This window comes from Podarcis tiliguerta (genome assembly GCF_965153285.1).
Source record: "Podarcis tiliguerta genome assembly, chromosome: 14".
In the NCBI taxonomy this organism is placed as follows: Eukaryota; Metazoa; Chordata; class Lepidosauria; order Squamata; family Lacertidae; genus Podarcis; species Podarcis tiliguerta.
This window is the reverse complement of record NC_139547.1, coordinates 4,131,276-4,407,479: the sequence shown is the minus strand read 5'-3', so window position 1 is coordinate 4,407,479 and position 276,204 is coordinate 4,131,276. Positions and strand designations below refer to the sequence as shown.

Sequence of the window (276,204 nt, the reverse complement as noted above, 5' to 3'; positions counted from 1 at the left end):
ACAAGCAAATTGGGATGAATATTCATTGTCTCATCACCACCCTGTAAACAAATCCAAACGAGGGCTCAGTAAGACCAGATATAATCTTGCATTGTGCAAGCAAATCAGGAAGAAAACTTGATCAATAAGCCCCTCTGTGAAGGAATAGAACAATCCCAGCCATGTTGTGCTTTGTGGCTTTTTGCTTGTAAAATGGCCCCTTTCTCTTTTTGAGCGTATTCTGACGAGGATGTGCAAAATGTCACAGCAGGTTTAAAAATTCAGTCCTTAGGCAGGGAAAGGAAATAAAATAAATTATGAGAAATAGGAATTTAAACAGCCAAAAGATTGGAAAGGGGAAGTAGAAGTAATGGAGGGGAGTTAAGAGCATTGTTGGGAGAAAGAAGCAGGAGCTGAAATCAGGGGGGGGAAAGTCAGTGGAAAGGACTTCAGTGGATCTGGAATACAGATGCTGAATGGAAACTACTGTGTTTTGTAAGGATTGACTTGCATAGGGAAAAAGTCTCAAGTAGATGCGTTTTCCTATGTTATTTTTATTTGCTTTTATGGTTAACTGTTACATTTGCTTTAAAACGACCCCTATAATATCCGAATAATAACTGATGATTTTATGCTGTTGACACCACCACATATCCCCCCTTAATGTGGGCAACTATAGATTTTTTTTGCAATAACAATAATAATAATGAAGTAATTTGGTTCCTTTTTTGGCTTGTGGCACACTTGCCGTTTCCTTGATTTGATCTCACGGAAGGCGAGGATGACCTAAGAAGAGTCAAAGTGCCACTGCAAATGGCAGGATGATGAGGTTATGGTGATGATGATTCAGGAGGAGGAATTATCCTGTTTGTTTCTACCTGTCCTGGAAGCTCTCCAAAAAAGGCCATTGGCAACTTTCAGTTGAAGCCATTTCCTACATCACTGGAGCCCTTTACACAAAGGAGCCTCAGGACAGGTCATCACAACAAGCCACTGATATTGACACACTGAGGAAGCTGAGAACAGCCACCGATCCCTATTCCACACCTCTGGGATGAGGCCCTTGCTTTCATTAGCCTGGCTGCATTAATCAGCCAGAAGAATGTGGCAGTTAATTGCAGGGAGGGGAGCAGAGCAAAACATCTGCTCTTGGGGTCATGGTCGGCTCTCCTCCTGGCTTTTTCCCATTCAAAGCTAGAGAGCACAATGAATTAACAGCCTGACCCCTTGCCCTCTCTAAGAAACCTTTCTTGTTCACAACACTAGCTGGGCACCCACAATTTAAGGCTATGCTCACAGACCATCACACTGTTGTGCTCTTGTGCACTTCCTGGTCACTTCCACAGGAACTGTGCATGAGAACGTCCTGGTGGATTATGCCTCATGATTCCCCCCCCAACCATTAATTGTTATCAATGCTTTGAAAATATCCCACAAACTCCAGCACTCAGAACCCAAAGGAAAATGAATGAAATAGTCCTGTCCTTTTGAAAAGAAAAGAATAAGTATGTGCTTGTTCGAAACCTTCACTGAATAGTCTGTTTTAGAAAGAAACAGAAAAGTATTTCATTATTTTGTTGCTGTAATCGATCAAGGTGCATAGTGGGGATGGGGCAAGAGGGTGGAAATAAAGGGGGTGTCATGTTGCAGGCTAGGGGTCAAGATGAGCTCTGGGTCTGAAAAGGCTCTTGACAATTGCAAGCCTGATATGGGAGGCCATCCTATCTAAACCTTCTTTGGCTATTGATTTGGGGTAGGTGGTCTTAAATGCACTGCTGCCGCTGAAAATGGAGACTGAATCTTTCATTAGGTCAGACACAGATGCCCAATGCTGTGGCCAAGCACTCCTGACAAGCATCATGTGATCCTATTGCTGCTTAATTTGCAGTGGCTCCAGGTTTATTTCTGAGCACATTTCCAAGTGGTTGGCATGACTTTATACAGCCTTAGGACCAGGATCATTCAAGGACCGCCAATGAACCTGCGCACCTGCTGAGTTCACCAGTGGAAACTGTGCTGTGTTTCCCCATCAGCATCAGATGTGTGACTGGTGGCAATACGTGGCAGGGCCTTTTTGGTAGAGGTTCCTGCCCTATGGAACAGAGCGGCATTGCTGTCTGCGACAAACCCACATATTCTGAAGTAAACCACCAGTGTCTCTTAGAGCATCTGGAATTCAGCACCCCTTTGGTGAACCAAATAGAATAATAGATAATATCCTGGGTTTTGTTAATCTCCTTTTTAGCCGTGAGAGCCAGTGTAGTGTAGCAATTAGAGTGTTGGACCTGTAGACCAGGGTTCAAATGCCCACCTGACCATGAAGCTCCCTGGGAGACTTTGTGCCAGTCACTGCCTCTTAGCCTAACCTACTTCACAGGGTTGTTGTAGAGATGAATTGGGGAGGGGGACAACCCTGTATGCCACTTTGAGCATCTTGGAGGAAAAAAGATAAATAAAATAATAAATAAAATATTATAAATATTATAAATAAATAAAAATAAATAAATAAAATAATACCATAACCCAGCTGCAAGTGGCTAGTCTTTTTGCACTGTGAGATCAGAATAATTAAGAAGGTGGAACCAGCTTCTAAATATAGTTTTGATTGGCTACTTAGCCTCTCTCACCACTGATCCAAACAATTCATCATGGTAAACAGACTGGCTTTTCCTCCTCTTAAATGTCCATGAAAACTGAAGCATCCTTCCGGTGTTTTGGTTTCTTTGAAGCCATCTGAACCACCAAAGGCTCTTGGACTCTTCTTTCTGCATGTCGTTCTGCACATGCTCTAAAACCCAAGCCTTTACTCAAGCAGGTGAAATGTAGCAACAACAACAACTACATTGATGTTTTATTTTGCCTACAAAGTCTTTATGTGCAATTGTTGCCTTCCTTCTTCCATTCCTCTCCTCAGATATACAGTGGTACCTCAGGTTAAGTACTTAATTCGTTCCGGAGGTCCATACTTAACCTGAAACTGTGCTTAACCTGAAGCACCACTTTAGTTAATGGGGCCTTCTGCTGCTGCCGTTCCGCCGGAGCACAATTTCTGTTCTCATCCTGAAGCAAAGTTCTTAACCTGAAGCACTATTTCTAGGTTAGCAGAGTCTGTAACCTGAAGCGTATGTAACCCGAAGTACCACTGTATGTTATTTAAATACATTAACACTTGACATCAGATATTTCTTGAGAGTTTCTCACTTAAATGTCCCCCATGTGCTATATCCCCACAGGCTATTTTACAAACTAAGTTCTACACATGAATCTGAAATTCCTTGTTTAATATTTCTAGAGGTAGACGTAAGAAGAGGGATCCTTGTCAGTGGTATTGTAATGGTAAATTTTGAATCTCAGGACAGGAGCTCATCATCGAAGTCCCCATAGCCATGTGTCTAAGTAGAATTGTAAAAATGGAGGCAGCTGTGTTGATCCATTATCTCTATTTATCGACCTTTCATAACACCCCCGCCTCACGAACAGTAGAGCATAGCATAATACCCAATTTCTTAAAATCAATTGAGGGTCATAGAATTGGAAACTGGCAAAGACAGGTGTAGGGATGTTGAAATCTGTCTGCGGAGACCTGAGTTCACAGCCCCAATGTAATCCTATGCATAGTTATCTGGGAGCAAATGAACTTTCTTGAATTTATTGGTTCTTAGTTCTGACCACATGGGTTCAACTTAACTAGAAACGCAATCAATCTTTCAAATAAATATTACTGTCATGAAGTAGGAACCCCATTGAAGAAAAAAGAAGAAGTATCCAGCCTCTGCTTGATTATTCTCATTCTTTGACTTTCTCTTTGCCAACTTGCCACAAGCAGATTTGAAAGCCTTGTTATTACCTTCACTTGCCAGAACCAGAAGGGTCCGTCAGTTACCCTGGTGCTATGCCAGCTGGCTTAGAGATCCCTCTGCACAAAAGAGGACAACACAGTGGCTTTTTAGGCTAAAATGAGCCTGTGGTTGCAGCTGACTGTAATTTTGTGGGGAAGGGAACCTTATACAAAAATAGGGGCTGCTGGTGGAGAAAACAATGACAAAACCTTATGCAGGTGAAGCACACAGGGATGAAAGGGCATCAAAGCTGCAAAGTGTGATGGGCTCAATAATTCATGAAAAATAGCAAAGTGGGACAGCATCATGAATTACAGCCCTAACCATCACCATCAAAAGGGCCTATAGGGTTGTCAACAGAAGGGGTGTTCACTGCTCTGAAAATATTAATTTTACTGGAGAGTTCATGGTTAATGTTCACTGGACATGAACAATGCAGAGTAAATTGTGTTTCGATGCCACAGTTTTTAAAGTGGCCTTAGAGGCCGAGGCTATACTCAGCAGAAGATTAGTGATCAGCAAAGGTGGTAGTCATCCAGAGTTTATTCCCTGTCCTTTGAAGTAATAATTGTTCTTTCTGGCTTGGACAATTCAGCCTTAATTTCTGCTATTTGAAATAATTAAGGCTGTTGAGCTCATTACAGAATGATGCATCCTACTCAGCCATTATTCAGCTGACATGGGCCTTAACAGCAGAAACAGCTTTAGTGTACACCAATTGTCCTCCATTTTGAGGGAGGGCACAACAATACCATTTTCCAATAATTGGGGTGTCATGGACTAGATGGGCAACAAATTATTATTGTTGGGAGTCTCTAAGGTGCCACTGGAAGGATTTTTTTTATTTTGAACAATTTATGTCTTCATTAAACACTTGCCGTATGTTATAAAAGGAATATGGATTGTATTTGCCCTTTGCCACTCTCACCTGGCATGTTAGTTTCTCAGCCAATGCTATTGACCGTACTCTGTTTTATCAAGAATCAATGTTCAGCCCAACACTGTTTTTCCAACAACTGGCTATCTCCATACGGGCAGCAGTCCATAGAAAGGTTAAGAGGTCATCTTTAGGATAACCATGAGCAGACAGAATCCTAAGCCCAAGCAGTGCTAGTGTAGGGAACATTTCAATTGTATATCAAGCTTATTTCTTTGAAGACAGCATTCCAGAAGGGTTTGATGATGTCACAACACAACCACATATGGAAATATGTACCTTTGCCCGTGCATCCCCTTCAACAATTGGGATTGACTTCCTTACATATTTGGGATAGCTTCACCCATGTATAATGCCACCAATGCAGACGTTTTAATGAGGCTTTCCTTATTTTGGGAATATTTTTTTGCTCCAAAAAAGGCATCAGTCCTTTAAAAAAATTCCAATGCATTTTCTGTTTCCGTTTTTGATTAATTTTGTAAAAGGTAAGGCTACAAACCATGAACAATAAATGCATGAGAAAAATCCCCAGAATTACAACAAAGGTGAGTAAAAATATGTAATATATTAAACTAAGATCAGAATGGAGTCTGATTATTTTTTCCTCTCCACGGACTCCATGGTATGCAGCATAGAGCTCCCAAGATACTGGTTACTGATCTTTGACGTTGAGTGTCTTAGCTGTTGAGAGTTCCATAGCTGCATAGCAGGCTGATCCATTTGCAGCCTCTGATCCACAGTGGAACGGACTCCCTCAGGAGGTGGTGGACTCTCCTTCCTTCCTTCGAGGTTTTTAAGCAGAACTTGGATGATCATCTGTCATGGATGCTTCAGCTGAGATTCCTGCATTGCAGGGGGTTGGACTAGATGACCATTGGGGTCCCTTCCAACTCTACGATTATATGACTCTATGATCCCTTATTTATATATTTAATAAACGTCACCATTATTTGGGCCTCGTTGATGGAAAGGCGGGTTTGGAGAGATTGCAGGTGCCCGATAGCCATAAATAGGGCTAGGAAAGCCGTGGATCAGGCGGTGGTGCGTAGAGTGGCAGCCCTGGGTGGGAGGGTCATTGACCACCTGGGCATACGTTTCAACGGGGAGGCCCTCTACCGGCTTGATGGCGTGCATCTTTCGGATGCGGGAAATGATATTTGGCTGATGGATATAGCAAAGGGGATAAGGGATTGGTTTCAGGCATGAGAGGATTGGCGGTGAGCGATTGCTCGTGTGGCGGTTAGGCATTGGTAAGAAGGGGTTAAGAGGATGTATGTGTGGGGGGGAGGAATGCCATCACCTCCCCCCAGTGAACGAAGGGTGGTCCGTTAAAGGATTCCGGGGGCGTGGCCCTGTCCAAAGCCTATGGAGGTGTGGGTCGAAGGCACACCCCCGAGTGGTGAGGGGGGGGAGCTCCTAGTTGACGTGCCTCAGCAGGAGACTCCCCCTCTATGGTGTTAACCCTTCCCGTGTCTCCAGCAAATGGGCTGGAGCCGGATAGTCGATAGGACCAATGCCTAAGCCAATGCCTCTCATTCCTGAATTCAATAAAGTTGTGGCCTAATTCGCCCATTTAACCTTAAATTATGGTGTCTTGTGTCTTTATTTATCCTGGTGGGGGGCGGGAACTCGCCACGCAATTCAAATTTTGACAATTCTGAATGTTCAAAATCGCTAGGGTGGGAACCAGTAATACATCTTGGCAGGTAATCTGTTGGATTTCTTCAAATTGCTGCTTCAACAAAGCTACCAAACCTTAAGTGTCACTTCGAAATATGGACCGGCAACCCAGTAACATTGACTGGGACACACACACAACAGGCTCCCAAATAGCAAGAATTGATAGGGGTTTCCTTCCTTCCTTCCTTGGCTGTTTTTGTTTACAGAAAGGAAACTGTAAATGGCAAGTGTCTAAAATTTGGAGACATCCTTTACTGCTTTCCCAGGTGCCATTATCCTAGAAGAACTGAACTGGAAGTCTTCTGTGCAAATTACAAAATGAAATGCACACCTGAGGTGGGTTTCAACTCTGTTTTTTGTACGGAGGGTTTAAAGAGAAATCCTGATTAATGCCTCGGATACAGTGGCTGAACACAAAGCAGATATATAAATAGCTGAAGTGGGATCAAGATTTGCTTCCAGAACGGGAGTGAAATGTGCATTGGAGGACTAATTTATGTCAGCAAATGGGGAGGTGGCAAACTCCATCCTTGGGAAAGTTGAGAGCCCTCCTGGCGTCTGACAGGCCTGGAGAGGAATCTTGCATGTTTAAGGAAGGCAGGAGGGGATCTTGGAAGGAGACATTAAATCTCTCCTGCCTGTTAACAATGAGGTAATCTCAACAAGCCTGGCTGGGTTTTTGACTTGCTGACATCACTTCGGCCCAGGAATGTGATTGTCTTGCCCCACAACCAAAGGAATCTTTGAGTCATCCTGCGTTGCTTTCAGTAGTTCTTGCCCCTTCACATGAACAGCATTGTAGCCCAGTGACATAATGCCCACAAACTTCTTCCAAGTGCTGTTTTGCAGCTTTCTTCCTCGCTAAGCGGTGTGTGTGTGAGTGGTTGGTCTGTTTGGTTACCTGCAAATGCCCCACTGACCAGAAGGAGCCCAGTGCAGACTGGAAACACCTGAGGAAGGAGACCAAAACCCACTGCAGCTCCCCTGCAGAGATACAGAGGTTGGTGTTCCCCCACTGGGAACCAAATTGCTCCACTGCAGAGACCCCAGGGAGACCCCACATTTCCTGACAAGACGGGTGCTCAGATTCTCCACCCATATTTGGCCTCAAACAGAAAGGAGGCATCAGCAGAAGCTGCTGCTGTCACAGGAGTGTAAGTAGAAGGGTAATGGAAGCCCCCCTCAAACAGTCTTTTGTTGAGGCCCCCTCCCAGCCTGACTGCAGCCCATTCTGCATCTCCCCACTTTCCTTTATGATATTTCTCTTTGTAGTATTTGTGCATTTACAAATGCATAAACCTGAGCACAGGAAAACACCCTGCTAGACCTTAAAGCATAATTAGACCCCATCTGGGGTAAACACCAGCAGTGTACTCCTTTCCCCAGCTGCTTCTAACTTGCAAAACTCAGCCATCTGCCATCTCCAAGTAACAGGCTCTTATGGCCAGCAGGTCTAAGCAGCAGCCGGATTTCAGCAGCAGAAGAACCATTTCCATTTTATAAATGGTTGCCTTTCCCAAATATTGTACTAAGTGAGCATAGAGGGACGTTTTGACGCCTGTAGGCGTGCTCCTGGGTCAATGGCCCACGCCCAAGAGGTAGTCCTCTTCTCTGCAGCTCCAATCAAGGCTCCTTTTAGTAGACAGCAGACATCTAGAGCCATTGATGCTAATTTCAGCAAGCCTCAGGGTTGGTGGATTTCGGGTATGTTTAAGGCTGGCAGAGTGGGAGGCAGATTCAGCTCATGGGACACAATCCACAGGGAAATTCTCCTGAGCAATCTTCAAATGCAGGGATGTTTATTCACTTCAATGTGGCTTACACATGAGATCTGCCCAGTGAATTAGGAGTGTAAAGAGCAGCTCTGCTGGATCAGACCAGAGGCCCAACTTCCCACCATGGCCAATCAGATGACTTGAGAAAGCCCACAAAGGTAATATCCCTCCCCTTCTGTTTCTCCCCAGTGCCTGATATTCAGAGGTAGACTGTCTCTGGATATGGAAGTTCCTTTGCTCATTGCTGTTAATAGACCTCTCCATTAGAGTTTCCATAGAGCCCAACTGGCCAAGTCTAAAACTCCACCTAGTGCAACATCTAGCTTCCAACATGAATGTTTCCAGCACTGCTTGAACCTCAGCAACTGGATTCTACCCCATGTTATTTAATAGGAAATTGCATATGTGCCTGCTATTTAGGTTTCGTGCCTTAGGCACCAAAATGCTTCAGGCTGAACATGCAGTGCTGAACACCAAGCCTTCCAGTTGCTTAGTAAAGAAAGCATGATAGTCCTTAGGTACCAGCATAGAAGGTTTTCTTTGAAGCTTCTCTGGAAGAAAAAGAATGCCACACATTGATTTATAGCCCCCTCCAGCAGAATTTAGATATCTGGACATCAGGGCAGTTGGTCCGCGTCCAACTTACTCTCATGCAAGGATGCTCAGGATTGCAACCCTTGTTTTCATTTATATTCTAGAATAATGATACAGTGCTGCCTGACACACAGTAAATCTTAGGCAGAAACTGTCAGAGCAACATTTTTCGAGGAATACTTTCAATGCCAGCGCCTTAGCACGTTCAAGCTTCTCCTCTGCCTGAGAAACTAGGATCCTGTGAAAGCCACTTCTAGCTTAAGGCCTGAGTAGCTGACAGGGGATTAAGTGACTTTGCAATGTGGATCTTTCAACATCCCAGAGCACCAACTTTAAGCAAGAGGTGGGGGGCGGGGAGGAGAAATTCAACTCTGCTAGCACAGTCCTGTTTTGCTTATCACAATGCAAATCCTGAAACAAGGAGGCACTCACAAAACCAGGAACACAACTCTCTCCAGAATAGGAAATAACGATGGAAGAAGAATCTGCCAAATTCCCATTTCTCTCTCAGTTTCTCATTTCTCTAATTTTAAATTCCATTTGCCTCTATTCTGGTATCAGTTTGTGAATCAAAGAGAAATTCTCCATTAAAATTTAAATTCATTTTCATACACATCACTCATGGTATACACATTTGTGTAAACCAGTTTCCTTAATGCATTCTTGTGCACACTTTCACCTGATCCTTTTGTTTTTGTGCGTGTTTTAGGTTGGCGAACTGTATCACAAAATTTGGGAAATGGCCTCTGAACTTCAAAAGGGAGCTTCACTCCAGCTTTTCCTATGGGCTTGGCAAGAGTGAACTAAGTTCACGTTATAATGTGAACTGCAACACATTTCTCCTCCATCCCTAAATCAAGAAGGAACCCAATTCTCAGCACTTAATATCTGGCAGCGCTATATGAACCCACCCTTTGCATCTATCTCACTGCCTGCACACGGATTCTTATTTTGTTGCCTTTTCCTTACCCAGGTCGGGCTCTGGTACCCTCATTTCCTTTTCTCATAACAGTTTTCCTTGGTCCATTGTCCTGGCCAGCAGCTTGGCATTCCTTGCACTGAGGCATCGATGACGCATGGCTCTTTGCTAGTGACCTTTGGCTTTATGAGTCACAGGTCAAGGCTTAGGGATAAACGAGACACAAAACATACGATCAGGAGCTTGAACTGGCCCAAGACATTTTGTGCCTGCAGCAAAAGGCAAACTGACCCCACCCTCAAATCCATGTACTGAAGTTGATTAGGCTGGCAGCTGATTTTTATTTCAGTACTGATTATGGGACAGGCATCCTCCCTGCAACCGAGGACAGCAGGCTAGATTATGGAGCTCGTGACTGGCCATGTGCAAACACAATTCTAACTTCTTCAGGAGGCTCGGGAGGAATGGCCAAGGGCGCCACTGCGGCCCCCCTGCACCTGCTGCCTAATGGGAGAGCTGGCCCTGATCAAGAGGTTTCTAGCATCTCCCTTGCATTGTATCTTAAAGTAAGTATTCCTTTGCCACAGGGCAAATAGCAGCAAGAGGCAATTTTAATTGGGGAAATGGTGCAGGATAAAAGGTTAGACTTCCTGCCTGCTGCCTGGGTGCCAGGGTCCCAGTCTGATTCAGGTGCCCTCAAATGTGCTGTCATTTTTTTAAAAAAGCTGCCAGAGACCACAGACCTCCGTGCTATACCTAGTTCAGCCTTGAGTGTCTGCACCAGTGGCGTAGCGTGGGGGGCGCAGGGGGGGCCGGCTGCACCGGGTGCAACATCTGGGGGTTAGGGTTAGGGGGCTCAAATCCACAGGTTAGGGGGCGCAAATCCACGGGTTAGGGGGCGCAAATTACTTGCCTTGTAATGCTGACAACCCATGCTACGCCACTGGTCTGCACCACAACCCATAGGCAGCTGTGTTGGTCAAAAGGAGAGACCCAGAAGTGGTTTGTAATTCCCTTACCATCTCAGCATTTGGGACCAACCTGATCAAATTCTTTGGCACTGAAGAGATGGAGCAAAGCAGCTTGAGGCTTTGGGAAGTGTGCAACTCACTAGTGGCTTAAGCTGCAGGAAGGTAGATTTTGGTCAAACATTAGGGGAGACAAAAGGACTTTCTTTGCATTTGTTAAAGGGGCAATTCAGAGAGGAGACTTGGAGCTGGCTCCATCCAGTCACTGGGAGGAGATCCAACACTTCCTAGGTGGATGAGATTGGTAACTCCCATGGAGAACATTGTGCCAGGCACTACGTGGAAGGCACATTTCCTAGCAGTCCCATACCCTTGGGTGTTGCTTGGTATGCGCTGTTTGAACAGACCCGGACAAAGGCTTTCAGTTCAGCAGAGGCTTTGGCTCAGCCTCCCAAGAAATAAATCAAAATAATATTTGAAAAGTAGCATAGGAATGCAGAGGGCTTCAGTTGTTCATGACTCTGCCCTTGGCAGAGGACCGTGACTGGAGTACTGCAGTAAATGAAGGGATGCAGAGGACAACAAGGAGGGGCAGTGCTCCTTTTAATAGGAAAAAAAAAGGTGCTGGTACTGCTCAGCTGCAAGTGGGTGGTGGGGGAAGGGGGCACTCTGCACATGCTCAGAGGCACACTACTCTTTCCCAACACTGGCATTGTTGTTTGGATGCCAACGAACATGCCAACCATAACTGGCCCACAGGTTTTGGGAACAGCTTTGAAAGGTCACCAGAAGAATGTCGTTTACAGGCGGGTTGGAGGCTCTTATTTCTAAGAGGACGCACCATTTTTGCCCTCATCCAGTCTGTGGTTGACGCACTCTCCTGTGGTTGACGCACTCTCCAGGGGGAAAGTGGAGCTTGCGCTCCCTCCCCTAGCCAGGCAACACTGCGAGGTGTGTCCAGAACAGCAGACTGCCAAGTCCAGCTTACTCCACCCTTTGGCCATGCTTAGCAGCAGCTTTGCTTTGCACTTGCTCTGGCATTTGGATTTGCTCCTGATCCACCTGAAGGGCTGGGAGAAGAGGGTTTCGCTTGAGGGGGGAAAGATGCGCCCACAAGAGAAGGTGAGCAGATTTGGTCCTGGAACTCTGTTCAGGCACTTTCTGCCAGGAAAAAAGCACTGATGATGATGGGTATGGAGAAAGTCCTGCGTCCATTTCTGGTGCAAAGTGGGGTGCCCAAGGTGATCAAGGGTCTGGAAACCAAGCCTTTTGAGGAGTGGTTGAGGGAGTTGCATATGTGTGGCCTGGTAAAGAGGAAACGGAGAGGAAATATGAGAGCCATCTTCAAACATCTCAAGGGCTGCCACATGGAACATAGAGCAAAGTTGCCTTCTGCTGCTCTGGAAGGTAGGACCTAAACCAATGGCTTCAAGTTATAAGAAAGTAGATTCCAACTAAATATCAAAGAGTGCTTTCTGACAGTAAGAGCTGTTTGACAGTGGAACAGACTCCCTTAGGAGGTGGTGGACTCTCCTTCCTTAAGCAGAAATTGGACGGCCATCTGTCATGGATGCTTGAGTTGAGAGTCCTGCATCACAGAGGGTTAGAGTCCCTTCCAACTCTAAGTTTCTATGATTCTATGACCTGTAGCAAAGTTTCAAAGAATCATAGAGTTGGAAGGGACCCAAGGGTCATCTAGTCCAACCTCCTGCGATGCAGGACTATGCAGCTGTCCCTTACCGGGATCAAACCTGCAACCTTGGCATTATCAGCCCCACACTCTAACCAACTGAGCTAGATAGGAGACTAAGGTAGTAATAGTAGTGGGGTAAACATGGCAGCACTCTTCACAAGCACCTGAAGGACTGTCACGTGGAGGAGGGAAAGGACTTCTTCTCTGCCACCTGCCTCGCCCCACCGCCACCCTCGCATGCGCCACCTGATGCGCATGAGTTTACAGGAGTGGCCATTTCAGTTGACCATTAAGCTAATATCCCAACAGTAGAGCAGTTTGACAATGAAGCCAATGGCCTAGAAAGGTTGGTGAGTTCTCCCTCATGGGGAGGTCTAAAAGCAGAGGCTGGTTTGGGAGGCTCAGAATTGATCATGGGGGTGGGCTAGATGGTCTCCAAGGACCCCACTGTGGTGACTTCACACATCTCGCATATGTCTGTGATACACAAAGAGAAAGAGCAGTGCTTGGGGAGGGAATTTGCCTGGACTCTCTGTTGCCACTAGAGGGTTTTGGCTGTAGAATCTGAGGCTGGAGCCCCTGCTCTGTTCTGGGTGGGGGTCAGCAGCTGACCCAAGCGGATTCTGCCCAAAATTGTGGAGGCCAGCTGTTCCGCTTGATGGATACCCTACTGAAAATGGGGTGCGGGTGGGGACCCCACTTTGCATCTTCTAAGGCTGAGCCCAGCTTTCCCAACCAATAAATCTCTCTCTCTTCCTTAGCTCTGGAGAATGGAGGCGATGCTATTTCCTTCCATGTGGATGATGCTTAGTCAGCTGGAGGGGATCAGTGCCAGAGTTGCCAGCAACTGCTATGTGAAATATATCTTTCCTGACCTTAAGTTTATCCACAAGTTTGGGTGTAAATATGTTTCGAGTAATCTGAGCCTGTGCAAATTCCTGTGCAGGAAATTAAGAAGAGCTACTTGCTCAGCCTTTATACAAAACTCTAGATTACCATTCGTCACATCAGAACACCTGGTCCCTTGCCCTTAAGCACATCACACATGACTCCAGTTCAAGTGATGGCTCCTTTGGCCGCCAGTGCTCCCGCCACCAAAGATTCCTATTGCCAACAGCAAAGTCACTAAGCCCGCCATTTGTCATCTCACCTGTTGGGTCAACATCATCAACTGCCCTCAGCAGTGAAGGAAAAAGGTATATTTCTGTTTTCACCCTTTAGGTCACAGGTAGGAACATCACCAGGTAGGGCTGGAGGAGATCAGCCTGGAAGGTCGCATTATGGAGCTAGAAAGACCAAAGGTCTGACTGAGCTCTTTATGACAGTCCTTGCGTGGATTCCAGGGGCAGCCCAGCCTGTTTGACCACCTGAGATAAAAGAAGATGGTCACCCCCTTGAAGCCTCACTTACTGGGGTTCTGTGGCAATGGCTTCCAGTGAGATCTTATTGAACTCTTGCGGGATCCTGCTGGAAGAAGCCACAGCAGCCATATGACCCCAGTGGTGGCAGCAGGCCTGGGTGGGGCACCTGTGGAGGCACCACCCTTTGGGATTCTGCCACCTGAGGTGGCTGCTTCAGCCTGTCTCATGGGTGGGCCAGCCCTGGTGGATTCATAGCACAGGCACAGGGAAGGACACTGCCCCATTGCCAGGGCTGAGGGAAGGGCCCGTCTTCTCCTTTGCCTCAGGCTAGCCCTGCCCTTTTGACATGGCTAGAAAAGGGACCCCTCAATTCTGGATCAGGAACCCTTTTTCTTTAATTTTAACGTTATATTTCCTAATACAAATCCCTTTTAAAACACAAGTGGCAAGCAATGTCTCTCTCAGACGGGAGGGAATGCCTCTTCTGAGATAGTTGAGGTGATTGGGACTGATGGGAGTTGCAGTCCAAAACATCTGGATGGAGTTGGGGTGCAAGACTAAAGAAGGCAAACTAGCTGTATTTCTGTGGGCCTTTCAACACACCACACAGCTCCAAACCTGGTTTTGTGACTATTACAATTGACAGGAAGCTCCCACCAATCCTGGATCCCTGATGCATGTGTTATGTACACACACGTCTCATTTACAGTTGACTGCACTTAAGAAAAAAAATTTCTGAAGAATACGCTCAAGAAATGTAATCTCATTCTGAAAGGTAGCTTGAAAGGTAGCCGGCTGGTTCTGGGTTCTTTGGATGGTTGTGGGTTGTGATGAAATAACACTCCTTTCCTTTTAAGGTAATGTTTCTCCTTTGCAAGGATCTTCTTCCAAAGGGGAGCCAAAACTTGGAGAGCAGAAAGAGAGAGAGAGAAAGAGAGAGAGAGAGAGAGAGAGAGAGAGAGAGAGAGAGAGAGCATCGCTGCAGCATCGCCTATAAACCACTGCAGGACTCCGTGACGAGCCTACGCACACCAAGCAAAATGTGCTTTGCGCAGAATATTTTTTCAGTTTTGGAAGAGATCCCTTATGTGGCCCCAGAGAGGTTTTCAAAAGAAACATGATCTTTTGAAATTTAAATGTAAACTTGAAACAGCTTCCAAAGCAAAGGGCTGATCAAAGGCAAGAGAGATTTTTCTTGGGCAGGCGAAGTCCGCAATGGAATCCACCGGGCTCCTTGTCGCTGGGACATTTGATACAACGGGTGTGAATCAAAACAATAAATAATTCTTTACACATGGAGATCAATTGGCACTTTTATGAATGTTGATTAATCAAGGGGAGGGGAATCCTTGTTAGTCAGAGTCATTTGGGGGCCATTCACAGCGTGTGAGAGATGGCTGAGCGGAGTCAAGAGGACAAGCTGCTGAGAACGTGGACTGTGACATCGTGGGGTCAAATCTCACCTTGAGCACAACACCTCCACAGCCTCAGCTCATCATATGCAGCATAGGAATAATAATGTTGGCCTGCCTTACAAGGCCATTGTGAGGATTTTGGAGAAAAACTTTGTGAATAATACCAATCACTCAAACAACCTAAGTTGGGCATGGCCAGTTCCCATCCGCTGCAGCCAGCATGGGAAGCAGTCAGGGACAGTGGAGCTGGACTCCAGCCTCTGGTGTGTACCACATAGATGGAAGTACCAGACATTAGTACTAGGCACCCTTGCTGGAAGTACTAGGCACCATTACTACCAGGACTCAGTTATTGGCACCCAAGTCCTCTCAAGACTGGATTGTGTGCCTTCAGTTGATTCCAAATGCCACCAGATGGGACTATGAGGTTGGATGATGTTACACCTGCATTAAGTGCTCTTCATTGACAACTGATCTGATTCTGAGCTCAATTCAAAGGACTGATGCCAACCGCGAAGCCCTAAACAGTCAGGATCCAGGTTGGATCCCAGAGAACCACTGTCTCCCAAATAAACCAGGGATGGCAAAACATTTTTGGGCTGAGTGCTGCATTCATGCTTGATGTTGTGAAGATATTTCTATTTCAAAGGGCCTTTGGTTCCTCTCATTGAACTATTTTTAATTGTTTGACTGCCCTGATTCTGTTTTACTGGACATTTTAAATGTTTCATAATTATATTATACAGTACTGTGTTGTTTGTCTTAAATTCTCGCAATCCACTCTGATGATCTTTTGGCAGACAAACAGCACAGTAAGAATACTTCGAAATAATGTGATGAAATTATGGTGACATGACAAGGCAAAGGAGCTTCATCAGGTTGTAGGTGTTGCTGGGGCACCAGGAGGAGCAACTGAATGGGGGGGGGCAGGCAAAGACACCTTTGACTGATGGGGCCTCATCCACTGGGAGGTTCTTCTGCACAAGCCCTATTGAAATGAACAGGAGCTCAGCAGCAACAACACTCCCAGATTCATAGAACAAAAAAGGTCCTAGAACAGATATTCAACCGTCTATGAGCATTTAGAAAAGGATGCTGTGATTACTAAGAACCAACATAGGTTTCTCAAAAATAAGTCATGCCAAACAAATCTCATTTCCTTTTTTGATAGAGTTGTAAGCTTGGTGGATCAGAGGAATGCTGTGGACATAGTGCATCTTGATTTCAGTAAGGCTTTTGATAAAGTACCCCATGATATTCTGGTAAAACAACCTAAGCTGGTAAAATGTGGACTGAACGAGGCTACTGTTAGGTAGATTTGCAGTTGGTTGACTGACTGAACCTGTACTGACTCCTCATCATCCTGCAAAATGGTGACCAGTGGGGTGCTTCAGGGTTGTGTCCTGGGCCCATTGTTGCTCAAGTCTTTATAAATGACTTGGGTGAAAGAATTGAATGGATGCTCATCAAATTTGCCAATGACACCAAACTGGGAGGGGTCGCGAATGCTGCAGAAGACAGAATCACAATTCAAAATGACCTTAACAGATTGGAGAACTGAGTCAAAGCTAACAAAAACCAATTACACACACACACACACACACACACACAGCCCTTCATCAAATGTAAGGCTCTGCACTTAGGCAGGAATAACTAGCTGCAAAACTATAACATGGGGGACACCTGGCTTGCCAGTATTATGTGTGCAAAGGATCTATCCTTAGTAGACCACAAACTTAATATGCATTCACAGTGTGATACAGCAACAAAAAAAGCTAATACTATTCTTGGCTGCATCAAGAGAAGTATAGTGTTCTGATAAAAGGAGGTCATAGTATTCTGCCTTGGTCAGACGACATCTAGACTACTATGTCCAGTTCTGGGCACAACAATTTAAGAAGGATATTGATAAACTGGAATGTGTGCAGAAGAAGGCAACCAAAATAATCAAGGGTCTGGAAACCAAGCCATATGAGGAATGGTTGAGGGAGTTGGGTATGTTTTGCCTGGATAAAAGGAGACTGAGAGGAGATATGAAAGCCATCTTCAAATATCTCAAGGGCTGCCACATGGAAGATGGAGCAAGCTTATTTTCTCTTGCTCTGAAGGGTAGGACCTAATGGCTTCAAGTAACAAGAAAGGAGGTTTAGACTAAACATCAGGAAGAACTTTCTGACAGTAAGAGCTGTTTGACATTGGAACAGACTTCCTAACAGGGGTGCCAACTTGAATAAAATATTGTGGGGGCCCAGGTAAGCCCCGTCCTGCATAATCAATCACATGAGACAATGCACACACACCATTTGAATGCCTGTCAACTTTAGGCCCCCCCAGTCCCCTCAAATATTTTATTGTGGGGGTTGAAGCTCGCACAATCCCTAGGAGTTGGCTCCTATGCTTCCTAAGGAGGTTTTAAAGCAGCAGTTGGATGGCCATTTGTCATGGATGCTTTAACTGAGAGTCCTGCATTGCAGGGGGGTGGACTAGATGATCATCGGGATCCCCTCTAAGATTCTATGATTCTATTATTGTCACTTAGAAACCCACTTTGTATTTGAGGTTTTTTTTTAAAAAGTGTTGCTATGATCCCACAAAAATTAGATGTCATGTTTGGTGTCCCATGGCTATGCAAGCATCATGGATGTGCCATTTTAGCCCAATGCCCCCAAGTCCAGTAGACCAGCCCACACGGGGGTTCTGTTTGGGGCATCTCCTTCTCATATAGAGGAGGGAGAAAGGTTGTTTTCTGCTGCTCCAGAGAAGCGGACAGGAGCAATGGATCCAAACTACAAGAAAGAAGATTCCACCTAAACATTAGGAAGAACTTCCTGACAGTAAGAGCTGTTCGACAGTGGAATTTGCTGCCAAGGAGTGTGGTGGAGTCTCCTTCTTTGGAGGTCTTTAAGCAGAGGCTTGACAACCATATGTCAGGAGTGCTCTGATGGTGTTTCCTGCTTGGCAGGGGGTTGGACTCGATGGCCCTTGTGGTCTATTCCAACTCTATGATTCTATTCTATTCTATGATTCTTTTTCCACCTTCCACTGGAGTTGGGTTCAAAAGCACCCAGAACCAACAGAATGACTGAGTGGCTCACCAGTGTTGTTAAGCTGGGAATATCAGTGTGTTCACACTGGCTGATAGCTCCTCAGGGATACGGTTTCAAGCACTGCCCAAAATAAAAGCATCTGTAAGGAGCCAAGCCCCAGTTTAGAAAGGCACTTGGAGCTGACGCAGAAATAGTTCTTCCTCAAAGAGAAGCTCAAGCACAGCAAGCAGAAGGGTAGACGTAGTGTGGGAAGGGGGAAAGCAGAGGCACATCTTAGGGAACAAGTCTTGAATGCTTCTGGTCATGTGACGGTGCCAGGCTGGCAGCTGCAACCCTGGGGCCAAAGATGAAGAGGGCCTCCCAAGCTTCACCTGTTGAGCACCATGCCACGCAGGCCCCTGAATACAAGTTGCTGGGGAACAAGAGCTATTGCCCATCTGCTCTGGTCCTTGTGGGTCCAAATAGGACTTTGGTCTTTTCCAGCATTGGCTGATCTCTGTCAGTGGTCTTGGAAAGCCAGGGCAGGTGGACAGAAACTGCTTGATATATTAGTAGCACTGCACCCAAATTAAATAAATCTGAGTTAATTCACAGCAGAGATTTCAACCAGTCCATCCATTAAATCTAGATGCATTTGCATATGAGAAAAATACTTTAAAGAGAAGAATGTGTGATCCATATTAGGGATCACACTTGCCACTTGCAATTTTTAAGAAGTACCGTATTTTTCGCTTTATAAGACGCACCAGACCACAAGACGCACCTAGTTTTTGGAGGAGGAATACAAGAAAAAAAATATTCTGAATCTCAGAAGCCAGAACAGCAAGAGGGATCGCTGCACAGTGAAAGCAGCAATCCCTCTTGCTGTTTTGGCTTCTGGGATAGCTGCGCAGCCTGCATTCGCTCCATAAGACGCACACACATTTCCCCTTACTTTTTAGGAGGGAAAAAGTGAGTCTTATAGAGCAAAAAATACGGTAGTTTAAACCGGGAGCATCTTTTTAGTCAATGAAATTTTTTACACTGCATTATCTAAGTAATAAACTCAGTGTTGCAGCCCCTAGAATACAGAATATAGCAAATATTTCATGCATGTCCCACTTAACCATTCTTTCAACAGCCCTTTAAGGCAGCCTTCCTTGATGTGTCCTCCAACCCTGACCATCAGCCATTCTGTCTGGAGCTGATGGGAGGTCAAATCCCAAACAGCTGGAGGGCAGGAGGTGGACAGCATTCTGCTACGGCAGGACTATTTTTAGAGCTGAGAGGTGGCACATAGTTTTAGAAATTAATGAATAATTCATGTTGCATAAATGAATAATAATTTGTATTGTAGATGGAAGACTGAGGCTCAGAGACAAGGAATTCTCTAGTAAGTTCAGGCTGTGAGGTAAAGGTTCAACTGGGAGCTTCCTTCAGCTTAAGGTGAATGAATAGAGACGGCCAATTTTAATGGCTGACACTGCAGGTAAAGGGCACAGTATTTTTGAGGCTGTTTAGATTCAGGTATGCTACTGTCCTAGGGACATGGGCAGAGCCTAGGGCTTGCCGATCAGAAGGTCAGCGGTTCGAATCCCCGCGACGGGGTGAGCTCCCTTTGCTTGGTCCCTGCTCCTGCCAACGTAGCAGTTCGAAAGCACGTCAAAGTACAAGTAGATAAATAGGTACTGCTCTGGCGAGAAGGTAAACGGCGTTTCCGTGCACTGCTCTGGTTCGCCAGAGGCGGCTTAGTCATGCTGGCCACATGACCCAGGAGCTGTACGCCAGCTCCCTCGGCCAATAAAGTGAGATGAGTGCCGCAACCCCAGAGTTGGCCACGACTGGACCTAATGGTCAGGGGTCCGTTTATCTTTGCCTATGCTACTGTCCTACGGAAGGGAAAGGGGGAAATAACTTTACTTTCCTACAATAAGCAGCAGCTGTTTAAAAAATAATTACAGCACAAGCGTAGTCCTGTGTACTTGGAAATATGTTGAATTTAATTCACTGGGGCTTATTCCCAGGTAAATTGAGCTATGGTTGCAGTCTTCATTTTCTCAAAAAGAGGTTTGACTTAAGTGCAATTCATTAGAGACCTCCAAGTCTGGTGCCCTCCAGGTGTTCTGGACTACAGTTCCCATCAGTCCCAGCCAGCATGGCTGTGCAATGCTGGGACTGATATGAGTTGTAGTCCAGAACAAGGGTATCAGATTGAGGAAGGCTGGATTCGACAGTCAATAGGCAGATGATGGAGCCATCAAAATTCTTTCATCCACGGGCAATCAAGAAAACACTTGCAAAAGCACATGGCTCCCAGCTGCACCAGAAACCAAGCAGGTTGTTTTTAGGAGTAGCTGTGAAGCAACATGCATTAGGTACATCCCAGATGAAACTGTCTCAACAATATATCAGTAACCTATTTCCCCCCAGACAGGTAACTATGTTAGCCTCTTGCTAACAAAGAGTATTGTGGCACCTTAAAAGACAACTGCATTTACTATGGGATAGTCATTGTGTTTATAGATGCATGTATCATAGAACTGTTGAGTTGGAAGTATGTATTTTATAAGTTTATTATTTTGATGTATTTGGAATGCGGACTGTTTTGTTATTTTAAAATGAAAAATGATGTGTATGCTGTTTAATAATGGAAGGAAGGAAGGAAGGACTACAGTGAATCAGATACCTGAGGTGTATATGTCTATGTATCCAGAGTGAAACGGATTATATTTTACGTTCTATATTTCTATTAATACTTACTTGGTTTGCTGTATTCATATCTCACCTTTTCTCCAAGGAGCAAAAGGCAGTGTCCATGGTTCTCTTCCTCCCCATTTTATCAACGCAACCACCCTGTGAGGGAGGACAGACTGAGCAGGGGTCAGCAAACTTTTTCAGCAGGGGGCTGGTCCACTGTCCCTCAGACCTTGTGGGGTGCCAGACTTTTTTTTGGGGGGGGGAATGAACGAATTCCTATGCCCCACAAATAACCCAGAGATGCATTTTAAATAAAAGGACACATTCTACTCATGTAAAAACACGCTGATTCCCGGACCGTCTGCGGGCCGGATTGCGAAGGCGATTGGGCCGGATCCTGGCCCCGGACCTTAGTTTGCCTACCCATGCACTAGCTTAACACTCTCCACTGAGATTCATGGCAGAACCTGGGTCTCTCTAGTCCTAGTCCAACACTCTGACCAATGTACCACACTGGCTCTCAGTCTGCACAATTGCCTCTTTTTTTGCCAAATGATGGTTCATTCCAACATTGACCATAAATATCTACCTGGCTCTCCTTGTGCACACAGTGAGAAAGAGCAGGGTAAAATGTGAAGCTCAAAAATTCTTCTTTCAAACATAGGAACCACACAACATACACAACACTCAAGGAAAGAAATGTGTGGGCTTAATATTGCATTCATATCTTGCAAACAGGTCATTGCATTTTTCTTTTAACTTATCAGATTTCCTCTAAAAGAGTAAATCCTGATTAAATGGTGAGGGGGAGTGGGGGAGGGGAGACAGAGATACAGGCTGGTATTTTGATGCCAACAACAGTATGTGGACGTTGTGGAAAACTGGAATGCATGATGAGGAGCACTGATATCACAATAAACACCCTTCTGGAAGCATCTGAATGCACCCCAACCCCCATTTGCAAAGGGGCATATGTATGAATTGCTGACCATCAGCGCTGCAGATGATACTCCTGGAACATTTGACTGCTGTTTACCAACTTGCAACAAAGTCATTGCAAGCATAATTCAAGCAGCTCTCTCTCAAGCACCCATTGACTGGACTTCTGGCACATGAAAGTTCAACTGGTGTCAGAAGTTATTGTCTGGGCCAGGCCAGTGAGCTCTGAAATGTGAATCCAGAGAGTGACGGCTTCATCCAAAATAGGTTTCCAATGGGAGTTAACTGAAAGTGGATCTAGGAAGAAGGTGGTCACACTGGGGAGGTATTTCAATTTGGTGTTTATATTTTTATGAATCATGAAAGTGACTTTTCGTCATATGAGCTGAGCTGAAGAGTGCAGCAGACAGACTAGGCAAATTTCAGCCAGATGGCATTTAGAGTGTGAAAATTTGACACCCACCTGACGGATGTTGCCAAAATCAAGAAGCAGCTTGGAGTTCAAAGCTAACACTGATGTGTTTAGCATAACATCAGGGTGGAGAGCTCAGAAACAAAAGCTCAGCTGTATTTCTTTGGAGAGTGGCATCTTGTGATGAGCTGTGAAACTATCCCCCCCTAACCCTCCACCCCGTGCCCCAGGAGGCCAGATGATGGGTTTATATAGCTTTTGTACCAGTTTAAGCCTCTGAACATGATCCAGTGAGTTAAATCATTATAAGAGTTGGGGAATATTGAACCTTATCCTTCAGTTTTTCACAGACATTATTATGGACAGGTGTGCAATACTCTAGCTCTTTTACCAATGATCACTACTTTCTATTTCTCTCTTTTAGATGCAAGTTTAATTTAAAACTTGCATTTGATCGGATGAGGGGGGATTCTTTTCCCTCCATTAATTTTTATTTGCTTTTGGTTAATTGTATACTCTGCCAGTTTGATTTTATGGGCTGCATCTGTTTTATATGACAGGGGGCAGGTCTACACTTGTGGTTTATAACGTTAATAATGCGTTATTAAAATGTGGCACCAAAGACTGCTGCAGAGCAATGAGCCACTGGCAATAGGGAAACTGCATGTTAAAGGTAAGGTGATGTTTTAGAACAATATATCTAATATCATTCAAATAATGTTTCAAATACCAATGTAGATCAATGCAGGGATTCATTGTTTTATTGTTTGGTTTCAAATCCTGTATGTTTTACAGTACATTTTTTTTATTTTTCTATAAGTTGCCTTCGGTCATTTTTGAGAAATTTTATAAAAGAAGAAATTCAGAAATTAATTAAATTAAGAAATTAAGAAATGTAATAAAACAACAAAACTACCACCACCACACCTGTGGATTATTGACATCTCTGTTCACCTCTAAACTTTCTGCATGCTTTTACTCTGCAGTTGCCTGCCTTTTGCTGATTAACAAAGTGCAAAGAAACAGGGCAGTGGTCCTTTTGGTTAAAGGCCTACAGGGAAAACCATCCTAGGATCAGTTATTAGGAATCCAAAAGGTATCTCAGCAACTACTGGGTGTGAAACAGCAGCCTTTTCACAGCATGGTCCCTCCAGATGCAAGTAGCCCTATTGAAGATGGAAAGACTTGCTTCCGAGTAATCATGCATATGATTGCACTGCTAATCCTCACACACAAAGATAATTCATCTGCTGTCAGCTCCTTCTAGGAGAAGGGAAAGGATTCCTTCTAGCACCTGCCCTAAAAATGACAGCCATCTCTCCCCAAAACACAGGAGCGCTGCCAAACTCACAAGGGGTGGCCTTAGAAGAAGCTCATCCTGGCTGACTGCTATGCCACGTTGCCCAAGGCAAAAGCTACAACACACACTGCAAAATTCAGAAAAACCTCATTATTTGGGGGCTGATGAGAGTCCCAAAACAGCTGGAGGGCACCAGGTTGGTGAAGGCTGCCTTAACAACTCACCAGTGGGGCACAGTTAGGCTTGAGGGCACCTTGCAAAAGATACATATTTAAGAGGCTTTGAGAAGATGAAAGTCATCAATGGAGCAGATATGTGTATTGCTAGACCGGAAGGTCATCTTCAAAAGCAGAGACATCACCTTGCCAACAAAGGTCCGTATAGTGAAAGCCATGGTGTTGCCGGAAAAATCCGAGGGCTCCCTTGGACAAAAAGTAAAGACACCAACCAGAGTAAATTGGAGCAAATCAGCAGCCTGTAGGCTTGGCCTTTATTGTACTGTTGCAGCAGGGTGTTCCCCTCACTCGCAGGAGAGAGGAAAGACCCAGAACAATGGTGTGCAAGACCTTATAAAAACTTTTGAAATTCCCCTCCTCTAGGTCAAGCCCACCCCCAGAAACATCATGCATACATTACAGAAAGGAGGGGTTGAGGGAGGAGTTGTGGTGGTAACCTGAGTGTCCTGTCACCTGGCTGGTTCCTCCTTTCCCCCCCTCCCCATGAGTACTTTCCAGGTGACAAAGGGGAGATTGCAGTTTCCTGCCCCCTGAGGGGAAATCCAATCACTGTTCTTTTGTTATAGTCCGTGTTGAATCCACTCCTGTATGCAGTCTGTAGTGTAGTTGATGGCCTGTATATCAAACTTTCCCCATTTTGTAGTCCTTCCTTCATGGAGTAAAATAAAAGTGGAACAGTGCAAATCTGATGTATGGTTGATTTTCTATGAATTTATAACAGAAGTGTAGTGTATGTAGTGTGTGAGTGTGTGTGAAGTCTGTACAAACTGAATGATGGGGGGGAGGGGGTTCCTGCTACAATGGTTTTCCCAGTAGTGATGTATGGAAGTGAGAGCTGGACCATAAAGAAGGCTGATCAAACCTCTCCATTCTGAAGGAAATCAGCCCTGAGTGCTCACTGGAAGGACAGATCCTGAAGCTGAGGCTCCAATACTTTGGCCACCTCATGAGAAGAGAAGACTCCCTGGAAAAGACCCTGATGTTGGGAAAGATGGAGGGCGCAAGGAGAAGGGGACGACAGAGGACGAGATGGTTAGACAGTGTTCTCGAAGCTACAAACATGAATCTGACCAAACTGCGGGTGGCAGTGGAAGACAGGAGTGCCTGGCGTGCTCTGGTCCAGGGGGTCACGAAAAGTCGGACACAACTAAACAACTAAACAACAGACTGGAAGGGAGCCTTGGTGTGTAGCAGAGTGTTGGACTAACAACTGGGAGGCCAGAGTTTCAAAATCCCCACTCAAGTCCTGAAGCTTCCTGGGTGACCTTGGGCCAGCCACTGCCTCTTAGCCTAACCTACCTCACAGGGTTGTTTTGAGGAAAAAATGGGGAAGAGGGGAACTAAATATGCCACCTTGTGTCAAGGACTGGCTGGATGAGGAGGAAAGCACAGAGGGAGTGGAATTGGATCCAGGCTCCTGGTGGTGGGAGACTGACCACACCTCAAAGTGGGTGGTGGGACAAGCTGGGAAGTACTGGAGGCTGGGAGACTGATGAACAGGAGGAAACAGGCAGGGTCCCCAGCACACGGCAGAGGCAGGGATCAGACTTGGCAGATCTCTGACAGGCTGCAAACCCCGCCTCTTCCATTGCATGTTACTCAGCAGAGAGCCAGGCAGAAACAGAGTATTAATTCATATTAATACAAATCATATTCGTATTAATGCAAGGCGTCCTTACAAAATCATCAGAGTAATCATGGCTCTATTGCTGCACCAAACACCGCCCTCTAGTGGGATGAGGCAAGAATCCTTCACCTGCTTCCATTGGGGCGGCTTCCTTATTGGTGGAATAAGAAATAGATGCTCTCCAGCTTGAGTGCAGTTTGAAATCAGGATTCACCAGGGCTCACAACTGAACTCTGCTTCCTAGGGCAGAGAGCAATAGAACCAGGGAATAAATCTGGGGTTTTCAGAATGCTAAGCCCCATCTCTGCCTCTGAGTTTTGCTACTTCTCAAGGTAGCATACCTGGTGTTTCAGAGTACCATAAACAAAACAAAGAAGCAAAAAAGGTGGGATCCTTGCTCCAAGGTGCTTGCAATCTAGATGTGAACAGCAGTGGCAACATGAAAGGAAGGGAGAGGCAGTGTTGAAACAGGGAACAAGAATGGGAAAATGCAGTTCCATGTGTTGGAAGTGCAACAGCAGAGATCATTCAGTTATTTCTGTTGGCGTTAAAGTCAACTAGCCAAGAGGGGGATATATGGATGTCCCATTGAAATGAATAGAAGCTGCGCTGCTATTTTTCTCGAACACCTTCCTCGTTCTCTCAGAATGGCAGTGGCGCCCACTTGAGAGGGGCCTGAACTGAGTTCCAGGGAGTTCCAACTGAAAAAAGCCCTGGGAAGCTGTGCATTCCTGCGTGGCACTCACTGATTGCAGTGGGGCTTGCCCCATAGAGCTCAGTGCCCCTGTCTCAGCTGCCTGTCTCCCACTCTGCCACCTTTTGTGGCAGCCACATTCAGCTGCCTCCACCTCTCCTTTTGATCGGGCAAGAATCCAGCAATGCGTTCGACTCTCCAGCTCTGTGCAGCAGTCTCCTGCTCACTGCATAGCTACTGCTGCCAGCTCCAAAGTATATAGTTTACTTTAGCCAAATCAAAATGGCTACCACAAAACCGCTCTTGTATAAATACAAGGAGGGGCCCAGATGGCAAATGTGCGTGTATAAGCAAAGAGTGCCTTGTGATGAAGCACAGGCCTCACTAAACAAACAAGAGAGAAAGAGGAAAAAAGAGAAAGAGAGAGAGATCGGGACCCTCTGTTGGGATTTGGGAATGAGCGAACAAAGGCATGTTTTGCCAGTGCCCATCTCAAGACAAGCACAAGGTTGGGACACCCCTGCCCTATCCCGGCTTTTCAGCTGTTGTGAGAATTCCAGGGACAACCTTCCAGGGTGCAGGTCCCCAGATCAAGATGAACGGTTTGGTGGGGAGCATCTGACACAGGTTGGCTGGAGGCAGAAGGAGAGCAGAATCTGGGGCAGGTGGAACACTAAGCGTGAGGGCTCCCGAGGAGAGTGGGGCACATTCGACAAGTTCAGTTTCTCTCAATTTCTTATTTTTCCCAAACGTAAGCTCAGTTCTCCACATTTCCACATCAGTTTGCTTTAGAAAGAAGATGTCCTCTTGGAAATTCGTCAGCATTTTAGTGCAAATTTCTCCTTTGGATGCAGTTTTGCCTAATTTACACATTTTGTCAAAGCAATTTCCACCAATATAGTGCATTTTTGTATGTTATTTGCACTAATATATGAATTGCTATTCGTACTTTGCCGTAGTATCTGCATTTTTGGAAACAATTGTCTGGATAACTGCACTGAAAAATTGAGAGAAGCACAAACCTCTGTGGGTGGCAGCATTTTGGTTTGCACATTGTTTAGGAAACTGTAAATCAGGTAAGTTCAGCTTCAGATGTGAACTGATCAAATTTCTCCTCTATACTCCCCACCAATCATGTCCACTTCAATAGACCACTTCCCAGGAAAGCTGTCCCCTTCTCTGCTCCATGGCACTGTGTCCTTCTATTCACCCTCTACTCTGCTGGCCATTTGTTTCAATGACAATTACACAGGAGAACTTCCCAGTGGTTTGTTCTCTGTGGGCCAGCTCCATCTCCCTCCCCACAAATCTGCTGCTTTCAGTGGTGGCCAACATCCCAGACACAAGGTGGCTGCCTCAATGGGCCCTTGGCAGTGAGATGCAATGTGGCTGCCTCAGTGGAGGTGTGGGTCTTGACATTGCCTCAGGGATCATTGCTGCCACTGCTGTCTGGAGGCCTCCAACACTCTGAGAGCCATGATGGACCAGCCCAGGGTCTTCTGCTCCTCAGGCCTGTGAAGTGGGCACCTCCTGCTTCTACTTCGGTCAAGGGTGCAGAGCTGAAATGTCCCTCATTGCAACCTCCATCCAGCCTTGTCACTTGAGGCTTTAGCCTCCTAGCCTTGGCCTGGCTTCTTTCTACTATCTGAAGAGAGAATTGTCTGTCGCCTAGTAAGAAAGCCTCAGGGGTGTGAAGCTACAGCCCCTTCTAACATTAGAAAGAAGTGGTCACATGGAGAAATCTGGCTGCTCTGTGGTGTTTAACTTGACCCCCACAAAAGCTCACTTCAGATGCTCACTTCGTACATGTGAGGAAGGAGAAACATATATTGCAGGCTGCTGGTAGAATGGGCAAGGTGATATACCTGAGGGGGCAAGGCTTATGAGGGCAGGGTTGCCACACAGCCATATCTGGAATACTGCAGTCGGCAGCAGTGTCCAGGTGGCAATCAGGATAATGCCTGGGAAATTCCGGACATATGGCAACCCATGTCGGCAGTGTCAGTTTTTGCCAATTTTCCATAAAAATAGCTCAAAAACACTGTTTTCTTCTTACCAACAACTTTGCTCCCCGCAAAAGGCTGAACAACTTTTCCGTCCAGAATATGACAACCCTATACGAGGGAGTCCAAAGTGTGTGAGAGGATATAAGTGGAGGATGGGGTGGGAAACATCTGTGACACTCCAGATGTTGTTGGATCTTCAACTCCCATCAGCCCTCACAACCAGCATGACCAGCACCAAAGAGGAGACAGGTAACCCAGTCGTCCCTGGAGGGCTACAGGTTTCCCACCTGTGTGAACAGAAGCACAGCTACAGAGCCCATCTTGTGAATGTTGAACTCCCTGCCACACCACTGTAGGAACCCTCCCTTAAACAAACACCACGGAAATGCACAGGATGTTAAATTCTACCACAGTTATTGAGCTTTTGGGGTGATCTTGCAAGCCCAGGAATGTGGGCAGTCCTGACTTCGCAGCTGAACGTTTCTCCACCGCTCTATGGAGGAGGTGCTGCAGTCTGATTAGGTACAGTCTCTCTCTCAATCTCTGACTCTCTGGCTGTTCTTTCCAGTGACCTGTGAATGATCAAGGAAAAATAAAAAATGAGGAGCTCGTTTTTAATATACCCTGGCATGCTCCAAAGATCTATTAGCACATAAACAAAGGCTGGAGTTTGCCTTTTATAGATTTAGGCTGCCCCGTGCCAAGGAAACAGAGCCGGACCTGCCAAGCTTCATTGCAAACAAAGTATTCAGATGCATGTGGAGTTGCAACCTCAGCCGAGGTTTATGGAAGGGGCGGTGGTTTCAGTGGGGTAGGGAGGAGGCTGCGGGGCGAAGAGAGATTTTCCTCCATCACAGGGCTGTTGCTGCAGAAAGGGAATCAAACTGAGGGTTTCCTTCAGGATTGCAGGAGAGGACGAAAGTTTGAAAATTCCCCAGCTCTGTTCTTGCTGCTTATCAGCCTCATTCTCTCTCTCCCAGATGATGTTATTTGCATTTTGGTTTGGCTACAACCTGCAATTGAATTTGATTACTGTGCTTTGAAAACACTGCGACTTAAGATGAAGATATATACTTGGTGTCATGTGGAATTTGGCCCTCAGTCTCATCCAGTGAAGGACAGTTTCTTGTATTCTAAGGGTGGCCTGCTAGATGTTGTTGGACTACAACTCCCATCATCCCATCATCCCTGACCACTGATGATGCTGGCTGAGCTGATGGGAGCTGGAGTCCAACTACCTCTTGAGAGTCACAGGTTGGCCAATCCTGACAAAGGGCAACTAGATTTAAATGTCTTAACCCTCCATCTGCAGTTGAGCAAGGCACAAGTCACAGCATTATATTGTGCTCCCTTTGAATGCCCAGTGCCTTTTGCACTGAATTTACAGTTTCTTCCAGGCTTCTAATTTTAGAATTACATCCTGTGTACACACATAGCTGGGGTTATTCTTCCTCTCTTGGGAGGCTGAACTGTGGCTGTTGTTTCTAATTCTTCGTTCCCTCCTCCTCCTTAATTCTCTTCCCTGTCCCTTAAAAAAACCACTTCAAAAAACCACACCAAATCTTACATGGTTACTATGCACTCTCATACAGCTTTCACAGCGGAACTTCTCTACTGGGTTGTGGTCATTAGTAGGAAGGGACTATTTAAAGCGTGAGGAGGGGCCAATGTAGTTCAGCTGCGGAGCACTTGCCCTGAGCTCAGTCTCCCCCATGACATCTCCTAGTAGGGCTGGGAATCTCCAGGAGAGTTGTCTGAAACCCAGTCAATGCAGACAACACTGTGCTAGCTCTGCCAACGACTTAACTCAGTATAGTTCCTATACCTGTGGCCCTTCCAATGCTGTTGGACTCTATGTGTTCATAGAATAGAATCATAGAATCATAGAATCATAGAGTTGGAAGAGACCACAAGGGCCATCGAGTCCAACCCCCTGCCAAGCAGGAAACACCATCAGAGCACTCCTGACATATGGTTGTCAAGCCTCTGCTTAAAGACCTCCAAAGAAGGAGACTCCACCACACTCCTTGGCAGCAAATTCCACTGTCGAACAGCTCTTACTGTCAGGAAGTTCTTCCTAATGTTTAGGTGGAATCTTCTTTCTTGTAGTTTGGATCCATTGCTCCGTGTCCGCTTCTCTGGAGCAGCACGTGTTTCTTGCAAAGGATCTCCCACTGGTTAAACGTTGGAAACGTTGCCAGAATTTTCAGCTTATTCCCTTTGCAGTCCGTCTGCAAAATTTGCTGCTTTGACTGCAATCTCCTCACAAGTACAGGCAGCCCCCTGTTTAAGCATGTTCAATATGTGTGCGACTGTGTATGCGCGCATCGTGCTGAATCCAGAAGTGACCTGGAAATGTCATAAAGACATCACTGAAACGCCACTAAAAGGGCGGAGCTGGGGCGGAGTGGGGGTGGGGCAAAGTGGGGTGTTTGCAGGCAACTTCAGTGGGTTTCAATTATACACAATTTCACTGATGCTTGTGGTGCCTCAGAAGGTAACACCAGTGTAAACAGGGGACTGCCTGTAAAGTGTGTGTTTGTTTTCATGTGCATGCAGTTTTATTCTGCCGCATCTTTGCTGCTGACGTGGTTGGATCATCCATTCACTTCACTGTGCAGACAGACACAGAAGAATTATGTGCCTTCAGAAGAGCTTGTCTCTTGTGAGCTTTCTGCCTACTACTCATAGGACAAGGGCTTTGTTATGGCCACTGAGATGTTGGAGATGAGGTGAGTTTTGTACCAAGGAGTATCCTAGGAGCTTCTATTTTCCTGAGCCTCCAAAAAGTGACTTCTCGTTGGCCAGATCGAGTGAGTTAATATAATTTCACTAGGTTAAGGACCCCTGGAAGGTTAAGTCCAGTCAAAGGCAACTATGGGGTTGCGGCGCTCATTTCACTTTTCAGGCCAAGGGAGCCAGCATTTGTCCACAGACAGCTTTCCGGGTCATGTGGCCAGCAGGACTAAATCAATTCTGGTACAATGAGACACCATGATGAGTGCCAGAGTGCATGGAAATGCCATTTACCTTCCCGCCATAGTGGGACTTGCACTGGTGTGCTTTTCAACTGCTAGGTTGGCAGAGCAACAGGAGCTCACCCCGTTGTGCAGAGTTGAACTGCTGAGCTTCCGATCAGCAAGCCCAAGAGGCTCAGTGGTTTAGACCACAGCGCCACCCGCTACCATTTCCCTGCGAACACAAACCAATGCATGGAGCTATCCATAGAGCTGGGGAATTGTTTTGGGGGTTTTGTTGGCGGGGGTTGTTGCTGTTTTTTATATTTTTATATTTTTATATTTATATCTTTATTTTAGATCTTTATTTTATTTTAGATCTTTATTTTAGTACGATGTATGTGGAAATAGTTCCATTTGGTTGTATATTTATTTACTGTATTTAGTGTTTATAACTATTTTTCTTACATTATACTTAGTATATTTTTCATGTTGTGAGCCACCTGAAGTGTGGAAAAGTGTGGAAAAGTGGCATACAGATGAAAAGCTCTCATAATGAAACAATCATGATCACAAATCAAGAAGCCAGTACCCTATCTCTCACTTCAGTACACCAGATTTTGCTAGGAAGGAATTCTTTGCCAGAAGCAGCAATAAAATATGGTGAGGTGGCTGTAAGGAATGTAGCTACTTGAGAGGTCTGAAAATTTTACAATCCAGGCCCCAGAGGAAGTCGGAGGGGAAAAGAAAAAGAAAGAGGATTTTTTGTGCTTTTTAATGGAAATAGATATAGGACTGTGGTTTTACATAATTTATTGGTGCTCTTAATGATCATGTTTTGAAAAGCAATGACAATTGGAAAATGCTAGAAGAGAAAGACATTTATATTTTCTAGGTTGGATGAAAACAACAGCAACACCTAAGTAGTTCTTTTGAAAGCTCACATTTTGGATTCCTTTTTCAGAAAAAAAAGGGAAGCTGCTGCTGCTGCTTTAAAAGCCAGTTGGCATCCTGTGGCAGTCTGAAAGCAGAACACCCTAAATGTCTGTCTCAGCTGCAGTTTTGGAATGCATTTGTGAGGCAAACCTTCTTCTGCAATCACCAAATATGGAGCTGCTCCAGGATTCCCACAGGCCTGCAAGAAGCCTGGTCTCACAGGGAGATGCTTTCCCCATCCCTGGAACCACTAGACAGACGACAGAAGGAACAATCCCTTTCTCTTTTCAAGGAAGAAAGAAGCTGGGAAGACCAATGTGCACTCCAGTAGATGGCCCTCCCATTAGGAAGAGTGAGGCAATGGCCTTGGGCAGCAGATACTGGGGGAGCAGCCGTGGCCCCCATCAAACTCTTCTTCCTGATCCCCTGGACATTCTCCTCTGTTGGAGATCAGAGGTATGTTTCCCACATGTGCTCCCCCTAAGCTAACCTGCTGCTGCCTTCAGGTCCAGCGGAGGAGGCCACCCCATTGCCAGTGTTGCAGTAAGATTCATCACCCGAGCTTTCAAAGGAGATAAAGAAAAAATCATAAGATGTAGCAATGGCTACTAGTCACAATGACGACTAAAATGGAGTCTCTGTGTGTGAGTGCAGTATACCTCTGGATAACTGGTACAAGAAACAAAGGGCAAGTGAAAACAAGAAAGAAAGAAGATTACACCTAAACATTAGGAAGAACTTCTTGTTGCCTTCCTAGAGGCACCTGTCTGGCCAGGAGAAAAAGGTGGATGCTGGCCAAGATGGGCTCAGTTTAGAAGACCCAAGAACCCAGGTCCAAGAGCCCAGCCCTTTTCTGGTTCCTCTTTCTATGTGTTCTAAAAGTGAAAGTGCCACACATTGTATTTTGTACTCTGGTGTCTCTTTCCCAAGTATATAAAGCAAAGCACCCACACAACCTCTTTGATGCTGGAAGTGGATGCTAGATGGACGTCAGCCCAGTTCTGGGTAGCTTTGTCCAGTATTGGCTCTTGGCATTTAGAGCATCCAGTTCAAAGCCACCAACAGTTCTTCTAGGGCAGCAATTGTAGCCCGCTGTGATTACCAAAAAAGAAAGAAGCCCAAGCCAGATAAACATGTTGAGTTATATTCCTCATGTCAGTGAAGTGACTACTTGATTAGCATGAACTGCTAACCCTGATCCATAGATTCTGCAATGAAATTGCCATTTAGACACCAGTCCTTCAAATGCCATTGGTTATACAATTAAACCACAATGATACCACTTAACAGTCATAGCTTTCCCTCAAAGAATCCTGGGGTGCTGAAAATTTTTAGGACACCCCTATTCCTCTCATTGGGCCAAAGAAAAGAAAAACGGTGCTGGTATACACCATGAAGTTGTTACAGTAAGCACCACACTTTTAACATTTTGGGGAAAAGGTGTCAGTACCGAGTACTCTTGAGCACCCCCCCCCCCAAAAAAGCACTGCATAGGGCCATAGTTCCTTGGATTCTGTAGGGGACAACTTATGGGGGCTGTGTGCTAAAAGGGGATGGAGCAAAGGAGGTGGTGTCCTTAACTTTGTATGAGACACTGTCTTCCAGTCTTGCTATAGCCAGAGGTTTCTATGCGCCCACATTCATCGCTTTATCCCGGCAAGCAAAAGGCACCAGCACAGTTTTTGGGTTCATTGCTGCAGGCAGAAGCACTTAATGAAAACAAAGAGCAAGGCCAGGGAAGGGAGTCCTGGTGACTGGAGAAAGAGAGGCCTGCAGGGCCACATCTAACACATGGCCCTGAGGCTCCTAAACCCTGAAATTTAGCAAGCTAGCAGAGTGGATGGCAAGCTGCCAAATACCAGTGAAGGAGCCAGCAGTGCTCTGGCATTGACCCCTTCCCTCAGCTTCAGCTGGGCAGCCATTTTGCTGGCTCATTTCCTAGCCCATGAGGCAGCCTGAAGAAGCTGCCTCAGGTGGCAGAAACAGAAGAGGCAGTGCCCTGCTACCACAGAAGCCTACTCTAAATAAACAAACAATCAAATCCTTTTGTTCCTGTTCCAATCCTTAACACCCCATGGTATGCAGCCTTGAATGTCAGCAGAGCCTGGCTACTGGATCAGTCCAAATCCCCATCGAAGTATATTCTCCACAGTGGCCACCCAGATGCCACCAGCAGGACACAAACACAGCCGCAGCCCTCGCTGTACTCTCACACTTTCTTTAAAGAGGGGGAATATGGGCAAGTAGACCAACAAAGTGGGAGCATGTGTCAGAGACAAAAAGCTTCTTTCGAAGAATGAAAACCTGGAGGGCAGCAGATGCCAACATGCATTTAAGGAATGTCACCCCTCCGTGAGCCAAAAGGAATACCAAACATGTTCTGAATTCCTGCATCCTTTGAGGGACCAGCTGGTAATGAATTGTTTTTATTGAACTGCTCAGCCGTTCAGGTTCTGAGCAATCTATGTGTGGAATCTGCCTCCTCTCAGATTCCCTTAGATTCCATTTAATCCTGTTTTGTCAGGCAAGGTGGCTCTAAAAAACAAATAGATCACCTATCCACTTTGCATGGTGTATAAGATCAGAGACAGGCTGTGCAGGAGAATTATCAAACAGTGCCCCTTTGTAGAATGAGCAAAGGACACACCTCTTCTCACAACACATAAAAAAACTGTGGAATTGTGGTACCACATGGTATGATGATGGTCACCAACCTGGGCGGCTATAAGAAGGGGTGAGACAAATTCATGGAGGCGAAGGGAAGGCCACTAGTGGTGACAACTCATAATGGCTATATTACCTGTTAACCTCCATTATCAATGGTAGTGCACCTCTGAGCACCAGCTGCTGGAGAACACTGGCTTGGCATGCAGAAGGTCCCAGGAGCATCTCCAGGTAGGGCTGGGAGAGACCCTGGTTGCAAATCCTGGAGAGCGGCTGCAAGCTAGTTTGGACAATATTGACCTGGACAGACCAATTCAGTATAAGGAAGCTTCCCTGTGTTCCTCTGTTTGGCCCACCCCTGGTAAGTGGGATGGTTTGAGCATGTACTGTATGTGAGAAGATAAAGATTGGGATATAGGAGGAAAGGGAGACCCCCCCCCCTTTTCCAGGTCTAAGTTTGCAGAAAGGTTCTAGAGTTGAACTCTGTCTCACATCTAAGATTTCTGGATTTGCCTCTAAAGCCCATATGGTCCTGAAATAAACAGCACTTACCAGATTCCCAGTGTGTTTGGCCTCAGCTGGTTTTTTGAGCCCTATGTGCCTCTGCCCTATTTTCTGCAGATGTTAACATTTTGCTGCCAAATTTTGGAGAAACAAAACCCGCATGTTTCATTATAGACTCCAAGTAAGCTAATGAGTAGCTTGTAGTCCCAACCATAGTTTGCTTTGTCTTTCCTTTACAGATGAGAATCCAAAACCATATTATTGTAGACCATTTCCTGCCACTTAATTTTGTAATACTGTTATTAAAAAATAAAAAAGGGATGGAATCTGTCTTCAGTAACTGCACCAAAAAAACTGAATAGTGCCACTGGACATTTCTGTGATGTCCAAGCTTCCCTGCTCAAGCATCTAACCATACTTAGCACAGTACTCTTGTGTATTCAAAACATAAATTGCGGGGGGCGGGAATCAGTCTGGATGATACTTGTAGGTGCATTCTAAACCCACGATTCTGTGTATATGAGCTTAGAAACTACAAGAGAAAACCTGTTGAACTGGTCAGGTTAGTTTCTTTGTAAAATAATGGCCTGAGCTGGCCAGTTAAGTACTTCCATTTATATATCCAAAGAACTAGTCCGGTTGCCCAAGGGACAAAAGGTATGTCCTCATCTCAGCTGGCTGGATGCCCTATCACCTTGGAGACACAGAGGCTAATCTTGCTTGTGTGGGAACACCCCCCCCCCCCGCAAGCTGTGGTGAGGCAAGATCTGTTGGGGTTGCTGCTGTAACCCTTCCATGCTATGCTCAGGATGTATACATGTGTAAATAAAACCATGTAGTCTAAGGACACCACAGTCTGCGTTGGCCTGCACTCCAAGGAAACTGAACCCTGGGTATGTACAAACCTCCCTGGAGTCTCTTGCTGCTCAGAGACTGAGGTGTGTGCAACACTGTTTAAGGCTTACAAGATCATTCAAATTACACAGCATAGGGCAAGAATTCAAAGCAGAGTTGCTCAGCTATGAAAGCAGCCCTGAGACACATGGCTGAGAGCAGCACAGATGGGCACAGCTATCTCCAAGCACTCTCTTGCCTCGATTCTGATGGCAGGGCCAGGCCCTGGACTTGTGGAATGAGTAAGGAATGAGGCAGGGAAATGCACTGGAAACCATGGGACAATTACCACTTGATACTTCATTTAATCACGGGCTGAAAACCTGCCTATTCAGGCATTTAAGAATACCTTCCAAGTGGTTAATTGATGTCTTGTTTTAAATGTTTTTACACGGTGTTTATTGTAGCTTTATAATTTTAAAGATAGCATTGTGGTATACAGGGGTTGCGCTCCACGTCAAAGTGTGTGTCTGTGGAGCATGCATAAGCCCCCCTCCCTCTTCTACATCCCAAAGGACCTGTGTTTATGGCTGCACGTCAACTGGATGTGCCTAAAATGGCAGATACCTGTATACATTTTGTAAAAATAAACAACCTCCATGCATACAGATCAGCATGAAGTCTCAATGAATAGGTTGCCTGGAAGAGCCCAGTGCTAGTTGACTAAGATATCTTTCTTTCCCAAGTTTGGGACAGACTTGCCAGGCAGCAGCTGGTGCGAGTACAGATGCATGTCTAAGAAAAAGAGAGCGTGTGCCATCAAAAGTTTTATTTATGGTAAATACAAAACAGTTTTGTGGGCCAGATAAATAGTGTACATACAGTGTAACATCAAGACGGAGTGTGTGCTCCTCTCGTGCTTTTCCTTGCGCAGGCGACCTTGCAAACAGGAGCACATCGTCTCTGTCACCACACAAGTGTCTGAATCATTCAGAAGTTCTTCGGTGCTCACACCAACATTCAGAGTTTGGCAATGTCAATAGTGGTTTTGTTGAAGAACAGAAACAAGGCTGACAAGCCAGTCTTGAATCCCAATTGTTTGCAAATGAGAAATTTAACACTCTTCCAAAGGGAGCGGGGGGGGAGGCTTGGATTTGGGTCATTTACTGGAGGCAGGGGAGGACTTGTGGAGACGTTAAAGGCAAAGGCGGTTCCTCATGGAAAGATGCTCAGTTGCTAAACAGGCGTTTGCCAACCACAATTCTCTTTAGAGATTCTTAGAGCACTTTGGGGGGGGGGATTTAACTGCCCAAGAAGAGCCATGCTAGGAGATCAGGGGATGGGGTGAAAATGGGCACCACCCTTCTTTAGTGGAAATTTTTCCAAGTCTGCTTCGCTTTCTTGTTACTGCTGCAGGTGATAAAAGCCAAGGGTGTTAAAACTCTTGACGTCAAGGTCACCTCTTTGCTTTATGCTTGGTCCAAGGCATTTGGGGGCTGTAGGGAGAACCAAAAGGGTCCTCTGTGCACAGCAACACTATCCATCCAGATGCTCTCCTCCTGTGCAAGCCTTTCTGAAGCCTCCCCTTCATTTCAGTGGGGCTTCTGCAGGCAACCTTCCTGATTCTTTGCCCTGCCTGCATGGAGGGAAATGGGTGTTTTCTTCCCACAGGCCCCAAATGCCTTGTGCTGGTTCTGCTCGCAAAACAACTTCCCCCACTCCAAACATTGCACTTTGAGTGGTTGCACCTCAAATTTTAAATGCGCAGGGGCAAATTAACCGCATTTTGAGAGCCTCACCTCTCAATTGTTAAGAAGAGCAAGTTTGCAGCCCTGACAAAATATTCTTGGGAGTGTATGGACCATGTTTGCTGGAACATCAGAAGCTGCAGAGGAGGCGAGGGCAGCTGAATAAGCTTCTCAGTGGCTGGGAGTGTAACAATGATGTTCCACAGAGTTCTTGGACCCTCCTCCATCATTTGGAGAAATGGAATAAATTATGGAAAGGAATTAATCTCACAGAATGAATTATGAAATGCACTCAATCTGTTGCAGACTTTCAATAACGTTTTAAAATACATTGCCCTGTACAAAGCCTTCAGAGGCTGACAGTGGGACCTCCCTCAAAAAGGGGTCCAAATCTGCCAGTACCCCAAACTTTGCTAAAGTTTTCTATATTTGCCAAGGATTCTGCAGTCTGACAGACCTTAGAATGCTTCAGCATCAGAGATGCGACAAAGTCTTAAAAAAAACCAAACTGCTGGCACAATGACATTTCCTAAGGAGAGGCTAAAATTGTACCATAAATTATAGCCTAGCCTTACAGCAAGTTGTTGGCAACTAGAATCCTGTCAAGGCCTGAAGTAGATTGTGGATTTGGAAGGTCACTCTTTTGCATTCCACCACCAACAAATCAATTTCCTGCCTGTCCCACAGTCATTTGGCCAGCCCTTGGGGAACAATAAATGAAACATGATGCACCCATTTCCAAGAGAGTGATAAGATGATAAAGATGCTCTGATGGGCTGTAGCTCATCAGGCTGCATTTGGAGGAACAGTCTATATTAAGGGAAAAATAAAAATAAAAACACCACTCACTTCTCTGGATTTGGAAAGCCATTTTTTTGGGGGTGGGGAAGAAGAGCCCCCATTCAGCGACAGTCTTCATGGGGCTGACAGCTACCCACAACTTCCCACCTGCTGTCTGAAATAATCCTGTCCACAGGCAGCTCTACCATTTCTTCCAGAGCTTTCTGTGAACCAGGCAACACAACCCCCCCCCCCCTTTCTTCAGGCCCAGCCTGCATCCCACCACAGGCAGGCAAGGCCTCCGCTGGAGCTTTGCATATCACACCTGGCGCCCAAGGCTTGCACAAGATTTCAACTGTGTTCGGAGAGCATTATTTCTGCAAAAAGTATAAGTAAGCCAGGAAGGCTGCTTGGTGCAATTTGGAGCAGGTGAGCTAATTTCATGGCATTCAGGAGGACTTGGGAAGGAAATTCTTTTCCAGCCAGTAGACTGGGAGGCTTGTTCTGAAGACTTCTGCCGCAGTCTGAGCATGATAGATAATTATGATGATTCACAACCTCCAGTTTAGTTTCCCCATTTTCAGTTATGTGGCAAAGTCTGCTTATATGAGAAACATAACATTGTAATGGTATCTTGTCTGAGGATTTATGCCGCATTGGGTGAAGAGCATTGAAACAGCATTTTCTTAAGTTTATTTTTTCTAGAATGCTGTTCCTTGGATAACAACACAAAGATCATCGCCCAGAAAAATACTATTTTACTGGCCAGCCGTTAAATTTCCAGATATTTTTCTTCACAGTTGATAAAAGCAGCTTTTGATTTCCCCTGCAAAATGTAACATTTGTAAAAGTATGGGGGAAGGGGAAGTGGGTAGGAGAGATTCCACAGGAAAAGGATAAATGGAAATACATGCCACTGGTCCTCATGGATTCCTCCTTTTTGAACTCAGGTGGTAGCACAAACCCCAGAAAACCTAAATGGCTGCTAGGGGGCAATGTGGGGCAGTGGTCTGCTAGGTAGCATCCTCTCTGATATTACACCTCATGGATCACATCTAGCGATGCTCAAGCACAAATTCATAATATAAGCCAGTTCTTCACTAAAATGAGAGAGAAAAGCTGTTGAGTTTAGGATTGAGATGTATTTTGCATTAACAGGCTGGTACTGGCCAGGGCTGATGGGAATTGTAGTCTCAAACATCCAGAGGGCCACAGGTTAGCAAAGGCTGATTTAAGCAAGAGGTATACTTAAACAAAAAGGCATTTTCCTTCATGAACCTGCTACTCTGCACTTTTATAAAAATGAACGCCGGTTTGACTTTCTTGGGCTACTTTATTCGCCCCAAAAGGATAACTATTCTAATTCCTTGTGGGCTAGAAACCTGAATCCACCCCCCCAAAGGAAAAAAAAACCACTGTACAAAGAATGGGGTGACGCGTGGCAATGTGCCAGTATGGATACTTCTAGTGCAAACAGTTACCGAGAAAGTTCCCCCCACATTTAGAGCGAACCAGCCCTATAGGACCCTGGAGAGGACAAATACTTTCCCTCCATGAAGCCAACACATTCAAATGTCTGGTTTCTCTGGGACATGGCTGCTGCCTCAGTCTTGGAAGGAAAGAGGGCACAAGAAAAAGAAAGAAAGAAAGAGGAAGAAGAAAAAGAAGAAAACCCACCAGCAGTTTCATTTGGGTAGCTTATTTGAATCATGGACTTCCTACATATTATAATACTAAAGTCCTTAACGCTAGTCAAAGAGAGTAATAAATAGATCAAAACTTCTGATTATGATATAATACTGACTTTATAACCCCTTGTGTAAAAAAGTGAGGCTCTCTCTCCTGAGATACAGCAAATAAGGGCAGGGTGGCGGGGGGGGGGGGGAGACCATAACACTGTACCGTCAGTCGGTTGACCAGCGCACCGTAGCTGAAGAGTCGAGAAACAACAGCCCACCCTCTGCTTCCCTCCTGCCCCAAAACCTATTTCAGGAAGTGTCTGGTAGTTTCTTCATCTTCTACCCCTTCAGTTCAGGTTTCCTTCAAGCAAAACCACCAGGGAAAGGTTAGCCTTCATCTTCCCGCAGTTCAGTAGGGAGAAATTTGTATTGCTGCTGACGAATCTGGGCTAGCTTTTTCCTCGCCTCTTCCAGCTCCCGTTCCTTCTTCAGCATCTCCTCCTGCGCTGCGATGATCTAGAAGAATAAAGGACAGTGATGGTGCCACAGAAATAAACCAAGGATGACATAAATAAAGCACAGTACGATCAAATCTTACCCAGGGGTTCAGTTCCAAGGGTTCCGCATATACCTGAAAACGCGTGTACATCAAAGCCATGTAAACACTGCCACATGAGCATATCTAGGACTCCAAAGCTGGAAAATGCGGTGCAAAAAGACCTCTTAAGCTCTTTGCTTTGCTTACTGGGCAAGGCCCCACACAGCACACCAGGTCTGGGATGCTCTCATGAGATCTCATGGGGTCATCTGAGATCCCCCAGGCTTCCAGAGCTGGTGTGCTGAGAGGGCCTTGCATGGTAAGCAAGGCAGAGAACTTAAAGCTCCTTTCACACCAGGAAAACCTTGCAGGCATTAAATTCTTGCAATTTCAATTGGATGGCCTTCAATCGTGCAAGGTTGGGATTGCACAAGTTATATACGTGTTAGATGTGATCATACTGTACGTTTAAGCTGATTGCAATCGCTCTGCACATGCAGGGAACTGAAACCCAACAGATTTCAGAATGTCATGAGGAGTCTCATTTACTTTCAGTGCCATTCAGCGTCTTATTTTTCATAGAACCCAAGGTGGCAGGCAGGCATGAGGTCCTCCATCCAGGCAGTGACCAGGCCCAGTGGGACACATTCAGCCCCTGATCCTTAGGCTATCTACTTTTGCCGTCACATAGCCTACTGTATTATATGGACTCTTCTCACATGGTCTCAACAGGAGAGAAAAGGTGAAAATGACGGACAGGTGAAAGATTATTACTGACCTGTGCAATGCCTCCCACAAACTTTGTTTTCACCACGACATCGTCATCGTCAGCCTTACCAAATGCCGCCTTCTGGGCTGCCCTGACCAGATTATCTGATGCACGTTTGACAGCATTCCCTGCAGCCTACAGAAGCAGAAGATAAAGAAGTTAGCAGTATCAATGGCCAGGGATGATGACAGTTGGTTTCAGCAACATCTGGAGGGCCAAAGGTCCCGCACACCTGGTGTAAGTCAACCTTCTGCCACCTGACATGCTCCAGATGTTTTTGGACTCCCACCATCCCTGCTGGCTGGGGCTGATGAAAGTCCAACAACACCTGAAAGACACCAGCTTGGGGAAGGCAGCTCTAAGCTTTTTTTTTGGGGGGGGGGGGTCCTGAAGGGTCTCATGCTCCTGCACCGTCTCTTCAGGTCATATTTGGAGCCTTATCTCTGCACCCTTTCAACTCTAAAACCAGCCAGGGGCACTACATGAAAGTTGGTAACCAGATCCTAAGCCATTTCTGCCTTTACGGATAAGAATGAGGACCGAAAACTGAGCCCAGAAAAGAATAGCAAATAAACCCACTGGAGTTCCACATGAAAAATAATCTCTATCTTGATCCCACCAGGACTTTACCCTTGAGCCTGCTGACCATTAATGCCACAAAGCATTCAGTTCATTTAATGAACTTTTGCAGCTAGTCCATTGCCACTTTAGAGGAGCATTCAGAACTACCATTAGAGGGCTTAATGTAGTGCAACTCAAGAGTGAGGTGGTACCTCCCTTATTCAGGCATCACTCCAGCCATGAACTTGCTGGTTGGCCTTAGGCAATTGGTAGGAACCTTTTTGGCCCTGTGGGTTAGATCTTTATCTCACCTCAACTTTTGAGTGCCATCATTATGAAATCAGATGTTTGACAGATGGGTAGTCCTATCTACTTCGACAAGTGGGCAGGACATCAATCATCTGATGTCAAAATGATGTGAGGTGATTTGTTAGGGGCCAGCAGTCTCCCCAACCCATCTAAATTTGGGGGAAGATCGTGACCAAGCAGGACCAAACTTCCCATGGATCAGCTGATGGACAGGGAGTTCAATCCGGCCTTCTGCAGGCTCACCTATCTAAGTTGTATCTCTACCTCCCCCATGTGTGATGTCAAGAAGGGGCAAGTGGGCGCGGTAGGCTAAACCAGGCCCTAGGCTCCCCAAGCCTGCTAGATGGAGGTAACAATACTGGCCTACATTGCAAGGCTGTTGTGCTGAATCAATGCAAGGCATGGTGAGGATGCCAAACCTGACCTCCTGCATCAAGCTAAGCAGCTTTCGCAAAAGGTAAGAGATTTGAGCCACGCAACCTTCCTTACCTGCAGCCTCCTCATGGCCTCCGAGTCCTGATCTGCTTTCACTTTACAAGCCACCAGCAGCTGTGCTGTGGACGCTGCCACTTGCTTGGCAGAGGAGATCAGTTTCTCCTCGCTGGCGTGGCCTTGGACTGAAGCATTGGCCGCTTCACAGAGGTTGCTGGTAGCAGCTGCCACCATTCGGGCCTGGAAGGGGCAACAACAGAATATCAGGCCTGGCTTTATTGCTGGGTCAGGCCAATGGTCCACTAGGCTCAGGCGGGGTCAGATGAAAGAAAATCTAAAATGCCAGGATCTGTGCTGGAATCATGTCCAGAAGCAAAATCCATCTTCTGGTCTTCTGCTTCCCTTCACCTCCCAGTGAGACCCTGTCTGATCCCAGGGCCTCAAGGTCTATTGAGAAGGGTGGGCAGGGGAGAGAGGCAAAAAGTGTGTCTCTCTCTCTGCCTTTTTATACAGTATGCTACACCCCAATCAAACAAAATCCAGAGGTTTCTATTTCATATTTCCCCCCCCCCCTAAATTTTATATCCCACTTGATTGTAAAAAGAAGCCAACCGTCCAGGCAGTTTACAAAGGTTTCACACCCACCCACCCTTATCTCCATCCACAGAAGCAAGAAGCATTATCACAGTTCAAGAGAGCCAGTGGGGTGTAGTCAGTAAGGGGGTGGACCATTTCAAATCCCCACTTTGCCACAACTGCCCCTCAGCCCAGGCCCTAGCCTAGTGGGCAGCTGTGAGGATGGAATAGGGTGTGGAGAACCATGTACACCACCTTGAGCTCCTTTCTGGAAAAGGTGAGATATTAATACAATAAATAACAGGTAGCACAGCAGAAAAGCTAAGCAGGGCCCGGTATGGTTTCAAATTGGATGGGGAACCGTGTGCTGAGATTCTTGCATTGCAGGGAGTTGGACTAGATGACTCTATCATTCTATGAAAATAAAAAAGGGCACAATCCAGCCAGGCAAAAGTGCTCAAGGGCTCCCAAAGCAGGGGTAGCAAGGGCCATGGCGTATGAGGGAGGCTTGGTCGGCTGCATCCAGTCCCCTACCCTCTGCTTCAACAGGAAATATGAGGGCCTGAGCCTGCAAAATATGAGGGCCTGCAATGCTTCTGTCCCAACTGCAGAGCAACAGGAGGTTGGGCGGATCTGATCAGGCCAGCAGAGAGCAGATGGTGGCTACCTATGAAAAGGTGGAAGGAGAAAAATCTGGACTAACTCACGGCGGAAATAAGTCCCTGAGACCACTGTCCATCATCAGCTGCGTTGGCAGGGATGGCTCCAACCTAGAAACACAGTTCAGACAAAATTAATTAGCAGGAATAATTAATTATTAATTACTTATCTGGTGGGATTGATAGCATGAAAGGAACGTTTCATAAAACATTTAGATGGCTTTGGGCCTTGCATCAACATCTGGGGGAAATGGGACAGGGTACATGAGCAGCAGCTGCCTTATGACAAACGGCTGGGCAGCATTATGGGCTGCAGCGGAACTTGCCCTCAGGTGGGACTGGGAGGTTAAACCAAAATGCATCTGGAAATCTGCTCAGGAGCTCTGGGTGCTTTTCACTACAGGAAAGGCTCCCCCAGATCCACCTGATGGCAGTTAAAAGGTATACCACAAGGCACTACAAGGCACCTTGGGGCACTTAGCTTAACTGTGAGGCCACAAGGCAATTGCCTCATAGCTGCAGGGACCATAAGGGCTGCTGCATTAGTGTGTAAACCTGCAAGAAATGAGGGATGGCAAGCTATGCTGCATCTGAACTGTATCGGGAGACAGGCAGATGATGGGACGTTATTCCAGCACAGCTGCCCCGGCATCTGTTCCCTGAACTTCAGCAGCCGATGTGTCATCTTAAAGTGGTGACTTACATTTTCATGGGCAGAGTCTTGCTCACTAACCTTGCCCTGGGCAACCAGCTCCCTCTGAGCTGCAGACGCGGACTTGACAAGCGCGCTGGTGGCGGCTGCAATGGATTTAGCTGCTTCAAGGATCTGCTCTTCAAAATCCAGGGTCTCGTCTGCCTGCTGTAACCAGAAGAGGAGACTGTCACCTACAGTTCTCTTGAAATTTCAGCAGTTTTGCCCTTGCCTGACGAATACTCAACAGGGGGGTTGGACCAGATGACGCTTTGAGTCCCTTCCAACTCTATAGCTCTATTCTATGATACCATTAAAATAACAATAAAGGAGCAGGAAGAGGCACATTCCACACAAGGCTCTCTCAGTCTTCCTGTGCCAGAAGAAGAATGCAATAAGAGAGGAGGATTAAGCAAAATACTGGCTTCATTTGAAAGAAATGTGGCAGGCATATTTCTGCTGATTTGCTGCTTGGTCCAGTGGTGATATGTGCCCCAGGTCTAGGGCAGGGATCATGCTCAAAAGGCATCCCATACCAGAGGTCATGTTCTCACCATGTTACTTAGGTGTTAATGGACACCACTAGTAGGATAAGCAAGGGACGCGGGTGGCACTGTGGGTTAAACCACAGAGCCTAGGACTTGTCGATCAGAAGGTTGGCAGTTTGAATCCCCGTGATGGGCTGAGCTCCCGTTGCTTGGTCCCTGCTCCTGCCAACCTAGCAGTTTGAAAGCATGTTGAAGTGCAAGTAGATAAATAGGTACAACTCTGGCGGGAAGATAAACGGCGTTTCCATGTGCTGCTCTGGTTCATCAGAAGCGGCTTAGTCATGCAGGCCACATGACCCAGAAGCTGTACACCGGCTCCCCCGGCCAGTAAAGCGAGATGAGCACTGCAACCCCAGAGTCGGACACGACTGGACCTAATGGTCAGGGGTCCCGTTACCTTTACCTAGTAAGATAAGCTACCAGCATGTAGGCTGTAAGGCGCTGGTGTTCAGGTGGGGGGTTGGGATGCTCTATGAGGCCACAGCCTGATCCAAGAGCAACAGCAATACTACCACATACCAGAATATGGGTGTGTGTTTTTTAAAAAAAGTTCCAGAAACACGTCTCCAAATGTTTGGGGTAAAGGTGGCTCTGACATCTACTGATGACTATTGCAGCAAGTGATTTGATGGTGTTGGGTGGTGAAGCTCCTGCCAGGCTTTGGGTGGTGCAGCTCTGGAGCAGGCATGAGGAACCTGTGGGCCATTCAGAGTGGACTGGCCCAAGTCATTCTGCTGCAGAGGGCAAATTTATTCCAGAAGCCAACCAGACTGGCTGCTGAATCTCACTTCAGCACTGGCAGTGGGACACTTGGCACAGCTTCCTCCACTGCACCCAAGGACAGCAGGCTTGTTCATGGGGTGCAAGGCACATGGCAGGGGGTGCAGAGTTCTGTCCGCTCCATGCACCTCAGCAACTGCTGCCTGAGGCACTCTGCTTAATGGTATGGTCGGCCCTGCCTATGGTTTGTTGCTGTACCAGCCCCATCTGTCATGGCTCATGGTCAGGAATGATGGGAGTCCAACAATGTTTGGAGGGAGACCAGGTTCCTGCCATATGTGGTGCAGAGAGGCTGGGAAGGCAAAAGGCCTCAGAAAGAAGGAAGCAGGATCTGAAAGGGCAGAAGGCCAAAGAGAGCAGGAAGGAAGACCCCTTGGAGGGGAAGGTGTGGGACTTGAGGGATAGCAGGTGTAATTAAGAGAGGGAAAGAATCATCAGTGGTAAGAGTTGCCTCTGGCCAAGAACTACTGATATAAGGACATGGTTTGAAATATCCCCACCTCCCCAAGCTGAAACAAGCACAAATGTGGGGGAATTAATTTGGCTTTTACTATACAGACTCTGAAATAACGGGAAATGAAAATATATTATGTCAGACCATCTTTCTGTCTCCATTTTGTTTTTTTTGTTTGAATTGGAGGGAAGGGATCTTTTAAACACTTATACTATCTTTCCCCCCAAAAAACTTCCTCTGTGAAACAGTCACTCGAGGTTGAGGATTAACTTTCCAAAGGAAGGTGGCAGAGATTCTCTGGGTTCTAAAATGGTTCCCCCTTGCCCTGCAGTAGACAAACCACCATTATTGTTTTTGAATATAGGCTCAGCAGAGATTAGCACACAGAGAAGGTTGAGTTCAGCTCTGTTACGTCACCCCTGTTATCTGTAAGCTTGCTGCCCATTAAGTGTAGCTCAAGAGCGAAGTCATATTAAGATCTGTTTGGCTGGGCCAGACCAAAGGTACCAGTATCAGCTGCCTGGCCATGATCTGCCAGGCGCCTCCAGATGCTTCCAAACAAGGCAAGTAAGTGATGAATTTCCCTTCTTATTTCTCCCAGGAGGCGGCACTCAAGGGTCTACTGCCTCTGTATGTGGGGGTGCCAGCAGGCAGTCACAGCTGTTAAGCCGTAAAAGGGCCTACCCCTCCACCACAGTTTTTCTTATTCTTTTGGTTTATTTTATAAAACCAACTATGCTACAGAGGCCACCGCTACCACCATGTCAGGTGGCAGGGAGTTCCAAGTCCGCCATCTTCCCACGATGCTTGAAAGAGGGAGCTTGGTTTTCTCCACTGTATTCGAAAGAAGCAGCAGAATCGGCAGGCAGTTCTTCTAAACCTTTAACAAGCCTCTTTGCAAACTCCGTTTTGCCTCCTGCTACGTTTTCTATATATTTATATATCTCTCATCTAAAAAGTCCCCGGAGACAGAGCGGGACACTGTAGGAATGTTTGATATATAGTTGGACTAAATAACAACCTAATATATCAAACATATCACACAGAGTCCTGCAGAAAAAAGGCATCCAGGTTTGGACTCAGCTTGAAATATGGATTAGACTCAACAGCAGGAAGCCACAGGGGGGCTAGATCTCGATAAAACCTTCCCCCGCCCTTCCTCAAACACGGTCCTCCTCCTCCAAATACTGAAGCCAGCAGGGCAAGCTAGATGGGAACCTCAGGGGCAGTAGGCTGCGTGCTTGCGGGAAGGCGGTCTGAAGGGGTGGGGGTGGGGGCAGCCCATCGCCTGAGCAGAGCATCACTGCCCTCTACCTGCATCCTAGCAGAAATCGTGGAAAGCCATTTATATCCCTATCGCAGAACACAAAGCAGAGACAAACTGATTTCATTCACTCAACATGAATAACTTCTTATAAGACTTTCATGTCAGGAAGCATCCTGATAAATGAAGAATCGTATTGTAGCACCAACAGGCAATGCAGCAGCCCTACACCGCCTCCCCTCCTCTCAACCTTGCTGCGCAAAAGGCTTTGACATTCAACGGAGGTGGTGATCTGCTGTGATGCAGACTTTGTGCACAACACGAAGTGCAATATAGAGTATAGAATATCCTATATTTCTGCAGTGAGGAGTCTGTGATGTGGAAATCATCCCTTTCAAACCAGCATGCCTTTCACCTGATATTTTTACATGATGTATTTAGCGAGGCCTGGGGCACCTGCCTCTGATCACCAGGAAATCCTTCCCAGCCACTCCTCTTGGGTTTTGCCAAATGTCCCCCCCCCCCAAAAAAAAATGTTCTATGCAGAATTGGCAACTTTGTCCCTCAAATCTCTTCTTTATTTTAAGCCTTTGCTGATAATATTGTGAGGATAATCTTTCCTTCTGGAGGGGCCACATTTTCTTGATATACTTCCAGGACAGAATGGTTCTCTGGAGTCGCTGGACCACAAGAAGGACCAACTTTGCTAGGGGAGTTTTGAGGAGATGCAAAAAAAGGGAGTCACCTTCGTGCTTAAGATCTTCTGATGCGACCCTACTCCAGACCCCACCTTCTGTATCCAGGGCAGCTGTCTACCAGCTCCATCCGGTATGCAGGCTGAACCCCAACCTGCCCGCAGACTGTCTCGCCAGAGTGGTGCATGCTCTGGTTATCTCCCGCTTGGACTACTGCAATGCACTCTACATGGGGCTACCTTTGAAGGTGACCCGGAAACTACAACTAATCCAGAATGTGGGAGCTAGACTGGTGACTGGGAGCGGCCGCTGAGACCATATAACACCGGTCCTGAAAGACCTACATTGGCTCCCAGTATATTTCCGAGCACAATTCAAACTGTTGGTGCTGACCTTTAAAGCTCTAAGCGGCCCAGTATACTTGAAGGAGCTTCTCCACCCCCATGGTTCTGCCCAGACACTGAGGTCCAGCGCCGATGGCCTTCTGGTGGTTCCCTCACTGCGAAAAGCAAAGCTACAGGGAACCAGGTAGAGGGCCTACTCGGTGGTGGCACCCACCCTGTGGAATGCCCTCCCATCAGATGTCAAAGAGATAAACAACTACCTGGCATTTAGAAGACATCTGAAGGCAGCCCTCTTTAGGCAAGTTTTTAATCTGAGACATTTTAATGTATTTTTAATCTTTGTTGGAAGCCGCCCAGAGTGGCTGGGAAAACCCAGCCAGATGGGCTTGGTATAAATAATAATAAATAATAATAATAATAATAATAATAATAATAATAATAATAAGTGTGAAGTGAGCTTGCCCTGTCTCTTGCTCACCTTGGGCTTGGCTCTTGGCTTTAGCTGCTCCAACTTCTTTGCAGCAGCTTCAATCGATGCAGCAGCTCCCAGCAACTCTGTCTCGGCAATGACTGTGGGGTCCTCTGGATCCACCCATTCGGTGCCTGCATGGAGTTTTTTTTAAAAGAGAAGAACCATCACACCAGTTGCTGTAGCAGCTGAAGCTGGAACAGACCATGGCTCCTGCCCCCATGCCCCAAACATGATGTCAAAAGTAAAAAGGAAAAGGTGGAGTCAGGAGGGACATCTCCACCCCCTCCAACCCCCCCCCTCCGGCTTATTAGGGCTTTGGATCACGCTGTAAGTATCTATGCTGTGTGTCACCTGGTTAAAGAAATATTAGTTGATTAATTGTACGAGGCTGAGTTGAATTGTATGCAAACTTTTTATCACCTTTATGCATTTTCAGTACTAAATATAGCCAAATCACATAAACTTGATTAATTAAAAACAATAATTTTGAAGCAGACACACACATTTGTTGCTTTTAGATGATGCATTTGGTTGTCCTGGCAAGTGCCATCTACACCCCTCCTCCTGTGTGTGTGTGTGTGTGTTTGTGTGTGAGAGAGATAGACAGATAGCGAGAGAAAGAGTTCTTCTAAAATGCTGCTCATAGCTGCCACATTTTATACTTCTGTTAATTGAAAAAAACCCCACCTATCAGAGCAGCCTATCAAAAGTCATTAATCTAAGAGACTAAGCCTTGCAGCCATACTTCTTATTAACCCCTGTGCTTATAAGGCCCAGTGAAATGAATGTGGCTGACAGTAGATTCCTATCTCTGAGCCCAGAAGGTGAGATCATTTGCATGTTATGACAGCAGAGCAGCCAAACTCACCTTTCATTGCTTCGGCTGACTGTATGAGCTCTGTGACAGCACTAGCAACCCTCTTTGACAAGGCAGCCAACTGATGCTTCAGTTCTGGGGTGGGCTTCTGGAGAATCTGGAGGTGCAAATTAGAGTGGAGACTAACATTTTAGTCCTGTGCCAGAAGTCTGTAGATGTTCAATCTTTGTTTCCTAGCCAAACAGCAGCTGCTTAGGCACCATCGCTCTTTCTTTTGCAAAACAAGTCCTCCTTCCTGGGTACCTGAGCCCAGCCAATCAGGGTCCATAGAAGCATTGCTACTTCAGCGTCAATACAGAGTGAGGGCAACCCTTCCTGGAGCAGTTCCTAATTATTTCAAATGGAGCTTCCATCAAAGAAGATCCACTTAGGTGTATTTTCCTCTAAAATAAAAAAGCTCCATATGTTTTAACCTCTCCTCATAAGGAAGGGGGTCCAACCTCCTCTTGATACAACAGCAAGTAAGGTTGTTGAGAGTGAATGAGTAGACCCACAACCTGGGGATCCTGGTATTCTGGGCAAAGGCTTGCCCAGCCCTCACCTCCTAAACTGGCAAGGGAACTCATTGCTAGTTTGGAATGTAAGATGCTTCTCTCACCCTATAATTAACCGGGCCTTAGGTATAATTCAATGGCAAATGCCGCACATAACTCTAAGCCACGATTCGTTCTAACCAGAGTTTTGTCAACAAACCATAAATTATGTCAGAGATAAGCAAACAACCTGGGCTTCGTTTCTCCAAAGCTTAGTTCATTTCCAAACTGTTCTTGCCTTGTGCCTCTGTAGCTTGGTGAGAATCTGGGGTGGGGTGGTGAAACAAGCCACGGCTAAGCTGGGTCTGGACATAATGTCAAGCCATTGTTAAAGTGAGATATGGTTTGTAGGTCATTACAATTTGATGCCAGAAAACGAACCATGGTTAGTCTATTGGACTGAGTTGGGATATTCGAAGAAAACCACACTTTGGTGAAACCAACCAAGTTATATGCGAACTGAGCAACAGCAATCTCATAAAATGCATTCGTATCTTAAGGTCCAAATCAGTTTTTGGTTATGTCCCAGTGCTGAGGCAGAAAGGGAAATTATTGAAGGCTGGCTTTAAAAATATCTAGCAAATCCCTTTTGAGCAATCAAGCTCCTGAATATAAATGATTCTGCTGAGTAGGTTCCTGCAATGATATTTAAAAGGTTTCATTCTTCTCACACTGTTTGCCTTGTTAGTGACAGGTGATAACACAACTGTGCCTTTTGTTTCTGCTTTATCTCTATTCCAACACATGCCCATTAATTCAATTTAACAAGAAGCTTTACAATACATGTAAAGCAAAATACAAAATACATGGTCCGCTTGTGCTCATCATTGTGCGGGCAATGTAGACGTTTCTATTCAGACGGCTTAATGGCCAAGAGGGAGCTTCTGGCAATTCACTGGCGTGATTGGACTCACAAATTACTTAGATGCGGCTTTTTGGAACCAACACCCTGTATTGCTCAGAGTTAGAATGTCAATGGAAGACCACAATGTTCAGGGAGGGGGAATGGCAGAGGTGACCTTACTAAGAGATAAGCCAATGTGATCACTTCAGTTGGGAGATTCTGGGCGCCACTGGGAATGGCAGTGTGGGAGTCAGGCACAGCCAACTCATCAAGTCTATCAGGGCAGCCCAATACATTTTGCCACTTGGGGCAAACCAGAAAATTGTGCCTCCTCTGCTGCCCCTGCCTGCTCCTCCTCTGCCACTGCCTGAGGCTACTGGAGGTTGCTTGGGGAAGCCGTGGAGTGAAGGCAGCGGGGGATAAAAAATGAGGCTGAAGAGCAGCAGATGGTGGTGGCAGAAGGGTCCTGCTCTTCCCAGGCAGTGCATGGGCAACAAATGCAGGAGGCGGTGAATGGTCCACTCTTGTGCTTCCTGGATCTGCCACCCCTCACAGCTGCCCCCAATCTGCCTCAGGTGACTGCCTCACTGAGCCTAATGCCTGGGCCAGTCCTGGAACTTAAACCCTCTGCTGCTGAACAATGCCTGGGTTTGTTTTAACAAGGTTTCTTGCACTCATACTAGCTGTTACATGGTGCTACTGTTTCTTCCCCATGTACCGAAAATATCTTTGAGCAGCCGTGGATCATAGAAATTGCCCTTACTATGAGTCAGATCACTGATGGCTAGAATTGCATTTTACCAGCTTGGGTTGGTGTTGCCCATTCTCATCACATCCAGTCTTGACTACTGTGGTGCACTCTACTACTTAGAGACAGTGTAGACATTTTACCAGGTGCAAAATGCAGCCATTCAAGTCCTGGTAGAGAAAAGGTAGTGGGCTGTGTGACACCATTATCTGGTTGATGGCCTTGTTAAAATTTGGCGCTGCTGGTTTCCATATTGTGGCCATTTCTTCTGGAAGCTTTTGTAACTTATCTGTTTTATTACTGTTTCTATTTGTATTTCAAAATTCACCTTGAGTGAATTTTATTCAGGAAGACAGCAAACAAATATTTCAAAGTTAATTAATAAATCAAATTTATAAATAAACAACAAATTTAGAACATTCCCCCCACTCTGACAGGCAGTGGCTCCCAGCATATGAGGCTTTTTCTGTCACCTGTTACCTGATCCATTTTAACTGGAGATGAAGAGGACCTGGAACCTTCTGCATGCAAAGCAGATGTTCTACCACTTCCTCCCTTGCACAATGTACAAAGATGAGGAAGAACACAATCCTTCCAGGTTGGTACCCTCTGACCAAGAGATGCCGGTCCTTTGCCTCTCACAACAACTCAGGAAATCACAACGCTGACCACAGCAGTCATTGCAAACTAGCCTCAACATACCTTTGCTGTCCTTTGGCAGAGGTATAGAGGGGGCTTTCCCCTTGTCCCTTACCATGAGAACATGTTCCAGCAGCTCCAGGTACCCCAGGGTGCACTCTGTTCCGTAGCGGAGAGCTCTTGTCCGGACGTCTTCGCTTACGTCGTGGTGGTACGAAGCTTGCTAAGGATGCAAAAGAACATGCTTAGGCAAGAGAGAGGCAGTGATGACGCTATGTTAAAATTCTTCATTTAACAAGACAACACAATTAAAAAGAAAACCTGGCATATTAAAACATAACCACTCCAGCAGCACTTGAAAAGGGAAAGCTCTGGCTATAGTCAGCTAGTCTTGGGGTAGACATGCATAAGATTGCACAGTCAATAGACAGGTAGATTAAAAAGAGAACTCTGTTTTTTGAAGCAATGTACAGGAACGTTGTCAGTGTTCCCAAAGCAGGCACATACAGAGAGCATCCACTAAAATAATTTAAGAATACTGCTACTAAGTATTTATGTAGCACTTTGGAGTATTCAAAGCACCTTTCACACGTTATCTTGCTGTAATCCAGAGATTTCCAAACTTTTCATGTTGGTGACACACTTTTCAGACATGCATCATTTCGCAAGGCAGTAATTCAGTTTTACTAGCAACCCGGGGGTTAAACTAACCCCTTTCCAGCCCCGGGAGGAGCATGGGGAGCATTCGTGTGACACACCTACACACTGCAGCCGACACACTAACGTGTCACAACACTGTGGAAAGCTTTGTTGCAATCCTTAAATATAATCCTGTAGCAAAGTGTTAGCATTTTAATTCCCTGGTTGCAATATTAAATTTAAGATTAAAAATTAAAATCTAAATTAAAATAATGTTATCTATCTATCTATCATTTATCTATCTATCTCTCTCACCAATGACCTCATTTCAACTTTCAGTCTTAAAAGCAGAAAAAAAAAACCAAAATGGGTCAACAAACAACAAAAACTTATTTTCACTTATTTAAATACAAATCTGTTTTGCAAGAACAACATCCTTTCATTCAGGTATTTTCCAGAAAGATCAACCCAAGCAACCAACATACCAGTACCAGGATTTTTTGGGGGAGAGGTGTTCAAAGAGAAGAGCAAAGCTCCCACCCAGCTCAGCGATGTGTCTGTACCTTGCAAGCCGTCAGCATGTCAGCTACAGCTTTGCGGCTCAGGTTGGCTGTGGCAATCACGTCCTCCTGTCGGCATGAGTTCCCAGCTGCTACGGCTTTGGCTGTCGCCATGGTGATGCCTTTCGTCATCCGGATCGATTCTTCAGGTGATGAGTTCTTTTCAGGAATATCTTTTGACTGAAACACCTACAAGCAAGCCCCCAGCCCCAAACACGTTTGGTTTGGAAGGGTTAAACTCTGGCGTGGAAACAGCCTCCAAAATGTCAAAAAGCAAGGCATTTAAGTGGAAAACAGCTGGTTCCCCCCCCCACCTCAAACAAAATCATCTCCCAGCGAAGAGGTTTGTGTTCCTGCTATTCTTTGGACAGAACCACACATGCCTCCACTTGGACACAGGAACCAGCCACTTCCTTCATTACCCGTCTATTTCACCCTTCTCTTTGCTCCCACTTAAATCTGGTTCCCAGAAGCGGGTCTTCTCTTCCTCCAATGTTAGAGGGCTTGCACTACATCCATTCAGCGGTACACGTGACTTACACCCCAACATGATAGCATATAAGGTACCAAGATGGGAATCTCATGTACAGAGGCTGAAGAAAGCCACTCCTAAATCAGAGTAATATTAGACATGGACCAATGGCAGCATACTATGTCTACTTGCCACCCACAGGATGATGGTTCCAGTTCTATGGACAGAAGGAAGCCAGTCTGCACACTGTAGTAGCCAGATTTACAGTATTTCTTTAATGAAATGCTAATGCCTCCCTCCACCCCAACAACTTTGCATAATGATTTGTATCAGGGATGGGAAATCTGTGGCACTCCAGATGCTGAGGGACTACAGCTCTCAAAATCCCTGACCACTGACAATGCTGGCTAGAGTTGACTTGCTCACAGACTTCATTTAAAAATAAAAATAAAATCACAGCCTCTGAAGCAGCCTTTGCTGAGTAGGTGCCTTTTCAACTAGAATTGAGAATGGCCATACAAACAAATTTAGTTACAATAAAAAAGAAATTAAGTACAGCAAAAAACATGCAGACATAACTATTTTACAGCATAATCCTATGCATGTCTGCTCAGAAGTTAAGTATCAATGAATTAAATGAGACTTACTTCCAATTAACTGTTCTCGGTTTGTAGTTTAAACATTTTAACATTGTGCTGAACACTGCTTTACTTTGCTGGTTGTTTTTATTACTTAAAAAATGGTTATTGATATGTTAATTTTGTAAATTGCCTGGAACTAAATCTGGTGGTGGGGTGCACATATTTTTATAATGTAGACATGCACAGCATTACATTGCAAATTTTACAAAAGCTGAACTGCGCTGTATGAGGGCAGAATAGGAGCTGGCCTGAAAAACAGATGCAGTAATGCCCAGTTTATTTATTTTTAATGCATTGGGTCGGGGACCAAGAGTTTGCTTGCTACTTCTAGAGATTTCGCAAGCATCATTATACAAAGCCTTTACCGTGAGTTCTTGCTTGATGTACTCAATCGTAGCCTCGAGTGCTCTTGTCCCTCGCGTAGCTTCATCTTCTACGGCTTTCACGGTCTTCAGTAGTGATGTGACGTTTGTTACCATTACCTGGAAAGTCAGGAGAAGGAAACTGCTCAACTGCCAGCTCTCGTCACAGAATGTTCAAGCAGCCATCCTGCCTTTGTAAACTATCCCAACAGTATCAAACTAAGCTTCAATAGGCAAGTGGAGAAAACTCAGGAGAAGCAGGCGCAGACCCCAGAACACTCCAAGCAGCCTTTGGAAGACACAGTCCATAGAGTGATTCCTGCCACTCCCCAGAGGAGGAAGAGACGTGGCGGTGATGACAGGTGACTCCCTACTGAGTGTGTGGATGTAATTTCAGAGCCTTTGTCTACAACCTTTGAGAATTCTTGGAGAACAGGTGAGGTCCTTACCGAGCTCAGATGGCCAGGTGTGGAACTTGCAAATGGAAAGCCAACACATTTCTTACCTTTGCTGCTCCCTTGAGCTGGTACATGGATGGGTCATCTGCTGGCTTGCTGGCGGCTCCTTTGGTTGCGCCTATGAGGTCAGACAAGGCCTTTGCCACATCCTTAATAGCATTGATCAGCACAACCTGGAAGGATGGGAAGAAAAGAACGTTGAGATACTGTGGCACTTTGAAAGCTTCAGAAGAGATGATATGTAAGCGGGGTGTACATCTCAAGATGCACACAAATGAATGTTGTATTCTGTTGTATTCACACAAGCTTCTCAAGCCTTGGCTTCTGTCTGAATTGCTGGCGACTTCATATCCACACTAGTTATAAAATGGTTTCAGGCTCCTTAAGATGTTGCTTTCCTGCTCAACAAATGTTTTAATGCCAGATCCATTATGGCTGGAGGTACCAGGTAATCATCTGTATATGTAGGAATTGGGGGGGGGGGTGTCCCAATATATGACAGTGGCTTTGAATTCATAGAAAGGGGTTCTACTCACACTGAGCCTCAGGTCTCTTCCCAGGCCATGTCTCCCACTGGCCCTAATCCGCACTTTCCTCATGTACTTCTGATAGGCTGAAATTTGTCTTTGAAGTACCATAAAGCCTCTTGCTTGCCTGGACTGATGATGGAAGTGTGTATGTGTGTGTGTGTGTGTCACCTCTGACATTTATGTGGCTGGACTGATGTCTACATCTGTTGCTTCATCCATTTACACCTTTGGCCCTGCCTGCTACTGGCCAGGAGGATACTTGGCCCTCATACCAAAGAAAAAAGGTTCCCTTGTCATAAGAACAAAAGAACAGCCTGCTGGATCAGGCCAGTGGCCCATCTAGTCCAGCACCCTGTTCTCCCAGTGGCCAACGAGAGGCCTGTGGGAAACACACAAGAGGATTCAAGCACAAGAGCCCTCACTCCTCCTGCAGTTTCCAGAAACTGGTATTGAGAAGCATTACTGTCTCCAGCTATGGAGGCAGAGCTTGGCCGTCATGGCTAGGAGCCATCAACAGCTCTCTCCTCCACTGTCCAGGTCGAAGGTAACACACACACACACACACACACACACACACACACACACACCTTGGATCAAAAACAGAGCATCTCAGGAAGTTGAAAACTGCCAGCGCTGGACCCTCTCACCTGTGTTTCTGGGTCACCTGATCCCAGGCTGGCTGCTCCCAGTTTCACAACCTCGGCCAGTTGAGTGATGGTGCTTGCGGATGACTGTGCTGCTTGAGCAAGCTTCTCCTGGCTTGAGGCAGCCCCAGATACCAACAGCTTTGTGTCTTCAACCAGAGCTTTTGCTGTCTTCAGAATATTTTCCCTGGAAAAAGACAAGAGGGAGGTGGGGTGGGAGAAGACTCAATTGGTACTCATCTGCACTGTTGCAGAGGACCTGCAAGAGCTTTTAAGGTAAGCCTCCCAAGGAAAAAGTTGCAAAGTTAAGTTTGAGCAGATGGATTTGCTTTCTGAGCTTTGTACAGAAGTTGCAATGACTTCTCCTTTGGGAGGAGACCATTTAAGTGCATGGAATGTGGGAAAAGCTTTAGCCGGAAGGGAAACCTTGCCAAACCTGGAATGTGCTGTATGTAAAGGTGGAGAACCTTTGGCTCATCAGCTGCTGCTGAACTACAGCTCCCATCATCCTCCCCGGCCTTTTGGGAATGGTGTTGACAGGAGCAGAGTCCCAACAACATCTGGAGGTGTGCTCCACCATTCTTCTTTGTTGACTAAAGAGTCTGGTATGAGACACTCTGACATGGACCAAGGAAAGATCTGTATTGCTTCACATCTGCACCGTCCATTTAAAGCCCTCATACTACTTTAACAGTTATGGCTCCTCCTAAAGTTCCTGGGAACCGTTGTTTCTTAAGGGTCTTGGTCTCCTAACAAATCTCAGCAATCTTACCAAACTACAGTTTCCAGGATTCTTTCTGGGAAGCCGCAGCTGTTAAAATGGCATAAGAAGGCCTTAAGTGGACTGCGTGGATGGTCATTCGATACTTACCATATGTTTTGTAAGCATGTAAGGAAACAAAACAATGGCGCCAGATGTTATATGAAAGGAACTGGGATCCAGGGGAAGTTTCTGCCATTTCCCCCTGTGGCCCATCCCATGCTGCTCTGGAGGGCTCTCCAACCCTCTGGAGCAGGTTTTCGAGGAGCAAAAGGGCTTGAGGGTCAAGGGGTGATCAGCGAAACGTGTGGCCTTCCCCACTGGCTAGTGGGAGTGTTCCGTTACCTCAGAGGATGCTGCTGGCCAGCAAAGACTTAGGATGAGATGTGATTGAACTGCCTATACCTGTACCTCATGTCATATTTTGTGCAAAAAAATCCCTTGGTGGAGCATTAAAATATTTTAAAGAAAAGAAAGAAAATATAAATGCTGCCCTAGCAGCACCTTAAGTTTGCCAGGTGGGTTACTGGTGTTTGACTATTTTTTTTACTCCTTAGCCAACTGATCATCAGCCAATTGATTGTGTTGTTTTACACGTAAAATGATAAAGTCCCTCCTGCTGCAATATTCACTGGACTCTACTGTGTCCTTAGCATATTAACTTCATTTGTAGGCTGCCAATAACAAAAACTTTTTCATATGCCACTGTGTCCATTACACCCAGTGGAAGGATGCATAGCAGCCCCCAAGACTTTGCTCACACACTTCAAAGCACATCTTTGCAACCGCAAGGACTAATAGCATGCTCTTAAAATAAGCAAGGTGCTGAGATTCTCAGGAAGCTAAGTCTTATGTCTCTGACAAACTCATGGTTCACATAACAATAAACTGGTTCTTGAGTGAAATGCTGTAACTTTCAAACAAGGGAGTTCTGGCCTGCTTTCTGATTTGGAAATGGGTGGAACTGGTAACACAACATTAAAAACCATCAGGTCCCGCCATTTCTCAGCTCATCGCTGTGAGTGTGCTGCCACCGTCTGGTGAATGAGAAGAGTGGGAGAGATTTCACCTGAACTTTGAAGTCGCAGAGGTGGGCAGGAAGCATTTTGACAGCAGTGAGAGCATGACCACCCCTCACGGATTCCAAGAGAAGGGGCTGGCCATTTGCTGAGGATCCATGGGTGCCTGAGCATGGCCAAAGTAGAAAACCCACCACAAACATTCCTGGAGACAAGCAGGGAGGCAAGACACTGATGCGAAGGGCAAAACGGGGTCCTAGCCATGGACCAGATACTCCAACTAGCAGGACACATCTAAGTTCTATGAACAAGAAGACACTGTCCCTGTTATGATATGAGCTCTGAACACGACTGCTTTACTGGTTGATTAGGTTGTGCAAATTCTGTGAGCAACTTTGCATATAGGGAGCCAAGGAGCAAAATGTAGTGACGCCAGGGTCATATAAATACTGTTCTCCCCCAAATAGGTACAGAACTGCCAAGAGAATCATTCTAAAAGCAGTTCTCTGGAATTTTAATGCTCTGTAGGATGAAAATGAGAAGAAACTAACCAAACTTTTTTCAGGGATTTCAGCATGACAACAAGGGCTAGAGGCATGTTTCAAAAGTCAAAACCTGACATTTTGAAAATGCTATTTCTGTATACAGTGATACCTCTAGTTACGGACTCAATCTGTTCCAGGGTGCCGTTTGCACCCCGAAAAGCCGTAACTAGAGCACTGCTTCTGCGCACACATGCGCAGCAAAACCCAGAAGTATACCCTGCTGGGTTTGCCGCATTCGCAAGCTGAAAAGACGGAACATGAACCTAACGCAAAACGAGGTATGGCTGTATTCTACACTATGGACCATACACCCCCACATGGGAGCAACAGAATACTAGGCTCATTTCACAGATCAGGTGGTAATTCAAGTTCTCTTTACAGCCAAGGCACCAGCTGTCCAAGTAGTATAAAAACTCATAAAATATGTGTATGGGGGGGATGGACCCTAACAGGCAAAAGGAGATTAAAACATCTTCCTCGCTTTACTGGTTAAATATACCTCTAGCGTCAGTTTTCTCTAGCCCATATTTATCCTATCCAAAAAACAATGCTGCTGCTAGCCTGATCTTGTTTTGTGCCTGGAACAGAATCAGTTTATTATTCTGAAACCAATGGCTTGGAACATGTTTTTCAAAAACAGCAACAAAGCTCTATTGAGTCTTTTTTTGCATTGAAAAGTACAATTTCAGAATGATCCAAAAAGCTGAGGAAGTTTCAGAATACCCCAAATGTCCTTCAGGGCTTTCTGTAGAAAGCTTTCATTAAAGTGGAATTATGCATTGAAGGGAAATAAATAGAGAGAATATTTTAGAACTGCCTTTCCTAATAGGTTTTTCAAGCCATTTGCTTATTGGGCTCCTTCCCAAAGAGACTTTTTCATCCCAGACACAATACGGTTTTGTGTCTTTCAGAATCACTATGGATTTATTATTATTTTTGGAGTAAAAGTAATGGAAAGCAATTTGAAAACCAGAGGCACTTTTTCATCAAGGAACTGCTGTTTGGAGCTTGAAACAGACAATGGTTTATAAGAGCTCTGGGAGAGACTTCATTTCTCCTGGCAAATGCAGATGTTTCATCTGTTCCACTTTAGTTTTAGGTTAGATAGGTTTGGAAGGCTTCTGAATAAAAACCTGTACAACTTATTTGATAAATGGGATAGGCCTAAACAATGTGCACAGAGCCATCCTTGAGCATGCTGACTGGTGCAGATGGGACTTGGGAATCCAACTTCTCAAGAGTCAAAGGCTGGCCACCCTGATATGTACAAAAATCCATGGTAACATATTGGTCTACTCAGAACAAGGTTCGTTTGCACTTCCATATATGCATTTGTGGCAGGCTGCAGTGCCCCAGGGGCAGAGTACAGATTTGCTGTGGGGGTGGGAGTGGGGCAGCTGAACTGAGAGCTAATGCATGGAGAGGGTGACTGAGCTGAGGTTAAGAGTGGACAGGCCTCACTCTGACCAGGAAGCTTTGAGTTCTTCTACCATTCTTTTTGGTCTAGATGGGATCCCTTTTGAACTCAATTTTTAATTTCATGTCAGAGCACCTTACACCCCCCCTGAAAACTCTTCCAGGGTTCCTGCAGCCTATGGCTCAGTTTTGCCTCTGACAGCCCGGCCCCCTTTGGACATGCCCCTGGTCTGAAATCCTGTGGCCACACTGACCTGTGGTCTGCAAACGATTCGTTGTTCTCAGCATTCAGCGTTCCGGCCGTGGCGAACATGATGGTGGTGTCCAGGTCAGCGATGATGCCTGAGACGGCGCTGGCAGCCGTGATGCATGCCTGGGTGCCTTTGTTGCCTGCCTGCAGGGCTGACAGAACTAAGGACACCTGTCAAGAGGAACAAGCAAAATCCTATTCAGAGCAGACCCAGTGAAATTAATGAACACAATTAAGTTAGGCTCGTTCACGTCACTTTCACTAGGACATAGCTGGATACAACCCATAATAACAATAAATAAACAACACTATGGTGTAACCCAGCAGGATGTCATGATAGCAAGAGATTTCAACCTGCCCTTAATATTGAGGAGGTTCCCTTTTAGAAGTCTCTATGGATGCCTTCCAAGTATCTGAGGATGCTTCCAAGCACCCACTATAAAAAGGGGGTCTTGATACCTGACTTAGCAGGTGATGGCGGCAGCAGCGGAGGCAAAGTGAGATTACCGGGGTGCTTTGGTGTGGGCAGGCTGCCCCTGAACCCTGCTTCTGATCAAGGACTGCTACAGCCCTGTCTTAGAAGAGGACATTATTCTTAGTGACGCGCTGGGGACCAGGAGGTGTCTAAGCTCACATCACTGATGTTGAGGGCACCCACCTTTTCGCTGACCGCCCGAGCACACTCTATCAGCTCCCTCTTGGTGTAGCTATCTGTGGGACATATCTGTAGAGCACCAGCCTTCTGGACCAGGAAGATGCAGCTGTGGCCAAGTTCCTGAACCCGCGTTCTGATCTGGAAGCCTATCTGGATAGCCAAGTGGTTGGTGTGGAGAGGAACAGAGTGGAGGAAAAGGAAAAGAAAGTGTTGCAAGTTATTTGTAAAGGAGGTAAAGGCAGCAGTGTTAGGCAAACTTGGCACACCACTTTGATGCTTTTCTCTATTATGGAACTGTTCCTGGATAGGTTTATAAGATGCCCGTATGACAAACCTGATGAATATTATTTGAATCATAGAATCATAGAATCATAGAATCATAGAGTTGGAAGAGACCACAAGGGTCATCGAGTCCAACCCCCTGCCAAGCAGGAAACACCATCAGAGCACTCCTGACATATGGTTGTCAAGCCTCTGCTTAAAGACCTCCAAAGAAGGAGACTCCACCACACTCCTTGGCAGCAAATTCCACTGTCGAACAGCTCTTACTGTCAGGAAGTTCTTCCTAATGTTTAGGTGGAATCTTCTTTCTTGTAGTTTGTATCCATTGCTCCGTGTCCGCTTCTCTGGAGCAGCAGAAAACAACCTTTCTCCCTCCTCTATGTGACATCCTTTTATATATTTGAACATGGCTATCATATCACCCCTTAACCTCCTTTTCTCCAGGCTAAACATGCCCAGCTCCCTTAGCCGATCCTCATAAGGCATCGTTTCCAGGCCTTTGACCATTTTGGTTGCCCTCCTCTGTACACGTTCTAGTTTGTCAGTGTCCTTCTTGAACTGTGGTGCCCAGAACTGGACACAGTACTCCAGGTGAGGTCTGACCAGAGCAGAATACAGTGGCACGATAACTTCCCTTGATCTAGATGCTATACTCCTATTGATGCAGCCCAGAATTGCATTGGCTTTTTTAGCTGCCGCGTCACACTGTTGGCTCATGTTAAGTTTGTGGTCAACCAAGACTCCTAGATCCTTTTCACATGTACTGCTCTCAAGCCAGGTGTCACCCATCTTGTATTTGTGCCTCTCATTTTTTTTGCCCAAGTGCAATACTTTACATTTCTCCCTGTTAAAATTCATCTTGTTTGTTTCGGCCCAGTTCTCTAATCTGTCAAGGTCGTTTTGAAGTGTGATCCTGTCTTCTGGGGTGTTAGCCACCCCTCCCAGTTTGGTGTCATCTGCAAATTTGATCAGGATGCCCTTGAGTCCATCATCCAAGTCGTTGATAAAGATGTTGAATAAGACCGGGCCCAAGACAGAACCCTGTGGCACCCCACTAGTCACTCTTCTCCAGGATGAAGAGGAACCATTGATGAGCACCCTTTGGGTCCGGTCAGTCAGCCAGTTACAAATCCACTGAGTGGTAGCATAGTCAAGACCGCATTTTACCAGCTTCTTTACAAGAATATCATGGGGCACCTTGTCAAATGCCTTGCTGAAATCAAGGTAGACTACATCCACTGCGTTCCCTTCATCTACCAGGCTTGTAATTCTGTCAAAAAATGAGATCAGGTTCGTCTGACATGACTTATTTTTCAGAAATCCATGCTGACTATTGGTGATCACAGCATTCCTTTCTAGGTGCTCACAGATTGTTTGCTTAATGATCTGCTCCAGAATCTTCCCTGGTATTGATGTTAGACTGACTGGGCGGTAATTATTTGGGTCCTCTCTTTTCCCCTTTTTGAAAATAGGGACAACATTTGCCCTCCTCCAGTCTGCCGGGACTTCGCCTGTTCTCCAGGAATTCTCAAAGATGACTGCCAGTGGTTCTGAGATCACATCTGCCAGTTCTTTTAATACCTCTATTAAAGAGGTATTTGAGGGCATTCTCAGTCTAACAGGGCCTTCTCAGTGGCAGCATCCTTTTTATAGAACTCCCTCCCAGTGCAGATCCAATTGTCTCCCACTTTTAATTGTTTTAGGAGACAGCTGAACACTCAATTATTTTTCCAGGCGTTCAGTACCTAGCAGAAGTGGCCCCATCTCTTTAGCAGTTGCACAGTTCTACGCTGAGGTTAATAATAATAATAATAATAATAATATCCTGCCAGATGAGGAATGGCTAAAAGAAGGTATAGGGATGCCATGATGAATTGATAGCGGTCAAAATCAAAGCTGCTGGTCTTCATGGGTCTCTTACTTTCAATTGGTTAACTGCAAGTGCACCAAAAAGTGCGTCTTTCCACAGGTCTGAGAGACTCTAAAGGTTCCTGTTTGCAGAATTGCTATTACTGCTACTTATACCCAGTTCTTGAATTACAGGATGGAGGGCAGGTTCAGAGGGCCCCCACACCCTTTCCACTGACTCCCTCTAGCTACTGCTTGTTAGCAGGACATGGGGTTTTGATTAAAATTAGCACAATCTGGTTTGCTTACAGGCCATTCTCCTTTCCCTACCCAGAAAGCCCGTGCGGTGCAGTGGTTAGAGCAGGCTTCCTCAACCTCGGCCCTCCAGATGTTTTTGGCCTGCAATTCCCATGGTCCCTAGCTAGCAGGACCAGTGGTCAGGGATGATAGGAATTGTAGTCTCAAAACAACTGGAGGGCCGAGGTTGAGGAAGCCTGGGTTAGAGTGTGTGATTAGGACCTGGGGGACTAGAGTTCAAATCCCTGCTTAGCCATAAATGTCACTGGGTGGCCTTGGGCAAGCCACCACCGCTCAGCCTAACCTACCTCACAAGGTTGTTGTGGGGATTAAATGAAGAGAACCATGCCTGCCCCCTTGAGCTCCTTGGAGAAAAAGGTGGCATGTATATGTGACAAAAATCAAAAACAAATGAACAGATAATAAATAAATTCAAGCATTGCTTAAATTTATATTCTGCCTTTTTATTGGCTTGCTCAAGACAGCAGGCAAAACCCCAACTTTGCACAAATCAATAACACCAAATCAGTACCCCTGTGATGACAACAGAGACAATCAAGAGGCAGAGGATTTTTCTGCACAAGTAGCAAGGTTCCAATATGGGAAGCCCACTAGTTTCTTTGGGGCAGCAATTTAAGAACAGAAAGGGGGGTGGAAGGAGAACTCTGATGTTGCCTGGGCCCTCCCCCCAAAGTTGGTCCCATCACTGCATGCTTATTAACCCCAAACAAGACCAAGGGCTCAAGACCTCTTCCGGTTCTGCTGTAGCAGCTGCCATCCGTCCCTGGAACGCCAAGTGACCGTAGTCTGTGGTCATTTGTGAAGCGAGTCCTCCCAGCTCCTCTGGATTAGTAACCGCCTTCGTCATCTGAAGGAATGTGAAGAAAGAAGAGGTGAATATGCCTCACTTGCGCTACATTGCGAGAAACAGGATACTGCACTAGATTATCCTTTGGTCTGATCCAGCAGCTGGATCTTCTTAGGTTCCCAAAGGCTTTTGTTGGCCATCACTTGAGGTGCTCCTCAATGCATTTTGCTGCCATCAACAGATCTTACCATTTCTTGGGCTGTCACTGCAATGGCTTTGGAGTATTTGACTACGGTGGTCTGATAGTCAACGTACGTTCCATTGGGTTCCGGTGGTGTGCCCTCGTCCAGCTGTGATGGGGGTTGAAGAGGAAGAAGAAAGGTGATCAAATTGGTGGGAAATCTAGACCCTGTTCCCATAAGTGGAAAAGGTCTACTGTAACCAGAAAACCCACACTGACTGGTCTAAATTACACAAAATATGAATGGTATCATTAGTGCCTGGGGCTGAGGGGTGGGAGTCTGCATGTGTCTCCCCTCTCCCCCCAAGTCCTTGAAGCACAGAAACCTCAATCTGTTATATGGCTACCAAGGAAGGCAATTATTGATATACTGTAATCAACAACAAGTTTTTGATAGCTGCAACCTCAATTGGAGTCTTCCTGGGTGCTTTGGGATAATCACATATTCCAGGGGCCTTGGGAAACAGCAATGAGAATGGATCCCAGGTGACTCGTACAGACCTTGCTCATGGCTTCAGCTATGGAGTCCACCATGTTGCCCACCATCCCTACTTCGCTGGCAGCTTCATTCAAGGTAACCATGATATCATCCACCGCTTCCTTCATCAGCTGGGCAGCTTCTGTGATGGCATCATGAGTGTGTGAAGCCTGAAGTAAGTTGATGGAGAAAACAGGAAACATTGCATCTCCCTCTTTCTTTGACACAACTGAAACACATCCCAGTGTCCCTTCTGTTGAAAAACACAACTTTTGTGTGATGGCCGGCATGGAGACTTAAAAGGCTTTCCACGTGGGAACACAGAAAATAGGAGTTGACACCCACAGCTTTGTCCGCTCTGTCCACGTTCATGGCCTACATTACAATATCACTTTAAACAGTCATGGCTTCCCTCAAAGAATTATGGGAGCTGCAGTCTGTTAAGGGTGCCAAGAGTTGTTAGGAGGAGGCTGCTATTCCCCTCACAGAGATACAACCCCCAGAGTTTCCTGCGAAGAGGCACTGACACTTAAACCACTCTGGGAACTGTAGTTCTGTGAGGGGGAATAGGGGGTCAGCGAACAACTCTCAGCTGCCTCAACAAGCTTCATCTTCCTGAATTCTTTGTGGGTAAGCCATGGCTGTTTAAAGTGGTATCATCATGCTTTAAATGTATGGTGTGAATGTGACCTCTGTGCCCCTCAACATTTGCCTCCTGAGGAGACCTGCTCAATAGTAGGGCTGGTGCTGAATGACTGAAGGGATGTGAGCCTTGGTGTGTTAGAGAGAAAGGAGCCTAGTTTTAAAAGTAAAAAGCAATTCTTTTAAAAAAGGTTTGATTCCCCTTCCAGTCTCCACTCCCGATTTGAGACTTTAAGACTAGACTTCCTACTGACACATTAAGGCAATTACAGTGTTTGCTTCATGATCTCATTGCGGGAGATGATTGTCAGACAGGGGTGATTACTGAAGGCAGGATTTTTTAATTACACACGTTTGTCTAAGGGCCATTAAAGAATATCTCCCGAGTCTCTCATCATCCATCACCATTCACGATTGATTGCTCACAAGGACTGTATTTTTTAGACCCCCAGACATGCAAATCACCTCTCCTTCTCTGAAAGCATCTTCTGGCAAAGTAAAAATATCTGAGGGAAAGATGAATGGCTGGTCTACACAGGCAGGAGAATGAGGTGGTAAAAGTGCTGAAATCCCTGACCGCTCCCCTGAAAACAGAAAACTAGCTCAGTAAGAACAAGGGCTAGCCTGGAACCTGTCTCCCTGACACGCTAGCTTTCCATTTCTGGGAGTTTGTTATATAGGCTAGCTTTCAAAAATGGGATCCCCTCCTCCCTGCCATTATCATGGTCTGGAACGGCACAGTTCATTCTACCTCTTCAGGAAACTTCATGCTTAGATGCAAACTACAGAACATATCCTTTAAGAAAAACAACAGCACACTAAGCCACAATGCCAATGGGCCTGCAAGCTTCAGTGGCTTAATCAGTGTGATTAACAGGACAACATTTTTGTGTAATTAAAATCTTCCCACCAATTAAAATCAACCAGAAGGGCCATAGCGCAGTAGCAGGGCCTTTGCAATGTTGAAGCTTCTGGTTCTCGCGATGGCAGAAGGTCCCAGATTCAGTTCCTGGCAAAGTCTCCAACTAAGACGCGAAGGAATAGACTCTTCTCTGCCAGAACCTTTGGGAAGCTGTTGACTATCAGAGGGGACAATACTGAGGTAGATGGACAAATGCTTCATAAAGGTGGCTTCCTATGTTGCTATTGGGACAATTTTAAACACACTGTGGTTCCAACCTTGGCTCTCCTTTTCCAGCATCAGCAGGGAGAGATGGCAGAGCTTTTGAGGGGAGTTGAACAGGAAGATGCTGATGGGGCAAGGAGTTCAAAACTAATTGACTGGAAAAGCTGAAACCAGTCTATTTTTACTCTCATAGACATTTGTGTAGGAATTCAGAGGGCAGGATTAACTGTTATGCTGAACATGCCATAGCTTAACAGCCCAGGAAACTGGAAGCCCTCCTAGGCAATAATTATTGAGTGCCTTGCGGAAAGGAAAGGAGGGCAATCCTCAGCTGTCTGGTGGTTCCTTCTGAATCTTCCTCTGATGCTGGAATGTGGCGGCTTTGCCACTGATCCCATGACATGGCCTCAGACAAACAGGCTTGAAATGCGGTGCAAGAGTCTTATCCATATTGCCTAGTTCAGGCAGAACTCTTCTCTGCTTATACTCACAAGTTTCTCCTTTTTTAAACAAAGGTATGCAAGCTTAAAACCCTTAAAATCCACCATACAAATCTGATAAAATGATGACTCTTTGGACTGGAGAGACCCGCCCAGGTTAAAATTCTGCTGCAAAGCTGACTGTTTACTTACTCAATTGGATTTGGGAAACTTGTATGACCATCAGTTGCTGTGATCCATCAAATCAGATCATCACCACCTCACAATTTACTGGTGCCAAATTAGTTTATAGGAGTAGTAAATGTGCTTCCCTTCAAAGATAATCAGACATGAAGCTGCCTTATACAGAGTCCTTCTAGCTCAGCAATGGCTATAATGACCGGCAGTGGCTCTCTAAATCTTTCACAGACCTATTGGAGGTAGCAGGGATTCCACCTGGGACCATCTACATGTAAATATGTGCTCCATCACTGAGCTATGGACCTTCTCCTTCTATCATATGCCTGACCACTGGCCATCTTGGCTGGGGCTGATGGGAGTTGGACTCCTACAACAATTGGAAGGTAACACATTCGCTATCCCTGAGAGAAAAAGGGAATACTTTTGTGGCTTGATGAACAGTACGATAGGGAACATGCAGGACCCTCTCTTAGGACGTCACCTCTAAATATCAACATTCAATTAGTCATCCTGAGGGTGGCCTACCTTGGGGTTTCCTCCCCCTTCTTTGGCTGCGTAGAGCATCTGGAGGGCAGATTCCGCCAGAGTCTTGGTCTGGTCCAATAAGGTCATTTGTTGCTGGTGGCTCATCAACTTGGATACCACACCGACAGCGGCAAGAACCAGCGGTTCAAAGTAGCTGGCTACCTGCGTCACCTAAGGGAGGAAAGGAAAGAAGGCAATGGAATTCATTCAATGTGGCTGCGCAAATACCTCATTTTTTTCATCATGCATTCATTAAAAAAAAAAAACCGCACCATGCATCTGTTTACCATTTGTCATCCATTTAAATATAATTCATCTTGTTTTTCCACATTCATAGATTTCATTTGCTTATTTAAGCATTTCTGTGCTGCCCAATGAGCCGTGTCCTCAGGGTGGTTAGAGTGCTGCTGTTTATGACTTGGGCAGCTGCCATTTTGTTTTCCCAGAAGGCCTCAGACATTATGTACTTCAAGAGCACCAACAAGCTGCACTAATAAGCACAAAACAACCCCTCAGCAGTGCCACAAATCCAACTTAATGGTGTAACACTGGAAAGTGTCAATCACTTTTCCTACCTGGGCAGTTATCTTTCCACTAGGGCTGAGATTGATGCCAAAATCCAGCATCCCCTGAGCTCTGTGTGCAGCTTTCTCCCAAGTGAAGTGCAGAGTGTTTGAGGACCGGGGCATTCACAGGGAAACCAAAATGCTTGTTTACAAAGCTATTGTACTACCAACTGTACTGTATGCTTATGAAATATGGATCACTTATAAACGCCAAAGATTCCATCAATGGTGTCTCCGGAAATTTTTACACATCACTTGAGAAGACAGGCGAACTAATGTCAGTGTACTGGATGAAACAAAGATCACCAGTGTCGAAGCAATGCTTCTTCAACATCAACTTCACTGCACTGGTCATGTTGTTCAGATGCCTGATTATCGCCTTCCAAAGCAACTACTCTATTCCCAACTTAAGGATGGAAAGCGAAATACCGATGGACAACAAAAGAGATTTAAAGACGCTCTCAAGGCAAATCTAAAAAAATGTAGTATAAGCACTGATAACTGGGAAACACCAGTCTACTTGGAGTTAGATACCACCTGTGTATCATTTTCATAAAATTACATTTTTTCCACCTTTGGCTTTGGCACAGGATCATAAAATAATAAACATACAGAAGCAAATGACCAAATAATGAATAGAATTAATTGCTCTAAAGTACTTAGTTTTCTGCAGTCAGCAGAACTCCAAAACGGCTGCCTAGTTAATTGTGCCTCACACGCCCTCTGCTGCCCTCAGTGGATCCCAGAGATGCCTCCCAAGTCCTCCTCAGTGGATCCCACATGGCTGCCTCCTCAAGTCAGCGTTCTTTTCACAAATCTGCCTCAGACCAACGACATCCCTTTTCCCCAGAGTGGCCATTTTGTGGCTTCCTACCTTGTGGCCCAGCTGAGCGGCTTCGCCTCGAGCGGCTGTAGCAATGGGGTCAATCAGATGCCCAATTTCCTGGACGACCGACGTCAGCTGCTCCTGCAAGGCCTGAGAAACAAACAAAAAGGACAGACGGAAATGTAATGACAATGCAGAGGTGCTTGGTGACATGAAAGACACACAGAGGCACTATTTTGAAAAGCACATTTGTTCTCTCTGTGGAGTGAGGGGGAACTGTATTGTTTTTTAAACATATAAATATTTATTGATGTGGGGTGTGGTGGGCTCTCCTTCCCTGGTGGTTTTTAAACAACGGTTAGACGGCCATCTGTCAGGGATTCTTTAGCTGTGATTCTTGCATTGCAGGGGGCTGGACTAGATGACCCTTGGAGCTCCCTACTAAACTTTAATTATCTGATGTATTAGCGTGATTTTGATTTTTTGAAGCTGAATAAAAACAGGAAAAATGTATTCATTTTGCCATTTCTGTCCCTCCTATGATCAGCTCCCATATGCCAGGACAAGTTGTTTGCCCATCCAGTCCAGCGTTATCTTCCTTGGGGGTGAGGAACCTTTGGCCCTCTAGAAGCTGCTGAATCTAGGGAAAGTCTGTTGGATCAGGCCCAAAGTGGCCCGTTGAGTTCAGCATCCTGTTTTCCCAGGGGTCGACCAGATGCCCAGGGGAAAGCAGCAAGCAGGACCTGAGCACAAGCGTCAGTCTCTCCTCCTGGGGTTTCCAGCAACTGGTACCCAGAAGCATTCATGCCTCCATCTGTGGAGACAGAGCACAGGCATCATAGCAAGGAGCCACTGATAGCCTTCCCTTCCACGAATTTCTCCAGTCCTCTTTAAAGCCACCCCAGTTGCTGGCCTCCTGAGGGAGGGAGTTCCGTAGTTTAACTACCGCATTTTTCGCTTTATAAGACACACCCGACCATAAGACACACCCAGTTTTTAGAGGAGGAAAACATGAAAGCAACACAAAGCCTCTTGAGTGAAGAGGGAGGAGAGCTCCCGCTGCGCTCAAGAGGCTTTGCATGGCTATCCCTGAAGCCAGAAGAGCAAGAGGGATCGCTGCGCACCGATCCCTCTTGCTCTTCTGGCTTCAGCTATAGCTGCGCAGCCTGCATTTGCTCCATAAGATGCACACACCTTTCCCCTTACTTTTTAGGAGGGGGAAAGTGTGTCTTATAGAGCGAAAAATACGGTATACGTTGCATTGGCCACACTTTCTGGGGTTGGTGGGAGCTGCAACATTTGGAGGGCCAAAGGCCAGCCTCTGATCCACTCTGATGGTTAGCAGACTTCAAGGGGTCAGGCAGAGATGACTTCCCCTCCCCCCATGACCTGCTGCAAGCTGATCTTTTTTCAACTGAAAATCCCAAGTTTGAACCTGGGACCTTCTGAATGACAGCAAATGCAGATGGCCAGATTTTTTAACACAAAACTTAACTTCATGTTAAGCTCTCCCTGTAAAAACAAGAGAAATAAGTTTGTGAAAACTTGTTATTTCCCCCCTCCAAGTAGGATTCTAGTTTCCTGCTTAAAAATGAAAGAGGGAATGAAGCTGAGCTGCTTATGGTTGTTTGAAGGTCCCTCTTTTCTCCCCTGGGCATTAAAAGAAAAAGTAAACTTAAGAGCCTCACCCTGAAGAATTTCAACCTGTCATTTTGCAAACAACCTATGTCAGTCTACCACCTGTCTTGTTGGACCAGGTTCACTCAAGTGGAATGCAATGCATCATGGGAAAATCTTCTAGTCAGTTTATAGCAGAAGGTTTATTGGTGTGTTTCCTGTTCAGTTTCCCCTCACCCTGCACTGCCAACTACATTAATTTTATTCAGAGCTCTCTCTCCCTCTCTGTCTCTCCCTCACACACACAGACACACTTCCGGCTGAGAAGGAGGCTCAGCTTTTCCTTCGTTGGCAATGCACAGCTCTGCTTACCTCAACAGAAATGTCATCCCTCGTGGCCAAGTTCTGACTGACAGCTGCAAGTGAGGCCTGCTCAATGTCCCTGATGCATCTATTGATCCCATCTATGGAGTAGTCACACTCCCGCTGGCCCGGGGCTTTGTCTCTGGAGAATGTATGGCAGATTGTTATGTCAAGGGTGAAAGGGGGGCGGAATATAGCCATAATGAACAAGTGGGAACTGCAACAAAATATTAAAGAAGAGAGGATTCCAGCCCCTCCCCCGGTTTTCCATCTCCCCCCCCCATCCTTGCCCCACCCATCAGTCTGCATTCTGTGGCTACTGAGCATGCTCCATATGCATCCAATAACTCCCCCTCACAGATTCCTTTGCACTTCTTCAATCTTTAGGATATTCCCTAGCCGGCTGACACCTCTTTCCTCAACATGGGTGGTACTATTTTGCCTAAACAGGGAATGGCACTCACACCCCAAACGCTGAAAATAACGGGACGGATAATCATTCACTTTTACCCCCCTCTTCTACCAAGGAGCACCCAGAGCACTGAATAGTGTACATGAGAACAATAATCATAATATATGGTACAAAGAAGCAATTAAAACAAACACAACATAAAACATATATCTTACATTAACATAGTACATTATTACACAGGAAAAGACCTGAAAGGGGAGTGGGGAGAGAAACACCCCCCCAAAGAGGGGCCTGACTGAGAGAGTATTCTAGAGGTGGGGGAAGGTCTTGACCCCTGAAAGCAGCCTGTGGTTATTGCAGAACTGGAAGCTCGGGAGCTGAGCGCAATGCTCCAGTTCTCACTCTCTGACCCAGTGGCGTAGCGTGGGTTGTCAGCACCCGGGGCAAGGCAAGTAATTTGCGCCCCCTAACCCGTGGATTTGCGCCCCCTAACCTGTGGATTTGCGCCCCCTAACCCTAACCCGCAGATGTTGCGCCCGGTGCGGCCGGCCCCCCCGCACCCCCCACGCTATGCCACTGCTCTGACCCCAGACACACTTCCCACCACCCCTGATCTATGCACCTCTCAAGTGCTTTTGCCTGGCTGAGCTGCATACTTGGAACTGTCTTACTGCCTCTTGCTGGCCTGAACAGAGGGCTGTGCATGTGCAGAAACCCCTCACTTTTGCAGTGTTCGAATGTAGCCTACTGCATAAAAGGCCAATGTCACCTCCGCTGCTCCACCTGCTTTTGCCTCTGGACCTGCTGCCCACTGCTAATACATTGCCTCTGGAAGGTTGTCCAAGAGGGAAAGCAGGCCTTAGGCTGAGAAAGGTTCCCTATACTTGTTTTTACATATTCCAGCTTGCTGAAATAAGAAGCATGAGCAGGGTGTGTGTTCCTGCAGAATGGGGGAACGTGATATGGAGAAAGGGGCAGAGGTACCCACACTGCAAGTGCCTATAAAAACGAAAGGACTCACCTGATGGATGTGATGAGGCTCTTAATGGACTCGGACACGGTGTGTGAGTGCCCAGCGAGAATGGACCACGTGGGAGGGTCTTTGGGGTTGATTGCCAGTGAGCGAGCAGTTTTGATTAAAGAGGACGAGCTCTCTAGCATAGTCCGGGCAGAAGTCAGGATTGGTTCCTGTGCCCGAGAACCCTGCAAAGAGGGAAGCAGCTGGCTTTTAGTTCCACAGCAACTCCCAGGTCGGGTTCAGGTGTAATAACCCCAGGCTAAACCACCATGGTTTGTTGGATTAGAAATGGCATGTGAACTCGTTTGCTGCTCCTTCTCTTCCTACCTTTTCTAGCACGCCTCAATTCAAGTCTTAAGATTTCAAACCAAGAGACTATGGTTTGCGTAATCCCTGCAAACCTAGGATCAGATCATAGCTCGTTGACCTGTTTTGTCCAGGCTTTGACAATGTAGGGGTCCAGGGGTTTTGGACTCCCACCAGCCTCAGCATCCTACAACTGTGCTAGCTGAGGCTGATCCTCACCTGATCCAAATTGCACGTGGAAGAACCCCTGGAGTGGGCTATAGTTTTACTTACAAGAGTTTCACAGGAAATGGGAGCTTAATTGTTGTAAACAAACTTCCAAAATGCTTTGTAATGTCCTCAAAAGACCAGAAAACTGGAGATCAGTTTGCAGTAATTTAAAGACAGGCTCTGCATCATTATAAAGTTAATTTAATACAGCACTTCTCTTACCTCAGTACTGATCTGGGCCGGGATGCTGACAAACTCAGGGTTTGATGCAAAGGCTGTTAGGTTTTCCACAGCTTCAATCAAGGGAGCAGTTGCAATCCGGCACTTATTCCGGTTATCTTCTGAGAAGTCACCATCCAAGGCCTAGTGAAGAAAAATAAAAATGGGTTCAAGTGCTGTGGCGAACTTGAGAGAGAGCATCAGATTTAGATGTGGGAAGCCTGGGCTTGAATCTTCCACCTATCTGTGAAGTTCACTGGATGACAGATCCCAGCCTAACTCCATCTCACAATACAGTAAAATAGGATAACCCAGATCTTCCCATTCAGTCAGCTTGACTCCAGATTTCTGTATGATGCTTACAAGGGCCTGTCAGGTTCCCAGCTCATCACCAGAACCATTAATGAGTTCTCTGTCTATGTTTCCCCAGGAACATATCCTGCAGGTTTTGGGCTGGCTCCTGAATTCCCTGACACCCATGCAAAGCGGAGATCATGTCAGCTCCCCATAGAGACGAGTCCTGCACCTTCATGAAACAGCTTTTGGTAAATGCCAAAGATACATCTCTTTACCCTGCCCTTTGACAGCTCAGGTGTGTGTTTTAAGGACCCATGCTATTCTTGTGAATGCAATATGTTTTAACAGTTTTTAATTCTGGATTTTAAATTGTTGTCACCAGCCCTAAAACCTGCTGGTGAAGGGAGGTGGGTAATAAATTTAATAATACAAATACAAATAACATACAGATGAGTATGAGCGGGGATCCAAGAGACTCTCTAGGAGTATGGCTGGCTCTTGACTTATCTTCACTTTTTAAAAGCCACACAAATAACTCATTTTCATATTTTCAATCAGACAATAATTAGCTACTTTGCTACAAATTGCAGAAGGGATTGAGAAATATATATTCTAATCACATTACACTTGAGATGTATATTTTCAGGACTCACCTTATTTTTAAGTTTACGTTTTTGTAATTTTAAGTTTTTTATATTGTGTTATTAATGATGTTTTTAAATTGCTGAAACCTGTCTTGGTACCTTGGGTTTCAGGTGGGTAAATAAATAAATAAATAAATAAATAATTAATAATAATAATAATATGCTCTCTCAAATAAATGTTGGGAAATCCAAACTCTTGAACAGTTTTCTCCTTCCTCATTTTTGAAACCCGCACTTTCCCAAGAGCAAGGTCTTCTTTCTCCTGTAATGAAGACAGGAGGAACCTCCAGACGAAACAACAGAATTAAAATCTAACTCCCTAATCACAAATACATTAGCTTAATTGCATTCTAGCAGTACAGCTGTTCTCAAGCATTCCAGGAACGAGGTGGATAATGGCTCCCTAAGAGATTCAAAATGGCAGTTCCTGTGTAGGTTGCAAACTCTGTTTTCCCATAGAAGGAGAAGCAACTTCTCATAAATGACTTTTTTTTTTTAAGGACCCAGAGATGAACAGTATTTAAGCCTTTGTTTGACTGAGGCTGTCTTAACAGTACAGCGGCAGGAGACTCTCCTACCTTAATAGTTTTAACCAGGTTGGCAGTGCTGTTTGCCACTTCCTTTGCAGACTGGACAAAGTGCCTCTTTGCCACGGGGTTGGCTGTCTTGGACGAAGCAATGCGGCAGGCATTACACAGTGCAGAAGTGTGCTTTGCCACAATGGTAGCTGCTGATAAGACCTGGAAAACAAAACACACACACATGGCTGAGGGGGCAGAAACAGAACCACAGACAGGGTCAGCCCTACCATGAGGCAGAGTGAGGCAGCCAATTCAGGCGGCAGTTGTGGAGGGGTGGGGAGTGGATAGAGCTGCGTATGCCATGAGGCCTGCCCCTCAGGTGTACAGAGGAGGATGCTGTTCCACCGCCAGTGTCAAAATAGGATTCAACAGTTTGGTGAGCTTTTGCAGGCTCCATCTTTTCCCTTTGCCTCAGGCAGCTAAATGTCTTGGGCTGGCTCAGTGATGGAATGGCTGCTCTGCTAATTCTCCATCTGTGTTCTGAAGCACCGGTGGGTTAGGAAGAAAGGAATTTGAGCTCTTTTGGAAACTGTATTTTGGCCCTACGATGCAGCATAGACAGTAGACACATTTTAAAGAGCCATTTGGTTATTTAAATGTTTGGCAAGATCCTTAGCAGCTGCCAGGCATGGACTGTTTCGGAGCAAACAAATTACAGGTAGGGCTGGTCCAGGTCTCATGGCTGATTACCTGGACGCTGAGATATCTAGGGAGATACCAGCAAGCTTTTTTCCTCCCTGTAGTTCAGTCCTATCCATGTCTACTCAGATGTAAGTCCCATTCAGTTTAATGGGGCTCACCGGATAAGTTGGTAGAGAATTGCTGCTTTGATTACAGATCAAAGTAAGATAAAGAGAAGACAAGAATGGCCACTGACATGTTGATAAGAGTTTTTAAAATGTTGGTTGTTCACATGCTTTATATATTTCTGTTAATGACTGAAGGAAATGCATCGTTATATTTTGAAAATTTACAAAAAAGAGGAAAATGCATTCATTCACCTGTAAAGTACAAACACAGCATTCCCAAACGCAATTCAGTCGAAACACATTTTAAACCTCCTTACTGGTATTCACAAATCCTTATTCTTGCCTCCCCCCCCCCCAAAAAAAAAAATATATATCAGTGAAATAGATACTTGGGAGAGGGAAAAATTCCCTCTGATAAATAAACTAGTGATTTTCTCCATAGGAAATAGTTGTTAATTTTTCTCTGTTATGTAACAGTCAGGAGCAACTGCTTGCTTCCATACTTTAGCAGTAGCAATATATTTTTTTGTGCTGCAAGCTTAGTAAGAAACAGACCATAGCTGAGAGGGCAGAGCTCATGCCTTGCATACAAGTTCCCAAGTTCCCACCCAACTAAAATATGAAGTGCACCCCTATTTTCAGGCCACGTGCAACCCAAGACTGCTATTTCTACAAAGGTGGGCCTCTTACAGGCTGTGAAGCACGAGCCAGCAAATGCCTCTGGCAACCTTGATGGAAGTTACCTGGGATGGGCTGCTTCCGGGGTCCACCAAGTTCTGACATGCCATTTGGATAGCTTGATTGGCCCTGGCAAACTGGATAGGATCAACAAGTCCTTGCTGACCGGCCTGGCTGTTGGGATCCGAGATGCCAACCAGGTAAGCGGCCTAGGCAAAAACCAAAGGCATTGTGACTACTCAGAGGTGGTTTTCAAGAAGCACACAATAAACGCCTATTAGTTCACTTGAGATCATGCAAAACCGAGAGTGGAAGGAGAGAGTCATTTTTTCATCCAATGTTCTTCCTAGACAAGGCAGGTCTTGCATTCCAATTACAGGCACGGAAAAATGCAGAGAAGCCATTTAAGCATTATTTGCAAAACTGGCCTAATGCTAATGCCCACAGCTAAAGTCATTCACAGGCAAATGAGCCACTGCTGTGGTCATTCAGTGGGCCAGCAGCAAGCTACATAACTAGAAGGTTATTTAGAAACACATAATAAGCAGTCTAGCAGAAACTCCATTAAGACAAACACTCAAAAAGACCACCGAAGGTCCCTCCATCCTCACACTTTGCAAGCAGTTGAAATGCCTTAATGTATTTGCAGAAGCTCAACCACACCGTCACCCACCACTGCAGAAAACCTTGCTTAGTACATTAGTCACCTGAAACTCACCTGAGCTGCTGCTTCAGTGAGGCCACAAAGGGCCTTGGAAGCCACCCCAACACACTCGCCAAAGACTGGAAGGTCCCCTGTCTTGGCATTCTGAGAAATTCCAGCCATCGCCTCTCCCAGAACCTGCGGGGGGAGGGGGGGAGCAATTCAAGACTTTCAATTCAATCCTTGCTTTAGAAATCACAACACCACTTAATAGCCATACGCTAATATTTACTAATACCTCATACTTCTAATAAGCCTTATTTATTAGTATCAATATTTGATAATATGCAATGCTATAAAATGAAAATATTATTTATTCATTCATTTATTTATTTTCTACAGCTCTTCATCAGAGGAATACAGAGTGGTTTACAGTATAAAAACACAAAAATACATAACATAGTAACAAACAAAAACAACACCCCCTACCTAGAAGGCACATCAGACTCAATTCACACACATTATCTCCATAATACAATCACCTTCCTACTGGTTTTATCTCCACACTGCGAATCAGGAGCAACGTCATCAGCTGATTGACAGGTGAGCATCCCCCACCTGCCCAGGTGGGCCACTGAAGATGGGGGGTGGGCGGGGCGGGGGCAGGAAGACACCAGGATCTGGCCTGCTGGCTGGAAAAGGCTCCGCTTCCCTGCTCTAGATTTTTGGAGGTTAGTTTTATGAAGATTAGTTTCGCTGCAGGTCCTTTAGCATTGCTAAAGTGCTGTTTTACACTGTTTTTCTATATAGTGTTTTAACTACTATTAGCAGCCTGGACTCTCTTTGGGGAGAGAGGGTGGACTGTACTTTTGACATAACTACTAAAAAAAAATCTCCTTGTTTTTGGATGTTGGAGAAAGCTGTAGCTCCAGGATTTTGCTCCCCCCCCCCCACTCACCTGCCAGGTGGCTCCAGGACCCCACTTCAGGGAGGGCTAAAGATGACTTAGTACAACTGGTCATGAAACTGAACATGCAGATGGAAAGAAAATATGATGGCTACCTTGGAGTTTTCCATAACACCTTCAATGCAGTCAAAATAAGAGAGGTCGCTAACAGGCTCGTTGGGGTTTTCCAGCATTTCTTTAACCGTCTGAAAATAAGAGGGGCACGAGTGATGGTTGGCAATGCAGTCAAAATCCTAGACCATGAAGCCCTTGCTGATCTTCTTAGGGTCCTTGGGTGAGCTGATTAAGCAAAGCCCTTCTTGGAATGGGAATGAATCCATTCTAAATATACTGCTTTGAAATGAAAACCAGCTTTTTGTGTCTGGCTTGTTATATTTATTAGAATGTTGAATTGCAGTTTTATGGATTGATTTTAGTTTTGTACACTGCTTTGTATGACACCCCCTCCCAATAAAAGCAGCATATGTGTATTTACATAACTTCCCTTCTTTTGTCTGTATATCTCTGGGTTGGTTGCAGGAAGAAATAAAATTATCACATATGTGGTCAACAATATTAACATTTTTTGACACTTTGATCAGGCCCCTTCTCTGGCTGGAAGAATACATGCAAGGAGACTCATATCTTCCAGGCAGTTATCCTGGAAAAACAACTTACTGGCTCACATCAGCCTCCAGTGTGTTACAAGGAATACCTGAAGTTTGTTGAATGTCAACAATCCCAAATGAATCTGGCAAAGTGAATCTGCCCCCAAAGTGGAGAAAAGTAAAGCTAATTTCAGAAATTAACAATAATGCCAACCACTATTGGCAATAACATGTGAATCTGCACATGTGAGTGACAATAAACTGAGAAAAGGCACTGTAATGAATATATAAATATCCAAGAACTTAACAAATAGAATATTTTATCTGTTTCATCCAGGGGGAAGGGCATCAGGGAAACCCAGCCTTGAGTTCCCAGGGGCAGATGGGACAAAAACTCCCAGCAGTCCCAGCAAACATGGTGACCAGGGGTCAGGGATGATGGGACTTGGAGTCTAGCAACATGAGGAGCTCAAGGGTGGGGAAGGTTGATGTCAACAATAGTGTGGCCACTATCACAAATCAATGGAAACAAAACAGCAATCTTTGAATGATACTAGTTGAGAACAAAGCTACGCAGCTAATACAGTTTAGTATTCACTGTCTACGGAAGTAAGAGATGTAAGGTTCCCTGGTTGTAGCAGTCAAGCTGTGGCAATCGAGCCGTCAAAAAACCATGGCAGCCAAGCTTTGATGTTTTATCACTTGATCCACCCACACTCTTGTTTAGACAGTTAGAATGGCAGACTCAAGTGCCAGCCTGCTGAGTGTTCAGTCAGCTGACTAGCAAGCAACTCTCCAAGTCCAGATGGGGCAAGACTTGAGGACAGCCACAAACACCCTTAATCACGAAAGCTTTGCCAGTCATATCACCCAAGAACAGTGAGCCTGCAGTCAAGTGGAGACCTACCTCAAGTTCCCGGAGAGCGTTGTCACACTCTTTTTGGCCCGGCGCTTGCTGAGTACACAAAGTGATGAGCTGATTTATACTCTCAGTCACAGCCCTAGAAGACAAGAGACATGCACATCTCAGAGACCTACAATGTGGGCAATCAGAGCAGAGGTGGACCTGCTATGAGGTAGCCGGCTTGATTAGAGAAGCAAGTGGCAACCCACCACCACCCTGCCAGAAAAGTTTAAGAAATTAAGATGCATGGTACCCAAGAGCAGCCAAATTATTTTTGAACTGGCAGTAAGAAATCAATAATTATAAACGACACCCAAAATCAACTGCCTGAGGCATCTGCCTAATTCTGTCTAATGGTAGGGCAGGCTCTAAACAGAGTTCTCAAAATAAGCTAGTAAAAGTCTCCTAAAATTCTCTTCCACTAGTAAAACCAATCAGCCAATTAATAGCAATATCAATTTTTAAAGATAAAACAAACTAACAAATATCACTCTAATCCAGGAAACAACCCTCACAGCCCAAAGCTGCATTCCTCTAGTGGGAAAACCCAAATGCCAGATGAAAAATGGACGAAGGGCGGTATAGAAATTTAATAAATAATAAAAATAAAATTATCCTCAGGGCTACTTCTGTAATGGCACTGCCTCCACTGGCAGATTTTGTTTTGCACTGTACAGATGGCAGCGGAAGCAAAGCCCCCCTTGATGAACAAAGGTGGCAGGGGGTTCCCAAAGCTGGGGCCATTCAGATGTTTTGAACTACAAATCCCATCAGGCCCAGCCAGTACAAAGCTGGGACTGATAGGAGTTGTAGTTCAAAACATTTGAAAGTACCAGCTTGTGGAAAGTTGACATACAGAAAGGCCACTTCTAAGGCATGTGGGTCCCATCCAAAACAGATCTATATATTCCCTGATTTCCTTCCTCCCATTTGTTTGATTAGGAGCCCTCGGAAGGGAGGGCTGGTGGTGCTCACCTGGCGTTCTAACATGGGGGGTAACAATGACTTACCAGGAAAGAGCGGGAGAGGAACAAGGCACCAGTGGAGCTGATCCTGCTGGGAGGTTAGGTAAGCAGCAGTGGCCCTCCCTGCTGACCACTCCTGGGTTTTATGTTCATTTGGAAAACAGAAGCTACTCAGGTGGACTGCACTTCTGCCTTGGCCCTTACCTTGCAGCCGCTGCCAAGAGGTTCTTGGCATTGGGAGCACCGGGATCCACCGAGAGAGACTTGGCAGCCAGAAGCAACTTGCTGGAAGCCATGGAGATGTTCTTGAGGTTCCCAATGACTTGAATTTGGTCCTCCTTTGTCTGTAAGGCCAAAGAGGCAAATCATGGCATGGATTTAGGGCAAGGGAAGGCAGCAAGGAGGCTAAGCTCTGAGTTATTCTCCATGCAAAGACAAAAGGAGTCGCATCCAAGCCCCAGATGCTTTGACAAGAGGGGGCCTTTGCGGAAAAAGTGGTGGTTGGGGGGGGGAAGGGGGAGTGCTTTAAAATCAACTTGTTGAAGAAGGCAACTTGTTTGGCGAGCAGCAGAGAGGGCCGCTCACTCTGCACCACGGGCTACACTGGAAATTATAGCAAGTGCTAAAAGGGCTGCAGCTAATTTGCATGACTTGACTGCAAGGGCTTAATTAGCATCTCATTTCCATGAGTACGACAAGATGTCAAGCGACCATGGGTGGGTGCGCAGCTGTTAATGTTGGCAGGCCTGCTAGACAGGGAAGGGCAGAGCGGTCTTTGCTCAATACACAGGGAGGTTCTGGCTGACTCAGAGCTTGGAGCAGGTGGCCCTGGATAAACCAAGACATACTTTGTCACTCCGCTGCCGGCCCAGACAATAGCAGAGCGAAGGAGGGCTGCGCTGATGAAGCAACACCTTTGAGATCTGCAGCGCAGCCTAATGTGGACTGGAGTTCTCAAGCAAAGGCAGGGGACAGGCTGGTTACTCTCATGCTGCCCTTTGCTGAGAAGAACTTTTCCTTGCTGCTGCTGTTCCTTAGGGAAAAGGGTCAGAAAAGGGCAACCAAAATGATCAAGGGGTGGAGCAACTCCCTATGGGGAAATGTTACAGCATACGGGACTTTTTAGTTTAGAGAAAAGATGTGTCACGTTTAGAAAGTTATGCATGGCACAGAGAAAGTGAAAAGAGGAAGGTTTTTCTCCCTCTCTCATAACATTAGGACTCGTGGACATCCAAAGAGGCTGAATGTTGGAAGATTTGGGACAGGCGAAAAGAACGACTCCTTCATGCAGCCCATAGTTAATCTATGGAACTCACTGCCACAGGAGGCGGTCATGGCCACCAACTTAGATGGCTTTAAAGGAGGATCAGAGAACTTCATGGAGGAGAAGGCTATCAATGGCCACTCGCCCTGTGGCCCTGCCCGGCCTCCACAGTTGGAGGCAGCAATGCTTCTGAATACAAGTTGCTGGAAACTGCAGGAGGGGAGAGGGCTCTGGCACTCAGGTTCGGCTTGCAGGTTTCCCATCTGGCTGGCCACTGTCAGAACAGGAGGCTGGACTTGATGGGCCACTGGTCGGATCCAGCAAGCTCTTCTTAGGTTGTTTATAATAGACATGCTGATTCCCTGCTAAGTGATAGCGAACGAGCCAGGGGGATGGGAGCTGGACAGAGTGAGATGTGATAGGGGATACACCATGTATAGAATCATAAACACTGTAGGAGGCTTTGGAGGTCATACAGGAAATTTAGAACTAGAGCATCCTCCATCCCCAACCCCTTTAGCTTCGGAAGAGCCCACCCACCACCTCTCTAGTAAACGGGTCTCTTTGCCCCACTGCTCTGTCAAGAGCTTTCTTTTAATGTTCAACCCAAGTCAAGCTTCCTTCAACATGATCTCATGAGATCTAGTTCTGGAACAGCATCAGAGAACAAAGACTCTGCCTTCTCCTATGTGGCAACCTTCAGGTGCATGGAAAGAGCTATTGTCTTCTCCTCTCCTGTTCCTTTGGACATTCCTTTCATTTCAACGTTTACATCCCACTGTTCCCTTCTGAGGAAAGCTGACACAGGAGCTGACAAACACCCCACCCCAACAACCACGACCAATCGCTTCCCCCCTCACTGCATCCTGCCCAGCCAGAGAGCCAACTGGTGGAGGAAGACGTCTCACCTGAGCTTGCCCGGCCATTTCAATCCCAGCATCCAGGAACTCGTCAAAGTCTTCACTGAATTTTCCGGAAGCAGCTGCCAGCTCCCCGCTCTGGCCCCGCGTGGCATGGACAACCTCCCCCGCTGACTGGTTCAGGTCAGCTGCAGCCTGGTTGAGTTCACTCTGTGCTTCTTGGAATGATTTTGAACTGGGAGGCAGCTACCAGGCAGGGGCAGGGTAAGAAAAAGAGGGATTGTGGGTAAGTTACCAATGGCTTTATATACAGTAACCTCAGTGCAGGGCACTTTGCAAAGTCCCTGCTTCATGGAACTTACAGTCTAAAAACTGTAGCACACAGAAGGGATGGAACAGAGGGGAACAATGCAATTGTTTCGGTTATGTGCACCTGAGTTTAGTTACAGTAGGGGACAGGAATTACAGCAGTTCCGGCACCCCAAGCCGGTGCCTTCCAGATGTTGTTGGCCTCCAATTCCCATCAGCCCCAACTAGCATTGGCCAATGGCCAGGGATGATGGGAGTTGTAGTAGTCCAGCAACATTGAAAGGGCACCAGGCTGGTTATCCAAGGACTACCCAAGGGTTATGCCAACTGTCCCAAAGTTAGGCCAGGCTGCTCAAACTCTCTTGCAGTGAGCCTTGTGAAAGCTTGGTTATGCATGAGGTGGAGTGAGGTGATGGAATGGATGGTGCCAGGTCTGTACCACCATCTTACCACAAGTCTACAAGCAAGCAACTCTTTTGAGAGTAATGTTCTGCTTCTTGGAGGTTGCAGTACCCATTTTTAAGGCCAGCTTTGCATTAAAAACCAAAATAAAAACCTACCACCACCACCTTAACAACAACAACAACAACATACAAATATTAAAAAGTATCTCACCGATTCCACAAGCAATTTTTTGCTGGATTCACCAATGCTCTTCAACGCTACATCCACATCCTTTTGGCCAGGAAGGCAGTTCACACAGTTGTTCAAAGAATGGGAGACAGCTTTGGCCACCTTCAGGGGGGAAACATGGCAAAGTTGATTAATTTCATTAATGCTGCCTACAATCTCTGAGCATGTGTGCAGTGCATCCCCCCCAGTACCAGACCCCCACAAGCCAGTAGCCTCAACATTCCAGGAGGATGTGGGACAGGGACAAAGTTTTCAGAGACTTAAATTCTTCCAGAATGATGGTGGAGACACATGGCCAAGAACACATGACCCCATTGTTAAAACATCTGCACTGGCTGCCCATCTATTACCAAGCTAAGTTCAAGGTCATTGCATTAAATCACAGAGCCCTGAACAACTCAGGTCAGGGTACCTCGAGGAACCACCTGAACTCTTATATCCCAGCTCCATTATTGAGATCATCTGCAGGAGCATCGTTGGTTGTTCCCAAAGCTGGTGAAGCTCATTTAACAACAAGAAGAAACCAAGCCTTTTGGCGTCATCAGCCCAGTCCTGTGGAATACTCTGCCAAGAGAGATTCAGCTGATGCCTTCTGTGACAACTTTTAATTTTTTCTATCCTGCTAGGCTTATGAAGGCAATAAAAATACATCTTTCCATAATGGTTAGTTGATGGTCTCTGTTTTAAATGTTTATTATACATATAGACATTATTGTAAGCCACTCTGATTTTTCTATGATATAGTGGAATATATATATATTGTGTGTATATGTATGTTTTTAAAAGGGATGTGGGTGGCTCTATGGTCTAAACCACTGAGCCCCTTGGGCTTGGCAATCAGAAGATCAGCAATCTGAATCTGCATGACGGGGTGAGCTGCCATTGATCTGTCCCAGCTTCTGCCAACCTAGCAGTTCAAAAGTACACCAGTGCAAGTAGATAAATAGGTACTGCTGTGGCGGAAAGGTAAACAGTGCTTCCATGCGCTCTGGCTTCTGCCATGGTGTCCTGTTGTGCCAGAAGCGGTTTAGTTATGCTGGCCACATGACCAGCTCCCTTGGCCTGAAAAGCGAGATGAGAGCTGCACCCCATAGTAGCCCCCCCCCTCTCTCTATCTATCTATCTCTCTCTCTCCTTGGAGGCTGAACCAGAAACTGAGTTCCTTCTCAGCTAGTGAACCTGTAGGCAGGCGCTGTCTGGCTGTCTTCATCCACCGGGTATAAAAAATCTTTTAAATGAATAATAATCAAAGTAGGTCGTGGTACTCGCATCTTAGATAGGCATCAGCAGTCAGAAATCCCCGCTGTCATGTTGCTTACAATCTAAATTTTGACAGCGGAGGAGAGGCAAAGGGCAGGAGAGAACAATGCAGAAGCCACACGCCACCCAGATGGACAGAGGAAGGAGCATTTCATTGGAGCAGATTTTCAAGCCAACTGACCTAATTTACAGCAATTGGACTAATATATGAATCAGAACACAATTCTCCTTTGATTTTCACACTTCTCTGAATTTTGCAATGCATTTCTTAGTTCTAAAAGATACTAATTTGGGCTAACACCCCTACCATATTATATGGTAAAGTACTTTAAGCAAGATGTACACTGAGATAAAACATGTGTTAAAAGCATAGCTCTGCAACAACGTGCAGATTTAAATATTAATATTTTACCAAATAATGTAGAAATCATAGAATCATAGAACTACAAAGCTGGAAGGGATCCAAAGGATCATCTAGTCCAACCCCCTGCAATGCAAGAATCACAGTTCCTGGGCCTTCTTTCAATGACTTCTCCAGGCCTCTTCTCGCCTTGTGCCAAGTGCCTGTCTCTGAGCAGCTACTGACAGACCATCCATGAGAGCTCTTCTCCCCGACACCAGAGGGAGGCCTCCAGCTGAGAGGAGCGGAGGGCACACGGAATGGGGGCAGCAATCACCTTGTCCTGCAGAACTGAGTCTTTAGCCACTTAAACCACATTCTTGGCCTTCAACACCAAGAGGGTGTGGGCGTTGGCAACTGCTTTGGCAAGATGGAAGTGGCATGGACCACAAGAAACTCCTCCATCCATCCCTACGCTGGTGTAGGTACAGATGGAGATCAACTTTGAAGGAGCTAAGACAAATGCTTCATGGGAATGAGACAGATTGGAGAAAGAATGAGCCATCTGCCTTGGGTGGCAGATTCCAGGCACCATTAAGGGCAGCAGAAGGAGAAATGGATGGACGGGTGTCACAGGGCACAAGCCACTGAGACAGTCTCCTGCACAAACTTTGCTGCAGTGAATGGGGGCTGAGCAAGAGCACAGTGGGGCCCCTCAAATCCCTCTCCATTTCACCCAGCCTCACCTGGGCCAGCCTCTGTTGGCTTTCTGCATCGCCAGGAGCCACCAAAGCCTGCTTTGCTTCCTGGATGAGCATTGCTGAGCCTTCCATGACATCCCGCGCCGAGTCCAACATTGCGTGGGCTGCCGCTGGGTCACTGGTGGATGCGGAAACACCTCGGGCCGCCTGAGCCAAAGTCTTCAAGGCATGTGCCGTCTCCCTGGCAGCAACCCCTAAATTAAGATCACATTGAGCATATTAGTAATACTCAGCTCCGGCCAGCTAGTTTCTCATTTTAATTCACATTTCATGAAACAACGAAAACCAAAACACAGCTGGTCTTTGAAATTTGCACTGTTCTGGATTTTGTGGTGTATTCTACAGCCAAAAAAGGTCTACAAAAATGCATAAAGTAGTGAAAAATAATGCAGAGAACTCCATTAAGAAAAACCGCTTGCAAAAATGCAAGTTATGAGAAATGTGCGTGAAAACTATTTTCATGTGGATGCAGAAAATAGGGGAAACTGGACTTCAACTCTGAAAAATGAGGAACTGAGACAGAAACTTATATTGATAGATTGGTCCAGCCCTCTTTCCAGATCACAGAGAGCAAATTTCCCCATTAGCAAGTGGGATAACCTCATTTTCAATGAGAATTCCTCACCAGCATCTACGAGGATAGAAACCCATTGGGGATGTGGACTGATTTTTTATACATGCCCTTTCACCTTTTGACGTAAAAGTATTCAGTTTTCATTATTATTATTTTTTCATTTCATGAAATATTCAAGGCACCAAATGGGATTTGATGAGTCTGAAATGTGATAAAATCCAGCGATTCAGCTAGGTTCAATTCTTCCACAGCTTGCAGCTCTCCAGATGCTTTGGGCTGCAACTTCCATAATCCTCGGCTGGCAAAACCTGTGTCCACTGATTCACCCACTAACACAGGAAAAATCCCACCTCCCATGCCAATCTGCCATACTTCAAATGTTGGGAGTGACACAGAGAGCAGACCTCAGCAGATTCTTAGTGGTTGACCAGGCTCATGGAACATGGCCAGTGTCAGACTCAGTAGGGACTCCAAGCTTGTTCCCTGTTCCACTGCAGCTGCTGATCAGAGAAAGGAATAGCAGATCCTTCAAGTCAGGCCACTGTCACCACAGCCGAGACTCCTTCTGGTTACCAGGTGATGCCACAGAGCCAATCCCATGTCCCCACCTGCTGCAAATCTCCAAGGTCGGTTGGATCCGATGAAGTGCAGAGGCAGCAGGGACAGCAGGATAAGGGCTACCTGTTTTCTACCTGCCAACACCCTGATCCAGGTGCTTGCCAATCCTTGGAATTTTGCTTCCACAATAGCAAGTTTCTGTTTCACTGAAAAGCTTGCCTAACTACCACAACATCACAGACTGAAAAGTGACAAGCTAAAGATAAAGTAGCCTGCTTTGTTGGGGCTTTGCATGGAACTGATTTCTCATCAAGAATAAATACTCTGATCCACAGAGTGCCCGAGATTTTGCGGAAGATTTGACGCTCCACTCGCCACACCCCCATAACCCTGTGTTAACCAGCCAGGGCCCCTGACATTGTAAACAGCTTTTTGAATCTTCTGTCCTGTTTCAAAAGCAGTTTGCAACACAGCACAGAGGAACAGCTATTTGGGGAAAATCTAACGGAAGGTTCCTTTGGGGTCATGGCATTGTTTCTTGAGACCCTGGCTGCTATAGCACTGAGCAACCCCCAGGGTCACTGGGAAGATTTGCCTCCTACAGGTGAGCTTTCACAGGGAAGAGAAAGCGAAGAAGAGGAGGAGGAGGGAAGAAAGACGGGGAAATGCTTCCTTTGCAGAGAGGAGGAAGGTGACAAAATAACAAGGCCTGTTTGGGTACATTTTTGCTTTCCAGATGATAAATATCTACACAGTTATAAACCCTTTAAGCTTTCAGCCTAACAAATATAGGAGCTGTCCTCTCCCAAGTGAAGAGCATTCAAACCATGTGGGAGCCTTACTGCTGCAGTCCCACACCAACACTGTGAGACTTACTACCAGCTGGCTTTTCTCCAAGCTGAGCATCTCTGCTTACAAAAACAAACGTGATCCCTGACCTGAATCACAACAAATACAAAAATGAATAGCAGTGATAGCGAACAGCTTTTAGCCAGAGGGCCAACCCTCTGATGACTTTATACCGCCCACACACAGAGGATCCACAGCCTGTCCTTCTCACCAGAGCTGTGCAAATCACCCTCTCTGCTAGTAAATTACGTTGAATGGAGGGAGGCAATTTCCAGCTGCATCAGGGCACTGGGGTTTGCCTGCCTAAACTGCACGCCCACTTTAAAATAAGGTAAATTTTCCTGCTGCTGTCATAATTGGTGAGGTCACTGGGGTAGTAAAAAAAATTGCTGGGGGAAGGGGAATCAAGCCCCCGAGCTGGGGATTAACCACCCTTGATTAAGGGTGTCAGCAAAGCATAGGTGTCAGGTTAATGCTCCCAAACATAGATGGATGCCAATGCAAAGCTAATGTAGTGGACAGGAAGCATGTTAATCAATATATCCTCTCAGCCAGCCAAGTTGTCTGGTAGCATTTCCCAAAATGGAGCAGTTTCTTAATGCCATATTTTATTTTTAAATGTTTCTTTATCTTTCACAGGTGATTCAGAAGAAGAAAAAAGAAAGTTATATAGGTCCCTCCCCTTCCAGAATTAATTCCATATTTTAGGAATTGTTACTGATGCACAAATGTCAGTTCCCATGTGCCAAGACTCTGCATCTGAAATGAAACACAGAGCCGTCTTAATCCAATTATATCCACTTCAAAGCCAAAGTGCAACCGAAATCTGTTCAGTCCCATTACCAAAAGGAAAGTTGCTCTAATGAGTTGTATCAGCTGGATTCAGAAATCCCCAACTGGACTAAGCACTGAAGACAGAATGTAATTGACACAAGAGCATTTTAATGGCTACAAGAGCCTTTTTGCCATTCAGCCTGCAATTCCCCAAGGGCAATTCCCCAAGCCTTTCATATACTGAAGGAGACGCTTTGGTATCAAATGCATTTTCATTTCTTGATACAGGGACACAACTAGCGTCCTTTAAGGGAGCAAGGTACATGGATATTCATGTCACATTGGAACCACACACGAGTCTTCCTGAAAATGCATATTTCCCCCCCTGCCAGAAACTTGTTGCCAGTAACTTGTTCCCAGAACTTGTTCCCACTAATTCAAATGAAGGGTTTCAAAAAGAGGATAGTTAGCTAACAGAAGTCAGGAGCTGGACTTGTTGCTGAGGTAGCCAAATCTGGTTTCCTCCAGATGTTTTTGGATTACAAATCCCACCATCCTTGCTGGTGCTGATGGGAGTTGTAGCCCAGCGGCATCTAGAGGACACTATCCCCACTACCTCTGATGTAGATCAACACAGTACAGTGGTGCCTCGCAAGACGAAAAGAATCTGTTCCGCGTCTCCGTCTCTGTCTAGCGGTTTTTTCGTCTTGCGAAGCAACCCTATTAGCGGATTAGCGCTATTAGCGGTTTAGTGGCTATTAGCGGCTATTAAAGGCTTAAGGGATTAGCGGATTAGCTGCTAAAAGGCTATTAGCAGCTTAGTGCCTTAGAAAAAGGGGGTGGGGAGCAGAAAAAAATTGCAGGAACTCGCAAGGCATTTTCGTCTTGCGAAGCAAGCCCATAGGAAATTTGTTTTGCGAAGCACCTCCAAAACAGAAAACCCTTTCGTCTAGCGGGTTTTCTGTCTTGTGAGGCATTCGTCTTGCGGGGCACCACTGTAAATCAGAGTTGAGGCTACATTCAGAGCAGAAAAGTAACTGAGGGAGCACATGAGCTGCCTACACCCCCAGATCATCAGAAGAACCATCAGAAGAGCAAACCGATGAGAACAGCTGGGCAGCCAGTTCTCCTCCTGGAGATAATGTGCAGGATGTGCTTTGTGGGTAGCGCTATAAAATATTATTAGGGAACTTTAGGGATTATTAGGGATGGCTTTAAAAGAAGACTGGGCAAATTCATGGAGCAGGATATTGATCACTACTGGCCATGGTGGCTCTGCTCTGCTTCCATGGCTGGAGGCAGCAATGCTTCTGAATGCCAGTTGATAGACACCACAAGAGAGGAGAGGGCTCTTGGGCTCAAATCCTGCTTGTGGGTTTCCCACAGGCATCTGGTTGACCACTGTGAGAACAGGATGCTGGACTAGATGGGCCTTTGGTCTGATCCAGTAGGCTTTTCTTATGTTCTTATAATATTGCTATTTATTGATACAAACACTGCTGTGCCACTTTTCATCCTCACAAGGGCCCCCCAAAGCAAGCAAGAAAAAAAATAGAAACTGTCTTGTACAATAACACCAGTACATTTGCCATAGTCAATGAGCTGCTGATATAAATAATGTGTGTTTTCTTCTGCCAAGCTTTTCAAGTGGAGGCCTACCTGTATAGTGTTCATTGCCTTGTGCTGCACAAGTCAGCAGTTGCGCCATTGAAGAACCGACTGCTTTGGAGGTGCTTCCCAGGTCCTGAGCACATTTTTCAAGCTGAATGCAAAAAAGCGATGAGAACATTAAGTGATGCGAACATTAAGGTAACATCACGACCCACCACAACACACACACATTCCTATCCCTCAGCCCATGGAACATTGCAGTCACTGACCACACAGAAGTCTTGCACACAGCAGTGCTTTCTAGGAGTAGTGCCCATGGGATACAGTTCAGTTTTCAAGTTATCCTGGTTGTTAGCTCTTTCAAATAAAATAGTTTTCACCTGGAGCCAAAAGGAACACAGACGTGGATCTAGGGAAACTATTCCACCGCCTAAGCTCCACTGCCAAGAAAGCCCCATCACTTGTAGGCACTCATGTAACCTGCAAAGGTGGGAGCCATCTAGATTACAACCTCAGTAAATGGATGGGCTCAGCAAAGGGCTGTTGTTTGAAGGAAGCATAGATGGACCAATGGTCTGAATGGCAACTCTGCATGCAAAGATATGTGTCCGAGATGCACTGCCTGGGTGATTGGTTGGTTATTTATTTATTTAGTTATTTATTTATTTATTTCTCACTCATCCTCCTGTTCCTCTAGGGGGGAGGTGGTAATCATATCTCAAATGGAAGGGAGTTCTATTATTTAGGAGTCACTAAAGGAAGGCCCTGCTCTGTATCACTGCCAAATGGACAATGCCTGTCAGTGGTACCACCACCAGGGCTCCAGTTGGGACATACTGGGGAACGCACACCCCAGTATTTGGGCCCTAAGCAGTTCAGGTCTTTATGCACTAAAGCCAAAACCTTAAACCAGGCCCCGTGGCATTTAGGCAGATAGTGTATTTCCTGAAAGTGTACTGTGGCTCCACCGAGGAGCATCATACAGTAGACAGGCTGCAGAAGTCTGCATTAGATGTAGGTTCTGGATGGTCTCCAGGCTCCAGCCCCAAACTGTAATCCAACTGTGAGGATTCTGCACTAGCTGCACTTTCAGGGGCAGCCCCATGCAAAGCACACTGCAGTAATCCAGTCGTGAGAATACCAAGCATAACAGTGGCCTGGTCCGGTCTAGGAATGGCTGTAGCTGGAAATATTTTATGTATATATTTTGTGTTTTTTATATTGTAAACTGCAATGTGATAAATTGTAAACTGCCCTGTTATCCTTGGTTGAAGGGTGGTAATGAAATTTAATAAATAACCACTCCTTGTCACTGAAGCCACTTGGGATACAGGAGGCAACTTAGAATCTGGCAGAAGTCACAAGTCACAACATATTAGCAATCTGACTCAGGAAAGGCTGTCCATAAAAAATGAGGAAAATGAAGACCATTTTGTCCTATGGCTACTCTTTTGTTTTGCTTATTCTGTTTCAAGCCCACCTGAAATTGTTCAACCATCCAGCACCCCCTTTAAATAAAACATATGTTTGTGTGGTTGGAAGGGGTTATTTACTTTATTTTTTGTTCTTGTTTTTATTATTTTTTGTGTTTTTATTTTGTATTTTTATGCCGTGAACTGCCCTGAGATCTTCAGATGAGGGTGGTTTACAAATTCAACAAACAAACAAACGATAAATGCTGTCCTGTTTACCGTTTCTCCTGGAAGTGGTTTCAATTGCCCATCAATGGCTGCCATCTTTGCATCCTGAAGCTCATTTTTGAGTGTTTGAACAGTGTTTAAGGCAGAGTCAATTTCCATGGGTCCACAGGCTTCATGCGCCTAGGCAGGAGAAAGATGAAGTGGGAAACAGGCTTATTATCAAAGCTGCTCTCCAACCATTCTGACTAACAGTTATGCTCACCCTGTCCACAGGTGGCATTCAGGAGTTGCCACATTAAAACAGAAGAAAGAAGGCATCACAGATCAAATGCTTCTGCTGGACCAGGGCTCAGCAAACTTTTTCAGCAGGGGGACAGTCCACTGTCCCTCAGACTTTGTGGGGGGCAGACTATATTTTTTTAGGAGGAAAGAACTAATTCCTATGCCCCACAAATAACCCAAAGATGCATTTTCAATAAAAGCACACATTCTACTCATGTAAAAACACGCTGATTCCCGGGCCATCCGTGGGCCAGATTTAGAAGGCGATTGGGCCAGATCTGGCCCCCAGGCCTTAGTTTGCCTACCCATGAGCTAGACACTTCTTCAGTTTTATCTGCTTCAGTGGAGCCAGTTCTGGTGTTCAGCTACAATCCATGAGTTGTTGAATACATGAAGAGTGAGCAATGGAAAAGAGGCACATTCAAGACGTTTCAGCGCAAGACTAATAATCTAAAGCCTGGCTGGAATGTGTCCATGAACTGGGATAATGCTTGCCTGGATGGAGAGTGTGTTTATGTCTGTAGATAAAACATTTGTGTGGCTGAGATGTACCCTATGATTCAAAAGTAAGAGTTATTTTGAGAATTAAGAGTCACATGGATGGGGAACCTGAGCCTTCCAGTTGTTATGAAACTCCCGCCATCTTGATTACTGAATGATGGCTGGGAATGATGGGAGGTGGGGTCAAAGCATCATCTGGAGGGCTACAGGTGCCCCATCCCGTCTGTAAATGCTTTACTCAAGAGTTGGGATGCCTACATACCTTTTGGGAGGCAGTCCTTAGCTCGGCAAGGCTGGTGGCAAGATTCTTGGCGCACTGGCTCAATTGCATCGCCGCAGCCTGGTCTGCCACTGTAGGCACGGCTGCTTTAGCGGAGGCCACCATTTTGCTCCCCGGCTATTTAGAGAATGACAGAAGAGAAGGCAGAGTACCTATTGGCCATTTGTCCACGGAGCTTATGCATGCAGCATCACCAGGGACACGAACATTTCAAAGAATCCAGATTAGATCTGGCACCTGATTAAAAAAACCTAAAAGTGCAATCCTATTTGCCCACCCTCAACCCAACTGAACACAGTGGGTAAGCAGGTATAGGATTGCAACCTCTGTGAATTAAATTACTTTTTCAAAATGAAAAACTATTTCTGAATGACAAAGAATATTTTCTTGGTTTCTATATTACTACTACTAAATTTTTAGTCCACCCCCTCCCCCCACAAAAAGTCCTCAAAGCAGAACATAGAACCACCTAAAACACCCTGTGTCAGATCCAGCTACAACCACCCCACTAGTAGGTAAGCAGAAGATTAAGAGTCAAAGGTCTGAGAAAATGTAAATGTTTTTCCTAGCACCTAAAAACAGGGAGTGATGGTGTCAGGCAAGCTTCCCTAGGGAGAGCACTCTATAAGCTGGGAGCCACCAGTAAGAAGGCCCGCTCTTCTGCGCCATCCTCAGAAAGGGTACACAGAGGATGGTTTCAGATGAAGAATGTTGGGTCTGGGTAGATTCACGTGGGGAGAGGCGTACTGGGTACCTGAGCTGCATAAGGCTTCACAAGTCAAACCTGTACTTCGAATTGGGCCCAGAAACGAATTGGTAGCTAGTATACTCAGGCTGGGGTTAGCGTTCTGTGCTCTTGTTGACTGTACCTGGAGGAAGATTTGGCTGGAGTTTATCAGTGCAAGTTGAGCACTCAAGTCCTCTGCCTGGGCCTGGCTTCCACGCACTCCCTGGACAAGCTGTGGAATGTGATCTGCAACATTCTGCAGGGAACAGACAGAGGGAAGAAACGTTCAGGATTCAACAGGATCCCCAGCTACACACACATTTGCTGCAAGGAAGTTCCAAATAGTTATTTAAGAGTCTACCATAAAATTCACCAGTAGAAAAATAAATAAATTGTTGCTTTAAAACATAATCAACAAAATTGAAACAAATAAACAAAATTTAAACAGAATTGCATACTCAGAAGCAGCAGCTTTAGAACAAATTGGTTTTTTTTTCTTTTTACTACCAGTCAGTGTCCTCTTAATTTTGCTCCAAAAGCTCCAGGGCAACTCTTCTGCAAATAAGTCAAAACTCTGCCTATAATGGTCCAGTCCAGTGAGGGCATATGCATGCACCACTGAATAGAGAACGATGTGCACAGGTACATCTGTTACACATTATGCCTTCCCCGGTTTATTTACTCCGACTGGGTGCTCAACAGCCCCCTCAAAAAAGCTGCACCGGGACCGATCTGCTAAGGACGAGCTATCAGCAGTTTTGAGACTGGGGTTTTGTGTGTGCAGCCCTGACTGCTGTGTTTGTGTAAGATGGATTGGGCAAAGATGTGGCACATCGCCAGCACAACATGTGGCCTTCTTTCTGCACCTCTGCAATGATCAGTTCTGGCCTCAGGATTTTCTTTATTTGCCGAGGCAACCACCGCCAGAAAAGGAAAAAATGCTACCCTTGGAGTGCACTATGAGCTCATTTCACAGATTTGTTTGGATACAGCAGTGCTATCGTACCACCCAGGGATCTGAGATAAATGCAGAGCTGTCCTGTGCTGTCAGAGCATTAAGCCCTGGGATTATAAATATGCATCCAGCATGTTTCGTGTTCTCCCACTTTGCCTCAATTCCGCCATGAGCTATTTGTTTGGAACGAAGGCAGACCTCTGGCAGTACAAAAACCAAATCTCTTATGCACAATGATCAACAGCATCTCATAATTTCCATACTGTAACTCCTTGAAAAAAGAAGTCTAAGAAAACCACATGCAATGATCATTGAGGGGCGGGAGAGAGAGAGAGAGAGAGAGAGAGAGAGAGAGAGAGAGAGAGAGATGATGGGATTTCCCATATCACAAGACCAGCCTTGATGGCACACGCCTTTTCAGCAGCGGAACCCTGATTTTTTTTTGGGGGGGGGAACCCTCCTTAAAGAGACACACCTGGTGCAGTCCTTTCAGCACTAGGTAAAGACTCCCTTGGGTACTGTGACATTTTATGAGATATGTTTATGCCTTCCAATGCTCTTTCATTTTCTGATTTTGAGCTTAGCTCATATCTTTATGTTTGCTTGTTGGTTTTACACTGATGTATTTTTATGACATAAGTACTGTAGTTTACAGCATTACAACATGAAACCGTACAATGAAAACCATTAGAAAGTTAAGACGTAAGTTGTTTAACCATTGTGGAAGGATGTATTCTTCATTGCCTGCATAGGCCTGGCAGCATAGAAACGTTTTAATTAGGTGTTTAAAAGTTGGCACAGAAGGCACCTGCCAAATCTCTAGTGGCAGAGCATTCCACAGGACTGGGAAGATGACACTAATGGCTCAATTTCTTGTTATTGTCAAATGAGCCTCACCAACTTGGGAAATGACCAGTGATGCTCCTACAAATGATCTCAGTGATCAAACTGGGATAGAAGGGTTCAGGTGGCCCCCAAAGTTGTTTAGAGCTTTGTAAATTAATACAAGAAACCTGAACCTGGCTCAGCAGTAGATGGTCCGTCAGTGCAGCTGTTTTAACAATGATGTCACATGTCCTCAACCTGAAGCTCCCATCACCCACTTGATCTTGGCCAAAAGACCGAGAAGCTCCCATCAACAATCTGGCTGCCACATTCAGTACCAGCTGGAACTTCCAAAACAGGACCAAGGACCACCCCACATAGAGTAATCTAACCTCAAGGCTACCAACACATGGACTACAGTAGTCACCCAGTAAATTGGGTGTGAATAATTTTATCCACACTTTGGTGCGCTGTCCTGGAAACTTTTGAAAAGAGCAGATAAGAAACATTTGTAATAATAATAATAATAATAATAATAATGATGATGATGATGATGTTTGCTTAGTCCACCTTTCTGTCTCCAACAGCAGACACCCAGAAGCAAATGGCCTTTCATTTCCCCCAGAGATATAGCATGGGGATTCCATAGAGCTACAGCTAAGAACGGCCAGCAGACCTGCCTCCTGCCTCCTTATAAAGCTACCAGACATCTTGCAATTCACCTCCAAGCAGCGGAGTTAAAGGTGGTGGCTACCAGTGCAGAACCAACTGCAGCCAACAGCTAGCCTCAGGCTGCCTCTGATTGTCCAGGCTAGAAGCCAACTTCTCTCCAGTGTGAGCAGAGGGTATTCTTGTGGCCCTGAAGGTGAGACTTGTTTCCACTTCTGTTGCATGCAGAAATCCACGGAACTGTCTGTCATGCTTCAAGGTTGGACAATGGATGAGAAAACTTAGAAATAGGGCTACTCAGTTAAAGAAACCTTGGCTGATTAACTGGATTCACCTATTAGGTGTGCATACATTTACACATGGTACAAACAATGGTGTGAGGTTGTGGTTACTGAGTAGCAAGGGAAAAAACAGTGTCCATGCTCAGTTGTGAATCAAGAACCAAAGTTGTGCAGACGTCTCTCCTAGTTCAGCTTAAGCCAGCTTTTTCCAACCTGCGCTGGCCAGGGCTGATAAGAGTTGCATTCCAAAACACTGAGAGGACACCAGGTTGGGGGAAGACTGGCCTAGGCAGCACCCTCTTGCCCCGATTCCCTTAGACCAGGGATGGGGAAACTGTGGCCCTTTAAAAAAATGTTGCTGGTCATTCTGGTTGGGGAGGGGGAAAGTGGTGCTTAAGAGTATTTTGCCATCTGAAGCTAGCCTACCTTACAGCTCTGGACAAGTTGCTGGTGGGCTGCCGTGTTCTTATTTGAAATGGCCGCGTTCTGTGAGGCTGCAATGGTCTGAGTTGCGGCTGCTGCTGCTTGCTTAGCGGCAACCTGAAAAAAAGGAAATGCAATTAAGCAGCGGGTAAGAGAGACTGAGAGAAATGGGGAAATCTGCGTGATTTGCTGTAGATCAGTTTCTATAAACACACCAGTAAGTTTCTGTCTTGCAACATATATGCACACTTATATTTATTTGTCAAAATGAAGAAACCCCTGGAGGCATTTATTTTTGTGCAAAAGGACAGGAAGTCTGTTATTGAAAAAATAATAATGCTGGGCTGACCATTTGCTTGAAGTCACCCTCCCTTAATTATAAGTATATATCAGCTCCCCTTTGCAACTTTTGCACCTGGCTGCCTATGGTGGATTTAGGGGCTATACTAAGGAACAAAGTAGATCCCATCAGCCTGAAGTCTGTCTACACCTGCATAAAAGTCTTGCAGTGGATACGAGAGAGTGATTTTGTCAGCTGGGCAGGAAAACAAAATGCTTTTTTCTCTGCCCTCCAGGCTACGTTGAAGCACACCTTTGCCAACATGGTGCCCCTTCAGCCCATCACGGCTGAAGCTGATGTGATTTGTAGTTCACATTTGGTCAGAGCCAGATCTGAAAGCGGCCAGCCCTTTACCTGTCGATCACCTGATGCCACATGACAGGTACAGTAAATGTAAATGCATGGCTGCAAAGGAACACTTCAGAGGGTGGTTGCGATTGCTCCTTTGTAGTTGCAGCTTTACCTTTGGTGCTGTTTGAATTTGGTACCTTTCCATCCCACACAACTTCAGCAGGGACTGGACACAGGCAGGAGTGACAGAGAGCATCTAGTGTACCTGATCGTGGCTGAAAGTAGCACTGCAGGCTAAGATGCCAAATTCAAGGCAAAGCCATGGCTACAAAGGCGGGTTCCTTTGCAGCTGCCACTTGAATTGCTGTTTGCAGCTGTGGCTTTACCTGCCATGTGCCTGACTTCAAGGGGTGGATGGGGAGGAGTGCTATGGTCAAAACAGCCCCACAGGTCAAGCGGGAAAGGGTGGAGGCCTCATCAGCCCCACAGTCTGCAGCTGTAATCCAACACATCTGGAGGCCACCAGGCTGGTGAATGTTGTGATATTCCTGATTGGAAAAGGTAAACAAGAAGAGGTTCCCAGGCTGTATTCTGACCTCTAATCTGTTGACGATTTTCTTTTTGATGGCATTCTGAGCGGCTGCATTGGTGGCCACTCGCAGACCTTCAGCTGCTTCACGAAGCCTCTGCTGCTGGTCCTCATTGTCTGGGTTTGCTGCAGCTCCCTAGCAGAATTGATCACATGCACATACACAGAGGAAATGGGGGGGGGGGGAGAGAGAGAGAGATTGAAGTGCTGCCGCTTACAGTATTGAAAAGAAACAGTTCTGATGCTCTACTTCAAACCAGTTAATGTTTTGCAGGGATTTCTACTTAGATGCTGCATGCAAATGTCATCTAAATGTAACTATCTATCTAATCCAGCCATCCCTCTAACTCATCAATCCATAGTTCCCCTTCCACCTGGCAACTTGTGCTGAGTACCTTTGCAGCTTCAACCATCCGGGCTGTTGAGTCAGCCAGAAGTTTCGCAGCTGCCAGAAGTTTCTTGGAGTTTTCCATGTCTATCTCTGCCTCAGCATCCGACCTCATGGCGTTCACGAGATCCGAAGTTGCTTGAGCGAGGACCCTGGCCTGCCGTACCATTTCACCTACAACAGTATTGAGTTAAAAATCTGCTTTTTATCTCTCCTTTATCCCTCAGTGTTCAGTTCAGACACATCCCTGTTCTTCCTGACCAACTCTTGTGACCACCGTGAGGGGATGTTTGGAACACATTTCAAAAACACCACAGGCTGTTTTAGTCACATCTATTTGTTTATGAAAACATTTTTGTAGCCCCTCCTCACAACCGTCTGTACATTACAAGGTACAAAGGTACATCTATAGGTGCAAACACAAAGTGTTGCCATGAGAAGATGAAAACGCATCTAATAACTTAGGCAGAGAGAAGTGAATTAGAAGCACCTACATAAATGAAACTCCAGCTAAGGCATGGGAATGCAAGAGTGTGCCAAGATGTCACCCGGGGCAGGGCCAGACTGTGCTCTGAGGGGAAACAGTCCCAGGGAAAAGGTGGGCCACCACAGGAAAGGCCCTACCTCCACAGGCTGTGGCAGCACCACCTGGAGGCATCCCCATCTGATGGTGTGGCTCTTCACAAGAACCTCCCAAGAGCTCATAAACCTCCCATCAAATCAACTTGCCATGACAGGATCATTTCATTTCTGTTTAGATTGTGCAAAGTTTTGATTTTCATATTAACAAATATCTGACCGTTACTCAATCTTTCACCATTCTAGACATGCTATATTTTCTCCCTCTCTTGAACCCAGCTGGGACCACCCAAGGAAGCCAAATGTTGGAAGATTTAAGGAGGATGAAAGGAGGTGCTCCTTCACATGGGCTGTGCAGAAATAACTTTAAAAGAGGACCAGACAAATTCTTGAAGCTATTGGTGGCAAGTGGTTTTGTACTACTTCCAGGTATCGCCTCCAAATATCACTTGCTGGGAGGAATCACAAGTGGGGAGAGGCCCTGTTCTTTTGTTTGGGTCCTACTGGGGGCTCCCCATAACGACATCTGGTGGGCCACAGTGGAAAGCACAGTCGGATCCAGCTTCAGGGCTCTTCATAAGTTCTTTGAGCGTGTATCTATTTCCCCAAGGACAGGGATGTAGCATTTCCAAATAAATAATGTTCCTGAATGTACTGTAACAAACATTACTCGGGACTTTATACTCATTAAGTGCTGTATATACAGTATTTATCACTGTGTGCATACAATACTTGTATTCTAGCAGGCATTTTAAGTAAGTTGTACTAGGTCAACTTCACATTCTTACCTGTGGCCTTTTATTGTTTTAAACACTATTTGACTGAGGCATCATATTATTACTGACCTATAAGCCGCTTACTGGTGAAAGGCAATCTACAAATATCGGAAACAATAACAACGCCAGGCACTTAGATAGCACTGTATATAATCCGTACAACAACCTTGTGAGGGAGGTCAAGGGCAATACGGAAACTAACCCCCCACCCCTTTGGCCCCAATCAAGGCTGACCTGCCGCATTCAAGCAGCTTACCAGCGTCCCCCATGGAACTGAAGATGCTCTCGGTGACACACATGATGGTGTCGGTGGCCTGGTCATAGCGCCCAATGGGCTCCCCCCGGCTGGCGAACTGGCGGACGTGCTGCAGGAGATCGTTCAAGGCTTGGCTCACCACACTGGCGGCTGCGCTGACCTGCTTGAGGAGCTCGGAGTCGTCTGTGGCCGCCTGGCAGGCTCGGACACAGTTTTCCACAGAACGGTCGACCAGCTTCCCGGCCTCTATCAGCTGCTCCTGACACACCGGGGAGCTGATGGTGGGGCTCACGACCTGTAACGGAAGCACAGCCGCCACGTTTGACACAGGAGAGCTGGCTGCCCCAGCCTCACTTAGTCTTGACGATAACTCTGTGTGGGAATTTAGGCCGAGAGAGGGACTGAATGTCCCAAGGACACCCAATGAATTTTATTTATCAGATTTATATCCCGCCCTTCATCAACAGACCTCAGGGTGGTTCACAAAATAAGAATACAAGATAAAAGCACAAATAAGTAGAAACAGTAACTCCCACAAAAGGCTGTAGAGTAGAATATTGATCAGCCCAAGGCCTGGTCGAAGAGGAACGTTTTTGTCTGGCGCCTCAAAATATCTAATAAAGGCACCAGATGAACGTCCCTGGGGAGAGCATTCCACAAACGGGGAGCCATGGCAGAAAAGGCCTGTGTGTCTGTTTTTTTGTAAGCCACTCCATTTGAGGGGTGGGATCAGTAGGATAAAACCCTGCTACACAGGATACACAGGTGGTGGTGGGAGGTCTTGGGCCCACTGCTGTCTTGCAGCCTAACCCAGAGGGAGCCAATGGGGGCCTCCAGATGTTGCTGGACTGCATCTCCCATCAGCCTCATTCAGCAGGTCCAGTGGCTACAATCCACATTAGGACGGTATCAGAATGTTGAAGGCTGTGCTAGATATTGTCAGCATCCATTGAGGAAACAGTGTGCACTCTCCCGTGATGCTCATATTTTAAATAAAAGAGCACAGCCCCAGATGTGTTCATGGGTCATAGAACAACAGAGGTGGAAGGGATCCTGAGGGTCATCTAGTCCAACCCTCTGCAATGCAGTTATCACAGATCCCGGGGCCTTTTTTATCAACTTCTCTGGGTCTCTTTCTGCCTTGTGCCAAACTCCTGTCTACGAGGAGCTACTATTCTGCAAGGGTTCCAACCTCCCACCGACACCAGAGCCGCACCTTTGCACAGGCCACCAGTTGAGAAGTGGAGAGGGCACACTGCGTGGCAGCAGCGATCACTCTGTTCTGCAGAACCGCGTCTTCGGCCACTTGGGCCACATTCTTGGCCTTCAGCACCAACATGGCGGCAGCATTGGCGACTGCTTTGGCAAGACTCATCAACACATCCTGGAAAAGGCAGAGGGTCAAGGAAGAGATTCATGCTTAGTTCAGTTTTATCTCCGACATAAACACATCATTTTATCGTCACAAAGCGTATGCCAATGATAACACAGGAACCAAAGAAAGGGTTGCCAGATTTTGAAGAGCGTAAAAAAAGGACACATTTGCCGACTTCTGCTTTTAACTATGGATCGCTATGACGACTCTAGCCATGAAAAAGGGGGGGGGGTGTCTTGAAAAAAGAGGACATATAGTCACCCTGAGTTCCATTGATCAGTTGAGCTCCATACTGTCTACACTGACTGGCAGTGGCTCTCAAGGAGTCCAGGCAGGAGACTTTTCACAGGCCTATCTGGAGATGCCGGGGATTGAACCTGAAACCTTCTGCCTTCAAAGCAGATGCACAACCACTGAGCTACAGCCCTTCTCCTGTTCTGAAAGCTAAAAGCCAAAACACTCTTTTTAAAATAATAACGACAGAAGTTAGGAATAATGGTGGTGATGATGATAAAGGTAAGAACAGAAAATGTACTTATGGTACTGAAAACATTTATATTGGGGCCACAATATTTAATTGATTAATTGGTTACATTAACCAGTTTTAATTGACTAAAAATGGCATTCCTGATTACCAGGGCAGCTAATAAATATAAAGCAGAACTGCTTGAAAAGGCCGAACCTGAAATGCACCATCTTAAAGGAGGTATTCTCAGTCATAAACAGGAGCGAAACCTCCTAGACCAATCTCCTAACTGCCTAGTGTTTGTATAACATCTAGAGACAAAAGCAAATGAAAATGCTTCTTGCTTCAGAAATATTGCTTTACCCATACACAAATTTTGCCCATGTGCAAATTTAAATCAACAGAGTAATGGAATAATCAGCTAAAATTCACAGGAGTAACCAATTGAAAACTTATTCAGGTGAGGTGTGGCTCTGAATTATACATGCTCACAGCAATGTTCTACTCAGATGCAAGCTGGAAAAGGAGCAGCACAGGAAATGCCCTCACCTGGAATCGTTCATCGGTTTCATTTTCTCCGATCTGTCTGAGAAGCTCGCCGCTGGCTTGCCCGATGCTCCCGGCTGCTGTCAAGACCGTCTGGCGAGGCTAGTTAGGGGGGAGAGAAAGAGATTATGAAGTTAAGCTACTAGGCTAATGATCTGAGGTTCTCAGATCACTTGTTTTCCAGAACATCGACAGAGCATGTTGCTACACAGAGCAGGCCTCTTATCCAAAATGAGCTGATCCAACTATAGCGTATATACACAAGGCATCATCATCAGACAGGAAATTCTTTCTTCAAGTCTCAGTCTTCATCTACCCATCCTCAGTCTATTATTAACTTTACAGCTTTTCTTCAGTCTCTTTTCTTCTGAGCTTCCTTGTCCCATTAATGCCCCTACATCACTTCTTAGGTCTTCAACATACAAATGTGCAAGCTTTTAATCCCAGCTGAACGGACGGCTTCGCCTTCCCTCATAGAAACCAGACTGCATAACTGTTTGGTTCTTTGCACAACTGAACATGACTTTAGCCAGTCAGCACCAGAGACTTCACTGCCAAAGTGCGAGACATTATCAATTTTCAGGAAAGCAAGAGAAAACTATCATTGTGTAGAGGTAGGTACTTAGTACTCATTCCAAACTCCTTATCCCTGCAGTGCCTTTATTAGGTGAACCAAAATGTCACAAAATAATGTGTAAGCTTTCAGGTTCTCAGTAACTCTTCCCAGAACACTTGCAGAGAACTCCAAAGCTTGAACGCTATTTGTGAAGTCTGGGTTGGCCTAAAAGGCAAATTCATGGAGGAGAAGGCTACTGGTGCCTCTGCCTCCACTGTTGGAAACAGTGATGCTTCTGAATGCCAACTGCTGGAACCCACAGGAGGAGAGAATGACTCCTGTGCTCAGACCCTGCTTGTGATTGTCCCACAGGCATCTGGTTGGCCAATAATAGTACTACCTTAATATGGCGCTTCCTGTTTTGACTATCAGCCTTACATCCTTCAGAACAGCAAACATGAAGCAAAATTTTGGGAAAGGAGTTATCAATGTGAGCATCACCTGTATGAAATCGTGATATACATACAGGACTCAGGATTTGAATTCCAGCAGGGAAAACACAGCTCAGGCCATCTGTAGCTTAACAGAAGCCTTCCTGGGTTGCATGCGTGGACCCCTGTGCTGAAGTGAGAGCATGAGCAAATTCTGAGCATGCCCCAGTTGGTGAAATTCTGGAGAGCTCCATGGGAGAGGCAGAATGTGTGTTAACAGCTGGTAAGTCATTTGGGGGATTGAGAGAAAGAGAAAGGCACACACACAACACAGCAGCACAGATGATTGGTTTCAAGACAAGACCTAGGAAGATGAAAATCCAAGGAAAGACATTCCAAGGGGATGGGCTAAGGAGAAGGCAGGAAGATTCAAACCACCAGTCAGGGCCAAAACCCTATCTACCCCAGGGGTAGTCAATGTGGAAAATAAGATCCCTGCAGGAGAGCCTGCAGGATCAGGCCAATGGTCCATCCATTCCAACATCCTGCTTTCACAGTGGCCAACCAGATGCCTGTGGGAAACCAGGGAGCAAGACCCGAGCAAAAGAGCTCTCTGCCCTCCTTTGGTTTCCAGTTGGACCACAACTGCCATCAGCTCCAGCCAGCATGGGGAATGCTGAGTGAAGGTGATGCAAGCCGAGGTCCAATGACGATTAGGGGGCACCAGGCTGGGGACACTTGACAAGAAGCACACCACATTGACTAACTCTGCTCTACCCAGCCATTTAGTAAGGAGCTACATGACCTAATGGTCAGGGGTCCCTTTACCTTTTTACACAATCTTGCCATTGGGAAGTACCCTTAAAAAAATGCAACTGTGCAATTTTTCACAGATTTCAACATATACTTCCCCCAGTTATCTAGTGTCAGAACTCTGTGCTTATGAGTCAGTTCTGTGACTTCACCTCTCCTGACGTTGGCTCCACAGCCTTCAGCAAGTCCGACACGGCTCCTGCAAGGGTGCGGGCGGCTTTCAATAGGTCCTCCCCACTTCCAACGTCATCATCCATTAGCGCAGCAAGAAGCTTGACTCCTTTGGACATCTCAGTGAGGTTTGAAGAGATGGTGGTGATCGCACACCCCACAGCAGTGTAGTCCGTGTCCACTGGGTCACCTGCCAAACAGGAAGGATCAGCCACGGATGGGTCAGTAAATGAATAGCCCCTAAAGTCAACACAGAGACCAGCAGTTAACAATGTTTTCTTTTCTTTTGTTTACTAAGTCACGGCTTGGGAACTTGCTGCCTTCCAAATGTTGTTGGACTACAACTCCCATCATTCCTGATAGCTGAACACACTGGCTGGGGCTGATGGGTGTTGGACTCCAACAACCACTTGGAGGTCCACAGGGTCCGTGTCCCTAGCCTATATTTTATATAGAAGCCTTACTCAACCTGGTGCCCTGTTGTACTACAACTCCCATTGTCCCTCCCCACTGATCATGCTGGCCGAGGCTGATGAAAGCTGTAGTCCCAACAACTTCTGAATGGCCTTCGGGTCTCCATCGCTGTGCTAAGATTTTAGTCCTACTGCACTGGCACTTTATTATTATTATTATTATTATTATTATTATTATTATTATTATATTTGTATACTACTCTTCAGCCAAAGATCTCAGGGTGGTGCACAGCATAGAATTACAGAATAAAACCACAAAGTACATAATAAAAACAAGAAGAAAACAAAACAAAACACCTCCCCTTTATTACACAAACAGCCCAACAACAAGAACCCACTGAAAGCATATGAATCAACATGGCTAACCTGACCCAACAATCCCCCCACACGCTAACAACTCTCGCTGCTGTCAACTAAAGACAACCAATCATGGCCTGCCCCCCCCCCCCCCTTTCTCACTGCCAAGGGAAAATAATAAATGAATAGAAAGAGAACTTACCCACGTGGCACTGACACAAAATGCACACACTAAGTAAAAGAATATGAGCTTTACCACCCCTCCCCCACCTTATACTGTACACAACACTAATGTCTCACATCAAATGGAACTGATCTGTAGAAAAGACTCTACAACCTGAAAAAGAGGCAATGCACGTACATATTTTTGTAAATCAAGAAAATATTTTTTATTTTATTTTTTAAAACTATGTGCTGCATGAATAATCCAATGTTCAGCTTCACTGGATGACCATACATTCTAGTGTTACAAGACAGGGAGAAAAACCTTTCCTTCTCCACCTTCTCCAAATCTGCGATGAGAAAGATTCTTTTCTACCTGTCACCCTGGAGAGCGGCCGCCAGTCAGAGTAAATAACAACTGAGCAATCTGGACTAATTGTCTGACCTGCTCTAAGGCAGCTTCCTTAGGCTTCTTTGTTCAGTTCCAAATGATGTTTTAGCATTGCCATCTGAATCCACCCATAGTCCCCCATTTCTCCCGCATGAAGGTCTGCAGCCATCTGCAGAAGGGAAGGCTCTTGAATGACCCATGAGCCAGCATGACGCTGAGGAGGAACCTGCACACCAGCGACTGCCAACTCACCCGCTGTAAGGTTCACAACAGAAGCTGTTCCTGCAGTGATGGCGTCAACCTGAGAGTGTATTTCATGTTTGGATTCATCCACTTTGTTCTGAACCCAAACTCTGGAAGCCTAGAAAGCAACGGAAAGGGTCAGCTTCAACATGCATAGCCACCTGCAAGAAGAGACACTGGAGTGAGTAGGCTCAAGTCAGAGGCAGGGATTGGGTAGGAATCTGTTCAGTCTGCTTTTGTAGTGTACAGACCGGATTTGGTAGTCCAAATTAGCTCACAGATCAAACACAACTGATGATGCATTTCTCCAGATTCAAGGTATGCAAAACAGTAACAGTATGTATTTTACAGGAAAAATGTTTATTTTACAGAAAAGTGCCACGAAAAGTATTGAAAAATGTGTATCTTATGGGAAGCTCTGTGTGGACCATTTGTGTGGATTCTGTCATAAAATCTACACAGAAGGGGCGGAGCAGACCTATGACTTGAGCGCCAGTGAGACTGTAACAAGAGCTGACAAAGGGCTTGTTCACAGGTTGATGAATCTGGTTGTTTCCTACAGGAAGGGGCTCCCAACCGCATGCTGCAAATTGCCAGATTTAACACCGCTTTGCATAATGGCGAAAGAACATTTTCTTGAAAGGCCTGCCAAAATGCAGCGCAGGCATCTGGATCCATGGGGAAATCAGCAAACGATCACACAGCCCACCTCCATTAGGTTTCTGCTTGGCCAGCCCAAGACATTTTGCTGTCTGAGGCAAAGGGTAAGATGAGACCCTCCCCTGACACCCCTCAATTTCATGTTCAGAATGAGGTTGGCCTGGCAGCTGATTCCTCGTTCAGTACTGGCAATGGGATGAGATGGCGTCCTCCACTGCAGGTTAGTTTTTGGGGCGCATCACCTTCCATGTGAAAAGACTTCAATCTGCAACAGAGGGGAATGGCATGTGCGTGTTGCCCCCCCTCCCCTCCTGCACACCTGCCGCCTGAAGCCCAGGGTGAGAACATCAGTACATAACAGCTCTGCTTAACTGGCCCCGGACTTACCATGTCGTTTCCTAACGGCGGGAGGCTGTCCACTTCGGTCAGGTCAGCCTGGGCCTGCTGAACCGCATGCATGCTGGTGTTGATGGTTCCCATCAGGGCCTGCTGGGCAGAGGTCTAGGGAGGAAGAAGGTGGGGGAGAAAGGTGCCGGGGGCAGTTCACAGGCAGCTCTGAGCTCTTGGGAGAGATTTTCAGAAAAAGACACCTCATCCCCCAAGACGAGGAGGAGTGCGCAGCAAACATAATGAGGTCAAATAATCAAGAGCAACAAAGATCAGCCGAGCGTGCTCTGAGGGATCCGTGCTGGGCAGTTCGAGGAGGAAGAGTCAAGTGAGGTTATTTTCGCCGGGGATTCTACCACAACTAAATCTGTCAACAACTGTTAGAGCAAGAGATAATATCTGCATCAGGGTGGGCAGGTGGGTGGGAGCGGCCTGTCGCCACCAGCACTATTCATTGGGTCACATCTAAAGCTGCCTCGGTTAGAAACAGTCACATTCTACTCAGGCAGAAGCAGGGCTGGTGAGGGTTGTGACCCGGGGGCATGTTTGGCACAGGAGTCCAAGGCTCCCCACTGGCTGGCTTGACCTTTTCCTCTTTCTAAATAAATCTGGGGAAAGCTGAGGTGGGTCGCCACCTTCCAGTACAAAGGCTGTTGTGATGGATGAGCCTGATGATTGTCCACAGACGACGGACACAAACTCGGCTTTGAATCTCTTCTGGGATAAGTGACCGGGATCCTCCCAGAGTCCCGACACCACACCAGGTTCATCAGCAAATGCTTTCAATTGCTGATTGACATGTGAATAAAAGGTTTTACCAAGGGAAAACTAAACAGAGGAAACATCCTGATGCTTCAATGTACCACTCAGCCGGGAATAATGATCCTTGGCTGGCAGTGGCAGTAAGAAGCTGTGAACTTATAAGTCTGTTCCTTTACAGTTCTGTCTTCAGCTCCTTAGCTGCCGGAAGCATGACATGACAGGGACGTGTCCTTGTAAGAAGCAAGTAATAGGGTGGGAAAATCAGGCTGTTCAGAGTTTTAACTCCTCTACTCCACTAACCCAAAGCACAGTTGACCTTTACAGGACATTCTACAGCCAGTATCCCCAACTGAGGCACAGCTCAAGCCATGGAGCCAGCCAGATGGACCAATGGATAGCCTGGCCTGTTATGAGTCTGCTTCCTGTGCTCCTAGCACCCTTCTGCCTGTGGCATCACTGCCCCCTACCCCCCAATTTGTGTCTTGAAGCTCTGAAAGAACATTTTCAGAAGGGCGAAAACCCCAGGTAAAAACCAGGAAGAGGTTACGTGTTGGTAGGGAGGATAACAAAAGACCAGGAAGAGGTTGCTTACCAAGGGAGGCATGTGCCCTCTGTGCATTTGGCCAACGGTCACCTGCTGCTGCGGAGAAGGCATGCTGCCAACGTTGAAGGTCTCTGGCCCCGTGGAGCCTGAACGCATGACAGCTGGCAGAGCGACAGAGCCATGCTCTACTTTCCCCGTTCGGTTAAACTGCTGCTGCAAGATTGTCGATCTGCAAAGGAAAGCATGGGATGCGACTGCAAAAAGTTGTGAATTTCCCCCCCGGTTTGTTTTTACCTTGCTCCAAGAAGCTCAAGGCAGAAAAATCGTTCTCTTGCCCTTTTTTCCTTGCAACAATCCTGTGAAGTAGGTCAGGCTTTGTGGTTTAATGGGGTTTCCAGCCAGATTGTGTGGGGTACACTGCATTCCAGCAATCAAAATCCAGACGTGCTACACATACTACACATACGCACCTCCTTCCAAGCAAGCAAGCAAGAGGTATCTCCATTCCAGCCCAGCAAAAGCACTTGAGAAGGATGGACAGCAGGGCCAGGGAGGGGCAGGGCCTAGGGAGAAGCCTGAGGGTCTCAACCAAGATGCCTGGAGGGCCACATTGACCCCAGGGGCCTGAAGTTCCCCACCCCAATCAATGATGAAGTTCTGGGCTTCTTTGGAAGCTCCAGCTGGTGCAGAAGCAGCGGCCAAACTGCTGATGGGGGCATCTGGTGGAGAGCCTGTGACCCCATTGTTTAATCACTTGCACTGGCTGCCCATCTACTACCAAGGTCCCTGCATTAATTTACAAAGCCCTGAACAACTTAGGTCCAGGGTACCAGGGTACCCAAACCTTTATCCCAGCCAGATCACTAATATCATCTGCAGGAATGTCACTGGCAAGGCTCATCTGACAACAACAAGAAACTGAGCCTTCAGTGTCATGGGCCAAGCCTTGTGGAATGCCCTGCCAAGAGAGATTCAGCAGGTGCCTTCTGTGACAACTTTTAAATGCCTGCTGAAAATTCTTCTGTTCTGCCAGGCCTGTGCAGACAATTTGGAATATGTCTTTCCACAACACTTAGCTGATTTCTGATTTTAACTTGTTCATATGGTTTTCATCGTATGGTTTATGCAAAATTGTTGTAAACATCGTCCAGCCTGGACACTGAGGTCCAGCTCCGAGGGACTTCTGGTGGTTCCCTCACTGCGAGAAGTGAGGTTACAGGGAACCAGGCAGAGGGCCTTCTCAACAGTGGTGCCCTTCCTGTGGAACGCCCTCCTGTCAGATGTCAAGGAAATAAACAACTATCTGACTTTTAGAAGACATCTGAAGGCAGCTGCGTTTAGGGAAGTTTTTAATGTTTGAAGTTGTATTCTGTTTTTAATGTTCTGTTGAAAAGCCGCCCAGAGTGGCTGGGGAAACCCAATCAGATGGGTGGGGTAGAAATAATAGATGATGATGATGATGATGATGATGATGATGATGATGATTAACCATGCTGATTTTTAAATGAAGGTATGCAAATGCTTTTATAAATAAAAGTGCATTCCTTGTGTTGTACTTTTCGAGCTCAGCTACACAATGAAGGGAAGATTGACAACATCCCACTTTTTGTTTTCATTTTTAAACTAAGCAAATAAAAAGTGGTACCCCAAATATTTCATCCGCCTGCCTCTTTTGAGGGTGCTTTGCCTGCCTGCTACTAATGACCTTCTAAGGTCTCTAAGAAGTCTTGTTAAGTTTCCAAGGAATTCCAAATTTCCATGGAACCATCTCAGTAAAGGGTTTTTGCTTGGTTTTGCGTTAACTGGGGAAAAGCTCCACAACCAATGGCTGCTCCTTGTTGGCTGACACATTTACACAGCCTGGGGCAGTTACAGGATAGAGGTTATGCAATTCAACACAGCAAGATTAAAGATTTTCATTTGCAATTATGTTATACAGAACAACATACTTTTTAGGTGATACGGATTCTTCCAACATTGTGGATTCCTCATCCCCTTCCAGTCCAAAACGGTCCTTACTTTGCTTCTGCAGAACAGGAGACACCAGAGAGAACTTCAGCTGTCACCTCCTCTTTGTAAATGCAGCCCATTTTCCAAGCTAAGAGTTGTTTGTCCTGAAACACTGGGATCCACCCCTGGCTGCAGACTCCACACTATGTGACTCTGAGAGTCACTTTGCCCACAGACTCTCTTAGGGGATGCCAGAGAGCCAGGAAGAGGTGGAGCGCCTGACTATAACATAGACACTTCGTCTGAGCGCTGCCAAGTTTGATGGTGTCTTCAGGCCAGGTATGTTCCATCTCACCTGCCCCTCTGGCCAACTCTATCCTTCTCCCTACCTGGAAAAGGGCAGGGGGTATGTGAGCTCAGGAGGGCTTGTGCTATTTACCTTATTTTATTGTATGTGGGGGCTGAGGAGGTTTTAATTTTTCTTTAAATGCTGTGGAATAAAAGCTCCGCCCTCACTCCAGCAGTGAATACCAACTTCCTGGACATCTTAGGAAGTGGCGCTGGACTGGCAAACAGAACACACAGAGCTCTGTGCTATGGAGAGTCAATGCAAGGCTAGAATTATTATTATTATTATTATCATTATCATTATCATTGAAGTGCAAAGAACAGCCAGCATTTCAAGAAAAATACCAGTGCCTCAGCCATGGTGTTTCTGGGGTGTTTGGGGAACCCCTGAGCTGTGTGGAGCCCCAGATCTCTGCCCACTGGTCGGGCCCTCGAAGCTCCATCACTTACTGGAACCTATGGGAGTGTTAGGAGGGGGGGGGGAATGATATTTTGGCTGTATCAGGCCCTAACTTTCCATCCCCAGGCAAAGCTGGCAGCTTCTCTCCCACTCAGCAAAGTACTAAGTTTGCCTTCCCATGCATTAGTGTAAATAAATACATAAAACCCAGCTGATACCATGGACCCAGCTTCACACCCAGAAATCTTTCAATAAAACCGCATGACATAGTTTCTTTCCCGACGGTCATCAGAGCATTTACCTTCTTGAGGATGATATCAATGTAACCTGCAATTAGTTGAGAGATCTGCTCCCCTTCAGTGGTTTGCACCGAGTAGTAACTTTCTTGATACTCCCCAAAATCCTAAGGAAATGAGACATTTATTATTTCTAAAGTAATTTGCCATTAGTAAGGTAAAATGGTAAAGGTAAATGACCCCTGGACAGTCAAGTCCAGTCAAAGGCGACTATGGGGTGCGGCGCTCATCTCACTTCAGAGTGAGGGAGCTGGCATTTGTCCACAGACAGCTTTCTGGGTCATTTATCTACTTGCATTGGCATGCTTTCGAACTGCTGGGTTGGCAGAAGCTGGGACAGAGCAATGGGAGCTCACCACCATTGTACAGATTTGAACTGCTGACCTTCTGATTAGCAAACCCAAGAGGCTCAGTGGTTTAGACCCCAGAGCCACTCACGTCCCACTTCTCTATTAGTACCATTCTACTGATGATAAACAGAAGCAGAAGGCCTGAAGATGGGCAATGGAGGCAGAACAAGGTCCTCCAGAGTAACTCGTGATCTCGTTTTTTGACAGAATTACAAGCCTGGTAGATGAAGGGAACGCAGTGGATGTAGCCTACCTTGATTTCAGCAAGGCATTTGACAAGGTGCCCCATGATATTCTTGTAAAGAAGCTGGTAAAATGCGGTCTTGACTATGCTACCACTCAGTGGATTTGTAACTGGCTGACTGACCGGACCCAAAGGGTGCTCATCAATGGTTCCTCTTCATCCTGGAGAAGAGTGACTAGTGGGGTGCCACAGGGTTCTGTCTTGGGCCCGGTCTTATTCAACATCTTTATCAACGACTTGGATGATGGACTCAAGGGCATCCTGATCAAATTTGCAGATGACACCAAACTGGGAGGGGTGGCTAACACCCCAGAGGACAGGATCACACTTCAAAAAGACCTTGACAGATTAGAGAACTGGGCCAAAACAAACAAGATGAATTTTAACAGGGAGAAATGTAAAGTATTGCACTTGGGCAAAAAAAATGAGAGGCACAAATACAAGATGGGTGACACCTGGCTTGAGAGCAGTACATGTGAAAAGGATCTAGGAGTCTTGGTTGACCACAAACTTAACATGAGCCAACAGTGTGACGCGGCAGCTAAAAAAGCCAATGCAATTCTGGGCTGCATCAATAGGAGTATAGCATCTAGATCAAGGGAAGTTATAGTGCCACTGTATTCTGCTCTGGTCAGACCTCACCTGGAGTACTGTGTCCAGTTCTGGGCACCACAGTTCAAGAAGGACACTGACAAACTGGAACGTGTCCAGAGGAGGGCAACCAAAATGGTCAAAGGCCTGGAAACGATGCCTTATGAGGAACGGCTAAGGGAGCTGGGCATGTTTAGCCTGGAGAAGAGGAGGTTAAGGGGGGATATGATAGCCATGTTCAAATATATAAAAGGATGTCACATAGAGGAGGGAGAAAGGTTGTTTTCTGCTGCTCCAGAGAAGCGGACACGGAGCAATGGATGCAAACTACAAGAAAGAAGATTCCACCTAAACATTAGGAAGAACTTCCTGACAGTAAGAGCTGTTCGACAGTGGAATTTGCTGCCAAGGAGTGTGGTGGAGTCTCCTTCTTTGGAGGTCTTTAAGCAGAGGCTTGACAACCATATGTCAGGAGTGCTCTGATGGTGTTTCCTGCTTGGCAGGGGGTTGGACTCGATGGCCCTTGTGGTCTCTTCCAACTCTATGATTCTATGATTCTATGATTCTAACTGCCAACTCTGTTTTCATGAACTTGGTGTAATCAGACCAGGTTGTAATTTTATTTTTCTATTGGGGGCTCAATACCAAGCACATCAGATTCCCATCTAGTGGGGTGTGGGAAGGAGCCACAGCTTGTTGGGCAGAAGAACACCTGCTCTGCATGCAGAAGGTCCCAGGTCCAATCCCTGGAAGTGTCTCCAGTTAAAAGGACCAGGTAGCTGTGCCGAAGACTCCCAGGAGTAGACCCCTGGGAGTGACCTGCTTCAGGCAGCATTGCAAGGGAGGGAGAGATGAAGGCAGGAATTGGCATCTGAATGATGTAACAGGACTTTTTAGAAAGAGTTGTCTGTGGATGTTCTTGACATTGGTCCAAGCTGGCTATCCCTAGCCAAATGGGTTTGAAAAACTGGGACAGTGACACCAGTGGCCACTGAATTCTGAACCAGTTGAAGTTTCTGAGCCGTCTTCGGAGGCAGCCCCACATATAACACGTTAAAGTAATCTAAATTCGTTGGAGTTGGAGTCCAACAACACCTGGATGACCACAGGTTCCATATCCGTCCTGGAGGCCTCAAGGCCTCTGTTGAGAGGAGACTGACCATCAGGGTGGAAACTTAGTCACCACGATGAGGCAACTCCTCCCACCCATCTCACTTTTCCCTCACAAAGCGATTACCAGAGTGAAGCTTTTTGGCGAGGCCGCCCAGCGCTTGACAGTGGTCAGCGGCCACTCCTGGAGGACCTCCTTGGTCTTTTCATCTACACGCATCACTGACTCCTTCGTGATGCCCAGCAGACGAGGGACCAGCTTGTTCTTCCCCTTCATTTTCTCCTGTGAAAGAAGAATGGATGAAGAACAGAGCAGCTGATGCAAGTCTCCATTCAGAATGGGGAGGCGGGGAGGAACCTGTGGCCTGAGCTTTGGGTAGGCAAAATAAACATACCAATCTAAGCCTGCAGTTTCGCATGTGCTGTTGGTAAGTATCCCTGTTTTAAAATTACAAATTCCATTCTCTATTTCATAAATATAAATATAACTTGGTTTTAATGTCTGCTTTCATTTGTGTGTGTGTATTTTAAATTTTAAATTTATTTTTAAAAAATTATGTTCTACATTGTCTTTTGCAAACCGCTTAGGGGTCTTTTATTTGAGTCAGCAGCATATAATTTCTGTGAAATAAGTTAAAAATAAACAAACCAACAAACACTCAGAAGAACTAACCAACAGCTTAAGCTGTTCACCATCGTCACCGCCATGCTGTCTCTCTGCAAAGAATCATGCTCACAGTGGCTTACAATGTTTGAGAAATCATAAAAATCAACAACTACAGGAATAATTTCTTAATAATGACAATAAAATACAGGAAATGTAGCAGCAAACAAAGAACAACATTCAATATTCTAAATGTTGCAACACTACATGTCCTGGCAGTAGCAAAAACAACAAGGAAGTCTAGTCAGTTTCAACTTGGTCCTAGATGTTCAAGCCACAAATGAGCCTAGAAGGGCCGGATTTAGGCTTGATGAGGCCCTCAGATCCTGAAGGTAATGGGGCCCTTTATATGTCAAGCTGTCCTTTGTCAACAACAAATTGTCGCTGTTTTTTGTGCTGAATATATGCTATAAGGTAATTGATGGACCTAAGAGGTATCTAAAGCCATTTGCCCATGTGGCCATGCAACCAGTCCATGCAGAATGTAGGCACCCTATATACAGAAAGGAGCAAACCAGTGATATTTTAGGGAGCAGGCTAGCAGGCAGGGCCCGTTACTTACATCATAGGAGCCTACACGACACAAAACACTGTTGCTGTATGTAGCTTTTATTTTATTTGTTTTTTATCTTATATTTTGGAAATGTACATCCAGTATTTTTTCCCCCTTTATTTTTTTTGGGGGCCCCCAAGAGAGTGGGGCCCTAAGCTGCAGCTTGTTTAGCTTATACGTAAATCCGGCACTGGAGAAAAGGATCAAGTTAATAGGATCAAATGTCTGCCTCAGTTTCCCTAAGAGTCACAACCCTGCTGGCAGCGCCAATTAGACAGAAACTCCTCCCACTGTGTTACACACAGCCGCTCTCCTGCACCAGCTCCTTACAAGCCTCCCAGAGGCAGGGAAGGCTACCAGTGGCTACTAGCCATGATGGCTCTGCTGTGCCTCCATGGTTAGAGACAGTGTTCTTCTGAGTGGCAGCTGCTGGAAACTGCTGGAGGGGGGAGGTCCTGCTTGTAGGTCTTGCTGATCCAGAATGCGGCAGCTAGACTGGTGACTGGGAGTGGCCGCTGGGACCACATAACACTGGTCCTGAGAGATCTGCATTGGCTCCCAGTCCGTTTCTGAGCACAATTCAAAGTGTTGGTGCTGACCTTGAAAGCCCTAAATGGCTTCGGTCCAGTAGACCTGAAGGAGCGTCTCCACCCCCATCGTTCAGCCTGGACACTGAGATCCAGCGCCAAGGGCCTTTTGGTGGTTCCCTCCCTGCGAGAAGCCAAGTTACAGGGAACCAGGCAGAGGGCCTTCTCGGTAGTGGTGCCCGCCCTGTGGAACGCCCTCCCTTCAGATGTGAAGGAAATAAGCAGCTATCTTGTCTTTAAAAGACATCTGAAGGCAGCCCTGTTTAGGGAAGTTTTTATTATTTATTGCTGTATTGTTTTTAACACTCCCCAGAGTGGCTGGGGAAACTCAGCCAGATGGGCGGGGTATAAATAATAAATTATGATAATGATGATGATTTGACTGGCCCCTGTGAGACCTGGAGGCTGGTCTCTTTGGGCCTTTGGCCCAATCCAGCAGACTCTTCTTGTGTTCTAAGGGAGCGGGGCAGCTGGAAGCTCTCCTTCCATGGTATTGGACAGTGGAACAGTCAGTCTTGGAAGGAGGTGGGCTCTCCTTGGCAAGAGTCTTTTAAACAAGGGTGGGGTGGCCACCTATCAGGGGTGCAGAGGCAGCAGATCCCTGCGCTCCCAAGGGGCTGGGAGTAACTCAAGCCCCAGATACTGCCATAGCCTTCCTTCACACATTTATCACAGCTATACAACGCGCAGCATGGCTACTGAAACAACTGAATGACAAATTGCTTTCGTCAGTACTAAAACAAGTCTAAGGAATTTAATAGGCATTTTTAATTTAACACACCACAGCATGTCACTGCAGACAAGTAATTATCCAAATGGTTGTGTTCCTACTGCCTGGGATGCTGCTGGCCTGAAGCCACCTCTCTTTAGAACCTCTAAGAAATCTCAGTATATGAAAGAAGCATCACTTAATTAAGTCACAATACTGAGCATCCTGCAAAAGCCGTTCTCTTCTTTGTGTATAAATCTTCCCTTGCCAGGCTGGTTTGAAAGAACATGGCGAACAATGTTCAAATGCCTCCTGTGAAATAGGCTGCTATTTGAAATTCCTAGTGACTTTTCGGCTTTAAGGGAGAATATATCCTAATATTTGTGAATAAAATGCATCTTTTAAAAAAATGTTACCACTCACCCCCAGCAAGAATAGGGTAGGTTTTTTCAGGGAATGTGAATGAAATGGTCCAAATTCATACGCATGAGTGTGTTTGTTTAATTTTCATTCAGCTGTATTGCTTTTCTTCATTTCTTTATTCTTGTATGTTATTGAAGTATATGTTCTTGTTTAAATAAATAAAAATTAAAAAGCAATGTCAGCAGCTGCTGTTGAAGCTCCAAAGGAACCCCTGGCTGTCAGTTAATTTATATGTTGAATACTTTTAAAATAATCATATTCTTCCTCTAATGAGCTCAGGACAGCATGCAGCATCCTCATTCCCATTCCCATCCTCAAATCACACCTTAAAGGTAGATTTGATTGAGAACATATGAGTGGCTCAGAAGCAGCCCATGAGCTTTGAGCTGAACCTGGCCGTATCCCAAAAATATTTAATTAAAAAATAAAATACCACAATGTTTAAGGACCACCGCCATGATTTATTTTAACTTCTTTGCAAAAAACAATTCATTTTTTAAACACACACACACACGCATTCTCCCCTGCTTCAATGACAATCCTACCAATTCATTAATCTTCATTAATTCTTACATCTTACAGGGAACCATAAGTCTTCTGACTTGGGAAAAATCATGTACCAGCTTCTTGTATGGGTCAGCCGTTCATTATAAGCGATGAAAACTGAATTGAAAACAAGCCCCTCCTACCTTAACAAGGAAAAAAGACACTCCGTACGTCCTCAGAGACCGAGCCAACTTCACGTATTTCACTTTAGCTTCGATTTCTGTCATCTCCCCGCAGTTTTTGTGTTCCTGCAAAGAGCCGCCAATTGATATTTGTTATCATAAAAAAAAAGCTATGAGGAAAAATAAGTCACATGCACTTTTGTTGTTGTTAAGCCATGATGGCCTCTTAGCCTTTGTCCAAAGGTTTTGAAACAGAAAGGAGTCAAAACAACGATCTTCCATGGGAATGCCCAACCTCTTGATATTTTTATTTATTCATTCGCAATCTGTAGCCTCCTCTGTCCCCCAAGAGATCAGGGCTGGCTGGGGTTTTATACAAAATGGAAAAAATAATTCCAATAGCAAACCGAATGGCCCAGCCCAAGTCATTTTGTAGCCAGAGGCAGAACAGCACATTTCCCTACCATCATACTGAAGGCTATTTTGGCACCTGAAGCAGAAAACCCCACAAAACACCTCCTCCTGGGAGTAAAAATGCAAACACCGTAAGTCAAATGTAAATTTAATTTCACAACACTCGAAGCCAGCTGCCTGAGGCACTTGCCTCATTCTGCCTTATGGCAGGGCTGGCCCAAAGAGGGACAAGAAAAACTATGAAACACCTTCCGATTTATTAGATGTAGCCTTACTGCTTCCACCATGATGGCAAACCAGCCATTCCTACAATTCAGCTCCACTGCAGGCTGGACCAAACCTTCCCTGCTCTAGGGGGAATCTCTTCCTATCCCAATCCCCAGTGTGCCCTCAGTCAAACTCACAATCCCCATTCCACCTTTACCTCTAAGCCTCCCCACTTCTGCACAATTTAAACTCACCTGACCAAACTCCACACTTGCGTCTCTCTGTTCCAAGTGTCGGTTTTGCTCCATCCACATTGCTGGAAGCTCTTCTGTCTGCCAGCCCACAATTCCTATACCACCCTTAAACCCCTTTCCTTCTTCTACCAATGTCAGAGAGAAAGACCCGGCAAAAATATTTGCTGTTTTTATTCTAACAGAAATGAAACAGTTGGGGGGGGGGGGAGCCCAGCTGTTTCCACTGAATTGCCCTTTTCTTTCCAAAAGCACAGCCGTAATCTGTGAAAGAGTGTGTGTTTTTGTGTGTGTGTGTGTGTGTGTGTGTGTGTGTGTGTGTCAGCCTGCATTACTCTCTGGGATTCCCGTGACATTCCAATGCTGAGGTATTAGCATGTGCAATGACATTTTCTCACGCTAGCAGGATCGCGCTCATTTTCTGCTGTCGGCTCTTTCCAAAACGGGCTGCAATAAATTAAACTGACACTGGGCATCTTCCTGGATGCCACTAACCAAAGGTGGGTGATGTCTGTGCCGATTGAAAAGCAGAAAAAGGATACAGGAACATTAGGAAGCTGGCTTACGCTGAGTCGGACTGTTGTGTCCATCTAGCTCAGGTATCGGCTACACTGACTGGCAGCATCTCTCCTGGGTCCTGGTCCCGCCCTCCCTGCAGCTGTATCTGGATATGTCATTGAAGACTGCACCTGGGACCCTCTGCATGCAAAGCTGGTGTTCTACTGCAGAGCTACAGCTCTTCCCAATATATATGCCAATGTTGATTTATACAGTTAGGGCATCTTTTCCCCCTTTCTGCTCTGGGTCTCTCAGAAATGTATGCCTAGATTTGCAGAAAGGGTCTATAGTAGTCAAGCCACCTGGGTTGCTGCCATTCCTTTTTGGACAGTTCTAACTCCCGTTTCTCCATCCAGGGTCATTCCCAGTGGAGCTTCACAGAAAGAAGTTCTAAGATCTAAGCCCCCTTTGGAACTAAAATGTCCTTTGACACTGGCAAATTAGGGCTTTGCTAGCCAGATCTGCCCCACCACCACCTATTACAGAAGTTTACTATTTGAACGAGCGCCTTTTGAGCCCTACCACCTGAACGTCCTCAATGAGCCCACAGACCTCATTAGGAGAGGAGACAAGAAGCAGCATGTAGGGTTCAGCGAGTGGGCAATGACCGAGGGGGCTATGTGGACAAAAGGACCACAAAAACCCTTACATAACCATCTTTTCCCCCTTCAAACGCTCTGCTTTTTGCATTCTACATTACAACTGAGAACTGCTAAAACATGCTCATTTCTTGAAGAACACACTATAAAAAGCAAGGAAATCTTCCAACCACACACAAAATCTGAATTAGGAGAGCAAGTTTGCCAAAGGGGGAAAAGCCGTCTGCTTCTTTTACACTTGAGTTGGTGCTAGTTTATTGCCAAAGAGAACACACAGGGTTATGAAAGCAAAAGAGAAATACCACATATCTATATAAAGCATTCTTAATCACCTGAAATATCCTCTTTTCGGCTCCTCTTTGCTTGATGTATTCTTTCGGAAGGAATTCTTTTAGGCTGGAAAAAACAAAGAGCCACAGTTTAATGAAGAGACAACCGCCTCTGCCTCATTTTCAAGCGAAGTGGATGTCAACCATTTGTTAATATGGCTTCTAGACTCCTTGGAAGCCTCCCTCTTTCCTGATTGGCTCCTCCTCCCCTCCCCTTCAAAGGCAGCCATTCAGGGGAATCCACCTCAGAAACCTGACTGAGTTGGGGAGGAGAGCAAGCAGCCAATAGGGAGCTCACCCACCCAGCTCCTCGGTGGGCACCTGACACCTCTCAAAGTCGCCACCACCAAGTCAGCCATGTGCGAAGAGCCCACAGGAAGGATTCAGATCCATTCTGTTCCAGTGCCATGAGGCACTGAAAATCCACCTGCCCATTGGAGTTTCAGCAGATTCTGTTCTCTCATGGCCTCAATATCATCATTATTATTTAATTGCGTAGGTGGCCCCCTCCCCCTTGAGGGTCCTGGGAGAAGCTGAAGTACGGCAATTAGAAAACGTCAAAGAACCTGAACGAGTATTGTTATTTTGAGATCCATGTAACATACTTTTCCCAGTGCAACATTTATTTCTTAGTATCATTTTCATACCATTTTAAAAACAATTTTATTCACTTGTTTAGTCACTAAAAGTCTCCTCCTTCAGTATGGAGCACAGGGCACCTTCACATAATAAATCACTAAAACAACTGTCTAAAGAAAAACTGTTACACTACATTAAAATACAGTAGCGCAGCAGCGTAGATACCTAAAGGGACCACATGCCAAAGGAATTATGAATCAAATGCCTGGATAAACAAAATGTTTTCAATTGGCATGTAAATGTATCCACTGTGGAGGCATATAGAATATCCGCTGGGAGGACATCCATAAGTGGGGTGTCACTACCAAGAAGGCCCTGTCTTGTGCTATTATGTGCCTAGCTTCAACTAAGGATGGATTCCCAAGCAAGGCATCTCCTGCTGATCATAACAAGGAGGTCAGCTGGCAACGGGGAAGGTGCTCTCTCAGGTACTTTTCCTGTTTATGGGCTGTTGCATTAGAAACTTCACAATTAAGACCAAAACAGGACAGCAAATTCACTGGATGGATGTACGTATTTCGGCATGATTGCTAGGATTTCCATCAACATTTGACCAGAATTCTTAAACTGCTGAATTTCAGTGGCAGGTCTTCACTAAAGCATGACAGTGCTTGAGGTCAAACATGCAAAGTACATCTTCCTTCCACTTATAAGCCTGCACAAGTCCCGTGAAAATGAAGCAGAGCTGTGCGACAGGATGGTGTCATGGCCCTGCCTTGAACTCAAGAATCAGATGTGGCAGAGTTGGCCAAGTCTGGGGCTGCTCCATCACCAGTTATGGAACTGGGTAGGGCTTCTGATGCTGGTGGTTCATACCCAACCGTGCCTGAGGCCAGTGGTTTGGAGTTCATGGAGGCTGAGGCTGGCAACCCAGAGCCTGCAGAGTCTGAGGCAGGATCTTTGCAAATGCTGTCCTTTGAACTCAACCCACTAGAGTCACATGCCTCCCATACCTGCCCATCAGTGCAGAGGAGCTCATCTTCAGGCTTGTGGTCAGTCATGTAAGATCCAGTCTTCAGACCAAGTGGGTGGAGCTTGGAAAAATGGACTGGAGGAAGGAGACTCAACAGGTTTCAGTTAACCTCCAGGCTTTGTTACTCAGTTGGAGCTATCCGTGGTGCTGCATCCAGAAACCTGCCTTGACCGTGTGTGTACCTGACGTGCATGAGTGAGAACACACTGTTTCCTGGTGGAATGTGCCCTTGGCCTCAGTTCCACCATCTGAACTACAGCTTAGCCACAGGACCTCTGTGATAATGAATAGGTCTCTGAGAACGTGGATAATTCATTCTCCACCCCTCTATTATTAGAATTCCAAGTCAGACTGTGTTTTCTATCACAGGTTTTAAGCACTAGAAACACTGAGGACCTCCTGGTGTATCACATGATAGATTTCAACTGCAGGCTTGGAAGTATTGATGAAGAACAAAATTCAGCCAGAACTCTGGTACTGATGAAATTTGGCAGCAAGTCAATGGCAGGCTGGTTCAAGACACTTCAGTGCTCAAGGCAAAACTAGATTCTCTTTGCAGGCTTAATAATAATTACTGAAAGGGTGGAAGATGATGGGCTCCATGCTGCAGCTTTCTTAAGAGTTTTTGCCTTTAATTAACTATTCATTTAATATTTCAAATATTTATAATCCACCATTCAAAGACAGTGAATTTCTATGATGGCTATTTCACAGAGGGAACCTGGCAGACTGCTACAGGGAGGGCACTCTGCAGTTTTGGGGCCACCACTTAAAAGGACCTATCTCTTGTACCCGGCCCATCTTTTTTCATGCAACAATGGGATGACGAGGAGGACCCATGATGCCAATTTAAAAGAAGAGATATGGCAGAAGATGTTTATTACAGTAACGCCTATGACCAAGTTATTTTAATAACACCAGTACTTTAAAATGACTCAACAATGTCAGGACCAAAAGGTAATCAGGATCTGAGGACAACCAGGAGGCAAAGTCAGAGAAGAAGCCAAAAGTCAGGTCTGAAGAGCAGAAATGCCAGACTAGAGAGAACTCAGATAGGCCTTGTTGCACAAACAAGCTCAGAGAGAAAAGGAGGAGCTTTATCTTCCTTCCTGTCTACCAGTCCAGTCTGAGTGTGTGGAGTCAGGCCAGATCTAGAAGGTTTTCCCCCAAGAGGCTGCAATTACGCTGCTCACCACAGGGGGAAGTGGTCACCAGTTCCCAGCAAGCAAAAACTCTGGGTGTGTCATTGCCCATACATCCAATAGGTAGATACCGTCACCACTGGTTTCATAATTAATGTACCTGTATGAGGAAAACCTAAACAGTGCCCCTTTTCTATCAATTAACACAGGGTAAAATTCACCAATGTAAACCACTGCGAGCCCCATTCATGTGAATGGCAGCTGCACAAAAGCATGGCAATATACAAAGTGTGAATATGTTGAATATGTTGAAAGGTATCAAGGTTTGGGACTTTGTTTACCAAAGAGGGGACAAGACAGAGGTGTACAAAATAACGCATGGCATTGGAGATGGTGGATGGAGAGAGGTTCTTCTTCCTCCCTCATAACATTATACTTCATGCAGCCATCTAACGAAGCTGAATGTTGGGAAATTCTAAACAGTCAAAAGCCAGACTATGGAATTCAATCCCAAAAGATTCAGTGATGGCCACCATCTTGGATGTCTTCAAAATGGGGTTGGACAAATTCATGAAGAAGGACAAAGCTTTTAATGGCTACTAGCCATGACGGCTATGTTCTACCTCTGAATACCAGTCTCTGGAAATCACAAATGAGCTTGTGGACTGCTTGCCCTTTGGCTGGCCACTATGAGAACAGGATGCTGGACTAGTTGGGCCTTTGCTCAGATTCCACAGTTAGGCTCTTCTCAGGCTCTTACGAGGGCAACAAATGGATGTTGGAAAGCAAATGTATGTATCTCACAGATACAATAATCAGGGAGCTGCAATTGGTCTATGTTGTGTGTACACTTGGTTGGCAAAGCAAGGGTGTGTGTGAAGCAGCCCTTGCTGTAGACGTTCACTGCCCATAAATGACCGGTAAGAAAGCTGTGAAGGGGACCCTTCTTGACACTGTCCCTTGTTGCTTTGCCTTAACTCAAGGCTTCATTACTTACTGTTCATACCTGAAAGGAATGTATGAAAAACCCGGGGAGACCCCTTCATTAAGGTAAAATGGCTCAGCAGAAAAGCACAATGAACTGCCTTCTGTTCCTTTGGAAATGATGGTTAAGTATAACATAAGCCTTCAGAAGAGACTCCATCCAATTAAAAGGAAATCATTTGTACAGAGTGGGGAAAGGGCAGAGAGAACACCCCCACCCCCAAGAAATCATCCATCAGCTCTTTTTAATTTGAACTCTGAGCAGAATGCTTCTGCCACGGAAGGGAACCACTTCTCTTCAGAGAGATACAAAAATTCAATTATTATGGAATTACATTATTTAAATGTATTTAAATACAAAGGCAATCTATGTCATCATCTTTTGTTCCTTCCTGTGTTGAGAGAGTGTTTTAACATCTGCAGCAGCCATATGAATTATTCTGCTGTTCAAGCGCAACAATCAAAATCAAAAAGGTGACACAGGGCAGCAACAGCCCACTACCACAGCTAGGTACCTGGAGCTCCACCATGAGTTAAGGCAGGCCTCAAATCGGCAAGGTCACACACATGCATTTTGTTATTATATCACTACCCTGCGTATGGGATGCGGGTGGCGCTGTGGGTTAAACCACAGAGCCTAGGACTTGCCAATCAGAATGTCTGCGGTTTGAATCCCCGCGACGGGGTGAGCTCCTGTTGCTTGGTCCCTGCTCCTGCCAACCTAGCAGTTCAAAAGCACGTCAAAGTGCAAGTAGATAAATAGGTACCGCTCCGGCGGGAAGGTAAACGGCATTTCCGTGCGCTGCTCTGGTTCGCCAGAAGCGGCTTAGTCATGCTGGCCACATGACCTGGAAGCTGTACGCCGGCTCCCTTGGCCAATAAAGCGAGATGAGTGCCGCAACCCCAGAGTCAGCCACGACTGGACCTAATGGTCAGGGGTCCCTTTACCATTACCTTTACCCTGCGCATTGTTTGCTTAAGTACTCATATTTGCATGTTAGGGAAGACTCTGGGTGTGCAAAGGAGCATTCACCAGCTACAGAAAGAAAGGGCACTTGCTGGTTCCTTGGTTTTTCTTTTTCAGAAAAACAAAAACCCAACCCACAGATCCTGCAAAAACACTGCTTTAGCCTTTGAATAGTTGCGTTGGGGGAAAAGTCAGAGGCAAGTTGTTCGGGACAAATCTCCACTCATGGCTCATGAAGGCTCCCTGCTTCAACAGAAGAGACCGTTTGGTTTTTCCTTCTGTGCTGTCTGTCATTTCTTAGAGGAAACAACAGACAATACCACCACTGCCAGAGATTGCTGTGAATATTATTCTTGCTGCAGATGCTGGATTGAGAGCCACAGTGTTCCCCTTGGTGGGAAGGAAGATTTTCAGCCATTCCACTGAAATATTTTTATACAGAAACTGCACACAACTGCACAGAAGCTTAACGGGTGAAAAAACAGTAAAACTAAAGCAAGGAATTCCCAGCAAGAAGAGAAATTAGCACATGAAGGATCAAGGTTCTAGTCTATCCCTCTCTCCTTGCCATGCTAGTGTTCTGCTTAGAGCAGCCTTCACCAGTCTTCTGCCCTCCAGATGTTGTTGGACTACATCTTAGGTTTATGCTGGCTGGGGCTGATGAGAGCTGTAATCCAAAGCAATTGGAGGGAACCAGGTACCTAAATCAGTGTTCTTCAATCTTGGGTTCCCGGGTGTACATAAGAAGGTCTTCCAAAGGATGATCCCCTGCCTCCAGTCTAAACTGATATGGTCCTCTCCATTACCACAGGTCTCTACCACCTCACTTTACTGGGTGCATAGGTCTAGACTGAGAGGGCACACTGTGAAGGAGCAGCGGCAACTGCTGGCCTTTGCTGAAATTCTCATCGAGAGCTTTATAACACCATTACCTGCTTTCTCAACAAGAAAGCCCAGATCTGTTTTTGTGGGATCTTCCCCCAGCTTCTCAGAACACAGCCTGAAAACCACTGGGCTGGAAGAGTTATCGAAGCAGCACACAACAGTTTAACCCAATGTCTAAAGATTGTTGGACCAACTTACTCTAAAAATCCAGGTTTGTGCTTGTGCTCAACATGAGGCCCAAACTGGATCTGCGCTTGGAAACCTCCAAATTCACATGCTTTCTCAAACGACACTGGATGGGAGCCATTCAGAATATCATCACGAGCCTGGAAAGAAAGGGAAGAAAGAGACCGTGTCATGCATTTACTTCACCTGAAGAGGATGCTGACTCCTGGCCTCTGACACCTGGATGCCAAAGATCCGCCAGTCATAGCAAATGTGGTGGAGCTAGATATTGGCCTCAGTGGACAAACAGTCTGTCCTGGAATAAGGCGCCTTCTAATGGTTCTTGATTACTGGTAAGTTCTGCTACATAAACCCCACTGAAATAAACAGGGGCTGTGGAAAAGCACTGTGGCTTGGTATTGCATCATCTGATGATGTCACTTGATGGCTCACATCTGAATGCACCACTGAAAGACAGGTAGTTTAAAAAAATAACTTTTTAGTAGTTTCTGGGGAAACAGCAGAGCTGTACACAGCTTTGTAAATACTGACATGGAGGTGAACAGCATTAGGTGTTATCTGGAATATTTTTGATTATTTGATTAATTATTTAATTTCTATACTATTTAATATATTAAAAATATATCTAAGTGGAGTACAAAAAACTGAAGCTACAAGAGACAATTTAAATAAAATATTACAAAAAATGTAAAAGTGTTGCATTAACACTAAATTTTATATCTACCTACCTACCTACCTATCTATCATTGCTATCATCTTCAGGTACACGCTCCCTCTCAGCCTCTGGGTTCTCAGCCAGGGTCCAAACAAATTCTCAACTCGCTCGCAAAAATCTCACAATGAGAAGAGTTCCTGGAAACAGCGGACATCACCCTAGTCTCCCACGCTAGACTTGCTTTTTATGGACAGGCCCAAGGTGGATGGCACTTCCTCAGGCTGCCCACAGCTGTGTCCCATTCAGCTGCACTCTCCGCACCCAGTTCCAGGGGCAGCAGGTTTGATGAGCTTCCCAGGGGGTCCAAAGCATGGGAAAATAGTACTATGCAGTACTATTAAATATGGACTCTCGCTTGACACACTCGCTTTCCCCAGTGAGTTTTCACTCTTCTCTTTGTTTACCCCACTGTAACATCTTAATACAGTGGTACCTCGGGTTAAGAACTTAATTCGTTCCGGAGGTCCGTTCTTAATCTGAAACTGTTCTTAACCTGAAGCACCACTCTAGCTAATGGGGCCTCCTGCTGCTGCTGCACAGCTGCTACACAATTTCTGTTCTCATCCTGAAGCAAAGTTCTTAACCCGAGGTACTATTTCTGGGTTAGCGGAGTCTGTAACCTGAAGCATCTGTAACCTGAGGTACCACTGTAAAATATAATGAGGAAACAACAACAAAAACAATAGCTTTGTGGTTCAGGGGATGCGAGAGGATATGCGGAGTATGTGTGTGCACGCGCGCATGAGGAAATGCTATCTGTACTTGATTTGGGACAGCATGTTCACACATCCACGCAGTCGTCAAGTCTTATTGTCTATAGCCAACAGACATTACAATATAAACATAAAGCGCCTATCTGCAAAACACAGAGGGCAAAAAAGTTGGTCCAATACGGCAGGGATAAACCCTCAGAATACAAATAGACAAGATATAGAAAATTCCTTTAGTTTAACACTTCCCCCTAACATTTAGCATTAATAATGATTCAAAAAGGCCCCCTTATCTTATTTTGCAGCTAGCGGAAATAAAAGTACCTTATTAGCTGAAGAACTTATCTATACCAGCCAACAGTCAACTTATCTTAAAATTGTCTGATTTGCCTCCTAGGAAGGTCTGAAATGGAAGAATGAACTTAACCCTTCATGGATTACATAAAGGACAGAAAGATATAGTGCAGCACACCTTCCATTTGCCCTGTTCTACAGAAACAAAGAACATTCCTTTACTGGCCTATTAGAAAATCCAGCCCCTTGGAATTCACACTTGTAAGTCACCCCTGAATGTTGCTGTGAACAAGTGATAAACGTGTATGTCTGAACTGTAACTCAAAGGCTTCTTTCTGTTCTGAAGCTGGGATAGCTGGTAAGGAGAGTAGGGCTTGGCTTGATGCAGAGCTGGAGAGGGATTTCTTGATTCCAGCTCTAGCATACCTGAACATAAAGCAGATTTAGTTGAACAGGGTCTCTCGAGTCCACATTCTGGTCCGAGTAGAAGAATTTGCGTCTCAGCAGCAGCGTCTCGTTCTCGTCCACTCCTTGCTCCCGAAACGTTCGACTGTGATCTAACCAGTTTACTAAGTGGAGAAAGAAAAAAAGACTCACAATATGCACATTACTATCACTCAGTCTCTGCCAACCTGATCCCCTTTGGACTACAGTTCCCATCAGCTGTGCTAGCTGGGGCTGATGGGAGTTGTAGTCCAAAACATCTGGTGGGCACCTTTCTTTCTCCCTCTTCTTGCAAATGCAAGAGCTAGGCATTCCAACCAAAACACACACACACACACACACACACACACACACTGAGAAGTCAGTACTTCAGTAACATAGCCTTCCCCCACCAGGTGCCCCAGGTGTAGCTTGCCTCCAACTCCCATCAGTCCCAACCAGCATGGCCAGCAATTGGAGAGCATGTCTGGAGCTCTAGTCCAGCAACATCAGAGGGTACCCGCTTTCAAGAACATGAAATGAAATGGCAAATGTCTTGTTTATAATTCAAAGTATATACTAACAATGGATATATAAGACAGGTAAAAGACCCCTGACAGTTGAGTCCAGTTGCAGACGACTCTGGGGTTGCGGCGCGCATCTTGCTTTACTGGCCGAGGGAGCCGGTGTTTGTCCACAGACAGTTTTTCTGGATCATGTGGCCAGCATGACTAAGCCGCTTCTGACCAAACCAGAGCAGCGCACGGAAACGCCGTTTACCTTCCCACTGCAGTGGTACCTATTTATCTACTTGCACTTTGACGTGCTTTCGAACTGCTAGGTTGGCAGGAACAGGGACCGAGCAACGGGAGCTCACCCCATTGCGGGGATTCGAACAGCCGACCTTCCGATCAGCAAGCCCTAGGCTCTGTGGTTTAGACCACAGTGCCACCATGTCCCTTATAACGATGGATATACAATTATGTAAACTTCTAAAAGAGTCCAAATGGTAGATACACATTCTGGATAACTCTTCAAAAGGAAGCCAACTTCATTGTCTGCATCCATTTGTCTCAAGACAGTGCTTCTGGAGGTAAAGCCAAACCGCTGCATAAGCAGCACCTCTCTGGGGACAAGTCTAGTAGTGTCCACTGAGGTCCAGGGCTGCCTCTCGGCCTTGCTGATGGGGTCCAAAGGAAATCAGAGCAATATGTTTGGCACCAGCTTGGCTGCAGGAGTTGCTGGAAGGAAGCGTACAAGGCGCCATCCAACCGTCTTAGGAACTCCACTCCAGATTTGTTTACTCCTTGGCCTTTTATCCTCCCGAAGATATCCCGCAAGGCAGCAGAGGCTTAGGATCATAGTTTTTCTTCTCCTAGATGGGCTCCCTTCCCAGGTTGATGAGCCTCAGCTGCCCCTTATTTCCATCTACAGCACATGCAGAAACTGCCTGCTTAACTGTTGGACCCACTATTGGTCTTGTCCACTCAATCTGCCACAGCCGGTCTTCGCATGCAGGAGAAGTCATTAACTCACTGAAGGTTTGAGACCGGTCAGTTGAAGCCACTCCTGGGGTGCGGCCACTGTCACTACATATATAGTACAGAGGTACCTTGGTTCTCAAACAACTTGGAACCCAAACACTGCAAAACCGAAAGTGACTGTTCCAGTTTGTGAACCTTTTTCAGAAGCTGAACGTGCTCCGTTTTGAGTGTTATGCTTCCGTTTTAAGTGTTAGGCTGAGGTCTGTCTATTTTTGCTATTTATTTTGCGTTTTTGTGGCTTTTTTGTTTAGTTTTGTGACTGTGTGGAACACAGTTCAGCTACTGATTGACTGATTTGATTGAGTGCATGACTGCAGTACATTGTTTATTGCTTTCATTTTATGGATCAATGGTCTCGTTAGACAGTAAAAATCATGTTAAATTCCTGTTTTCGGGGTTGTTTTTAAAAGTCTGGAACGGATTAATCCATTTTGCATTACTTTCTATGAGAAAGCACGCCTTGCTTTGGAACGCTTTGTTTTGGAATGGACTTCCAGAACAGATTAAGTTTGAGAACCAAGGTACCACTGTATTTATCATTTGTATATACAATACCTGTATTCCAGGAGGCACTTTAACTAAGTTGTACCAAACGAATTTCACATTACCTGTGGCTTTTTATTGTTTGAAACCCCATAGTATTTGACATGTGCCACTTCATTACTGATTTGTAAACCATTTTATGGTGAAAAAGCATCTATAAATTTTGGAAACAATAACAATGCCAGTCACTTAGTTGGAATTGTATATAATCCTCACAACAGCCTTGTAAGGTAGGTCAAGGGCAATACAAAAACTAACTCCCGACCCCAATCAAAACTGAATCTGTTTTAATCAAATACCTGAGCAAATTCTTTCTATAGCAAGTTAGCGGCAGCTTGTTGCCATGTGTCTTTGACTGCACATTACATATAAGCACACATGTATGCCTGTGTATTGGAACACACGTGTAATAAAATCTTTGGCTTGAAGTCACACTATTCTATGAGGATATTACATTGGGCAATTTATACAGGGTAGCCCTCCAGATGGGGTTGAACTACATCTCTCATCATCCCTGATCACTGGATGGGGCTGATGGGTGTTGGAGTCCAACAACATATGTTGGAGCGGGGAGGGGGGATGTATCAGGCTGACCACCCTGCATGGAGGAATTGGCCCTCAGACGCCAGACCAGAGAGTAATATCAAAGAACGTGCATTTTTATTATGATGTAGAAATATTGTTTATTAGGCAGATTGTTGCAGAATGAAAAAGAATTCATTAAAATAAGACAGTTTTCAAATTGAACCAGCAGCAGAATTACAGCTGGGGCAGTCTGAGGTGGAAAGAGCAGTGGCACACTGTGAGCTCTCAAATTTTGGTGGCGCCCTGCGAGATGCTAAAATTCAGCACCCCTTTGGCTCTTGAGTTCCGTTCTACAGCGTTGCTGTGGCGACCCCTGCAGCACGGTGCTCAGTGCAGCTGAACCGGTCAAGCTACCCTAAAACCGCCCCTGGAAAGCATCACCTACCAAATTCAGAGAAAACACAGCATGCAAAGGAGGCAGCAGACAAACAAACAAGCAGAGCCTAATTGGTAGACAGAAGGGGAATAATTATATACGTGCCCCCAGCATGGCTAAACTTAGAAACGAGAAGGCTAAGTGGGAAGGAAAAGCAACAGTATTCCCTCTCCCAGGCCTGATAGAAAAAAGCAGGGGCCCAATCCAGAGACCTTTCTTGGCACCAGGCTGACAAGAGTTCCCAGGCCTGGTTGCGATGGGAGAGGTGGGCTATGTGGACTCTGAAGGTCCCTGAATGCCTGTAAGGTTGTGAAGCTTCTTTGAAGGGAGGGAATGCAGGCAATGGCGTCTAAGTGAACTGAGCAATGGCAAAGGTGTCTAAGTGAACTGAGCAATGGCAAAGGTGTCTAAGTGAACTGAGCTTGCCATGAGAAAAATGGAGAAGAGAAAGAAATGCCAGGGAGCCTGGAAGGAAGGGTGGGCAGGAGTCTAAAGTAAAGGGGGTTGGGGCAGCCCGTGTCCCACCATGTAATCCTCCTCCTAGACCTGCAAAATAGACCTGGGGGAAGTGTGCCCCAGATCTAGCTGGGGAACTGTATTATAGGTCAATTGTAGTTAAAGTCATCCCCACCTCCCCACCCCGCATAGCAAAGGAGAGCAGGGCTTTGATGGGCTCCTAAGAGTTCCCACGGGTGTGCAAGGAGCAGAGAGTGGCCAATTTCTTCTGTATATCTCCGGTGGAAGGTTCCTGTCCTTAAGAAATGCTAATAGTTACCAACAGACGGTCAGCGCCAATGCTTTACAGGTGGTGTTTTGTTGCCTCTGGGCTCCAAGAGGGCTGGGTCCAGAGTTCTGGATCCTTTGATTAAGTTAGGAGTTATATAATAAGAAAGATAATTTGCATGCCCAGGGTTCTTAAGCTTGTATGCCTACATCATTAGCGTACCCCATCATTAACCAATATAATACAGCAAATACGGTACTTTTGTATCCTTCTGCTTTGTCAGCCTTTCACAGACAAAACTGAATCAACTGAATCAAAAATGAGAAGGCATTTAAAGGGAGTTACTCAGAATGCCAGCAAGGCTGAGCACCTTGGTAACAAGTTTTATCACCACCACCAGAAATCTCTGAAAGCAAAGAGCATGTTATTAGCCTACAGATACTTTACAGGAGCATTTTTAAGAGCATTCAGAGTTCATATTTTGGCAGGTGGGTGTTTTATTTATTTATTTATTTATTTAATAAAGTTTATGGACTGCTTGATTGTGAAAAGCCTTAAAGCAGTTTACAAAAGGAATAAACCAAGGAAACCATTGTTAAAAACAACAGTTTTAAACATTAGCAATTAAAACCAACAATAAACAAAAACCAGCTTAAAACACCTGTGTCATTGGGTTTGTAGCCAATGTTAGTCCTGCTTGGAGCAGACCCATTGAAATGTATGGGCATGACTAGCTTAAGTACATTGATTTCAGTGGGTCTTCCCTGAGTAGAACTTAGTTGGATACAACCCATAATTTCTATCATCCAACGGCAGGGGTGTTTTTTTCTGTTGTGAGGAAAGTTGCCACACCCCAGACTCATAACTACATACTGATCTATGCAATCCTCATGATTACGGCATTTGTCTGGAAACTGGAATTGGGCCAATATCCTGTCCAGGAACTATCAAGATTGCATAGTTTACTGTCATTGCATCTAGGTATTCTGCACGTGCTGAGAATTATAGGGAAATGGATTTGGCCTTCAGAAGCCCTTTTTAAAAATTAACCCAAGAGGTGATTCAATGCCGCAGTCTCACTCTGCAGTCATCAAGCTCCTTTGAGAGCTGCCCTGAGCACTCAAAGTCTCACAGCACTTCCTCCGCATTCCCACAGAACTACATGACGCCTCGTCCTCCCTGGCTGGAAGGATTCCAGTTATGTGGGGAAAACACTCAGCCCCGGCTGATTGAGCACGACAGTTGCCTGTCAATGGTGAGAAGAACCTTTCTGAGTCCCTGGCCCTGGACAGCAGCTGTGCCAGTCAAAGCAACCAATACTGGGCCGGCTGGCCAGTCTGAATGGACATACGGCAGCTTCCAAGCTTCCTTGAAAGCAGCTGAATTGTTGCCACGAACAATGAACTAGTTCCAACCCTTAGAGAACGCTTATTTATTTAGTTCATAAAATTTATATACTGCTTGATTGTAGAAACAAAGAACAGCCTCAAAGCAGTTTACAAAATGAATGTAACAATGAAATTATCAGTAAAAAGACAGTTAAAAACAGCTGTTTAAAACATTCAAAAAAAATCAGCAGTACACTAAAAACCAGATTAAAAAAAAACAAGATAAATTTCTGCTTATCTGTATAGGCTTGCCTGAACAAAAATGTTTTTAGCAAGTGCAAAAAAAGCGTACAGTGAAAGTGCCTGCCTGGTGTCAATAGGCAGGGAGTTCCAAAGTGCAGGAGCTGCCACACTGGAAGATCAATTTCTTACAAATGGGCAACGAGTATTATGTGGGACCTGTACCAGGGCCGGTTCTGCAGACTGAAGCGGTTGAGTGGGCATCAGGGTTATACATCATATATGCAGCTCATACTGAATTAAAGTTAAAAATGAACAGGATCACTGCAAAAGCCTTGTTTTGGTCTCATTTGATCTATTATAAATTTGCTTTGTTTCTCCCTTGCTCAGTTTTGATTTTTAACTGACAAGCAACTCTAAAACCTGCATGGGAGGTAAACTAGGATACACCAATGGAATTAAAATAAAATCAATAAAATAAAGAAGTCCTTGCCCTTGCCAAGTTGTGCATGGTGAATTATCATCTTGGATCGCTGTCAGAGTTACAGAACAAAGTGAGGATTGTTTTAGCTTCCTTTGCAAACACTATTGATATTTTGGACTGCAGATTCCAGCATATGAAAGCAGCTCACTACATTGACCTCCAGCATCTAAGGTGAATAAGGCGACACACACACACACACACAGCCCACACCTAAATAGCACTTCTTACTCTAGTAAGAGAAGTGGGCAGCAAGAGACCCCAGGCTGGTCAAAAGCAAATTCTAGAAGGGGGGAAAGGCAGCGGGGGAGGCAAGGAAGGAGGAAAGGAGGAGGATAAAGAATATGTGTAGTAGTTGCCTGGGAACCTCTGTTGTTCCATTGCAATATATAAAGGATCCTACCCTTGCATGCCATGTCTTTTATCAAATCAAACAGCTGATTCTGGACTCTCATTCACTAACCTGGTTTAGTGCACACTTATAGGCACACACCAAATAGGTGGGGAAACGTCTCTGTATTTTTATGCTCAGATTTACGAGCACATGTGAAAGGCGAAAGGATAGTGTGATCTTGAGTATGCAATTATATTTATATGGCGCCATCAGGGTGTGCCTAGTGCGTTGTAAAAAATGGAAGAGGATATCACCCTCAACCATTTTGCCCACCCACCCACTGCAAAGCTCGGTGGATAACCTGGGCAAGGTGTCACCATTCCTGCAACAGGTCCTTCCGGGTCAGAAGCCATAGCGTTGCTAGAATCTGAATCTCAAAAGAATCAGTCCTAGGGGCAGTCCTTATCACCCACCTACAGCTGCAGAACAGCTAGCTCCTTGGAGGATAATGGGGGTCACACAAAGCCTAGGCCAGCCATCTTCCATAAGACCTCAGGAAGGCTTCTGCAACTTGCTGAAGCAACAGTTCCCTTCTAGGCAGGGCTCTGTCCAGGGTCCTGACCTCACCTAGCTCAAATGGGGCACTGCCGCATCAGCTGCTATGTTAGCGAGGCATCACAACCATAGAATCTGCTCCCTGGACAGCTTGGAACCCTGCCAGGGCAGGGCAGGACAAAGGATAGGTCCCAACCCCAAGGAGCATGCATGGTAAAATATCAGAGAAAGCGATGAAGGCAGGGGTAAAACAATGGAAGTGCAGTTGTTTCTGTTAGATGGACTTTGGGGGCTTAGCTACCAAGGGCTTTGGATGGCGATTAAGGGGGTTGTGCAAAAGGCTTCGTGGAAGCAGCAGTCAGAAGCAGCGCTTACTGTACAGCAGGACCAAGATTTATAAATAAAGTTAAAGTATTTTCCAGTTTCCCAACACATTCAAACATCCATGTTCTTCAACACTGGACATTCTTTAACATTTATGCACTTAGGGAGACACTGGCCCGGTTCACACACAGTGCTAATCTGTGGTTTAGCAAACTGGTTTAATAAACCATAGCTTGCTTGTTTATCTGAATCCTTCCTAACTATGGTTTGTTTATTGCAAACAAAAAATGAAATGGAGCCACGGTTTCTTGTTAGGTTTAATGAACCTTAAGAACGCTGCAAACCTGGAAGTAGGTGTTTTGGTTTGTGAACTTGGCCTTGGAAGCAGAACATGTTCCGCTTCCTGTTGAGTGTGTTCCATTTGTAAATTGAGTCCCCTCCTCTTTATCTGGGCTGGGTTGAATTAGTAGGTTGAATCTTCCTAATGGTTCATCCACTGATGGACAGTATGGGGATTCCAGGGTCAGCAGCATGATACATTATGGGCCTTTGTGTCTGTCAGTGGGGCGATTTCCCTAAGCCCTGTAGCTTCTACATTATCTGCAGCCTCTTTGTTTCATTGGTCCTTTTTCTGTTCTAGAGACCGTTTATTCTGGATGTTTTTTGGAGTCTGGGGAGAATCTTGTAAGTCTACTGACTCTCTTAACTGAGTCACAGTCCCCTTTTTCTGTGGGGTATTTAAATCGGGTCTTGTTGCTATGGAGAGGGAGGTTCCACTCCTCTGGCATTTGCTGTTCTTAGCTGAGCTCTTTATTGCGCCAAAGTAATTATTGTTCATTATGCTTGTTCCTTGCGTCTTAGTTTGCACAATGGAGGGCACATACTGTCTTTAAAAACTCCTGTCAATAATATTTGGTACTTTGCCAAATGATCTCGCATGTGCAAAACCTTAGTTGGAGTTCTATTCTGGTGAAACGTGATAACTAATCTTTTCTGGTAGTTGTTCCTTGACAGCCAATATACGTTTTTAAAGTCTAAAATTGATTGTTCACTGTGGAGAATTTGGCTCACAAGGAATACAAGACAAACTAGGGGACACCTAAATACCCTGGGCTAACACACCACCAATTGTATGCCTTCTTTAAAAAACCCAGTAGTAAAATCAGCAGCAACTAGGTCCTTGACCACCTTTGAAAATCTTCTCCTAACAACAAAGGGACAAGGCAAAGGGATGGTATCCACAATATACAAAATACTGGTCCAAAATCCTACTAGCTTCCTCGACACAATCAAAAAACAATGGGAGCATGACATAGGCCATTAAAGTAACCCCACCCAATGGACTAGAATGTGGTCTAAACCTCCCTTTAAATCTATCTCAGCCAAAAGAAGGGAACTCACACTGAAACTCACATACAGATGGTACTTAACACCACGGAAACTGGCACTGATACACCTAGGAACCTCACAAAAATGTTGGAGAGACTGCACCTCTACAGGCACATACCTCCACATGTGGTGGAAATGCTCCCAAATCCAACCCTTCTGGACAAATGTCCTACAAGAGATATGCAAAGGAACTAAACAAGTATTAGAACTCACCCCAGAACTGGCCCTACTGAAGATTTTCCAAGATCATAATGACCACTCACATTACAAAGAGCTTATAACCCACCTACTCTCAGCAACTAGAAGCCTCATAGACTGGGGAGACCTGTCAGGAGTGAACAAGGACAACTGGTCCCAAGTCGTATGGAAAACAGCCTTACTAGAAAAGCTAACCAACAAACTGAAACTGATACGGGGACAAATAGAAGAGGATACCTTCACCCCAGTATGGCTCCCCTTTATCACATACACAGTCCAGCAAGACAACAAGAACCCATCAACAGCATATGAATTAATTTGGCTTACTTGACCCAACAAGTCCTCCTCCCCTCACAATTGCAATCAAACCCCACTGCAGTCAACCACAGACAACCAACCACACCCTGCCCCCCCCAATCCCTCTCATTACCAAGGAAACGTAATAAGTGAACATATCTAGTCGACACTGGCATAATCCCCACCCCCTTCTCGTCTCAACCTTATAGTGCATACAACACTAATGTCTCACAACAAATGTAACTGATCTGTAGAAAACACAACCTGATAAAGAGACAATGCACGTACTTTTGTAAACTAAGAAAACCTTTAACACAAATTATTAAATACACACACAGTCTGACTTTCTGCAAGTCACAGCTACTGTTAATTCACTTCTGTTTTCAGAGACTGTCACCAACTTCAGTTTCTATTTATTCTGACAAATAATAGGTTGGGAACATGTTGAGCATCCTCTGTAGGACCAGAATTGCCATAATTCCTGGCTGCTGGAAACACTGCCTAGGGCTGATGGGAGTTGGAGTCCAGCAAAATATGAAAGGCCACAGAGCTTCACTGGGGAGCACAACTTACGGTCATCATCCGTGTGCAGCTTTGCCTTTAATTTCTCCATTTTTTTTTCATCTCGCAGCAGCGTCCGATCTTTCTTCAGGGTCCCTGTGCCCTCCTCTTTCTTTTCTTCGTTGCTCTCCTGGATTAAGGAGTATTCTTCGTAGTTGGTTATTCCTGGAATTGCAAGAACAAACTAAGCCTGCTTATTCAACACAGCTATTTGGTCCGAAACCACATCCTTGTCTAAAGCAAGCAAGAAAACCCCAAACACAGTTCTTTTAGAAGGCTGCTGCTCTGCCACGGGGAACTCCATGGCCTAGTTTGGATGGAATGCTAGTTCTCAAACTTGGGTCCTACAACTCCCATCATCCCTAGCCAGCAAGAGCAGAGGTTGGGGATAATGGGAGTTGTAGTCCAACAACAGATAGGAATGCAAGTTTGAGAAACACTGTCCTAAAGTCTGTTTAAAAAAGAAAAGGCCTCGCAGACCAATTTAGAACATGAGACTGGGCCCAGGCGCTTCACAGGGCCTGCATGCTTATCCCTTCTCCTCCTTTCTCCAGAACAGCCACAAGGAGGAGTTTGGTAGCTTTCACTTCTGTTTTAGATTAACCACTTAGAAACAAGCCATGGTTTATGAAGCTCACTGAGTTTTTACTAACCACAGTGCTTGGGGTGTGGCTTAGCTTATTATAATGCTAAGCCATAGTTCAGTCTCTGGCAACACCAGGGAAGGGATCTTACCAGTCACAGAGCTGGGAAAGGCAGCCCCTGTGGCACAAAAGCTCTCTCTCAGCCTGCAGTCATTCTTTCAGGCTGTGACAGTGGGAGATGTGGGAAGCAGGGCCCTTGCCATCAGCCCTGCTGAAAGACCAGCTCTATCAGGTGCATCCTACCCCTGAAAGTTTCCATTCCAGCTGCTCACTATAAAAACTAATATTTAACTTTAAGAATGGGCTCCTGAGTTGACTCCTGCCTTCCTCTCCCCTGCATATCCTTTTTTCCTTTTGTGCTGTGTCTTTTGGACTGTAAGCTTACAGGCAGGGACAACGTTGTTTTAATTGACTGTGCATAAGCGTCTGCAAGAGGCTTTTGGGCTGGAGAGTGGGGTACAGACGCTGTAAAGAAACAACTAAGAACACACCCCAGCAACATACAGAGTGGCCGAGGGAAGGAGCCCTTTAGTTTTAGCTCTGAGTCACGGGTTGGCCAACATGCTGGCTGCAAATCTTCCACCTGGGAACACATCTTGGAAGAATAGAAAATTGAAGCAATTCGTGGTACAAGTGGGGAACCTTAAGTTCCAAGGGCCAAATGTGGCCCTCCAGGCTTGCCAGTCTGGGCCCCAGAACTGCCTGCAGGCCACGCCCCTCCTCCAACCTGCTCTGCGTATCTTCAAGTCCTTTTGCCTGGCTGGAATGCAACCATGGACCATGGCAATGCCTCTTCCTTGCATGGATGGACTGTGGAGGTGCATGGGGATACAGAAAGTTTTGTATGACTTGTGTGCTTTTATCTTGGGCATGTGGCAAAAATAAAATTGAGGTGGAAAAGAGTCAGGGTTTTGGGAGAAATGACTTTGGCAATCCCACACTCCATTGAACCCAATGGGTTTTGATCATATGTGATTTTGGCTGTTGGTATGACCCCCTGGAATGTAAATCCTGAATAAGTTGAGGGCTTATTGTACAAAGAGTCACATCCATGGACCCCCCTCAAAGCGGCTAACATTCTCTTTTCCCTTCCACCCCCACAACAAACACTCTGTGAGGTGAGTGGGGCTGAGAGACTTCAGAAAAGTGTGACTAGCCCAAGGTCACCCAGCAGCTGCAGGTGGAGGAGCGGAGATGCGAACCCGGTTCACCAGATTACGAGACTACCGCTCTCAACCACTACACTACACTGAGGTTTAGGCCTGGGGACCCCAATGGCTATTTCTCCTCACAGGAATATCTATCCTACAAAATGGAGTTAATGGCACCCTTGGCCTCACCTATCCGGCTGCAAATGGTCACCAGCAATTCTCCCACGGTTTTAGAGTCGTCCACCATCACCGTCTTTACCGACCCGTCCAGCATCCGGATCTTCTGCGGCCTTTGCTTCTTCTTGTATTCCAAAATATCCTAGGAAGTGAGTCACGGGGACACTTTAAGAATACGTCAGAGGCAGACCCAGCTGACCCTCCTAGGAAGCCAGTGAAGTTCAGAAAGGGGCTGGGTTTGACCCTTCTTCCATTGCACTGCCCAATATGCAGACCCCTTTACGTCAAGCATCACCAGGCTACAATAAGGCGGCTTAAAGTCATTCCAACTGACCACAATTTCTGATATGAGGAATCCCCTCCTACCCCAGACCCCTCCCTGAGGTTTCTCCAGCACCTGCACTGTGTCTTATGCTGAAGATGCACATCTCTATCATTTGACAGCTGAGGCATACATTTTATATCCCACCCTAGTCTTCTGATGTAAACTGTTTTAAACAGATTTTAACATAGTATTATAATTATTTCCTTGTGACCCAGCCTGGGGCTTTATGGTGAAGGGTGAGTAAGAAATCTTAATAAATGAAGTCAATAAATGAGGCTCTAGGGGTCCCAGGAAGCTTCCCAGTGCCACAAGGCTTTCCAGGGATGCCTTAAGGAAATGCGCACAGATTCACTGGCCTTCTTGAGGAGGTTAGCAGCCACATAACAGGGTTGCCTCTGCTTTGTAGCACAACCAACATTTGGGGAGGGGGGGTGATTGTTCTGGCCCATTCCAGATTACCTCCAGAAGGCAGATCTGGAGCAACTGGCAGATTTTTGGGTGCTCTGCAGTCTATCGGCAAGGGTTTCTAACTCACAACTGTTTTGACAGTGGCAGCAATTAAATAACTCCCCCCCCCCCCGGCCTTAAATTGCACCACCGAGGTGAAAAAAGCCTGGAGGAACCAGGTGCGGATGTTTGTATTCCTTTTGAGCTGTGAACTGCATCCTGTTTTAATTTTTTTTAAAAAATCCAGTTTTTAAGCCTGTATCTTTTGCACCAGGTTCTGAAGGGTGAGCAGGGACTGAGCAACGGGAGCTCACCCCGTTGCGGGGATTCGAACCGCCGACCTTCTGATCAGCAAGTCCTAGGCTGTGTGGTTTAACCCACAGTGAAAGCATGTCAAAGTGCAAGTAGATAAATAGGTACCGCTCCAGCGGGAAGGTAAACGGCGTTTCCGTGCGCTGCTCTGGTTCGCCAGAAGCGGCTTAGTCATGTTGGCCACATGTATGAGCTGTACGCCGGCTCCCTTGGCTAATAAAGCAAGATGAGCGCCGCAACCGCAGAGTCGGTCACGACTGGACCTAATGGTCAGGGGTCCCTTTACCTTTACCTACCTGAAGGGTGAATCTAGAGTGGGGGAATCCCTAAGGGTACCATTCTAGTCCTACTCAGAGTGGAGCCATTGAAATGAATGAACTTAGGTTAGTCATGTCCATCAACTTCAATGGATCTACTCTGAGTAGGACTAGAACTGGCTACAGCTCTAAGTGTAGAACCCAACACTGATACTGTGCTTGCACAGCAGAACTTCCTCCTCTTCTCCTCTGCCCTGCAGCCCCCCTGTTGCCACAATTAAAATGTGTTACGTACTTTTAAATGTGGTTTTAGGAAGGCGGCAGCCCTAAAAAGCAAAAGCACTAAGGCCAACTAGTGTACTTGGCAACCCAAACTGGGCCCGTATCACTGTGGTCCCTCAAAATCTGCTCCAGAGGGTTGGGGGACCTTCTGGGGCAGATTTTCATACAATTGGGGCTGCACGGCAAGAAGAGAGGAAGGAAAGTCCTGTTGCCCTTGCAGAATTCTGCCGGTGCAGCAGTGGATACAACCCCAAGTAGATTACATAACCTTCTTTTAAAAGATCAGCACTGTATTTTCTGAAACCTTTTCCATTCCACCGTTCACACTCTGATAATGTTGGTGAAATCTTCCAAAACTACGGGCCCTAATGAAGTTTCGTGGAGAGTTTATATTGTAAGAGTGGACATGCTAAGACCCACTTAGTCCAGCCTCTTTCCCCCCCCTTACAGAGGCCACCCAGATGGTTCTGGAAAGCCAAGCAAGGCACGCAGGCAATAACCCAATCCTGCAGTATATTCGCAACACATTGTGTTCAGAGGTCAACTTTCCATGTACATGGGGGTTCCGCTTCTACCATGACTCACAAATGTTATAAGAGGAGTCTCCTGTGTCTTGCATCCAACGCCATACGCCTCCTCCTGGACGTGGAGTCTCTACCTAGCCCTGCCACCTGAGCAGTCACCAACAGACCACCCCCCTTCTCCATAAACTAGGTGTCTCCCAGGAGCACACAGATCTCAGCCGTACCCCATTCCGCAGCATGTAGTAATCGAGGGTCCTCCCGGCTTCCAGCCAAATGCCTTTCCGTGGATCTTCATCCGACAGGAATAACCCATAGTCAGAGGCTGGGAAATGAAAGGCAGAAATGGACAGATTGCAGAGCAAATAGTGTATTCCAAATGAAGGTTTTCCACTTGATTAGAGAGCCATGAAGTGCCCCTCCAGCTTCTGCCCTCTCCCTGCAGCTCTCTCCCCCTCCTCCTCTTCCTTTCTCCTTCCCATAATTGGCTCACCTGCCTGAACACAGTTCAAAGCACGTGGTGCTTGGGACAGCTGTCTGTTCGCGTTGGAGAGGAAGGGAAAGTGAACACTGTATCTGCAAAAGGGGGCCAGTATAATGTTCATTTTTAAAAAGAAAAGGTAAAGAATTCTCAAAGGTTGAAGTACAGTCATACCTCGGGTAAAATAAACTTCAGGTTGAGCATTTTCAGGTTGTGTTCCACAGCGACCCGGAAGTAACGGAACAGGTTACTTCCGGATTTCACCGCTCGTGCATGCGCAGATGCTCAAAATGACGTCATGCATATGCGCAGAAGTGGCGAATCGTGACTCGCACACATGCAGGTTGCGTTCTGCTCAGGATGCGAAAGGGGCTCCAGAATGGATCCCGTTCATATCCAGCGGTACCACTGTACAGTGGTACCTCGGATTAAGTACTTAATTCGTTCTGGAGGTCTGTTCTTAACCTGAAACTGTTCTTAACCTCAAGCACCACTTTAGCTAATGGGGCCTCCATAGAACGTCTCTAAACCTCTAAACCTCTTTTAAAGCCATCCATGTTGGGGGCAATCCCTGCCTCCTGGGGGAGCAAGTTCCATAGTTTATGCGCTGCATGAAGAAGGACTTTCTTTTATCTATCCTGAACTTACAAAATGCAGCTTCTTCGGATGTCCATGAGGGATAGTGCTATGACAGAGGGAAGAAAAAAATTTCTCTATGCCCTTTCCCCATGCCACGCATAATGTACCTTTTTCCAACTGCACAATCCCCTTTTTGAGGTGAGGTGCCCAGAACTGTATACAGTGGTACCTCGGGTTAAGAACTTAATTCGTTCCGGAGGTCTGTTCTTAACCTGAAACTGTCCTTAACCTGAAGCACCACTTTAGCTAATGGGGCCTCCTGCTGCTGCCGTGCCACCAGAGCACGATTTCTGTTCTTGTCCTGAAGCAAAGTTCTTAACCTGAAGCACTATTTCTGGGTTAGTGGAGTCTGTAACCTGAAGCGTCTGTAACCCGAGGTACCACCGTACAGCATTCCACATGTGCTTGGTCGCACCACGGTTTCCTGCTGGCAGAAACTGGCAATGCTGCAGCAAACCCTGGGACCAAAGGGACGTCTGCGGAGGAGCATCCCGAGGCTGAGGTGCCCAAAGGTCACGGACATGTCGCTGCTGCAACCGCAGGAGACGAAGGCCAAAACAGCAATGCCAAAAGGCAACACTCCAGCGACGGCACTTTAATCACTCACTGCTAATTAATGAAGGCTGCATTCAAACGTAATGAACCAAATAATACAAAGTAGTTTAGAGCTAATGCTTCCACTCCATCAGTGTCTATTAATCCGGCTGTTCAGCGGATGCCCTTGCGGAGCCTGTTTGCAATGGAAACGGTTTACAGTGAGGGGCAGAAATTCCCAGCTTGGATTCAAAGCTCCCGGGGAAGCAACAATTAGCTCCAAGACTGCATTGCCAATCAAGGCCCCATCTCGTCTGCATTACGGCATTGCTAATCTTGAATCCCAAGTTAATATGAACTTGCCTGTGGCCGCTCAAGACAGCATTGCCGCAATTTGCGAGAGATTGGTTGCCCTAAAATAAATCAAGGTTTCCCATTGCCCTGGAAATCAACATTATTTGTTGAAGATGATAAATACATAAACATGTTTGTTCCGAGTGGAAATGAGCAAAAGAGGACCTTTTCAGAATCACTTTTTCCCTTTGGGTAATTTTGCACTGGGGGGGGGGGGGGGGTGCTGCAAAAACAGGGCAGAAGTGTTAACTCCCTGGTTGGGTGGGGGCCCGAGTGGGTGGCAATGTAAAAAGAGAAGTTGTGAGAGCAATCAAACAGCAGGGTAGCAAGGCTTGCCTGCCTCAGCGACACATTTTCTCTCCCCCCCCCCCCACCTGCTACACACACATACAGAGCGAAGACAATGCATTTGCCCTCACTTCAGGGACATCACTCCTCAAGTCCAATAAAATACCTGGCACTATTTATTTATTTACCTTCCATGTTTCTCCCAGAGCCAGGACTCAAGGCAGCTCACAAAGATTAAAACACAGAAAGGTAAAAACACACAGCAGATAACAGTTAAGAAGTATTTGAACTGTAACAGAATTAAAACAATATAAAAACAAATCTATTAAAATACAGGTAGCAAAGAGTCTGGCCTCTCTAGGGAGGGAGTTCCAAAGTCTGCGAACAGCTGCTAAGGTGACACCTGGACCTTTTCATGCTCATTATGTGAACCTTGGTTGCTCATCAGGACACCCACTGCCTTATCTGGGGTGGGGAACCATGTGCCCTCCAAAATGTAGATGGACTCCCATCAGCCCCAGTCAGAAAGACCAGCAGTTAGGGATGGTGGGAGCTGAAGTCCAACATCTAGAGATGGGGTGGAAAACTGGACCTGGTGGGGCAGTCCAGATCATTATCTCTCCCACTTGCCGTGGGCCAAGTTTGAAACGTGTGTGTGGGGGGGGTGCCCACAGTGATGTCATGTGACCCTTCCTTGCCCACAGAGTTTGAAATCAAGCTGTGTCGGCCCACAAAGTGAGGCCATTCAGCTGACTGGCGGGTCTTGTGAAGCACTGCAGAGTGCTTTGCAGGTTGGCTGTGCATGCAAACCCCACTTCAGCTGAGCCAAGTCTTTATCTACCCCATACAGTGGTACCTCTGGATGCGAACGGGATCTGTTCCGGAGCCTGTTCGCATCCTGAAGCGAATGCAACCCTTGTCCACGCGGTTCGCGATTTGCCGCTTCCGCGCATGACATCATTTTGAGCGTCTGCGCATGGGCAAGCGGCACAACCTGGAAGTAACACGCTTCATTACTTCCACAACCCGAAAATGCTCAACCCGAAGCTACTTCAACCCGAGGTATGACTGTACCTGGCATCATGTGTCAGACTGTAACTCAAATGTGGGGTTTGCCAAAACTAACCTTGTCCAGTTTGAGCCTCTGGCACTCGCTCACGAATAACGCGGCAGGCGTCGTACACGGCTGTGGAGGGCTCAAACTGCATCGTCTTGACCACATTGCACTGGCGAATGCAGATCTTCAAGGACAGAGCAACCATCTTGCCAGATCTCTTGCAGGTTTCTCTTTATGTTACCTTGGGCAGAAACGAAACAAGACACATTAGATTGCTATTTTTTAAAAAAACAACAACCCTGTCCTTTTGAAATCACAGGACAACCAAACTGCATCTTCCACGGTAGCTTTCTGTGTCTGCTTATATCATCTGCTGAAATCATGGGGACACAGGGAGCTGCCTTTGAGGTTCTCCAAAGGAAGAGAGTGGGAATTCCCATCACCAGTTCCCTAAAATCCTCAATCATTTATTATGTGGTCATTAAAACAGTGTGTGCAAAGAATAAAAACACGAGCATTAAAACATACGCTTGTTTCAAAAACAATATGATACAAAGGATAAAACATGCACACATGTATACTAGAAGGAGCATCACCACGCGCATTGTTCAGCCTGGACACTGAGGTCCAGCTCCAAGGGCCTTCTGGCAGCTGCCTTGCTGCAAGAAGTGATGCTAAGGGAACCAGGCAGAGGGCCTTCTTAGTAGTGGCACCCACCCAATGGAATGCCCTCCTGTCAGATGTCAAAGAGATAAATAACTATACAACTTTTAGAAGACAGCCCTTTTCAGGAAGCTTTTAACATTTAATGTTTTGTTTTCTTCCTTTATATTTTGGTGGAAGCTGCCCAGAGTGGCTGGGGAAACCCAGTTGGATGGGTGGGGAATAACTAATGCTACATCATCATCATTATCATCACCACCATCATCTCCATAACAGGGAAGCCTGTGACCAGGTGCCTGCTCAGTCCCAGATGGTGCCAGCTGTTGGGGGGCAACTTCAAGGTACTGCTTGCTCTCCATCTTTAAGCCTTGATCTTTAAGCCCTTCAACTGAGGACACTTTCAAACAGAGGACTCTCCTCTCCTCCTCTGTAAAGTCCAGCACAGGCGCAAATCCCACTCTTTCTGCCTTGCTTGCCATCTGTGCAAGGGGAATGGCAGAGGACAGACACCCCAAGCCCAGAACATGTTAGAAGAGCTTTACACAAAGTGACATGAACTTCCCCATTTATTTGTTTTGTAACACAAGAATATCTTTAATTAAAAAACTAATTAAAAAAATCTCAAATAAGCGCCATCAGTGCAGTTTGGTACACATCACAATGAGACAGCCAATTTTACAGTCATATTATTATATGATACAAAAGATAAAAACATGAGCTCCAAATTACAAGTAGAGTAAGAGTGTCATCTTACAAGACCTTTGAACAATGAAGAGGGACTTGGCCACCAACACTGCTATTAATTTGTTTGTATTAGCCACGAAATATTCTAGGTACCATTCCTGTATCCTTCCAGGGGCTTCTGCAAAGTAGCCTCTCTACGAAGATTACATTAAAAAAAGATGTGAGCCAGAGTTTTGACTGCTTCATTGCTCCACGGGGACACAAACAATCCTCATATGGGACTTCCCTGATAGCTTTTTAACCTGAGATGCCTGGGAGTGAAACCTGGGACACCTCCAAAAATCACTTGTAGTCCTTGTAGCACATTCTGGGCTCTGTCAAAATCTGCACCCATTCATAACAGCTGCAGATCTGACCACTGGATTCTGATGAGGATGGATGGAGTTTTTGCTTTTGTGTCATTTTGGAGTTTGCACAAAGGCATAACAATGTTGTCAGAAGAATGGTAAGTCCCAAGAGACCCTGAGTTATCCATGGCCCTTCCTTGAGGACTGAGACTTCCTTCCGGCCCTGCTCTCAACTCCCATGATTCCACTGGAGAAGGGAAGGCAGTGGAGGGCCAGACCTTTGCTGGAAGAAGCATTGTCAATGCATATGCACTCGTTTGGAGGGGGGTCTGCAGGGATTGTTTGTGGGGTGAAGAGAAAAAAACCTGCAAGGGATAGAAGGCTAGCTTCTCTCACACACACAAAGAGAAGAACAGTGCAGGTACATTTTGCCTAATATACTTCAGCTCCTGTTGTTGTTGTTGTTTAGTCGTTTAGTCGTGTCCGACTCTTTGTGACCTCATGGACCAGAGCACGCCAGGCACTCTTTCTAGCTCCTGTTTCCAGCTCCTACAAATGCTAGAAACTTACCGTAATGCTTTTAAAAACAGAGAAAAGCTTGGAAAATTTATTTCTTTAGAGCATTTGTACCCTGTTCTTCAGTCAGAAAGCCTCCCAGAGTGGCTTACATACAATAAATTAAAACAAGACAGTCCCAGCCTGCAGGCTTACAATCTAAAAGAAGTGGCACAAGAAGAAGGGGGTGGAATATTTAACTCCAGACACCAATTCTTAAACAGTTCTCAAAATGGCTGGCACAGTTCAGGGGCAGTTCAGAAAAGCTGATAGTTCAGCAAAGCCCTGCATCATGATATGGGGGTTAATGTTCACTGTCCTGCAGATGAACACCCATGGATGCAAACGCCAGGAGCATATCAATGTCTGGAGCAGGAATGGGAGGCCTGAGGCCCTCCAGATATTGCTGGACCACACCTACCATCATCTTTGATTACTGGCTAGGGCTGATGGGACCTGGAGTCAGTAGCATCTGCTGGACTACAAGCTACCCACCCCTGGCCTGTCTGGAACAAGCTAGGAACATATTTTTTATGTTGATCTCTGAACACTCACTTACCTAGGAAATGTAAGCCAGAAACCAAATACCACCCCACTTTTAAAAACACGACTGAATGGGATGCCAGGACAGTTTGTTACTCAGAAAGAATGTAAAAAACCCTGAAGGCTTTTATTGTTTTCAGGGTCCCCCCCTCCCACCCCCCCACAGAGCGATTCACTTTATAATTTCCAACAGCTGGCAGAATGGCCGCCACCACTTGCGAGAACAAACATCAGATCTGGGGGCCGTGCCCTGCAAGGAAAGGAACAGATGAGCAACAGCCTCTCCTTCTCTAGAAACAGAGGCAGTATTCAGGCTTGACTCCCTCTTGGAAGCCAGAGGAGAGGAGTTTCCCCACAGCCAATGAAGAGACATCAAATGAGTTCAGACTTGAAAGACAGCATAAATATTGATTGCATCTGTAATACATGCAATGCAATTCTGCCAAAGGGCTGAAGCTGGTCCACAAGTGGGTGGGAGAGGACAATATTCCCCTCTCCCCACTTTAAAAAAATCTTTGCAAGAATCCTGCAAGGTTGCTTGGGCCGAGAGAGATGGTTTATTGAGGGCGTGAATCTGGCAGCAGGACTGCATCAACTTGCAAAAGTACCTAGCTCCTGCAAATACTTTATAAATAAAGGTAAAGGTAATGGGACCCCAGACCATTAGGTCCAGTCGTGGCCGACTCTGGGGTTGCGGCACTCATCTCGCTTTACTGGCCGAGGGAGCCGGCATACAGCTTCTGGGTCATGTGACCAGCATAACTAAGCCGCTTCTGGCGAACCAGAGCAGCGCACGGAAACGCCGTTTACCTTCCCGCCAGAGCGGTACCTATTTATCTACTTGCACTTTGATGTGTTTTTGAATTGCTAGGTGGGCAGGAGCAGGGACTGAGCAATGGGAGCTCACTCCATCAAGGGGATTCGAACTGCTGACCTTCCGATCGGCAAGCCCTAGGCTCTGTGATTTAACCCACAGCACCACCCACGTTAATAGCGACTGGCCTCAAATTCCTGGCTGTGGCTGTGCAGGGATTTCCCTAGCTGAAGGGGCTTCCTGCTTGGGTTATCCTGTTCACATGTCAGGGAAGTAGAAAGATGGGATTGATTAAGCTGTGTGCATCAGGATGCCACTTGCTCAGAGTAAATAGAAGGCAGAGAATCTTGGCTTATCATTACATGTAATTGCTGCCAGCAGGTGAGAGCAGTGCCCTCTGTACATGCTCCAAGACCTTTAATCTATTTTTACTTCATATCCTCAGGCACTGAAAACATATCCCAATCCCAAACTGCAAGAGAGAGGAGGGGTAGAATATGCTGAATAGACTTCTAGTAAAGTAATGGCCTGGGCTGGTTCTCAGAGCCTTAAATGAGCTGTCTGCCTGATACCATCCTGGTACCCAACCAGACAAGAAGTCACCAACAGGGGAGGGATACAAAAACAAAACCCTCTCTCCATTTTACCCAAGACTGAAGAGGAGAACTTTTTAACAAGAAATATGAAAAGCAATCCATTTGAAATGGAAGGATGGAGGCGGGGGCAGGGGAGAAATACCTGTTTTTCAAAACACCAAGGGCAATACAAATGAACTCAATTACAACCAGAAAAGCCTAAGTTCTGCTTCATAGCAAGTTCATCCCAAAGTGACGTCTGGACGTGTGGAATGCTGGCAGGAACCACCTTTGTAATAAAAACAAGCCACTTCTCAATTCCCAGGCCAGCCATTGCTCATCTTAAATTTCTGTCTCTCCCCAGCCCAGTGTGTTTGGAAAGGAAGCCCAGCAGGAAACTAGGAGGTTCCTTCTTCCTCCTATGAATCAGGAATTTGCACTGCCAAAAAGGCCTGCAGCTCTGACCCTGCGAGGGGAGCAAAGTTTGATGTGCATTTTCAGATTCACAGAAACTTGCTTCCTCACTGCAGAGCCCCAGATCTACTGGAGCCAAGGAGTTAAAGGAGTCATTCCCCCTAACAGCAAACTCAGGTGGTTGAGTGCTGACAGATTTTTAGAATCAAAAAGGGGCTATCAAGAAGAAAGACTGGGAAGTTACCAGTAGGTCTGGGTGGACCCCCAAGGTATACAAAAGTAGAAAGTATTTTACAGCCCTTAATTGGGGCAACCCCACCACTTCTAAAGAACAGCTGAGTGAGGAATGAGCATGTGGAGTAGCTTTGAAAAGCCAGAGAATGCTGAGTGTCAGTTGGGAAGTGTTACCAGAGAAATGGCCATTGTGTGTACCCCCCACCCTGATTCTAACGAGTCAAATCGATAAGATAAATGTTCAAAATACACATACACAGGTACATAAACCATATTCTGAAATGATATCAGTGAGCAATCATTAAGCCATTTTGACTCTCTTAAATTACCCTAAAATAGTCCTCTGCAGTAGAAAGAAGGAGATGGGGCGGGGGGAATACCTACCCCAAAATAGTTATTTTCATTTGTAAAACCTGCTAATAGATAAACAGCTTGTAATATAGGGGCTTATCCCTCCCTGCAAAACCAGTCTGGCAAGTATCCGTTAAACAGAATGTCAATAGAGCATCTTCTGTGTAACAATAGGTGTAAGTTTGTAAAAGGGATTCAGGAACCAAGGTACTGTATTTTTCCATGTATATGATGACCCTTGTTTTTTTGAACCCCAAATTAAGAAAACGAAACACTAAAATAGTAGTGAAAATTCAGATGATTGGCGGCAGCAGTGGAAAGTTGTTGCTCTTTTCTTGGGCGATCACCCTTGAAGTTTACAGAATAAGGTGCATGCAGCACACAGCAGCTGGGACACCACACACTCCACCTTGGCAGCAGCGGCAGGGAAGCGAGGGGCAGGAGGCTCCCGAACAGGATGCTGAGGAAGGCAGTGCCCGCTCTGTGCCAGGCCATGCCACAGCAGGCAGGGAGTGGGCTGGGGGTTTGAGAGGGGCAGAGATTTTAAAAAGGAAAGCCATAGCTCAGCTGTAGAGCACCTGCTCTGCATGCAGAAGGTACAAGATTCAACCCCCAACACCTCTGCGCTCCACATCTCCTATTGATTTCAACTGGGCTTAGTGGTCAATGATGCTTCCACTTGAATTCAGAACAAAAACACATGTTTGCATTTTATTCTGATACAGGTTGTTTCAAATACACACAGAGGGGGGGGGGAGAGGGAGAGAGAGAGAGAGAGAGAGAGAGAGAGAGAGAGAGAGAGAGAGAGTAATCATATTGGGACCATCCAAATGGCAATGGTGATCAATCCAACACCAAGTGGTGAACATCCAGAACACACAACATTAACCTTGAGCATTAAGCTGCCTTGAACATGGTTCTAACTGTGAAGGTAGCATAGAAATAAAACAATAACACGCCGCCCAAAAAACCCCTCACTTCAGTTTGCTGGCAATTCAATCAGTTGTAGCCTCTATCTCTCTCCCCATTATCCCATGCTACTTTTGCAGGCTATCATTTCACGGTTAGGCAGCTCAACAAATTGCAGTAGCCTTGTGGTTGTCCCAGGTGGTGTGGCACCCTCTTAGCAATCAGTGTGAGACTCACTATAGCAAAGGCATTCTGACTGCGCATTAAAGAGCATATATTAAAAAATAATAATGCTCCAGCTGTGTTGGGTTCTCCACCCCCTCTATACCCTACCTCATAATCAAAGAGTATGACACATATACCTCTACCTGTTTCCACAGGAGGAAATAATTTTCAGTGTGACCTGCCCTCCACATTCATTAGCCGAACTGAGCCACTGAATGCTATCAGGATCCCACATGCATCTCCAGCGAAAGCAGAGATAGCCCATGTGATTCCCTTCAGGTGCTGTGGACCACAACTCCCACCAGCCTCAGTCAGCATGGCTAATAGTCAGGATGATAGGAGTTTTAGTCCACAACATCTGGAGGAAATCACTCCAGCATCACTGACTCTGTTTTAAGCCTCCTGCTATGGCTCATGATTTCCTCTTGTTTATTACTCTTTCTGGAAGTTGTAAAGCATGCAACAAGGACAATCTCTAGTTATCAGACATTCAGCTTTGGCACCTCTTCCCCACAGCATTCAGTTGGCACCCGTCTGTCTTGGGAGACAATGGAGCTGTGAAGTCAAACTGTTGGAAGGTTACAGTGCCTGACCGATATGGGAGAGACACATTTTGTTGCAGCTGGGGCAAATGGAGGCATCTGGTTATGCTGCTGAAGATGCCCCATGGCGTTTCTTCCCTCTGTGCCCCACCCAGTTGTCAGTCATTCTCTGGACACTGCTGTGGATGCACAACCTGCCTGTCTGTCTCCAGGTGCTGCGGTTGTATGCAAGGGATTCCCACGGAGGGGATGACGTTGCCAGCCTTCATGTCACATTTTGGTCTGCCAATGGGCCTGGTGCTTGAAGCCAGCTCCCTGTAGAGCATGTCCTTGGGGATCCTGTATCCAGGGCAGCTGTCTACCAGCTCAATCTGGTATGCAGGCTGAGACCCTACCTGCCCATGGACTGTCTCGCCAGAGTGGTGCATGCTCTAGTTATCTCCTGCTTGGACTACTGCAATGCGCCCTACGTGGGGCTACCTTTGAAGGTGACCCGGAAACTACAACTAATCCAGAATGCGGCAGCTAGACTGGTGACTGGGAGCAGCCGCCGAGACCACATAACACTGGTCCTGAAAGATCTACATTGGCTCCCAGTACGTTTCCAAGCACAATTCAAAGTGTTGGTGCTGACCTTGAAAGCCCTAAACAGCCTCATCCCAGTATACCTGAAGGAGCGTCTCCACCCCCATCGTTCTGCCCAGATGCTGAGGTCCAGCGCTGAGGGCCTTCTGGCGGTTCCCTCACTGCGAGAAGCAAAGCTACAGGGAACCAGGCAGAGGGCTTTCTCAGTAGTTGCACCCGCCCTGTGGAACGCCCTCCCATCAGATGTCAAAGAGAAAAACAACTACCTGACATTTAGAAGACATCTGAAGGCAGCCCTGTTCAGGGAAGTTTTTAATGTGTGACATTTTAATGTATTTTTAATCTTTGTTGGAAGCCGGCCACAGTAATAATAATTTATTATTTGTACCCCAGCCAGATGGGTGGGGTACAAATAATAAATTATTATTATTATTATTATTATTATCATCATCATCATCATCATCATCATCATCATCATCATCATCATCCTGCCATCTTCCATTCTGTGGACAAGACCAAGCCAGCGTAGACGTCACTGAGACAGAAGTGCAAACATGCTGGGAATGTAGGCTTCAGAGAGCACATGCGTGTGAGAATTCCAGCCACTCTAGAGTTTTAAAGTGAATAGTTAACTCATGGAATAATAATAAAAAAAGTGTGTGCATGTAAAGGCAGCAAGTCCATTTTCCTCAGTCACAAATAAAAATGAGTAAGTGCCGTGTGTTCCAGTTGACTCAAGCCGGCCCACAGAATATGGTGCCGCAGTATCAGAAAAGAACAGGATGATCCTAGACATGTCTTCTTCTTGGAAGGGCGTCCCACTGAAGGCCAGGGATGGAAGCAGCACTCTTAAGGGAGAGCATCTGCTTCACATGCAGTACGTCCCAGGTTCATCTCCAGGTAGGGCTGGGAAAACCCTGTGCCTGAAACTCTGGAGAGCGGCTGCCAGTCTGCATAGGCAGGACTACTCTTGGGGTTGCCATATTTTGAAGAGCAAAAAAGAGGACACATTTGCCAACTTCTACTATGGATCACTATGACAACTCTCATTTCACATACCCATGAAAAAGAGGATGTGTCCTGGAAAAAGAGGACACATGGCAACCCTACGATGGACCAATAGTCTGACTCAGTCTAAGGCAACTGCCTTTCAACCACCCAGAGTTGTGAAATGGATTTCTGCATTCCAGCACCCTTCTTGACACCAACAATATTGTTCCTTGGGAAAGAAATGAGTTTGTTTTTTGACTCAGAGGAAAAAACTTCTGACTGAAATCTTGCTTTGAAATCTTGAAGAGATTAATCTGTTCCATGACAAGTTACGGCTAATTCCCACATTCTGGGTCATGGACTGCTTAGCTGGAAACAAGCAAAGGGATGGCCCAAGAAAAGCGATCCACACACCCAGCAAGATTTGGCACAAACATCCTTAGAATCCGGTGCTAGGGAGTGGTTAAGAATTTGGGGAAATCACATCATTTCCATATGTGCAATGTTTTAACAGCTTTGGCGCATCTTTCAATAAATTAGCCAGGGTTCGGCCAAGAATGTATTCACAGACTTTTCAAGTCCACCAAGAGCTGTCTGGGAGTGTGTTTCTCAAGACAGTGGGTTGGGAACCACCACTGGGCTTGGGGACACTTTCAGATGGGTCTCAGTTCCACAGCCAGCCCAGTACCTCCTCATTTGGCTGTCCACCCTCTGGACCTTTTTGGTTTGGAGCAGCATCAGCACCAACTCTTTGCATGCCAATTAAAAGTGGCCGGGAGAAAAGAAGGGAGGTCTCCTCTGGAAGGAAATTAAAATGTAAGACCAAAGACTATTTATTCATTTCAAAAACTATTATTAATAAATATTAAAATGGGAATAGAAAGCAGGGAGACAAGAGGGAAAAGCTGTTTAGGAGGAATGACTGGACGTAAAAGGACCACCACAAGTTCTGAGGGACAGTGAACTGGCCCCTCACAGAAAAAGTTTGCTACCCCTGGTCTAGCGACTACAAACTTTCACCACCTTTCCATAAAAATCCCACCAAATGTGGGGCATGCACTGGTAAGACAGACACCAAATTCCACAGCAGCTTCCTCAACCTCCCATCAGCCCCAGTGGTGTTGGGGAAAGCTGTTGTCTCCATTTCAAAGGCGTTTTTGTCTGTGTGATATGGAGCTACTGCTGCTACTACTGGGGGCTGTGCCCCTGCTCGCTCTGCTTGCCAACCCCCAATCCCCCGCCATTCCCCTCACAACCCAGGATCGTGATGAGGTACTACAAATCCTCCAACGAGGGCTGCGTGACGACATTCTAACTTTTTTATTATATACCAAGATCATTATTATTCTTGGACAGGGTTCCAAAGCAAAGCTTGCAAGATAGTACCCCTATTCAAGGGAGAGAAGGGATTTTGCCTTTGGAATGCCGCTGCCCTGAACGGTATGTTATCTTGGCAACTGGAGCACAAAGCTGACCCCGTGATAGCACTACAGCTGCGTTTGAGCGCCCCATGAAGGGGCCAAGAATCCAGCGGATGCAAAGCGCCACTACAGGCACCCGAGCTTCTGTCAGCATGACAGTGGCAAAAACCGCTCTCAGAACAGTCCGCTGGCAAGAACTGCTACAGACAGCTACCTCAGGTCTTACGGACTTGACAGTAACTAGCAGGGGGCTGGAATCCTGCTGAATTTGGTGACTGATATCCTTGAATTCTGCTCCTGGGCTAAGTTTTGCAAGCAAGGAATGTGTGATATAAAACCAAGCAATACATGTCACAGGTGATGAAGAAAGGAACATTTCTGATCACTAGCTAAATAAGGGTGCAAACTTTAATTGTATATGAACCAACAAAAGTTTTCGCTGATTGCCTGATGAGATCATAAACTAAAGGAACAAGTTCTTAAGCCTATTTTTAAGTTGGCAATGAGAGCTTTTCCATTTAAAGTGGTACCTCAGGTTAAGAACATAATTCGTTCTGGAGGTCCGTTCTTAACCCGAAACTGTTCTTAACCCGAGGTACCACTTTAGCTAATGGGGCCTCCTGCTGCTGCTGCCACACTATTTCTGTTCTCATCCTGAAGCAAAGTTCTTAACCCGAGGTACTATTTCTGGGTTAGAGGAGTCCGTAACCTGAAGCGTATGTAACCCAAGGTACCTCTGTATACTGTATATTAAAAATGTGCAGCTTTTGTTTATTTAAATGCTAAATTGTCTTGTACTTATTTTAATGTTTATAGAAGCACCTAGATATGAGATTCTGGCTGTGGGAAATTGCAGTCCAACATAACTATAAATGAGTGCTAGTTAGTGCATGAAGGGGTTAAGATCACAGACCTGTGTTCCTGGACGCAGTTAGGTCACATGCCCTCTTCTCTGATAAGGAAGTGAATCCTTCTCCTCCTGTTCTCTCCCTCTCTCCTCACCATGTAAGTGACTAAGGAAGCATGCGTAATTGAGCTCCAAGCTTAGAGTACATATTTGAAGTTCTCTCTCTGTATTTTCTATTCACGAGTATTTTACCTATGTTCTCCTTGCCTCTGCTTGGATAAATGCATGAATCTGACCTTTGGAACTTTTTGTAAGTAAAGCACTTTAAACTTATTTAACAGTGTGTGGTCTGTTCATTGCCAGAAGGGTAGAAAGTGGGGAGTGCTTTGCAAGTGGACTAAAGGGACATGCAAAAGGTTTAACAGTTTACATTCCTGATGCTTCATTGTGCTGCTTGACTTGGTGAGTTTAAACTTGGCTGCTGGGGGCTCTCTCCTGCTGGAGGCTCTCTCCTGCTGGAGAGAGAATTTAGCCCTGAGATTATTATCTAGGCACACAGCCATTTCTTTTATTATTTACCCGACACACGTGGGTCACAGGGATTTATATTTTCTCCCCACACCAGCAACATATAAATGTCTTGAAATGCAAGTGTTTAGGATGCAGATGATCAACCAACCATTAAAAAAAAGAGTTGGCAATATCCATTTTGTGTTTTTAATAATAATAAAGTTATCAACCTTGAGGTACAGTGGGTGAGAAACCTAATATAACTTTACATATTACACATATACAAAGACAAAACAGCATGATGCAGTCCTGTTGTAAGAGTAATCATTGCCAAATAGTTACTCTCTTATTTCTAACATTCACACTTATTTATGAAGAAGAGGATATTACACGTGAAGACTGCAGACAGACCTGGAATTGAAGGGGCCCTTTAAACTCCCTCCCCCATAGCTGTTAGAAAAGAAAAGCTACAAGGAGTGTGGCCATGAAATGGGTAAAGAGTGGAAGGGCTTGGGACAGGTGGAATGTGGTCGGATTTTCATTAAGCACGCTCTACTTTTCCACCTCTTAAATACTCAAAAGTGCCAATCAGACACAGTCTTCCCTTTCTAGGTAGAATTATTAGCATTCAAGGTGGGAATGCCCCCCATATTTTCTCCTTACAATAATAAGGACTAGTGGTTCCCTCTCTTTAAAGCGAATCAATTAATCTCCATTCTCTCAATTTCATAGGTAGTGGCAGTTTCTGAATTCCTCATTTTGCAGCATGAGACTGTATGATCGCTTGCATTTTTAAGGCCTAAGAAGAGCTACATATTTATCTAGAAAATGGAGTGCTTGTTATGATGGATGGCAGTCAACAGGAGGGAAGAACAACATATTTTCCCCAGTTGTGGTGTGACACTGCTGCTTTCGAATCACTTCAGACCTAAGTAAAAGCTCTTTGCTTCCAACCAGGAAGCTAAGAGTTATTTTAAGGGGTTTTTTTCCCAACAGGGAAGGAGGCGGCAGCAACACAGCCAGACACAGGAGATGCCCAGACTCAGCATAGTTGTTAGGGGAGTGGAGGTTGGAGAAGAAGAACACTCTTGCTTTTGTTAATTTTCTCCTTCAGATGTAGTAAAGTTTCTCTGCTTGGGTTTGCTCATGTCTAGTCCCACGGTTCTGGAGTGCAGCCTTCTATGTATCATGCACAGGTGCACAGGTCAAATGAAACCACCAGAATAGTCCTTCATCGGGCGGGGGGGGGGGGTAGCTCCAGCACTCACAGTGATATACTGGCCTAAACAGAAGATCAACTACTTATGAGGACCTCTGTGGAGGTACTGTTGCAAATCCTGGCAACTGGTAGTCATTGCTACCATACTTTATGGTATTTGCACACTATTTATTTAGTACATAAATAAGACCACGGTGAATTAAGCCAAAGGGGGTCCGTCTAGTCCAGTATCCTGTTCTCACAGTGGCCAACCAGATGCCCATCATGGGAATCCTCCAAGCAGGACCTGAGGGCAACAGCCCTCTCTGCTCATCTGTAACTCCCACAACTGGCATTCAAAGGCATTGTGCCTCCAGCCTGCGAGGCAGAACAAACCCATCCTGCCAAGAAGTCACTGTTAGCCTTATCATGCTCCATGGGTGTCAGGTCAGTGTTCCATCTGGGTGTAAGGTCAGTGATAGCTGACAGACAACGCTTCAACCCAGAGGTTTTGAAACTGTCCAAACCATCTCAGGATGCCCTTGGCCTGCCCACCTGTCTGCCTTCTTCCTTACACCCAGATCAGGAAATGGCACAGGCTGCCAGCTTCTCCTCTTGAGTCTCAGTGTTGCCCTTGTGGAATTCAGCAGGCAGGAAGATGGGGAGAAATCTAGAATTAGCTGGGCTACCCTGTCACTGGCTCTGGCACCACCTACTGCTGGGCTCCTTGCCTTCTGCCCTACCAGTCCCAAAGGGCACCAGCCACCACTGGTCACAAGACTCTTTATTGTTGTAAGGGAGTACTTGGGACTCACACTTAGCAGCTCACGCTCAGGGAGGTGAAAGATGAGGAAGGAGCTCCTTGCATTCTTCAGCAAGCCAGGTGCCAGGCACTTTATGGCCAGTTATTTGGAGTCAGTGGTAACTAGGTCTTTAGCAGCCCAGCTGGAGCAGAGCAAGCGTCCAACTGGACCAGGATCTAGTTTCTGTGCGTGGTCAGCCAGAGGCCCCTGGGGAGCCCACAAGCGAGACACAAGGGAAGCAGACCATCCCTCTGGCTCATCCCCACATCTCAGAATCCGCCTGTCAAGCAATTATTTTTATTTCTCTTCGCTTCTAGCAGACAAAACATAATCTGCATTTCAAAAGGGGACATTATTTCTGCCATAAAAGTAAGCAGCTGCTCTGAAAACAATGATTTAAATTCCCTGCCACTTTGATTACTCCAGGAAGGAAGCAACATAAAAATCAATACTGGGAGTAAATATTTTATGTCCCTTACATGTGCTGAGAAAGAGCGAGCAAGTCGCTGGAGGATGGCAAATCTCCTTATAAATGCACGCCTGTGCAGGCACTCCAATTAAAAGACTATGCATGGACTAACATTTCAGATTATGCATTTTTTAAATAAAAAAAGGTTACCCATTGGTACACAGGACAAATGAGCACAGGACAAGATCTTATTCCAAAACAGAAGTGGTTTTAAACTTTTAAAATTGGGCTTAGAGATGAAGTAGTAGCATGGAAAACAAGCCAAATAACTGGATATTTGAAGAATGTTTCTCTAACCAGCTCTGACAGCTTAGGGGCTCACACAGACTTCTGCAGAGATGTTTTCATCATGTGCTGGGACTGCAACATGTACAAGGAGACCTGTGTGGGCAGGGGTTGCTACATGACTTACATTCCACATGGCTGCTTCACCTGCAAATCACAAGAGCAATGTGTAGACCTGCAATAAAGTGAATGCAGAAGCTCAGCACCAACATGGAAGCATTTGAGTAAAATGATCCATTTGATCCAATTTCTCTACCAATATTCAGGCAGATTCAGAGGACGGTGACCAGTGCATCTCAATGCCTGAGTTTGCCTCCTTCAGTTCTGGAGGAATGCCCAGATCCCCACTCATACAGAAATATGTGGGCAGGGGTGGTCCGTGGGTGATTCTGACTCAAAACCACCCATGGTCTCAGTGGCAAAGCACCCGCTTTGATGCTGAAGGTGGACCCAGGCTCATTTCCTGGAAAGAGCTCCAGTTTAAAAAGATCATCTAGAAAGTGACAGGAAAGACATCTGCATGTGAACACAGGAAGCCGCCTTAGGCCAAATGGGGCCACTTGCCCAGCTGCCCAGCGCTGACTAGCAGCACTGCTCCAGGGTCTTAGGCAGAAATGGGTCTTTCTCATCACCCCCTACCCACTCTAGAGATACAGCCAGGGACTTCTGTCATGGTCCCTCCCCAGAGGCCTCATTTCCCTTTCTCCTTTAGAAGTTGGGTCCAGATATTCTTGTCTCTCCCCACTCCAAAAAACCTCACAGGTTCTGCTTCTTCCATTCATCCAGTGCCCTGTGCCACTCCACATCACGCAGAATATGTCCAGTCCTGACACAAGGTGCCCTCTGATGAGTTCCAGGTGACATCTGCCCAGCAAGGGACCCTTGGAGTCCACAGAGTCCAACTAACATATTCCTCAAAGCATTGGAAGGAGATGCTCTAAGAATCCCTTTATTTTATCCCACTGATGTGAATTTAAGATGCTAATAAGAAGAACAAGGTTACACCCTGCCAGGACAAACCCAAAACTTTGTTGGCTTTCTTCTGTCTTTAATTGGGTGTGTGTGTGTGTGTGTGTGTGTGTGTGGAATGCATAACGTTCCATCATTTCTGGGATATTATTCTAAGCAAACAAATCAGTAACATTTTGGGTGTGTTTCCTTGAGTGGAGTATTTCATCCACTAAATGGGAAACAGATTGGGCTTTGTGCTCATAGTTGCAGTTTAGATCCCTCCCCTATTCTAATTTGTAGAGACTAATGATGAAGATGAAGAAGTGCAAAAGTGAACCAAAGTACTCCGCCAAAAAGTGTCATGCAGTTTCTGACCAGTTTAATTGATAAATGCAAAAAATTAAATGTGGGTGCCTGCTTTAGAGTGAGGAAGGAGGCATAAAGCATAAAGTGATATTTTGCAAAAGAATATGCATGTAGTAAACAAAACAAAGCAAAACACCTCTCTCCTTTGCCTGAAAATGCACCCCCCCCCACCACCCAATAGGAAGACCAACTGTTCTGTGAATTGGCTGGTCTTCAGTTTAGGATTTCATGCAAATGGAAACCCAACGTGCTTATCTACAAAACTTGGAAGATGTACAGCCCAGTCCCCTCTCTGCATATTTACTTCCAAGTTGGTCCAATTGTGTTCAGCTGGCTTCCTGCCAGGTACGCTTGCACGCAGCTACAGCCTTCGTTTTAATTCCTGCTGCAACAACTGAAGCCAATGAAGTAAGACAGATGAAACTAGTTTAAATGGAAGGATTTAATGCTTTAACTAATACATGAACTGTAGCTAAGTTAGCTTTCTATTCCAGGGGGAGGGACAGAGTGCAGACCCCCTGGCTTTGCTGAAGGACCCAGTTGTATAGGGAGGGCCTACCTGAACTATTCCCATTCCAGCTGGTCACTGTAAGAACTGCTCTGTAACTTTAAGAACTGGTGCAGGAGTTTGCTTATTTCCCTCTTCCCTTTTGTGTTGCGTCTTTTAGACTACAAGCCCACAGGCCGAGAGTGTCTTCTTTTTTTGGTGGTCTGAGTGGGTCTGTGGCCCTTTTCTGCTGAAAAGCAAGGCAATAAAGAAATTAAAATATTTAAGCAGTCTTTGACTTTAAGCAAGTCTTGCTTGACTTCAAGGTCCCAGGTTCAGCCCCTGATGGCACCTGCAGGCAGGGCTGGGAGAGACTCCTGCCTGGAACCCTGGAGAGCCATCGCTCCCGGTCAGTGTACACAATGCTGAGCTAGATGGAACAATGGTCTGACTTAGTCAAAGGCACCTTCCAAGCCTTAAGAGAAGTGCCACAGTTCAGTGGCAGAGCATCAGCTGTGAATGTAGAAGGTCCCAGGTTCACTCTCCAGAGTCTGCAAGTACTGCTAGGAAAAGCCTGTGAGAATGCTGGGAGGCCTCTTTCATATTAGTTCTTATACAAAAAGTGTGGTGTAGTGGTTGTAGTGGTTAAGAGCGGTAGACTCGTAATCTGGGGAACTGGGTTTGATTCCCCGCTCCTCCACCTGCAGCTGCTGGGTGACTTTGGGCCAGTCACACTTCTCTGAAGTCTCTCAGCCTCACTCACCTCACAGAGTGTTTGTTGTGGGGGAGGAAGGGAAAGGAGAATGTTAGCCGCTTTGAGACTGCTTCGGATAGTGATAAAGCGGGATATCAAATCCAAACTCCTCTTCTTCTTCTTCTACAAAAAGAAAAGGGGAGTCAGGCTAAGCCCTGGCCAAAGGCCTGGCAGAACAACAACATCTTGCAGGCCCTGTGGAAAGATGTCAAATCCCGCACAGCCCTGATCTCTTGTGGCAGAGCGTTCCACCAGGCTGCGGCCAAGGCCGAAAAGGCCCTAATCTCTCTGAGGCCCAGGATCTCCAAGGTGTTATTATTTGCAGACCGTAAGGTCCTCCGTGGGGCATACCAGGAGAGGCGGTCCCATAGGTACGAGGGTCCTAGGCCGTTTAGGGCTTTAAAGGTTAAAACCAGCACCTTAAACCTGATCCTGTACTCCACCGGGTGCCAGTGCAGCTGGTATAGCACTGGGTGAATGTGATCTATCAGGGTCCATCAGCCTCCACAGGTGAGCCCAAATAGGCTCACCACCTAAGTAGCAACTTGATGTACTTCAGGCAAGACAATCCCAAGCATCAAATACTATCTAGCTAAATGTGACTATCATATTACTTGTATAAAGAGACTCAACATGCCCAGTCAAACCCACAACCAGAATACCAAATCAGGGGCTACATAAAGTTTGGCAACTGTGGGAAGGATCACCCAACATCTTTTATTGGCTTCTGCAAGTTGTTGTTGATGATGATTAAATTTGTATACCAGCCTTATCCAAAGATCACAGGGCAGTTTACAACATATATATACAAAATGAGAACACAAAATGCATAATAAAAGAAAAACAAAAGCTGTTCAACAGTGGAGCAGAGGTGGTGAGACCCTCCTTCCTTGGAGGTTTTTAAGCAGAGGTTGGATCAGTCTGCTAAGTCTTTGTTCAGGCCACCAACACCGCCAGACACCGGTGAACACCACTACCTAGCCAGGATCTATGGAAAAGTCAAAGAAGAACCAGCTATCATCCCTCCTTCTAGATTTTTATACAACCTCACATTGCAACTTCATACACACATATTGAGTAAAAGGGGGGTGGGGTGGAGGGGGGGGTTAAAGTAACTGGTACCCTCCCTTCAGATGAGAACTGTAGCCCAAAACATTAGGAGCGTACCAAGTTGGTGAAGGCTGAATTACTCACTCACTCACTCACTCACTCACTCATTATTTCTATGACCTTCAATGATAGGTATTCCTACAAGCGTTTCTGCAAACTTGCCCATCTACATCCAAGTGATCTCACACTTGTCATTAAGGCAGCCTAGCCGCCATATCAAAACTACATAAAGATCCAACACGGTCACAGCAGAGACAACAATAGTGTTCTTTGTATTCAAACCTAATTCCAGAGCCAGGGAGGCTAAAGGGGTGGACTCAGGGAGGTGCAAATAAAAAGGCAGCACTATGGAAAGCCCAGACCTCTTGGGAAGGGGTAATCTACCAGCCCCCTAGACATTGCTATTATCCAACATGCCCAATGGTGGAAGAGTCCCAAGGCAGTCAGGAGCAGGAGGCCCAGGCAGATTGACAGCTGCCTGCATACAGAGTGGCATCTCAAATGATCCTACAGACCATGTCAACTGGAACTATTAGCAGTTGAGTCAATAAGGAAGCGAAATTAAAAGCTGGAGAAATGTTTTGCTAAGCCCAGCAGGAAGTTAAGTTCCAGAAAGCCGAGAGAGGCAGGATTTCAGACAGATTTGCCTAGAAAGTCAACACTGTGAACAAAACAATTAAAAAACAAAAATGAGTTGGCTGTTTTAGGGGGCCACCAGCAGTGACCTTCCAAACACACAAGGCCAGTGTTAGAAATTCATATGTAAGCTACAGTAGGTGCCAAATGGCTCCTTTAACCAAGGTTACAGTCACCAAAGCGGAATGTCTGGTTGCCTTCTTTGGGCAAAGCGGCTCTAAAGTCTTTATTTTTCAAAGGATGAACTGGCTGGGATTGATTATCAGTTAAACATCCGGCTAGTTCAGATAACGGTCTTGAGCTAGATTAAGAGCTTTGAGAACTTAAAGAAGAAAAGTCACTTGATCCAGCGACAGTCCACATATATATTGGCCTATTCCTACCTACTTTTCTTAATGGTGACACAGACCATTCATAACTTAATAATATTCTTCACAACTGTGAGCAGGGCAGTGGAGTGGGGTAAAGTGAAGACAAGCTACAACGGTTAAGTATAATGTTGTTCACTGTGCCTGCTCAGGCTGCACAGAAAAAGCATTTCAGTTCCTGAAATTCAGGTCAATTGTGCAGATAAAATATAACTGATAGAATTCTATAGGATGTGGTATAAGTGTATGAAAATAGTCCAGATTCAATTCTCCCCAGGCATGCACCTCCAGATGGTGGAGATGTCAGGTGCCACTCTTGCACCCGGGCATCTTCACTGGGTTGCAAGTAGTCGATAAGGTGCAAAATGTGCCTGGCGCGTGTCTAATTTCAAACAATGCACAAGGCTCAAGTGTTTTGTTACCCTCTGAACACTTGGCTGAGCAGCAACACTCATAAAATGTAGAGAAAGGGCCATGCCTGGCTGCCAAAAGCAATGCTCCTTTGGATTGTAAAAAACAATCTTGGAATGCTGCACTGGCACCTACACTGGCATTGTCCGCAGAGCCAAACCTAGGACCTCTCATGGGCCTGATGCTTTTCTTACTGTAAATCTGCCTGTAGCAAAATTCACAAGAGCACTGCCAGGGATAGAAAAAGTCTATGTTTGGGTCTATGGCAGCTTAATGAAGATCAGGGCTTGGTAGAATTAGTTCTTGCAAGAGGACTTCCATCTGATGGCTGGCAACTGGCCAGGAGAAGGGCTGAAAGTAGCTCCGCTCCTGGTGCAACTGAGGACGGTGCAAGTCCTAGTCACACAATCATCCAGGATGGGGCAGGGGAAAGGGCAGGGCCCTGCTGGCTGACCGCTGCCCCCAATCTCAGCTAAAAGCCTGAAAGCCCTCAAACATGTACATCTCACTTGACCATAATGAAGCCCACCATGTGACTTAGGAACAGCACAACAGGCAAGGCTTCTGAACACAGTGAGACTTTGCCTTAAAGGCTGGGAGGGAAGGCTGCAGCGTTTGGGATGTTTCAGTTCAGAGAATAGATGATGTGACAAAAGCGTATAGAAATTAGCATGGCATGGAGAAAATGGATAGAGAAAAGTTCTTCTCTTTCCTTCATAAGACTAGAACTCAAAGACAACCAATGAAGGTGAATGATGGAAGGTTCTGGATAGGTAGAAGAAAGTACATCTTTGCAGAGTGCATAGTTAATCTATGGAACTCACTCCCACAGCAGAGAGTGATGGCCACCAACTTGGATGGCTTTAGAGGAGGATAAGGCAGATAGCAGCCATGAAGACCATGCTCCACCTCCACAGTGTGAGGCAGGAAATGTTTCTAAATTCCAGCTGCTGGAAGCCGCAGAAGGGGAGAGCGTTCTAGTGCCTGCATCTTGCTTGCAGGCTTCCTACAGTGTGAGGAGAGGATGCATTAGAAGATGGACCGTTGGCTGTGACTGACAGGAACGGGAGGTCAACAATATCTGGAGGGGTTCCATGTTGGCTGCCCTGATGGGGAAATAGCCTGACCTGCATATTGTAGAATGGAAAGAAGACAGCATGTTCACTGTTCGCTCAAGATAAGACACACAAACAAAGGGAGCCAGGCGACATACACCAGAGCTTATTCGGCAGGACTCTGGCATTCCCAGAAAGCAAGCAAATTGCTCCGAGCAATTGATCAAGAAAAACTCATTTAGAATTCCTGTCTATAAAAAGGAGAACTTCATTTCAAAACGATCATTTGCAGGCCTCACCATAAGCCTGAACATGAGAGCTGCACACACCTTTTAGCTAATGCAAGGCAGCTGCTGCATCCAATGCTGGGGCTGAAGACAGAATCAATACAAAGAGCAGAATTAGGCTGATAATGTAGCTCAATTTTTAACTTTCGACATACTCAGGGTTCAAGGAACAAACAAGCATATTCCAAAAGGCCATAATTTGAGCTACTCAAAATGCCCAAGGTTTGTTTGTTTTTTCTATGCAGTCTGGAAAATACCACCAAGCCCTGAGAATAAATGCTTTCATTTACAAATAAATACTAGGCCTCATTGCTTCACAGATAAATGATAGCTGTGGTTGTTTCTACAGTATGTACATCAGGAAGGAAATAATAGAACTGTACACTTGGAAGGGACCGAAGGAGTCATCTAGTCCAACCCGCTGCAATGAAGCAAAGTCGGGGCCGCTCGGGACTTCGTGGAAAGCATGGCCTCCATGGGGCTGTCCCTGAATAAGTTTGGCCCAACCCATAGCCGCGGACATGCCTTGGACCTGGTGTTTACCTCCATGGATGTTGGTGATCTGACACTAAGTAAAAGCGAAACAAAAGAAGTGCCATGGTCAGACCACTTCCTGGTGCAACTTGACTTCTCCGCGACCCTTCCCCTCTGCAGGGAGGTGGGACCGATTCGGATGTCCCGCCCCCGCCACTTAATGGATCCAAATGGTTTCCAGAGAGTGGTAGGGGATGCTTTATCCCATGTTGATGGCCTTTCAGCTGATTCCCTGGTGGCCCGCTGGAATGTGGAGTTAACCAGGGCTATTGACTGGCTCCGAAGCGCCCTCTCCGATTGCATGGAGCCCGGACAGCCCCGTGGTTTTCCACGGATCTGAGGGCAATGAAACAATCGTTGAGACGGCTAGAGCGCCGGTGGCGGAGGACCCATTCTGAAGCTGACCGGACACAGGTTAGAGCTCAATGTTGAGCCTACCAAGTGGCAGTAGCGACGGCGAAGAAGACTTTCTTCACCGCCTCTATTGCATCTGCAGAAAACAGCAGCAGGAGACTTTTTCAGGTGGTCCGCAATTTAGCGGAACCACCTGCTACATCGGGGCCCAGTACGGGCCACATGATCTCCTGCAATGATTTTGCAAAGTTTTTTGCAGATAAAGTCACTCAGATTCGGGAAGAGGTAGACGCCACCGTGGGAGCAGGGCCGGGGCGGGAGAGTGCTAGAGTCCTGTCTAGTCAAATTGTGTGGGATCAATTCCAATCTGTTACCTCCGAGGATGTGGACAGGCTGCTTGGAACCAACCACCTGTCTCCTTGATCCTTGCCCATCCTGGCTTATAAAAGCTAGCTGGGAAGGGCTGGGCGATGGGCTTCGTGGGGTGGTGAATGCTTCCCTCCGTGAGGGAGTCTTCCCAGACCCGCTGAAAGAGGCGGTTATTAAACCGCTTCTTAAAGAACCATCTTTAGATGCGGCCACGATGGCCAACTATCGCCCAGTCTCAAATCTTCCATTCTTGGGCAAGGTGATTGAGCGAGTGGTTGCTGAACAACTCCAGGCACGCCTGGAAGAAGCGGACCATTTGGATCCCTTCCAGTCGGGATTCGGGCCTCATCACGGGACTGAAACTGCCTTGGTCGCACTGGTTGATGATCTCCGGCGGGCTAGGGACAAAGGTGAGAGCTGTTTCCTAGTTCTGCTGGATCTCTCAGCGGCGTTTGATACCATCGACCATAACATCCTTCTGGACCGTCTTGAGGGGCTGGGAGCTGGGGGTACTGTCATACAGTGGTTCCGCTCCTTCCTCCTGGGCCGTGTTCAGAAAGTGGGGGGGGGGGATGAGTGTTCAGACACCTGGGCTCTCACTTGTGGGGTGCCTCAGGGTTCTGTCCTCTCTCCCATGCTTTTCAACATCTATATGCAGCCGCTGGGAGAGATCATCAGGAGGTTTGGGCTGGGTGTTCATCAGTATGCGGATGATACCCAGCTCTACCTCTCTTTCAAATCAGAACCAGTGAAGGCGGTGACGGTCCTGTGTGAGTGTCTGGAGGCGGTTGGAGGATGGATGGTGGCAAACAGATTGAGATTGAATCCTGACAAGACAGAAGTACTGTTTCTGGGGGACAGGAGGCGGGCAGGTGTGGAGGATTCCCTGGTCCTGAATGGGGTAACTGTGCCCCTGAAGGACCAGGTGCGCAGCCTGGGAGTCATTTTGGACTCACAGCTGTCCATGGAGGCACAGGTTAAATCCGTGTCCAGGGCAGCTGTTACCAGCTCCATCTGGTACGTAGGCTGAGACCCTATCTGCCCGCGGACTGCCTCGCCAGAGTGGTGCATGCTCTGGTTATCTCCCACTTGGACTACTGCAATGCACTCTACGTGGGGCTACCTTTGAAGGTGACCCGGAAACTACAACTAATCCAGAATGCAGCAGCCAGACTGGTGACTGGGAGCAGCCGCCGAGACCATATAACACCGGTCTTGAAAGACCTACATTGGCTCCCAGTACGTTTCCGAGCACAATTCAAAGTGTTGGTGCTGACCTTTAAAGCCCTAAACGGCCTCGGTCCAGTATACCTGAAGGAGCGTCTCCACCCCCATCGCTCTACCCGAACACTGAGGTCCAGCACCGAGAGCCTTCTGGCGGTTCCCTCACTGCGAGAAGCCAAGTTACAGGGAACCAGGCAGAGGGCCTTCTCGGTAGTGGCGCCCTCCCTGTGGAACGCCCTCCCACCAGATGTCAAAGAGAACAACAACTACCAGACTTTTAGAAGACATCTGAAGGCAGCCCTGTTTAGGGAAGCTTTTAATGTTTGATGTATCACAGTATTTTAATATTCTTTTGGAAGCCGCCCAGAGTGGCTGGGGAAACCCAGCCAGATGGGCGGGGTATAAATAATAAATTATTATTATTATTATTAAAGTAATTCTTGGGGTGCTCTAATTTCTCCTTCCCAACCACAGTCTCGGAGGGCACCAAAATCTGCTCCCATTTCGGTTTTTGAACAGAAATTACCTACATGGGCAGGGAAGGGGAGGTAAAAAATGATGCTTTGTGAGAAGTACACTGCAGGAATATTCACCATTTCTGGATTCTGCCCACTGCTGCCAATCCCCACAACATGCGGACAGGAAACCCATGGCTCTCCAGATGTTGCTGGACTGCACCATCTCTGCCCTCTGACTTCTGGATTCAGGGATCTTCGACTTCCGATTTGGGATCTGAAGTCAATTGACTGTCCGAGGGCAAAGGTGGTTCTGATGGCTAAGGGCAGCTGAGGGGTCACAGATATCCCCCCCCCCCCGGCATCAATCTCTTGAACACAGAACATAATGTTCAAGCCAAAAGACAAAAATTGCAATTACTTGCTTTTAAAACATGTGGATGGCCCATTTATGGGCTGTTCGGCTAGTTTAACTCTCTATGAGAAATCTCTATGAAATTTCTCTATGAGAAATCAGCAACAACCTGTTTTTTAAAAAGCAAACTCTGCCTTGTTTCTCCATGTGAGAAATTTCATCTCAGGAGAAGAAATCTGGCAGAGAGGGGTTGCACAAGCACAGATAATTACATGCTCGCCATAAGCAAAACTATATAGCCTGGAAAGGCATCAAAACCTTAAACGCCAACATAACATCCCCAGCATGCCTAGTAGACAAACAAGAGTTTCTAAAACAGGCGACAGTGGCTGACTATCAACGCAGTAATGGGCTCTGGACACCTAGTACTAATGATCTTCTCCATGTTTCAGTGTGGGAGCAAGAGCATAGCTCAAAATAGATGCTAATTTGGGAAGAGGGTTCTCTCAGAGGAGAGAGGAGATGCAGCGGGTGATATGACACCTTTAGAGGAAAGAGGCTCTTTGGGTGGGTGGTTCCTGGGCCTGGGAGACAAGAGAGTTACCTCTTCTGGGTGGCGTCACATCTTCAAAGCTTGGGGTACTCCTGGATGCTCTGTCATTGATGCCCCAGTGTCCCCTGAGGCTAGGTGAGCCTCTTAGCAGCTTTATCCAGACATTCCTGGATAGGGACAGCCTGACTAATCAAGCTTGTGTGTAGGAAACCTTGATGCTGGGTTTCTGAGATGTGCTCTATGTGGGGCTGCCCTTGGGGTTGACTTGGCAGCTCCAGCTGCCGCAGAATGTGGCAGCCAGACCACTGATAGGGTGTGATGGCCTGGGATTCCGATTCGGAGGATGAAACAGAGGAATCCCGGCCTGCACAGGAGTCCCCGCCTCCAGGGCCGGCTGAACTGGGGCCAGGCCTAGATGCTGAAGAGCCTGCACCTGCGGCAGTGCATCAGGAGCTGGCCCCAGGTGAAGCCCTTCTGGCCCCAGAGAGGCTTGACGACTCAGTGGCCACAGGTGAGCCTCCTCCAGGGCCCAGTAACCCTTCGGCCTCTCCTGATCTGCAGAGGTTTAGAGCAGAGAGGCGAAGGGAACTGGTTGCCCCCAGGAGGAGTGCTCGCCTTAAGGCCAGAGGAGGCGGGGCTCCTGGGGGCCGGGACCGCCCCTGGCCTTAGAAGAGGATAAAAGCCCAGTCAGCCCGGCCCCAGGTTGCGGGAGCAACGTCGTTGTTGGCTTCGGACCTTCCTGCGTTCTTGATCCCTGCTCGGCCTCCTGTTCCTGACTATCCGGTACTCCTGTTCCCTGCTCGGCCTCCTGTTCCCGATCATCCGGTGTTCTTGTTCCCTGCACAGCCTCCTGTTCCAGCGTTCCTGTTCACCGCCCGGCACTCTGCCTCGGACCTTGCCCCTCTTCGTGTGGACTTTGCTACACCCAAGGTACCTTACCCCCCGGGACCAGCACAGTTTGCTCCCGCCACCTCCCGCACTCCCCCTTCGTCGGGGTGCGTTCGGGAAGAGCCAGAGGCCATGGCTGAACAGGCGGCTGCACTGGTGGCTTTGGCCCAGGAGAACCAGGCCTTGTCTCACACCGTGCAGCAGCTCAGTGACGCGGTTGAGGCACTTCAGCAACGCTTGGAAGCCCTACCGGCTTCTGGGGCCGACGCCCCGGCTCCGGGCAAGTACCCAGTGGCTTTGCCTGAGAAATTTGATGGAGCCCCGGCCAGCTTTCCCATGTTCCTGGCCCAGGCCAAACTGTATATTCAGGGGCGAGCCCGGAACTTTCCTGACGACCGTACCAAGGTGCACTTTTTGATTAGCTTGTTAAAGGACCAGGCGGCCAAGTGGGCGTTGCCGCTACTCAGGCAAGACTCCCCCTTGCTGGCAGACTATACGGGGTTTTGCAATCGTTTGGAGGCCGCGTTCGGCAACCCCCAGAAAGAGAGTCAAGCCAACCGGGCGATTCGGCATTTGAAACAGGGCAAGTCCACGGTGGCCACATATACCACGGAGTTCCGGCTGTTGGCACAGGACTTGACCTGGAATGACTCGGCACTGCGGGACCAGTATCTCGAAGGGCTTTCGGACGAGGTACTGGACCAGTTGGCCACAATGGAACGCCCCACCACGCTGGACACTCTCATTCAACGGAGTCTACAAATAGGCGACCGGTTGGAGGATCGTCGTCAGGCCCGAGGTCGCCGACACTTCCAGTTCACGGCACCAGCTTTTTCCGGCAGCCCCACGGTCACAACTGATTTAACGGAGGAGCCTATGCAGCTCGGGGCAGTGCGGCCACGCCTTTCCCCCGCAGAGAAGGCGCGGCGTCGGGATGGAAATCTCTGTCTTTACTGTGGCGGAAGTGGACACTTCGCTCGGTCCTGCCCTGAGAAACGCCAGCCGCAGGGAAACCGCCAACCCCAGTAGCTGATGGCCCTAGCTACCGGGGGTCCCAAACCGTACAGAATGGGCCCGCACCAATGGACTTGCAACATCTTATGGTTTCGGTACGTTTATACCCTCCAGGTGGGCCCTGGATCCTCACCCATGCTTTGGTAGATTCAGGGGCAACCCGCTCCTATATGGACGCTGCTTTTGCCGCCCATCATCAGGTGCCACTTCGGAACAAGCCAGTACCGGTCCAGGTGGAAGCGATTGACGGACGACTTCTGCGTTCAGGTGCCGTTACTCAGGAGACCCAGCCTCTGGTCCTGTGTCTCCAGCAGCACCGGGAGTTGCGAACTTTGGACATTGCCTCTATGCCCCGCTTCCCCCTGGTGCTCGGGATGGACTGGCTGGAGGCCCACAACGTTCAGATTGACTGGGTCAAACGGACCGTGCACTTCCCAGACCCATGTTCCCATGCTCAATCCGGAACGCTGGCGGCCGCGCCCTCAGAGGAGGCAGCACCCACGCTCCCAGCCGTGTACCAGGACTACCAGGACGTGTTCGAGGAACGGGGGGCAGACCAGCTGCCGCCGCATCGGCCTTTTGACTGCGGCATAGACCTCCAACCCGGAGCGCCTTTACCAGTGAGTCGCTTATATTCCCTAACAGAGCCAGAGCGCGAGGCTTTGCAGGACTTCTTGCGCAAGAACCTGGAGCGTGGGTTCATTAGGCCTTCCACCTCGCCCACCGCGGCGCCGGTGCTTTTTGTTAAGAAGAAATGTGGGGAACTCCGCCCTTGCCATGATTACCGAGCCCTGAACAAAATTACCGTCCCAGACCGGTACCCCTTGCCCCTTATCTCGGAGCTGCTGGAGCGGGTGCAAGGGGCACAGGTGTTCACCAAGCTGGACCTCCGGGGGGCCTACAACTTGATTCGGATCCGAGCCGGGGATGAGTGGAAGACAGCGTTTGGGACCCGGTACGGGCAGTTCGAATATTTGGTTATGCCTTTCGGTTTGTGCAACGCGCCTGCTGTGTTTCAACGCTACATCAACCACGTGTTTCAGGACCTGTTAGACAAGTACGTGGTGGTGTATTTGGATGACATACTGATTTACTCCCGTGACCCGGCTCGCCATGAGGGACATGTCCGGACCGTGCTGCAGCGCTTGCGTGAGCACCGTTTGTACGCAAAGCTCAGCAAGTGCGAGTTCCATCAGCGGACTGTGGACTTCCTTGGTCACCGGCTCTCTCCAGATGGGGTGCAAATGGACCCGGGGAAGGTGACAGCGGTTCAAGATTGGGCGGCACCCCGGAACCGCAAGGACCTACAGCGTTTCCTGGGGTTCGCCAATTACTACCGGACCTTCATCGCTGATTATGCTCATCGCACCACCCCGTTGACCCGGCTACTGCGCCCAAAGACGCCGTTTTCCTGGGACAAGGAGGCAGAGGAGGCGTTTCAGGGGTTGAAGGCCTGTTTCCAGAGGGCACCAATCTTACAACATCCTGACCCCTCTCGACCCTTTGTGGTGGAGACCGACGCTTCCAGTACGGCTCTCGGTGCCGTCTTGTCTCAACAGATGGGTCCTGAAGCGCCACTCTTGCCCTGTGCCTTCTATTCCCGCCAGCTCCTACCAGCGGAGCGTAACTATACTGTGTGGGAGCGGGAACTACTGGCCATCAAGGTAGCCTTTGAGGTCTGGCGCCACCATCTTGAGGGGGCACGACATCCGGTGGAGGTGAGAACCGACCACCGGAACCTGGAGTACCTCCAGACCACCCGCAAGCTGAACCAAAGACAGATCCGGTGGGCGTTGTTCTTTTCCCGGTTCCAGTTCCGGATCCGCTACATCCCTAGCTCTCAGAATCAGAAGGCGGATGCCCTGTCCCGGAAACCTGACGACAACGCAGACACGGTACAGAAAGCAGAACCCACCACGATCCTACCTCCGGCTGCATTCCTGGCCACCCAGGAGGCGCAGTCACTGCAGGTTCGGGTGCGGGAACAGCAGCGGGTCGACGCTTGGGCCCAGGAACGACTCCGGGAGCTGGCTGAAGGGTCCAGCCCACAGTATCCGGGGCTGGTCCTGCATCAGGGCCTTCTGATGCACCACGGTCGTTTGTACATCCCGCCAGGGCCACTACGGCTGGAGGTTCTCCGGATGGCCCATGATGCCCCAGCAGCGGGGCACTTTGGACGGTATCGGACCACCCATCTGGTCAGTCGAGAGTTTTGGTGGCCCCGCCTGAAGGCTGACGTGGCTCGCTACGTCGCTGGTTGTGATGTCTGCCGGCGCGCCAAGGGACCTACCGGGCGACCCCCCGGCCTACTTCAGCCATTGCCAGTTCCACCGCACCCTTGGCACACGGTTTCGTTGGACTTTGTAGTGGACTTACCCTCGTCTCGTGGCTGTACCTGCCTTCTGGTTTTCTCCGACCATTTCACCAAGATGGTGCACTGCGCTCCCTGTCCATCTGTACCCACAGCCAAGGAAACTGCTCAGCTGTACCTTCAGCACGTCTTCCGCCTGCATGGCCTACCTGAGCGCGTGGTGTCCGACCGGGGCGTTCAGTTCACATCCCGGTTCTGGCAAGCACTACACCAGACCCTCGGGACGGAGGTCTGCCTCTCGTCAGCCTACCACCCACAGACCGATGGCCAGACGGAACGGGCGAACGCGGTGCTGGAGCAGTACCTCCGGTGTTACTGCAGCTACCAGCAGGATGACTGGGTCGACCACCTGGCATTGGCGGAGTTCGCCTACAATAACGCGGTGAATGCGTCCACCCAGCAGACCCCGTTCCAGGCCAGTTACGGTTATCATCCACGGCTGTTTCCAGAGGTGCTGCCGACATCCGCAGTCCCGGCGGTGACGGAGTGGCTTCAAGAGCTCCAGTCCCAGCAACAGCTTTTGGTGGAGCAACTGCACCAGGCCAAGGAAGCGTACAAGGCCCAGGCCGACCGCCACCGCCAGGTGGGGCCGGAACTTCGCGTCGGTGACCTGGTTTGGCTCTCCACTCGCCACCTCCACCCCTCTCGACCTTCGCGGAAGTTGGACGCCCGCTTCACCGGCCCGTTCCCTATCGTAGACCAAGTCTCTCCTGTGGCATTTCGTCTCCGGTTACCCGCAACCCTGAAGGTGCACCCGGTCTTCCACAGGTCCCTTTTGAGTCCGGTGGCCCCACCCGACGAGTTCCACCCGAACCGTCCCCGACCGCAGCCAGTGTTGGTTCGGGGAGAGCCTGAGTACGAGGTGGAACGCATCCTGGACTCCCGATACCGCAGGGGGAAGCTGCAGTATCTCATTGACTGGAAGGGGTACGGACCGGAGGACCGTTCCTGGGAACCAGCGGCCAACGTCCACGCACCTGCCTGCCTCCGAGAGTTCCATGCGACGTACCCCGGCAAGCCGGGTCCGGACCCTCGGTTGAGGGGGGGGCCTGGGAGGGGGGATGGTGTGATGGCCTGGGATTCCGATTCGGAGGATGAAACAGAGGAATCCCGGCCTGCACAGGAGTCCCCGCCTCCAGGGCCGGCTGAACTGGGGCCAGGCCTAGATGCTGAAGAGCCTGCACCTGCGGCAGTGCATCAGGAGCTGGCCCCAGGTGAAGCCCTTCTGGCCCCAGAGAGGCTTGACGACTCAGTGGCCACAGGTGAGCCTCCTCCAGGGCCCAGTAACCCTTCGGCCTCTCCTGATCTGCAGAGGTTTAGAGCAGAGAGGCGAAGGGAACTGGTTGCCCCCAGGAGGAGTGCTCGCCTTAAGGCCAGAGGAGGCGGGGCTCCTGGGGGCCGGGACCGCCCCTGGCCTTAGAAGAGGATAAAAGCCCAGTCAGCCCGGCCCCAGGTTGCGGGAGCAACGTCGTTGTTGGCTTCGGACCTTCCTGCGTTCTTGATCCCTGCTCGGCCTCCTGTTCCTGACTATCCGGTACTCCTGTTCCCTGCTCGGCCTCCTGTTCCCGATCATCCGGTGTTCTTGTTCCCTGCACAGCCTCCTGTTCCAGCGTTCCTGTTCACCGCCCGGCACTCTGCCTCGGACCTTGCCCCTCTTCGTGTGGACTTTGCTACACCCAAGGTACCTTACCCCCCGGGACCAGCACATAGGGGAAGACTACTAGCTTGTCTATGCTACTCTTTTCCCCGAAGAAGAAGAAGAAGAAGAAGAGGAGTTTGGATATATGATATCTGTTATGTCTTATGTTCTCACCCTGGGCCAGCAGGGGGATGCTGTAGATAGTTCAGGTCCACATATGCAAATAAGGGATCGAAAGTGACGTTTGGTGATTGGATAGTTACAGAAAATGGTTACTGTTGCATTCTAGTGAGCTCTATATAAGCAGGCTGGCTGAACCCTTCAGTTCTGTTCTGGCCTGTGAATAAACAAGAGCTGTTTGAAGAATCGCTGTGTCGTCTGATATGTTCACCCACAACTTAACAACATCCCACTTTATCACTACCCTAAGGAGTCTCAAAGCGGCTAACAATCTCCTTTCCCTTCCTCCCGGCATGCCTTGTTTTGCATTTATTTATTATTCCATTTCTTTCATAAAATGTATATACCGCTTCATTCTAAAAAGCCTCAAAGGAGTTATAAAAATGGGGGGAAAGATAAAATTATGAATAAAAACATTTTAACAACAATAATCTAAATAAAGCATTCAAAAATTAAAATAATCAATAAACCATCAGCAGATTAAAACACTCATCAGCTTTCTAGATGCCTGGATAGGCTTGTCTTAATGAAAAAGTTTTTATCAGCTGCCGAAAGAATACAGCAAAGTTGCCTGCCTGGTGTCTATAGGCAGGGAGTTGCAAAGTGTAGCTTCCTACCACAGTAAAAGATCAATTTCTAACAGATTCGGAACGGTTATTATGTGGCAGCTGTAAGAGTGCCGGTTCCACAGATCAAAGTGTTCGAGAGGGTATATAGGGGGTAAGGCGATCTCACAGGTAAACTGGTCTCAGGTTGTTCAGGGCTTTATATGCTAATAGTAACACCTTGAACTTGGCCTGGTAGCAAATCAGGAACCTGTGCAGATCTCTGAGCAAAGGCGTTATAGGCTGACAAGGCCTCACACCTGTCAGCAATTGTGTTGCAGCATTCCACACTAACTGCAGCTTCCAGGTCAAGCACAAGGGAAGCCCCACATAGCGCATGTTGCAGTAATCCAGTCCTGGAAAAAGGGAAGCATGTTCAAATAGCCAATCTCCCACTTGCTACATGAAGCGCATTCATTTGACGGCACTTCCAAGTCACACAGGGCTCCTGCTTGCCCGTTCTGGCTCAAAGGCAAACCAAGGGCAGAGACAATGCTGACGTATTCACTTTCCTGCCTTTTAACATTTGGCCCAGTTTGGGGGCTCTCCTGTCCCCATCCAATTTTGGAAGGGGGTGAACTGAAAGTGTGCAAACAGGGCTTCTTGCTACACTAGTTCCTTGCTTGTTCACAGGGAAGGATTCGACCCCCCTTGCATGATGGGGGTGAGCTGAGCTCCAGGAGGGCAGCTGGACAAGAGGGGCTGTCTCCTAGAGCTACTGGCCTCTCCTGCCAAACAAAGCCCTGAGCTGCTGCATGTAGGTGGCAGTGATGAGTCATCTCCCTTGCAGGCCATATTTACACGCTAATAGGAGATGGGTTTGGTCCCAAGAGGCGTCTTTTGCTAAGCAGCAGAGCTGTAATTTAGTGACTGGGAGGCGGCATTCCCAGTCACTGCTGATTTAACCACATGTCAAAGGGGCTAACAATGGGACAGAATTCTCCTGGAAATATTTCTGCATTCTATCAGACATTCAGCAACCTTTAGCTAGGCTTTTTCATAGAATCATAGAGTTGGAAGAGACCACAAGGGCCATCGAGTCCAACCCCCTGCCAAGCAGGAAACACCATCAGAGCACTCCTGACATATGGTTGTCAAGCCTCTGCTTAAAGACCTCCAAAGAAGGAGACTCCACCACACTCCTTGGCAGCAAATTCCACTGTCAAACAGCTCTTACTGTCAGGAAGTTCTTCCTAATGTTTAGGTGGAATCTTCTTTCTTGTAGTTTGGATCCATTGCTCCGTGTCCGCTTCTCTGGAGCAGCAGAAAACAACCTTTCTCCCTCCTCTATGTGACATCCTTTTATATATTTGAACATGGCTATCATATCCCCCCTTAACCTCCTCTTCTCCAGGCTAAACATGCCCAGCTCCCTTAGCCGTTCCTCATAAGGCATCGTTTCCAGGCCTTTGACCATTTTGGTTGCCCTCCTCTGGACACGTTCCAGTTTGTCAGTGTCCTTCTTGAACTGTGGTGCCCAGAACTGGACACAGTACTCCAGGTGAGGTCTGACCAGAGCAGAATACAGTGGCACTATAACTTCCCTTGATCTAGATGCTATACTCCTATTGATGCAGCCCAGAATTGCATTGGCTTTTTTAGCTGCCGCGTCACACTGTTGGCTCATGTCAAGTTTGTGGTCAACCAAGACTCCTAGATCCTTTTCACATGTACTGCTCTCAAGCCAGGTGTCACCCATCTTGTATTTGTGCCTCTCATTTTTTTTGCCCAAGTGCAATACTTTACATTTCTCCCTGTTAAAATTCATCTTGTTTGTTTTGGCCCAGTTCTCTAATCTGTCAAGGTCATTTTGAAGTGTGATCCTGTCCTCTGGGGTGTTAGCCACCCCTCCCAGTTTGGTGTCATCTGCAAATTTGATCAGGATGCCCTTGAGTCCATCATCCAAGTCGTTGATAAAGATGTTGAATAAGACCGGGCCCAAGACAGAACCCTGTGGCACCCCACTAGTCACTCTTCTCCAGGATGAAGAGGAACCATTGATGAGCACCCTTTGGGTCCGGTCAGTCAGCCAGTTACAAATCCATTGAGTGGTAGCAGAGTCAATACCGCATTTTACCAGCTTCTTTACAAGAATATCATGGGGCACCTTGTCAAATGCCTTGCTGAAATCAAGGTAGACTACATCCACTGCGTTCCCTTCATCTACCAGGCTTGTAATTCTGTCAAAAAATGAGATCAGGTTCGTCTGACATGACTTATTTTTCAGAAATCCATGCTGACTATTGGTGATCACAGCATTCCTTTCTAGGTGCTCACAGACTGTTCGCTTAATGATCTGCTCCAGAATCTTCCCTGGTATTGATGTCAGACTGACTGGGCGGTAATTATTTGGGTCCTCTCTTTTCCCCTTTTTGAAAATAGGGACAACATTTGCCCTCCTCCAGTCTGCTGGGACTTCGCCTGTTCTCCAGGAATTCTCAAAGATGATTGCCAGTGGTTCTGAGATCACATCTGCCAGTTCTTTTAATACTCTTGGATGCAGTTCATCTGGCCCTGGAGACTTGAATACATCTAAACTAGCCAAGTATTCTTGTACTATCTCCTTAGTTATTCTGGGCTGTGTTTTCTCTGCTGAATCATTTGCTCCAAATTCTTCAGGTCGGGCATTGTTTTCTTTATCGGAGAAGACTGAGGCAAAGAAGGCATTGAGGAGTTCAGCCCTTTCTGTGTCCCCTGTTTGCATTTCACCATCTTCTCCTCTGAGTGACCCCACTGTTTCTTTGTTCTTCCTTTTGCTACGAACATACCCATAAAAGCCTTTTTTGTTGCTTTTAACCTCTCTAGCAAGCCTGAGTTCATTTTGTGCTTTAGCTTTTCTGACTTTGTGTCTACACGTGCTGGCTATTTGTTTGAATTCCTCTTTGGTGGTTTCCCCCCTTTTCCATTTTTTGTACACATCCTTTTTTATTGTGCTGGGGACCACAAACTCAGATGGCTGCAAGAGATTGAACCCATCAGTGGAAGATGTCAGGGTAGAGAGATCAGTGATGATGATGATGAGTAATTTATTTGTAACCTCCCCCCCCCCCCGAATGTATCAGTGGTTATTTGTCAAGATGACTCTGTGGAGCCTCCACCCTCATTAGTAGTCTACCTCCAAGTACCCCCTGTAGAGAGCCACAAGAGGAGTTGGCATTCATGCCCTGCTTATGGGCTCTTCCAGAGGCATCCAGCTGACCACTGGAAGATGGAGGAGGAGGTAGACCTCAGGTCTGACCCAACAGGGCTCTTTTGTCAAGCATTTTTCAATGCAACCCTCCTCCAACCTGGTGCCTGTGCTTGCTGGGGCCGATCAAAACATCTGGAGGGCATCAGGTTGGGGGGGGACTGTTTTAGTGCTAAGGCTGTTAGCGTGGCTGTTTGTTATTTAAAAAATGTTTTTGAATTAGTATTCATAAAACTGTGATTTTTAATGTTTATTGTTGCTCGTAAGTCATCTCACAATTCCGAAAAAATCCATGTTGCTATACTGGGAATATACTGGGAATATACTGGGAATATCCTGCTTCAGCTTCCCTCGGAATGGAATCCTTCTATTCTCTGCAGCTGGATGGGGAGCCAGATGTCACCAAGGGCCATTTCATAAAACAGGTATATTCTGTGTGGGCTCCTGGAAGCTAATCACACACACACACACACACACACACCCCCATCAGGTGAATTTAAAAATGAGCGTTGATTCCCATTCCAGAACAATGGACACCTTCTTCACACCCCTGCTGTGCTGTCCAGTGATGTACCAACAAAAATCCACCTACACACACAGCTGAAAATCCGTCTCTCCAAGACCCCCTTCCTCACAGAGAACATATAAACCTACATCTGGGCTGCAGCACTTCAAACTGCAGTCAAGTGGGCACAAAATAAAATGCTTCTCCCTCGGAAAAATGTTCCTACACATAGTCTTCTGACTATGGCATGGAGTGGAGATAAAGTTGGCTGAGTATGCTGAGATGGCTAAATTGACACACAGAATTCGCAATCAGGAGGAGACAAAGTACCAAAAAGAATGGAGTAAATTTATGGTTTATATAAGTGAGAATTGTACAAATATGAAAACGCTGGCAGGATTGAAATAAATCTCATGTCATGGTATAATTTATAATTAAAGAATCTGTAAACTATAGAATGGAATAGGAAAACTGGTGGAAGGGAAGGACGGAAGCTAATGGATCTATGAAACACAAAGTAGGATACATGTAACAAGATGTGATGTTTTGGTGGTGGGGGTTGGTTGGTGATTGTAAATTTCAATAAAAATCTTTTTTAAAAAAAAGAAGTGGAGAGGTGCGGTTCAGAACACCTCTCCATCTAGTTTTTCCATGTGAACGAAGCATGGCTGCGCACACACCTGGGAGCATTTTGGCCTGTGAGCCCCTATGGTATATTTTGAAGTGTTCATCATGATAGAGTTCCAAGCCACACACTTCAAGGAGACTCCACAGTCCACCCCTCCAAAATGAGCCCCCAATGCAGGCAGTTTCCTTGATGCCCCCCTTATACCCATTCCAAAGACGAGCAAAGCTGAGGAGGGCATAACACCCAGTTTATTATGATCAGCATGGCTTGGCAGTCCCATGCATAGAGTCACCTGGGAGAAAGTGCCACTGAGCTCAGCGGTGTTTCCTCCGCTTTGACAAAACATCTTCAGGCAGCTGAAATGTAACTCTCATTTCCTCTCCCCTCCACTGTCACCTGGAGGCAGCCATTCCTTCAGGGCACCTGCTGTCCCTGAACTGTGCCAGCTGGTCAATACTGGAACAAATGTTTAGAAATCGGTGCCAAAGTTTTCCTCTTCCCTCCCTGTCCCTTTCCCCTTGTGTGTCATGTTCTTTTTTAATAGAGCCTAAGCCTGCAGGATTCATCATGCGAAAGGCTGGGCTGGATGAATCCCTAACCGGAATTAAGATCGCCGGAAGAAATATCAACAACCTCAGATATGCAGATGACACAACCTTGATGGCAGAAAGTGAGGAGGAATTAAAGAACCTTTTAATGAGGGTGAAAGAGGAGAGCACAAAATATGGTCTGAAGCTCAACATCAAAAAAACAAAGATCATGGCAACTGGTCCCATCACCTCCTGGCAAATAGAAGGGGAAGAAATGGAGGCAGTGAGAGATTTTACTTTCTTGGGCTCCATGATCACTGCAGATGGTGACAGCAGCCACGAAATTAAAAGACGCCTGCTTCTTGGGAGAAAAGCAATGACAAACTTAGACAGCATCTTAAAAAGTAGAGATATCACCTTGCCAACAAAGGTCCATATAGTAAAAGCTATGGTTTTCCCAGTAGTGATGTATGGAAGTGAAAGCTGGACCATAAAGAAGGCTGATCGCCGAAGAATTGATGCTTTTGAATTATGGTGCTGAAGGAGACTCTTGAGAGTCCCATGGACTGCAAGAAAATTTCCTTCTCCATTCTGAAGGAAATCAGCCCTGAGTGCTCACTGGAAGGACAGATCGTGAAGCTGAGGCTCCAAGATTTTGGCCTCCTCATGAGAAGAGAAGACTCCCTGGAAAAGACCCTGATGTTGGGAAAGATGGAGGGCACAAGGAGAAGGGGACGACAGAGGATGAGATGGTTGGACAGTGTTCTCAAAGCTACCAGCATGAGTTTGACCAAACTGCGGGAGGCAGTGGAAGACAGGAGTGCCTGGCGTGCTCTGGTCCAGGGGGTCACGAAGAGTCGGACACGACTAAACAACAACAACAACAAGCCTGCAGGTAGGGACTGTCTTATTCTGATTGCATATAAGCCAATCTGGCAGCCTTATGGGGATATATTCTCCAAATAAATAAATAAAACAAAATATATATGCCCACTTTGATCAGCAAAACTGGCACTTTTCCAGGTGCCACATAATACCCATTCCATATTTGTAATAATTCCATCTTTCAGTGTGGCAGCACATGCACGTTGGAACTCCCTGCCTATTGATATCAGGCAGGCAACTTCACTGTACTCTTTTTGACGCCTGCTAACAGCATTTTTGTTTAGATTAGCCTACCCAGATATTTAGAAAGTTGATGCGGGTTTTAATATATTTTTAGTCAATTATTTTATCTTTCGAAAAGTCTGAAATTATTTTTAATTCTTCTTACTGCTAATTTTATTCTTCTATCGTTTTTTGTAAACCACTTTGAGGTTGTTGGTATTTTGTTTTGGTTTGTTTACCATCAAGCAGTGTATATATTTTATGACATAAATAAATTAAATATAGTTAAAGAGTAGGAAGCTGGCGGATTGGTGTCTTTGCAGTTTGTATGAAATGCAAATTGACTAAGACCCCCCCCCCCCTTTTTCTCATTGAATGGGCCATTCAGCTATTGTACACACACACACACACACAGTTTCACTCAGGACTTAATTGCCTAATTATCATCAGACTTTGGTGACACAGTATCTTACTGCAGCTATGGAATTTCCAAGTAATCAGTCCATTAGCACCTACCTCTTATAAGAAACTCAGGCGAGAATCAGGAATCCAAAAGGAGCAAAACAACACAACAGCATCCTAGGCTTTTGTAAGACACCTTTAGAAGATTTCCCAGCCATCTATTCCATCAGTTACTTCTGGTGCAGCGCTGCCTCCCCCAGATCAAGATGCTTTGCTTGCACGCTGTAAGCACACAGGTCTTCAGCAGCTTTAGGTATCCAGTCTGACAATAACATTCATTTCTATATTGTAGCATTCGTGGATATATTCTTCAGTGTTAAGGAAGTTCCACTGGGTGCCCTTTTCCCTCTGCAAAGTGTGAGTCCTGGAGCTGCCAAAGTAGATTTAGCTGCTGTACTACAGTACACTGGGGCAGTTCTCAGGTTGCAATGCTATTTATGTCTGTTCAGTAATGCAGGCGCTCGTTTCAGCCCTTACGCTAAGTGTGCAATCTTGTAGGGAAGAGATGACCGGAACTCCACTCAGGCCTCCTTGTCCAAGGCCTGCTCACACCTAGATATGCTGCACATACATCGCTCAGACCATTTCTTTACTGAGCTCACGTTAGTGCTGTGTGTGGACTCATAACGTCCACATGCAAAGCTAAACCGGAGCCTTTGGTTACGCAACCATGTTTCATGAAGAACAATAAGCGCATGCCTACCAGCCGGGTCCTTTGAACAGTATCTGCCTGCAATTGTGGATTCAGTTCAGTCGCCTGCTGCAGACAATCACTTCCATGACACAGACAGACAGCGTGGTGTAGCGGTTAGAGTGTGGGACTAGGACTTGAGATACCAGGGTTCAAATCTCTACTCAGCCATGAAGCTCCCTGGATGTGACCTTGTCACTGCCTCTCAGTGTAACCTACCTCACCTACCTCACAAGGTTGCTGCGAGGATTAAATGAGAACTGTGGGTGCCACCTTGAACTCCTTGGAGGAAAATAAAATAGCGCTATAGGTACTTTGGGGTGGGGGGTCAGTCTGGATGATACCTGCGGGTCATTTCCAAACTTGTGAGATTAGAATCCATGAGAGGAAACCTGCTGAACAGTTCAGACTAGTCTCTTTGGAAGACAAGGGCCTCAACCAGCCAGTTAAGTGCTCTCATCAGCTTCTCAAGGAGTGAGCTAGGCTGCCTAGGGGCAACTATGTGATGGTTCTCTCCCACGAAGAAGGAGGGCATTTTGGCCACCCCCTCCCCTGGCTGGATGCCACACCACCCTAGGAGGGAGAGCAATAGGCCAAGGGGGCCTGTGTGAGAAAGAGTTTGGCTCATGCTGGAAGGTGGAGAGACACAGGCTTGTCTTGCTCTGTGCTGAACCCAAGAGCTGCAACTCAGGCTTCCCAGGACAGGGCAACATCATCTGATGGACTGTTAATGTGAAGCCAAGATCTTTCGAAGGGTTAGTGCTGTGAGCCCCTCACAGGGGTGGGGGAAATTTATTGGTCGAAGTGAATGGTTTTTGGCCTAGGGAGGAGATTGAGGTTTTGTTTGTCTGCTGATTAGTGGGTGGAAGTTCTGCTTTATTGTTAGAATACTGTTAATGTTTGCGACTGTTTATGGGGTTAGTGTATTGTGTCTCCGTAAGTTCTATGATATACCAAATGTTAATGTACTATATTATCCTCCTTCTTTTCTTCCTGTTATTTATGTGCATATATATTTCTTTAATGAAAGTTACTTGGAGACTAGTAAGTTTAATAAATGATGATGATGATGTGCTATTTGATTTCATTTCACCATTAAAAGGCTTTAAGCAGATGAAACGGAGAATGGCGATTCAGGCCAAGCCACTGACTCTGCCCCGCACTGGCCCCCCTGCCCCCTCCACCTGCATGGTCTTCCAATGCCCATGAATTACCTGGAGAGGAGAACTCTGTACATACTGCATGATTCGTCTTCCCTGCAACCTGAACCCTGGGGGTGCCAGAAAGCCTCTACGCTGAGGGCTCCTCTCTTTCCGATACGCCCACAGAACGTGAAGATGTCACAGAGCCCCCTTCACACAACTAAAATGTGTGAGGGGACCTGCTGTCAAGCTGAAGGGTGACCTATTGGCAGCTGCTGGATGAAGGCACCACAGGAACAAAAAGGAAAAAGGCCAACCAGAAAAAGCCACCCTGGTGCATTGCGTTATAGAACGTTCAGTCCTGAAATCAAAGAAAGGTGGATGGATATAGGACCAGTCAAGAAGCAGAGTCTGCCAAGGCTTGTTTCAAAAAAGGGGGTCTCCCAGAATAACTTGACTGCAGCTGGAAATAAACTTGTACGGAGACAGCCAGGAATAAATAGGATTCTGTCTGGTAGGAAAGGCATCAGCCCGGTGGAGCGAGCCTCATCCTGCATGAAGCAGCAGCCATAATAGTGGTTGGGTTGCAGAGGAGCCCTGTTTGATCACCAGGCTGGGCTACCTGCTGACCAGTTGGGACATGGCTGGCCACTCTAGAGTGGCTACATGTCCTGCTTTACTGAGGACAGCCCTCTATTTGTTTTCAATACCCATTTATAACAGTCCTTTATTGGTGATTTTAACATTTTATTTTTTAAAATTTGTAAGCCGCTGAGAGGTTTTATTACAAACAATGTATTAATTTTGTTAAATAAAAATAAAAATGTCCAAGCACAAGTCAAGATGGACTTCCCCTCCTTTGGGTCACCAACCTTTGATCTGGAGAAATTTCTGCCTCTGCACATTCCTTATCACAGTCTAGCCTTTGCCACCCAGTTGGACTACAACTCCCATCAGCCGCAGCCAACACGGCCATATGGTGCTGAGGCCACCATAGCCAACAGCCACAAACCACCTGTCTAATCAAGTACCGTACTACAAAATGTGGTCTTCTCAGCCTGACACAACCAGGAGGAGAACCAAAGACCGTGTATCCTCACGGTGCTGGAGAAATGCCCAGCAAGTGAGCCTCATGATAAACGCTTCTCAAGGACTATCTCCCTCCAGCTCCCAGGCTGGCTTCTTCCTCCATCTTCTCTCTACGCAACTGCCTTTCACCTTCTGAGAACGAGGCGTGGAAGGGGCCCCCGAAGGACTGCGCCAGAAAAGAGGAAGGATGGGAGAGGACATCAGAAGGATTGCTCCCTTTGAGCCAACTTTATTGGGATGACAACAGAGGCCTAAAAGCAAAGGCCTCGTGCCAAGGAGCAGAAAAACGATGATAAGCCAAGAGATCCGGATACAGGATGACTGAGAAACCCCACTCAGAAAGGCACAGAGACCCCACAAAGAGAAGCATGACAATCTATACCACCATCAGAAAAGTGGAAGCAGGTACTTCTGATCTACAACTACGTTATCATCTACACCCAAAGATTCTGCTTGTTTGGATCAAGGAGTAATTTGGGCAGCAAAGCTGCACTCAACCCAGCTGCCTGACCAAATCTCCGCTGGCCTCTTTCAGCTTATTTTGCATCCAAAAGTGATGTCAGCTTGGCTTACTCCAGAGAGTAAAAATTATATCACTTTAAGATCGTCTGTCAGTTTGCAATACTGTTTGCATCAGACTGTCTGGCAGCCCAGGAAACAAAGAAAATTCCCTCAAAGTGAAGATGCGACCTAAGAGCACGTAGGAAGGTGCAGTTCTTAGGTTTGTTTTTTGTTAGGAGGTTCGTCTGCATTATATCTACAAAGCAGAAGTGCAATACAGTGGTACTTCAGGATGCGAACAGGATCCGTTCCAGAGCCCCGTTCACATCCTGAACAGAATGTAAGACGCGACTACTCATCCGCAGGTCGCGTTTTGCCGCCTCCGCGTATGTGCGTGACGTCATTTTGACAGTCTGTGCATGCACGAGCGGTGAAACCCAGAAGTAACGTGTTCCGTTACTTCCGGGTCGCCATGGAGCACAACCCTAAAATACTTATCCTGAAGCATATTTTTCCTGAGGTATGACTGTACAGGAGTAGTGGAAAATCAGCATCCGAAAAATGCAAGGAAAAGGTTTATACACACATGGAGAGTAATTGTAGACAAACACAGTTTCCTATGAGACCCAGACTTCAACTGCCCCATTCCGCCCCTTCAGGACCCATCCTAGGTAAGTCACAAAGACGAAGAATGAAAGCACTTGCTTAACTGTTGTAATTGTTGTAAACCATGAAGTATAGAAGAAGTATAGAAGAAGTATAGAACAGTATAGAAGAAGAAGAAGCTCCCTAAAAACAACTTTGGGCTGGATCCAACACTTTCATTCTTTTCTAACATCATTTTCATACAATTCACGAATTTAAAGCAATGTTAGGCACTAGCCAAGGGACGCGGGTGGTGCTGTGGGTTAAAGCCTCAGCGCCTAGGGCTTGCCGATCAAAAGGTTGGCGGTTCGAATCCCCGCGGCGGGGTGCGCTCCCGCTGTTTGGTCCCAGCGCCTGCCAACCTAGCAGTTCGAAAGCACTCTTGGGTGCAAGTAGATAAATAGGGACAGCTTACTAGCGGGAAGGTAAATGGCGTTTCCGTGTGCGGCTCTGGCTCGCCAGAGCAGTGATGTCACGCTGGCCATGTGACCCGGAAGTGTCTTCGGACAGCGCTGGCCCTTGGCCTCTTTGAGTGAGATGGGCGCACAACCCTAGAGTCTGTCAAGACTGGCCCGTATGGGCAGGGGTACCTTTACCTTTACTTAGGCATTAGCCAGGCACCAGGCACATTTGTGACTGGCGCTGGTCCAACTGACATCTCCATCTGGCTGGCCCCTCCAGCTTTCTTAAGCAGGTCAGCAGAAGAGCTTATTTATTGCATGTATTTCCCACCGTTTTCTCCAAGGAGCACATCATTTATCCCCTCCTCAGTTAATCCCTACAACGATCCTGTGAGGCAGGTTAAGAGGCTGTGACTGGCCCAAGGTCACCCAGTGAGCTTCATGATTCTGGGTATTTGAACCATGATCTTCCAGTATCTGAACCATGATCTTCCAGTCTGACACTCTAGCCACTACACCATACTGCCTTCCTAGAGTACTTCTGCTATGGGGCAAAATGAAGTAGTATGAATGAAGTAGAGAAATAAATACGAGGAAAGCAAAATGTCACTTAGTGAAAAGGATCTGAAATATTTCCCTGGAAGCTTGTTTTTTTTTTTATTCTGGATTGTTTTATTTGATGTATTAACGTGTTGTAAATCACTTTGAGATTTTTTTCTTCAACATATCAAGCAGCATAGAAATTAAATTAATAGTAAAAGAAATAAATGTCATTTTAAACAACAATGGGGCCTAGCCATTCTGTTGTGGCAACTGTAACCTAGCAGTAGGTGCCATTTGGCAATTAATTCATTTATCTTAGTTTCTAGCACTGACTTAAAGAAAACTCCGTAGTACACTTTAAAAAAATGTTATAATTGCTGGCTTTTCTAAGTAAAGTCATTTATCATTATGTCAAATTACCTGTGATGCTGGAAGGACTTCCTACAGATACGTGCAAAACAAAAATCTCACAAACAGATTGTTCAGTGACACAATGAACAAAGAATCTCTAATTAGGCAGGCACAGCTAGTTACTTGAAATAGTTAGGAAAATTGAGGGCTTCTTACATCTCCATTTCCCATTCACCTCTGCCCAGAGTTCCCCTCAGTTTTGCTTTTCTTGGAGTCTTCCCCAATCTACAAATCCTTCATTTGACCTTTATCATTCTCCTCCTTCACCCCCCTTCCATAGACCCCCCCCCCCCAAAATCAGCTGCCTTCTTTGGCCCTTGCCGGTTTTCTCCTTCCTGCTTCTGCTCAAGCAGCCAAGAGGCTCAGTACAAGAGGCAGGACCCCAAAGCATCCTGGGAATTGTAGTTCATTAAGGGTGATCAGAGTTGTTAGGAAGCCCCTCTTCCCCCTCAAAAAGAGCTACAATCCCCAAAGTTCCCGGGGAACAGGAAGTCTTACCATTCTTAATGAACTACAGTTCCCAGGATGCTTTTGGAGGAAGCCAGCTTCAAATGCATAGTGCAGATGGGGCCTCTGCCACCTCTGCTTGCACCTAAACAGAAGCAGAGTAGAATCTCTCTGTGACGTTAACATATGAGAGTGCTGGAGGTGAAATAGTTAAACAAGTTACCCAATCAGAACCCAGGGGGTGGAGTCAGAGGGACTATAAAACCAGCTCTGGGAGGAGTTTGTTGGGAGTTGGGTGGTTGGTTGGAGTGAATTAGGAGAGAGTCTGTGGGTAGGTTGAGTTAGTGTAGAGAAATAAGCTGAGTCAGGAACAGTTAGGAGCTAGGAAGACACGTAAATATCTGAGAGGGGGCTTAGTGAGTGACACCAGGTAGTGGAAGTTATAGGTCTGGATAGGCACCCCATGAATGTAATTGACCGATACCATTTATGAAACCACACGCTTGTTAAACTGCAATAAATAAACAGAAGTTTATGTTCCAATTTAGCCCTGACTGGACTCAGTATTGTACCAGGTAGGGCCTGGGTGGTGGCAGCAAGAAATAAAGTGGTGACACAGGGATCAATAGACGGTGAAACGTCCGGGGACCCTGTGTGATCGCCACACTCTCCAAGAAGGATCAATATCAGCCTGGTAAGAGCCATGCCAGAGGCTCCCACACTCTACACAGACAGGCTGTTGTTGGCGGCTGGACAATGGCGAAGACCCCTTATTGTTATCCTGACATCAGCCCAAGTGCAGCCTTCCGGAATCCCAACAATGTGATCTTTCTTTCCCATTTCCGTAACTCCAGATGCACAGCCAAGTGTCAAAGATGGCTTTGTGCATTGTCTGTCTTTAAAAAGTAATTTTTAAAGAGGAAATTTGAGAAGAGCATTTCCGACATGCATATTTTCCTGAGAATGCAACAAAATAGAATGGCAGTGCAGGGAAACACCATGACGCTTTTAAGTCAGACCCTGGAAGGTAAGAAAAGGCCAGGCCTATAGCCAGCAGCAGCAGGAGGACAAATCCTAACCCCCCCCCCTTCCCATCCAGAATTAAGCGTGGCCTGGAAATCTATATAAAGGAACCTTCCCCAACCCGGTGCCCCTCCAGATGTTGTTGAACCACAATTTCCATTTAGGCCTGGGCAATATATCACCCAGGACTGGTATGAGGGGCAGACCGTGATGACAGTTTCGCTCAGCAGCATATCAATGCCAGCGCCAAGGGAGAAACAAGCTGCAGCCGGGCGCTCCTTGGCAAGGCTCCGCTGTGGGCAGCTTGTTTCTCCCTTGGCGCTGGTAGCAGAAGGACTCAGAAGGCGGCGGTTTCACCAGCGATATAGCGCTGAGTGAAACCGCCACCGCCTGCCCTCATACCGGCAGAGGGAGAAAGAAGCTGCACTGGCGAGGCGCCTATACAGCTTGTTCCTCCCTCTGCCTCTTTAAACTGCTTGGCTGAGGAGCGTGCCATTGCCCTGGCCTCAGCCAAGCAGTTTTACAGAGCCCCCGACTCGCCACTGGCTTGCATGAACCAGCAGCAGGGTGGGGGCTCTGTCAAGGTGCTCCTTCTCCCCAGCTGAGCTGGCCCTGATCTGGCTCCTGCTTGCACACCAGCAGGATCAGGATTGGGGCTGCTCGGCTGGTGAGATGTGGGCTCCTTCATACTTCTCCCTTGAGCGAGGCAGTTGCAGTTCCTTCTCAAGGGAGAAGTTTAAAGGATCCCCCATGTTGCTTCCGGTTCACACAAGCCGGCAGTGGGCTGTGGGCTCCGTTAAGCTCCACCCTTTCTGCCAAGGCAGCTGTGGCTGAGGAAGGCCCGTGCCCCTGCCTCCAGGGCCTGGCATGGGGGTTGCCCTTAGCCAGGCAGTATAACTGCTGCACCAGCAGCGTCAGGCAGCCCTGCTTGCAGATTTTGCCCCGGGAGGGTGGGCTGAGTCTTTCCTCCCGGGGTGAACGACCCACATGGATGAAGGTGACGCCTGATCTGTCTTTGGCGAAATGGGGGGGTGGGCGAGCGAGGTAGCTCACCTGCCACCTGTGCCGGTGAAGGGAGCCTCAGGAAGGAGCCCCGACATTCTTGCTGCTCGCGAATGAGCGGCAGGAACACTGGGGTCAGGCAGGAGCCTTCTGCCCCCAGCTGAGCAGCAGGCGGGGGCCAGCTGCATTGGCCCCAGCCCACGAGGTGCTGGGGTGAAAGTGCCTCAGCTCCAGCAGTGAGAGATGAGGCAGTTTCACCCCACGCCTTGTCAGCCAATGCACCTTGCTTCAACATCGTGGTTTGTCGCCAGTAGTGGGCAGGGGTGAAGCCGTTGGTGCATGGGACCAGAGTGAAAAGGGGGAACCCCCTTTTCCACTCTGCCATTAGCTTATTCCCCATAGCTTTTCCCTCCCCCACCCAACAGGGAGTTGGGGGAGGGACAGCCCACCCTCGCTAGAGGTCTCAACTGACAGCTCGCCGAGAGCTTCCAAAGTCAGGTGCAAACCCCTGCTGCACAACTAATTTGTTGGTGAGCAACAAAATTTCTCACCTGGCACCCCTGAAGCTGGTTAGAAGGAGCAGCTGAACTTGAAGTGGAGACTTCAAATGCCCATGTCATAGTTCACTGTGATCTCTCAATGGTCAAGAAAGGGATTTTGCTGCAATCTAAGAAACAGGAAGCTGAGCTAGCAAAAAGCCTCTTCTTGGCTCAGTGAAGAACAGTTTTTAAAAAAAGATGCACAATTGATCCCCCCACAAAAAAATGTGCCCTTCACCCCTTGTCGACAGTAGTCCTACATTATTTATTTACACATGAAGAGTGGCAGCATATGAACACACAAAAGCACATTTCAGCTGTGCAATTTTGCAAAACAACAGAACTGATACAGCAAGATAAAGAAAGTTCTCTTTACTGATAGGTGTTAAACTGAACATTTAAGCTCTAAAAAAGCTGATTTAGCACTGCCTGTTACTTTTCCCTTTGAATTTTTTCCCAGCTCAGCAGATGAAAATTTCATCCATAAAAGGCAATCCAACTCACGAGTCGTCTTTGGTTCACCATTAAGGATAAAACTAACAGGCACCTCTGGGCCAATTATGTGCTTTAGTCAATGACCCAAGATGCTAACGCAATCGGAGTGAGGTGAGGAAATATGAACTGATGGCACTTTGGAAAGACGCTCTTCTTGCAACCTGCAGGGGCTCGTCACGTCCAGTAAAGCATCTTAAGGAAAAACAAATCAAAACAGACCCTTGCGAATCGCTTTGAGCTGCATCCACTTTCCCTGAACTTCACAATTCAACTCGCTTTGAAATGAACGACTAGAAACCAAGGAAAACCACAGCATAAATCTGCTCCTAAGTCCAGTCCTGCCTGAGGCAAAAAATACCCCAAAAGGATAGAGCCCCTCCAGTTCGCGTTAATTATTTAATTGTCCTATTTAAAATACATAATGAAACTCAAGGCGATTTACAAAAATGAACTTTAAAAACAAAGAGAAAACAATCTAAAACATGCAATATATATATATATCCACCCCCAACTCCACCCATGTACCCCACCTATAAAAAGGAAGTTAAGACCTCAGGGCCTCGGTACAGAAGAATGTTTTTTCCCTGGCACCTAAAAACAGACAGTGATAAATAGGGGATGACTGAGGTGGAAGCTGACTTCCATGCCTAGCCTGGTACTAATAAATTCACCATTCTACACAATGGTCTCCACACAATGTACAACAGCAAAAGGGGGTGGGAGTTAAAAACCACAAAACCCCAATTCAGAACAGACACTCGTGGCAAAGACCCATTCATCCATCTGGGAAAGCCTGTTGGAAGAAAAATGTCTGCAACTGTTTCTGGAAAGTACAGAGAGTGGGTGCCTGTTATATTTCAACAGGGAAGCTGCTCTACAGAACGGGGGCAAGCGCACTAAAAGCCCTGCTCCGAGTTACTAAGGAGCAGGCGCCTGGGATCTTTAGAACTTGCAGGAGAAACTCTCCCACAGAGTGATCTCCTACTCAGCGATCTACTGAGTGCTTAAGGGATAAGTGGATCTCTCAAGTAGAGACCCTTGTATGTTAGCGTCAGAACTTGGTCCAATAGGAGACTGGCAGCCACTGCAAATCTCACAAACAAGGGATTATATGCCGAGTGTAGTTTGCTTCCCACAAGCAACCATTGCGTTCTGCATCAGAGGCAGCCTCTGGACGAACCCCAAGGGTGGTCCCACATAGAGTGCATTGCAGTAATCCAACTGTGAGGTTACCACTGTATGGACAACTGTGGTCAAGCTATCCTGACCCAGGGACAACGCTAGCTGCCTTACCAACAGGGGTCTCTGAGCAAATGTTGGGGGTGCTCCTGGATCCATCTCTGCCAGTGGAGGTTCAGGTGTCCTTGGTGGCTAGGAGTACCCCCAACACATGCTCAGAGACTCCTGTTCCACTTAAAGGTAAAGGGACCCCTAACAATTACCGGTAAACCCAGTCATGAACAACTCTGGGGTTGTGGCGCTCATCTCGCTTTAAAGGCCGAGGGAGCCAGTGTTTGTCCACAGACAATTTTTCCGGGTCATGTGGCCAGCACGCAAGCCACTTCTGGCGAACCAGAGCAGCACACAGAAACGCCGTTTACCTTCCCACCGGAGCAGTACCTATTTATCTACTTACACTTTGATGTGCTTTCGAACTGCTAGGTTGGCAGGAGCAGGGACTGAAGAACGGGAGCTCATCCCGCCATGGGGATTCGAACCGCCAACCATGCGATCGGCAAGCCCAAGCGGCACAGTGGCTTAACGCACAGCGCCACCCGCATACCCCTGTTCCCCTTACAGGGCTACAATCCCCAGTGGTCCCATGGAACAGGGCCTGGTTGTTAAACCAGCCTCAGCACCCTTAACCAATTTTAGAAACTCTGATATATAAACTACCAAATGACACCTTAGACTTAGGTTACGGTTGCCATGACTGAATATCTAGACCCCATTTTTGTTTTTTATTACTATTATTTTCTATGCTGCTTGATATTTTAAAGGAAAAAAACCTCAGAAAACATTTCAAATCCGTCTCTTAAGTGAAATTTTGCTTTTCCCATATTTATTTACCTACTTTATTTATAGAGCTGCCGCACAGCAGGAGGACTCTAGGAAGTCAGTGGGGTGTAGTGGTGAGAATGTTGGACTAGTACCTGGGAGATCAGGGTTCAAATCCCCCCCCCCCCCGTCACAACCTCTTAGCCTACCTCACAGGGTTGTTGTCGGCATTAACTGAGGAGGGGGTGAACCATGGACTCCTTGGAGGAGTAAATAAGCTCTTCTGCTTAGCTGCTTAAGAAGGTTGGAGGTGCCAGCCAGATGGAGATGTCAGTTGCTAACCTGTCATCCAGAGATCTCCATGTGGTCACAATTTGACCCGCGCCAGTAGCAAAACGCACCTGGCTAATTTCTAACACTGCCCTTAACAAACTACAGTTCCCAGGATTCCTTGGCGGAAGCCCTGACTGTTTAAAGTGACATGACACTGCTTTCAATGTATTGTGCCAACAAAGGCCTTAGTTGCCACATGAAAGCAACTCTTGCAATCAAAGCAGGTTGTTCAAAGAAATGTATTCTCCAGTTTGCAAAATTTAATCTGCCTTTAGACTTTAGAGAGCTTAGGCACAAATAAAGAGATTCCCCGCCTGGGCACATCCCTGTGAGATGTAAGGGCAGCTCTGCTAGGGCTGCCATAATCTGAAACCCAAAAGTTGTTGAGCAGCCCTAAGTTACACCATCTTCATGGGTAAATGGACACATTGGCAAAGACCTTGCTGAATGGCTTATGCTTCTCTGGACAGTTTAAATGCTTCACACAGGTGCTCTTTGGCAAGGACTGTTCTCTTCCCCCCTCCTGCATCAACGGTTACAAGAAAGCACAGCTGTCCCAAACATCAGCTGCATGAAATCCATTCCAAACTGTCTCTGTTCCGGATATACAATCATCAGATTAGTTGGTCTTGGGAGGACTGTGTTTTCGGTTTTTCTGTAGCGAGAACCTTGATGTGCAACACCTGCTTGAGCCCACATTGTTACTGAATTTCTCAAGGTCCACTGGGAAATATCTCTGAACCTAAATGTCTATTCCATGGTGGTTCTGATTCTTGCCTGTAGCACGCAACAGCTAATCCAAGAAAATTAAAGGAGTGTATTGAGAAGAACCCGTCAAAATGTTGCCACTGGCCAAGATTTGGGATTTCTCCTGCTCCCACTAAAACGTTAGCGCTGCTTGAAGCCAGGAGTCAGACTATTGGCCAATTTAGCTCAGGACTGTCCACACTGCCAGGGACTGAACCCGCAGGCAAAGCCAGAGGAGCTCTACCATGGAGCTGAGCTAGAAGTAAAGTAAGACTCCAGTCCTCAAGGTTTTGACTAAAGGGCTGCCTTAAAAACATACTGATTTATACTGAGTCAGATCAACACTGTCAGGCTCTCCTCAGCCAACCTAGAGATGCCATTGGGGGATGAACCTGAGACCTGCCTGCAAACCAGGCACTTGACCACTCAGCGAGTTCTTTGCTACAGCCATGGCCAGATACTTACATGCATCAGTAGGTGCATATTATTTTCACTAATAATGGAATCTGTTATATGTTAAGGATAGACAATAAAGAGTAAAGTGTTTTGAAAACTAAAGTATGGTACTAATATTTTTATTGTAAACACCAAATTACACACTTTCTGCTAAATTAACGATTTCTGCTAAAAATGTGATATTAACAATGTGTCACTTATGTGAATTGCATATTCTTATGTGAATTGCATCCTTATCAAAAAATAAATAAATAAAAAGTGTTGCCAACCTCCCCCCCCCCCCCAGCAACTAGACATTCTGTTTGGTGCCCACAACCCAGGTCCTAGAAGCCATTTGGCTCCTGGCTTTTCTACCCCAGTTTCTAGCACTGCTTCCAGCAACTCCTGCAGCTAAACGTCTTGCTCTGCTTCTCTTTGAACCACATTAGTGAGGCTGGGGGGGGGGGTCTCGTTTTCAGGGCAGCCTAGGACCTCCACTGGATTGTGCCCCAGGGAGGTCACTTCAGTGCTGCTAATGCAGTGGTTTGGCTTCACCTCCAGAGGTGCACTCCATTGTCTCTCGAGACAGACAGATGCCAACAACATCTATATAGCAATGGGCTTTGCACCACCAGGAGCTGTCAAAACACACACAGCCTGTATGCTCAAGACATAACTCTTGAACTACACATGCTCTGCCAGAGACCTTCACATTCTCAATCTCCATATTCAATTGCTGCTCCTTTTAACAACTCAGAATTTCAAGAAGCACTGCTCTATTTAATTGTTCTTCCTAGCGAGCATTTTTTTCAGAATGCATGGCATTTTCATCATAAAAGTTGCATTAAATGCAGTGTAGCATGTTTCATATATAAGTAGCACTTACCCTTTGCAGAATCACATTCACTTAACCTGCATGAGCAGTTAGGGAAAAGCTCTCCCTCCCCATTAATAAAAGAAAAGAGAACCTTTGCAATGAAATCAAGCCTGCAGCCTGGGAATGGTCACATTAGAGGTTTTCTTGTGGCTGAAGGCAGGGGGCCCAAACAGGAGTGGCTAACCCCAAGGGTGGTTGACTCCAACTCCCATCATCCCTGACCACTGGCCATTCTGGCTGGAGGCTGATGGGAGTTGTAGTCTGTAATGATGGAAGTGCCTCAAGTCATCCCCACCCGACAGCTAGGAGACCCCACCTTCCGCACAGGAACCAGAACCACCCTCAACAGGACCACAACCGTAGGCCAAGTCCCAAGGGTTTCAAAGCCTTCATTGTGCCAGGGTGGCAGGTATGGCAATGTAGCTCCACCCTAAGTCGAGACAAGGATCCCACTTGATTCCTGAGTGCCTGCGCAATAACTTTTCAGACGGAGGCTTATTGATTAAATGTAACTTCCAGTGACCCACCGCCATCCTGCTCTCCAATTAATTGCATTTGCTCTGGAGGGCTGATTCTATTATTCAAGGGCTTCACAAGGGCAATGAGTGTCCACTTACATCAGTTCCAAGTCTCATTTGCATTGTAGTCAGCAGGGATTTAATTTAAGCCAAATGGAATGGAAGGGCCACTGCGCAGTTTCTCTTGAAAATGCCTCTTCCAACAGATTGCTGTTAAAAACGTTTCAGGGGAGGCGTGCCGATTGAGGCAGCAAGTCAGTCAACCTAGAGGAAATCCTAAGTAATCAAGACAAGGCCTGGCTGTTCCATTGTTCGCTGGATTTTCCTGTTCTGGATAAATAAAGAAACTCCTAGCTCTCCTGTATTAAATGAGGACTGAAACAAAGTTAGAAAATGGTAGGGCTGTGCACAGCCACTGCCACCCTCAATCTGTGCCAACCCAGGGAATACTCAACACGGATCTGGCCCTGAATAAGAATCTAGGAACACAGAGTCCCTTTGGGTCAAGTCAATGGCCCACCTAGTCCAGCGCCCTGCTCTCACCAACTAAATGCCCATGGGAAGCCTGCAAGCAGGACCAAAGCGGAAGAGCATTCTCCCCTTCTGCGATTCTGAGCAACTAAGAGGCAGAGTCACTGTTGCCTCTGACTGTGGAGACAAAGCACAGCCAGCCATCATGGCTAGCAGCCTCTATGAACTTGTCTAGTGCTCTTTTAAAGCCATCCAATCCAAGCTGGTGGCCATCACTGTGGGAGCGAGTTCCAGAGCTCAACTATGCATTGTGTAAAGAACAACTTTTTTTTATCCACACCCAGTCCTGATCCAAAAAGGGAATTTACGCAGATGCCACTCCCCAGCTACCTTGCTTGCTGGATCAGGGCTAATGTTACCCAAGTCTCTTATGAGGAGCAGGTGCAGCGTTTGGGACTTTGCAGTTTAGAGAAAAGGCAAGCAAGAGGAGACATGACAGAAGTTTATAAGATTATGCCCGGCGTGGATAAAGTGGATACTGAAGAGTTTTTCTCCTCCTCCTCTAATTCTAGAACCTGCAGGCACACAATGATGTTGGAAGATTCAGGACTGATCAAAGAAAAAACTTCTTCATGCAGCACATACGGTAGTTAAACTATGAAACTCACTCGCACACCAGGGAGGCAGCAATAGCCACCAACCTGGGCAGCTTTAAAAGAGCACTGGACAAATTCATGGTGGACATGAGGCAGTAATACTTCTGAATACCAGTTGCTGGAAACCCACAGAGGGGAGAGGGCTCTTATACTCAAATCCTGCTTGCGGCTTCCATGCAGACAACTGGTGGACCATTGGCCTGATCCTGTAGGCTACTGCTAGCAGTAGTACTCCCTCCCCTGCTCATCTGGCTGAGTTTCCCCAGCCACTCTGGGCAGCTTACAGCACATATAAAAGCATAATAAAACATCAAACATTAAAAACTTCCTAATACAGCGCTGCCTTCAGATGTCTTCTAAAAGTTGTGCAGTTCTTTACCTCCTTGATATCTGGTGGGAGGGCATTTCACAGGGCGGGTGCCACTACCAAGAAGGCCCTCTGCCTGGTTCCCTGTAACCTCACTTCTCGCAGTGAGGGAACTGCTAGAAGGCCCTCGGAGCTGGTCCTCAGTGTCTAGGCTGAACGATGTGGGTGGAGACTCTCCTCCAGGTATCCTGGGCCGAGGCCGTTTAGGGCTTTAAAGGTCAGGACCAACACTTTGAATTGTGCTCAGAAACATACTGGGAGCCAATGTCGGTCTTTCAAGACTGGTGTTATATGGTCCCAGCGATCGCTCCCAGTCACCAGTCTAGCTGCCGCATTCTTATGTTCTGAAGTCACTCTGTTACGCAGCAACCAGATGACACAAACCAACTTTTAGCCCATGTTGCAGTGCAACATTATTTTAGCTTGAAAAACGAAGCAAGAAAGTCAGATGGGCAAAAAGCAACCAGCCATGAGCTTGCCTTGGCAAACGGGGAAGATTCCTATCCCAGTGCCATTCATACTTGCAGGCTAGTTCTGGATTCCAGTCGTCAGTTCTTGCTGTTGTGTCAATTTAAATCAGAGCGCCCCACCCCCACCCCGCTTCTCCCAAGCAAGTAAGAAAGGAACAAAGAGGGCTACCTATCTCTTGCCCACCCAGGGACACTGAGGTGTGCTGCCCTTTAATTTCAGCTCATCAAGTTATTTAGGAACTAATTGCTCTTTGGGAAACATGACAGGGTATAAAAAAAATTAATTATAGTTATGTAGTATCAACCCCGCCGACTGCATCCACTCAAAACGAGGCAAGACCAAACTCTAAACAGAATTCCATTCTCTTTAATAAACTGGCTAGAACTTCGATGACATGGTCAAAATTACAAGCTGGGGTTAAACTTTTTTTGATGCATGATTGCAAATTGCAAATTGTGCCTCAAGGGAGGGATTAAGATACATTTTTTTTAAATGAAAATTGTAAGCAGCTCCTCTCTTGCTTGAATGAGAGGGGTGAGAAGTTCAAATGCTCAATCCACATTTTAGGTGCAATCAGGGATTGTCAAAGTAACGGTATCTGGGTTCAAATACCCCAGCCAGCAATAAAGCCAGCTGATTAACCTTGGACCAGCCCCCTCCCTGCACATCTGCATGACTAGCCAACCTCACAAGGCTGCTGTGCAAAAAGGGGAGAACTCTGCATACAGTGTTCTGAACACCTTGGAGGAAAGACAACAGCAAAACTCAAACCTAACCGAAAGGAAAGCTGGTCCTCATGTGGGAGTCCTCATATTTTACTGCCAGTATCACCTGTGGGCAAAGCCCGGGTACAAGTAAACAAGGTAATTTACAGACATATCCTGAAGGTAATAATAATAATAATAATAATAATAATAATGTTATTGCTCTGAACAGTATTTAAGACACTAAAGGTGTGTGAAGCCTCCCAGTTGCATTTTAGTTGGCGTCTTGTTCCCAGGGGCAGAACAAGCCCTACCATGAGGCAGAGAGAGGCAACTGCCTCAGGTGGCAAGTGGTGTCAGGGCGGCAGGGCCAACCCCAGTTGTTCCTCCTGAGCTGCAAGGAAGGTTAGGCTGGGAGGCAATGCCTGGCCCAAGTGAGCTTCATGGACGAGTGGGAAGTCAAACTCTGGCCTCTCCCACTCTAACCACGACATCACACTGGCTCTGTGGCCTCCCTGGCCTGTTCTGGAGCCCTTCATCTAGTCTGTTGCATCAGGTGGGCTGGAGAAGGCAACCCCACGCCAGTGTGGACGTAAGTGCCAACTGCCCATCCATGGAATGGAGGTGGAGCATAAGAACATAAGCAACCGGTCTCAAGCAATCGACATTCAGAAGCATTTGTGCCTCCAACAGCGGAGACAGAGCACAGCCATCACGGCTAGTAGCCTTCAGTCGCCGTCTCCTCCATCTTTGCCTCAGGCAGCAAAATGTCTAAGGCCAGCCCTGCCGACACGGGCAGCAGAAGAATGCGTGGTGTGAAGCACACTTCCACAGGCACCTGAAATTTAATCTTGCCTCTGTCTTTAAAAAAAACAAAACCCTTTTCTAATGGCTGGATCTGCAGCCAAAGGCAAAGACTTGAGCAGCTGCAACGGAACCTGCCCCTCCCCCCCCCGAAAATCTGTCAGGCCTGCTTACTCTCCTTGTCTGTCCATCAGGCGGGTTCTGCTCTTTGGGTGCGCAAGAGAGACAGCCGCTGCTTTGCTCTGTGGTTTTAACAAGCCCCTCTCTCCTCAAAAGTCAGTCTCCTTGGAGCAGAAAGAGCGGTTCAAATAAGCCCGTTAGCATGCACTGGGGAGATAAGCTGCGTGGTACAATCCTCCCCCAAATCTGAGCATGTACGCAAGAGCTGAAACTGCAGCAGAGTTTTCTACACTAGACTGCTCTCCAAAGTTCATCACCAAAAAGTAGGTACCACAGTGGAGTTCAGTTGCAAGACTGAAGCTCTTAGGTTTGAGGACACTGCGATCTGAGGAACTGACTTGGTACTGCACAATTCCAAAAAGAGGAAAGGAAAAATGCAGAGCCTAGAAGCTAAGGGCAGCTGGAGTAATTGGCACCCAGGGATACATTTTGTACACTAGTTATGATGGACTACAACTCCCCCCCCCCCCATGAGGATGCTAATCCCACACTGCTCTAATTCTGCCAGAACAGAACTCTTGCCTGGTGCTCCCACTGGCCTGGAGGCCAGCAGGAACAAAAAGGAAGAAGAGCCCCAAGGCAGCCCGAGTGATGGGTCGCTCACACTGACAAAGTAGATTGGAGCCAGCAATTTTCTGGAACCAGATGGAGTCCAACGGGCCTGTTGTATCCAGTGTTAGAAATTAGCCAGGTGCCAGGCACATTTTGCAACTGGTGCGGGTTCAATTGCAACAACATAGGTGCCAGGTTGCCAACTGACATCTCCATCTGGCTGGCCCCTCCAGCTTTCTTAAGCAGGTAAGTAGAAGAGCTTATTTACTGCATTTATATCCCACCCTTTTCTCCAAAGGGTATATGGTTCACCCCCTCCTCAGTTAATCCCTACAACAGGCTTCCTCAACCTCGCCCCGCCAGATGTTTTGAGACTACAATTCCCAGCATCCCTGACCACTGGTCCTGCTAGCTAGGGATCATGGGAGCTGTAGGCCAAAAAACACCTGGAGGGCCAAGGTTGAGGAAGCCTGCCCTACAACAACCCTGTGAGGTAGGTTAATAGCTGTGCCTGGCCCAAGGTCACCCAGTGAGCTTCATGCCTCAGTGGGGATTTGAACCCTGGTCTGCCAGGTCTAAGCACACTGGCTTTCTAGAGTAGTTCTGCCATGGGGCAGCAATAGAAATTAAGTAAGTAAATAACTATGGGGAAAGCAAAATGTCAATTAGAGAAGGATCTGAAATATTTTCCTGGAAGCTTGAAATTGTTTTATTCCGGATTGTTTCATTTGATGTTTTAATGTGTTGTAAAATACCTTGAGATTTTTTCCTTTAAAATATAAAGGGGTACAGAAATGAGATGATGATGATGATGATGAACCATACCCCATTGAGGGTAGAAATGGCACCTATACATAACATGGTGGTGACTGTAACCTAGGTTTAAGGAGCCATTTGGAGATAGCTCAGCTGGTTAGAGCATGGTGCTGATAACAGCAAGGTCACAGGTTCAATCCCCATATCGGACAGCTGCATGTTCCTGCACTGCAGTGGGTTGGACTAAATGATCCTCAGGTTCTCTTCCAACTCTATGATTAGCTTATATATCTGAGTTTCTAACAATGCTTGTATCACCTGATCCCTTCTGAGTTGGCAGCTGCATTAGCCCCCCTCTGACATCTGCAGCAGGGGCGCAATGGTTCTCTGCCCCAGCAAGCCAAGAATTTTGGCACACAAGGCAAGGTGCTTGGGCCCCGATGTGAGTAACTGTGTAGAGAATCACATCAGAAGGAAAGCAAACCATGCAAATCACACACTGTAGAGCTAGTTGCTCTGTAAAGGATATCCCAGAATCTCTGTAATATCCAAGAATGGGGGCAGTGTGGTGGACTACATCTTTGTGTCACATGTTATTTACTAAAAAAATCAACTATTTTATGTGGAAGGCAGGATCATCTTTCGCTGGTGGCCCAGACAGGCTACCCAAAGAGCAACAAAGACCCCATGACCACCCACTCAATGCAGGAAGTGCACAGTGGGGATAGGCACATAAGACGGACAACAGTGGCAGCTGAAATAAAACAAATCTCAGGGAATCAGTCTACGATGAAATCAAGAGAAGTAATAACAGACAGGTGATGAACAAACTACAAAATCTATGCCAGCAAACTTTAGAAAGGACTTGGAATATCTGTGAGTTATATCAAGAGATATGCCAGGAAACTCAGATCATTTCTAATTCCTACCTCCTATCCTAAAACTCCTGCCAAGTACATGGAGCTGGTTTGATAGGGACTGTAAACTTAAAAGCCACTGAGTTACATCTAGTTCCCCATCACATTTGCAGGTACAGTGGTGCCTCGCAAGACGAAAAGAATCCGTTCCGGGAGTCTTTTCATCTTGCGGTTTTTTCGTCTTGCGAAGCAAGCCCATTGACGGAGTAGCGCTATTAGCACTATTGGCTAAAAAAGGGCTAAAAACGGCTTTTTTTGGGGGGGGGATTAGCGGTCTTGCTGCTAAAATGCTTTTAGCAGCTTAGCAATTCAGAATAAGGGGTTTTGGAGCAAAAAAAAAAATTCGATTTTTTCCCGTCATTTTTCGCCTTGCGAAGCAAGCCCATAGGTAATTCGTCTTGCGAAGCGCCTCTGCAGACGGAAAACCCTTTCGTCTTGCGGGTTTTCCGTCTTGCGAGGCATTCGTCTTGCGGGGCACCACTGTACTAATTTGCAAAATGTATGTGTGTGTGTGTGTGAAGTAGAGAGAGGTGGGTTGGACACTGATGTGTGAATGAATAAACTGCTTTTTCTTTTCTTTTTGCGGGTGTTTGTGTGTTCCAAACTAATGTTGGGGTGAGGAGGTGACTCCAGATCCTCAGAGCTGAGTGGAAGGTTTTCATGGGACTGTACATGAACAGCTTTGTCTGCTCTTGGACCTGTCTTATACCAAGCCAGGCTCTTTGGCCTCTAGCTCAGTCTTGGTTGCACTGACTGGCAGCTGCTTTCCGGGGTCTTGCCTAGAGATGCTGCTGAGGACTGAATCTGGGACCCCTCGGCATGCAAATCTCATGCTCTTCCACAAAGCAATGGCCTCCCCCCCACCCCCACCCCCGCTTCTCTTGAGAATGGAAATTCCTCTGCATAAAATGTCACACACATACAAGAGTTGCAGCAAACTGGATTTTGCTGACATTCATTTGCAAACAAGCATATGCTTTGTTCCTCAAATCCATGTTACAAGATTTCCGTCCCAGGAGGCCAACCCCATGGGCAGCTTCTACAAGATCGCACCACAGATTATTTCCTTGCCTTAGTTTGCCTCCTACAAGTCGCTGAGACTGTTTCAAGTGCCCAGGAGCAGTTCCTGTTTCCTCAGGACTGTGCCTGTAGGGTAAGCAAGAGAGAGTCCTCTTTGAGGACCAGGACATTCGCAGGGAAACCAAAATGTTTGTTTACAAAGCTATTGTACTGCCAAGCTTACTACCATATATGCTTGTGAAACATGGACCACTTATAAACGCCATCTCCAACTCCTCGAAAGATTCCATCAACGGCATCTCCCAAAAATTTTACACATCACTTGGGAAGAAAGACGAATATCAGTGTACTGGAAGAAGCAAAGATCACCAGTGTCGAAGCAATGATTCTTCAACATCAACTTCACTGGACTGGTCATGGTGTGTAGATGCCTGATGATCGTCTTCCAAAGCAACTACTCTATTCCAAACTTAAAAATCGAAAGCGTAATGCTGGTGGTCAACAAAAGAGGTTAAAAGACGCTCTGAAGGCAAATCTAAAAAAAATGTAGTATAAACACTGACAACTGGAAAACACTGGCCTGCGAGCGCTCCAGTTGGAGAACAGCCTTTACCAAAGGCTTTGAAGACACTCAAACTCAGGACGCAAGGGAGAAATGTGCTAAGGGGAAGGCATGCTTGGCAAATCCACACTGTGATCAACTCCTGCCCAGAAACCAATGTCCCCACTGTGGAAGGATGTGTGGATCCAGAATTGGCCTCCACAGTCACTTACGGTCTCAATGCTAAAACCATGTTTATGGAAGACAATCTTACTCGGCTACGAGTGATAGCGAAAGAAGAAGAAGAAGAAGAAGAAGAAGAAGAAGAAGAATGGCCCTCCAGATGCTCCTGCTGGTGAGCTCATCCTCCCATCTGCCCCAGCCGCCAGGTGATGGTCAGCAACATTCGCTAACCTGGTGCACTCCAGATGTTTGGCACCACAGCTCCCATCACTCTAGTCAGCACATCTGGGGGCACCAAATTCACAATGTCTGCTCCCAATTTTGCACCCATCACCCCATCAGCCACACTGGCTGGGACTGATGGGAGTCCAACATCATCTGGAGGACCTCAGCTTCACCATCCCTGGTTTAATTAGTCCTAATAAACACACCAAAGCAGCTCATTCAGAGTCACAGCAGGGAGCCTCCACTTTCTTCACTCCCCAGAAGTCTTAGTCTAGGGATGGGGCATTGTTTAGGGGGGTTTGTTGGGGAAGATGTTGCTGTTGATTTTTTGTACCTTGGAACTTGTGATTTGTGTGGAGGTTGTTCAATTTGGTTGTATATTTTTTCATGTTTTGTTTGTGACTAGTTTTGTTGTGTTTGTAGTTATTTAAATTCTTGTATGTTGTAAGAAGCCTTGAGCATTGTTTTAACTTTGGAAATGAAATGATTGATGATTAATTGGGGCAGGGAAATCTGTGCCCCCCCCCCGCAATGTTGCTGGACTACAACCTCCATCTTCCCTGACCATTGGTCGTGTTTGCTGAGGCTGATGGAGGAGTAGAAGAGGGAGAGTGAAACAAGCACATCTATCAGCATTCATTTTTAAGATATGAGAAGTTAAGAGGGAAAGCAGAAACAAGAATGGGAACCAGTTTATTGCTAGGTGCTAGGTGCCACATTGGGTTAATCAAGAGAGGCGAGAAATGGATTTTGCAGCTATCCTGGGATGCTGCTGGCAGGAGGAGGCACCCCGAACAGCACTGTGCAAGTGCATGGTTGCAGACTGGCTAATCACCTACACTGATCAACATCTGGCACCAGCAGCTGCATCAGCTAACCCACAGTGGGGAACCTTTTCCAGACCAAGGGTCACATTCCCATCTGGGCAACATGCCAGTGAGCGGCAGGGAGAGGCAAAAGTGGCTGAAGGTGCGAATTTTACCTTTGTACAGTAGACAAGTTTCTATACACACTGATGCTTCTCTCTCCTCCATCTAGACAGGCCAAAAACATTTAGGAACCGAGCTCTTGATTGGTTCTGACTGTGGCACCCCTTGTCCCCAGCATGATCACTTTACCACGTTTGTTACTGGTAACAGCACAAATTCACATCGTTTTGAAGGCCTTGCATCAGCAGCTGGTGGTTCCTACCAGTGAACCACTGCACTGGCCATCACTGATAAGAAATATTCCAAAACAGTGGAAGAAAGAGTGAGAGGTAGCACTGAAGATTACCGGCACAGATATAGTGTTGGAGATCAAAGGAATGTCTGATGGAAAGAAGAGCTAAGCACAAACAGCCTTGAGGTTGTGAGCCACAGGTTTCTCACCGCTTCCAGAGGATATGCCTCCCCAATTTTTGTCAGTGTGCCCCTCAATGGGCACTTGCATTCTTCCCGCTCAAGCCATTTCTCTCCTTAAATTAAAAACCCCTGAGATGCTACTTGACATGGCTGTGCATGTGTGTGAGAGTTGTAGGAACAGAGACTGAAAATACCAGGGCCTCACTCCCTTCCACCCTCTCGGCCTCTCTCTGGCAGTCAATATACGGTCTGCTGCAGCCCTTCTATTGGAAGAACCAGATCCATCACAAGATTAAATGTTCTGCTTGCTTATTTGCAATGGGAAGTTGTTCTGGTCATAGGACTCACATGTCAGTGCATGGCAAAACAAATGAAAGCAGCACACGTCCACAGGAGCCATGAGGGTGGGAAGATCTTGCTGGGTGTGAGGACAGGCATGGCACAAGCCCTGCTCTGGTAATGCCAAGTGGTGCGGCCAGGCAGGATATAAATGCATTTGGGATGGGCAGATCTGTCAATTCCAGTTTATCTCAGTAATTCCTGTTTCCAGGAAAGCTCAGGTCACCACATTTCCACATCAGTTTGAATTGTAGAGTTGGAAGGGACCCCGAGGGTCATGGTCCAAACCCCTACAATGCACGAAACACAGCTGAAGAATGCATGAGAGATGGCCGTCCAACTTCTGTTTAAAAACCTTTAATGAAGGAGAGTCCACCACCCTCCAAGGCATTATGTCCCACTGTCAAACAACCCTCACCATCAGAAAGTGCTCCCAAGTGTTTAGTCAGAATCTCCTTTTTGTCATTAGAATCCATTAGTTTGAATCCTTTCCTCTGGAGCAACAGGAAACAAGCTTGCTCTGTCTTCCATGTAACAGCCCTCAGGTATTTGAAAATGGCTATCAGTCACCTCTCAGTCTTCTGCCACATTAAATTTTTAAGTAGTTCTGGTAATTGGGTGAAAATTGGATATTTTGACCCAGCAGTTCCTTATGTTCCTTACAAATGCAGTCCCAAGTTGTTGAGGGGCGTCATATGCTAATAGTAACACCTTGACCTTGGCCTGGTCAAGCACAACTGCCTTGGCCTGGTAGCACAACTGCCATATGCTGGCAAGGTCTCCCTCCTGCACTAACTGCAAGCAGAAAGGGAGCTCCACAAGCCAGCTTCCCTGGATGGACTGAAAAACACACAGTCCAGACGGGAATTTGAATATGACTGCCTGTACACACCATGCGATATCTCCATCCAAGAGTCATCAATACACCAGCAGTGACACACACTCCATTAACGGTCTCCCTCCCCATAAGGATTGCCGGCATATAATTCACCATGACAGATGAAGTTAAGTTCCCCCCATACATATTCATGAACTGGCTGAAAGCCAACGGAGCCCCCATTTAATTAACAGAGATTATTTGATTAGAATGGAAGCTGTCTTATTAGTTAAAATAGATAAATGAAAGCAAACTCTGATAGTTTAATTTATTAGCTCAGTTACCCTTCATCAGGCTGCTGGGGACATTTTTCTTCCAAAAAAAAGTTGTAGGTTGGATACATGCAATTATTTTAAATTAGCTAGCCCCAACCTGGTGCCTTCCAGATATTTTGGACTACAGTTCTCATCAGCCTCAGGTAGCACGACTGTGTTGTCATTCACCCCACCATCATAGAACCATAGAATTGTAGAGTTGGAAAGAACCCAAAGAATCATCTAGTTCCAACCCCCTGCAATGCAGGAATCTCAACTAAAACATCCATGACAGATGGCCATCCAACCTCTGCTTAAAAACCTCCAAGGAAGGAGAGTCCACCACCTCTCATGGGAGTCCGTTCCATTGACCAACAGTTCTTACTGTCAGAAAGTTCTTCCTCATATTGAGTGATAACTTGAAGCCATTGGTTCAGGTCCTAGCCTTCAGAGCAGGAGAAAACAAGCTTGCTCCATCTCCCATGTGACAGCCCTTTAGTTATCTGAAGATAGATATCCTATCTCTTCTCAGTCTTCTTTTATCCAGGCTAAACATACCCAACTCCTTCAACTCTTCCTTATAAGGCTTGGTTTACAGAACCTTGATCATCTTGGTTGCCCTCCTCAGGACACCTTCCAGTCAGTCAACATCCTTCTTAAATTGTGGTGCCCAGAAATGGACACAGTATTCCAAATGCGGTCTGACCAAGGCAGAATATTGTGGGACTATTAATTCCCTTGATTGGGACACTATACTTCTGTTGATGCAGCTTAAAATAGCATTCACTATTTTTGCTGCTGCATCACACTGTTGACTCATGTTCAGCTTATGGTATCCTAAGACACCTAGATCCTTTTCACATGTTCTAGAGGCAGTCCCCCATTTATGCATGGGATACACTCTGAGGCGTACATTGGTGAAATAGAGTATAATTGAAACCCATTGAAAAAGCCTGGAAACACCCTGGTTCACCCCACCCCATTCCACCCTTTTAGTGACATTTCAGTGACATCTTTATGATGTTTCCAAGTCACTTCCGGGTTTGGCGTGATGCACATATACATGGTCGCACACATATTGAATGCCCGTAAACAGGGGCTGCCTGTACTTGCGAGGCAGGTGTCACCCATTTTTCAGCTTGCGCCCAGGTCTCCAATCTGTTAAGGTCTTCGTGAATTCTGTTTCTGTCTCCTGCAGCATTAGCTACCCCTCCCAGTTTGGTGTCATCTGCAGATTTGATAAGCATCCTCTCAATTCCTTCCTCCAAGGGAAGATATTGAACAACAGGCCCAAGACAGAACACAGTGGCGCTCCATTGGTCACTTTTTCCAGGATGATGAGGAGCCATTATTGAGCACTCTTTGGGAATAACCCTTTCCGCAAGGCCTTGCAGTGAGGAGCTCCTGATGGGCAAAAGGGGAATCTGATGTAGAACTCCAGATTAGCTTCTTTTGCCATGAGTCTTGCTTGGAGGAAACCATGTCTTTGGCCTGCAAGTTGGTTTGTGAAGTCTAGAAATATGGAGATTTGCATTTCAAGCAAGTTTAACAAAGGCTGCAAGATCTGCATGATTTATTGGGGGGCGGGGGAGAGATCCGTGTCTGTGTGGCAGGATGCTCTGCGGCAAAGCATGGCCAGGCCTCGCCTTTATGGAAATGGCTCCAGACCGCTCACAAGAATTCTTGCTTTTGCCCAAGATTTGTAGTTTGGCAAATCAATTCTTTGTCCTCACTGTTTCCTTGTCAGTTCTGGGTTATGTTACTTGAGGGCTGCTCCTAATACTGTCTTTTCTCACTTGCATTTTGAACAATGTGTAGAGAAATAACTAGAAAGAATCTGGATCAGGCCGAATCTGTAATATGAGAACTGTCAGGACACAAGTCAGAGAATGAATTGTGCAAGGATCCCTGGACCATTGCCAACCTTCAAAAGCAGGTGAAGGGGGAAGACCTTTCTCTGCTCCAGGTCCTGGAGAGCCACTTCCAGACAGAGGCGGCAACACCGGGTCAGGTGAACCAATAGTCTGAACTGATACAAAACAGTATCCTATATTTTTATGGGTATTCATACCCAGGTTTCAGTGTAGTGGGTTCTTTTGGTTTCCTTTTTTCCAAAGCAAAATGCCTTGCTGAAAGCGGGAATAAGAGTCTTTTGCTCTTTGGTGGGCTGCGCAGATCACAGCCAAAGAACAGGAATGGCAGAGCAGTCAGGAAAGCAGGCTACAAATCAGCAAGAGCATGGCTCACTCTCCCAACCTCATTCCCTCATCTGCAAAATGGGTTTACTGTGCAACCTTTCCTCCTTACAGAGCTATTTAGGATAACAAGGTGACAGACATGAAGCATTTTGAACACCCCAAAAAGAGCTATGTCAACACCATGATGATGTCATTATTAAGGCAGGAATAAAAGTAGAGCCATCTACTCCATTTTTGGTTTGTGTTTGTTTTTCTTGTGTACTTTGTGTTTTTATCTTGTATTTTTATGTTGTGAACCACCCTGAGATCGACATACAAAGGGCAGTACAGAAAATTAAAATACAATACAATACGACAATATCCCACTCAACTGCTGATCATTGACCATGATCTTGTGATCATGTTTAGACAAGACACATGGGGTTGGGGGGGAGAAGCACCTTCCTTGATTTGCTTGCGCATGGGGGTGGGGAGAAAAGAAATTCAGTTGAGCCTGGAATAATTAGATAACTCCCAGGCACAAATAATACATTTTCCCACTAAACAGGCTCAAGGACAAGCAACAAGTCACAGAGCAACCTTTGCAAGATCTGCGCTTCGTGAGCCTGTTGTGGGCCCATTCTTACAGATTCCCCGCACATGAAATCTAGGCCCCTGTTCCAAGGGCAAACCCTCCAGTGAAGGATGGAGAAGCTGTGACCTTCCTGCTGCTGTTGTGGACTGCAACTCCCCTGAGCCTCGGTCTGGGTGGGCAGCCTCCACACTAACTGACAGCAGCTCTCGGTCTGGGTGTGCCAAAGGTCAGGGGTGGCAGAAGTTGTAACCCGGCAACATCAGGGAGGCCAGAGATCCTTCTGGCTTAGGTCAATCACTTACTGTCCACCATCCCTCTGTGGTCCCTACACCTGCAGGATGTGGTTCTCCTCCCCTGCACTGCAAGATGCAACGTATCATACAGGACTTTGAATAACACTTGAAGAGAGAAATTCAGTCAGAGCATACAAGCACTGGCTGTGAGCAGCACATTCCATGATGCTCAGTGGCAAACTCACTGGCTGGAGCAAAGCAGTGGCACCTGCAACATGAACCTACCACCACAAGCAGAGGCATCCACACATTGGCCAGCAAGCTCGCCAGGCCCCCAGGCCAAAGACCCATCTAGCCAGCACCCCATTTTCCAACCTACATAACTATTTTCTTTCAGTAATGCTGAATTTACTATGTGTTTGCTAAATTGTTGGTTTTTGCTAATTTTGAATTTACTGATGTGTTCTGTATTTTGTATATCTGTATTTCCAACACACTATGTTTGGATGCCTTGAACATTTGCTGTAAGCTGCATTGGGTGCAACTCATTATGGAAAAGTGGCATCCAGGTATACCCAATCCATCAGCATTATCTAACACACTAGTGTCCAATGACACTCTAGGATTTCAGACAGGGCCTCTCTCTCTCTCCAGCCCTAACTGGAGATGCCAGAGATTGAACACGGACCTTTCTAGATGCAAAGCAGATGTTCTGCCATGGAGCCACAACCCATCTCCAGGGACAGTCTTACTCTCCATGAATTTGCACTGAGTCACATCTAGCCCAGGGCAGCCTCCACACTAACTGACAGCAGCTCTCTATGGTCTCAGGCAGAGAACGGTTTTCACAACACCCAACCCTTTTTAACAGGAGAGGGCAGAGACGGAACAATGAGTTTTCTCCTTGCAAAGCAGCTGCTCTAGGCCTGAGCCCTGGGCCTTCCCAAGCAGGCATCAGGGAATCAAATCCTGTTCCTCCTCCTCAAGCAACCTGCAGGGACAGAAACCGTGTCATGGAACTGACAGCTTCCAAGAGCCATGGCTCCTGCGCAAATACCAGACTCTCTCAGATGAACACAGAGGCCTGTCTGTAGCAGGAAGGCTGTAAAAACCCCGTAAGGTCAACAGCCTGCAATCTGGAGACCTTGCCTTGAGTGTAAATACATTTAAGGTTTTCCAATAAGTTGGGATTAGGGGGGAGAGCAGAAACACCTTCACTCGCTTCAGCAGATTTATTGAGACAGAGAAATGTGATTCCAGGAGGTCCCAGGATCAAATTTCTCCTGTGCAATAAAATTCACAACAAAACTTTGAGAGTCTCAAACTTCGGTCACCCCGCTCAGAAATTAGTGTTGCTGTACCTTGCAGGACTGTTGTAAGGATTGCTGATGTGAAGCACTTGGAAAATAACAGAGCTATGGGCACCCACAGGAATTTCTACTGGGTGTTTGTGCAAAGTAAAACACTGAAAGGAGTGTGATGGAGCAGGATAGCTTCACTCACACACACAATTGAGAAGAATAGTGCCTGTACTTTCTGCCGCATACCTCAGAGTCTACAAACGGTAGAAAATTACTGTTTCTAAAATGAAGCTTGCACACCCCTTCTCCAGTTTTTCAAGTGCACTTCTGATGCTGCCCTCATGCAAACATATCTGGAAAAAGCCTTAAGTGCTGCTGGTCCTAACATCAGGCAAGGCAAGTTGACTTTATCAGGTTGCTGGTTTTAGGTGCTGTGAAAGAACCTCAAATTATTAGCTATCTAATGCCTTACTGTATTATAATTACTTCCAAGGAGAGGCACTTGTGGAATTTCCCTTCCTCCTGTGCCAGAAGAACTTGGCTCTGCTTCGGCTGTGACACTTGGGAAAGGGGCATCACCAAGCCAGTGCAACAAAGTCCTAGAGCCCTTGAGGTGGAGTAGGATGGAGCGTAACACTTCAGGATGCAGGTGGGGGGATGCTACTTTTGAGCATAAGCCTCAATTGTTTTATTTTCACAAAAAGCTCCCTAAAGATATAAAGTAAGCATATCATGGGGGGATGTTGTAAAAATAAAAACCCCTAAAACCTGCAAGGGGTCATGGCACTTTAAGAAAAGGAACAGTCCCCTCCACTTGCACTCCAAAGTGACACAGCCCATCCTACCAGCTCAGGGCTCTACCACCTTGTTCTGGCTGCATGCTAGAAACCAGGCTGCACCTAGAGGTGCCACCTCCTCGCCCCCCCCCCCAGCCTCCTGGCAGCTGCCTTCCTCCCAGGCCAACAGCCGGGTTGTTTTCCACCTTCAAGGAGGGAAGCCAAGCCAAGCGGCGGGGCAGCCACCCAGCCGCGTCCACCCATCTCCCAAGGCGCGCCTCGCTCCCTAAAGCAAACGCCCAGGTCTGCAGAGATCCGGCTGCTCCCTTCGCATCTCCCCAGGCCGGTGGTGCTTTAAAGGTCACATCCGCCAGAAGACCCGCATCTCCTCCTCCAGCCACCATCCCCACGCCACGCCAGGATCACCTTGCCGGGGCCTTCGCCCAGCTCCACAGCCCAGAACTGAACTTTCAAAGGTATTTGAAGCAGGGAGGGAGGGAGGCGGCTCCCCGCCCCCCCCCCCTTGCAGGGAACATGCAATCCGTTTATTAAAATCACCACCACCATCACCTCCACCACGAGAACCCAGCCGGGGCTAAGCCGCGCCAAGCAGCAAATATGGCTCCCCAGCGCAAGGAATTTCTCCCTGATCCAGCGTGTCTCCAGAAAGGCTCCCCCGATAACGCACAAGCAGATAAGGCTGACTTATTTGGAGGCTGCTGGGTTTTCAGCCCCCTTCCTTCCTTCCTTCCTTCCTTTCCACACCAGGCTTCTTGGGGAAGGGAGGAGGAGGAGGAGAAGGTTCAAGTCTGGGCAAACCGCACTGAGCTCAAGCCATCTGCAACGCGGGTCTGACCTGACGCGGATCAGCAGCCGGGCTGGGAAGATGGGCGGGTGCGGCGGTGGGTGCCGCGCAGCGCCAGCGAGAGACCGAGCTCTCGGGGAGCTGAAATGGACACGATCCCATTCTGCTTCACCTCCGGCTGCCTTTCCAGAGCTCCCCACCCGCTAACACCCAGTCGCCCAGCCTGCTTGTGGACGCTGCGAAGGGGGCCGGGCGGGGGCGGAAAGCAACAAGCGGCGGGGAGGGGTCGGTAGGCTTGCTCAGGGAGGATTGGGCCCACCCCCGATCGCCTCGCTGCCTTGCCTGGGGCCCCCGATCGCCAGAAAAGCAGGTCAGGAAGCGGGGGGGGGAGAGAGAGCAAGATGCAAGGGAGCAAGGGCGGGGCGGGGGAATCCTTTTGCAGAGTCAGCTGCATTCCCGTGCTAAAGGACAGGTGGCCGGGAAAGGAAGCGAGGGGGAGGCGTGCGCGGGCGAGGCAGTGACGGTCCGATCCAGCCCATCCAAGGAGGCGCTGCCCTCTCCGCAAGCTCGCCTGCTTCCTCCGCGCGCGCCGATGGTACAAATATATTCCCGAAAGCATTTAAATGCAAAGGTGCACATAAACCATGAGCATAAATATACACCTGCATATATACTGAAAGGAGGGGAATCCGCCTGAAATGCACGCCTGGAAGCGGCTCCTACCGGGATAGGCGAGCCTTAGCCGGGCATGGCGCGGGGCATCGGAGCGCCGCTCTCCTCCTCCTCCTCCTCTCGCCGCGGCTGCAGCAACCTCCTGCCTGCTCGGAGGCGCCGCGTCTCTGCCAGCCTTTTGCAAGGCGCTTCTGCTTCCCAGGCTGAGAGCCCCCAGCCCAGGGAGAGCAGGAAGCGCGTCATCACCCCGGGACCGACCGGCCAGCTGGCCTTCCTCCCCTCCTCCTCCTCCTCCTCCTCCTCCCCCTCACCGACTGGACCGAGCAGCCACCCAGCAAGCTTGTGCTGCACGTTGCTGGCGGAGCTCCCCAGCCGCACCCCAGAATTAGCTCATCCCTCTCCCAAAGCAAAAGCCAAGGTATCTCCCAGGCTGCAGCCCGAAGCAGGCTCCAATCCTCTTGAGCTGGGCAGGACTTACTCCCGAGTAAATGGGACGGCCTTCGTTTTCGCCGGAGAACTGTGCGTGATTCTCCACCAGGCAAGCTGCCACCTTCTCCCCAAAACTAGTTCTGCTGCTCCTCTGCTTTCAAACAGCGTTCCCCACGTGTAGAAGATCATGAAGCAAGGAAGGCTTCTTTCCATCCTTGCAGGGAAGAAAGCTGCAGCTACTTGCTTGTTCTGCACCTCAGTTTCCTGTTAAAAGCCCGGGAGCAAGGCTGGTGGACAGGAAGGCAGGCGACCTCATTCACCTCTCACTGTGTTGGCTCGGATGCTTTCTTGATCAGTTTCCAAATGGAGTAATTTTGCTATGTGCTGACCTGAACTATGCTGTAATTGATGATTTGGTGCACTTTGGAAAAAATATATTTTTAAAGCAAAACTTGTCAGGGTTGCCCACTGGAAAAATAGCAACAATATATTATCCATATATGAGACCAAACCAAAATCTCACCAAATAACGTTCTGAAACCAGAACAGCAGCCCCCTGAAAGCCTTGTCTGAACGTCTGCTTCCTCCGGATTCCACCTGATGACTCAGCACATGCAGGAACTGATGACTTGACTACTGGCTAGTGCTGTTTCTCCAGACACACTGCGTGTCCCATGGTCTTGCTTAACTGAATGAAGAATTCTGGATAACTTGAAACCTCACACATTATTATATGACATTTTGGAGGGCATTATAAATCCTCACCTGAGGATTATGTCGCTGCACAGTAGGACCCAGGTGTACAGGTTTTTTACTACAGGTATTGAATAAAAAAACATTCTTTTGTTGAGGCTGCAATCTTCTTTTGGGAAGGGTTGTAGCTCAGCGGTTGAGCTCCTGTTTCCCATGCAAAAGGTCACGGGTTCAATCCCCCTGTATATCCAGACATGGCAGGGAAAAGACTCCTGTCTGAAACCTTGGAGAACTTCTGTCAGTCATTGTAGACAAGACTGCTAGAAGGACCAAGACTTTGACTTAGTACAGGGGAGCTTCCAACGATCTTATTTAAATCAGCTCTTTATTCAGAGGGCAATGAGGACTGGAATCTTAGTCCATCTTTAGGGGAAGGACCATAGCTTAGTGATGGAGCGCAGGCTTCATGTGCAGAAGGCCCCAAGTTCAAACCTGGCCTCTCCAGGAAGGGCTGGGAGAGACTCCCTGCCTGAAACCCTGGAGAGCTGCTGCCAGTCCGTGCAGGCAATTCTGAGCTATAGTGTTCTGACTTGGTATAATAAGGCAGCTTCTTCCTTTCTTCGCTTGCTGAGGTAGTCCGGGAGCCATGGAGACGAAGGTTCTTCCCTCTCCCCTCCCTTGCTCCCTGCCCCCAGTCAGGGATTGGGGGCACCACTGCTCCCCCCTCACAAGGGAGCATCATGAACTTGGTTAGTCAGAGCAAAGAGCCCAGTCCTGGCCAACCGCTCCTCAATAATTTCATCCAGGATGAGGTAGGCAGATGGAAGGACAGTTTATATTTCGTAGAATCATAGAGTTGGAAGGGACCCTGAAGATCCTCCTTGTTGTGGCACAGGTGATGCTCCAGGCCGGCTGCCAAAGTGCCTTCCTGCCCGTGTGCTGCGGGAAAACAACAACAACAAACCCATGGTTACGTGTAACATACTCAATAAACACACAAGACGTAACCGGCTGTACTTTTGAATAAATAAGGTATACTATTCATTGTATCAGATTGTAGATTTCAACGGAAGTCTCATGAAGTTCAACGAAAAAAGCAGAAGACCCAGTGGATCAGTTCATTCTTTAGTCAGTTCATGCACAAGGTCCATACATGTATAAGTGTCTATTCCACCTGTCTGTTCTTAGAGTCCAGTAATCCACATGCAGGGTTGTTACAGTTCCACCGAACCCTTTCACAGAGTCTAAGGAATATTAGCCTTGTTTCGCCATCCTAGGCTTCATCAGTAGAACAGGCTCATGTGTGATATTACAGGATAGTGGATCTTATAGCATAGTAGTGGTTGAAGTCACCAAGATGGTGGCAGCCAACACACTTGGGGGAGGCTGGATGTGCTGCCTGCCTAGATCCTGCTGCCTGAGGCAGCTGCTTCATGGGCCGGGCCGGCTGGCCCTGGGCACCTGGATTTAAGATTCATTTAACCAGTTTTCTTTAAAGGGGAGGGAGTTAAAAGTGAAATGACAGCACCACCTGCTGATAGTTAAAGTGATAGGTGCATTGATTCAGATAGGGCATGATTACCCACTCTCCTCCTAAACAGTAATGGAATTTGCAGCACAATCTCAGCAAAATGATGATGATACCCAGCTCTACCTGTCTTTCAAATCAGAACCAGTGAAGGTCCTGTGTGCGGGTCTGGAGGTGGTTGGTGGATGGATGGCGGCTAACAGATTGAGGTTGAATCCTGACAAGACAGAAGTACTGTTTTGGGGGGTCAGGAGGCGGGCAGATGTGGAGGGCTGCCTGGTTCTGAATGGGGCAACTGTGCCCCTGAAGGACCAGGTGTGCAGCCTGGGAGTCATTCTGGACTCACAGCTGTCCATGGAGGCGCAGGTCAATTCTGTGTCCAGGGCAGCTGTTTACCAGCTCCATCTGGTACGCAGGCTGAGACCCTACCTGCCCACGGACTGTCTCGCCAGAGTGGTGCATGCTCCAGTTATCGCTCGCTTGGACTACTGCAATGCATTCTACGTGGGGCCACCTTTGAAGGTGACCCAGAAACTACAACTAATCCAGAATGCAGCAGCTAGACAGGTGACTGGGAGCGGCCGCCGAGACCACATAACACCGGTTTTGAAAGACCTACATTGGCTCCCAGTACGTTTCCAAGCACAATTCAAAGTGTTGGTGCTGACCTTTAAAGCCCTAAATGGCCTCGGTCCAGTATACCTGAAGGAGCGTCTCCACCCCCATCGTTCTGCCCGGACACTGAGGTCTAAAGCCGAGGGCCTTCTGGCGGTTCCCTCGCTGCGAGAACCCAAGTTACAGGGAACCAGGCAGAGGGCCTTTTCGGTAGTGGCACCCGTCCTGTGGAATGCCCTCCCACCAGATGTCAAAGAGAATAACAACTACCAGACTTTTAGAAGACATCTGAAGGCAGCCCTGTTTAGGGAAGCTTTTAATGTTTGATGCACTATTGTATTTTAATATTTTGTTGGAAGCTGCCCAGAGTGGCGAGTTGGTAGAATGTGAGACTTCATCTCAGGGTTGTGGGTTCAAGCACCACATTTGGCAAAAGATTCCTGCGTTTCAGGGGGTTGGACTAGATGACCTTTATATGGTCCCTTCCAACTCTACAACTATGATTCAGAACGTAATGAATACCTGCTTCCTGATGGTAATGGCAGCTGGTATCCTAGAAAGATGTGATGCTAGATTTGTGTGGGTTCTCTGCATTGTAACAGATTGGATGGGAGGCTCAAGGAATCTGAGCCAAGGAATCTGAAAGGCTATGATAAGGCTATCTCCTTCCACTGATGGAGGAAGTTTCCCTCTGAATACCAGTTGCTTAGGACTGCAAGTGGGGAGAGCACTGCTGCTGCTGCTGCCCTCCCTTCCTGCTGGCAGGCTTCCCATAATGGGCAGATAGAATGAAAACTTAGCATATTCAATGAAGCTCTGCAGAAGCAATTCAGAGTTGGAGGAGGAGGAGGAGGAGCCTTAGCAACTGCTTGACAACCAAATAGCTGAACGGATACATTGTATGTGTGCATATTTGAATTCCCCCCCCCCTTTTTTTTTTTTTTTTTGCTTTCAGAGACTAAGAAGCAGGGTGGGGTGAGCAGGTGTGAAGATCAAGCTGGAACTGGGATACAGGCAGCTGAACTTTGCTGCTTCGGTACGCAAAAATGCTCGGCCCACGTAATGGATGCATGTAAAGAGGACAATTTGGAGACATTTTTCAATACCTAAAAAACGGATTTTGGCCATGACATTCTGGATCCTGTGGGATAGGACTTTGCTCTCCATCCTGCAGGCTATAAAAGCAGTTCCCTCTCAGTGCCAAGAACCCCCAAGAGGCAACATGCCTGCAGCACTTTCGTCTCTGGTGCCTCACCCTTTCCCCACTTTTGCTTGTTACAAGCATCCCTGGCCAAGATCCTTCGGACGTGTATCACCACATCCTTGGCATCTTTTTGGGTTAGGGTTACCCTGCTCCAGTAGGCTCATTCCTGTCCAATTTCTATTTCCCTTGTTCCAGAGTAACTTTCCATAAGGGAGTGGATGCTGTGGGGGAATTTAAATGGAAGCTCCCAGGTCCAGCCTCTTGGCATGGAGGGGTCAAAGCAGGCAGCAGATCCTGCCAGGAGTCAGGGAGGGCAGTGGTTGCCCAAGGCTGCTATGGATCAACACCCACAGGCCTCCTATGGGAGGAAGACTGGCCCATTTCTGGTAGGTGGCTTAGTGCCTGACGCTTGCAGCAGTTATTAGAAGGAAGGATAATGGATAATGACTTCTTCTCTGCAGCACCAAAGAGGCCTTGATAAAGTCAGCTGATCATTCTAGATAACTCCAGGAGTTGCAGAAGACTTCCTTTCTATCTCTGGTTTATTTTATTTTATTTCCTCAAAACAAAACTTCAAAGAGCAAAAAAATGACAAGCTCAATGCTGTTTCTGGGCCTGGTTATAAGCAGTCAGAAAGCTGACAGCATAACAGAAATGGGAGAGATGGAGGGCCCCTGGGAGCAACAGGGTTTAACCGGTAAAGCATTTAGGCCCTTAAAAGGGCATTTCATGAGTGCTCCGACTCATAAAACTCCCCTGAAAAATTATCTGGTCAGAAACTATGAAACTGCAACCCTTCTACTGGAATAGCCTTGGAAAATATAATCAAGAGATTATCACCAGTCCAGAAAACAATGGCTTCAAAACCAGTGGATACTGATGCAGATACATGCTAGGTTCAAAGATAGAGTTAAATTAGATTAGCATTTCTCAAACCTTGTGAAATATTGTTTGCAGCCTCCTCTCCTGGCTCCTTTGCCAGGGGCTTCTACCAAGAACAGCTGGGAAACCTACCCTGGTGAGCGAAGATTGTGTCCCTGCCCTCCTCAAGTACAGAAGGGCAAAGCAGAGAACAGCGTTGGCCTCTCGGATATTAAACGTTAGGAAGACCTGATGGTAAGAGCCATTCAGCAGTGGAATGGGCTACCTCAGAAGGGGGTGGACTCTGGGGCAGGGAGACCGTGGCCTCAGGCACACAGTTTTTGTGGGGGTGCAAAGCAGGCACCCCCAGCACAGCTCAGTCGGGGGGCCCTTGCATGGGCAGGCAGGCAGCTCAGTGTGCCCTGCTTTGCTTGGGTGGCGGTAGGATCACTTGTGAAGGCAAGGACTGGGCTGACTCCCCACCATGTGCACAATGCACACACCCCACCAGGTGTATGCACGCCCCGGGCACCAACAACTGATGCTATGCCACTGGGTGGCCTCCCCTTTTGAGCAGAGGTTGGATGGCCACCTGCCAGGGATTCCTGCATTCCAGGGGGTTGGTCCCCATGACCCTTGGGGTCCCAACTCTGCAATACTACCATTCTGTGATTCTGGTCTTCTGCCTTTTCCTGGGCAACAAACAGAGCGGTATTTTCAGTACAATAAAAATATTTGAAAGCCAAAATATAAAGCCAGTTCAAAAACAGCAATAAAAGACAAATCAGCAAGCTCAGATTAAATACTCTAAATACTTAAAAGCAGCAATAATGAAATGCACATCTGAAGCAGATTAAACGTCATCTGGATATTTTTTTTAAAAAAAGCAGACTTCTCTGTGCAGAGTTCCAAATCTTGGTTGTGGCCATAAGGAAAGGGACATAGTTCAATGACTGAGCATCTGCTCTGTATGCAGAAGGTCCCAGGCTCAATCTTCCAGGCAGCACTTGGAAAGAATTCCTGTCTGAAACCCAGGAGAGTTCCTGCCAGTCTGTGCTCAGAAAAGTTGAATACTTGCTCACAGATTTATTGACATCGGCACGAGATACTATAGCTAGGAAGTGGAAGGGGCAGGCTGACTATCCAATGGAAGAATGGTATAAGGAGGTGTGGGATATAGCTATAAATGATAAATTAACGTGCACTATCAAGCTAAGATGGAGGATATGGAGGAGAAATTATTTTGAGAAGATATGGAAGGTATTTGTAGAATTTGTACTGTTAAAACAGAAAGGGGTCAAACCATCGCAAGGGGTGTTGAAATGTTGGGAGGTTGGATAGTTACGATGGATAGTGGTCTCGGGGGTGGAGTGCACATTTTTATTTTTTTTAAAAAAGAAAAGTTGAATAAGGGGAGACATGATAACAGGTGTGTAAAATTAGACATGGTGTGGAGAAAGTGGACACAGAAAAAACTTCTCCCTGACTTATAATAGGAGAACCTCATAGGCTTCCAGTGAAGCTGAATGTTGGAAGATTCAGGACAGGGGGGGAAACAGACTACCTCATGCAGCACAGAGTTAAACTATGGAACTCTCTGACACAGGAGGTGGCGAGGGTCACCAACTTGGACAGCTTTAAAAGAGGATTGGGCAAACGCATGGAGGAGGAGAGGGCTGTCAATGGCTACCCTTTGCAGTGGCTATAGTCCTCTTCCAATTTCAGACGCAGTGCGCCAGTTGTTGGAACCTCACAAGTCGGGGGAGTGCTGCTGTTGCACTCAAGTCCGGCTTCCAGGCTTCCGGAATGAGCGCCTGGCCGGCCACTTTGAGAACAAGAGGCTGGACTAGATTACGTTTGTATGTCAACACTGAACTGGATGGACCCCTGGTCTGACACAGGGCTCAGCAAACTTTTTCAGCAGGGGGCCGGTCCACTGTCCCTCAGACCTTGTGAGGGGCCGGACTATATTTGGAGGGGGGGGGTGAACGAATTCCTATGTCCCACAAATAACCCAGAGATGCATTTTAAATAAAAGCACACATTCTACTCATGTAAAAACACCAGGCAGGCCCCACAAATAAGCCAGAGATGCATTTTAAATAAAAGGATACATTCTACTCATGTAAAAAGACGTTGAATCCCAGGCCATCCACGGGCTGGATTTAGAAGGCGATTGGGCCAGATCCGGCCCCCAGGCCTTAGTTTGCCTGCCGATGGTCTGATGTATAAAGCGGCTTCCTGAGACCCTGGCGGTCATTCCTCTTCTGGTCACTGCTATGGACACACGACCTGTCTGTCTCCAGGCACTGCGGTTGTCTGCAGGAGATTCCCACCTGGCGGGGCTGATGCTGCCAGCCTTCATGTCACATTCACATAGTAATGCAGAGTTGGTCTGCCAACTGGCTTGGTGCCTGAAGCCAGCTCCCCACAGAGCACGTCCTTGGGAATCCTGTCATCTTCCATGCTGTGGACAAGACTAAGACAGCAGAGATGCCACTGAGGCAGAAGTGAAAACATGCTGGGAACGTGGGCTTGGGAGAGCAGATTTTTGTTTGAGATTCTGTCCTGTCATGTGATGCCCAAAATCTTCCTGATGCAGCACATGTGGAAGGCATTGAGGCATCGCTCCTGGCAGGTGTCAGTTGCCCACGACACACTACCATAAAGCAGCGTGTTCAACATGCAAGCCTGGTAGAGCTTCATCTTGGTATCGGTTGTTAGCACCACATTCTTCCCTACCCTTTTGGAGAGACAAGCCAGTGCTGTAGTAGTTGTTGCAGTAAAGGGCTTGTATGCACCCACCGTCCTCACCAGAGAGCAATCTGGCCCGCTCATTCTGGACCAGCTGAAGTTGCCACTGCTTTTTAAGGGCAGCCTCATATGGAGTGCATTACATTGAACCAATAGAGATGTGGCAGAAAGCAGCCTTGCCCAACCTGGTGTGCTCCAGATGCTTCAGACCACAACTCCCGCCAGGCACACAGCTGATGGGAGTTGTAGTTCAAAGCAGCTGGAAGGCACCAGGTTGAGGAATCTTGGACTAAAGCATGTGTCACTATAGCCAGATCTAACCTCTTCAGGAAAACATTTACCGTATTTTTTGCACCATAACACTCACTTTTTTCCTCCTAAAAAGTAAGGGGAAATGTCTGTGCGTGTTATGGAGGGAATGCCTACGGGTGGCATGCCTACGGATTTTCCTCCTCTAAAAACTACATGTGTGTTATGGTCGGGTGCGTGTTATAGAGCGAAAAATACGGTAATTGCCTAATCAATTACAACCCTCTCTAGGTATTTTCAGAAGTCCAACCATCCTCAGTGATGCAGACTACATGGTAAGCTTTCTTCTATCCAACAGCATGCTTTACAAGTCCAGCATAAAAATGTAATGTCTGATTTACTCTCTGTTTGTTTGCTTAGATGATAAATGATGATGTATTACAACCACACATCTCTTATTCCCAGCCACTTTATATTCCCCATGTTCACCAGGACTACATTTTTGTTGCCCTTATGAAAGTGGAGTGCTGGCCATATGTATTTGTAAACAGAAACCATTGGGGTAAAAGTCCTTGCCTTTAGCAGCATCTGTGTCGTTCGTCCCTTTTCTTCAGAGGAGCCGTTACCAACAAGAGCTTGGGGTTCTGATGATGCACATTTATGGGCCTGCTCCAGTAGCTGGTGGAACATCTGGGCTTTCCTTTCGTCTTGGGGTTTTATTATTCCTTGTTGCAGACCCTGCTTGGGATTTATCCCACCACAGTGGTGGAGGCATGAACAACTTGAACATCGTCTGGCTCCTGAGCAGCTTTGAAGGGAAGAATTGCAAAGCAGAAATGCGGGTTTTCATTCCTGGAGGCCTGCCAGGGGCTAATTGGCGAGATTCATGATTAGAAGCCCTGCTGCATGTGTAGGTTTAATAAACTGTGAACATCTGGTTCCAGCAGGGCCAAGGAGGAGGAGGCCTCACTCTGTATTGCTTTTTGCATAAACCCTATAAATCCCATTTGAGATGAATATTTATTTGTACTTCTGTACAGTCAGGAGAGGAAAAGGTGACACAAACCCACTTTGTGATGTTTCATTTGCTCTTGTGCAATAAATCACTTTCTAAGGTCAGTGCGCAGCAGGAACCACAGCATTACTCAGACCTTCCTCAATAAAGCACTAGGGAGTCAGAGGAGGCACCGGGTTCCTCCCAGTCAGTGGAAGAACTGCAGTGGAAGAGCATCTTCTTTCTCTGCAGAAGGCCCCAGCTTCTGTCCTCAGCATCTCCTGCCAGGGCTGGCTGTGTCCACTGCTGGAAGATTTATCTGAGAAATGCAACATCTACTATGGAGTGATGCCCATCTTCATTGCTGCTTCAACTCATGAATCACATTTCGGCTGGACATGAGTGGAGAAAGGATGGCACATATTGCAGAAAAGAAAAGCAAGGAGGAAAGACCCAGATTTCTGTGAAGTTTACTCCTTAATGCAAATCTTGTAATTCTAGCTGCTGACCAATATCCAAATACCTGTGTTAGCTGCCTGGTCTTAGACAAGGCCTGGCTGCATTTTTCCAATTTCAGGGCAAATGTGATCCAAGGATGGTTGAATGTATCAATTCTGGTTTCTCACAGTTTCTCATTTTTCCAGTCTTAAGTTTGGTTCACCACTTTACCACATTTTTTTAAAAAGTCCTCATGAAATTCATCAGCATTTCAGTGCAATTTTCTAAGCTGTTATATTCAATTTTTCCTGATATGCACATTTTTGCAAAGCAATTTGCCCCAAAATAAAGAGTTTTCATGGGATATTTTCACACTTTCCTGTAATATTTGTGGTTTTGTACTCATTACTTGTCTGGAGCACTGCATTGCAAAATTCAGGGAAGTGTGGGTTTTGAAGGATGACTGTGAGTAGACTAAGCCTACTCACATTGTGCTTAGTGGAGCATAGGATCTCATTCTTGGATTAAAATGAGGAGCAAAGATACTAGTTTCAGCCCATCATTCTTAGCACAGAGAGAGGCCATAATGGAGTGGAAGAAAAGGCTTGGCAGATCTTTAAAATTAGCTATATTCCCTTTGATCCCAAACGTCCCTTCTGTGTTGGTTCCTTAAATACCAATATGTGAAGTCTGAATAATTCTCCCAGACTTGCTGAGAGCCTAGCAGGCCTCTGGGGAGCCAGATGGTTACAGTGATTAGTAATGGGATCGGGCCTTTTGCTTGAGGGACACAGCCTGGTTTTTACTCCAGACTTGAAATGGCTAAAGCTTAGCCTGGATTATCTGCCAGGAATGGGAACTTGAGCCAAGTGCAGACATTACAATTACAACACACCTAAGTCTACCATCGAATCCCCACAACGGGGTGAGCTCGAGTTGCTCGGTCCCTGCTCCTGCCAACCTAGCAGTTCGAAAGCACCTCAAAGTGCAAGTAGATAAATAGGTACCGCTCTGGCGGGAAGGTAAACAGTGTTTCCGTGTGCTGCTCTGGTTCGCCAGAAACGGCTTAGTCATGCTGGCCACATGACCCAGAAGCTGTATGCCGGCTCCCTCAGCCAATAAAGCGAGATGAGTGCTGCAACCCCAGAGTTGGTCACGACTGGACCTAATGATCGGGGGTCCCTTTACCTTTACCTTTAAGTCTACCGTCAAGTAGTATTTTTGTTTGTTTGTACTGTCTAACGCGCAGTTGGCAAATTGGGTCCTTTGCTCTCCACCTCCCAAATCCCAGGAGGTCTTGGCGTCGTAAATTTTCTCAACGGTGTTTGGAATGTTTCCTTGGAGTTCATGGCTTTGAGTGACATTGTGTGTCTGCCAAAACAGTTGATGTGAGCACCTGAGACTGTTTAGCATTCTGTTTTCTGTGGTCGCGCTGGACAGGACTGGAGCCCAAGATGCTCCAGGATTGTGTGTGTGTGTGTGTGTGTTTATTTTCCCCCTCATCTGTGTGGTATAGTGATTAGAGTGCCAAATTACTCTGGGGAGACCAGGGTTCAAATTCCCACTTAGCTATCAAGCTCATTGGGTGACCAGTCACTTTCTCTCAGCCAAACCTACCTCACAGGGTTATCGTGAAGCCTGTGCTCTGCCTTGAACTCGTTGGAGGAGAAGTGAGGTATAAATGTCATGAATCAATAAATGTGTGCTGTGTTCTTGCCTGAGGAAAGAAAAGCCTCTTCGGTGGAATTATTTTGAAGACACGGAGGTTTGCTTTCTTTCTGCACAGCTTCCATATTCTGTCTTCAGTAACCGGAAAGACAATGCATAGTTCTAGTCTAACTGATTGATCAGAGAAATGTATATAAATAACCTGTCTTGTTGAGATAAGTAAGGATTTTCTGATCTTCGGGGCACAATCTTGTATAAGTTTGAATCAAATCTACTGGGGAGTTCCAGTTGTGCAAACCCCGCCCACCTGCCCACTGCTGCTTCCTTGATTCAGTTTGACCTCTGCAGGAGACCTCTATTGTGGATTATGCTCTGAATGACTCTCACTGACACAGAAGTATCAAGGCAACAACTCTCCCAAGCACCCAATGCCTGCTGGAGAGGGCAAGAAAGCTGCATATTCAGCTAAATTCCCAGAACAGGTGTGGAGCTGCTGAAAGCAGAGGAAGGCTGTTCCAGATGTTGGCAGCTGCCGCAGGAGAGGCCTTCGCATTATCTATGGTAATATTTTCTGAGAAGCTGTTTAGAGTTTTGTTTCTGAGTGGGGGAAGGGGGGAAGGAGACTTTAAATGCATGCAAACCCTTTTTATAGTGCATAGATATGAAGCAAATGTTGCTTCCATCTGTCCTGTCATTGCAGAGTCTGGCGAAGGAGGTTCTCCGGTGCCTCTGCCCTGCTCAACTCTGTGACTGATGTAGGAAAGGGATCCTGTTTCCTTAGTCAGGGCAGCGTACTTGTTCATTTTGGCCAGTAAAACGACAATGGAGCCAACATTTTTCGACAGCAGAGCCAAACTGGACATTCTTCCACGCCTATAATCGGATCTGATTATAAATCAATTTGATATGCACATAGCTCCCCCTTAGAGGCTGTTCTTGATTAACATGGAGGGAGGGAGCATGGCCATCCCCTGTCCAGAAGGAGGAACAAAGTCATCTCCCCTTTTGCCTTTCCAAGAAGGACCACCACTGGGTGAGTGAGCACCCGCTTTGCATTCAGAAGGTTCAAACCTTGAGCCACTATCCTGAACCCCTCAGAGGAATTGTGGAAAGGGGGGTCAGATGAGGAGGAATGGGAGGAGATCAGGGAGTTGGAGGAGTCGGACCCATGGGAATCACCTAGAGCAGAGGGTTTCAACCTTTTTAGTCCACAACTCCCTTAACCAACTACATTCTCCCCAGCATCCCTGTGGGGCTCAGGAGCCCAGTTATGTCGCCCCTTTCCTGCAGACCTGGCAGCCCCTCACCCCTCCCTTGTGGAGGGTTCCCTCAGCCTCCTCTCCTTGGGAGTCCTCTGAGCAGCAGCTGCTGCTGTCTCTGAGCTGCCTCCCCACCCCCACCCCAAAGAGAAGTGCTTCCCAGAGGCACCATTTACCTGAGGAGCTTATAGCCAGGGAAGAGGGAAAGAAAGAGGGACAGAGGCCAGTGTTGCCTGCAGCACCCATGACCATCATTCAAGGCACCCTAGGGTGTCACGGCACACTAGTTGAAAACCACTGTCCTAAAGGATTGGAGTATGCTGATTCAGGACCTCGGCACAAGTTCGACCCTGGTGAGGATCCCAGCGGTCCTGGGGGTGGAGACTCTGATGCAGAGAGAGGACCAAGTGGTTGTCAGCAGAGCTGCCTGCCTCAGTGCCATGACATCTCCCAAGCTCAGACTAGGTGACTCAGACACCTTCCCCTGTCAGTGGGGAGCCCTCCTTTTCAGGGGAGGTGCTAGGATGAATTTGACATCTCCATCTCCAAGGATGTGGGGACGACTGTGCCAGTGTGAATGTGTTGTTAGAACGACCCCAATCCCCAAGTGGTGAGTGTTTCCAAGGGTTGCGGACACTTACCCCCGAGTTCAGTTTCCTTGAAATGAAGGTCAGCAGAGACTGTGGTGTCTATAGGATATATGGTTTAAAGGTAAAGGTACCCCTGCCCGTACGGGCCAGTCTTGACAGACTCTAGGGTTGTGCGCCCATCTCACTCAAAGAGGCCGGGGGCCAGCGCTGTCCGAAGACACTTCCGGGTCACGTGGCCAGCGTGACATCACTGCTCTGGCGAGCCAGAGCCGCACACGGAAACGCCGTTTACCTTCCCGCTAGTAAGCGGTCCCTATTTATCTACTTGCACCTGAGAGTGCTTTCAAACTGCTAGGTTGGCAGGCGCTGAGACCGAACAGCGGGAGCGCACCCCGCCGCGGGGATTCGAACCGCCGACCTTTCGATCGGCAAGCCCTAGGCGCTGAGGCTTTAACCCACAGCGCCACCCGCGTCCCAGGATATATGGTTTATTTACCCATAAATACAACAACCAGAGCCAAAGGGAACGGTGCTCATAGCATTAACACCTTAACATACCTTGCTTCCAGGAGAGTTCTAGAGCCCAGCACCGAGCTAACATGTCTCTGTCTCTTGTCTTCCCAGCCTGCAGACTGCTTTTGCTCAGCTCATACACAACTCCTCTCCTACTGTTCCCGATCAACCAGTGCAGAGAGAAGAAACGCCATGGTGCATCTGCAGCAGCACAAGCTGATGACTTCATCTGCCACATCTGCAGTAAAACATGTCTGTCCCATATCGGGCTCTACAGCCACAGCAGGCGCTGGAACCTTCAAAGCGTTCAACTTCACCTGCAAAGGCAGATTCCTTCATTGTCTCCCAAGACAACCAGCCAGGTGAGGTGGGGAAACACTCACCCATTTGCCCAGAGGGCACAATCGCTTATTGTAGCTCTTGCAACTCAACTCGCTCCTTGGGGATGCTGATCATGGTGCTTAACTAGCTGGCCACAACCATTGACTAGACCAAGGGACTCGTTTTTGCTCTCATACCTTATGCGCCACAGGAAGAGGAGCCCAAGAACTGGGAGAGGCACAGGTGATCCTACAGACCAGCCCCCCAACATGCTCAGCCAACTTGGAGGAGTGTTTGCTACCTTGCCCAGTCCCAAGACTAAGGATGGTTACTGCGTGAATAGCTGGGCCCCACCCACTCTTAAAAGGAGAGCATTGGGGAATGTTTCTCAAGGATTGGTGTCTTATGGGATTGCTGTAAGGACTGAACCCCCTAAAAGCTCCTTACAAATGCCAGGTAATATGATTGTACGTTGCACGACGTCAGGTGAACTTGAATGAACCAAGCAGAAATTTATTTCTGCAACTGACAGCTAAGTGCAGCTATTGATCCAAACATATATATCCTGACATAGTCCTGCCAGAGAGCTAAGACTAGCTGGGGAGGCCCTCTGCCAGTGATGTGCAGGCAGCTGTTCTCCATGGTGCCCCACCCGTGGTTTTGTAGTGGTTCTGATGAAGGAGCCCCAGCTGATCCTGCCCACCCTATTTACGGAAGAAACAGGACCAACCATTTTATTTATTTATTTTTTAAATAATATTTATTAAATATTTTATAGTTATGAAAAGAAAGACAATAAAGAAAAACAATACATAGATTCAACAAACAATACGTCAACAATAAAAAAATACAATACAACAATACAACATAAACAAAACAAAAACATTTAAACACACATCCGAATTTCATATATGTATGTTTCATTTGCTTATTTCCTCGACTTCCTCGCACCTCCCTTTTTTGTATTCTAGTTCAAATTTGCTAATTCAACAAATCCTTTCCCTCTTCTTCAATTTTTGTTCTATAATTTATCCTAACACAATTTAACTTTAAATTTTCCACTTTAACACATTAACAATTAATATTCATATAATTCTTAGTAACACTTCTGCTAAAACCACATAACTTCATTCCAATATTCTTCTAACATTCATTAATTTTGCAATATTTCTGTAAATATACTTTAATTTTTTTCCAATCTTCCTCCATCGACTCTTCTCCCTGGTCTCGGATTCTGCCAGCAGGACCAACCATTTTAATCCATTCCTGTCTTTCTGTCTGGAAATCAGGACATGAAAGCAACAATTTGAGCATCCCAGTAAAATCCAAAGTTCCTGGGCTGTCTCAGGGGCTGTCTCTGGCCATGGCATGGGAAGACCATGGATGTACAAGTGCTTTTCTACACCTGCAGATCTTTCACAACCTGTCTCTGGGATGGTTTGTTCAGTTCAGGGAGCGGCACAATCTATTATTGTGATTCTGAAGGTCCTTGGCCTACTTTGGTGGCCAGACAGCTCAGGACTTACATAAGCCTTTCTAGAATGTTTCAAAAATAACACTTCCTTCCCAGCCTGCAGGGGAAAGAGTTCGGAACACTTTGCTCCCATCCAAGGCTAAACTCAGCATCTGGCTGAAGACTCACCGGCCTCCCTGTGTCTGTGACACCTTTTTTGCATTTCTGAGGCTCCATGCATATGTTCAGGGAGCAGGTGGGGGAGAGAGGAAGCAGGTCCTGATCAAATTACCAAAGCAGGGTGTTAGCAAATTTCTTGTTTGCATGACAGAGTAGTTCACATGCTCCTGTGGAAGAATCAGGTCTGAGAGTCAAGGAGAGTGTAGTGGTTAGAGCATCAGACAAGGACCTGAGAGAGACCTAGTTTCAAATCCCTGTTTTGTTAGGGCGTGCTGAATTTTTCAACTTTCAAATTCCAAAAATGAGGGGTGCAAAAAGTTGTAACATGACTTGGAAATTAAAAAGGTTAAATTAGTATAATTTAGATTTGCTTGGTAAATAACACGTGTGTAAAATTGTATAGAAATCATTAAAAATAATTGTCTTTTTTTTTAATAAATATTTTATTGGGTTTTACAATAGGTATAACACAACAAAAAACAAAACACAATACAACAAAAAAAACCAGAAAAATACAATAACATAACATATAAACACAAAACAACAGCCAAATATGAAAAAGAAGAATAAAAACATTTTTTATCCTCATTATATTCTTGGCATTAACTTGTGTCTCCGACCTCCCCAGACCTTCCTTCTCTGTATTCCAGATCTTATATTCTGTCAGCAAATTCCTTCCCTCTGTCTTAATTTAATTTTGTCATAATTTTAATATCTTAATATAATTACATTTCCATATCTCTTAAAACATTTAATCTTTCTTAATCTTTAAATTTTTTTACTAATAACCTTTTACATTCAATCTGGTGTCATCAAGCATTCATTATCTTATAGTGTTTCTGTAAATAGTCTTTAAACTTCCTCCAATCTTCCTTCACCGTCTCTTCTCCCTGGTCTCTGATTCTGCCAGTCATTTCTGCCCATTAAAAATAATTGTCACGTACTTGGAGTTATATATTTATATTATTTATATACAGCGGACCCTCGGGTTACATTACCTTTGGGTAACGTAACTTTCGGGTTGCGAATGCAGCAAACCCAGAAGTGTATTCTTCCGGGTTTCGCCATGTTTGCATGTGCAGAAGCGCTCTATCGCGCTGCGCATGTGTGTAGAAGCAGCGCCTCTACTTGCAGATTTCTCGGGGTATGTATGGACCCCTGGAATGAATTACATTCATATCCAGAGGGTCCACTGTATTATATACAGTGCTGTTTTTCTAGAAAAAGAGGTGCTGGAACTCATCATGGACGCCTCCCTGGCTCTCTTGTAATGGCAATGGCGCCTACTTGAGAGGTGCCGGAACAGAGTTTTGGTGAATTCCAGCTGGAAAAAAACCCTGATTATACATACCCGTATATTACCTGAGACTTTCGGAAGGTAAAATTTAAATTATTTGGTTTTCTAAGAGCAGTTTATGTGCTTCTTAATCAAATGTAGACTTACCAAATTAAATGTTGCCCAATCACAGAACTAATAGCAGATTTGAATTCCCCACACCCATGTTATTGAGACCACTCACTGAAGAAATTTGCAAAAAATAAGTTTCACCCCCTAAAATGACACGTCCTACTGCTCTAGGCATGAAGCGCGCTGGGTGACCTAGAATCAGTCACCATCTCTCTGCCTAAACTACCTTACAGGGTTGTTGTGAGGATGAAACAAGCTTCCTGGAGGAAAGGGGAATATAAGTAGAATGAAAGAATGTAGTCCTGAGCCCAGGTGATTTGAGCTTGCTCTCCAGCCACTCAAGGAACAAGGGCCCTGGTGGGGGTGGTAAATCTGGAAACTCTAAAAGTTGAGACCTTTCTTGGAAGGAAGAACCAGTGATCATCCCCCACTTGTCACTTATCCTATGAAAGAAGGGCTTTACCAACTGAATAAACATCTCCAGAGCTGCTAAAGCTTCTGCTAGCAAGGCTTTTGAAGGAAAACTCAGTCTTCCCCAACCTGGTGCCCTCCAGTTGTTTTGGACATAAACTCCCATCATCTCCGACACTAGGCCACGGTGGCAGGGGCTGATGGGGCTTGTAGTCCAAAACATCAGAATGAGTCTTCCTCAAGAGGACAGCAACCAGCTCCTTTTCCAGACCATGGGGAGTGGCAGGAGAAACAATTCAGGAAGAACCAGGCCTCCAATGTGCATCTTTGAATCAGATAACTTTCCCTTGAGATGGGCAGTGTGCACAACAAGATGTCCATTCATCACTCAGCCGTGTCCTTCATTGGGGTCACGGCTTGTCCAGTCCTTTGTCTGTATAAGGAAGCCGACAACCTCTCCACCAAAAGAGCCAGCCTGTGTCTGAGTGGTGGGTCTGTGGAGTGGGAAGGGCTGCAGATTTCTCAGTGGGATCATCAGGTGCCTTTAGCATGGTGGTGTGTATAATTCTCTATTTCTCCTTTACATCTCCAGGTGTGGTAGTGCTGGACTGAGCCTTGCCTCAGTGGTGGATGGATGAGAGCAAATAAACTGCAGCTCCATTCAGATAAGACAGTGGCACTGTTGGGAGGTGGCCTGCTCTTGAGGGGGTTACACTTCCTCTTAAGGAGCAGCTACATAACTTGGGGGTGCTCCTGGATCCATTACTGTCGCTTGAGGCCCAGGTGGCCTTGGTGGCACGTAGTGTCTTCCATCAGCTTCGGCTGGTGGCCCTGCTATGCCCCTATCTGGACAGGTATGGCCTAACTCTGTGGCCTATACTCTGGTAACCTGTAGGCTGGATTACTACAGTGTGTTATACCTGAGTCTGCCTCTGAAGATGGTTCAGAAACTTCAGCTGGTGCAAAATGCAATGGCTAGATTTCTTACCAGAACAAGATGGTTTGAGCATATAACGCCAGTCCTGGCCTGACTGCACTGGCTGCCAATTCATTTCCAGGCCCAATTCAAAGTGCTGGTGCTGACCTATAAAGTCTTACACGTGCCATTCAGAACATGCAATTGGGCAAATCTCCGGGACCTGATGGGCTGACTTCGAGATACTATAAAACATTGAAAGACTGGTTGATTCAGCCCTTGAAAGAAGTTTGTAATGATATACTACAGGGGAAAAGGGCACCTGAAACGTGGAAAGAAGCTTTTGTGACACTTATACCAAAGACAGAATCTGAAAAGCACCAACTTAAGAACTACTGCCCTATATCATTGCTTAATGTGGATTACAAAATCTTTGCAGACATTTTGGCTAGAAGATTAAAGAAAGTTCTAGCAGAGGAGATTCACAAGGACCAAGCAGGCTTTCTCCCAGGAAGGCATTTATCTGATAATGTGAGGAATGTAATAGACAATTTGGAACTTTTACAGGAAAATATAAACACAAAAGCAGTTTTGATATTTGTGGACGCGGAGAAAGCCTTCGACAATATTTCTTGGAGTTTTATGAAGAAGAATCTCCAAGGAATGGGGGTAGGCCAAGAATTTGAAAATGGTATAGGTGCAATCTATTCTGAACAAAAAGCTAGACTAATTGTTAATAATGTTGTGACAGAGGAGTTCAGAATAGAAAAAGGAACACAACAAGGTTGCCCAATTTCCCCATTGCTTTTTATATCAGTCCTGGAGGTGCTGTTGAACATGATAAGAAAGGACCAATTGGTCAGAGGGATACAGGTCGGAGCTAAACAGTATAAATTAAGAGCATTTGCAGATGACCTAGTTTTGACACTACAGGAGCCAGAATCTAGTGTGAAAAGAGTTTTAGAACTGATTCAGGAGTTTGGTCGATTGGCAGGTTTTAAATTGAACAAGACAAAAACAAAGGTTTTGGAAAAGAACTTAACAGAAATTGAGAAAGAGAGGTTTAAGAATGAGACAGGGTTGACAATGGTTAAAAAAGTAAAGTATTTGGGAATTACCATGACAGCAAAAAATGGGAATTTATATAAAGACAATTATGATAAATGTTGGACGGAGATAAAGAAAGATCTAGAAATATGGTCAAATTTGAAACTCTCACTATTGGGCCGTATTGCTGTGATCAAGATGAATGTATTGCCAAGAATGTTATTTTTATTCCAGACATTGCAGATTATTGACAAAACTGACTGTTTCAAGAAGTGGCAGAAAGATATATCTAGATTTGTCTGGCAGGGCAAAAAGCCAAGGATAAAATTTAAAATACTAACGGATGCAAAGGAAAGAGGAGGCTTTGCCCTGCCAGACTTAAAACTCTATTATGAAGCAGCAGCTTTCTGCTGTCTGAAGGAATGGCTACTTCTTGAAAATACAGATATATTGGATTTAGAAGGATTTAACAATGTGTTTGGTTGGCATGCTTATCTATGGTATGACAAAGTTAAAGTGCATAGAACGTTTAAAATCCACATTGTCAGGAAAGCACTGTTTAATGTATGGACTAGATATAAAGACTTTTTCGAAAATAAGACCCCAAGATGGTTGTCACCAATGGAAGCAAAAGCTTTAAAAAGACCCAATATGGAGGCCAATTGGCCAAAATATTGGGAGATCTTAGAACAAGATGGAGATAAATTGAAACTGCAGAGTTTTGACAAACTAAAAAGCAGAGTCCGTGATTGGCTCCTTTATTATCAGATAATGGAGGCTTATAAATTGGATAGGAAAATTGGTTTCCAGGTGGAAAAATCAAAATTGGAAACAGAACTGCTAGAACCCAAAACTAAGAATTTGTCAAGAATGTATACCGTATTTTTCGCCCTATAGGACGCACCGTCCCATAAGGCGCACCTAGTTTTTTGGGGGGGAAATAAAGGAAAAAAATTATTTCCCCCCCAGGCGCGGGGTTGGGGAAGCCCGAGCTTCCCCCGACCCCAGCCCCCAAACAGGCAGCTCTCTGCAAGCCGTGGGAGCCCAGTGCTGGCTCCCGCTGCTAGCGGAGAGGTCCGCGAAGCCTGGGCGCGCTGAGCTCAGCGCGCGCAGGCTTCCGCATGCAGGCACCTCTCCGCCAGCAGCGGGAGCGTTCCCGCTGCTAGCGGAGAGGTCCGCGAAGCCTGGGCGCGCTGAGCTCAGCCCGCGCAGGCTTCGGCATGCAGGCACCTCTCCGCCAGCAGCGGGAGCGCTCCCGCTGCTAGCGGAGAGGTCCGCGAAGCCTGGGCGCGCTGAGCTCAGCGCGCGCAGGCTTCGGCATGCAGGCACCTCTCCGCCAGCAGCGGGAGCGCTCCCGCTGCTAGCGGAGAGGTCCGCGAAGCCTGGGCGCGCTGAGCTCAGCGCGCGCAGGCTTCCGCATGCAGGCACCTCTCCGCCAGCAGCGGGAGCGTTCCTGCTGTTTGCGGAGAGGTCCGCGAAGCCTGCATTCGCCCCATAGGACGCACCCAGATTTCCCCTTCATTTTTGGAGGGGAAAAAGTGCGTCCTATAGGGCGAAAAATACGGTAACTTGCTGTTGAAATGGAATACACAGGATGAGGAAGTGAAATCGGTAATGATTAAGTGGGCACAAGATGTTGGTCACAATATAATGCTAGCTGACTGGGAACGGTTATGGACCACTGGTATGAAATTCACGGCATGTAATGCCTTAAGAGAGAATATTATGAAAATGATATACAGATGGTACATGACACCAGTCAAGTTAGCAAAAAATTATCATTTGCCCGATAATAAATGTTGGAAATGTAAAGAAACTGAAGGTACATTCTTTCACCTCTGGTGGACGTGCCCAAGGATTAAGACCTTCTGGGAGATGATCTATAATGAAATGAAAAAAGTGTTTAAATACACCTTCCCGAAGAAACCAGAGGCCTTTCTCCTGGGCATGGTCGGCCAACAGGTGCAAAAGAAAGATAGGACCTTTTTTATGTATGCCACAACAGCAGCAAGAATACTCATCGCACAGTATTGGAAGACACAAGAACTACCCACCCTGGAAGAATGGCAGATGAAAGTAATGGACTATATGGAATTGGCTGAAATGACTGGCAGAATCAGAGACCAGGGAGAAGAGATGGTGAAAGAAGATTGGAGGAAGTTCAAAGATTACCTACAGAAACATCATAAGATAATGAATGTTTGATGACATCAGATTGAATGTAAAAGGTTTTTAGTAAAAAGTTTAAAGATTTAAAAAGACCCAATATTTCAAGATATAAGAAAATTAAGTTATATAAAGATATTAAAATTAAGACAAAATTAAATTAAGACAGAGGGAAGGAATTTGCTGATTGAATATACGATTTGGAATACAGAGAAGGGAGGCCTGGGGAGTCGGAGAAATAAGTTAATGCAAGGAATATAATGAGGATAAAATTGTCTTTATTTTTTGTTTTTCTTTTTTGATATTTTTTACTGTTTTGTGTTTGTGTTTTACTGTATTTTTCTATTTTTGCTGTGTTGTTGTTTATTTTTTGTTGTTTTATTTCTTGTGTAAAACTTAATAAAATATTTATGAAAAAAATAATAATAAAGTCTTACACGGCTCAGGACCTCAATACCTTAAGAACTGCCTCTCCCCATACAATGACCCGGATCCAGCTCTTGTCATCCGTGGCCCTTCTCTATGTCCCTCCTACCTGCGAGGTTTGGAGGGTGGCCACATGAGAACAGGCCTTTCATGTGGTGGCTCCCCACCTACGGAATGCTCTCCCTAGAGAGGCTCGCTGGGCGCCATCATTACGTGTTTCCAGGTTCCAAGCAAAAACATTCCTCTTTACCCAGGCCTTCAATCATTAAATGATCTATGGCCTGTTAAAGGGGGGGGGGGCACGGTTACGATTCTTTTATTACTATGCTGTCTATTATTATGCTTTGTATTATGTTTTAATTATTATGCTCTGTAAAATACATTTTTAATGTCTTACACCACCCTGGGATCTTTTGATAAAGGATGGTATATCAATCGAATCATTATTGTTCATCATCATCATGCGGCTGGGATGCCTGGTGCTGTCTGGATACTGTTGAACCCCCAGCTCCCGGCAGCCCCAGCCAGCAAGGCCAAAGGTCAAGGACGAAGGGAGTTGTGGGCGCAGGTTCCCCACCCCTGATGTACAGTATAAGCACATCAGGGGAGCCCTTTGCTGTCTCTAGTCAGCACCCAGATGGGAAAGACCACCAACAGCGCAAGAGGGTTCCTGTGCTCTTCCCACTCTTATTTCCCAGTAACTCTGTAAATACTTATTTCTGTTTTTAGTGATAGACTGCCTCTGAGTCTGGAGGTTCTATACTGTAGTTTCCATACCTCTGGTTGCCATATCTCTTTTCCATGAATTTGTTGAATCTCCATTTGTAGCTGTCTAACCTTGTGACTGTGCCCTGTGAATCTTGAATGTGATTTTCTTAAAATTAAACCCACAAAGCTCTCAAAACAGCATAGAGAATACTGAAAGTAATAATTATGCTGTGTGCGCTCTTGCCAGCACAATCCTCAGCATGCCTGCTCAGATGTCAGCCCCACTGAATGCATCGAGGGTTGCAGCCTGGAATTATGGACAGATTGAGAAGCACAGGTGGAGGTGAGCAAGAAGGAGGAAAGGGAGGAATTGTTTGAGGGAGCAGGCCTTTGGACAAGGGGTGACAGTGGAGTGATAATTCTGTAGGAGAGAATGGTGTGGTTTCCTCTGAAAGAGTGGCCAATAGGTGGCGCACTGCAATCAATTACTGGGCTCACCTGGAAGGCAGCTACAACTGCAGCTTGTCAGTCCTAGGCTGCAAGGACAGAGGCAGCACCAGGTTCAGCGTCAAGCAGAATTAGGCCAAGAGAGGTTTGCTGATGCCCCAGGCTGGAAGAGGCTGGTTAGTCAGCTGGAAGTGATGTTTTGTTGTCTTGCAGTGCTGTGATGGAAATGAGATTTATTGTTGTGATGGTTTGACTTTTTTAAAAAGATGGTTTTGTTTTATTATGCTGGTTATAAATCACCCTAATAGAAGGCTGTGATGGCTTCTTGTTCAGAAGGCAGATGACTCAGGGTGGATTAACACGGCCATGACTTTTTTCACAAGGGGACTGCAATCCTTGCTTTCACCTGGCCATTTAAAGCTCCCCTCAGGTGTGTGCCTCAGAGGTCACAGTGCTCGTCAACAGGAGGGATGGATACTTGATACGAGCATATTACTGGATATTACCACCTACAAATTCAGCCACCTACTAGAGCAGCAGCTCCCCAGCCTGGGCGAGCCAGTGACTTCTCCTGGGAGGCCAGGTGGAAGGGAAGGAACTTTGGTGTCTAGGTCAGAAACAGGGGTGGCGGAAGTTCAGCAGGTAGAGTTGGAAATGAAGTCTCGGCACAGAGGTGAAAACATGGGCCCGGTGTGTGGCAGCTCTGGAAATGGTTGCATTTTAATTTTTCGCTTTTACAAATTTCATTGAATCCTTCACAGTATAACAGTTTTTATTTTTAAAAATGTTGCAGACAAAACTTTAAAATCTGATGTAAACCAATCAAAACATTCCAAAGACCACACGGGGATGGGAAATGCGTAAGTGAACCATGCGTCCTCATTACATACTTCGGGAATAATATACCTATAAATGCCAAACATAGGGCCCATTATGTCAGCAAAGCTAACAGCAACCTTCTTTAAGATTTGGTGAGAGCCAGTGACAAGATATCTAAATAAAGAAAATCCAAACCAGTTTTTTAAAAAATATTTTTCCTTTCCTTTTATAAATTTATATGAAACAGAAAGAAAGGTTATAACAACAGATGAAAATCAAAAAGTGAAAAGCAAAACTATAAAATAGGCATGTAAAACGAGTCCAGTTCCACATGGGTTAAAGTAACCAAGTAGAAAATCAGAATACAGAGGTAAAGTTCAGGACAACGTAGCTCTCCAAAAGGAAAAGTGAACAGAAGATGGTCTAGGTTCTTCAGGTGAGGAATTAATGAAAGAAATGAAGTGATGGAAGTTAAGCAGGTACAGTTATTACTTCCTGCTTCTCAAAGGGCACCATCAGGGATGTGCTAAGCTAGCTTGGTTAGAAGAAGGGGGAGCGTTAGAAGTCCAATTAATACCTGCAAGAATTTTTTTCTGGAAAGGACATCAGGGATTCTGTTCCTCACTGGCCATTTCTATGTATTGCCCTGCAGGTTCCAGCAGCAGCTGCATTGATCGCTGTAGAGTAGCAGTGCTTGCTTGGGGGTTTCAGTTTTTAAAACAACGGGTGTAAGGTGATAGTCCTTAAGGCTATGCAATCTCAGGGTGTGATGGGAAGCCTTGCACCTTCCTGTGAGTGTCACCAGCAGAATAGGAAACACACACACGGAGAGAGGGAGAGAGATTGAATTTGGATCAAACTCCAGGTATTCAGATCTACTTATCTAGCCCATTCTTCTCCAGCATGGCCCACGACTGTGGTCCAGATGCTCCAAAGGGCGCTAGATTGGGAAAAGAATACCAGCTTCTTCTCCTAAGCCAAAGCACTCGAACTGCAAGGCTACCAGGAATGATGGGCAGAACCTGCATCCAGGAACAGGCAAGGTGCCTCCACCCACCATTGGCTGGGCATCCCCAGCTCTGGGCTCCCGTCCTGCTCGTGGGCTTCCCATACTGGGCACCGCCAGAACAAGAGGATGGGCTCCCTTTGCGCTGAGCCTGATTCAAGAGGGGCTACGGACTAGAAAAACGACCCCACAAGGGGAAACTTGGTGCTGGCTGCTGCTGGAGCCGGCGGCTGGCTGGCTGGCAGTGCCCTGCTTGTTTGCGTGCCCCGGGCAGGAGCGCCCCTGAGCAGGCGGCGCCAGCGCGGCTCCTCCACCTTTACGCGCCTGGCAGCTGCTGGCACCGCGGAGGCGGGAGGCGGGAGCGGGGCTGCTGGCCAATGGGAGTTGCCTCGGCGGCTGGCGATTGGCTTCGGCGCGCCGCCGCTTGCCGATAAAGAGCGCGCCCGCGGCGTCGGGCTGCAAACTCGCCGGAGTAGCGGCTGGAGCGCTTGGCTGGGCGCAGCGGCTCTGGGCGCGCGGCATCCTGAAGCAGTTCTTGGGGAGCGGCCAACCCTGCAAGGTAGGCGCGAGGTTGTTTGTGCCCGCGGACTCTGCGGGCTTCCTCAGAAGCGAGGCGGGGGACTCCGATGGGGCTTGGCACCTAAGTGCGCTGGGGATCGCAGCCTTGAAAAGGCGGCCAAGATGAAAGTCTACGGACTGGCCAAAGACAGACTGGTCTTTGGAGTTCTGCAGGGGGGCTCTCCCCCTTTTCTCTCGTTTCTCTTTTTTTAAGTAAAGAAACCGATTTTAGTAAATGGAATGTATGTATTGAATTCTATCTAAAACTACCGGGAATTCTTCTGCACGAGGGAAAGAGTTTGGTGGGGGCTGGGAAGGCTTACTGGAGCCCGATCCTGGGCTTGTTGGCTCTGAAGTAAGGCGAACTTGATTCTGTGAGGCTTACTCGCAAGTAAGCATGCCTAGATTTTTGCAGCTGTGGTGTGCAAACGGGCTTTAGCTATACAAAAGTAGCATACTCCTACTTGGAGCAGACCCACTGGAAGGAACAAACATGGCTGCTAATTTCAGTGGGTATACTCTTGAGTAAAAAGAAGCTGAATCTCTCCCATCACCTGCTGCCTACGTTTAAGAGGGCTGTAAGGTTTGAATGGAAGTAAGAGCTGGACCATAAATAAGGCTGATCGCCGAAGAATTGATGCTTTTGAATTATGGTGCTGGAGGAGACTCTTGAGAGTCCCATGGACTGCAAGAAGATCAAACGTATCCATTCTTAAGGAAATCAGCCCTGAGTGCTCACTGGAAGGTCTGATCGTGAAGCTGAGGCTCCAATACTTTAGCCACCTCATGAGAAGAGAAGACTCCCTGGAAAAGACCCTGATGTTGGGAAAGATGGAGGGCACAAGGAGAAGGGGACGACAGAGGACGAGGTGGTTGGATAGTGTCTTGGAAGCTACAAACATGAGTCTGACCAAACTGCGGGAAGCAGTGGAAGATAGGAGTGCTTGGCGTGCTCTGGTCCAGGGGGTCACGAAGAGTCGGACACGACTAAACGACTAAACAACAACAACAAGGTTTGAATGGTAGTTAGCTCGGCAGGTCCGGCACCCTTGCAACAACCCAGAGATATTAACGCCTTTGTATTCCTCTCTCCCTTTTTTGGCAGGTTCTTCTGATCTCCTTCAGCTCTTCTGTCTCAACTGAGAAGTCAGCTGGACTCAATGTGGTTCTTGGAGAAAGTGGGGGCGTCCCCTGGAGAAGGCAGCCCACTGGGTCCATCCTTCCTGGGCTTGCCCCCCAGCCACCCCGCCCCTAACGCAGCTTTTGCCAACATACTGACCCCAGACCGGATCCCGGAGTTCTGCATCCCTCCCAGGCTGGCCAATCCTCCTCCGGCGAAGAGTCCCAGCGCAACTTTCCAGCCCCACCGCTGCCTCACGGAGCCGGGCTTGCAGCAGGCGGCCACCTCTGCCGGGGTGGGGGCCGACCGCACCCCCTGCCCCTTCCTGCTGCCCCACCTCATCCAGGTGGAGAGCGTGGAGGAGATCCCGGACCTGGAGGAGGAGGAGGAAGGCGGCACCAACTCTGACCCCCAGTCGCAGGCTGCCCTGTCCCTGCCCCACTTCCCCAAAGCGCAGACGTCCTACGGCTTCTGCACGCTGCTGGAGAGCCCGCACACCCGGAGGAAGGAGTCCATCTTCCACAGCGACTCCTCGCCCAGCCTGGCGCGGCCCCGAGCCAGCAGCTACGCGGGCCGAGAGCTCTCCTCCGGCCGCCCGCTGGCCTGCCAGCCCCCGCTGCTCCGCCGGCCCTGCGACAGCGACACGGCTTCCTCCAGCGAGTCCTCGCCCTTCGGCTCCCCGCTCCTGGGTCGCTCCCCTCCGCCGCGCCGGCCCGGCTTGCTCTCCAAGGCGCGCAGCCAGGAGGGGCTGCTGGGCCGGGCCTGGCGCTCCCGGGGCAAGCTGTCCAGCGCGGGGAGAGCCAACTCCCTCTCCACGGAGGACGGCAGCTCCACGGACAGCAGCCCCAGCGCCGTGCGGCGCTCCTCGGACAGCCTCTTCGAGCCGCTGAGCTGCCGCGCCTGCAGCCTGTCGCCGCTGCCCCTCTTCCCGCTGGACGGGCGGGAGAGGCTGGGCCGGGAGAGCACGGTGGGGCTGGACCGGGGCGGGCTGCTGCGGCTGTCCTGCGAGTACTGCCCCGAGAACCGGCGCCTGCGGGTCCGCCTGATCAGCGTGGAAGGACTGTACGAGCCCGCGGCGGAGCCCAAGAGCATCAACTGCTGCATCACCTTCTCGCTGGTGCCCGGCAAGATCCAGAAGCAGCGCAGCACGGTCATCAAGAGGAGCCGCGACCCCATCTTCAACGAGGACTTCTTCTTCGTGGGCATCGCCCAAGACGACCTGGGCAGCCTCGCCGTCAGGATGAAGGCTGTGAATAAGGGGAGCAGCTTGAAAAGGGACCTCCTTTTGGGGGAGAGCGAGGTTCCCTTGATGAAGCTCTTAGCGGGTTAAAAAAGAGAGAAACAACTCTCTTGCAACCTGAGACACTTTATTTATTTATTTCATACTCGTGGTTTTTTTTATTTTAAATAAATATAATTTTTACTGAAACTTGCAAATGCTTCTCTCTTGGTATCTGTTAGGTCAGTGAATGGCTTTGACTTCAGCGAGGCCTGCAAGTTACACCCTGGAACGCACAATTCATGGTTCTGTTAATCCTGTGCACCTGTGCTTTGGCAATGTCCCATTGAGCTCTCCATGAGGCTTGCACCTAAGGAGCTGTGTACAGACTTGCAGCTTCCGTGCTTGTGTAGCAACCAGAGTGCTTTACATTATCCTTAAAACAACCCCCACAGGGCAGGTGACAGGGTGGTGGTGGCTGAAGCTGGTTAGTTTCAACCTACAGCTGGAGAGTCCCAGGTCATCTCTGCTCAGCCACAGAGCTCACTCTCTCACGGCCTCTCCTGCCTCGGAGGGTGGCTTTAAAGTGTAATTCATGAAAGTTTTCTCCCATTTGAACGCAGGGGGGGGGTTTTACTTCTGAGTAAACACGCACAGGGTTGTGCTGTGAAAGGCAGCAGTTTACCTTAGACCTCCTAGTGAGTTCATGGCAAGACAGGATATTTGAACTGGAATTTTTTTTAGTTCACTGTTACACAACACTGGCTCCATTTTCATCAAGCCATCAGGGTACATTAGCCTTCCTCAGTCCGGGACCCTTCCAGTACAGAGTGCTCTACTTTGCAGTGTGAAATACAAATGCCTGTGAGCTTTGTCTATACACAGCAGACTGTACCTCTTGCACTTCATGACCCTATAGCATCATAGCTTATAGTTCATACCCATTATAAACAATTGCCAACTGAGGCCAGCACTCAGTGCATCTGATGAAGTGGGCCGTGGTCCATGACAATTTAAGCCACAACAAGGCTACAATCCCAAAGGGATTTACCTAGTACATAGCTATAGTGAACCCACGAAGGTTTACTTCTGAGTAATGGGTAAAGGATTGCACTGTCAATCTATTAGATCTGAGGGTGCCACAATGTTTTGGGGCTATAATTTTGAGTAAATATAGCACTGGATGGGTTGTTAGGTTTTGTTTCAGTAAGAGGTGCTGATGTGAAGAGTTAAGCCAGAAGTTCCCAACAGGAATTGAATCAAAGAAGAAATGTGCAGAAAATAATCCAAGCAAGAGTCCATTTCTTCAGTTGTGGCAATATGCGAACGTTCAGCTGAACAGAACTCTTCCATCAAACAGAATGTAAAGGTTGCTTGCTTTTTAGCTAAACACTAAGGAAGCAAACAGCTTTGAAATCTTACGTGATAATGGCCATGCCTGATTGCAAATACTGGTGGCACTGAGTGACCACATGCCTCAACATTTGTAGAAGAGGTGAAACTGTGCCATGTGTCAGTACCCCATTTCTCACTTGGAAGTGCCATCTCCACACCCCGGAGAGCCCTGTTCTGGGGTGCAACAGGCCAGATCAGAAAAGTTGTGAGTGTGGCTAATTGTCAGATCCCCAAAAACAACGAACAAGTTCTTGCTTTGCACATGCACCCTAGAAGTCTGGCCAGAGGTCATGTGGGAGAACTCTCAGTCCTGCAGAGCCCCACCTTAAGGGGAGCCCCTACATGTCCACAGGAGCCTCAGGCGGCAGGGAGAGCGCTCTCATGAGCCCCATGTTGGGCAAAAGGATTCCTGAATTGCAGGGAGTTGTAGTGGTTGATCGTCGTGGTTCCTTCCACCTCTACAAATCTATGGTTCTGTCCTTGGGTCCAGCTTAAGGGTTCCCCACAGGCTTTGGGTTGGCCACTGTGAGAACAGGGTGCTATGGTCTGATCCAGCAACAGGCTCTGCTAAGGTCCTTACATTCTTAAGTGTCTTGCCTGAGGCTGAGGGTGCCCCAAATCCTGGAGCTGGGTTGAGACAGGGCACAGGTGTATTGTGCAGGTTTGCCCTTAGGAAGTACCCGTTCCTTTACCGCAATTTCCTTCCCAAGTCTGGGTACATACAACCAATGCATTTTTTCTGGGGGTACGCATACCCCTAAACATTTTGTGAATCTAAGTTTGGCCTTATTGAGGGTCAGTATTTCAATATGAGTAGGAAAATGAGAGTACCCCTAAACATTTTTTTTAATAGAAAAAAGCACTGCATACAACTGAAATGTATTCTCTAGTCCCCCGCCTGATGTCTTCCTTCTGCCAGCCACTCAGGGCAGGACACCTCCTTGTGCGGTGGATAAACTGGATGGGGAGGAGGGAGGGAGCGCTCTCATCTTAACATGAGACTCCACTGTGGTCCTAAGTAAAGCTGAAAGGTGGAAAATTCATGATGGACAACAGGAGCGCACAGAGGCTGCTGCCTTACACTGAGTCAGACTGGAAGTGGCCCTCCAGGATTCCAGGCAGGGGGCTCTCCCAGCCCCACCTGGAGATGCTGCCAGGGATCTGAACCTGGGGCCTTCTACATGCAAAGCAGATGCTCTCCCACTGTGCTACAGCCTTTTCCCCAAAGCAGTTCTTCCCATAGCACATGAACACTCTATAACACTCTGGAGTTTATTGTAGTGATGGTCATCAATGAAGATTGCTTTAGAAGGGGATTGGACAAATTTACAGAGGACTAGGCTTTCAAGGGCTGCTATTTGCGATGGCTGTCAGTGCCGGATTTACATATAAGCTAAACAAGCTATAGCTTAGGGCCCTACTCTCTTGCCCCCTCCCAAATTAAAGAAATAACCCCCTGGATATACATTTCCAAAATATAAGATAAAAAACAAATAAAATAAAACCTACATACAACAACAGTGTTTTGTGTTGTGTATGCACGCAGTGCAAGTAGATAAATAGGTACCGCTCTGGCGGGAAGGTAAATGGCATTTCCGTGCGCTGCTCTGGTTCGCCAGAAGCGGCTTAGTCATGCTGGCCACATGACCCGGAAGCTGTATGCTGGCTCCCTTGGCCAATAAAGCGAGAGGAGCACCGCAACCGCAGAGGCATCCGCGACTGGACCTAACGGTCAGGGGTCCCTTCACCTTTATGGACCTATTAGGTCCATCAATTACCATATAGCACATACGCAACACAAAAAACAGCGACAATTTGTTGTTGACAAAGGACAGCTGGACATATAAAGGGCCTCATCACCCTCAGTAGCTTAGGGCCTCATCAAACCTAAATCCAGCCCTGATAGTTGTGCACTGCCAGGACCAGTTTGCCTCTGAATACCAGAGAGTTTTCAGAGGGAGAGTAGGAGGGACCTGGAAGTTGTTCAGCAACTGAATTATATAACGCTTCCAAGTGTCTACGTGATGAGGCTGAGGGCGATGGGAGTAGAATCCATTTTCAGAAGATGATGAGGAAAAGACAAGCTACAATCACCCTGACTTAATCTGATCTTGCCTATTATTGAATATGGTCTCTTGGTCCAGTTAGTAGTAAAATTAGAATTATGGTAATACCGCAATGGATTAAAAAAACACTCAGGTTTTAATCTTAAATGCAAGCAGCAGAAGGTTGGCTGTAAAATTTGCTGCCTCGTTGTGAGGTGTACCAAACTGCACTGATGGCACTTAATTGAATTGTCTTGCATCATTTATAACACTTTATGTTCTCTTCTAACGTGTTCTGGGCTTGGGGTGTCTGTCCTCTGCCATTCCCCTTGCACAGATGGCAAGCAAGGCAGAAAGAGTGGGATTTGCGTCTGTGCTGTACTTTACAGAGGGGAGAGGAGGAGAGTCCTCTGTCTGAAAGTGTCCTCAGTTGAAGGGCTTAAAGATCAAAGCTTAAAGATGAAGGGGGAGCAAGTGGTACCTTGAAGTTGCCCCCCTGGCACCATCTGGACAGTAGACTGAGCAGGCACCTGGGCACAGGCTTCCCTGTTATGGAGAGATGCACTGCATTTCTATACTAATGATGATGGTGGTGATGATGCTGTAGCATTACTTATTCCCCCCCCCCCCCAATCCAACTGGGTTTCCCCAGCCACTCTGGGCAGCTTCCAACAAAATATAAAGGAATAAAACAAAACATAAAACATTAAAAGCTTCTTGAAAAGGACTGTCTTCTAAAAGTTGTATAGGTATTTATCTCTTTGACATCTGACAGGAGGGCATTCCACAGGGTGGGCACGACTACTGAGAAGGCCCTCTGCCTGGTTCTCTGTAACCTCACTTCTTGCAGTAAGGGAACTGCCACAAGGCCCTCGGAGCTGGACCTCAGTGTCCGGGATGAATGATGGGGGTGGAGATGCTCCTTCAGGTATACAGGGCGAAGGCCATTTACGGCTTTAAAGGTCAGCACCAACACTTTGAATTGTGCTTGGAAATGTACTGGGAGCCAAGGTATATCTTTCAGGACCAGCGTTATATGGTCCTGGTAGCTTAGTTGTAGTTTCTGAGTCACCTTCAAAGGTAGCCCCACGTAGAGCGCATTGCAGTAGTCCAAGCGGGAGATAACCAGAGCATGCACCACTCTGGTGAGACAGTCCGCGGCCAGGTAGGGTCTCAGCCTGCATACCAGATGGAGCTGGTAGATAGCTGCCCTGGACACAGAAGTGACCCGTGTCTCCATGGACAACTAAGAGTCCAAAATGACTCCCAGGCTGTGCACCCAGCCCTTTAGGGGCACACTTATCCAATTTAGGACCAGGGAACTCCCTACACCTGCCCATCCTCTGTCTTGTCAGGATTCAACCTCAATCCATTGACCGCCACCCACCCTCCAGACACCTCCAGACACTCATACCTGCCTTCACTGGTTTCCAGGTTGGAAGTTTTTAAGTAGAGGTTGGATGGCCATCTGTCAGGGATTTTTTAGCTGTGATTCCTGCATTGCAGGGGGTTGGACTAGATGACCCTTGGAGTCCCTCCCAACTCTACAACTTTATGGTTCTTTATGGTATATCTATAACGTTGTGAAGCTGATTATTTTTTATTTTACTTTATGCTATTTTTGACGCAGCAACTGATTCTACTATGGTCAGTAATATGGGCTGAAACAAATAGATTCCAAACTGAAAATGTTTAAGAGTGAAGAAGCCAAGGCTGCTGGTTTCCTCTTCCTGAGAGGAATTCAGGGCTTGGTGTCCTGCAGAAAGTGAGTTCAGAAAATCATCTATCACCATTTTCCTGTAATAAAGATAAAGACATTAAATCTGTCTTTGCACCTTCCCCATTTCCCTCTGAGCAAAGGGAATGCCTCTTCCTGAAAAAATGTTGTCCCCATCCAAACAGTCCCTTAGGGAGCTGCCAGCAGGAAGTGTTTCTTCTGCAGAAATATAAACAACCCAAACTTTTCAAAGGAAAAACATTGGCAAACAAGCAAAGCGATTCTTCTTCACAGGCCTTACTCCTGTCGCTTGCTTATCTTCTTTTCTTAAGCATTTGTTCTGTATGTATGTATGTATGTATGTATGTATGTATATAGGAACCTCATACCCTTCCACATTCCTCAGGTGAAAAGAGGAAAATTTCTCACTCTCCCACAACTTATTCCCTTGACCTCACATTTTTGTGTCCCCCCCAGCAGAGGATTTCTGATCAGAAGAAGGGCAAGTGCTGCTGCCGTTGCACCAACTGGCCGCAGCCATGGGTGTAGTTTGGGGGGGGGGGCAGAACCTCAGTTAGCTATGAATTTTTTGCTCCCCCTTGGCTATACCCATGGATGCAGCACACACACCCTCCATCATCCTCATAAAACCCCAATTTTATTTTATTTTTTGGTAGATTTACAAAAAGAAAAGTATACAACAATAAATACCGCATTTTTCGCTCTATAACACGCACCCGACCATAACACGCATGTAGTTTTTAGAGGAGGAAAACAAGAAAAAAAATATTCTAAACGAAACAGTGGATGGATGATTTTTGTGGTTCATGCTGTGGCCACAGACATGTGATCTGACAGTGAGTTTGGAGTAGCCCAATGCAAAAATCCTGAGGATCCATGTGGATCCATGCTTTGTAACCACGTTTTTGCACCACTGCAGCCCCAGGCAATAGTGGGTGCGTGATTTTTTTGGTGCAAGCTGTAGCCATGGACATGCTATGTGATTTGATGGTGAATTTGGGTGACCCAGTGCAAAAATCCTGAGGATCCATGTGGATCCGTGCTTTGTAACCACGTTTTAAGTGGCTTGCTTTAAAGGAGCTCTCCTCTCCCACTTTGCTCCTTTAAAGAAGCAGGCTCTCTGTCTCTCTCTCCTCCTCACTCAGCAGCTCTTCTCCCGCTTTGCTGTTTCAAAGCGAGCCACGAAGGAGGGAAGGAAGGGGAACCATGGATCCTCTGCTCACGACTGCAGCAGATCCCCCCGCCATCCGTAGGCATTCGCTCCATAACATGCACAGACATTTCCCCTTACTTTCTAGGAGGAAAAAAGTGAGTGTTATGGAGAGAAAAATACGGTAAATTTTAGAAAGGGGCAAGATTAGATGTGGACGCACAAAGCATTTTTTAAACAAACAAACTTGAGTCTCCTTGCGCTCTACTCCCCCATTATTTGTGCCCAAGGCAACCCTGCCCTCTGCCTGCCCCTCAGAGCTGGCGCATCATGTGGAGCTGGGCCTCGTGGCAGCAGTCTCTCCTCCTCCTCCTCTCCCACACTCCAGCAGCCGTTACAAGCTGCCCAAGGGAGGAGGTCAGTGGCTGCAGCCATTTAGAGGCAACAGGGTGCTCCCTTGCTGCTGCTGCTGCTGCTGCTGCAGCCTCCAATCAGGCCAAGCCCCAAGCTCAGCAGCTGGCCTGGTGAAGAAAATAGAGAGATTCCGGGATCAAATCGGAAGTCTTAATGGCTTTTGTAATTCTGGGACTATCCCTGGAAAATCAGGGAACTTGTAGAATACAGCTGAGGAACCTGAGGGTTCCTGGGGTGAAACGCAACCCTACAACGCTTCTGACCCTCAGCCAGGACCCTCGCCATCCCAGGGCATTCGCCTTCTCCCCGTTGTCATCGCTGTGCTCTGCACCCTCCTCTTTTGCCTGACTGGGTGGTGGAGCTGTGCTTTTTGTCTGTGGTAGAAATGAGGTGGCCAGTCATAAAAATATGATCAGCACAGAAAGGATGTACAAGAAAAATGAAAACATGCTTGGCACACCAAAATTCCAGGTTGACCCCTTTAGCACCCCATTCCCTCCTCACACCATACCTTGGGGGTCCAATGAAGCTGAATGTGGGAAAATTCAGGACAGATAAAAGAAAGAACTTTTTTACGCAGCACAGAATGAAATGATGGGACTTGCTCCGCCAGGGACAGTGCTGGCCCCCTACTTGGATGCAAGGGCTTAGCCAGGCAGCTGCCCTCCCAAGCAACCAAAATCAATACAAATCAATACAAATCTGAGGTAACAAAAGCCTGCCCCCTAACAAAAACCCTGGCTACTCCCATGCTTGGATGACTTTAAAGAAGGATTAAACAAATTCATGGAAGACAGGGCTAGTGAAGGCTCCTAGCCAGGGCTGGAGGCAGAAATGCTTCTAGATTCCAGTTTCCTGCCTGTGGGTTTCTCCCAGACATCCAGTTGGCCACTGTGTAAGGTTGCCTTACGTCCAGACATATCCGGAATACCTCAGTTGGAAGCAGTGTCTGGACAGAAATTGCTAAAAAATGTGGTTTTGGCAGTTTCCCTTTAAAATAACTCATCAACTTTTCCTACCACTGTGAGAACAGGATGCTGGACTAGATGGGCTAATTGCCTGATCCAGCAGCTCTTCTTATTTTGAAATATTGTGTCAGTGATCGCATTCCCCTCGGCTCCTGTGTCCGGCTTGTTTTCGACCACAGTTCCACTGGTCCACTTTAAGGGAATGGGGCAGTCCTCTGGCTCCTGTTTCACATTTATCAGTGTCCCTGTGGGATTGCTTCCATATCCTCCAACATTTTTCCATTGAAAATAGGGACATCCTATTCCATGATGATGATGATGATGATGATAATTTTATCATTTATACCCCATCCATCTGACTGGGTTGCCCCAGCCACTCTGGGCAGCTTCCAACATATATTAAAGCATAATAAAACACCACACAACATTAAACATCCATTTAAAACAAAAAAGACCACCTTGTTCCATGAAGTACAGATTCCCCCCTTCTCCCTGGCTTTCATTTGTTTTTTAAAAATAATTTTTATTGGAATTTTATTTACATCATAACATAACCCCCCCCCCATACACAATCCTTCTCTCTGGCTTTCCTTCGCAGTCTAGTAGATATTTTCTTTTTAAATTCTGCTTGGCACCCCTGCTAAACAACATGTGTGAAGGCATTTTTTTCACCTGTGGTCTTTGTTGTTTTAAATGGATATTTAATGTTGTGTATTTTAAGTACTTTAATCTTTTTTGCCGCTTAATATATATTTTATTGTACTGAGATTTTCAGTTGTTGCAAACTGCCCTGAGTCATGATGGGTGGGGTTGCCTGGTCAGGAGCATCCCGGACCCTGAGATCTAGGGGTGGCCCCTGGTGATGTCCTGGGGGTGGCTGCTTTTTCCCCTGCATTCCCTCCCACCAGTGAGCCCTAGAGGCTAAATTGGGGAGGGAAGCAGAGAGCAGTGGCGTAGCGTGGGTTGTCAGCACCCGGGGCAAGGCAAGTAATTTGCGCCCCTAACCCGGTAGGGGCAGAGAGCTGCGAGCGTGAGCGCGCCCCCCAGATGTTGCGCCCGGTGCGGCCGGCCCCCCCTGCACCCCCCACGCTACGCCACTGGCAGAGAGGACAGCCCCCCCCCTTCTATGGCATAATCTGCAGCTAGCTCCTGCTGGGCTGAAGCTTGCAAGCTGCATGCACAGTCTTCTCCCCCCACCCCAAATATTTTATTGTCACATATTTATATAGTCTTCTTAATATATATTTATTAAATCAAAGCCACTCTCACCCACCTGGAAGCTAAAGCCCTCCTGATGCCACCTAGAGGGGGCCAGGCACACCTGGAGGTCTGCTAACCCTAGAGGTGAGATATAAGTATTTCATAGAAAGAAAACATTTCCTCCAGCTCATCTCCACCCTGCCCTCCTTAGAAATGGCCATGTAAACGCCATTGATCCCGGGCTCTGCTGAGCTACCATCACCAGCGCTCAGATGCAGGTAGGAGGGTTGATGGTTCAGGGGCAAAGGTTCCCTCCTGCCTGTTTGACTGCCAGCGTCCACAGTACGTCAGCACCAGTTGCGCTGGACAAAAGGATGTAAACAGGTGAAAGCTTAGCGGTGGCAACTGCACGTAGCTTTCCTTTCTGGGAAGATAAACAGGCTTTCAAGGGTTCGCAGAAGTAAATCTCCACAGCAATTTGAAAAACATTAAAGTTACATAAGATGCAGTAAAACAGCCTATTGATCTATAAAACAAACTGCAGCTGCTTTTAATAACATGCCCTGTCACCCCCACTCCCCACCCTTGGCTCTGGGCTTCACTCATCCATGGGCTTCAGCAATTCGCTCCGGGTGCCTTCGCCGCTGTAGCCCAGTTTGATTTTCCTGGAAGTGCTCCATGGCATCTATTTGTCTGCTGCTGATCTCAGCAACCCTGTGTCTCTTCGTGGAATTTGTTTGATATGGATAAATGTTTTTATCTTGGTTCTGCAAAAACACTACCGCTGTGCAAGGGTTAATTTCAATTGTTGTGGGTATTGTCAACATGCACAAATCAGCATGATCCATAAGCTGTCATGTTTCTCTGATGCCATGTTGTGGAGGCCCCTTTCTGTTGGTCCAGCTCTTGGAAATAACTGCTGCAGGCTGAGCCTCTCACTGTATTGATCGGTTTGTTCATTTTAACTCTTGGAATGCCATGAGTTTGGTTTCCCTGCTGAATTTATGCTGCTTTTGCACGATATTTTTTGCCCCCTGTGTAATCAAATTGTTCTCTTACACATTTATTGCAAACCATCCAGAGAGGCATTTTTGCTTTCGGGCAATTTATAAATTGCTGTAAATAAATAGTGAAGGAAACAATTCTTAAAACAAGAAAACCATCCACCAGCAGAACGGTGGCAGCACATTAATGAGCCATAGTTCATTAGCCACAAACTCAGCAAATTCATGGGTTGTTTTTTAAAATACTGCAATTGTTTTCATTTTCATTTTCTAATACACAAAAAGAAATAATAAAATTATTTGAGAAAATTTCAATAAAAATAATTTTATAGATTAAAAGTATTGTAAGTCACTTTTACTCTCTGGGCACCTTTTCTAAAGACTGATCTGAACCACAGATCATCCCCCTGACAAGTGCTATAGACCTGAAGGTGAGACCCCATGTTCTTTCTGGGTCTTTGGCTTGGTGGAAACAGGCAAGCGTGCTGGGGGGGGGGGGCGATAGATGGCACATCTCCCCTGTGTCTTATTTTGAAATAACCGGGGTTCTTGCTGCTTTTCCCAGAAGAACCAGGAACAGGGCAGCTTGACAAACAAGTACTCCTGTGCCCAAAAGCCGATGCAGGAGGTTGCCAGGCTACTAATGACAGCCTGGAGAGTCTGGGCGAGGGGCTTGAGCTGGCTGGAGGCGCAGCAAGTGAGAAGTGGGGGTGGGAGAGAACGAAATTGGATCAGAAGAAGGGAGTGGGAGAGGTGGGGGCGCTGCATGAGAGGATGTCCAGCCAGGGAGATTTTCTGTGTGCCCAGAGCAAAATCTTGAATGTGCTTCAGGGCAAGTAGCTGGTGGCTCAGCCCAGATCCCTCTAACTTGCCCATCCAGCTCCTGTGGGGAAGGCAGAGGGGGAAATGGCCTCTGAGCAAGCGCTTCTCAGCCTGCTGGGCCAGCTTGGAGTGGGTCTGGGAGGAGCAGTGGCCTCTTTTGGCCAACCTACGCAATAATGTTTTCATTGGCTGGGGTGGCTTTTCTGAAGGGTGGCCATGTGCCCTGCTTGACAGAGGACAGACCTCTGTTTGAGAGAGTTTCTCTCTTGGAAGGGCTGCCCAGGGCCAGCCTGGTTGAAAGCAGGCAGGGCAACTCACAGCTCACCTGGTCTTCTCCACAATGGTGTGTGTGTGTGTGTGTGTGTGTGTGTGTGTGTGTTTGTGTTTTGGATTCCCACTTAACATTGCAGTAAGTCTTTCTATATCTGTATCTTTGGTTATAAATTAGCATATGCAAATTATATGCAAACATGTGTCCTCTTCACTCCTCTTATTTTGGCGATGCATTAAGGGCCAAGCCAACTTCTCTTTCCACAATTTCGTCTTTTGGCTGGAGTCTTTTGGGGAGGGGGACACAAACTGAATTGCTGCTCAGGTTTTTTATTCAGAGTGCAGCAAATTCAAATCCTGACATAAGCTCGCCCCCTCTCCCTTTCTAGGCCTGCTACTCACTATTTACATCTCTTTATTCCAAGGAGCTCAAGACACTCTGTGCGGTTCCCGACCCATGTTCTTCTCACAATAGCCCTGTGAGTTAGGCCTGACCGGGATAGACTGACCCACTGAAGATCCTCCCTGCGAGTTTAATGCTGGATGAGGAGTTGAAGCAGGGTCTCCCCACTCCTACTCTGATACTCTAACCACAACACCACACTGCCTTTATGAGGTAAGGGGCTCAAATCATACACAGAAGGCTTTCTGGGTTGTTGTTGTTTTTATGGGGACATAATGAATAAATGGAATTCCACTTTCCTACACAGGAAAAAAAAATGTACCCAGGGCAGTGTACAAAAACAACCTCCCCCCTTTAAAAACAAAATTCAGTTACAAAAGAGAATTTAAACAAAACAGCAGTAAAAGAAGTCTGAAAGCTGTTTCAAAGCAAGATAGGTAAACTATTATGAAATACCTTCTCTAAATAAGAAAGCCTTTACTGCTGGGAGTGAGAGAGCCTGCCAGGTTTCTCCAGAGTGGTACCTATTTATCTACTTGCACTTTGATGTGCTTTTCAACTGCCAGGTGGGCAGGAGCTGGGGCCGAAACAACGGGCGCTAACCCCGTTGCGGGGCTTCGAACCGCCAACCTTCTGATCGGCAAGCCCTAGACTCAGTGGTTTAGACCACAGCGCCACCCGCGTCCCAAGTGGGTGGGTAGCACGTCCCATTTTGCTACTTGAGGTGAAATGGGAAGTCCTGCCCTGCCCTGCCCCTGCCCCCTGGTGTGCCCCCCACCCTGCCAGCAGAGGAGTTCTCTCTTGTGAGATCTTGCTGGAAATTAGTGCCTGAGCTGGCCTGGCTTCTTCACAGATGGTAGAAGTGGCAAGGAGGGCAGGGCACCCAGGGGTGGCTTCGCCCTGCTGGGCCCGCGTGTTTGTGTGTTGGGCTGCCATATGTCCGCCCTCCCATCCTCTTTTTCAGGATTAAAATTTGTGTCTGGGAGGATTTTAAAATTTGGCAAAATGTCCGGGTTTCCTTTCTGGGCGAAATGCAGTTGCAGGGAGTCAGCCCTATTATAATATGCCTAGGCAGTCACTGTGCAACTTGTGGGAGAGGTAGGATAATGGCCTTGAATTGACACCTTCTGCCTTGATCCCAGCTCCCTCCTCTCTCCATCAGCTGATTGAAACAAGAAGAAAGGCCCTCACTTTCTCTCAGAAAGCACCCTTTAACCCTTAGAGAGCCAAGCTGAAGAGCTGTTTTCTGATGCATGCTGACTTCTTATCAGGCTCATAGATCTTTCCCACAGTGTGGAGGGATTTTTCTTATGAACAGCAAGCAAGCAAGCAAGCAAACACACACACACACACACACACACACACACACAGAGAGAGAGAGAGAGAGAGAGAGAGAGAGAGACAGAGAGACAGAGAGAGACAGAGAGACAGCTGCAGCTACGGAAGGGGAAGTCAAATGTCATGCAAAGGATCATTTGGGAAATGATCAGAAACAAGATTGCCTATTTTTATGTAGGCACCATTGCAATGTAATTTGGGGCCCCTGCTAAAAACATTTTTATTTAGGTAAGCCTACCTAGACAAGTAGAGCTGACTTATATTTTTTCACTGTACTTTTAGTTTAAATGTTGATTTAGTTCCTGGGCTCATTTCAAGGTATTGGTTCAGGAACCCAGCACCTCTTCCCACATGACCCTATCCAGATCCTGCATTTCTCAACTGAGGTTCTTCTCTGTGTTCAGTCTCCGAGGAAGGAGCAGAGGGTGCCAACATGAGAACGAGCCTTTTCAGTGGTGGCCCCCTGCTTGTGCAGAGCTCTCCCCAGGGAGGCTTGCTTGGCCCCATCATCACAGTGGTACCTCGGGTTAAGAACTTGATTTGTTCCGGAGGTCTGTTCTTAACCTGAAACTGTTCTGAACCTGAGGTACCACTTTAGCTAATGGGGCCTCCTGCCATCGCGTGATTTCTGTTCTCATCCTGAAGCAAAGTTCTTAACCCAAGGTACTATTTCTGGGTTAGCGGAGTCTATAACCTGAAGCGTCTGTAACCCGAGGTACCACTGTACTTCTATTCAGGCATCAGGCAAAAGCTTTTCCCTTCTACCTGGTTTCTGATTTTCAGATATCTGCAGCCTCCTTCAGTGGGTTGGATGTCATAGTTCTGACTTTTTATGCATAGGAAGTATTAGATTTGACAGGTGAAAAGGCAGGGAAATACCTCTGTGTGGTATGTCTCTGAGGGAATGGATTGGTAATGTGCAGCAGAGGCTTTTTGTCTTTGCCTCGTGGTGTGGAGAGACAAGACTTGGGGGGAGGCCTCTCACCCCCCTTCCAATTTCCCAGTAACACCAGTAAAGAGAAAGGCCAGAGGCAAAGTGGGTGTGGCCTGAGGCAAAAAGTTAGGGTTGCCATGTGTCCTCTTTTACCAGGACACCTCCTCTTTTTCATGGGTATGTAAAATGAGAATCGTCATAGCGATCCATAGCTAAAAGTAGAAGTTGGCCAATGTGTCCTCTTTTTTGCACTTCAAAATATGGCAACACTACTAAAGTGGATGGGGCAACAGGCATGACTCTTTCTGTGCAGGCTATATTTCAGCTGCATAGAAGTCAGAGCCACATGTTTCTCTCCATCCTCTATCTGGGCAAGCAGGGGACACCATCATACTACAACACCACGTTCAGAGGAGGGTGCAAATCAGGGCTGGGGAGGCAAAATCCTGAGGGCTGGACTGAAGTTCCCTCATCTTAAAGCACATCCAACACACGTTCAAAGCACATGACTTCCCCCAAAGAAACTGTAGTTTGTTAAGGCTTCCAGATAATTATAGCTCTGTGAGGCGGGGAGTGACAGTTTTCAAGATTCTTTGGAGCAAGTCCTGTGCTTTAAATGTGCATCGGATGTGTTTTGAATGCACGGTGTGGATCCTGCCCCTAAAAAGCATGAAGAGCAACAGGTGCCTTTGGTCTGTATCCAGAAACACAAGCCTTCTTCTTGCTCTGTTTTCAGCTCTGCAGCAGGGGGTAAGGGGGGGGGCATGACTCACGGTCTCTGCACGTGGAGGCCGTGGGGGCAAACTCGCTCCTGCCCTTTATCGGGAGGGATAATAGAAATGCATATTAAAGAGGTCGACATTAATATGTCCTCTTTGTGACGCTGGCCTGTTTGCTATTCTCAAACATCCTGCCGCAGAAAGATAGCCTTGCATGTATGTGAGTCATTTATTACCCTAGCTACCATTTGGCTTTTAGAGGCCCCCACTCGCCTTGCTTGCTTCACTGGCTCCTTTGGTTTAATGTCTTTTCTGTTTGTTTCCCTCTTTTCCCCCTTTCAAAAGGCTAACAACTTGCAAGTTGATGAGGTACAAATAAAAAGTAAATAGTACAGGTTGGTTGCTAGCCCCCCCCCCCATGTCCAGCTATTTGCATTTGAAAACAGTTTCCCCCCTCTGAATAGCAGAAGCATGAAGCAGTTTCAAGTCAGAACTTAGGGTAACTGCTGCAATAATTCTATATTTTTAAAATATATTTTTTATAATTCTATAATTTTTAAAAACGTGCTAGCCACCCTTTGTGCAAAAATGGAGATTGACAAAGGAATGTAAAGATGCAAAAATGTTAAAATGCAAGCCAACAGTATAATCAAGTGAGGAAGAAAGCAGCTGGGTCTGTTTTTTTTTTTAAAAAAAGGCCCTAATCCAAAATGCCTGAGCAAATAAAACAAAGTTTTAACCTGGTGCCAAAGAGAAATGTAGTGTTGACAGCCGACACAACTTCCTTGAGAGCGCATCCTGCAGCTGGGGCACCACCAGAGGAGAAGGCCTTCCTTCATACATGAGGTACCTCGTGTAAAGCTGGATCTTGGCCAACGATGACTCTGTTGTGGGAAGAGGTGCTCCTTCTGACATCTGGGCCCCCAGCCCAGGGAGGGCTTTCAAGGGCAGCACCAGCACTTTGAATGGGGCTTGGCAGCAAATCCAGAGCCAATGTATTATAGCCTCCTAGCAGGAGTGGGGGACACCTGCAGCCCCCAGATGCTGCTGGACTCCCAGCTCTCATTGGCTCCGGCCAGCATGGCTACTGGTCAGGGATGATGGGACTTGGAGCCTGAAAACATTCACAATTTTAAAAAGTTATACATGCTGTTATTTAGTATTGTTTCAAGTTTTAAAAGTAATGCTTTATTTCTTTTTAATTAATTAAAATGTATGTTTGTTGATGCTTTTGCAAGCCATCTGGAGGAACAGAGCATATTTTTAAAAAGGATATGCTTTGCCTGGCTGTCCAGCACTTTGGCTGGATCAACCAGTGGCGTACAAGATGTTCCAGCTTCTTTCTCAGCTACTGAGGTGTAATGATTTTTCCTGTAACTTGTCCTCACCTTGTCTCTGCTGTTCAAGTGCATGAATAAGAGGCTGTTTGGTCAATAAGTGCCAGAGCACTATTTCGGTAAAGGGGAGCTAAGTAGGGATGTTGGAACAGCTGAATAGGAATTGTATATTAATGACTTCAACCGGATAATGATGCAACATTCATTTGAGTTCCTTTTCTCATCCTTTGCAGACACAGTCCCGTTTAGAAGTAAGCTATCTGTGGCTGTTCTTTATTCTTTATTGTTGATCAAATTTGTATAATGCCCTGTACCTGTAGATATCAGTTCGCAGCATAAAATCACAATATAAAAAACACAAAATACATATTAAAAATAATAACATTCTGTTCTTCAGGTAGTTGTTTAGGATCAGTGACAGCCACCCTATCCTGAAGGATGGTAACAAAGGGGTAAACAAAGCCATACATTTAAATAAATGCAGTGGTACCTCGGTTTACAAACTTAATCCGTTCTGGAAGTCCGTTCTTAAACCAAAACTGTTCTTAAACCAAGGCGCGCTTTCCCTAATGAGGCCTCCTGTTGCCGGTGCCCTTCTACCGTTCAGATTCCGTTCTTAGACCAAGGCAAAGTTATCAAACCAAGACACTATTTCCAGTTTAGCGGAGTTTGTAAACCAAATCATTCTTAAATTGGACTGTTCTTAAACTGAGGTACCACTGTACTTTCAACAAAAGAGGACATGCTTTTTAAACAAATCAAATCAAGAGCTGAAATGTCCTCATCTTTCAGCGACTTAACTGTGAAACCTCAAAGGCCAACTCTGACAGGGAGGCTTTGAAAAAGAAACACATGTGTTTGGATTTTGTGACATACTTGGAGTGGAAGGGACTTCCGTGGTTGGGGAGCAGACACAAAACGTGCCTCTACACCAGAGTTTTCCAGATTTTTCATGTTGGTGACACACTTTTTAGACATGCATCATTTTGCAACATAGTAATTCAGTTTTACTAGCAAACTGGAGGTTAAACTAACACGGGGAGCATTCACGTGACACACCACACCGCAGCCGACACACTAACATGTGGCGACGCACAGTTTGGAAACCTCTGCTCTGTGTGTTCATTGTCGAAACCTAACCTGCAGATGTATCATTAAGAGGACACCTTTGTTGACTTTCACAGAACATAAAGGGACAGATTGGAAGGGAAGGCTTCTCAATGTATGCAGGGACAAAGATATTTCATGCTTTGCTAGCATTTTTAATTTACCACCCTATTAATTGCATTGCTATTCTGACAGATTGAGGCAGTGGTCTCAGTCAGAAGATGCTGAGGACAGGCAGGAAGTGACTGAAAGGTGTTGAAGGAAAGCTGTTTAGGGAAGCTTTTAATGTGTGGTGTATTACTGTATTTTAATATTCGGTTGGAAGCCGCCCAGAGTGGCTGAGGAAGCCCAGTCAGATGGGCGGGGTATAATTAATTATTATTATTATTATTATTATTATTATTATTATTATTAATAAAAAAATTATTATTTTTTATTATTATTGAAGAACACAGCTGGGTGTGTCCCAAGGTAGCCTGTTGTTTGTATCTGTAGTGGCACGCACTGTCCTCAGATTCAGCTGCTTTTTCTAGTTGGTTTCTGTGACCCTGCACCCCACTTTCTTCCCAGGGAGTTTAGGGCGGCGTCCGCAGATCCTCGTTCCATCTTATTCTCACAGCAGCCAGGGAGGTGGCTTTGGCTGAGAGGCAATGATTGGCTTGAAGTTCCTCAGCAAGTTGGGGTTTTTCTTTTGACAGAGTGCGGCCACCAGGCTCCTCTGACCCTGATTCCAGCTGGCGTGTTGTGAAGGTTGAGATCAGAACTACCTGTTGTGGAAGAAAGAATAGGTCCCTCTCTCTTGTGACCCACAAACCAGGCTCCTCCTCACGTGAGCAGCTGTGGGATAGTGGTTAGAGTGCCAGACTAGGGGGCCAGGGTTCAAATCTCCACTTGGTCATGAAACTTACTGGGTGTGACATCAGGCCAGTCACTGCCTCTCAGCATAACCAGCCTTACAGGGTTGTGGGGATTAAATGAGGAGAACCACCATTGGACGCCACTTTGAGTTCCTTGGAGAAAAAGGTTGGATATAAATGCAGTAAATAGAAACGAAAAATAAAATGATCCTGAGGAAGACACAGATGGGAAGGGAGCTTCATTCAAGGCCCTTCCAAACTGTGACTGTCCTGTCTCCTTCAGACATGGATGATGAGGTGCCAGTAAACTCTCCTTCCCTTTCACGGTGTGAGGAAGGCCCTTAAAGCCCAGTCAGCTACTCGAGGAGGTGGGGTCAGTGGCAGGATAAACCTCTCCAGCCTCCACAAGGCCTCCCATGGCCCCAACTCTTGGCTCAGACAATATCTTCAAAATCCTGGCCAGGTCAGCAGGGGTCACGGGGAGCTGCCAAGTGTCTCGGCCCATTAGGAACATAGGAAACTGCCTTATACCGCAAGACACCCTTGGTCCATCTAGGTCAGTATTGTCTGCTCTGGCTGGCAGTGGCTTCATGGGTTTGGGGGCAGCTGTCTCTCCCAGCCCCACCCAGAGATGTTGATACTAGTGCTGATATCAGGTGAAGCTCACCGGACATTGTGGTATCCTTTGGATGTGTGACTTCATTCACACATAGAGACAAGCTGAGCATAGGGCGGGGGGACTCACAAGCATTAATATCCCAAAAGGTTTTGCTTCGCCAGAAGGTTTCCAGGGGAGCCAGGACAGAGCAAGCCAGGTCTCTGGGCTCATCTAGACTTCCTTTTGTGCCATGTTTCTAAGCCCAGGTCTGGGCTTTAAAGCTCCATGTTTGAAATGATTTATTTATTTATTTTGTCCTGGTGCTTTCCCCACAATTCACTGCTGAATCAGAGCAAACAGCAACCGGGTTTTCCATGGACTGCCATCTGCTCTGATTCAGCAATAAAACACAGGTTTTCTCAGGGGAAGTGCCAGGACAAAAATTAAACCAACTACCTGGAACACTCTGTCACAAGAGACCAGGGCCCTGCGGGACTTGACATCTTTCCGCAGGGCCTGCAAGACAGAGTTGTTCCACCAGGCATTGGGCCAGGGCACAGCCTGACTCCCTCCCTTCACGGAGCTCTGGCCCAATGGTTGCCAGTGGCTTGAATTAATTAATTTTATAATGAATGATTTTAGAGTGTTGTTTGTGCTGTACTTTTGTACTGTTTTATTGTTGTTAGCCGCCCTGAGCCCGGCTTTGGCTGGGGAGGGCGGGATAATAATAATAATAATAATAATAATAATAATAATAATTATTATTATTATTATTACCTTAACAAAGTAACTGGCTTGGCTGGTTTCCATTAATAGATTTGAACCTCACATACACAGGATCACAGGGTTTGGAAGGGACCCACAGGCACCATAAAGCCTTTATCCCCCGACTCATATCACTATTTCAGAGGGTTGGTGGCGGCTGCTGAAGATCCCTCACTGTGCAGGGGGACTTGGGAGAAGGAGAAGCAGAGCAGACTTCTGTGGGCGGAGGGGGGGAGGAGGAAGGGATGCATGACGTGGCGCTGCCATTGGGGGGGGGGGGGCAACCTTCTGTTGTTTGTAACATGTGGCCCTGCCCTGAAACTTCGTGACAAGGGAAGAAGAAGGGAGGGGAATGTTGAACTGCAGGCATGTTTCAGGCAGTATTCAGCAGTCATATCCTTCTTTCTGGGCTGGCTCTACCAGGAGGCTGAGTGAGGCAAGCGACAGCAGCCAGAGGACAGAGCCGTGTGTGCCCCGTCACCTGGCCTGCCCACTGCACCCACTAAGCAAGCCTGCTGCTCTCAACAGTTGCAGATTATGCAGTCTGGTTGCATCCAACATTCGGGTGCCGGTTTGCTTGGCTTTTGTGCATTGACTGGAGCGGGATGGGCAAGATCTTGTCCTTGGCTTCAGGCAGCAAAATGTTTGGGGGCAGCCCTCTCCAGGCGAGACTAGAGATTTGCCCTAAGTCCCCTTTGAGGATGACAGGAGCAGGCTGTCCCGCTTTCCAGAGTTTCCTGGGGAAATCCTTATGTCTGTCACTCACCCTTTCAACCTTGGAGTCCTCATTATATTTCAGGAAGCAGAGGAGGAAGAGAGGCCGTCTCTCCAGATGTGTACATTTGCATTTCCCAGCAATGGCACACTGTCACAGAACAAATATTTTAAATAAATGGAAAACCCCACAGATAAGATGCATGGTGGTGGGGGGGGAAGGCTCGGATGCACGCAAACCGCCCAGCAGATGCCTAATCTAACTTGATTCTTTGTGTTTCCACCTAATGTAATTATAACAGGCAATGTTGCTCTAGTTGGTTGAGAGCCCGGCAGCCTGTACACTGAGATAAGACAGGGGTTTTTTTGCATTCGTGTAAACATTCAAGAAGGTTGCTTTGGCATATGCTAATCCCTCACGTATCCTCTGCCCTAATTTAATTACTATAGCCTGCATGACCTACCAGCGACATAACTGAGTTCAACATGGAGGAGTTACAGTGATTGGGCCGATTGGCTCAGAAGCAGCAGTGAAGGGCTGAGAGCACCAGCCCTGATATTCTGGAGTATTCCATTTCCCTACAGTCTAAACTGGCCACACCAGTGTTTCCCAAAGTGGGTGATACCACCCCCAGGGGGGGCACTGGAATGATCCAGGGGGCGGTAGTAGCCTCAGGTGCAATTGGGGGGTATTGAATAAAAATATGGGGGCAGTGGAAGCACAAAGAAAGAAGAGAAGAGAAGAAATTTTTGAATAACTCTTTCTACATGTTTCATCATTGTGTAATGACACTTACCACCAAGTTGGGTGCTGTTGCGGGATGGTGACAATGCCGCCTCTTGATCCAGCAGTCATACTGGAGGCGAGGGTTTTCCCAGGCTTGGGTGAAGCAGGTTGCAGCTTGTCTGCCTATTTGGCCAAGGGCAGGCAGGCTGCGCCACCCACACTACCCCCAAGGGGGATCAGACTGAACTGGCAATCCCAGGTCCAAGTCCACCTCCTTGTCCACTTTTGAAAAACCATTCGTCTATGTTTTATCCATTGTGTAATGACTATGTTGTAGGACATAGGCAGAAATATAGATACATAAAAGAACTACATATTTTTGTTTGTTTGCTTAAAGAAGGTAAATTTCCAGGGGGGCACTGAGTAATTCTTTTTCTGAAGTGGGGGGTAGGCCAAATAGGTTTGGGAACCTGTGGGCTACGCTATCAAGCTTGGAACATGAGAGGAAGTTTTGCCAAAGGCACTGATTTGATGTACAGGGTGCCACCCCTCTGAATTTATTTACTCATTAATTCAATTTCTAGCCTACCCTCCATTAGTTCATGATCCCAGGGTGATTAACAACAAAATAACATCTGTGCCATCAACACAACCCATTAAATTACACGTGTGCCAATTAAAACCTGAGGTAAAAATATACAGTCTGGACAATACAGCTGACGGGCACCCATCGCTTTGGAAGCTGGCCACATCAACTCAGCCCCTTACAAAGGCCTGAGAAAGGAGGCATGTCTTCAGCTAGTACTGGAAAGAATCCCCAAGGCAGAGCTACCACACAGCAAACTTTACTCAGTGGCAGGACACTGAGAAGGGCCTCCCTTGCAGAACTCAGTACGTGGTCTGGCTGGCAGAGCTGGGAGCTGGAGTCCAGCACCACTGGTTCTCTCTGCCCACCCAGGCTACTGGATCTTCCAGAGCCCCCCTTGAGCAAAATGGTCTGTTGTCTTCCTGCAGCCTTGGTGTTCTTCAGTTCCGGTTTGCTGCGTCCCAGCGGTTCAGCATCCATTCCTGACTTGCTCTTCAGCCCTCCTGACTTCTGGCTTTGTGCTGAGGCTCCTGGTTCCTAGTTCATCTTCGACAGCTGCTGCTGGGGCCGCCCCCCAGGCCTAGCAGTCTGAGGGGTGAGTGCTGCTTCTTCTCCTCCTAATCATCCAACCCTCCCTGCAGTCCAGCCTTAGTAATCTGCAGGGAAAAAATGCTCGGGGACAGCCATGGCCAAAGTCGATAAGGGGCAAATCTAATAATGGAGCATTAAGCACACAGAACTCCAGCTAATCTCTCCTATTCATATTTCCACTTAATGTTCATGGCATAAACAAATATTACTTTAAGGTAGACTACCTAACAGCACGTGTTGTAGGTGGCTGAAATATTTATTTATTTTGTTATCCCTGGTTCCTGATTGAAAGGTGTTTTGAATGTTCTGGCTATCAACTGTTTGGACTCCAGTCTTCCTAAAAACGGAAAGTCTGCAAGTTGCTATTTGCACTATAGTACTTTATCTTGCCTAATCGGAATTCACTCTAAGTTTCCAAACACAAGGGAGATTTTGATGGACACACTTTTGTCACATGACGCTGCCCCCGGACAGCAATGTTTTTTAGGAAGTCCTACACATCCACGATAGTACAACACTATGCACAATGTTGGGAAGCCTCCAAAAATGTTCAGACCGTCTCCTTGGTCCAAGTCAATACCACGTGGCTGGATCAGGTCATAAAAGCCTGAATGGAAAATAGGTCTGATATGAAACTGTGGACTGATGTGGAATGCAAGCACACTGTTTAGTTGCTGATTGGGAATGGGAGGTCAGGCACTGGTACAACCTTCCTCCTCTTCAAGGTCACAAGAGAGGAAGGTCAGCTTGCTCCCTCCATTGGCAGAGATTTAGGACCTTTAACTAAACTCTCAGCACCTGCAGCTGGGACCTGTCAAGTCTGCCAGAACTTATTGTTTACAGCCAATTCCCATTTCTATATAAATCACAAAACAAAATATATGCAAACAAGGAAATACATCCAGGAGGAAGGTAATTTGCATTTTCAAAAATGCAAATAATCAAAACTTAAAATGGTAATAGTCTCCTAATCAATTAAATTAAATTAAATTGAAAAACAACGATAGCATTAGAAGGCAGCACCAGTAGCACATACAAAGTTCTGCTCTAGGTGGGGCCTAGTATGGCAAGCTACCTGGGACCAGGCCATTTGTTTTCCTCAAAGGGAAGCATTCAAACATGCAACCCCATCTTAGCCACAGTGGCCATGCCATGTTCAGGGTCAGTTGATATCAGATCATAGAAACAGAGAATCACAGAGTGGTAGAGTTTGAAAGAGCCCCAAGCCAAGGTCATTTAGTCCAACCACCTGCAATGCCGGAATCCCAGTCCTAGATACTGGGAGAGGATTATTGCCTTCCTGTCCTGCTTGTGGCATTCCTAGATGACCACAGTGGGAAACAGGATGCTGGACTAGGTGGGTGTTGGGTCTGATCCAGCAACCAGGTTCTGCTTACATTCTTAGCACCCGCCTCTATACTGGTCTTCAGATCCCCTAACTCACTTGCAGAAAAGCTGATGCATGCCCAAAACATGGATCCACTGGATGCAATGAACTGTAGGATATCAGTTGTATTGCACTGGTTGCCAATTTGCTATCAGGTCAAGTTCATGGTGTTAATATTAGTATGTAAAGCCTGTAACAAGTTGGGACCATTTCACCTGCAAGATCACCTTAATCCATACATTCCCACTCAATCGCTTTGATCTATTGTAGGCGCCCCATAACACCATTTTCACATTTGCAATAAACTGGCCTTTCAGTGTGGCAGCAGCTGCACTTTGCATTAAAATAATGTCTGCAAACATGACATGAAGGCTGGCAACATTAACTTCACTTTGTAGGAATCCCTTGCAGACGACCACAGTGCCTGGAGACAATCAGTCAGGCTGTGTATCCACAGCAGTGACCAGAGGGAAAATGACCACTGGGAAGAGCGTAAAGAGAAGAAACACCATGGTGTACCTGCACCAGCACAACCGGATGCCTTCATCTTCCCCAGCTGCAGCAAAACATGCCTCTCCTGTATCAGCTTCCACAGCCACAGCAGGCTCTGTAACGCTCCAATGATTTGAAGTCACCTCTGAAGGCACGCTCTTCCATTGTCTCCCGCAACAGACAGATGCCCACAAAAATAAACATACACTTTGGAACTCTCTGCTTATTGACATCAGGCAGGTGCCTTTCCTGTAATCTTTTCAGTGCCTGCTAAAAAAATATTTTGCTTAAGCAAGCCTACCTGAATACACTGTGCTGCTTGGGCTTGCCGATCGAAAAGGTCAGTGGTTCGAATCCCCACGACGGGGTGAGCTTCCGTTGTTCGGTCCCTGCTCCTGCCAACCTAGCAGTTCGAAAGCACGCAGTGCAAATAGATAAATAGGTACTGCTCCAGCGGGAAGGTAAACAGCGTTTCCGTGTGTTCTGGTTTGGCCACATGACCCAGAAAAACTGTCTGCGGACAAACGCCGGCTCCCTCGGCCTTTAAAATGAGATGAGTGCTGCAACCCCAGAGTCGTTCGTGACTGGATTTAATTGTCAGGGGTCCCTTTACCTTTACCTGAATATGTAGAATGTTGATATATGTTTTAATTGGTTTTTGCGTATTGTTGATTTTAATTATTTTTGAATGTTTTAAAAAGCTGCTTTTAACTTTTAACTTACTATTTTAATGTTTTTATTATGTTTGTAAACCATTTGGACATTTTATTATTTTTTTACAGTCAATATACATCTTATGAAACAGAGAAAATGAAACTGATTGATTTTATAGGGACCTTTGGACGCTGGCCATTATACCACTGCAAGGTACGTCAGTAGCTCTAGAGGGCACATCTCATATAATATGGGAAAGCCCTTAAAAATAGCCCTGGGCGTGTCCCTTCCCCACCCCAAGCAGCAAGTCTCTCCTGTTCCATGGGGGTATGCGGACCTGGGGAATATCGCTCGATTTGCTTGGCACAAGCAAAGCATTGAAATAAAGGATGTTATCAATCCCTCTCAAAAGGAAATAACCAGGATATGCCCCAGGCCACCCAAATGACCCAATTCTGAGAGAGCTTCTAAAAGCCAGATATCAGCCAGCTTGTGAGATGAGCGTTCCCTGCAAAGGATTTGAATTGAAACCAGCCTTTGGGAAACAACAACTGCCTTGTTTCATCTGATAAATTGTCATTGTGAAACAATGTCTGGGCCTCTCTGGCCCCTGTTACAGCCCACACGCCTCTGTGAAAGGCACACACCAGCATCAGGTGCAGCTGTAGAATGACAACAATGTGCACCATGAAACAACTCACCTGCCGCTATGGATACTGTGTATCATATATCAATATCCTAGTGCCCTTATTCAAATCTAAGGTATGACCGCATTTGGAATACTGTGTACAGTTCTGGTTGCCTCACTTCAAAGAGATAATTCAAAAGACAAGGGCATCCAATATGATTGACGTGATGGAGTGTCTCCCACGAATAAAAGTTGCAACATCCGGGGCTTTTTAATTTAGAGGAAAGGCAAGAAAGAGGAGACATGCTAGAAATGTATAAAATTATACACAGCCTGGAGAAAGTGAATAGAGAAATCTCTCTCTCTCCTCAGGAGATATAAAATGAATTACTTCTTCACACAGCACATGGTTAAGATAGAATTTCCTTCCACAGGTAGTAGTGATGGCCACCAACCCAAAGACTTTAAAAGAGCATTTGGACAATGTCACGGAGGATAAGGCTACTAACTCTGATGGCTCTATTCTGCCTCCATGACTGAAGTCAGTAGTCCTCTGAATGCCAGTTGCTGGGAATCACAAATGGGGAGAGGGAGGTTGCCCTCAGGTCCTGCTGGTGGGATTCCCATAGGCGTCTGGTTGGCCTCCATGATCACAGGAGCTAAGCTAGGTGGGCCCTTGGTCTGACCCACCAGGCTTTTCTTATGTTCTTACAGAGGTGGACAACCTTGTCCAGAAGACTGCCACAGGAAGGACAAGGCTTTTGAGATTAGGCTGGGAGCTGCATAAAACTAGCCTGTGGGCTTCATACAGCTCTGTGGCCACCTGTTTAGTCCAACTATTAAAACAGAAACAATGGTGTATGCATTATTAAAAAGTCAGTAAAGTCCCCCACAAGACTGGTGTGTAGTCTCACCTTGACCAATATAGATTGGAATGATCATTCTGTGATGAAACAAAAAACCTCTGAAAATAATAACTGGCTATGAGGTCTGTCCTGGGGGGGGGGGGCTTGGCTCAGTGGTAGGACCCATGATTTGCTGCAGAAGGTTCCAGGTTCAGTCCTCAACATCTCCAGTCAGAAGAATCGCAGATGGAGACTGGCCAGTCAGAGGAGGCAACACATAACAACTGCACCACGATGGCTCTCACCTGTAAGCTCACACAGATCTCATGTACAGCTCTTTTGCACAAATAGTGAAATGCATTTTGTGTTTAAGGGTCTATGGAACCAGATACGCTTTTGCACATGAACTTTGGATAAGGTGCTGGAAAGGAAGAAGAGACACACCTACTAATCACAAGAGGTGCCAAAGAGGTGCTGACCAAGGTCCTGAGGCTGGATTAGGTTGTCTGAAAGACTAACGGGGCAAGTGAGCACAACCTGAGCTCCACCGGGAGAGAAGGGGACGGCTCATACACACACACACATTCCACACTCAGTCCAGTTCAAGGGAATGAGTTAGAGGTGATGAGAGGGATCCTTTTCTGCCTGAGACCCTGAAGAGCCACTGCCAGTCAACAGAGACGATACTGGGCCATATGGGCAAGAAATCTGGCCTCAAAGGATGTTTGATTCCAAAGTTCCACATTCAGATTTCACACACACGGTGAAGACATAGGCTAGAAAATGAATATAAAAGCAACTTCTTTCAAAAAGAAAAAGAGAAATAAGCCCCAAGTGAAGTGAGGCAGATGGCTGCCAAAGGGAGAGCTTTTTTGGGGGTGCTACCTCGGCTATACAACAGCTTCCCTACACACATAAGAAACTACATAACTACAACATAAGAAAAGTAGTCACAAACAATAGCCAAAAAATTACAAAAACATACCCAAACTAAACAATTTGCACATAAATCACAACAAGATCTATAGTAAAGATACTGGAAACCAACAGCAACTACCACCCATAATCCCCCCCCCAAAAAAAACACCCCAACCCTGTTCAGCAGCATTGGCTTTTGTGCTGGAGTTAGTCAGGGCCCAGGCCAGGTGGAAAAGGTCTGCATGGCAGGGAGCAGGCCCTTCTGCAACTCACAGCCAAGATGGTCTTTGGCCTCCAACAGCCTCAGCTTTTGTAGCTGGAGTCAGGTTTGGAGTGTCTCTGTGTTTGATCTCTTCCAATGTTTTTTGCTGCTGATTTTCACTGCAATAGTCTGTGTTTTTCACATTGTTTTAGCAGGGAACATTTATTTATGGGTGACCATAAACAAATAAATAAGGTGGTTAAGCAAACTTTCTGTGAGCAGAATTGATGTGCGATTGAAAAAGCCCAGGCCCCGTCCTGGTTTGTGGACAGATCTGATGGTGGCAGTGTATTTGTGCCATTTAACTTTTGAACATTTGGCCTTTCTTGTATTTGTTTCTTTGCAGACTCCATGGCTACAGGCATATAACTTTATCAGTGCCTGTCTAATCAACCAGCAAAGGTAAACAGAGCATGCTTCTATGATGTCCCCAAATCAATAATGGCTAGAAATAAGCATTTGGGTTGGGATCCTCTCTGCATCTTTGCAAACTACCAATGGTGATTCTGTGGGTGGTTTGAGACAATAAACGATCTTTTCTCCTTTCCGAGTCCTGCTATAGCTTCTATTATATATCAATAATCATATTTCATTAAGTCTGTTTCTGGGCTCAGATCAATACTAATGACAAAGCACAAAACATTAAAATGACCCCCCAAGCCCTTGGCGAACAAAGCCCTGCTCTAGTGAGCAGGCAAAAGTGGAAGAATGAGAATCATGTACTTATCCCAAGACTCAGAGGCTTCTTCAGAGGAAGCTGCCATATACTTACTCAGGCCATTGGTCCCTCAAGTGCAGTTTTGCCTACACTGACTGGTAGTGGCAGGAGGCACATGGAGACACCAGGAATTGAAGCTGGGACCTTTGCATGCAAAGGAGGTGCTCTACCTGCTTGCCAGGCATGGGGGTTAGTGTTACTAGCATTTCCTTCCACTGAGGCCTTGACACACACTCAGCGCCAGGCTCTTTGTCCAGCAGCTGGTGTCCCTGATAAAATCTGAACTGTCAGAGAAAGGCTTCACATAACCTCTTAAAATCATAGAATTGTAGAGTTGGAAGGGACCCTGAGGCTCATGTAGTCCAGCGCCCTGTGATGCAGGAACTTCAACTCTTGATGTATCTGTGCTTATCCCTAATCAGCCTACGTTGGTGCTGAGAAAATAGAGCTGCTCTGCTCATGGTCTTTGTAGCCTGCAGCGCTCCTAAGGGAGTTGGAGCTAGAAATATTTCCCAGCTAATCCAGCCTGCTTTGTCAAATATTGATATAATACGCCCTCTCCCCTTAGCAACCTCTGCTGTCTAAACAGAAAGCCATGATCAGCATAGGTAGGATATGAAAAATGATGACGTGGGCCCAACGGGAAATACGTGATTTTTAAGAAAACAAGCTCAGCCATACAGCTGGCCTCCCCCCCCCATCTCCATCCAAAAAAGCTAATAACTTCCAGACTGAACTCTGTGTTCCAAGTCTCTTGTTTACCTCTTCTACAGCTCTCACAGAAAGGCAGGAACACTTGTGCTAGGTGAACAGTCTTATGATGCAACTAATCTATCTCAGAGAATGGAAAGGGTATTTATCACTTTTTGGGGTTGTCAATAGCTCCTCTTGGGTGTGAAGAGAAACCTTAGCCCAACCTAGGTGTATTCTTAAGACCAATTTTTGCTTAATAATAATAATAATAATAATAATAATAATAATAATGGAACATGAGTATATGGAATCAAAGTATATGAGTATATGTGTATTCATAACATAAGTAAATAGTGATTGAATACAATAGGTTAGAATTTATTTTTGTGACTTCATAAAGAGTTACTTAATCTGGGATTTCGGTGTTAATGCAATTCTCTTTTTGGTTCAGTTTTACTGAATTAATACTATAAATACTTGGTTGTATTTGATTTATATTTCAAAATATTTGAATCAACAATTGTCATCATCATCATCATCATCATCATCATTAGCTGGTGAAGCTGAATAGCAGGAATGGAAGCCCTTCCATAGGGAAACCCATTGCTCATGTTGACCACTATTTAAACCCCTAATTTATTTTCCAGAAGGTGGAAGCAGCAGCAAGGGGGTCATCTATCTTGGACCTTGTCTTCAGGGAGGAACTGATTGATGAACTGGAATTACTGGGAACCTTGGGAGGAAGTAATCATGTCCTCTTGGATTTCATTATACAAAGGCAAAGGGAAGATGAGTGTAGTTGGACATGCACTCTGGACTTTAAGAAGACTGGTTTCAAATAGACTGGGTTTCAAACCCAGTTAATGAACTACTGGGTTCAGAAATAGTCAAAGAGAAGGAAGTCTAAGATGGATGGGAGTTTCTTAAAAGGGAAATATTGAAGGCCCAAATACAGACAATTCCAACAAGAAAGAAAAGTGGACTGCATCTAAGGAAACCGGTGTGGCTGCATAAAGAAGGAGCTTACAGAGAAGCTGAGAGCAAGAAGGGCATGTATAAGAAATGGAGGAAAGGAGAAATCACGAAGGAAAAGTATACATGAGTAGCCAACAGGGAGAAGGTCAGACTGGCTAAAGCTCAGGATGAGCTCAGGCTTGCAAGAGAAGTTAAACATATTTTTAAAAGTTTCTTCAGCTATGTTCAAAGCAAGAGAAAGAACAAGCAAGTAGCAGGCCCTCTGTGTGCAGAAGATGGGGAAATGCTATTGGGTGACAGAGAGAAGGTGGAACTGCTCAACACCTACTTTGCCTCTGTCTTTACCTAAAAAAAAAGCTGTGCCTAACCTGGTGATAACAGAATAAGCTATGCAAGGAGGGAGCTGCAGCCCAAGATAAGAAGTGGTACCTAGCTACTTTAAATGAATTCATATCTGCTGGGCCTGATGAGCTGCATCCAAGGGTACTAAATGTACCCTTGTGGATGTAATCTCAGAGCCTCAGTCTAATATTTGAGAATTATTGGAGAACAGGTGAGGTCCATGCAGACTGGAGACAGGCAAAAGTTGTACCCATCTTCAAAGGGCGGGGGGGGGGGGAGAAGACCCAGGTAACTATCAACTGGTCAGCTTGACATCAATACCAGGAAAGGTCCTAGAACAGATAATTCAACTGTTGGTCTGTGATTACTAAGACCCAGCAGGATTTTCTCAAAGACAAGTCATGCTAGACAAATAACATTCTTTTCTTTTTACAGAATTACCAAACTTTTTGGTAGAGTTTGATAGAGTTATCTGAGCTTGGTGGATCAGGGGAATGCTAGACATAGTGTATATTTATTTCTGTAAGGCCTTTGACAAAGTCTCTCATGATATTCTTGAAAGGAAGCTGGCCAAATGTGGGTTGGATGTTGGTGGATTTGTAGCTGGTTGACTGACCGAACCCAAAGAGTACTCATTAATGGTTCCCCATCATCCTGGAAATAAGTGACAAGTGGGGTCCCACAGGGTTCTGTCCTGGGCCAATTGTTGTTCAACATCATTATAAATGCCTTGGATAAAGGAATTGAGGGGATGCTCATCAAAACTGTAGATGACACCAAACTGGGAGGGGGAGCGAGTGCTGCAGAAGAAAGCATTGGGATTCAATATGACCTTAACATATTGGAGAACAGGGCCAAAGATAACAAAATGAATTTCAAGAGAGAGAAGTGTAAGGTTCTGCACTTAGGCAGGAAAAATCAGCTGCACAAATATAAAATGGGGGACACCTCGATTATCATCTGTCATGTATGCTTTAGTTGAGATTCCTGCATTGCAAGACTAGAAGACCCTTCGTGTCCCTTCTAACTCTACAGTTCTATGATTCTATGATTTACCTGTTCTAAAGATAGCTGCATTTGCCTTGGGTAAAACCCCCTACACTGAAAGGCTTTTAAGGATTGGCTAGAGGCACTTAGAGGCCACTTTCCTATGATTATCAGCTTCAAATGGATCATCATGGTATTTATTCTCTTCTTGTAAACAAGCACATTCAGCTTTGGTTTGCTTTAAGGTTCTCATTCTGCAGATTTGTAGGGGGAAACCTGAGAGATTTTCACCACAAACAAGCTTCTCTTTAGGGTTGTTTACCATACAGGGCAGCCCTTTCAAAACATGCATGTTTAAACAGATGGTTCCCATTGACTATTAAAGCAATTCCTGCAAGAGAGTCAAATCTAAAGGAGAACAGATGGAGCAAAATTCTGTTGACATCCAGGGTTGATCTTTTGCATCTTCATCACCTGGATGTTCATATTCAGACCTGTGATTCTGACCATATTGAAATGCCACCTAAGATAAATTGTGGTGTAACTTAGGTTAGATAAACTAGCGGACATTTAATGAGCTTGTTTTCAACCATTCACCGCAGGCTACCAAGGGGTGGGATAGTATTATGTCCATGGCAGCCACAAGTCATAGAAGTGCCATCATCTTTCCCAGACTTTTAATTGTAAATATCCTTTTAACTGGTGGTGCTGGAAACTGAACTTAGGAATGTCGCTGCTGCCTAAATTCTTTCAACAGGAAACATTGGGGGACTGAGCCTGGGGCTTCTGCATGTACACCCTACAGCTGATCATAGTAGCTCTAAGGAACAATGGAAGCTTCTGTAGACCAGGCATGCTATTCATCTAGCCCAGGGGTCTGCAACCTGTGGCTCCGGAGCCGCATGTGGCTCTTTTACACCTTTGCCGCGGCTCCGGGGCGGATACTAGCGAGGGGAGGAGGCGCATTGTGCGCCCCGACATTCCCCACTGTGGCCGGCGCTGTACTGGCTGTGACATCGCATGGGGGCGGTGCGTGCGTTAGTCACGCACCGTCCCGACGTCACCTTCCTGCCCGCTGTCAGATCGGAGGGCAGCGGCGCGCATGCTTTAAATGTCACAATGGTTTTGCGGCTCCCAGGGTTTTTTGTCTTCGGAAACGGGTCCAAGTGGCTCTTTTTGTCTTAAAGGTTGCAGACCCCTGATCTAGCCAAATACTGCCCACTTTGACTGGCAGGGTCTCTTCGCTATCTCATGCAGAGGTTTTTCCATGTCATTTGCTACCCATTCCCTTTTAGCACAGCAGGGAAAGGCTTCAGGAACAAGGGAATGGAAGAGGTATGCTCTCCACCTTTATCCCCCCCCCCCCCGGAACTCCCCTCACACGAATATGGGAATGCTTCTGTAGAGGCTTACTGGAGCTCCAAACAGGAGCATACCTCTTAGGGATGGGGCTACATTGCAACTTTTTATTGAAGCTTTTACTTGTATATATTATGCTTGGCTGCTTAGCACCATGTACAGGATAATGCACCTTCCATTCATTTCAAATAGATCATGCAATTTTATTCATAATTGTTTGTGACTTGCAATGAAAATAGCTACAAATAGTCTTAGGGGAAGGTGCATTTTAATTACCTGAATTATATCACATTTCAGCCTAGTTCTGCTGTTCAGTGAATCACTGCTTTTTTTCTGGGAAGCTTTGATAAGCTTTCTGAGAACTAAAAACGTTTTTGTTTATCCTAGACTAGCGGCAGCCAGGAATGCACTGCAACTGATACCTCAGTTGGCAGAGCAGGAGGCTCTTAATCTCAGGGCCATGGATTTGAGTCCCAGGTTGGGCAGAAGACTCCTGCATCGCAGAGGGTTGGACTAGATGACCCTCCTTGTCCCTCCCAACACCATAATTCTATGATTCATGTTAATCACAGATGAATCAGTTGATTGCATGTGCCCTGGATAAAATGACTCAACCCACAATTCAGCTGCCAGTCAGCAACCAAGAAAACTAAACACGCAGAATGCTTTAGACGATGTCAGCAGGAGAAATGTGGAAATGGCCATAACAGCCATGAGTTTGGTTGGCTTTAAAAGAGGATTGGGCAGGAACTGACCGGCAGAATCCGAGATTTGGATAAAGAAACAATTGAGGAGGACTGGGGAAAATTTAAAGATTATCTGAAAAAATATTATAAGCTGTATGAATCCTAAGAAAGTGCATGATTAGGAAACGTTAAGCTTCTGCGAATATGATTAAGTAAATGGTAAAATTAGTGACAAAAGAGAAAAGGAGACAATTTAAATTGAATATGTTATGTTTATTTTAAAGGTATTGAAATTGAGACATAATATATTGTATTTGGATACATAACATTCGAAAGTTACAACAAGGTATGAAATAAGGTAACAAAATGCTGACATTGTTAATGCAAAGAACGCAGAATCGGAAGGGGTGGGGAAGTCCAAGTTTTATTTTGTTTTTGTTGTTAAAAAAGAGAAAATTTGTTTCTTGTAACTACTTTATTTGTTTATAAACCTATAAAATTATGGAAAGAAACGCAATAAAAAATTTATAAAAAAAAAAAAATAAAAGAGGATTGGGCAGATTCATGAAGAATAAAGCCGTGATTGCTGTGCTCTGCCTTCATGGTCAGAGGCAGAAAAAATAATAATAATTATATGCCGCCCATTTGACTAGGTCGCCCCAGCCACTCTGGGTGGCTTCCATCAAATTAAAACATCAAACACAGTAAAATGTTCCTGAATAGCAGTAGCTGTTAACCACAAGAGTGGGGAGAGCTCTTGTGCTTGAATCCTGCTTGCTGATTTTTTCTTTTAAGCAACTCTATGTACCCTTGATCCTAGCTCAAACATTTTCGAGAGATGGATTTGATAAGTAGCATGGTAGATGAGGTGCAGAGAAAGAGTCCAATTATTTTAGTGGCTGTGCTAGAAAAGTGATTTCAGCCCATCGTGGACCTTCCATGAGCCACATGGTTGAAACAGCAGCTCTTCCTCCTTTGGATGTAACTTGATTGCCTCCCGCAGGACAAAGTGTTATAGCTGAAATTAGTGTTCAGGAAGCGCCATCCTTTGCCAGGTGACTCACTTAGCAGGTATCGCTGCTGTAACTGCATATTGCTGCATTTGTAACTAGTTCAAAAAGAAGACTGTATGTATAATCCAGGCATGGGGGCTGTGAACTGAGGGTAAAGGTTGCTCCACATTAACATAAAGGATTGGTTTATCTCAAGCTTATCTGTATTTCTGAACACCCGCTCCATGGGCTGCAATGAATAGTACTGTGAGTTCCTCTTCCTGTGATACCAGACAGATCATTATCAAACTCCAGGCTTCTAAACTCCAGGGAATATGTGACGGTAGATGTGTCCTATACAGCCTGATCCTATGCAGGCTTGTGGTTCTCATAGGATCAGGTTAAACACATTTCAACCTTCAGAGGCAAACGGCTTCTTCTTCAATAGCAACCATCCTCCCTAGGCATGCCTGATGGCAACAGAAAAGGCCCTCTCCATTGCCCCAGCCTGCTAGACCACACTTGATAATTTGTGGACTATGTCTGCTTGCATGTGCCATCTGTATTTGGTTGCCAAATCCCATCCCTGCCCACCAGCCATCCTTCAGACTGCTGTGGAACCGCAGGATGGGGCTGGCAAAATCCCTTTCAATCCAATCCTTACTGATGGGTTTGGAGAATCCTGAACAGCATAAGTACCTGCCTTGGCACATCATAGGTGCTCCTTTGCAGCTGTGGGGGACTGAGAAGAAAGATATGAAACCGTAAGAAAAATAATAGAATCAAAGAATCTTCGCATTGGAAGGGACCCAAGGGTCATCTAGTTCAACCCCCTGCCATGCAGGAATCTCAGCTAAAGCACCCATGACCTTTTTGGGAGTCTGTGTG

At 46.6% G+C, this 276,204-nt stretch overlaps 2 protein-coding genes and 1 long non-coding RNA gene across 9 annotated transcripts; 2 read left to right on the top strand and 1 right to left on the bottom strand.

The window, feature by feature from the left end:
* Positions 1–36,806: 36,806 nt before the first annotated feature.
* TLN2 (talin 2) lies at positions 36,807–214,646 on the bottom strand. 7 transcript variants are annotated; one of them, XM_083412919.1, is made up of 57 exons: positions 214,175–214,646; positions 145,361–145,532; positions 142,166–142,263; positions 139,807–139,936; positions 137,835–137,987; positions 128,347–128,489; positions 126,214–126,341; positions 120,429–120,492; positions 118,089–118,193; positions 114,591–114,746; positions 112,174–112,275; positions 111,124–111,200; positions 109,223–109,403; positions 107,869–107,982; positions 106,831–106,939; positions 105,237–105,445; positions 103,288–103,386; positions 102,114–102,281; positions 100,900–101,192; positions 99,294–99,465; positions 98,906–99,034; positions 97,682–97,795; positions 94,668–94,781; positions 93,781–93,915; positions 92,787–92,915; positions 91,144–91,246; positions 86,715–86,923; positions 84,351–84,470; positions 83,475–83,672; positions 81,507–81,646; positions 80,341–80,434; positions 78,942–79,031; positions 77,955–78,077; positions 77,302–77,445; positions 75,807–75,968; positions 74,291–74,431; positions 73,556–73,737; positions 72,132–72,264; positions 70,191–70,292; positions 68,751–68,921; positions 65,861–66,007; positions 65,367–65,468; positions 65,059–65,178; positions 61,887–62,033; positions 61,233–61,399; positions 57,242–57,425; positions 56,112–56,237; positions 55,610–55,726; positions 54,135–54,320; positions 53,048–53,155; positions 50,160–50,265; positions 49,298–49,422; positions 44,777–44,902; positions 44,092–44,154; positions 42,866–43,048; positions 41,516–41,641; positions 36,807–40,715 (listed from the first exon to the last, which is right to left on the bottom strand). In XM_083412919.1, exons 2-57 carry the CDS (start codon positions 145,494–145,496, stop codon positions 40,587–40,589), a joined length of 7,632 nt encoding a protein of 2,543 aa, XP_083269045.1. In that variant the 5' UTR covers positions 145,497–145,532; positions 214,175–214,646; the 3' UTR covers positions 36,807–40,586. The 7 variants fall into 7 exon arrangements, with proteins under 7 accessions (XP_083269045.1, XP_083269049.1, XP_083269050.1 ...); XM_083412923.1 differs by lacking the exon at positions 214,175–214,646 and adding an exon at positions 213,748–213,966 and having other exon boundaries at positions 44,777–44,899; XM_083412924.1 differs by lacking the exon at positions 214,175–214,646 and adding an exon at positions 213,748–213,965 and having other exon boundaries at positions 44,777–44,899; positions 99,294–99,460; positions 100,898–101,192.
* A 10,643-nt stretch (positions 214,647–225,289) lies between these two features.
* LOC310664124 lies at positions 225,290–229,767 on the top strand. The gene is made up of 3 exons (XR_014504787.1): positions 225,290–225,690; positions 227,603–227,853; positions 229,383–229,767. It is a non-coding gene; the product is annotated as an uncharacterized lncRNA (long non-coding RNA).
* A 9,492-nt stretch (positions 229,768–239,259) lies between these two features.
* Positions 239,260–241,906, top strand: LOC310664060 (C2 calcium-dependent domain-containing protein 4C-like). Its single transcript, XM_083412601.1, has 2 exons — positions 239,260–239,358; positions 240,463–241,906. The coding sequence occupies exon 2, from the start codon at positions 240,518–240,520 to the stop codon at positions 241,805–241,807; it is 1,290 nt and encodes a 429-aa protein (XP_083268727.1). The 5' UTR covers positions 239,260–239,358; positions 240,463–240,517; the 3' UTR covers positions 241,808–241,906.
* Positions 241,907–276,204: the final 34,298 nt, after the last annotated feature.

Excerpts from the sequence above, each read along its gene's own strand:
- LOC310664060 (XM_083412601.1), top strand. The coding sequence starts at position 240,518 with ATGTGGTTCTTGGAGAAAGTGGGGGCGTCCCCTGGAGAAGGCAGCCCA.
- TLN2 (XM_083412919.1), bottom strand. The coding sequence starts at position 145,496 with ATGGTTGCTCTGTCCTTGAAGATCTGCATTCGCCAGTGCAATGTGGTC. Across the intron at positions 128,490-137,834 it reads GCTGCACACGGATGATGACC|TAAACTGGTTAGATCACAGT; the intron begins GTAAGTTGTGCT and ends TTCTCCACTTAG. Across the intron at positions 50,266-53,047 it reads TGCTGGAACATGTTCTCATG|ATTCTCCAGAAGCCCACCCC; the intron begins GTAAGGGACAAG and ends TTGCACCTCCAG.